This window comes from Lampetra planeri, chromosome 18, assembly GCF_965212315.1.
Source record: "Lampetra planeri chromosome 18, kcLamPlan1.2.h2, whole genome shotgun sequence".
Classification (NCBI taxonomy): domain Eukaryota; kingdom Metazoa; phylum Chordata; class Hyperoartia; order Petromyzontiformes; family Petromyzontidae; genus Lampetra; species Lampetra planeri.
Genome location: NC_136124.1, coordinates 3,205,695 through 3,450,033, shown reverse-complemented (window position 1 = coordinate 3,450,033; position 244,339 = coordinate 3,205,695). Strand labels below are relative to the sequence as shown.

Here is a 244,339-nt window from a genome sequence, read left to right as displayed (position 1 = left end):
GTAAAGTCACGTAGAAGGGAAATAATAAAATAATACAAATAAAACAATAAAATTATTCTCACGACGTTTCGGCCACAACGCAAGCAGCCGTCCTCAGGTGAAGACCGTGAGAATTATTTTAAAATGTTTTATTTTTATTATTTTATTATTTCCCTTCTACGTGACTTTACCGAAAGAACCAATGAGATGAATCCCTGCAGTCACGAAAGCTTTAAATCGAAATTTAACCTGCGATTAGATTGTGTTCAATATTGCTCACAGCGTGTTGCATTGATACGCTTCATAGATAAGCATTGTTGGTTTTAGCGAGCTAAGCAGGGCTGAGCGTGGCTAGCACTTGGAATGGGAGTGATACCTCGGAATACTATACTGTAGAAATTGTGTTGTAGACTTTGGCTCAGCCTTCATATTTACTGTATGTAGAACTTCTTTCGCACCGTACGTAACCAACCGTGCTAAACGGAGGTGGCTAGGAGATATTTTTTAATTTTACCAGTTAAGACCCATTGAGCCCTATAACTATTTTTCAGAAGCGACCTGGCAATCACAAATGATTGCTCAACAAAGTGACTTATCACGTGGAAATGTAGAGCAGTGGCCAACTCCTCTAAACGCGTGACGTTGATTCCAAATGTCGAGGGGAAAACCGGAGGACCCGGAGAAAAATCCACACTTGCACGGGGAGAGAGAGACCACGCAAACTCCAAACATACAGCAGCAGGCGCTAACAACCCGCCCACGCGGTCTATGCCGAGCTGTGAGTGTTCCCCTCGTATCCAGCGAGGTGTGGTTGTCTCCAGGTCCTTGAGATTGCTCGCACGTGGAGCCAGGCACTCATCATTAAAATAATTGGCCAAACATCCAAGTGTATGAGCAGCCTACTCAGAAATGAGTCTTGATACGCACTGAAGCTTTTCTAGGTCAATATCATGCAGCATCATGATCATCATCGGTCAATCCACTGCTGAGTGAATGATTCTGCGATACAATAATCCACATAGCACCTGCACGCGAGCTGATTTCATTGATCCATGTCCTCAGTGGACCACGGATTCCTTTCTTTGGCTGCCTCTCCCGTCAATACTCTCTCTTGACCCTCTGCCATCATCCCTTGGAGTGACCTGCTCCTACCTTTATCCATCCGTGTACGTTCAAATATCAATTCTGTAATTGACGAGAACGCCTGTCAGAACAAGAACAACGGCAACAGAAAACGGAGCAGGCCTAGAAAGCGACGTTTCAAACAACGCAACTGAAACCCCGTGCGACTGTTTTGTACCTGCGTTTGTTCTCTGATCCACGTGTTCCTCTTTCACTCCCGTTATTATCACCATTCGGCCCGTTCATATACTTACAAATGTATTCGCAACTGATCTAACATATATAAGATATCAACTGATAACGTGACCGTCCATCCGTCCGTCCCTCTCTCTATCTCCAGCCCGCAAAACTTTTTGTTCGAATATCCATCCTTATCATTGAACCTCTGCGATGAGCGAGTGGGTCAAAGGAGCCCCACGCACCACTCCATCTCGCTGAGCGGCGGGCACCTGTGCGGCTGCACGCGCGCCGCTGACGAACCCGGCGACGCACGTGGAATCGTAATGGGGCATTAATAAAAGCGGATTTTCGCCCCTCGTCGCACGCGGCATCTGGCGCTAACTACACAGAAGGCAGCGCTAATGAAACCACCTGCAGCGTCGGCTCGCTTCGTCGATCGGCGCGTTACGCACTGATACTTTGTGCAACGTGAACCACGAAGGATTAAAATTCGCACGTTCATCGGCTTCTAGGCTCCGTCAATCATACGTGTCCTGTGATTGAATGTGGGGGTTTTCCTCCTCATAGGGTGAATGTTCCACGGCGAAATCGTCTTCTGGAGTGTTGGCTACCTACGGTGCTAACGAAGTTCAACGCACAAGGCCAGAGGGCTTTGAGGGAGCCTCGGATGTTACTGCACACCCTCCAATATATTTCTAATGTTTGAATAAAGCCTATAGGTATATACAGTATTGGTACTCAAAGCAACCGCATCACTGTAGGCTACGAGCCGAAATTGAAATGGTTGGGTTCGCTTTCACTTTGGTTTTGCTTCCCAACCCGCACATCAGATTAAAACAAAACTAGAATAAAAATAGCCAAGGTGAATAACGATGGTGAAACAGTATAATAAAGGAAACTAACATCCTAAGGAGGGACCCCAACAACTAGTACAGCTTCTGAGTCCCATCAAACTGAATCCAGCCCAGCGCAGAGGCTGATCCGCCTGAAAGGTGCCTGACTAAAATCAATGTGTGTCATTATACAACCACGGATTTGCGGCCTTCACTCTGCATTTCGCGAAATGTTTAATGACATGAGATTTGTAAATCATTTCCCCATTTGCTTAAATAACTCCTGGAATAGACGCTATGTGTGTGTGCCACAGATTTTTGGAATCTTCAACCATTCTCTGTTCTTCAAGATGCAGCGCCATCGCTTTCACAACATTCAATCAGCTTATTGGGAAGAAACTAAGAGCGTCGTTAGGCATCAGTGTGGTGCCTTTATATAGCTCACTTTCTGCACGGCCAGTTAGTAGGCATGCCTTCCAGCTGCGCTTAGCAAATTATCCAGCAGCCCAGCCTTGACAACGAATTGGCCAATCATTCATTGCTGTTTTATATGCAGATCATTCTGTAATTAAGCTCTCAGCCTCTATCTCCATGTCTACTTCGTCTGCGATGTTCGCATGCCATCTGATCCCCGTGTTTGGTGACGCAGGTTGGTATGTGAGCCATGTGCAGGTGTCGATGCATTAATCGGCTGGGTTTCATTTTGACAGGAATCTACGCCATCGGCTGCTTCCGTGGTGCGTGACATTGCCCTCGAACAATCTTGGGTAATTAAACAGAGCCTCTACTATTAATAATCGCATCCACTTTTATTCCAGTTCTGCTATTGGTGTAACAGATTAACCCTCGATTAGAGCCAGCCTGCTGAAAACAATATAACACAGAACTACTGTATGAGTGCCTGTCCAGTGACATTGTCTATCCGTGCTACGAGAGGCGATGCACTTTATCACGCACCCTGCGAGGAAGATGTTCGACGTTCGTCACGTGCCGGTCAAATTGATTTTGCAGTTTTCCACGCTCCTTTGCACGCTTTTCAGCTCATCTCTATCTCTATATCTATCCCTAAATCAGCTCGAGTTTCCTGTAAAATTACGCGACTTCTGTGTGCCCCCCCCCCCCACTCTGAATCTCTCCCATCTCCTCGCCTCCGATAAAAAAACAGACTGCTCCGTGGAGCAGCGTCAACACTCTCATCTTTCCCGACGCTTTGGTCCCGTTTTTCTGTTCCTTTCCATCCGTTTCCTCTTATTTCCCATGCTTTTCTGTCTTTCTTTTTCTATTCCCATACATTATATCAGTGACTCATCTCCCTTTCCGTGGTATGCCACGGTTACTAAGTTGCTAGGATATAAAACAAATCATCCATCCGTATATGATGATGATGTTGTGGTGGCTGTGTCACACGCGTGCATAACTTATTTTTTTATCATGAAAACATCATGAATGAATCTCCCCCTTTTAAAAAAAAATTCTGCATCCCTTTAATAAAAAAATAGCCTGCGCTTGGATATACCACAACTGCATTGAGGGCCCAACGATAGACAAACACAAACGGTCAGGAGTGATTATAAGCAGTCGTAATTGGGCTCAGACAGCCAACTCACTTCGGTGTGAAATGGAAGAAAAAATATAGGCAATGGCAGTGGTGCACAACCACACGTAAAAAAACACGTTGCTCATTAACACTGCCATATGAAATAAAATAAAAACATTGGAGGCTAATGTTGCGTCATAGCGTACTGCCTACTGTTTTGTTTTCCGGTTACGTTGTCCAGCGCTCTGCTGTGTTTTCGGCTTGTACTATTGCCCCGTGTTGCTCCCCATAATGTCCGACATTCCGCTCCATGTGTCGGGATGCTTCTTCAGGGGACACGGAACTGAAGAAGCTTACAGCACGTAGAGCGTGAAACGTTGGGCATCATGCAGGTTAGGCGCTACCCAACAATGGGTCACATGTATGTGCTCTGAATCTTTGAAGAAACAATGCTTTGCAATGGTGTCTGGACAAACAAAAAATAAATAAAAGCCAGTGATAATCTTTTAACGCCCTTTTTTTATCCAAAGCAAATGTTATGCTCCTTACCATTTTCCATCTGTGCACGTCAATGGGATGAGCAATGATAAGTGTGTTGTCAGTGCGTCTGTCATGACTCATGACGCCGCGATTCGGCACGTTTCAAGTGAACATGCCATCTGCTGGACAAGTTGCAGAATCCTGTACTGGAGTTCAATGTGGGTCCCGGCAGAAGGTGCAACACACCTGGGACAGCGATTGGAGGAGACGGACCACAGTAAAATTATGAAATAAAGGGGTGGACCAGAGCAGACGGGAAGTGCTATTGCACAGTTGAACTTGATCACGAAAATTAACAAACAGATGTTGTTGACGATGGAAGTCTTCAATCGTGTGTATCACCTGCAATGACGTACGCAAAAAAGACACATGGGCATGATTTAGAGGGTGGTCCAGATGTGTTGTTGACCACTCAATTCATTGCCCCCTAATTGTTTTTCCTTTGCATATTCATTTCTGTTTTAAATAAACCCTACTAATTAAATGGGGGGTCACAAGACATCTGGACCGCCCTGCACAGTATGTGTAAACAAAGACATTGAACTACATTTTAAACGTATGCAAAACAACATGGATTAAGCGTGCTTGCAACGCAGGATCGTGAGAGATGGTAGCTGCTCGTGGAGGCCGTCATCCAACAGTGGATTTTCCAGTGCTAATGTTGATGATTTGGGCACAAGTGAAATGTTGGGGCATCCTAAACTCAAATCTCTAGTCCCTGCAATGGTCCATATTTCCACGCTGAACAATCCGTTTCATTTAAGTGCAAATAAAGCTCTTAACACATTGCACGCATCAGTTGTTCACAAGCAAACAGGAAAGTGAATAATGTAATTTGAGAAAATGAAATGTATATATCCATCATCAGCCAAAATCTATCCCCTGCTTGATGACGGCCTCCTTCCAAGTTGATATCATCCCTCTTGGTCTTGTCATGCAAATGATCCATCTCAAGTTCAAGTTCATTTATTAGGTATAGCCCTGTGAGCCATTCGGGTGCAACCGCAACAAACAAAAAACAAAAACATGAACAACAGCATCTTAAAGTGAATATGTGACTAAGTGCAAACAAAAAATCCAAGAAAAGACAGCAAAATATTGCAGAAAAAATCAACGTACACCAACGCTGTGTGCAAAAATCCCAATGGGATGCAAGTCAAACAACCAACAACAACCACAAGACAACTTAGATTAAGGCCATCAGTCTAACTCTGTACTACAACAAACAAACATGGCTAAACCAATACACTTTTCGAAATCACCAAAATAAAGCCATAAAAGCTTCCTGCACACGAGCTGACTCCCTCGGCTCCATCTCCCTGGTGAGAGTCATCTCTGGCGTGTCCACTCTTTTGGGTGCCACTCGAGGTTGAGACGCAACCATCGGTCGTTACCCCTTCTAGCGACGAGGCAGTCAATAGGATGTGTCTCGTTTTCACATGCTGTCTCATCCAACCGTTCCTCTTCTGGTCTCTTAGTACAACTCTAAGCATAAACCTCGTTGTGCACGCCTTTCAGCTTGATTTCCATGTATAAAATGTTCATATTTATATCCAGGTAAACCATCTGCATGGACGTTTCCCATTACTTACTGTAAGCACATATTCCTCGATTGTTAATATTGTATAAATGTCTGTTTAGTCACTTGTTCAACAGTAGGTTAAAACAAATATATTCTTAACACAGGGTGGTGCAGCACTGCTTCTGTTCATTCCAAGGAGCAGCAACGATTGTGTTCAGAAGGCCTCATCCAAAATGATTGTCATACCTATGCACCTCTTCTTCAGCTAATGTCCCCACTTATAAATCACCCGCATGGGTTCCGAAGTTCACATTTGTAATTCAATGCCATAATTGAACGGCTTCTTTAATTACCGTGTTATTATAGAGGGCACGAACATGATCTTTATAATAGGTTTATGATATTAATAGGCCTAATAAATAATGGGTTTCTGATTCAAAGGGTGACCTGGGTTAATTAAAAAAAGCAAAAAATCACTGAATGTCAAATAATGGTCAGTGACGCATTAAGTTTGAATATATAAATACAATACTTACCCGGGGCACTCTTGCAAAAAGAGATATTCTGTCTCCAGGGATACTTCCATGTAAAATATTGTGATCAATAAATAAATATTACACTTACGTAACATGTATCCACCCCTGTAGAGGAGATATCTGTGGGTTGGTGTCCTATTTTTTTTAAGTACAAAAATGTACTTTGTTCAAAGAAACTTTACAAATAATCGTCACCTCCATCCAATAAAAAAAACAAGTGTCAGTTTTCAATTAAGCATTCAATTCCTTGCACGTCATGGACTCGCGTTCCAGGCTCCATCGCTCCACGGCAATTGCATTGCGATTTGTGAAGGCAATATATTGCACAGACTTAAGGCTCCCAGATGATTTGAATGAGTCACAGGCGTCACAAAACACCGCAGCCTTTGGCGATCACTTGTGCATGCGTCATGATACCCAGTGCTGCATAGTTGGAAATTGTTATCCTACCGCAAAAGAAAATGCAGTAGAAAGAACTCTGTACCGGTTAGGTCACTTTTACTCGGATATGCAGCCCCCTTTGGAATATCCATTTCTAAATGAAGACCAGCCCCATACTTCACCACACTGGTCACCCCAGTTCCCACGTGTGCCGCAGGATAGATGTGAATGGACGGGGTTCGTTGATGCCGTCGGTAAAATCATCGTGTCGCACTGGGCGCGGCTTGCAAGGGGGTTTCCTACCTTCGGGAAACAAGATGAGCGAGGAGTTGGCCGCCATTTTTAAAGGGAGCTGTGCAATCTACCATGAAAAAAAAGTTGATTACAATCTTTAGCCGATTAATCAACTTATCGAACTAATTGTCCCAGCTCTGTTAAATACCATGCATCCACTATTCTACTCGATGCGCTGTGCACTGTGTAACAAGAATGATAAACAAAGCATTCAGCTTACTTGCACAATTTGTTTTTTGCTTTTCAATTAAAGTATTTGACTTTCTCGCATGTGGAAATGAACCTCCAATGTGAGCTTAACTACATTTTATGTATTTATTTGAAATGTATTCACAACGTTTTACAGCGTAGGTTTTCGCTGTTGTGCCACTACTTGCTCCCTTGTGGATGAACATTGATTGGATCACACCTCTTATTCAAGGCTGGAGGACATTTTTATACAGTCTGCAACTTCCTGATCATGCTGTTTCTAACTATCAGCGAAACGTCATACCCATTTAATTGTTGTGATATTACTCTCCAACAATCAGAATCAGAATATGTATTTAAACTGGAGGAATCCAATTAGCCATGAAGTTATTTTTTACAGATCTTCAGGGGATACACTGGCAGTGCTGCTGAAGCATTCATAAATTGGCACGTTTGTTCACGTAACAAACTTTATTTAATTGCCTTTGTAGGCTGGCTCCGATTTGCACGGTTGGCTAACGTACGAGGTGCGAAAGAGGCTCTACATACACGCGTGTCGGATGGGAGATGGTTTACGACATATACTTTATTTACGCGACCTGACCCAAAATATATATTATGAATCAGGGTGAACTTTATCCAGAAAATCTCTCGAAAGTCACGGGGGAGTACAACCAGAACACTCCACAGTGGCCCCCGTCTCATCTGCTGCACGACACCGCTCTGCCCCATGGTCCAGCAGCAGTTGCAGTGGCGAGATGTTGACTACCTCACCTGGTATACAGGAGCACTTGGGTTTGATCCAGACCCTGACGCCTGCTGAATATTTTGGGTTTGCGTGATTCTTTCTCTCTCCGGATTTTTCTCCGGGATCTCCGGTTTTTCCCTTCACGTTTAGAAACGTGCGTTTCAAGTATTTGGCTGATATAAAATGTCCTACCAGGTAGCGACCACTAAGCTATATAGTAAAATAAAAAGTCCACTCCAATTTAGTGCCTCCAGGTGCTGCCCCACATTATCCCACCTGCCATCCGACACGATGCGACCGTGCTATGTGAGATGTAAAAAAAAAGCACAAGCAACTCTGATCTCCAATCCACGAAGGACTTGAACAACGTCGGCCATTCTGGGAAACAACAGCCAAGTATCCATGCGGCTGGCACCGACCGATTATCCAGATGGACGGAGCCATGGGACACATGCGACATAAAGAACCGACACACCTTCATCACTGACCCAACAGCAGACGCCCCTTCGTTTTAACCTTCACTCGAAAGCAGCCGACGGCACACATCCAAATCGGCACAGGGGGACACGGGCGATGCGGCCACCTGCTTCACGAGCGGAAGATAACGGATGACCCCTAGCGTGAGTCCTAGACCGTAAAACGTACCGCACCAACCTGCCCACTAAAGGTCGGTTGAGGGAGGCACTCGATTTCTCCGCTGAGGATTTCAGGAAACCATTGAGTGGATAATCAAATGAGACTTTCACGTTGTAAGCTTTTTTCATCGTACGGAAGAAGTGGTGAAGCTCAATGTACAGCTCAGCCGTGCAATAGTTAAAACTCGGATTAATTATTTTTGGCTTAATTGATGACTCTTGTTTTAACATGGCGCTGCTTACAAGATGAATGGGGATTACACTGCCCATTATCAGCGAGATTAATCATCGCAGCTGCTCTCATTTGAGAAAAAGCGCATTTTCTTTCTATAACTATATTAACAAAAAGCCCATACCGCATTAAACACACGCAGGTATGCTATATGTCAGTTTTATAGTAGCCTGATGTTCTCTTAATTTGGTCATGGTATTTATAACGCACTCACATCCTCACCAATATGTACTCCAGTATAGTTATGCAGTTGAACTACACCGTGCATTTCTTTGCAACTGAATCATAATGATTGTCGTGTGTCTACTGCATTAATTGCAGCAAAGTGTCTCAAACTGCCTGCGGCTAATCACTGCACCACCACTCCGGTCCATATGGTCATATATAAACTTCAGTGATTTACGTGTTAAGTTGATTTTACAACTCAATCATCAGTAGCTTTGAGATGAAATTTCACTCACTTAAACCACGTGGTTCAAGCATTACAGTGTTTAAAAAAGCTCACGAATGTAAATCTAAGTGGACTGTGTAGCGTGTCGCGATCATGCGTTACGGCTCTATGATAATGACCTTTGAGGCTGTACGGTGTGGTGTAGTTCAGAATACGGTGGCGAGATGTTAACTACCTTGCCTGGTATGCAGGAAGTCGTGGGTTGGATCCTGACCACTGACGGCTGTATATTTTTTTAGATTGCATGTTCTCCCCGTGGTTGCGTGGATTATTCTCCGGGACTTCTGGTTTTACCCTCCACATTTATAAACACGCGGTTTTTAGAATATTTGGCTGCTAAAAACTTCCACATGATAAGCCACTTTTTGTTGGGTTATCATTCGTGGGCAGCTCGCTTCTGATAAAGAGCTTTCTAGTTCAGTGGACCTGACTTGGAACTGAATTCCTGCAAAAAACTCCTGCAAGTGGTGTTTCACGTCAGGCAGCGTGCCGAAAAACGCACGGTACAACCCGAAAACGCATCAGACAACCGTACATTTATACATGTTGGTATTTCACCAAATGTATAAATGTGTGAACCTTTTTCGTGGTGATTGAAACGAATTGTTTTTGTTGAATGGAATTATCCACGAAAGCTGTTGAATGAGTTGTGGAATTGTCTCAACACGTGAAATCATTTGACGTCATGTATAACCATATGGGGTGGAGAACGGTGGCACAGCAGTGGTTAGTACTAAACACCAAACATGACTGTCACACACATATTGGGCACGGATTTTGCTGGAATTTTACCAAACATGGTTAAAAATGTATTACATATCTGACAGATGGGGGAGGGGGGGGGCTGCCATACGCAATTCACATATCCCTCGGTTTTTTTTTTTGCATCGTCTCTGCACGCAAGCGAGCTGAGCCGTGAAGCCCCATGCGCCGCACTCGATGCCAGCACCGTTGGTGTGACCGAGCCGTCGTGGTTCTCACACAGCAAGCATCGCATGGCCCCACAGCCACGATGCGATGGACAGTCCGCAACGCGCTCACTTAACGGGCGTGTGTCCTGTGGGGAGATAACGCATCGGAGGGGTAAAGAATAATAGAGGAGAGGGAAATAGAGGAAGCCACGGGGTCGACAAAATGGTGACAACTCATGGATGCGAGAGAGAGACAGAAAGATAAAAATCACTCCCAACCGCTTTGGTGAAACGTCGCCTAAGTAATTACCGAGCTGTCGTGTTTCATAGTTACATTAACTGCTCACTCTGACTGTCACGCAGCGTTCGTCCAATTTTCGGTCACTGGCGTCTGTATAAATGTTTTTTTCCTTGTACATATATGTATATCTGGATGCCCTCTTGACTCGGGCTCGTGATTGCCAATGAAAGCTTTTAAATATGATTCCCAACTGTCACTCTCAATCAGTTGCAATTAGTATGAGTGCGAAACCATTTGAGCAGAACGTTGAGAGAGGAAAGGGGGGGATTATATTTTTTATACGGAGAAATTGGTTACAAATGAATTCAGTAAACGTGCAAACAAACTTTCAAAATGTCTAACGCCGTAAGTATGTACGTGACTTGACACTCAGAGCTGTTAAAAAAAAAAACTAGCAACCGTTTTCATGATGGACCACCGGTTACCCGGCAGTTGGGAGGGAGCAACCGATTGCAGTGGAATTGTTAGCAACCAATGTCCTCTGATTGGCACCCGTGAACAAGCAAATGTCGCGGTGCTCTCAGTGACGCTGTGACACATTTGCCCTCGTTCCTCAGTTTAAAAGGTTAAGGTGCAGCCCTGCAATTGCTCGCTTGCTCACAACCACTGTTGGCGAAAGGGCCTCAACGCTAAGTGGGAGCTCGAGCGGGTATTTGGTCTATTCTTCCACACTCACCAGACGTGTTAGGAGAGGCGGGCGTAGCCACACTTTATCCCACCACACGCGACCTGCCGTCTGTGGTGCGCCTATTGATGCTGATGGGGTGGACAGATGCGGGTGGGGGATTAATACATGTGCCCATCGCTTCATGTGGGAGGAAACTGGAGTACTCAGAGAAAAGCCACGCGTAGAAGGGGATGACACTCGACACTGCCTCACGCCTACGATGGCGAGATGTTAACTCCCTCGCCTGGTATGCAGGAGCTCGTGGCTTCGATTCCGACCCTGACGCCTGCTTGTATTTCGATTTAAAGCTTTTCATATGCAAATTATTTTGTCAAGGCGCTCTTCCTCCTCCCTCCCAGCTTAAATAGACGCTCCAAGCCTAGGACATGTCATTCAGACTCTGTCTTATCGACAGACATGTTCTTCACCTGAGGACGGCTGCTTGCGTTGTGGCCGAAACGTCGTGAGAATTGTTTTATTATATATTATTTGTATTATTTTATTACTTCCCTTCTACGTGACTTTACCGAAAGAACCAAGAAGATGAATGCCTGCTTGTATATTTGGAGTTTGCCTGGTCTCTCTCCCCGTGGTCGCGTGGATTTTTCTCCGGGTTCTCCGATTTTTCACTCCACATTTAGAAACACGCGGTTTTTTGAATATTTGGATGCTATACATTTCCACGTGATAAGCCACTTCGATGAGCTATCATTTGTGGCCAGGTCCGTTCTGGAAAACGCTATATATCTCAGTGGTCTATACCTGGTAAGATACAAACTAAAACTCCTGGAGAGTACTGGTGGTCACCCATCCAGGTACAATCCAGACTCAACACAGCTTGGTTTTTTTATTTTGGCAAGATTCAAAGTATAGATCGATAATTATTGGGGCATGAGAACAGTGCTCTTCTGAATATCATGATTTTTTTTTAAAATCTTAAATAAAGGCTTCATTTTGTTTTATTTCAAATTCTGACAAAAAAAGCATTCGTAACAACACATTGCAATGCATTTATGCAAAATCTTGTTTTAAAGTGACACTCATTATAAAGTTATGTTTAGTTACATTGACAATGAGCTGCAACAGATAATGGAGGGGGGATACTAGAGATCAACTTGCAAGGTCGCAAGCTCACCGGGTTGATTTGAAGTCAGAGAGACAAAGAGTCCGAGGGCATTTCATTAACAACGCAAGGTTGGCGGTTGATTTGGGGCCCCGCGACCGATCCCCGAGGTACCTCTGGATGAATGGGGGCGCATTTAGACGGAATGAATCGATGAAAACTGTAGCCCAGCTATGATTACAACGCAGTTCGCGAGCAACGCGCAGCTGGGCGGCAGTGGCATTCATATGCGGGACCGAGAGGAGTGGTGCACCAAAAATAAACGGCAATGGGTCTCACTAATCCCCCCCTCTGGTCCACAAAGTCAGGGCACAACTTACTCATCCACCCTCTACAGAGCGCAATGTTAATCTTTCTCATCCACGACTTTACTCATCCACCCTGCTACACAGTGATATTTTCATCAAACTGATATTTTAATTCTCAGAGATATAAATGAGCCAAATTAAGCTCAGAACTAACTGTAATTCGATGAAATATTATGTTATATTTGTATTATTTTATTATTTCCCTTCTACGTGACTTTACCGAAAGAACCAAGAAGATGAATCCCTGCAGTCACGAAAGCTTTAAATCGAAATGTAATTCGATGATTTTCTCTCTTAGCCATCGACAAGAACCTGAGCTCAGATTGCCGGATTTTTGTAGACTTAGTGCGCTAACCACAGTGCCACCACTCCGCCTGCCGTGACAAAGGCGTCACCAAATGCATTGACACTGTGGGGAGCAGCGGGTGGTGAAGGGTCAAGTCTCATTCCCAGCACTTACAAAAATCTGGAGCTTCCACTGTGATCTCGGCTTTTCCAGCCTCAAACTAAAAACATTCCACACAGCTTCCTGGGGTAACAGGTCTTGCGACTGCCCAGTATTCGCCGGAGTCACGGAAGCATCCCAACCCCCCACCCCTGTCCTCCTGTTGTGCTCTAATTACTTAATCACCTGCTTACGTCACCTGCAATTAGAACATCCGAGGTGGATCTCATCGACTGTCTGAATTTGAGCCACGTCACATCCCCTTGACTCTCTGTTCTCGCGAGTCTAAACGACAACAACTCCGATCATCATTGCGACCTCTGTACCGTAACGCAAACCGGTTTACCTTCCTATTCTTGGTTCTTTCGGTAAAGTCAAGTAGAAGGGAAATAATAATATTATATAAATATACAACAATACAAATTCTCACGACGTTTCGACTGCGACACAAGCAATCATCATCAGGTGTGAAATCCCCAGCAAGAAAATTAGAAAAAAGTGACTTTACCGAAATAACCAAGAATATGAATCCCTGCAGTCACGAAAGCTTTACATCAAAACGGTTTTACCTTCCGTTGTCAAATCAGAGAGAGATGTGCACCGGATTATTTTTGTCGTTGTTGTTGTTAAGACATTGACTAAGAAATTACCACCAGGTCTATCTAGGTTCATATTCTTAGGTTTTTTCGGTAAAGTCACGTAGGTAAAACATTAAAATTAATGAAAGTAAAATAAAACAAAACAAAAATAAAATTCACGACGTTTCGGAGGCAACACAAGTCTCCGTCATCAGGTGGGACCGTCACAGCCGAATTAGCTGCATCAAGTGAAGCAATGATTCAAGATGTAATCCCTTATAAGCAAGTTGAAGGGAGGTGGAGAGGGGGGGGGGTGGAGAGCTTATCAGGCTGTGGTAGCCAATGAATGGAAACGTATCGGGAGGGAGGAGGAGCGGTGATCAAAGACTGCACGTAGTGCTCAACACAATGAATGGAGACGTGTCGGGACGGAGGGCGAGCGGCGATCAAAGACTGCACGCAGTGCTCAACACAATGAATGGAGACGCGCCGGGACGGAGGGCGAGCGGTGATCAAAGACATCACGTAGTGCTCAACACAATGAATGGAAACGTGTCGGGACGGAGGGCGAGCGGTGATCAAAGAACAATGAAGAGATTACTGTTAAACACTGGGGATGTTAACACTCGGTGAAGTAAATTAAAATAGTGCCTGTCAGATAAGATGGTCCAAAAAGTGTAATTAAGTCTTTTTTGCGTGGTTAATAACATCTTTCCAGTGATTACTGAGTTTGTACCCATCATCACGGTTGAAATTATGTCTGTGTTTGTATATTTGTATGGCTTCGTGTACAAACCTTTGATGGTAGCCCGGAGGTTTGCAGAGAACCTTGGTCTCGGAAAAGACAATTTCATGAGAGCCCGCCGAGTTGTAGCAATGATCGGCAACGGCCGAAGAATCAGTTCTGCCGTGTTTCAGATCTGACTTGTGCTCGCGGACACGATCAGCAACATGACGTTTTGTTTCTCCAATGTAGCAATCACCACAAATGCAACTCAATTTGTAGACTCCAGGATACTGTAAGTCAGGAACGACATCCTTCACAGATGGAATCAGATCACGGATTTTATGCACTGTACTGAATCGGACTTGGATCTTATGTTTGTTTAGAATTTTGGAGATCTTTTTGGTCACGCCTGCTATGTATGGTAACGTGATAGTTTTGGTCGGAGTTTCATGTGGTTGTTTCTGTGTGGTGGGAGAGACAGCTTGGCGGATAGTACGGTCAGAGTATCCGTTCATCCTGAGGGCCCGATGTACATGTCTTAATTCATCAGTCAGGTGGTGTTGGTCAGAAATGCCATGGGCTCTGTGGTATAGCGTTTTGATGAGAGAATTCTTTTGAGATGGGTGGTGGTGGGAATCCGGTTTCAAGTAGGAATCTGTGTGGGTGGCTTTCCTGTAGACAGAATGTCCCAAGGGTCCGTCAAGCCTCCTCTTAAACAGAATATCCAAGAATGGTAGTTTACCGTCTTTCTCCACTTCCATGGTGAATCTGATAGATGGGTGTCTAGAATTGATGTGGTCCAAGAAGTGGTTCAATGCTGGGAGGCCATGTGGCCAGATGACGAAAGTGTCATCCACATATCTCTTCCACAGGGAAGGACGCAGGGTGGATGTCTGGATGGCGTCTGATTCAAACTTTTCCATGAACATGTTGGCTATAACTGGTGACAAGGGGGAGCCCATAGGGGTACCCTCATTCTGTTTGTAGAAGGTGCCATTCCAGGTAAAATAGGTGTTGGTGAGGCAATGCCTAACCAGCGCAGGTACATCAGAATTCAATCCATGTTGGACTAAGTCCTCAATTATTGTTAGGGTGTCCGGTACTGGGACTTTGGTAAACAAAGATACTACATCAAAGCTGACGAGGATGTCATCAGGAGATAGTACCATGTCCTTAACCATAGAGACTAATTGGGTTGAGTTGAGTACTGCCGAAGAGGTCTTGCCTGTGAAGGGGAGCAGAGTATCTGATAGAAAACGAGCTAGTTTGTACGTCGGAGAGTTTATCGTCGACACGATGGGTCGTAGCGGGGTGCCTTCTTTATGGATTTTGGGAAGACCATAGAGTCTGGGAGGTCTTGCCGCCGATGGTTTTAGAGAGGGACGTTAGCTTGGTTCGATTAGGGAAGTCGAACTCGTGATGATACTGTTGGTTTTTGTCGTTAGGCTTTTAGTGGGATCGTTTTTAATTTTGGAGTAACTCCCATCATTAAGCAGGTCCAGGATTTTGTTGTTGTATGAATCTTTATCCATGATGACCGTGGCATTGCCCTTGTCTGCCGAGAGGATGACTATATCATCTCTCTTTTTTAAATTCGCGAGTTCAGAGCGTTCGTTTTTGCTGATGTTACTAGTGGGTTTCTTAGCATTCTTAAGAATAGTAGCTATTTCAGCTCTTGCTACATCCGCATGGATGTGTCCTATGCCTCTGAGGGCTACATCAATCTGAGAAATCATATCCTCTACTGGTATATATTTAGGGGTGACGGCGAAATTTAGTCCTTTGGCCAGTACCGTTTTTAGATTGTCAGAAATTGGAATGTTACTCTGATTAATCACGGTCTTGTTAACATCCAGCTTTGCGATGTGTGGCTCTGGTTTCTTTTTAGATAGGAGGTTGAATTTAGAAATCAGGTTAGCTTTGCATTTGGCTGACATTGAGTCAGCAGAAGCAGAAGTCATGTTATCAACGTGGTTCCAATCAGAAGGTGACATTTTTTGTGTTAACATTAGATGTGTTTGTAAGAGAGTCTTGTCTAAATTATCGAGTTCAGATCGGAGTAACCTTATTCTCTCCGAGATTAGTGATAGGCTAGCTTTAAATAAGATCTGTTTGGAGTTCGGTGAGGACACAGCAGCGGATGTGAGTGTGAAAGCGATGGGTATTACCTTGTTATCGCGGCATCTCTTGAGGAAGGCCAGCGTCTCGAGAAGCTGTGACTTCTTGTCTCGTTGTCTGTTAAAAACTCTAACAGATAGGTGGAATTCCTCCCCGTAGAGGGCATTAATTCTAGATTTGAAGCTTTCGTGACTGCAATGATTCATATTCTTAGGTTTTTTCGGTAAAGTCACGTAGGTAAAACATTAAAATTAATGAAAGTAAAATAAAACAAAACAAAAATAAAATTCACGACGTTTCGGAGGCAACACAAGTCTCCGTCATCAGGTGGGACCGTCACAGCCGAATTAGCTGCATCAAGTGAAGCAATGATTCAAGATGTAATCCCTTATAAGCAAGTTGAAGGGAGGTGGAGAGGGGGGGTGGAGAGCTTATCAGGCTGTGGTAGCCAATGAATGGAAACGTATCGGGAGGGAGGAGGAGCGGTGATCAAAGACTGCACGTAGTGCTCAACACAATGAATGGAGACGTGTCGGGACGGAGGGCGAGCGGCGATCAAAGACTGCACGCAGTGCTCAACACAATGAATGGAGACGCGCCGGGACGGAGGGCGAGCGGTGATCAAAGACATCACGTAGTGCTCAACACAATGAATGGAAACGTGTCGGGACGGAGGGCGAGCGGTGATCAAAGAACAATGAAGAGATTACTGTTAAACACTGGGGATGTTAACACTCGGTGAAGTAAATTAAAATAGTGCCTGTCAGATAAGATGGTCCAAAAAGTGTAATTAAGTCTTTTTTGCGTGGTTAATAACATCTTTCCAGTGATTACTGAGTTTGTACCCATCATCACGGTTGAAATTATGTCTGTGTTTGTATATTTGTATGGCTTCGTGTACAAACCTTTGATGGTAGCCCGGAGGTTTGCAGAGAACCTTGGTCTCGGAAAAGACAATTTCATGAGAGCCCGCCGAGTTGTAGCAATGATCGGCAACGGCCGAAGAATCAGTTCTGCCGTGTTTCAGATCTGACTTGTGCTCGCGGACACGATCAGCAACATGACGTTTTGTTTCTCCAATGTAGCAATCACCACAAATGCAACTCAATTTGTAGACTCCAGGATACTGTAAGTCAGGAACGACATCCTTCACAGATGGAATCAGATCACGGATTTTATGCACTGTACTGAATCGGACTTGGATCTTATGTTTGTTTAGAATTTTGGAGATCTTTTTGGTCACGCCTGCTATGTATGGTAACGTGATAGTTTTGGTCGGAGTTTCATGTGGTTGTTTCTGTGTGGTGGGAGAGAGCTTGGCGGATAGTACGGTCAGAGTATCCGTTCATCCTGAGGGCCCGATGTACATGTCTTAATTCATCAGTCAGGTGGTGTTGGTCAGAAATGCCATGGGCTCTGTGGTATAGCGTTTTGATGAGAGAATTCTTTTGAGATGGGTGGTGGTGGGAATCCGGTTTCAAGTAGGAATCTGTGTGGGTGGCTTTCCTGTAGACAGAATGTCCCAAGGATCCGTCAAGCCTCCTCTTAAACAGAATATCCAAGAATGGTAGTTTACCGTCTTTCTCCACTTCCATGGTGAATCTGATAGATGGGTGTCTAGAATTGATGTGGTCCAAGAAGTGGTTCAATGCTGGGAGGCCATGTGGCCAGATGACGAAAGTGTCATCCACATATCTCTTCCACAGGGAAGGACGCAGGGTGGATGTCTGGATGGCGTCTGATTCAAACTTTTCCATGAACATGTTGGCTATAACTGGTGACAAGGGGGAGCCCATAGGGGTACCCTCATTCTGTTTGTAGAAGGTGCCATTCCAGGTAAAATAGGTGTTGGTGAGGCAATGCCTAACCAGCGCAGGTACATCAGAATTCAATCCATGTTGGACTAAGTCCTCAATTATTGTTAGGGTGTCCGGTACTGGGACTTTGGTAAACAAAGATACTACATCAAAGCTGACGAGGATGTCATCAGGAGATAGTACCATGTCCTTAACCATAGAGACTAATTGGGTTGAGTTGAGTAGGTTATTCTTTCGCACAAATAGTCCGTAAGATGTGCCTCAATTTACCACACTGAATACCAGATGTGGAATTTGTTCCAAAACCACGATGTTCATCGTACTTGGAATAACTCTGCATCTCATCTCACACGCGTGATATAGGACGATGGCCAAGAAGACGACAGCGATTATCGTTTGAATTTGGCCAGATACGACTCGATATGGATCGCTCCTTCACCCGGGAGAAGTTTGCGTGCGTGCAGGTGGAGGGAGGGAAGACAACACAGAGCATGTGACGCATGACTGGAAAGTAAAAACACTATAATCAAAGTGTCAAGTCGCTGTCTGGGGAAAGTGCACCGTCTGCCCTTGTGCGTCACATTCGCGAGATATTTAACGTGATGAAATCAAGGTTGCCGACTGGCAGCTTGCGACTCCTTGCGTGTGATGCGGAATACAAAATAATAATCATAATTCCAAGGATAATTGCTCTCAGATGATCAAGGGACAGGCTGGATCATCGTTGCGCTGCAGCTGAATTTGTTTGCTGTTTTATTTTGTGCATGTGTACATTTGTTTATTCATGAATGCATGTTGATCATCGTGACTTTGTGTTTCAGGATTTGTAACGATTCACGATTCAGGTGCGATTCAGCGAACAAAAAAAATTCAAGCAAATCATATTTTGTTTCTACATTGCGGCGATTGATACAGGCCCCGGGGAATTCCGAGGGTCACACGAACCAATTGCATGCGTGTGGCCCGTGCCCACTGTGCCACGATATTTCCTCACCACGACCATTATCAATCAATCAATTATAAAATATAAGTTTTGGTAGCACTCCAGCGTTGTTCCTCTCGTCAGCTGCGACACGACTCCCAGCACCGGCCACGTGCACACAACAAGGGTTTGGCCATGTTTGTTTGTTGTAGTACAGAGTTAGACTGATGGCCTTAATCCAAGTTGTCTTGTGGTTGTTGTTTGACTTGCATCCCACTGGGATATTTGCACAGGGTTGGTGTACGGTGATTTTTCTGCAATATTTTGCTGTCTTTTCTTGGATTTTCTGTTTGCACATAGTCACTTTAAGATGTTTTCTTGTTCATGTTTTTGTTTTTTGTTTGTTTCGGTTGCACCCGATTCAAGAGCCGAATGGCTCACAGGGCTATACCTAATAAATTAACTTTGAACTATGAAATTTCTGCCCGGGGGTGGAGTGGGCGTGGGGGGGTGACGAGGTTCCACAAACGGCGTCTGGTTTATTTGTACGCCTCCCAGCGCACTTGCCACATCGCCGTGGCGGTGTCACGAGTGATCCTCAAAACGCACCCCCTGACGCCTCTCTCACTTCAGGATCCCTCATCAAGTGACCACGTGGCTCTGGCAATCGAGCCGCGTGGCCGACCAGTGGCCATCCATTGAGTAGGTACCCAAAAATCTGTCAAGAGTTGACCCCTCCCCCCCTGCCTGTACGCACGTGGACTTTTACACCCCCCCAAACCTCAACTGCGTACGGACGCTTGACCCCCCCCCCTTCCCCGAAACCTATAGAACGGCCGATATTTAATCCACGCAGAAACGATCAAGGATTAATACACAGATAGTCCACCGCCGGACTATCTAACTCATTTGAAGGCCAATATAGACAAATTATTATGGAGGCTTCACCCCCCCCCCCCCCAACGTTTCCTATCGGTACGCACATTGTCAGTCGACCCCCCCATACGCAATACGTACACATTTGGGTTAACCCCCCCTCCATGCGTACGGACGAAATGGATGGCCCCCTAACGCGCGTTTGACGAAGGACCCCGCTCAAAGGAGCGTCCATCTCTGCTAAGCGAATCGTGACTCAGCAACATTCAGAAGGTTGAACGCCCACCAATTACGCCCTCTCGAACGCTGGAGTGCGGATACAAGCACCATTTATTCGTAACGTGACCACACTGGTTAGGCTTTGCGACATACACAGTAGAAAACAACAACAACAAAAACATAGATTCTTACACGTGCGATTATGTATCTATATTTTAATTGATTCATCGATTAAGTCATTCCACTGCGGTAATTTATCAGGTTTCCCCACGCTGAAGTGGCGGAACTTGATCCACGTCACTGGCCGGTCACATTTGAGAGCCGCTGTCAGTTAAAGGTTGTGGTTGATTTGTGAGACAATAGCCTTAGAATAGTCGGGCACCATTCATAGCCTCACACACGGGGATCTTTTGTGCACGTTCATATTTCTTTAAAGGAGGCATATGGGCCTTCCAAAAAAACAATGTACACTGTCATCCTTGACAGCAAGTCTTTTATATATATATAAAAAATCATCCCCTGTTATTTAAAGGAACAAAGAATCAGGAAAAAAAGTTTTGGAACAATTTGTTTTATCCGCTTGTACATTTCAAACTTGTATCTAACTCAAACCAAAAAACACATTTGAAGGGTTTTTTTCGCGACACGTTCTAACTATAGCGGTTAATCATCCTTTACTTTGCTGTGAAATCGAGTGTTACTTGGCTCGAGACAAAAGCAGCTCTCTCTCTCTCATTGCCATTCCTCTTTAACCGTTTCCCTAACGTCACTTTCGGCAACACGGTGACTCAACAGCTGCCACATTGTTGCAATATTTAATAACGCGCCCGGGAAAATTGCACTCCTGTGCGTTCGATTTTCGGAGATGTGGCTCTGAATGAGCAGACGTAATTTGTTAAAATGAAATAGGCTGAGTTCATCGCTACCGCAGCGTGATTTTTGCATTTATGATTTTACAATTCGATTTATTTCTCGATTCTAATTATGATAGAAAGAGCAATGAAATCCATTTCTGTACCAGAATCACAGCATATTTAACCATTTAATGAGTTCTCAATTCAGCCTAAAACTATAAAATATATGTCAGCACTTACCTTTTGAATGGTTACAAATATCTTGCTCGAGAGCTCACACCTCAGCAAAATAGGTAAACAAAAATATATTTAACATCTCTGAAGTTCTCAACGCTGCACTAGAAATCAATGTAATGCCACCGGTTTACGAAGGGTAAAATATCGGCGTGCAATGAATCAGTCAATTAAAAATATCTCTGTAAGAGAATCCCAAAATAGCTTAATTATATTCTATCAAAAAAATGGTTCTGAAATTTAAAGGAGCACGTTGATAAATGATATGAATTTAGATATATTATATTGTCATCTGAAAGTGATTTTCAAGTAGAAATTAAGATGTCATAAATGGTAGGTGGTCGCGTGACTCGAAGGTCATTGGCCAGAGTTAGAGTTACCAACTTTTCCACAAACCAAACCTACATACAGTATATTTCTCAAACCTTGTGGTATGCTGTAAATCAGTTAAGCTGGGGACACTGCGGAGGTGAGATGTTATTGACCTCTCCTGGTACGCATGAGGTCGTGGATTCGATCCCAACCCTGACAATGCTTTATATTGGGAGTTTGCGTGTTCACTCTCCACGTGGTCGCGTGGATTTTTCTCCAGGTCCTCTGGTTTTACCCTCCACATTTACAAACATGCGTTTAGATTACAGTATTTGGCTGCTACTATATATCCCCACGTATGATAATCCACTTTGTTGAGCTATCGTGTGTGGTCAGGTCACCCCTGAAAATTAGCTCATAGCTTAGTGGGCTTTATCTGGTTTTATAAGACAGTATATAGTTTAAACACAATAACGGTACCAGATCTCAATATGGATCAGTTCCTGCCACCTGAAAACAGAAGCAAATTCCCAGTGTCCGGTTTAAACCCGGACAGGTGGCAACCCTAGACAGAGCGGTGAGCTGCTAATGCTGAGATGGTCAGTTCAAATACAGGCAGCCACCCCATAGTTCAATGAGATCTTCAAGTGGGCTCGTTCCAGGACACCGATGATTACATCAAATTTAAATTTGACTTCGAACTCAATGTGGCCAAATTGCAGCTATGAGAATTCACACAGAATTTTACCATTATCGTAGAATTGTGGGTGGGTGTGTGGGAAAGAGTTTTTTTTAACCTTCAAAGATGGTGTCAAATTGCTCTGCAAGATTTCCGAATGGATTCTTCGTCTCGTGGCAATGACGACGGAAGTGCGATTGGTATACCATTGAACAAAAAGGTCGAAAAGAGTTTTGAGAATCAGATTTAAGTGTATAAGATAGTTAACTTTTTCTGCGTAACTCTTTGATATACTTTGTAGGTTGTAATGAGTTCGTGCACATCTTGCAATTTTTAAACATAGATCTTTATTTATTTCATAAGCCGCACTCGAGTCATATTTATTAATTTACACCTCTCACGGAGCGAACACCTCACCAAATGCGCCGCTTCAAATCTGACATTTGTGCTTTCTATAATTACGTTTTTGTACTTCTTCCCAATTTTATCCCAAGACTCCGTTTCGGTGTCATGCTACGACTTGAAGTAGCCGTTCAGCTCACGCGGACGAGCGCAACCCTCCACGTTTGTGAACGGCCCACGGACACGGACACCACTGAGCTACCTTTGACCTCCAGTCAATACATCAGGGGGGCTGCCCTTTCTTATTGTAATGTTCGACGTATGACAGTCAACCCAATATGTCAAATTCTTAGAGCTGAAAATTAACCAAAATTATGTGCAGCGCCTAATTCAGTGCGATGGGGGTTTTCCTGTGCAGTTATCGGTGACCCTGACCTCGCCACGCCGGTGAGCCCGGGGCTAACCACACAGATGGCTGCGATGCCAGTTCAACCCTCTGACCTCTCAGCCAGCCAGCCACCACATTTAAACCCGCAGAAATGGTCGCACAGACTATGTTGTTTGAAAAAGCACATTCTCCACCGAATCTAATTTATTGCTCTGTGTTGCACAATTAAGTCCATCACATCAGTGAAGCTGCCAGATTAAATTGCTGGATTTACAGAAAGCAGTTTGTGGCTACCAATACCCCCCCCCCCCACACACACACACTTATCTACGATTCTATGTATGTATGTATAACTTTTTTTGCACCGTATGTAGTCAACAGTGCTAAGCTATGGGTCTCTGCAAGTCTCTATAGGTGTATCTGTGGGTCTCTTATTGGTGTTTGGGTGTCTCTATGGATCTCTATGGGTATGGGTGTCTGTGGGTCTCTGTGTACATATGTATGTAAGATTGTTTAACTTATTTCGCACCATACAAAGCCAACCGAGCCAATCGGAGGTGCGTGGGAAGGACAACAAACTAAACACAAAATAAAACCAAAATCACGTCGTGATTTTTGTTTTATTTTATTTTATTTTTATTAATTTTGATGTTTTACCTACGTGACTTTACCGAAAAAACCTAAGAATATGATTCCTTGCAGTCACGAAAGCTTAAAATCTAGAATTAGTGCTAAAGTAACGGGCTCAGAAGGTACACGCAGCACCTAATATGTACTTCACAGCTGATATGAGCAGCGATGATTTTTTCCCCACTGAGATGCAAGTATTCGTTTGAAGGTGCATTTAAATTAAACTTTACGAAACATATTTGAAAGTCCGCTGTAAATTATAAGCCCTCACCAATGTAAATGTTACAGTCACAATGTGATTATTATTATTTTTACTCTAAAATAATGGCAAGTGTTTTCAATTTGATATGCAGCATGCTATTACCGCTTCAGTGCATAATATGCACCATTCTTCATGATACATGATTTTCTGATGTACTATGCATATATTCTGTGTGTGCGTATATATATATCATGTAGGTGTATATTCTGTAAGTTATGATACTGTGTATCACAAAGCCATACTATACCAGTATGAATAATGTCTGTTCGCAGCATATGAATACATTTAGTGCATGACAATAATTCAATTACAATAAAAGATAATTTGTGAGATGGGCCTTATTAATTTCAGAGACACGAGAGATGTATTTTTTTTACAATAGAAACATATTTCTCATCCATGAACAACATAAAAAAAAATATTCTGCATTTGAATTGCTCAATAGAACATTTCTCGAATATACCCTGAATTGTGTTATCCTTTGCTTGTACAGCACCACAGCGTGCAGCAGGGAGCTAAAGCATCATTTTTTAAGGAAAGATCCACACAAAAAACTAAAATAAGGTTGCCTTTATCCCTATCTCAACAAAAGAATAGCAATGTTTATGGCCTTGTATCGTGTCACTCTGATGTTGTTGCTTGAAGTCACAGCCGATCACACAGTGCCAGTTTAATTATTTAGCACAATTAAACACAGATGGAATGCTCTATATACGCCCCATTGATTCGGCACAAAGTAAGAAGGCAGGACCACTTATCTTTGTTCCAGCACTGATGGGAACCTAATGGCAGCACATGGCGCTCGCGATACGTTCAAGCATTATTCAACTCGTCACACGACGTGCGATGCACATAATGTTCAATACAAGGACGAAGATGTTTGTGTGTCTGTGGGGAGCGGTGGTGTAGTGGTTAGCGCGCTGTGCTATGAACCCGGCGACAGGAGTTCGATTCCCGCTCACGGCCAACACCAGTGATGATTATCTAAACCGATCCCGGGCCTTCCCTAGGTCGACTCAGCCTCAAATGAGTATCTGGTGTGGTGTGTAAACATTGCCACTAGAGAGACAAAGGCGGTCGGGCGTGGTGCTGGCCACCCACCCCCTCATGTACCGTTCTGGCCTTCATAGGTGCTCACTAACAGCACTTGCCCCTACAGTCTGTTAAGGCTACACGGGGGGATCTTTGATCTTTGACATATTTTGGAACAAAGCATCGCCATATTCGTCAATACCGCTGCCTTACACCAGAACATTATCTAATAATAAGATGATGTTTTGGGCAATGGACCTACTCCATCCCTGCTGCATATGACGGCGATCGCCTGTAGTGTTCGCGTAATTATATACGACCGTACATTGCAAAATGTCGTGACATTTCACAGGTCTTGGTCCCCTCCAAAAATGTGATTTTTTTTTTGCAAAACTATTAACAACTCAGTTCACAAAAAAAGAATGAGGAATTAAAAGTAAGTTTAGACATTTGGTGAAAACGGATATATTGTGTAGGGTGCAAGAATTCAGTCTGTTTTATTGAAAACTTTTTTTCTGATCAGAATGGGCGCTGACTCAACGCGATGGAACCTTACTTATGGCCCACAAAAAACTCCGTAAGCGCTCCGGCTGACAGAATGACTCACAGATGGACAAATGAAGCTCCTCATAAAATAAAATTTTCTGCTACAATCCGGTTGTTAATGAGATATGTGGTGATTTTTTTTCATTTGTTCTCCCACACAGCCGCCAACCCAGGCGCGTAAATATTAATTCGTTTGTTTGAAAGACTTGCGAATAAGTAACACGACATGCCATACTGAGCTCCATCTCACTCTGGTAGATCGGAGATGCTGCAAATTATAGAAAAACGTTCACACATTGATGTGTTGGGTTTCATTTTTTAACAAGGGACATCATAAATGAGTCGATATATAAAGTAAATTCATCCGTTTCCAGAATTTTGTGAACAACTGTGATGCATACTCCTATTTATTTTTTTATTTTAAATATTTCAACATCCTCCTAGCTGCTGCGCATGAGCTGATTTCGCGGCTCCATCTCCGTGGTGGGCGTCTTGTCATCCTCTCATCTTTAGTCTCGACCACCATCAATCACCACTAACAGCGGCGCGTCCTGCCCAAGCCCACTGTTCTTTAGTCAACATGATGCATCCAACTTTTATATCTTCTCCAATCAATGTGTTTCTCTTTTTCTTTACAATTCCAAGCATGATGATGATGATGATCATTTTGATGACCATGCTAATCTACTGGACATCTGTTAAAAAGAGCTTTATAGCTCATCGTATTCCTTCAGTATAAATAATTATTCTTATTCTGATGATTTCTCTACCACTCATGGTGTATAGTGTATAGTTTACCTTCAGCCCTTTGTATACAATGAATTCACTTTGTTGGATTTCAATTGTGGTTGTTCCTATTGAACGACCTTAGGAATATGGAAATTTCCAACACTGTTTTTGGGCAACAGGACATGAGCTTTCGATTTAAAGCTTTCGTGACTGCAGGGATTCATGTTCTTGGTTCTTTCGATAAAGTCACGTAGAAGGGAAGTAATAAAATAATAAAACTAAAACATAATAAAATAATTCTCACGACGTTTCGGCCACAACGCAAGCAGCCGTCCTCAGGTGACTTTACAGAAAGAACCAAGAAGAGGACATGAGCTCATATGCAAAGGAAATCAATTCACCTCCTTCTCTTAGTGGACTCACGAAACTGAGTCGAATATGTGTTATGGGATTACAGCAACATCTGAATGAAGATCCACCAAAGCCAAGTTGATGTGATATCTCAATGTCCCCTCTCGTCTTCTTTGTTCGCAATCTTCTCTCTCTGTCTCTCTCTTTCCTACCTTCTCCATGTGCCCATTCCCATTTTCGGTCCTTCTCCTTCCTTGCACCCCTCCACTGGAATCAACTTCCCTTCTACGTTAAGCAGCACTACCCATGGACTCAAGACTCTCCATAGACTCAACACTGCCCATAGACTAGCACAGCCCATAGACTCACACTGCTCATGGACTCAAGACTCTCCATAGGCTAACACTGCCCATAGACTCAAGACTCCATAGACTCACACTGTTCATAGACTCAACATTGTCCATAAACTCACACTGCCCATAGACTAACACTGCCCATAGACTCAGCACTGCCCGTAGACTCACACTGCCCATAGACTCACACTGCCCATAGACTAACACTGCCCATAGACTCAGCACTGCCCGTAGACTCAGCACTGCCCATAGACTCAGCACTACCCATAGACTCACACTGCCCATAGACTCAACACTGCCCATAGACTAACACTGCCCATAGACTCAGCACTGCCGTAGACTCAGCACTGCCCGTAGACTCAGCACTGCCCCTGTACATTAAGCAGTCCCCCTCCTTAACCTCCTTCCATTCCTCTCCTCAACCCTCACCTCTTTCCGTTGCAGATCCTCGTCCTCTTTCCTTCCCTCGCCCCTCCACTCCTCGTCCCTCCGCTACCATTTCGTGATCCATAAATATGCTCTATCGCTGTCACTCATTCCTCACTTCCTGTAGCACGTCCCTGTCAACAACATCATTCCATTTTGCCATCGTTTTGTAAGCTATGTTAAGCGCTTTGCGCGAAGGCGCTCGATAAGGACAAATTCGATTAGTAAACCCTGCTCAACAAGGTGGGCAGTGTGAGATGTTTGGAAGTAAACATCACCTTATCTTATGTAGAGATATATAGTGCCTTTGTCCAAGGCGCTTCACAATAATGATGACATTGTACATAAGATGTTAGTGGTTAAAATGAAGAGCGGGGTTATTCAAGTTACGAGGACAGGTGGAGAGGTTAAGGAGCGGTAGTGATAGAGGTTGGGGTAGTGATAGGGGGTGGGGTAGTGATGGGGGTTGGGGTAGTGATGGGGGTAGTGATAGGGGTTGGGGTAGTGATAGAGGTTGTGATAGGGGTTGGGGTAGTGATAGGCGGTGGGGTAGTCATAGGGGTTGGGGTTGTGATAGGGCATGGGGTAGTGATAGGGGTTGGGGTAGTGATAGTGGTTGGGGTAGTGACAGAGGTTGGGGTAGTGATAGGGGTTGGGGTAGTGATAGGTGTTGGGGTAGTGATAGGGGTTGGGGTAGTGATAGGGGTTGGGGTAGTGATAGGGGTTGTGATAGGGGATGGGGTAGTGATAGGGGTTGGGGTAGTGATAGTGGTTGGGGTAGGGAATGGGGTAGTGATAGGGGTAATGATAGGGGTTGGGGTAGTGATAGTGGTTGGGGTAGTGACAGAGGTTGGGGTAGTGATAGGGGTTGGGGTAGTGATAGGGGTTGGGGTAGTGATGGGGGTTGAGGTAGTGATGGGGGTAGTGATAGGGGTTGGGGTAGTGATAGAGGTTGTGATAGGGGTTGGGGTAGTGATAGGCGTTGGGGTAGTCATAGGGGTGGGGTTGTGATAGGGCATGGGGTAGTGATAGGGGTAGTGATAGGGGTTGGGGTAGTGATAGTGGTTGGGGTAGTGACAGAGGTTGGGGTAGTGATAGGGGTTGGGGTAGTGATAGGTGTTGGGGTAGTGATAGGGGTTGGGGTAGTGATAGGGGTTGGGGTAGTGATAGGGGTTGTGATAGGGGATGGGGTAGTGATAGGGGTTGGGGTAGTGATAGTAGTTGGGGTAGGGAATGGGGTAGTGATAGGGGTAATGATAGGGGTTGGGGTAGTGATAGTGGTTGGGGTAGTGACAGAGGTTGGGGTAGTGATAGGGGTTGGGGTAGTGATAGGTGTTGGGGTAGTGATAGGGGTTGGGGTAGTGATAGGGGTTGGGGTAGTGATAGGGGTTGTGATAGGGGATGGGGTAGTGATAGGGGTTGGGGTAGTGATAGTGGTTGGGGTAGGGAATGGGGTAGTGATAGGGGTAATGATAGGGGTTGGGGTAGTGATAGTGGTTGGGGTAGTGACAGAGGTTGGGGTAGTGATAGGGGTTGGGGTAGTGATAGGGGTTGGGGTAGTGATAGGGGTTGTGATAGGGGATGGGGTAGTGATAGTGGTTGGGGTAGGGAATGGGGTAGTGATAGGGGTTGTGATAGGGGTTGGGGTAGTGATAGGGGTTGGGGTAGTGATAGGGGTTATGATAGGATTGGGGTAGTGATAGTGGTTGGGGTAGTGATAGGAGTTGGGGGAGACCTGATCGTAGCTGGGGGCAGGGCCAGGGAGTAGCAGTCGGATGAGCAAGCGAGAATAGATGGGCTTTAATGGAGAAACGGAAGCAGGATAGTGAAGATGATTGTTGGACATGCCGTGGGAGTTTTTTAGGTGAAAGGGAGCAAGAAAAAATGACTGGAAACGCATCCCACAAGACCAACGTGTGACGACGGTTCTGTGCAAAAGGTGAGGAAGAGAATGGGGGGGGGGGTTCGACCTCATTTTACCCGAACTCAGACCTTTGGCGCATCAGCCCACTCATACAATTATCCCTATTCACCAGATGCTGAATTTATCCCGCATTCTAAACGATTATGGTTTTTTTCCCTTTCCCCTCTTCACCTGCCATGGCAACCTCACCTGATCTTCTCACGCAAAACGACGGAAGGGAGCTCTGTCCCTAGCAAGAATATAAAGCATCTCAATTCATCTTCTTGGTTCTTTCGGTAAAGTCACGTAGAAGGGAAATAATAAAATAATAAAAATAAAACAAAATAAAATCATTCTCACGACGTTTCGGCCACAACGCAAGCAGCCGTCCTCAGGTGAAGAACAGGTCTGTCGGAAAGACAGCGTCTATCACCTGATGACGGCTGCTTGCGTTGTGGCCGAAACGTCGTGAAAATTATTTTATTATGTTTTATTTTTATTATTTTATTATTTCCCTTCTATGTGACTTTACCGAAAGAACCAAGAAGATGAATCCCTGCAGTCACGAGAGCTTTAAATCGAAACATCTCAATTCAGTCGAACGTGCCCCATCACGGGCTCCAGCAGCGACCACTGCGAGGTCCGCGATGGGAGAAGCGAGAACGCAGAGTAATGCACGGCGGTCGATCGTGTGGTATTTTTAGATGAAGGGGGAATAAGGCACATACGTGTATGAAGGATGCGGTGCACTGTCGTGTTTGTGCGTGAAAGGGGTTTGAGCGGCCGTGTCAAGCAACTTGAGAAGCCACAGCAACCAGTCGAGATTTTTTTTAATCCCCCCGCCCCACTCATATTCTTGGTTCTTTCGGTAAAGTCACGTAGATTAAATAAAAATTTAAATGATAAATTGAAAATAATAAAAGCAAAAAACCAACGACGTTTCAATCGCAACACTTGCGGTCTTCATCAACAAAAGCGGTCTTTGTGAACACAAGCGGTCTTCATCTCTGCCTGATCGAAACGTCGTGGGTTTTTTTGTTTTTATTATTTTCAATTTATCATTTTTATTTTATTATTTTTTATTTTATTATTTTTTATTTTTATTTTCTATCTACGTGACTTTACCGAAAGAACCAAGAATATAGATTCCTGCAGTCACTAAAGTTTTAAGTCAAAATCTCCCCCCCCTCGCCAAATGTAAATGAACATTCCATTGCGTGGGCGGGGTGGGTGAGGGGGAATGTGCCACAATGAAAGTGGCACATTTGAATGTCATCACGGTGATGACCGTGACAGTCATCCGAGCTTGTTTTAAACCCACACAGCTTCTAAACACTAATTGCGGTGTCAAATTTTTGTCGTGACACTTTAATCATCATGGTTGATGGCAATGAAAGTGCCACTACAAGGATAATAACGCATTTATCAAGCTGCGTGGGTTTAAATCAAGTCAGACGCTTAAAAAACACAATACTGCCATGAGAGTTCAAACGAATATTCACAGCTGAACAACGTGTTATTTACCGATCAAGAACACTATCTCTGCATGGAACTCACTTCCTGTTGTTACCTTAGTTGAATTGATCTTGAAAAGAAAGTCCATTTTCCCCCCATGACTTCTGTATTTTATTATGAAGATCCACATTTCTATACTGGACTCCTTTAGAACTCGAGAGAATCTATGCCAACATCGGTTCTCCCGGCTCAACCTTCTAACCTTAACTCTCACATTAAAGTAATTTGCCGATCTCGGTCTTCTGTGCCTATGACCCTGTAAAGGAACCGTTCTTGTTTTTCCTAGACCTTTCTCCATATAGGTTGCCGCGGCTGTGATGCACAACCCTCCGATGCGATTTGGAGTTCAGTATCACGTCCGACGTTTCAGTTCTGTTCCTTAAGAATCTCCCAGCACGCGGAGCAAAACCTGCTGAATAACGTGCGGTGCAATTAAAAAAACACAAAGCGCAGAGCTGGCTAGACCACATCGACATTTGCACGTTTTAGGTATTTTTTGTTTGTTTGGCACAGATAAGACCCATTGGGTAATACATGCTCATTTTCGATGGAAGCGCTGGGAATCAGAATTGGTGAATCCTCAGTCTCTTCAGGGTCTAGTAGTGCTCGCTGGCTTGCATTCCCATGGCAATACACGCACTTACAATCTGGAGGGATGTCATGAAAAGAAGCCTGTTCTCTTACATCTGGGCAACTCCCTCCACGAGGGTGAGAAACCACGTGATAATAACCCTTCTCTTAACCCCTGTATATCTCTGTATGTCACGTTTGTTAATCAAAACCATTAATGCAATGATTTTACAATTAACTGCAACAAAATAATTGTGTTCACCCTTGCAAATCCAAACACAGGTATCCCTCGATGTACGAACGTCTGCTTTACGACATTTCACGTGAACGCAATTGAAAAATTCTGGACACTTTCGATGAACGAAATTGAATTTACACCTTAACTAAATTTCACGACGGCACGTGCCATGAGATCAAACCAAACGACCCTGGAGGCTGCGTCATCCATTCACGGGCAGGGTCACGGTATCCCCGCAGTGCAACAGTGACGCCTCCACTGTCACCTTTCCAGTCATTCAAAGATGCAAATCTTTTGGCGAGTTCCCTCAATAGGTGAATTATTTTTGTTTTAAATTCATTATTATTAATTGTCTTATTATGTATGTTCTTTATTACTCTTTTTGCAATGAGATTTTAGGTTAGGAGTAGAGTTTGAATGACACATGCCAATTTTTTGGTATTAAATCAATGGAAAAAGCCATTCCAATTGAATAAATGTCATTTGAACCTCATTTGCCTGTACAAAATATGATAATTGTTTTTTTTATCTGGCAACAAAACTGACACCTTTTTACGAGGAGTCATGTTTGCATTGACCACAATACCTGCAGTCGGAATGCAAACAAAAAGAGTTATGTTTTTTTGCATTCCGACTGCAGGTATTTTGGTCAATGCAAACATGACTCCTCGTAAAAAAAGGTGTCAGTTTTGTTGCCAGATAAAAGGGTAAAAAACCAATTATGAATAAATGTCGTTTTACGTGTGTTTTTTAAAGAACGCATCCCTTTCGTAAATTGAGGGATGCCTGAACTAGACTTGTCACTATAATCGCAATAACCATAGCTGACACATGCAATTATAAATCGCACTGAAATGTTAAGTAAATAGATGATCGGGGGTGAGGCAGTGGTTAGCTCGTTGCACTATGAGCCCCGCTGATCTGAGTTTGAATCCTGGCTATGGCAACCATCCGAGTGATGATCTCTGAACTGGTCCTGGACACCCACCCCTCCTCCCTGCACTGCCCCCCCCACCTACCATTTCAACAACGTGAGTGGTCCTGCGTGGTGAAGTATGGTCCAACAACCCACGTGACCAACACAGCATGGGAGGGTCTCTATTCAGCAGAGGACTGTTGCAGAGCCATAAATTATGTTTTGGTTATCTGACTAAAAAAGAGCATTTTAACGCCTTAAAATTCTAAAGTCAAGCGGTTATCCACACCGTGCTATTTACCCAGTGGACCTGAGTAAAATGTCCTGTGGTAGTTAACATCAGAGGGGAGTGATATCAAAACAAGGTCCTGCAACTAACTCCCTTCACCATTCTGAACTGGAGAGTGTGGTAAAGTATGATCAAATAACCAACCCATAGCGAACAATTTGTGGCGGTCTATATCCAACAGTGAATTAGAAAAATACTGTACTGTAAATTAGTGCAGCAGGTACATTTTGCAGGTATAAAAAGAGAAAAAAAAAACTAGCTGTGGTTTGCGTATGTATGTGTGTATGTTGAACTTATTTCGCACAGTACGTGACCAATCGCGCTAATCGGAAGTAAGAATGCGCTTCGAAAAACGAATCATGCTGACACTGCGTGAGACTATTCACCCAGAAGGATGAGCAGTGCCAAGACAGGTTTGAACTGGTTTGTGTAACCTACTTTATTTTATCCAATTTATGTTCCCAGAAAAGCCTCAGCTAAGTTGTCGAGCCCCCCTTTTTAGAAGGGCCCTGCTAGGAATGTTAAGTCAGTACCTTTGGAAATATTTGTGCGTGAGGAAAAAAAACCCCACATTTCTTAAACATTTCACAGAGGAAAAACACAAGTGCAAAATGTGAGCCCTTGTTTTTAGCCTTTCCTCACACCTAACATTGTCAAATGAAGTCCTGGGCATATGTTCCAGCGGAAACCAATGCTTTCAATCTTGTTTTAACGAAATAAATTGCAGTCATTCTCCAGGTGTGCCGTTGGAAATAAGGTATAATTTATCTTCAAATGTAGGCAGCGAGTTAAACCTAAAAGTTCAAGGCAATCGCTGTAGAAATTGTTTCAAGGACTTTCTGTGGCTCTAAACTTTGTTAAATTGCACTTTATTTTTAGATTAAATTGTAATTTGTTTTTTGGGAAAACGGCACATATTTACAAGTTGTTATTTTTGGAGAAAAATAAACATACAAAGAGACACACACGTTAAGGTTATTTAATAAGTTACAATGGACGTATGCAAGTATTATTCTTCCGCAAGCAAAATGTAATGGCACACAATTAAACACTCAACATCTACAGTGCACTACTCCGGTAATTATTCTGGAGAAAATACACCCCAATCCCTCTCTGTTAAATGTTGTCATTTAATGGCAAAAATGTTCATGGAATAAAAGATTCACTGGCTGGTCGTACACTCAGTCCGATGTAAAAGTAACATATCCAACACTGACCTGATTCCAACATACCAGGTGCTTGGTGGCTTAAGGTTTCTACATCATCAATACCACTGCACAGATACAGGCATCATTTGCCTGCCATCAGTGCAATGTGCTCAGGCACAGTGAGTCACGTAAAGGCTTAAAGAAGCCACTTGTCAAGGTCGTTTCCAGGCGAGCCTTGCCAACTGTGGCTCAAGATAATTGTATCTCAAACATCGCGATCTAAAGTATGCCATGTTCCAATCCGAATAACTCCATCATAAAATAAAAATGTAAACAGCACTGCGTGATTGCATCGTGCTTGCGTGGATCAACGTCAACTGTGTGTGTTTTTTTCCTTTAACTTGTGTTTCCATCAGCACAGAGGCGACAAGTCGGTGTCTTATTTGCTCGAAGAAACACGACAGGTCCATTACTGCATTACTTTATACAAGGCCACGCACAAAACAGAACAATGTTTTACACAGAGATGGAAGGGGCACGTGAGGAGTCTCAAGGAAAAGGTGCAGCCCTGCAATTTCCCGCTCACGTCACTGCTGGCCAAAGGGCCTCCGCTAGATGGAGTTCTAGAGAGCCACTCTGGAGGGTATTTGGCCTACTCTTTCCACACTTGCCAGTCATCTTGGGAGTGGTAGGGAATACCCATATTTAGCCGACCGACTGACCGTTGTGTTTCCACCCATGCTGCTGGCTGGATAGAGGTGAGGGCAATTTAAGAAACCTGCACCATTGTTTCAACTCTCTGCGCCAGGAGGGCCAATCGGCAACTTCTGGATTGCCAGTCCAATGCGCTAGCCATTCCAACACAGCAGCATCATAACGAGGATATGCTTTCAAATATATATGTGGAGTGTACTCACTAGATTTGAAGCTTTCGTGACTGCTGGGATGACTCTATGGTTCTTTGGGTAAAGTCACGTAGAAATAAATAAATTAAATAATAATAGAATACGACGTTTCGATTGCATCCCCCAGAGGGTTCCGTGCCTTGCCCACAGGTCCAACTTGTAGAACGGGCTGCTACCCCTAATTCAATCTCCCAGCGTCACGCGCTACAGTGACTCATTCAATGTCACTACACATGTGAAAAAATGCAAGTACTGAAGGTAAGTGGTATGTTTTAGCACAAAAAAAGAAAACCTATAAATTTCGATTTAAAGCTTTCGTGACTGCAGGGATTCATCTTATTGGTTCTTTCGCTAAAGTCACGTAGAATGGAAATAATAAAACAATAATACAATCTTATTATGTTTTATTTTTATTCTTTTATTATTTCCATTCTACGTGACTTTACCGAAAAAACCAAGAAGATGAAACCTATAAATTCATATATTTTCACGGAAATCATTTGATTGAGTAAAAACTTGAACTGGATTCAACCTCGCCAAATCTCATTGGCAAGGTGTGGACCAGTTAAACCAACGCTTCTGGACATCATTATAGAGGCAATGTTGATAAAAGCCATCCGCGAATATAGTCGACAAAAATTGAATTACTGAAAAGCATAGCAGATTATCTGGACATATATATGCTATGGCAGGGAGCAAAGGTCTAATGTGACAGCTGAGAAGGTGGAGCTGAAACAATGTCTCACCTGTGTCATCTAATTCTTATCCCATCAAGTATTGCCATTGGGTCTCTTCAACCCAAGCATCAGTATGACGAGTCTGCTAGCCTGGGGAAGCTTAAGACCTAGAACCCCTGGTCTCCTCAAAGTATTGTGTTCATAAGAATAATAAAATATATATTATCCCCTAAAGTTATCCCATCCCGATTGTGCTCTTGCCATTATGTCACGAGACACGGTACATATTTGGATCTCTCACAGAGCAGTGCAACCCTTCATGTTATAGAATAGCCCACGGAAAAAAATATATCGCAGAAAAAGCTTTGAGATCCCTTCAAGTGACCCATGTTCCACTTGGACCCATATTGTAAAGAATGGGTACTTGCCTGTAATAACAGACGTTTCACCACCATTGATTCAAGCAAGCCTGACTCTGCTGGTCCAGTTGCTTGTACTGAATTAATGCTGCTGACATTATGAACTCCCAGAAGGCCATCTGGCTGATGGGTTGTGTAAAAATACTTTATTTCTTTTTTTACGTGGAAAGACAGATATATATGAAAAATACATGACAGCTTATCTATTTCGTAATATTCCAGAGTCAGGGACAACACTTTCCTACCCGATCTGAGAGTAATTAATCACATGACAGTCAAACTGATACTTTAAATCCTCTGCGATGGGGGTTTATTGTGCAGTCAATTGGTACCTGAGCTAAAGTCATCAAGTACACCACACTTGAGGGCCTAGTTCAGCACAGGCCTGGATTCGAACCCAGGAAACTAAGTGGTGCAGCTCAACTGGCTGACCTCTAAGCCACCCAACAGCCTTAACTCCTTAAATACGAGTGGTTTAATTTACCGAGCCACCGTGCAGAGCTGCCGAGCCTGCCTTGGCGGCAACAAATAGGTGCAATTAAAGCCCTGCCAGCTATTTCCTGCCTTGACCCCCAGAGGAGAAATTCCGTAATGTGAATGCATTCTTGGGAAATTTGGTGGCTTTTAGAGAGATTGTGCATTATTTTTGTTGCGGTTGGCCACGGATAAAATCAACGACCTTGGATGTCGGATTGAGATGACTACCTGTGAGAATACCTTTTGCTGAGTTGTGTCGTGAAGATCCATCCTTCCAATGAATATTAAATCAAACCAAAGTGACCCTGCATCATAGTAGTAGTCGTGGCATACTGACATGTGCATCGGTAGGAGATGTGATTTGCACGGGTGCTTTTTTTAAAGAGAGTTTTTTTTTATTCCAGCTAAAAACGAAATTCCTGCCGGTAATATAGAACCAACATCTAGACCACTGGGTTTTACATTTATATTTTAGTTTGAATGCCATGGAATGCATTAACAATTGTTTTGGAAACTGAAATGATGAATAACAATTTGATATTCTCTTCCATGAAAATATATATTTTACTCATAAATGCGATCAAATAAATACGCAGCCATGTCTCCTTTATATTCTAGATTTGAAGCTTTCGTGACTGCAAGGATTCATATTCTTAGGTTTTTTCGGTAAAGTCACGTAGGTAAAACATCAAAATTAATAAAAAATAAAATAAAATAAAAATCACGACGTTTCGGAGGCAACATTAATTTAATGTAAAAAATAACGTTTTAAGTTGAGATAAGTGACACGTGATGGATTCCATCCAGTTATATTCAGGATGCTCCTGTGAAATCCAACGTGTGAAACAAAGCAAACATCAGCAATAACCGTGAAACAGAAACAATTCTGCCTTGGGATAAGGTAAGTTTTGATAACCACCCCAGAAATATTGATTTAAATAAGCGAAGCTATTTCTCATACTTAACAGAGCTGCTCTTTGGCACAACAGAAAAAAAAACACTTACATCGTTATTCATCGTTAAGCATCTTTGAGAACTCACGAGGCACAGATGGTCTGGATCATGACATCTAGGGTATAAACACTGAGAGAAACATTTTATGCAAGAATGGTAAAATTGGGGTGGAGTGATCGCACCGTGTTTAGCACACTGTGCTATGAACCCAGCAGTGTGTACGCATGTTGAACTTGTTCCGCACCATATGTAGCTAACCATGCTCATGATGTTACAACCGATGTTACAACTAACATCAGTGGTTCAACTAACATCAGTGTTTCAACTAACATCAGTGGCGAGTAATACTGGTAGGAACCACCTGGTTCCACCAGCCCACAGGGGATTATTGTGTCCGTCCGTCCGTTGTGAATCTAAAAATGGGAGGGATGGGGCTGGGTGGAGAGGGGAGGGTGGGGAGGGGCTGGGTGGGGAGGGGAGGGGAGGGTGGGGAGGGGCTGGGTGGGGAGGGAAGGGTGGGGAGGGGCTGGGTGTGGAGGGTGGGGCTGGGTGGGACTGGGTGGGGAGGGGCTGGTCATCCCGTGGTGCCCTTATAAAACTCAACGTTTAACTTACTCACGCCGGCTTGTGCCCACCCTCATAGTCGGGCATATTTGCGGAACCTGGCCATTGACCGAGCAACCCAACGTTCCTACCAGCTCCCTCCGCAGGAATGTGTTATCTAAACCGGTCCTTGGCGACCTTTCATTTAGAAACCTGCATTGACCGGCGTGGTGAAGTATGGTCAAACAACCCCAACGGCTGATCGGGTGTGGGGAGGCCTTCACCCAGAAAGTGGATTGACAAAAGGGGCCATAAAATTATAATGTACAAATTCATATTTTTTCATTATAAAATATTGCTCATACGACTCGACAATAAGTGTATGTGGTTATGCACAGCAATGAACAGAGGGTGCCATTTATATAACTTGGGTCCAATCAAAGTGATGAGTACAATGCATGTCGCACAATGCTCCTTTTTATGAAGCAAAGCTGCGCAGTGCTTTTTTTTATCCAGCACCCGACATCATGTCCGAGGTGGAAGGCCAAATTCGAATTTAAGTGGTGCATTGTTAGAGGGCTAATACTCGGAGACAAATCTCACAGTAGAGCTTCGAAAAGCACGATTCACACGAGCCTGGCTACACTCATAAGACTCTTCATTCCAAGGACACCATGGGTTAAGAGAGTGCCGAAGAGAGAGAAAGAAGGGACATAATGAAAACATGGTAACAACATAACAAGGGACTTTGTGTGTGTCTCCTGCCAGCTGCCTGGCACAGACTCTAGCCTCCTGGCTTCCACTTTGTTCTGTTGAACAAGAAGCCTTTTACAAGGAGTTTTTACAAAATACGAGCAGTGTTCATGGACTGCAGGCTTGCACGAACGCTGGTCTGCATTCCGTCCATTTAGTTATTTCCTTTAAATGATATGGTATAGGCATTTCAGACTACTTAAAAACATTCCCGCACAAAAATGTGTTTGTTTTTAAAGCGATTTTTACACGCGTGCGCATTCAAAATATCCACCCAGAATGATATGGTTTTAATTATCGTAATTTCCATGAGTTATTTAAGTACTAACATTCGGTCATGTTTCGTAAGTATTTCCTCTAGGAGTGCGTGGTAATGAAGTGTCAAATAAAATCACAATGCCTGGAATAATATTGGTCCCATGCTCATTTTCATTTTGTTCAGTAATTAACTAAATTAACTTGGCAAGCATGACTAAAGCGAGGGTTTGATATTAGGATCTGTAAAATTCACAGTGAAAGGAAAAAGGCCACAAATTATACTATAATTCATTTCAAGTTACATTTTTCTTGATTAATCCGAATAAAACCGGTGCATATTTTTCCATAAAAATGTTAATAAGAAAAACAAGTAACAATTAAAGTTGTAAAATAGTATACAAACTGTGTGGAACATGATGCTTATTCAGATACATCAACAATTCCACGTTTAAATTTGCAATCCCGCCAGGACTTAAAGCACATTACAAATAAGATGATGGTTTAAACAACAACCAAAAGCAACATTTTTTGTAATGGCAGTTGCTTGCTTGCTTTTGTTTGACAGTCCAAGAAATTACTGCGCACAACATCCATCTAAATCATACATTTCATAATAGTAGTAGTGGGTGTCGCTAACAATTTTTATTCTGCAGCATGACACACTCTCAGATGAGACGGGAATCTGGGCCACCCTTATTGAATCGATTGTGGGAGCAATCCCCTGCCCACACAACCACTGGCACCCCATCGGTAGCAATTTGATACATATTATAATATACTGCTCATCAGGTTCATCTAACAGTGACAAAATGCCAATATTTATTAATGCTTCAAACTGAATAACAACTGAATAACAAGCCCAAAACAGGATAGTGAAAAGAGAAAATATCACCGGTGCAAAGTGTGACTACCATTTGAGTGAAAGGTGTAATACCATTTTTAATCATCTACAGTCAACTCCCAATTATCTATGATGTTGGGGATAGGGGTGGAATCAGCTTAAATAAAAACACAGATATGTGAAACATGTCAAAATTAGGATATACAAATGATGTATATACCACTTACCTCTGGAGTTAGAGGTGAACTTGTAGCAGTGTTCAATCCCTACATGTAGAAGTCCTGTATGCGTGTGTGAGTTTTTGTTTAATGAGCAAAGGGGTGGATGTCATTTCCGTTAGCATCCATGAGCAAGTAGTGGACATTCCACATTCCCAAGATGAGTGCCAATCTGTTGATGTCATGTAAAACAGTAGTTTCATATAAGTCCCGCATCCATGAGCAAGTAGTGGACATTCCACATTCCCAAGATGAGTGCCAATCTGTTGGTGTCATGTAAAACAGTAGTTTCATATAAGTCCCGTTTAAATACAAATAAATGTCATAGGGAGAAATAATCAACATTTAAGATTAGAAAAAAACCTACGTTACATGTTTCTGGGAAAACTGCTTGTGTGCTACTGCGACGAGAAGATTCATTTTTCGATTTAAAGCTTTCGTGACTGCAGGGATTCATCTTCTTGGTTATTTCGGTAAAGTCACGTAGAAGGGGAAAAAAAAGTAAAACAATGAAATTCTCACGACGTTTCGATTGCAACACACCGGATGATGATTGCTTGTGTTGCAATCGAAACGTCGTGAGAATTTCATTTTTATTTTTTATATTTTATTATTTTCCTTCTACGTGACTTTACCGACAGAACCAAGAAAATATGATTAATCTTTCGACGTAGAAACACTCGATGAGGCTTGAAACAGACAATTTTGTGCAGAAGTGAACATGACTTCGTGAACTTTACTTGTTGATTCCTCCGCCCATGTTGAGGCCTCGACCCACGAGACTGACTATTTAGCCTCATCTCCAGGGTGGTGCAGATGTCTTGTGACCACAGTTTAATTCTCTAAAGCGTAATCTATATTTTTAAATGCAAGATTCATTGAATACAGAAATGTACATACAAAGAAAACAAATGTTCGGGGTCAATTCATTTGGGGGGTCACAAGACATCTGTATCACCCTTTAGACCAGTGGTTTTACAGGTAGGAACAACAGGTTCCACATTGCCCACCAGGGATTATTTGTCTGTCGTGCATCGGAATTCCGCCCACCCATGCACCTCCCCCCCGAACGCCGAGCAAAGCCGCGATTGGTTGAGGATGTCGGGGAGGGTGGGGGGAAGGTAAACACGCCCACTCATATAACTGCCCCCCCCCCCGAACGCCGCGCTGTCCAACCAAGTTCCTACCTGCCCACTCCGAAGGAACATGTTAACATTTAATACTGTAAGAAAATACATAGGGTTGATTAAACAAAGTAGTTGTACTTATGTGTCCGTGCTTAATTTGTGTTTCGATTTACCTTCTCAAAAAATATGTCCATGTCTCGCACCCCCAGGCGGTGCGTGCATCCCAGGTTAAGAAGAACCACTGATTTTGACTGTTACACCACCAGATTGCAGGATAAAACATGTCTCTCTCTTCCCTTGCACTGCTTGATATTTGAATTCCCTTCCAGTGTCTCTTCTCCCAAGCTCGTATAATCTTGCTGAAGAAATGTATTAACACTTATCTAATCCATTACAACTCTGCGTGTGCTGTTGGTGGCCACATATTTGTTTTGGAGGGCCTTTAGAGCTCGACTCAGCACATGTTACAAAAAATGCGCCAGAGTTCTTCTAAAATTGTACTCACTGGCGAGCTTAACAAGTCTGGAATTATTCCATTACTTCAATGCCACCAGTAAAATGAAAGCTGTGCACACAAGCCATACTGTCACATATTTTGTCCGTATAATATAGCTTCTACAGGGTGGTCCAGATGTCTACTGAGACCCAATTAATTGACCCCTACAGTTTTTTTTTCCTTTGCGTATTCACGTGTGTTGTACATAAATCTTACTTTAAAATATTAGTTTTTAGAGAATTGAACGGGAGCACTCATAATGCTGATACGCGGTGAGATGCGAGTAATTGTTGTGTAGTGTGTGCGCCAGGCAGGTGTCTGGTGCGGTTTTGCTTTGTTGCGCCCTTTTCTTTGAACGCATCTCACTGTATTAAGCGAGCGAAACCTGTCCTGATGTAAAACAATAATCTACATTTCCACCAGGGCTATGTCTAGATAATTAATTTTAAAGGAGAGCTCGACAGATCTGCTTTAAAATGAGAGTTATCCAGCTCGCCTGTCAGAATTTGTTAGGGATTGTGTAAAACATTCGTTTTTAGGGAACACCCTTTCCGGAAAAAATCCGCTCTTCACTCCATCAAAAACACGCGAGTTATGAGCCTATGACAAAATCACAGAGTGCCAGATCTCATCAGATCTTGGGAGCTAAGCAGTGCTTGGATGGGCGTCCCTCGTGCATAAACAGCTGTTGCAAGCTGCTGAGGAGCTTCCTTCTCAACAGGTGGCATTGCAGGAACATGAATTGTAGTACTGCGCTATGCCCCTATATCGATGTCCCTGACCTTCACCAATTCACACTGACCAATGTCTTGTCAAATACCCCCCACACATGTGTAGTGACTAACTCGGAGACAGTAAGACTTGGAGGCACTTATTTTATTGAACGAGCAACATCGGGATAATACACACCCTACGTGGGTACACACTATTACTGTTGCTAGCCGAAACACAACACCACGTGGGTACACACTATTACTGTTGCTAGCCGAAACACAACACCACGTGGGTACACACTATTACTGTTGCTAGCCTATACACACCCTACGTGGGTACACACTATTACTGTTGCTAGCCGAAACACAACACCACGTGGGTACACACTATTACTGTTGCTAGCCGAAACACAACACCACGTGGGTACACACTATTACTGTTGCTAGCCTATACACACCCTACGTGGGTACACACTATTACTGTTGCTAGCCTATACACACCCTACGTGGGTACACACTATTACTGTTGCTAGCCTATACACACCCTACGTGGGTACGCACTATTACTGTTGCTAGCCGAAACATAACACCACGTGGGTACACACTATTACTGTTGCTAGCCTATATACAACACTAACCATCTAACACTGACGGCGCTGAGCGGAGACAGCCAACAACCATCTAGCAGCGCAATATCGAGTGAAGACGGCAGCTACGATGGCGACGAGATGGTAACGACGACGATCTTGAGCAGCAGGATGGGGATCCCACTTCCAGTAACAGCCTCGAGGTCCCCCACAGGGGCCCCTCTTATACTCCCAGCGTGGCCTCGCTCCGCCCAGACCACGCCCCCTTCTGGAACCTACTAGCGGGTTCCCGAGGCTTCCCGATGGGCCCCCCTCTGTGACCTTTCCCCTTTAGATGCCCCCCTCTCGTGTCTGTCTTGGCCTGCTGACATGGGTACTGCCATATGCCGCAGTTACCCTTCTCCGCCAGCAGCCAGCGCTATGCCACTACACATGCGTGCATGAGGAAGCCCTCGTCGAACAGTGGATTGACAGAATGGGATGTAAATGTATGTTATGAAGATACATTTAACATAAAATAAACATAACTTTTCTTGTGATGTCAATGCCATTGGCGTGTTCATGTCCGTAAGTATAATTAATTTTGCCTGCTCATCTAAAATGTTTAAGAAATGTGATGTCACATGACTACTCGACATCTGGCAATTTCACGACTGTATACAAGTGATGAAAATTATTTCAACAAAAACCCCATCACTCGTGTTTAGGAAAGACATTGCATTGCTACATTTGGTTTAGAGCCCATGGTCATTCCACTGCTGGATGAAGGTGTTCCCCCATGCCAGCCAGAACACCTTTATGATCAGTTTATGATGTATGAAGACGTGCAATTTCCTGAAACATCACCTCTATTTCCTCGTGATATGTGTGCCTGTGCTGCATCTCAAAAATGTTCGGGAGGTAATGTGGTTTCAACAAAATGTAATTGGTATGTCTTTCATTCTGTTCCAAACGGGGTGTTCACACAGCACAGGAATACAACCATACCTCAAAACAAGACGGTGTGCAGCATACTGATAATTCATGTTTAGTGCATTTCACTATAAATAAGTAATCTGAACCATTTGCTGAAAATGCTTTGTAGTTTTAAACAAGTGAACACAAAGGGATGTGGATATATTTTCACGGCGTAGATTTTTTTTTATAGTAAATGTAATATGTGCGAGTTTAACTTTCAGTTTAAAGTTGTAGTGTTTTAGCACAGATGGAGTGCAGATGTGTCATGTCAAACAGAAGCAATGACTCAATCTCTTTTCTCTCGTCTGCATGCTTGTTAAATGCTCACAAATGCCACTCGGAGGCAATTTTGGTGTTAGTTATAATTAAAATGTGCTTATTTTTTTACTTGCAAGATAAAAAAATAGGAGCGGGGGGAAACCTACTTCAAGTAGGAAACTATGTGGTATATTTTTGAACCCTCTTTACTGATTGAAACAGCCTCGTATACTGACATGTAATAAATGACAGCTTCGAAAACCCACTGTTTGATCATACATCACCACGCTGGCCATTGCATGTTATTAATAAACACAAAGTATAACGCGTACATATTTTACACATCAGACGCATTGCTCGATCGAGCCAGAGCTGTCCCACCCATGTGTAGTTTGCATTTTGCACGTGCATTTGTCGTCCATAAGTGGACAAATCACTATTTAACAACACATTCCTGCGGAGGGAGCTGGTAGGAACGTTGGGTTGCTCGGTCAATGGCCAGTCAACGGCGGCGTGGTGTATTCCGCAAATATGGCCGACTGTGAGGGCGGGCACAAGCCGGCGTGAGTAGGTTAAACGTTGAGTTTTATATGGGCACCACGGGGTGACCAGCCCCTCTCCACCCAGCCCCACCCCTTCCAAACCCCACCCAGCCCCACCCTCCTCACCCAGCCCCTCCCCACCCAGCCCCACCCCTCCCATTATTGGATGCACGACGGACGGACACAATAATACCCTGTGGGCTGGTGGAACCAGGTGGTTCCTACCAGTAAAATTCAATTGATAACGATTTTAAAAATCCAAACGTCTAAAAACCACGAAAGAAAATACATGCTGTATTGCTTGAGAAAGTGTAGTGCACTCTAAAGACAAAGTGTGGTGAGATAACAGCAAGGCTGAAATAAGTTAAGAATTAGAAGTGACTTCTTGCATTTCTTATGATGACATAACAAACGAAATCTTTGTTACACCACCCTACAGATCCTGTCGTCTATATTATGGGCACATGAATGCAGATGTCACTTCACTATTGTGCATCTTTGCGAAATATTTATAATAAGAAATGAACACTTGCCCATACATAATGCAAGAGATTGGGCCATTACCCATGCAGGTCACTTTGCTCCGTTAACTTTAGCCATTAGAATTTAGTTGAACACTGCCTTTTCACCAGACCGAGGGAAAAGTAGCAGTGGCACTGAAGCCTGTAAAGCAACTTGCATAGCCCATTATGGAATATTGATGCGTATAAAGAAAATATATCCACAATTATTGTATCAATTGACTGGGGAATGTATTCGACATTATCTTAACACATGAAGGCGCTCTGCACAACGACAGTGGCAGAACTAATGGGTGTGCTCGACGCATTCTCTTAGAACAGCAATGTTTCCAAGGCTCAGCAACCCAAAATGTGGGGTGTTTTTACTAACGGCTGACAAATGTATGGCCCATCCGTCAAACGTAGCAACGTGTCGATATGGACGAAAAATGTCAACCAAAACATAACAGGAACCACAGTAGGTCAAGATGACATTGCCATTCTTGCTGTGTATCTTAAAATACCCTCAAGTGAGCAGTTTGAAATTTTTAATTTGGAGAGGACATGGCAACAGGGAAGTTTTTTTTCCTGCCTCTTTTAACTTCCTGTTGAATTATCCGTTTAAGTTGATTGAATTGGGTATAATTAAGTTTGATTACAGTTAAAAAGGTGTTTTGTAAGGTTGTGAAAAAGTAAAAATTGTCCTGCAAGAAAAATACACATCTCATTACCGGCTCTTGTGAATTCCAATGTTTTAAGAATTCAACCCGAGATGGAAGAAAATACCAATCCCGAAATTACCGTACTGACAAATACCATATTCTTACCATTTAAGTTACTTGAATAGGACTGTTTAGTGACACCTAGTGGTAATTTAACGTAAGTTTCCTGTGTATTCATAAGACTAGAGGTCTTAATTTTTTACCAATGTGCATTTAATTGTAATAAATCAAATGCTTAAACACCAGCCATTTTATCCTAATTTCCTTCCCAAACCACATTGGTAGCTAACATTAAAGGTTAAACTAGCCAGAGAAAATATTTTTTTTCAAGAATCCCTCATTAACCGTGTCTATGGGTGGCAACACGCTTGACTTGGAAAATAAAACGTCACATTTTGCTGGAGCCATTCTAACCCCGCACCCAGAAAAATTGGTTTGGCTTTTAGTTCATGCAAAGGAAATGTGGGGGCATTCCCAATTTATCATGAGCTTGTACGATCTTTGAACATTTTTCACAGCACCGAATTGGATTTCAAATTGTAATCCACAAATAACGTAGGAATATAAATCACGGCGTTTCGATCGCAACAAGCCATCGTCCTCAGGTGAAACATGCCTCTGTTACAAGGCATTATATAGAGGGAGAGGGGAGGCCGCAAAGGGGCGAGAGGGTGGGGATAAAATTCAGAGGGCTTGTGTGAAAGAGAAATGTGACAAGGAAGCTTAGATACACTTAAGAAAATTTAGAAATGTAATGCAACTCAAGTCGGCTAACTCAACAGTTAGCACTTTACCTGGTTGATCACGTCTATTATTTATTTTCCTATCTACGTGACTTTACCGAAAGAACCCGAGTATGAAATCCTGCAGTCACGAAAGCTTCTAATCAAGATAGCATCCACAAAGTTTGGTTCTTTCGCTCCATTACTTGTGCACCACTCACGTGACAGAACACATGAAAAGGAATGTAATTGACTTTATTAACATTTTGTAAATCAAAATTATAAAACTACAAGACTTAATAATTAACAGGACCAGAGAGGCAAGGTTAACTTTTTACAGTTGACGCATGCACTTTTATTCATAAATGAAAATATACACAAATAACATTGTGTTAATAAAAAATGCGACGGCAATAACTCAAGGAGTTATGTGCATGCGATGCACAAACGCATCCACTGACGTACATGTCAAATATCTACTGGCATATTCACAAAAGAAAATTATACCAAAACAAAAATCTGTACAAAATTCCAGGTTAATGTCGCCTTTAATGCAGCAAATAACAGCTCTTTGCAATGAACAATGTTAATATTTACCAATCAGTTTGTCTGGAGGGATATTTAAAAATGTCAATTCATATTTTTACTTTATAAATATGAAACTGGACCGAATACCAGGCCTATTTACTTCTAACGAAAACATTTTCAAATGGTTCATTGTTAAGGAGGCGCTGACATTTGCTGCATGTTTTGATATCAGGAAATTGTCTCGTGTGAATTGACTCCAACAACCTAAACATAGTGCTCAGAATACAGACCCCCGAAATGTACATAACCCACACACAAGCAACCCCTGCTCACAACCACACACTCAAAAACTATTCTCCACTACTAGCAGAGCGGGAACGCGACGGAACGGTCAAACTTTTCGGCTTATTATTAGCTTGGTCGGCGGCGGGGGGCGATCTGCTGCCACTCCCCCGCTTCGGCGGAGGGCTGCGAGAGCGCTTTGCCGGTTGGGGGCTCCGGGAACGCCGGGTTGGTGGGGAGCGACGGGATGGTCGGGGACTGCGGGAGCGCGAGGAGCTGCGGGAGCGCGACCGGGAGCGGCTATCAGACCGGGAAGATCTGCTCGAGCGGGAGCGGCTACGGGAGCTGCACAAGAATCGCACACAAATACACAAGGTGTCAGCCGACGATAACCAACCACAACTCCATGTTATAAATCTTACATTCGTCTGTGAACGGCAATGTTTTGATAAATGCAAGGTTCAATACGTACCTCTTGCGTTTGTTTTCTTCAACAAGCTTTATTTTTCTTCCATTAATCTCCTTTCCATTAAGCTTGTCAATAGCATTCTTCATGTCATTTCTTGTAGCAAATTCCACCACTCTGTAGAAAGACAAAAAATGAAATGTTAATATAACAAAAATTATTCATAATTTATCACCTTATCCCAAGACGTTATGGCAATTTTACTCGTATTTTTTTTCATCCATCTATGACCACTTACCCAACATTTTGATGAATCCTGTGAGCATCAGCAAAGGTGACCTCACCAGCCTGCCTCATGTAGTCCTTCAAATCCTGCAATGACACCACACAAGATGCTCAAATTCTCTGTATTCGACACTGGGCCAAAACATTTCCCATCAAAATCACATTTATCAAAGAGAAATGTGTTTCAGCATGTTAATGATTGCACAAAAATTTACATGAAAAATGCAATTGTTAGAATTGTATGAGAGCAAGAAGTTTAATAAAAAAAACATTATGTGGATGTCATACCCAGACAGGACCACAAAGAGGTTCCGGATGGCCAACGGACCACCACTAGCCTGACACGAGCACGTATGACACGAAGGACCCCTTTGACCGAAGACACGCACTTTCGCCCGCGGGAGAGGGACTCTGCTCCTCGGGGACGCCGCCTCGCCGGATGACGCGTTACTCTGCCCGTTACCGCCGGCCGGAATGCCAGCAAGGAGCCAGAAACCACCTCGAACCGCACGAGCAGACCCAGGCAAAGGCCCCTCTCGACTCCAGTAACGCTAGGCACGATCCTCTCCGCTGCTCGGGACGCCATCCGACTAGGAGCAATTTGTGGACCTCTGGAGACCCTGATCGGACCAACCCCGCGACAGCGACGTGGCCAAACCAACGACCCGCACGACCCTTGCCCGGTGGATCCGACACATTTTAGCGAAAAACCTGCAAATTAGCGCAGCCATGCAGAGCGAGGCTGCTAGGTAAAAGGGTTATAAAACATTGGTTACAATCACATGTCATCAATCAAAAATATAAAACTTTTCACATTTTACATTAAATGCACTTCACAAACACAGAATCAGTATTTCACAAATATTAATACAATTATTGTTTCTTCATCTTTAAAGCAATCATGTTTTAATTACAAAGTTCAGTTACATTTAGCAATATTTCTTAGTTTCAAACATTTATAAAATTCAAAGAATCGTTCGACAATTAGTTATACCTGCCAACTGACAGTAGAAGACAGGTTCTCGACAACCAGGCGATGATCGGTCCTGCTTGGAGGTCCATATCTGCCACCACTACTGTAAGAAAACCAGCACAATCAAAAAAATCAGAAACCTGAAACGTCACTATATCTTCTTGTTTAAAGATGTATAGATGGGTAAACTACGCAAACGAAACAAATAGGTGGAGGGACAACATTGTAAAACAAGGCTTAATACGTATACATAATGGTAATGTTTATATTTCTTAAAATTTCGAAAAGAGCAGGGTGGGAGTGATTTTGCGAATACGGCATTTGATAATAAAATGCCACATTACAGGTGCACCCAATTGAATCAGAGCATATTACCCACGATGACTTGGATAAAAATAAATTACACTTTAATATAGAACTTCTGTCACACCGTACGTCGCCAACCGTTCTAATCGGAGATGCGGGAGCGGGGACGACAGCAAAGTAAACACAAAACCACTTAAGAGGGAACAAATGATGGTCATTACCTGGCAGAGCTGGACGATGGTCCTCCTCCTCCACGAGGGCGGTAGGTGGGCGGAGGGCCCGAGGGCCGGCGCACGAACGTGTCCATGCGATCTCCGCGAGCCCGGGGAGCACGAGCGTGTTCCACTGTCATTCTACCAAACAAAAGCGAGTTAGGAAACAGCAAGCACATGAATGCTTTATCTTCACGAGTGTTTTATGAGCTGTATGGAAGCCTAACAAGTTAATGGTCAGGGCAAAACTTCTTTCCTTATTTGAATTTGGCCGACTCCCAAGTTGACCAATCAAGCAATACAAATGCCTCTGTCATTCATCAAAACCAAGAAAGCCCCCACTGAATCGGGGTCTATTGCTCCATGGAATAATACAAAATGCCAGTTATTGACATACAACAGCAACTTTCACTGTTGAGACACCATCACACGAGGTAACTTTATATGGTCCAATATCCATTTACAAGATAAGAGCAATAAACAAACCTTTCATTGTTTAGCTCCCTGCCATTCAGGTCACTGACTGCATCATCAGCATCTCTGCAATCATCAAATTCCTGTAAAAGACAAACATGCAGATTTTAGATGATTGATGTATGACATGCCGTATAATAAAAGAAGAATATTAAACAAAAGTTATTTTAAGCAACATTTTTTACTATATTTTAGCGATTGCAACGCTGTTAGAAAATGTACAAGCACAGCTCTGTTATTCCGCTGTTGGCCTCCACACAAAGTGCGGGCCACGGGGGTTATTAGACCATAACTTCACCGCGCCATTCTGTGCGGGTTGAAGACAGGGAGCATAGACACTGAGAACACAATGGACTTTGCTGCACTCTGTTGCCTGCAAGTTGATAAAATACCTGCTACAATTGTTCCACCCACAACGACTTCGTCAACTTACCACAAACCCAAACCCTGCTTTGATGTCAATGTCTCGGATCTTTCCGTAGCCCTTGAAAAACTTCTCCACATCCTTGGTCCTGACATGTGGCCCCAGGCGCGCAATGAAAACTCGACTGGATGAACTCATGTTTAACAGCTGGCACAAGACTAACCTATGAAAATCCTGGAAACAAAACAAACAAGGAGGTTAGAAAGCCATAAGGTTACAAGTAATACTCTTTGGTTCTTTCGGTAAAGTCACGTAAGTAGAAAAAATAAGTAATGCCAATGCAGCTTTCATCCCAACATACATTGGTTCATAAATTGTCAATATATTCCAAAGCGAGCATCTATTATCATAATTCCTTACAATGTGTTAATTTCTTAAGTCTGGAAAAAAGTTGTGCAAAGAACATTGCTTCATGTTTATTGACCGTTGGGATAATTACTACCCCGCTAACATGGGAGTCATTTTATTTGCTAACACCAGTTTATAGTATTATGGCCTACTGGCATGTGGAGTTGTTGCCCAAACGCATTTATCTAGGTTAAAATTTGTTGTAAATTCGATTAACATAACGGACACGAATGTAGAATCGTACGAAATGTTATACTGTTAAGGTCTCAAAAACCCGCAAATATTCTGCAGTGTTATACTGTATTCTTGACGTCATTTGCATTAATGTGGGTGTCACTGCCACAATTAAGTTATACAACTCAAGTGCAAAGGGGGGAACCGGACACTTTGCAAACAAATGGTTTGCGTTTCGTAAAATAAAGCAATCGATAAAAACTTTGCATTTAAATAATTTCCGTCCGTACAATGGCGATATGGTCGCGATGGCGCAATGATTGGTACGCTGCCCCATATGAACCCGGCCGCATGGACACTACTTTTCATATCCAGGGTGACGATGTCGGGTCAAACGACAACCCATGCCGACACGCCGTTAATAGACGTACGACTTATTTATGGCCCGAGCCACAGCTGGACATGGCTTGTTATTTTACAGTGCGGGAGGAAATCTTTACTTAAAAATGCAAGCAAATGTCGGCCATTACGAGCTGCCCAACTTCCATAAAGTGACATTACCTCGGCACAGCCAGAGGTGCGAGAGCGAGCCTCGTGATAATCCCCTCCATATATCAACTTACAACTCAGAACCTTTAAGAGCAAGTTTATTTACAACAATACCAACACCAACACGCACATGGGGCCCAATTCAATATCAACTGCGCCAGGAGGGCTTCACATGCACCCCTCACGCTTTACATTCCCTAGCTCGCACAGGCAAGCCGCGTGTTTAACGAGCAACGCCATTGGCTCCGCGTGCATCACGTGGGGGTACGGCGGGGCCAATGAGGAGCGGGGAAGAAGCGGCGGGCGCGCACATCCGCGCTACGGATTCTAACGCGTGCCTCCATCTTGCAACTCCGTCCATCTTGTTGTTGTGTGTGGGGAGGTTATGAAGCGTTAAAATGTCGAATTAAAGACTTTAAAAATGAAACGAGCACAAATGCACGGCAAAAGGTCAATTGCCAAATTTACTGCAAGGTCCCTAACCCAATAATTCGCGCGTAAAGCCGATCTGTCGATTCAATAAGTTGCGTTACACGTCGGTTCAACACGACGAGACTTTATTTTTACACTTGGGAAGATTAAACGGCAAAACGTATCTCGTACAGTATATTCGCGATTGCATTAAAGGGGGCTTAACAATAATAAAGGATGTTTTGACGAACTTTGCTTGAGCGACGTTACATTACTTTAAATATTTTTTTAAAACGAGAATAGGCACATGATCGGTGAAAGCATCGACTAAGCGTTTGGCATACTTGTAAACACACTGTACAAAGCCATGCCGTGACCAATGTCACCTCGGCTACACCTTCCGCTCATAGAAGCACCGTATCCGAACGGAAGGGGGGACCAAGACCTCGCTGGTGTACGACCGATAACCCTCCGCTCGTCACGTAAACGAATACAAGCAGCAAACCAAGGCGATGTGTGTGTGTGGGGGGGGGGGGCGAGCTCGTTACCTTACAGCCTCCGCTCCCCACGTTCGCTTTGTCTCCGCCAAATGAACCTACGCCGCGTCCGCCCGCGTGCTTTTAATATCCCAGTCCGCACAGGCGGGCAGATGCTCTCCTCGACGAGCGATTGGTTAGTTTCTATTCTCAACCCCCCCCACCCGGCCACACTCGCAGCCCACGTGGTCTTAATTGTCGCTCTCGACCAATCGCGCGCGCGCGATTAACAAGGAGGCGACATATGACGTCACGACAAATGTGCGTGCGTGACCAATCGCGCACGCGCGATTAACAAGGAGGCGAAATATGACGTCACGACGAATGTGCGTGCGTGACCAATCGCGCGCGCGCGATTAAAAAGGAAGCGAATTATGACGTCACGACGAATGTGCGTGCGTGACGCAATGTCGCCACTTCGTACGGACTGTGTAGATTGTTTACGCGAGTGACGTCATCCACAGTTATCAAGGTGCGTGACGTGTACGAATTGTGAGAAGAGGTTTTCATCCTTTTTAGGAGGCTCAAAAGAAAGCTGTCTCTGGTGTGGACCAAACAGTTTCAGAGACAATGCATATGTTATCAGAGTGTTGTTTTTTGTTTGCATTCTGACCACAAGTATTGTGGTTAATGCAGACATGATTCCTTGTAAAAAAGTTTCAGTTTGGTGTTTTAACATCTTAACACCTGTTTTGTTGCCAGAATAAACTCCTTAATTTAATTTTTTTTAAACAACGGTTTTATTAACAACTTCGTTTCACTCGCGGTCGAGAAGTACTTCAATCATGCGGCGCCTGCTCCCACATCAAGGCTTACTTGAATTAATTACTTTATAAATTAATTAATTCAATGTACAACTTTTGTTGGTGTGGAGTGAGGGTGTCCGTAACTCGTTCACACGGAGCAGGCGCGCCTGAGACACGTGGCGCCTGCTTCTTGGGCGAGGCGATTCCAGAGATTAGGGACTGCGGAGTTTTTTACCTACACAAATATATATATAAATAATAAGGCGTCTATACAAAATGTCGATTTTGATACAGGCATGCATTGTCACCGGATCTGAGTACGTGTGCAAAAATTTGAATTGATTCGACAACGGGAAGTGGACGAAATGTAGATTACAAGTTTTGACCACGACACGCGAGTCAAGTTAAGTAAAATCGTTGAAAAAAGAGGAAAAGCTATTCTCATATTTTGGTACTGGCAAAGGAGGTCCCATGATGTGATAAGAACTATCTAAATAATCGGAATATTTGAACTGGAGGAATCGGATGAGTTTGAAACTTTTTTTCACAGATCTCCAGTATGCAAAACTATTTTACTTTACCGGGTGAGGCCCACCGAGCTTTAAAGCTCTGTTTTTCAGAAGCGACACCCGGCCACAAATGATAGCCCATCGAAGTGCCTTATCACGTGGATATTTATAGCAGCAAAATACTTATGTGTAGTGACATAGCACAGACTGCTGTGCAACAGTTAGCGCACACGCCGGCGAGCATAAACACGGGTGTGCCGGCAGGGCTGAGGAACTGGGGCAAGGGTCACAAAAGACCTCATCGGGAAGCTTCTGGAACGCGCTAGTGAGTTCGAGAAGGGAGGTGCCAGCCGCGCTGAGTAGAATAAAAGCAGCGGAGAGCGAGAGCTCCAGGCTGCCGGTTCTGGGAGTGGACTCGTCTCGTCGCCGCTGTCGTCTTCGCCACCTTCGTCGCTGCCGCCTTCACTCGATAATTGTGCGGCCGGACAGTTGTTGGCTGTCTCGGTCGATGCCGTCGATGCAACGCGGTTCGGGTTGTGTCTGGGCTGGGTTGTACGGCAACGGGAGCGAGAAAGGAGGCGATCCTGTGTGTGAACGACCAAAGGGTGTTACAATAAAAGAAGGTGCATCCTGCAAGTACCACGTCTCCGACTTGTGCTACACTACAAATGCATAGCTGACAAACCGATAGGGTTTACCCCGTATTCTTGAACAGGGAAATTTAATTTTCAGGTCCATACGACATACAGCCGTTTCAAAACGGGCTTCACAATGTATTTGAGTTTCTCCCTTGTGATGGGACTTTGTAGGATGAACATTGAGATTTATAAGGGAAGGGGTGACCAATAAGGTCTGAATTGGTCTGTAAAAAGGTAGACACTGATACGGGGTTGACAGATATGGAAAGGCGAGAGGAGGTTTAAAACCCAAACGAGTTCACATTTTCGCAATTAACCTCTGATAAATTTGAAATCTTGTAATTGTAAACGCTCAAGAGTTGTTGGCACAAATTAGCGCTATGTAATTTCGATTTTCCAAATCTATTCGTGTGTCCTATTAAATAAACGCGAAGGGCCAATGTGTGGTGTCTCATGGTCGATGTGGTATCTCATTGTAAATGTTGTGGATTTACTCTCCAACATAACGGTGGGCTGAAGTAGTAACTAATTTGTGCGTTTTGTTTACGTGACAAACCTTACTAGCTGTGTCGGGTGGTGGAGGATTACGACACATTCACACTTCAGGGATCTACGTGTTAAACCCATGGTCATTGTTGCAGATATACGAGAAAGCTTGCCCAGAAGAGCGCCTCCGAATAAAGTGTTGCCGTTGCAAGAGTCCGCTTTGTGAAGGTGTCCAATCATCTCAAACATGCTTTGATTTATCCTGGAGAAATCCGATGAGCTATGAAGTTATTTCACAGATGTCCAGCAGGGCGGTTCAGAACGTCATAACGTATGCACCGTCGTTCAAACTGCACGTTTTCTCACAAGCATGTGTGGTTTAATGCAGACTTTGTTCCTTGTGATATGTATCTACGGTATTTGGTGTTTTAACATCGAAACACCTCCTGTATAATTGCCAGAAATGATAAATAAAGCCTAATTTTCATCCTTTTGATACCAGCAAAAAAAGGTCCCATAAAATATTCAGCGAGGGCTGTTTTCGCAGTGGAGCACGAAAACAACTGACAACAATGAACACTCAACACATTTGTCAATGTCACTGCCGTTTAGGGAAAAGCACTTTTCAGTAAGGAAGAGGGCGGTTGGGGTGGAGCAATTCCACTGGTTAGCACACAGGCTGTGACCCAACATACATTTCCTCCGTTTGATTTTGACTCATGCCTGCCCCCACCTCAATCAAAGATTCTGATTCAATCCACTCACAAACCCAGTCTACCAGTGTGGTGCAGTATGGTCAAACTCCCCCCCCCCCCCCCATGACTGACAGCATATTGGGGGGGCTCATCCAGTAGTGGATTAACAAAACTGAAAAGATTGTATTTACATTAAGGGAAATGCTGGGAGATTAAGGGAAAAAGTTAAAGCTGTGGAACAACACACAGTGCAAATGTGTGCCCTGTATTTTTGTGCCAGTATTTCTGTTCCACCGAAGATTCCCTCGTTTTCCACTTCTCAGTAACAATATCTCAGCTGGTCATCACCTCAGAAGGAATAAAAATAAACATGGTTGCATACATAATTCATAAAACGTATTGTACTTTCAAATGCACTACCAAAAATCCCCTATGATACCGGTGGTCAAAAGCAGTGTACTTCTAGGTACTTTTCAGAATACCACAACCTATGTGGAGCAATTACATACCTGGCCGCAGTTTGTCCGGAACAGACACGTAAAGACAGGATGGTCATGTTGTCTTGTGACCCCCAGTTCTACTGTTTATCAACATACTGTGAAATATGTTGGAGTTTGCCATTCTATTCCAAGCATACATAGGGCGATATACTACAAGAGGAATACTATATGTGGATGAGAGATGTCAGTTAAAAACATAATTGTGATTTTTAATTTTAGAACTTTCGTGACTGCAGGAATTATTATTTGGTTCTTTCGGTTAAGTCACGTCTAAAGATGAAATAATAATAATTCCTGCAGTCACGAAAGTTCTAAAATTAAGATTGAACCACTTCTACGGGGAAGTTTTAAGCTTATCTTTTTTCTCTCTCTGGCGACTTGTTTTCTCTGCCTGTGTCCTCTTTAGAATGTTCACACTCAAATTCTAACTTAGCAATCTTTGAAATACGTAATCAACCAGGCTATGCGTTAATTGTGTTGACCGACCCTCTGTGTTGTATTACATTACATTTCGATATTTTACTAGGTTATTTAATTTTAGTGTGTCTTTCTCCTGATTTTCAGGCTTGCTTGCCGTGTAATCGTTCTTGCAGCACCAATTGATATGCTAATTTTTTCTCTAACCCCCCTCCCTCTCTCTGCCTCCGCCCCCACCCCCTCTGTCTATTTAAGGCCACCCCACAGAGACGATCACCCCTCTCTGTTACCTGTGTTGCTCTCGCTATGTATCTTGGTAATATCTGTCTGCTAATATGTCTGTCTATAGTTTTCTGGTTAGATTTTATGTCGCTATTTCTTATACCTGATGATGATTGCTTGTGTTGCAATCGAAACGTCGTATTCTATTATTTAATTTAATTTATTATTTTATCTTTAGACGTGACTTAACCGAAATAACCAAATAATAATTGTGATTCTAGATTTGAACATAATTGTGACTTAGGGGCCGTCCATAAATGACGTCACGCACCTGGGGGGGGGGGGTCAGACATTTGTGACGATGTGTGACGAGCGGGGGGGGGGGGGGGAGAAACGTGACGTCACATCAAAATGCGCAACTTTAAATAAATACTAGCATAAGTACCCGGCGTTGCCCGGGTGAAAAATATATTTCTTAATAACCTTACATATATACACAGATGGGCTGCTACCCCTGCCCCCCCCCCCAGCCACGATCTCCTGGGCCGCTGTGCAGTAATATGTACGGCCTATAGTGTGGTGGGGTGTCGAGGCCTAGTACCGTGCAGAGCCTCCGGCCTCGCCTAAATTGCCCACCCGGCTGAGGCTGGGTACAGGGGCCGTTACCCCCCCCCCCGCGCTACAATACTACTGTCTAATCGCTATAATTGTATTATCTACCGACCCTATAATAGTAATTGCACACATTGTGGTGGGGGGGGGGGGGAGTGAAGAGGACGTGAAACTTTGATGAATTTACCTCAGAGTCGCGTGCTGGGTGTCGAGGCCTAGTACCGTGCAGAGCCTCCGGCCTCGCCTAGATTGCCCACCCGGCTGAGGCTGGGTACCGGGGCCGTTCCCCCCCCCTCCCCCCGCGCTACAATAATACTGTCTAATCGCTATAATTTTATTATCTACCGAGCCTATAATAGTAATTGCACATATTGTGGTGGGGGGGGGGGGGAGTGAAGAGGACGTGAAACTTTGATGAATTTACCTGAGAGTCGCGTGTTAATGCGTGCGCATATTTTTTACGGAAATTAAAAATGGCGTCCACCCCGCAGTGAATGCGTCGCTACCCGTTGCCAGGGGCAACCGCCGTGGAAAACCAAACGGACCAATCGTGTCTCGCAAATCCCTCACATTTCGTCCAATGAAACTGCGTATGGTCCGGCGATACACAGACAGACACACACACAGACACACACACAGACAGACAGACAGATTTGCGATTTTATATATATAGATAGACAATACGTTCTACTTAATTAAATAGACTTTTTAATAAATGTTTTCTCCGACAACATCAGAGTACAGCGCCACATTAAATACGCACTACAATGACAATAGTTTAAAGCGATTTGAAGCATGTTTTATTTGGAGGGGGGGGGGCAGAGCTTTGTGACGTCATATTTGAGGGGGGCTCTGACTTTTAGTGACGCCGTGTGACGAGGGGGGGGGGGGGCAAAAATCGTCCAAAATCGAGTATATTTTATTTTACCGGGTACGGCCCACTGAGCTATATAGCTCTTTTTCAGAAGCGACCTGGCCACTAATGATAACCCAACGAAGTGGGTTATCAACGAAGTGGGTTATCAAGTGACGACTGCTTGTGGGGTAGGCCGCCATCCAGCAGTGGACAGATCAAGGGCTGATGATTATCAAGCGTATCGGGAACAGTCACACAAATAGTGTACCGCTGTTTTCCAGATGTAATTAGTAAGTGACCACAGGCTTGTGAGTACAACAATAATAAAAAAACAGTATTGCAATTGGGGTAGACTGGTTGAGTAATATTCATGAACTGAACTTCCACATTGCATTGCACTTCTTCAACCTAAGCCATAATTCACGAACAGAAACTGAAGCAAAACATCATAATTCTAATAAATCGTGCGGAGATGCAAACGCATACTTTAAACGACATCGAAGACAACCAAAATATGTGTTTGGGTATTTTCCCAGCAGAAGACGGAAGGGCAAAATTATGATCCAGAACGTGTTGTTACTGACTCGTGTTGTTAATTTAAACATCAGTGCCTGTCTTACTACACACCAATTCAGACCTTAGTGGTCACCCCGTGCCCCTTATACATCTCAACGTTCTTCCTACAAAGTCCCATCACAAGAGAGAAACACAACAAATATACACAAAATTTAATTTTGCCTCGATTGAAACGGCTGTACGCCGTATGTACCTCAAAACTCAAATTCCCTGTACAAGAATACGGGGTAAACCCTATGGGTTTGACAGCTGTGCATTTATAAGTATTCGGCTGCTATACATATCCACGTGAAAAGCAACTTCGATGGGTTAATCATTTGTGGCCGGGTGTTGCTTCTGAAAAACAAGAGCTATAGATATTCTAGATTTGAAGCTTTCGTGACTGCAATGATTCATATTCTCAGGTTTTTTCGGTAAAGTCACGTAGTTAAAAACATTAAAACTAATGAAAGTAAAATAAAACAAAACAAAATAAAATTCACGACGTTTCGGAGGCAACACAAGTCTCCGTCATCAGGTGGGACCGTCACAGCCGAATTAGCTGCATCAAGTGAAGCACTTGTGTTGCCTCCGAAACGTCGTGAATTTTATTTTGTTTTGTTTTATTTTACTTTCATTAGTTTTAATGTTTTTAACTACGTGACTTTACCGAAAAAACCTGAGAATAGCTATAGATATTTCGATTTAAAGCTTTCGTGACTGCAGGGATTCATCTTCTTGGTTCTTTCGGTAAAGTCACGTAGAAGGGAAATAATAAAATAATAAAAATAAAGTATAATAAAATAACATTCTCACGACGTTTCGGCCACAACACAAGCAGCCGTCCTCAGGTGAAGAACAGGGCTGTCGGCAAGACAGCGTCCCAATAGGACCTGAGGACGGCTGCTTGTGTTGTGGCCGAAACGTCGTGAGAATTTTATTTTATTGTTTTATTTTTATTATTTTATAATTTGCCTTCTACGTGACTTTACCGAAAGAACCAAGAAGAGCTATAGATATTGTTTTTTTTTCGGTAAAGTCACGTAGGTAAAACAATTAATAAAAAAAATGAAAACAACTCTATTAAATCACGACGTTGTGATTATTAATCGTTTTACCTACGTGACTTTACCGAAAAAAACAAAGAGTATGAATCCTTGCAGTCACGAAAGCTTCTAATCTAGAATTAAGAGCTTTAAAGTCCGGTGGATCTTAAGTGGTCAAAAAAAATAGTTTAGTTGACTGGACATCTGTGAAAAAGAGCTTCATGGCTCATCGGATTCCTCCATGAATTGACGGCTATGTAACAAAAACATACCAACGCGTTTCTTCCTTGTTGCGTGTGCCACAGGAATTTCCAACTTGGTTTTATTGTTTGCTTCTGCGTAATCTCTTCTCTTCCTCCCCCCCACACCCATTGACACAATTCCTGTGCCTCGGACGGTGGCGGCCACCCCCTTTTCCCGTGGGCGGTGCGCGCTCGCCGACTCAGCTACTTAGGTCGTCGTAGTCGTCGACAACTTCCACATTCTACGGTGTTTAGTCATCAAGACGACGTTCTGCCGCTACTCGCCATTCCCGAGGAGTGTTTAATGAAAAAAAAAACACGGCTTAACCGTACAACTTCTTCGTAAAAAAGAAAATAAGGTGAGTTGAGTGGCTTTTTGAACCTTCCTACGGACGTTAAACCGGGCAGGGTGTGCGCGCTTGTTTGTATATGTATGAGTGTAGGGAAATGTCAGACAAGAAATGTCTGTGTGGCAGCGGCATGGATGGTGTTAAAGAAAGGCAAGAGAAGAACGTGTAACTGGTTGGTGGTGATGAAAGTTTCAGCTGCTTCAACAGCTGCCGTGCATTGTGGCGTTGTAACGCATGGGCTGCGTTATAAGGGCGAGAATGAATATCCGTCGTTGTGTAGTAGTGTCTGAACTTAGTGTTTTCATAATCATCATCATGATCATGATGATCATCATGATGATCATGATGATGATCATCATGATCATCATCATGATCAGTGAGTGGCTTTTGAACAATCCACTGCGTGGATGAAAGCTTCCACGAAGCCGTTTACCATCCCTCTTGGGACTGCGATGTAATTAATAATTCACCCAATCAGCAACAAATTGGTTGGTTGATGATTAGCAGAAAGGTCGGGGGTTTTACTGCGTTTACGAGCTAAGATGAGGAACAATTTGCATACTTACTCCACGGTATTGTGTTGGTAACAAGACCACACAACAATAATGCTCGCTGCATTTACACTCGTAAGCGCTAGAACAATGTGGACATCATGGGTTACTAGTGTACCAACTGATAAGGGCATAAATGACCGTAAATCATACTACAGTAGACGCACTGTGTATTAAAAAAAGCATTGGTAAATGCTGAACACATGCCTCGCATATTTGTCAAGGTTTTGTTTTAGACTGCTACAACCAAAACGACAGCTGTTAGCACTGCCCTCGTCTCTTTCGCTGTCTCTTAATGCAAAACAAACCCTTTTGCCGTGTGCGAATTCAGTGCTACACTTACATGCGGCACTGCATTGCAAAGACATTTAAAAAAAATCCTAACAACCACTTCCTCGTTTAGGGCATGGACTCCAGAGAAAGGTTGGGGTTTGTACAAGACTAACACACAAAAAACCATAACCCTGCTTCGTTACATTTATAGGCTCGAATTTGCGTTAACACCCCGCTATGGAGAAGGGCCATTGCCCCGAAACGTCGCCTTGTTTTACTCTGCAGGACCAGGGTGTTCTGGACGAGTGTGTGTCCAGTTCGATTGTTGTTGTTTGTTCATTAAGCGTGGCCAACTCAGCGGCATTGGGAATAGCCAAATAATGTTTTAAAGTTCCACGATTGGATTTGCTAAATGTGGCAGAGGGAAGGCGGTGGATGGAAGAAAAAAAACGAAGCCCCCGTGACACCCCGTGGGAGCAATCCCAGCATTGTTGATTTTTATTACACGATTTCTATTAACTCTGTTGTTGTTGTTGTATCCTCAAATCTTGTAACTCAATTTTAAACCACTTTCCAATGTGCAAACTTGGTATACTTATGTCATACTGATGACAAGATTATATTCTATCATAAAAAATATCAAAAACATATTTTAAAACATTATTTTACACGCTTTTGATAAACTCATTCTGTCGTCGTATCCTCAAATCATGTAACTCAATTTTAACCCACTTCCCAATGGCTTATCGACTGCAAACTTGGTAAACTTATGTCATACTGATGACAATACTATATTCTATCATTAAATATAAAAATACATACTTTTAAACATTATTTTTTAGATGTTATATTTCGCCTTGAGTCTTAATTGTCCACGGTCGCTTACGTTATGGAAAGCTTCAGGGCCACTTCCTGGAGTCGTGGAGTTTTGCCATTACTAGTAGGGTACATTTAATTAAAGCGTGTTTTTAAAAAAGTTTAAAAAAAATATTACTTATTTGGTCGTTCAATGGAGCCGATCACTAAGATGACTTTTCCTGCCAGTCCGTTGTTAAAAATGAACAAAAATATAACACGACAGTGCTGTGCTAATCCCCCCCCCCCCCCCAATTATTTTAATTGTTGTACAAACGTGGTGAATTTAAAGTCTCAACGTAACATTACAATGCAGCGCTGTACATTTCTCGACGGCAGCTACGGTTTATAAACACAACCTTTGTTTACTTAACAGGATTTTAAAGGAGTTTTACTCTCTTAATATTGCCTCTAACTTGAAACACAGGCCAGCACTAGAGTAATGTGTAGTTACAAACCCCTAGAGTGGACAGTATTATGATTCGTGGTGGCTTTAGCAGTCGTTCATTCAGCAGTGGATAGATCTTGGCTGATGATCACAACGCAGCACGATTTGTCACCACAATTTGCGCTTTAAAATACGGTACTGTCATCGTTTAACTTTTGACTTAAAACTTTCGTGACGGCAGGAATTCACATTCTTTGGTGTTTTCGGTAAAGTCACGTAGATAGAAAAATTATAATAAAATAAAGTGAATAAAAATAATAAAGATTTAATAATAAAAAAACAAAAAAACACTAATGTAGACTATAGCCTGGTTATTAAGCTGGGTGAGTGTACTGGCAGTCTATAATGTAGACTGTAGCAATGGTTATTAAACTGAGTGAGCGTACTGGCAGTCTATAATGTAGACTTATTATTGGTTCTTTCCGTAATAAAAAACAAAAACCACGACGTTTCGATCACAACACAATAAAGTTTAACATTGCAGTGAATGACAGCGCCTCTAGTGGCCGCAGGGGTCGCCACCGAAATATGCTACGAATCTAAAAAAAACATCGATTACTGTAAAATTGATGATGAATAATTATGAATGCAATGCTTAGACTCAACAGCAGCAGATGCATCGATGCATTGTTACGCCGCTATTTTTTTTCTCCCCTATTTTCGACGCTTAAAGCAAGTTTCACATCAAAGAGGTGTTATTAACATCTTGAAACACCGAATAGAAACCATTTGCAAGGAATCGTGTCTGCATTAACCACCTTCTTTTTTCATACTTTTGATACTGGCAAAAAGGTCCCATTTTTTTTAAGTTTAACATCGTTGCCCCCCACGTGGTTAATGAATGAAGTGGCTAGGAGTGGGGTGAGGGGGAAGGGAAAAAGGCTTTGGCAGGAAGCAGCTGAAACCCTTGCGGGGTGTTGGGAAAACTTGTGTCGAGGCAGCACTACAAGATCAGCAGGAAACATACAGTAACCAAACAGCCCCCTTTGTCTACACCAGAGCAGTGTCGACTACAAACACCTTTTTTTGTAGCTGCCTTGGTGTTAAAAGCTTAAGAAGAACTCAATTTTAAAAAGACACGCATCAAATCTATCATCAATACTACATTATGAGCATGCAGTGTACAGGGTAGTCCAGATGTCTTGTGACCTCCAATTAATTGACCCTGGACATTTGTTTTCTCACCCAATTGGCATCCATAAAAACAGAGAAAGTTTTAGATAATTAAATGGGGGTCACGAGACATCTGGACCACCCTGGTATTGTTGTTGACCTCTTGACCTCTTGTCAAATTGCCCATAATGCATCCAATATCGTAAAATCTCAAAAACTGAAGCAGCATTTGAGCTCGATAAGTTCTTATATGGGCCACCACCATACACAACGCGTGTTATAGGCTACTGTCAGAGGCTATGCTGTGGGCAGTGCATAAAATGACAATGTTTTATTGGACAGTGCTTCTATGCTTTTACATTTATGCTCCGGATCTCTATCAACTTGTGATGATCACAAGCAAGGTGAATGTGGAACCATCCTCTTGATGTAAAAACTATACTGTACGTGCACATTGTACATGCAAATTAAATTAATAAAATGTGAATGTAGTCCCGCATTGTGGAGGGGAAAGTTTCAATACTGGTAGGAACCTCCTGGTTACACCAGCCCACAGGGGATTATTGTGTCCGTCCGTCAGTCGTGCAGGGAGGGGCTGGGTGGGGAGGGGCTGGGTGGGGAGGGGCTGGGTGGGGAGGGTGGGGAGTGGCTGGGTGGGGAGGGTGGGGCTGGGTTGGGTGGGAGGGGTGGGAAGGGGCTGGTCACCCCGTGGTGCCCTTATAAAACTCAACGTTTAACCTACTCACGCCGGCTTGTGTCCGCCCTCACAGTCGGGCATATTTGCGGAATACACCACGCCGCCGTTGACCCTGGCCATTGACTGAGCAACCCAACGTCCCTACCAGCTCCCCCCGCAGGAATGTGTTAAGGCAGTGCAGTGTCCCATTGTTATTTGTGTGCTAATGTATCATGTGACTTTAGCACTCAGAGCAGCAACCAGCTTGTTCACATGTCTATTGGTCCGAGTCCACATATTTGGGGCTTGTGACCTATATAGCACCATCGCAGACAACTGCGTTCATTTCCAATGCCTGTAACAGTACTTGGTCATGTAAAGTGTGGACATTTGGATGGGTAGGGGTTCGATAACATTGCACCGAATGGAAATCAACTCAGACCATTATGGTGGGGAATATTTGTCCTCAGGTACAATAATAACTCCCCATCTGTCTTACTCGCTGTTTATCGTAAATGTGTTAAAATGACAGCCGCATGGGACCTCGGTTGGCGTTTTATCACCATCATTAGCCACGATCAATTCACTTTTAAAGGACTCCCCAAGCCTGTGCCATGTCTCACAACCACGTGAGTGGCTATTTCAGGACGTAAAATTAAACTGTTGGCAGAGTAGATGATATAGTAGTTTCATTTCCAGACATGAACGGAGATGATCAGTTAAATGGCATTATTGTTTACAAACTTGTTATGCGTTGTTGTGAACAACTATGGGTAGACCCCCGTTCTGTCTTCACATGCGAATAAAAACATGTTTTAGTCCATCAGCCTAATGGCTTTCCAGACCAATATTAATTCCAATGAGTTTATCAGCCAGTGGGAACAAACGTAAATTTTTGTGGTGGTACAACTACATCGTTTAGTCAAGTGTACTGGACCTAAAGTCTGCAATGGGAGGCAGTGAATTGGGGAAAGCTGAGAGGAAAGCAACACTGAGATTTTAATTTCAGCTGCACACACCCATCGGGCTTTGAAACTAAGTCAAAATGCATTGATGAATATCCGCGCTGTGCATTTCTTTGTTCCATTTATTCAGACCCTCTGAGCCACCATGGATGAGGATTCGTATAACATACAAGTAAAAGCCAACCAAATCACCGATGAGGTACGTCAGCATAGTGCATCAAAGTTCACAGTTTTACAGCCATGCGGGAAACTCTTGAGTGCTGGTTTTTACTCATTACAATGCAGTACAGTGAAACTTGTCTTTTCTGTGCCCCTGTTTAATATTACTATTATCTGAACTCCTGAAATGATCTGCAGAAAATCCTGTTATCCGCTCATAAAAAGTAACCGGAATTGTTCTTCATAAAATTCATAATAAAGGTTTTTGGGTTAGATCGCGTTATTTATAAATGTGTTGTCACTCTCCACCACCCGACACGGCCAATCGGCAAAAAAGCGTCACGTTGACAAAACACAATAGTTCACTACTTTAGCCCACCGGTGTGTTGAAGAGTGAATCCACAACATTGACAGTTTTGAGTACGACGTTTCGCTGGTAATTACATCCAGCATCATCGGGCAATTCGCCAGAATTGTTCTCTCAGAAATCCCAAATGTCTCTCATATTATTCGTGGCTTTCTGTGGATAAGAGGAGTGACTTGAAAGCGATGACGTGTATCCTATTATTCAGCAATAGCCACACAGATAACAGCAGTAATATATGTGGATAAACACAATTTTGAATCACCAATCGTGCTCCCCTTCACATTCATGGAGGAATTTGACTACAGTACTCTACTTTGGTTCCCAGGTAATGTCAATTTTAGTGACATTTGTTTTTGTCTATAGTTCGAAGTCATTGGGTCAGCAAATAGTGGGTTACGTGATTTTGGTCTTAAGTATATTCTGTAATATACTAAAGTACATTTTGTAAGAAAATAAATCGCCAAGATATTAGAAATGCAAAAAATCACAAGGGCCATAAAATGACAGTATTTAGCACAAAATAATCATGAGCTTTGTGGAGAATACATTGTTGGGGAATGCAGGGACACACAATTCAATGTTTTGTGATGTAAAATGATATCACGGTATGCATGTGTTCTCTATTAAGTGCTGGGTTAGGCCCAATATCTTCCATTGGCAACTAATGACTTTGCTGGGTGGTCTTGTCACTCGCATATCAGATACGACAATAAGCTTTAATAGATTTACATTATTTTAGTCTTGGCACCGGATGAGAATTTTTGCTCAATGCTGACCTACATAGTCTGGGAGCCAGAGTAGCTGATAGCTGACAACGATAAGTGATAGATAACATTTCCCTGGAGGTGCAACAAACGATATTTGCAGCAAATATATTTTTAGATGTGAATGTAATTCCATTGAACGCTGCCTCAACATCTAGCCACCCACATTTACTTGTCATTGTAAATGCAACGTAATCACCGCATTATCATAGAGGCAGTTTTCATTGCATCACTGATTTCTTTTGATAAAGTCCCTTCAGTGCCGCATTCATAATTCGTTTCCCACCCCAATTCTTTTTTTTTACATTAAATATGTTCTCTTGCAGTCATTGGAGGCTACTCGTCGGATGCGTAATATGGCGGTTGAGGTAAAAGGCATTTCATTAAAATGTTAAAAAACATTATTAATCATATTGGCATACATTGTGGTAACTAGATTACACTGACAATGTACATAGCCATTGAACGAACTGAGTTCTTGGCACTAAATGATGTATTATTTGTTTGTCGACTAGTTTTTTAGTTTCGTGACAAATATGAGGTGAACCATTTCAAGTGTATTCTAATTTAATGACGACATTTCACACCAAATAGTTTGTGCGATTGATTCCTGCGTTTTATGTTCAAACATACTTTAGTGTTGGAATATTCTCATCATTACATTACATTTAGCACTTGCATTAAAAACTTTAAATTGTTTGCCGTACTTTAGAGATAAAACTATATATAATAGCCATTCATCAGTGTTCAGCAAAGTCACGTGACTTTACCGAAAGAACCAAGAAGATGAATCCCTGCAGTCACGAAAGCTTTAAATCGAAATTCAGTGTTCAGTACTTGCGGCCCATGTAAATAGTAGACCAGTGACTTTTAATGCGCGATTAATTCATAAAAAAAAATACTCTTGACATGTCTCTGCTAAAGAATTACATTTTAGAAAAAGATTCAAGTTTAGTATGTGTGTTATTGATGCAAGTTCAAACACTGTAAATAATTACATGAGCTAAATTTAAACATGTGCTTCATTTGGCAGCATCTTTATTGTTATTGCATGTTGTAATCTTTAAATTAACTATTGAATGATAATTTATGTTCTTAAAAAACGTTGGTTAATCAATACAGGCAATTTATGCATCTAATTTTTAAGGTTACAATAAACTTTCTTTTTTTCAGACTCAAGAAACTGGGGCTAAAACACTTGTTATGCTGAATGAGCAAGGAGGTACTGTCTTTGAATAGTGCATAGGCACCATATTCAAGAAAGACCATCTGCTTAAAATCATGCCACGATTCCAAGCATGCAACATGCAAGGATTCCAAGCAGCAGCTATACCACATGCTTTTTTATACTGTGTGAATCAAGTTTAAACATGTGAAGTATTGGAAAATGACGGCAGGAAACTCCTTGACGGGAACACACTTCTTTTATTAAATCTTGACTTGTAACAATACAACGCGTGGCCTCTCTTCTTCACAATGCGCTTCTCTTGACTCTGGATTCTGTGCTGCCGGCTCTCTGTGCCTCGTGTAGACTCTGCGCCTCTGCTACACTCTCCACTCGCCTCGTGTAGACTCCGCGCCTCGGCTACACTCCTCTCTCGCCTCGTGTAGACTCTGCGCCTCTGCTACACTCTCCACTCGCCTCGTGTAGACTCTGCGCCTCTGCTACACTCTCCACTCGCCTCGTGTAGACTTTGCACCTCTCTCCCTGGCTACACCGTATGCATACTCGGCTCGTGTAGACCTTCCTCTCTCGCTGGCTACACCGTATGCATACTCGGCTCGTGCAGACCGTTCTCTCTCGCTGGCTACACACTATACATTACTCAGCTCGTGTAGACCGTTCTCTCTCGCTGGCTACACACTATACATTACTCAGCTCGTGTAGACCGTTCTCTCTCGCTGGCTACACACTTATACCTTACTCTCCTCTACTCTCCATTACTCTCCATTACTCTCCTCTCCGGGCTCTATCTCTGCACCTTCGTCTTCATTCTTAGATGGTTCCACTTCTGCCCCTGCTCCTCTGTGCATCACCTTATATACCCCTTCTTCCCGGGAGACGGAGCGGATGCGGACCTCAACGTCGGCACCGCTCCTCAGTTACCCAATCCCCACGCGCTATCCCTACGATCCGGTTCCGCTCAGCGCGTGTTTCCACTCCCCGACCAATCACACCGCGCTGCTACCCGATCACTCCCTTTGGGCGCGTCACCGGCACACAGCCAATCAGCAGCACTACCCCCACCCGCGCACTGACGCCTGCTCCTCCCCGTCAGCGCGCGTCACCACACACACACCCGTACATACGCGCTGGCACACGACATATACACCCAGCGCGTATCACCACTACATCACCCCCTCCCACATAGCTCGCAGCCGGCCCGGCTGCTAACAACAACCAACCGCGACGATAAAACGACAACCAACAAAAAAAAACCCCGTAACCCCCCGAGTGTGCCCCGTAACATAACACAACAACAACAACAACAAGAATAACTATGTACAGATTGACAATGAACCCGAAAAGTCAACAATAACACGAAACGAGCAAATTCGAAACGAACGCGCCCCACGTCCCTGCGACTACACGCAGTGACGAGGCGCTCCAACTGCCCCGACTCCTCACGAGGCAGGTCATGCAAAGTAGCACGACCTGGCGCGAGTCCGTCTGGCTGGTCCATCGTATGGGGCGGGACACTGACGACCGTCCGGCGGTTCCGGCTGCTCCAGACGGCGCGGAACGGGCCTGAAAGGGCCGGCCCCGCCGCGGAGATCCGGCCGCCGGTGATCGGCAGCTGTCGGTTCCGAGACACCTGGGAGCAGATCAGGCGAAAATACGTGTGGATCAGGCAGAGACATTTCCCCCTCTGGGTCGCCGGTCACGTCACACGCCCGGCCATCACGACACAAGGGGAGGCCATATGGAGGCGAGAACGGTTTCAGTCGGGAGGGGTGAACGTACCACCGGCGCTTTCCCCACTTTATCTGAACGCACTGGGGCCGTGCAACGCGCACGACCTCCACGGGTCCCCTCCACGGTCTCAACAATTTAGGCGACGTAGCCAAGGGTGCCTGAGGGCAATGCAGCCAGGCCCTGTCACCTGGTTTCCATTCGTGCATGGACACCTTCCGTGCCCGCAACCGTTCATTAGCAATTTGGCGAGCCCGCGAATTAAGCCGCGCGGCCTCCCTCGCCTCTGTCAGCTTGTGAATATTAAACTTAATATGTTCTGCCAAATTAGAATTAGTTCGTGGAGCGGACAGGCCAAGTTGCGTTTCTATTGGCGGGTCAGCTTCCCGACCGTACATCAAATAGAATGGGGAAAACCCCGTAGCTGCATGGGGGGCCATTCTATACGCGGCAAGGACTCCCGGGACCTGCAGGTCCCAATCTACATGTGCCTCGCACACCTGCTGGCACAGCATGGAAGTCAAGGTTTTGTGGAGTCTCTCCACCATCCCGTCAGTCTGCGGGTGGTACGGGGAGGTACGCACCTTCTTGGTACCCAACAGATCGCACACCTCTTGCAACAATTTACTCGAAAAATTTTTACCTTGGTCGGTCAGCAGGCGTTCGGGAGCCCCCTTGTCCAGGACATAGCCCTGGACGAAGGCATCCGTCACAGCCGCTGCCGACTGGTTAGCGAGAGGCCACGCCATAGGCCATCGGGTAAAGTATTCGACCCCCACTAACAAATATTTATTCCCCCTCGGCGTGACTGGGAAGGGCCCCAAAATATCGAGTGCAACGAGCTCGTTGGTACGCGAGACCTGAATAGATTGCAGCGGTGGATTAGCTGCCACGGCCGGTGGTTTACGCCTGGCGCACTCAACGCACCCCTTCAGAATATGCACCACATCACTTCCCATTCCCGGCCAGTAATAGTCACGCTGAAGCAGGGCAAGCGTTTTGTTAACTCCCAAGTGCAAGAGGCGTTCGTGTGCCGCCAAGACAACCCTCCCCCTCACAGCGGAAGGCACCACGAGTGCGTTCCGCCGGGACAAACTGTCCCATTTCAATAACACGCCCCGCTCAAGTACATAGGAGCCGGTACGCTCCTGGTCCCCCTCGGGACCCCCAACCTTGCGGCGCAATGCTAGCAGCGAGCTGTCCGCCATCTGGAGGCGGCCCCATTCGCTGAGCGACAGCGAGAGCAGCGAGTCCCGACCCTGAGAGGCAGTGGAATCATCCCCAATCGGTGCGCCCGCTGTCGCAGCCAGTGCCCCCATCTCCCCCGCAAGCGTCGGTTTACAGCGCGCCGATCCCGACAAACACGCGCATTCATCACAAGGCAACAACCGCGACAAGCAATCGGCATTCGTGTGTCGCAACCCCTTACGGTACGTAGTCGTAAACTGATAGTCCTGGAGGACTTCCAACCAACGCGACAACTGGCCCGAGGGCTGGGCGACCCTCAATGAATACTGTAGCGCCGCGTGGTCCGTTCGGACTGTAAAGTGACGACCATAAAGATATGGCCTAAACTGCTGCACAAAAAAAACAATGGCAAGCAGCTCGCGACGGGTGACACAGTAGCGCTGCTCCGCCGGAGACAACACCCTACTACCGTAGGCGACAACTCTTTCGACACCCCCAACGACTTGGGATAGCACCCCCCCAATGCCCGTGTTGCTAGCATCCGTGTCCAGCAAAAAGGGACTGGCTAAATCGGGATAACACAAGGGTGGGGCACCCACCAAGGCGTCCCGGAGGGAGCGAAACGCGGCCTCCTCCTCCGGTCCCCATTTGAACTTCACTCCCTTCGCCGTTAGAGCGTGCAAGGGTTTTGCAATAGTGGCGAAGTGCTCAACAAACCGCCGATAATAAGAAGCAAACCCGATGAAACTACGCACGTCGGAAACGGACGTAGGTGTCGGCCACGAACCGACACAATCCGTCTTCGCGGGATCGGTGGAGATCCCCGAAGAATCGACAATGTGACCCAAGTATCTAACGGACCTACGAAGGAGGTGACATTTGGCCGGTTTAAATTTCAACTTAGCCGATCGCATTCGCAAGAACACCCCTCTCAATCGCCGGAGGTGTTCCTCAAACGTTTTACTGAAAACAATGACATCGTCCATATAAATCAAGCATGTATCCCACTGCAAGCCCGACAAAACCAGCTCCATAAGTCGCTGAAACGTCGCTGGAGAGGAGTGAAGTCCCATGGGTAACCGGTTAAACTGGAACAGCCCCCCTGGAGTCCGAAATGCTGTCTTAGGTTTCGACTCTTCGTCGAGCGGCAACTGCCAAAACCCCGATAACAAATCAAGAGTCGAAAAATATCGCGCACCAGACAATGCATCGAGGGACTCATCCATCCTGGGGAGCGGATACGCGTCAGCCACAGAGATCTCATTCAGGCGACGGAAATCAACGCAGAATCGCAGGGACCCGTCCTGCTTCTTAACCAGCACAATAGGCGCTCCCCACGGGCTAGAGGAGGGCGAAATAATATCGGCTTCTAGCATATCGTTAACAGCCGACTGAACATGTTCCTTCTCCACGGGACTCAGTCGGAAGGGATTTAGCCTGACCGGCGCCGCATCGCCCGTTTCAATGTGATGGTGCAACAAATCCGTGCACCCAATGTCATACTTATGTTTACTGAATACATCAGAGAATTCAATGAGCAACTCGCGCAGCGCACCCAACTGCGCCGCCGACAAATCGTCCGAGGCGGCACATAACGAATGGACCCACTCAAGGTCTTCCCTTGGCTCAACGTTCCGCGCGGGGCTCGAGCCCACCTGCGCAACCAACCCATCATCCCCAGGGACCTGCGCCGCGTGAGCCAGCACGGTGCCCTGCGGAATGACAGCTGGTCGCGACCCCGCGTTCAAAACCATCACAAACGGATCCCTGTCAGCCCGCACCAAAGTGTGAGCCACCGATAAATCAAGACCCCCGACAGCCTTGTTAGAAGGACCCAAAAGCATACTCTGTCCCGAAGCCTCCCTCACCCATGGTTTCCGCAACCGGAGGGGAATCAACATCTGTGAACCCGGGGGCACTTGCACTGTCTGCGTCGCCACCGCTTGTATCGTAGCGCACGCCGTCCGAATGTCAGTAGGGCCCGTCAAAAATGAAATCCGGCGACCCGATGGCAGTTCAATGCATCGTTGATCGATAAGAATTTTAATGGGCATTTTAGCCAAAAAGTCAGTGCCCAAAAGACACGGAACTGCCAAAGAAGACGAAACGAAAACGGGTCCCGACAATTTGATATCTCCAATGCAAATGGACGCCCTAACCTGACCGATAATGCCCAACGATCCCCCATTAGCGGCGTAAAATGGCACATCCACTGGAAGCAGCGGACGACATTGGACCGGAAGAATATTATAAATGAGGTCCGATATAATAGTTGCCGATGCCCCCGTGTCCACTAACACCCTAATCTCAACCCCATCAATAGATCCCGTAACAACGGACGAACCCGCCGAAGCAGCCACAATTCTATGCCCCAATTCCGCCCATTCAATGTCTCCCTGGTCCCGGCCGAACCCCCCTCGCCGAACCGAATCCCCGAACCTTAACCGGCCCTCCTCCGCCGCAACGCGGCGTCCCATGTGTGCCGAATAAACAGGCCGAGCGTGTGAGGTGCCGCGACTTGCCGGGGATTGTAGAGATGACTTGGGCTCTCGGTCGTCGTCCAGCCGAGCTCCCATGGCGCGCTGCCGCGGAGCGCGGCACCCGGACGCCACGTGGCCCCGGAGGCCGCAGTTATAGCACGTGACGAGGGTCGGAGTAGATCTTGGTTGCTCCGACTTTCGGCCCGATCGCAGAGGCGACCGGGCCCCCGGCCTCCAGTCCCCTGGTCGTCCCGTGGCGAACGCCTCCTCTCGTGGGCTGACGACTTGGGGTTCGGCGACCACCAAACCCGGGGCTGCGACGACAGCAGCGTTGCAACCAACGCCTTGCTTCCGTTGTAGGGCCTCGTGCGCTTGAATACTCGTGGCGACTCTCAAAGAAGAAATATCAATCTCGTCAGCTGTGTTGATAGGGACCCCCAGGTCCTGCGCCAACTTGAGCAGCTGCTCCAAAACCATCGCGTCTTGGCCCTCCTCGTCCATCCGAGGGAACGCAGCATCAGCAAGAGCCAGCAACGCCGTGCGATAGGCCAGCGCGGTCTCCGTGGCCGCTTTCCGTCTTGCGTAGAACTGATGGCGGCACGTAGAGGGAGGCCCGTAGACCCTGGCCAACAACCCCAGCGCATCCTTCAGCGTGGAGCGGTCCGACTTCCGTGCAGCCCTGAAGGCCGCGAGCGCATCGTCGTCCAGCATGGCGGGCAATGCCCGCAGCGCCGTAGCATCGGACCACGCTGACATCTCTTGATGGGCCAAAAACCTTCGCTGAAATTGGCCCCAGTCTCCGCCTTCCGCCTTGAAGGCTGACAACGTGGGCAGGCGCTGCTGAAAAATGAAGTCATCCGCCTCGTGGTTCCTCTCCGCCTGTCCGTCGGTGTCTAAGATGGCGGCTCCAGCAGCAGACGTAAGATGGCGGACCCCCTCGCGCGCTGATGACGTCGATGCGCGCGCTTGGGAACCCACCACCACGTGGCGCTCGCCGTTCCCGCCAAAAGTAGGCCCAGGCGCAATGGCGGGAATCCCCCATTCGTTTTGGCGGGAATCTGCGGGGCGACCTTGTAAAATGTCCCCCACCGTCCCCGCTCCCCCCGACGAGCTGATCTCCGCCAAGATGGACGCGGCGGCGAGCAGCAGCTCCGCCAGTCGGGAGTGCGCCTCACGAAGCCCGGCGTCTGTCCCCGGTCGCTCGGCCGGCGCCGTCGACGGACCCTGCAGCGTGGGCAAGTCCTCTTCCTCACCCCCCGCCACCAGCGGCCCCGAGTCGTCCAGGTCTTCCTCGCGGTCAATCCCGTGGGTCCTACGGGTCTTCCTCGTCTCCATACTTGGAAGCCCGTTTCACTTCTGACGCCAGATGAAGTATTGGAAAATGACGGCAGGAAACTCCTTGACGGGAACACACTTCTTTTATTAAATCTTGACTTGTAACAATACAACGCGTGGCCTCTCTTCTTCACAATGCGCTTCTCTTGACTCTGGATTCTGTGCTGCCGGCTCTCTGTGCCTCGTGTAGACTCTGCGCCTCTGCTACACTCTCCACTCGCCTCGTGTAGACTTTGCACCTCTCTCCCTGGCTACACCGTATGCATACTCGGCTCGTGTAGACCTTCCTCTCTCGCTGGCTACACCGTATGCATACTCGGCTCGTGCAGACCGTTCTCTCTCGCTGGCTACACACTATACATTACTCAGCTCGTGTAGACCGTTCTCTCTCGCTGGCTACACACTATACATTACTCAGCTCGTGTAGACCGTTCTCTCTCGCTGGCTACACACTTATACCTTACTCTCCTCTACTCTCCATTACTCTCCATTACTCTCCTCTCCGGGCTCTATCTCTGCACCTTCGTCTTCATTCTTAGATGGTTCCACTTCTGCCCCTGCTCCTCTGTGCATCACCTTATATACCCCTTCTTCCCGGGAGACGGAGCGGATGCGGACCTCAACGTCGGCACCGCTCCTCAGTTACCCAATCCCCACGCGCTATCCCTACGATCCGGTTCCGCTCAGCGCGTGTTTCCACTCCCCGACCAATCACACCGCGCTGCTACCCGATCACTCCCTTTGGGCGCGTCACCGGCACACAGCCAATCAGCAGCACTACCCCCACCCGCGCACTGACGCCTGCTCCTCCCCGTCAGCGCGCGTCACCACACACACACCCGTACATACGCGCTGGCACACGACATATACACCCAGCGCGTATCACCACTACACATGTAACAACATCATAGTCCTCATCATACATGTTCTATAAACCAGCAGATAAAGGTCTTTCCATGCTGTCATCCTTCAGTTCCGTGATGCCAGAATCCATCTCACCCTCACACATGAGCAGATTTCATCTATTCATCTTCACGGAGGTCTTCCTCTCGGCTTCATTTTCTCTTTTGGCTACCATTCCATCACTATGCTCGTCCATTGGCCATCATCCTCTCTTGCAATGTGTCCCACCCATGCTCGCTATAAAGTAAATGTGTGATTGTTCACATGTGTGTTCTTCTTTCTGTCTCTCCATGCTTATTTGCATAAGTTTTAGCTTTTGCTCCACGTTCTTTTTCAGAGTCCATGTTCACAATCTGTATGTTATTGCAGATAATATTCCTAGGTTGAAAACTTTCTATTTAAGGCACAGTATTGTACAATGTATGCACATTCATGAACATGTTCACGGTCTCTATTCAATTGATTTAATATGGATATTTCAGACCAACTGGATAAAATTGAACAGGGCTTGGATCATATAAATGAAGACATGAAGGAGGCTGACAAACACATTAGACAGATGTCAAAATGCTGTGGACTGTGCATCTGCCCATGCAACAAGTGAGTGAGTTCTTCTTCAATGCCCATCTAACAACTGTTTTAAGCGTGATCGTTTAAAATCGGCATTGTTAGCCTTCAATATATTGCTGTAATTGCAAATGTTTAAGTTTACGCATTTCATTGTTTTCATGATGCATTTTCTTTAACCCACTAAAATGTTTACTGTTGCACACTAATTATGCAGATTCTCCTTTGTAGTCACTTCATGTTTTACTATTGTAAGCCATGCACTGCAGTTGTTAGGCCGTGCTTATGAGAAGCGAATAGACCTTACTTTGATGTGCGCAGGATGAAGAGCATAGACAACAAAGGTGCTTACAAGCCGGCGGTGTGGGGCTCCATAAGGAAGGAAAAGGTGGTCTCTGAGCAACCGGGCAAGGCAGGCCAACAAGGCCAGCCTCAAGCCAGTGGACCTTTCATCAAAAGGTGTGCAAATGTGATTGTATAACCGTTCATTCCTGCTCAAATGAGCATAAAGGGTGTGCTTCTCTCTTGTTAACAGCCCTCAGCCAATGGTGGAAATTCCACATTTCCTATGGTGGGAATGAGTATCCCTAGGGCAAACAGTTGACTTCCCCACAATGGTACTTATTTTTATAATTTACACCCCGTAGGTATGATGGGCTGATTATCCCCCCCCCAACCAAGATTTGAACTCACAACATTAAGATTGATAATTGTTTTTTTACCCTTATATCTGGCAACAAAACTGACACCTTTTTTACAAGGAGTCATGTTTGCATAGACCACAATACCTGCAGTCAAAATGCAAACAAAAAACACAACTCTGATAATGTGCACGGTCCTTGAAGTTGATTGGTCCACACCCGAGACGGCTTTCCTTAGAGTCTAGTCTTACATGGGTTGGACCAGATGACGCCAAAAGGCGCACAACTAAAAGACAATGCACCATCAGAGTATGAGAGCTTGGGGTAAGCATTTACACCAATTATCCAATTATCATATTTTTTACTGGCAAATGAGGTTCCAATGGTGTAAAAGCCTTAAGATTGCGAGCTGCTTGCTCTCCGGCTGAGCCACCTGGTCAGTTACTACTGAGATTGTGGGTGAACCAAGAATTGCTCAATTCAAAGCCAAGTCAACTCAGTGCTGTCAATTGAAAAATGTTAAAGCATTTTGACACGTCGTATTTCCACCACCATCCATGATGTTTGCCCATCGAAATAATATCCAGTAGAGTTGAGCCTGGATAGTGCTTGGATAGGTGACCATTATGCAAAATAATGTATTGTTGGCTGCTGCGAGGCTACATTGTCAACAGACGGTATTAAAGCAAAATCCAATGGACTGTTTAATGTTGGAACCTCTATGCTTTCCACCTTCACCAACTCGCACTAACCGGTATTGTCAACAACAGCCGACATTCGTCACTAAGTGGCGGCGACGTTACCATGGCGCTTGTGCCAGGCTATGTGTACTTGGTCAAATAACCCCCATGACAGACACGGCTTAAGTAAGCTTTCATCCAATAGTGGATTTACAGGGGCTGTACATGAGCATTCACCAACACATGGGTAGAACAGGCTTTGCGAGCCATGGATATCTATTGACCAAATCTACGTGACTTTTTATGTTCTGTATCCACAGTAAATTATATTCTGGACTTGACAACAGTGAGATGTGGGGAGGTTTAATGTGTGGCTTGTTTCAGAATTGAAACAGTGCCTATATTGGCCAACATTCAGTCACTTTAAATGGCAACAGACTTAAACAAAAATGCACATGCATAAAAAGTACTTGATAGTTATTCTGGGTTATACCAGATGTCCAACATTTTGTTCCACATACTGGGAGCCTCTTCAGCCAAAAATAGTGAAATTAAGTTATGTAAAATAAATTTACTGATGCTAGCAGTGTTTTCTTACAGGTGCTATTGCCTGACGGTTGTGTCACTGTGGCCCCGTCTCTCCTGCTTGCCTCCTACAGGGTTACCAATGATGACCGTGAGGATGAGATGGAGGAGAACCTGCAAGAAATCGGTGGTATTATAGGGAATCTCAAAGACATGGCTCTGAATATGGGCAACGAGCTAGACCAGCATAATACACAGCTTGAACGGCTGAATGAAAAGGTGAGGAGCAGCAGAACTTCAGAACACGTAACATCAGCACATGCCATTAATAATGGACGTTTGGCTGCGCAAACATAAATTATATATCTCAAGGATCTATCACATAGTCCAAAGGCATCAAAGTACAATTGACAATTATAGGAGCGAGAATGCTCCAGCGGGCCGCACACTGCACAATTAATCCGCTAACACAAGTTCGATTCTCCACCACGGCTAACATCTGTGGCTGGTGATATCTGAATCAGTTATTGGTGCACCCCTGAACCCCTGCCTTCAATTGATGAATCAATGTACTGTTTTGATACGAGCCTAGCATGTATCAATAGCATTTTCCATGAACATGATTTTATTTATTAATAGTGTTACAGTAAAGGTATAATGCTGTCGATTTGCCGACAATCGATTCTTATTCTCAGTACATGTATTCAATCATGTATATAAGAATGTTTTTGTATACCATGTATGCAACAGGTCACATGGCCCCATTACAGCTAAAGGCCCCAAAAAATGTAAAAAAAAATTTTATTGAGTCATGATCTCAATTTGGAAAATTTATTGAAGCGCAAAGGGTGTCAATTGATGCAGGCCTAGTGAAACGCTTGTGCTGGTCACATCAGAGTTCATAAGCTATTTGAAGCGATGATCATGGTTCGTACTTGGATTGGTGACGCCAGGTTTGGCCAGAAAATGGCAGTGCAAAGTATCAACTTGTATTGTCGATTTCTCTAGTTACTCCTGTTTGCTCCCACATGCAAAACACTAATTTGTGGTCTTAGTCAAACATCCAAATGCAGAGACTCGGTGAAACTTTCCCAGGTACATTATTGCCATTGATATTATTATTGGCATGTATGCCAGTTATTCTCTTTTATGACATGTTACAATATTAGATGCTGGATTGTGGTGATGGCATCTGCTGGGCCATGAAACAAACTATCCAAAACATATATGGATGGGTAGCACTGGTCCAAATTCATTATACAATCCTAAATACTGCTTGATGAACATGACAACTAATGATGGTTGAACTTTGACATTTCCTTACAGGCGGAGCTGAACACATCTCGAATTAATCAATCCAACCAGAACGCAACAAAGCTACTGAAGTAACATCCTTCGGGGAACAAGATATCACGACTAATGATAAATATTTGGAATTAGTAAGCCATTGCATGAACTCAATTCCACTTCAGCAACATTCTTTTATATTGTTACACAAGGAGCCATTTTTTTTACAAAACAATCAACGAAATTGAGTACATTATTTAAATGTTTTGAGCCATTTTTTCCTAGGCAAAATACACTTTAATGGTCAACGTGAAAACTATTTTATCAACTTTAAATCACTAATATGCTTATGTACAATTACCAATTAACATTTTCAAATGCTAAAATTATATTTTACACTTCTTTACAATAATCTTTTTAAGGTTCCGATTTAAATGTGAATACGTACTTGCTAACCACCTGAATATTAATGGTAAACATGTTCAAACCCCTGTTACTTAAAACTCTGCTTTATTAACATGTAAATTGTGTGTACATTATTTTAATAAAATGAATATTCTTACTGTTGAGTGGCAGTGTTTTAGTTAATAGTTGCACATGTGAAGGAAGTTTATGATCAGGTAGGATTTGATGTTCTTTTCACCTAATCTCAAGGCCCAGTATTGCAGACAAGGAGTCGGTTCTAGCCAAGCAACACAAAACTCATTCATTGCTATTCGTGTTTGACTCACACTTTCACCTATTGCCGGTACATTATTACTTGCAAACATGTAAAGTCTTTGTTTCCACTTTGTTTTTTTTATTCAGGTAAGTGCACACCTGGGTTTACATTTCTGTTGCAGCAGCAGCTGAGCAAACGGATTGTCTGTTGCAAACATTAACACCGTTTTAAACGCCATTGTTTTGGTGCAAGTCCTTTTCGGAAAGAAGCCTGGGGTGGTTACTGAGCAAGCCAACCGGGTTCTTTTGAAATACATCAACCATACAGTTGGTCAAGGCCTTTCAATTAACCAGTCATTACCTAGACCAGGTGTCGGCAACCTACGGCTCCGGAGCCGCATGCGGCTCTTTACGGGCTGCTTCTTGACGATATGTACGTATGTACAGTATGTACTCAGATGCATTGCGGCTCTTGAAATACTGAATTTTGTACCGAATTGGAAAGAAATGGCTCTTCTTGTTATTTTGGTTGCCGACCCCTGACCTAGACCATCTCAACCTGATGTACCACGATGTACAGGGTTGTCCAGATATCTCGTGATCTTCATTTGATTCTCTAAAACATAATATTTTTAGAAGTTTATTTAAAACAGAAATGAATATGCAAAGGGCAAAATGTTAGGGGTCAGTTGGGGGTCTTCAAGACACCTGAACCACCTTGTACAAGGATCCTCAGGTCCCAAAGTCGTCACCTCCAACCATACGCGACCATCGCATCAAAAGGGCTCTGTTCAAGTCTACTGTCTATATTCTATAACATTCACTCATTACAATCACTCACCCCGAGGCATATTTTCCTTAGGCAGTCTATTGAACGTCCTATTGTTTTTTTTCTTCCACTGAATGGAAAAGCCTCCACAGGCTAATAAGCTTGACTCACACGTTGTAAAATTTCACCTTGCCATTTGAAAGGGGTTTTATTTTCTCATATAGCGCTTGATGTGATCTTTGCATATGAGAACACCAATAAAGCCTCTCTGACAATGATTTGAAATAAATAAAGTGTTGTATTGGTCATTACCAAATATCTCAACGAATCGCAGTACTTATTCATCAGCTGCTGCTAGGTGTGTCCGAATTATATCAACCACTGGAATGCACTGTATTTCGACGAGGTGCAAATCACCCCGCATTCGAAGCTATTCAAGCACAACCCTGGGGATATCACACACCCAGCCAGCGAGATACTGCTGGAAAAGCATTTTATGATTACCTCTGACAAGAGTACATTCGTTTTTTCCGAGATCACTTCAAAGTCCAATTGTTGTAAAATGCATAACTAAATGTTGATACAGGCTAAGTCACAGGGGAGGTGGGGGAGGGAGCTATTTCCCCAACTTTTCAGATTCGGAGCAATCTGTATATTTTCTGCAGATGTCAAGTAGAGGGGTGTGCAATAGATATCAGATCCCCCCCCCTACCCTAAAAAAAAATTACTTTGGACAGGAAAGTAGAAGCTATTTTCTTCCAACTGTGCTATGGGTGTTTACGACAAGACATAGAATCCATTCTTAACTTGCATAGCAAATCCCCATCCCCTGTTCAAGAATAGCCAGTGGAAGGGAAACGTGCAGCACTCAATGTCCTTGCTTGCGCCACTCCTAATAGAAAGGCCTCCATTTGAGGGCGCTCAAGAGGGTGTTTGGCACATCCACACTGGCCATATATTTTATTTTGGAAAAGGTACCCGCATTATTGCCCCACCACACGCATATTTGTGGTCGACAAACTGGTGTATCCATTTATACTGCTGTGTGGGGACTGAGGTGGGGGCGGATTTAAGAAACTTGCCCGTGCGTTCAAATGCCACACTAGGAGATTGAATCGAACCAGCAACCTCTAAATCACAAGTCCATTGCATCACAACGGCATCCTCTGCAGAAGGAAATATCACGAAGTATTCTTCATCGACAGTTATATCTTAAACAAAACAAAGGGCAATACATCCATCCAACCTGGAAGAGATAATGTTTGTCACATGGCACCCAAACCAACCGTTAATACTGCTGTGGCATTTAGACCAAATAAGTGCAAAATAAAATGTTATAGGGTTTGTGGTTAGCAGATAGTGATGGCCATGCCTGCAACTTACTGTTGCCATATCATTTAGCCACCTCCACTTGCCAAATGCTGCCACACTTAATGCTGGTTGCAGGTTATAATGCAGGAATAGGACAGAATCCCGAATTTTAACTCTTGTTATGTTTAGAGAGTGGCAACCCAAGATGTTGGGAAAATAATTCCTGGGTTTAAAGTTCCAAACAACCGCTGACAGCCAACTTTCCCAATCGGTGCCAAGCATGGCTTATGCCACGATAATAATGTTGACTTACAAGGCCCAACATTTCCAAGAGGGCGACATGGGGTCTCTTCCACAAGGAAAATGCAGTTTTGCGTTGTTCAAGGAAAAGGCAATTGAATAAGATGTACTTGGTTCAAAAGTAATGTTCTAAAGATGTTCACAACACCTACCTTTCACATAAAGTGATTAATTATTAAATCTCATGTACATTTGCTTACGTCCAGAGTAGTATAGAGCATTCCCTCCATCTAAATCAGTTCTTTATTTTTATACAGAACATTTGTGATGATCTGTCATTTCTATAGAGGCTCACATATCTGACCTTTTCACATATCCACCTGTACCTCAGTTTCCAGCGAGTTGGATATGCCACGTTACACCATATTCATCTTTTTTTGTTTTATGCAATTGGGAACAACAGCCATATCAGACGCTAATGCAACGAATCGGCATAATCATTGGTTCACTGCAGCTCAAAGACTCACTCCGTCAAGGTGTGTGGTAAAGCTCGGAATTTGAAGGCCTGGAGACCAGAATCGATGTGTTCAAGGAGGTAGTTCCATATTCAGACAGCAGATGAAACGAAGCTTCTGTTCAAACATTACAATGCAGCGCAAATATTTGCTGACCAGGCATTGCGATGGCTAAATAGTCATTCCTTGGGCTGCCATTGCATTGTGAGCGTTAGGATTGACATGAATGGAAAATAGATGCATATGAAGTTGGTAAAAGAATATCTCCTCACAAAGTATGAGTCATTAATTTTGTTTCAATATTCCATTTTATATACAGTATTGTACAAGCCATATAAGCACAACACAAATGCATAAATAATTAAACATTCACAAAATATTTTATTAATTATTAAGAAACATTTACACTTCACTACCATGCACAACACCTACACATCAATGCAGTAAGAAATATATTCCAACAAGTACCATTTATATTGTTACTAGTTTCAAAAAGCTAATTTTGTCTGTCTAGAAACACTTTTTAGTAGTTATTGGGAAGCAAAGTTCAAATATGGCAATGCAAAGAGAAAACTAGAACCAGTCTTCAAACATGAATCATTTACAATAAGAGCAAATAATAAATAAAAATGTAAGTTTGGCCGATTTTATTTATATTGACAAAGAGCATACACTGTACCAAGTCTCCATATCCATCCTACTGGTGCAACTTTGCTTGCATGTGGATCAAGAAAAAGGGCCTTACATTATGAAGAAACACACATCCAACCACACAGTCATGTTCAAACACCACACTGGAATGTAATGATACTGGAGCATGGATTTAGATAAGCCTAAACAAGTAACGATTATGAGAAAAAGTGCGAACTAAAAAACAGGTTGTACAGCGATTGTAATTTTTAAACAATACAGTAAACGTGGTTTTTTGCATTAAACACTTCAATATGAAGCAGTTAAGTGCTTGGATGGCTTGTTTTAGCATTATAAATTTGGACACAGGTTAATTTTCTGTCGGTGGACAGCCACGTAACTTGAACCCTGACTCTCGGCCACCCGTACTTATCCAGTGGTTGAGACTCAAGCACTCTGAAAATTAAAAATTATTTTTGATTGCAGGATCTAAAAATAAGTCTTGAAAGCTCAGTATACTGCTCATAAAATTCAGGCTCACCAGTAGTGTGGTCTAAGGTGGCCCTTTTCCTGTGCAAAATTTTCAAAGCTCTTCTTTTAGAGAAGTAAATATTTCCTGGTGAAGAAAAGAGAACATGCTTCATGAATGCTTGGTAGTTGTGGTTACAACTTTTAATTTCAAGCAAAACCAATAAAACACTCGTGATTTAGTTTCAGCAAAAGTTCTAGAAAATTGTACACGCAATATAGTGTCTCGTAGAGGGATTTGTCACGAATATTCTTTAAAAATATATCAATGTAATCTCATGGATGAATAGCACTTACTTATGTTCAATAAACTAATTTAATTACCATAGAATCACAATAGATTTGGGTAACTGAGGCCAAGTGCCCTTTTAACAACAGGAAAACTATAACTGCATTTCACAACTCTCATCCCTCCAGTCCCAAAAATACATCTGTAAAACTTAAAAGGATAAGCATACTAAAAGAAGCTGTTGCCTATAAGATGGATGTGCATGGAAGAGTGTTGTCAGCAAAAACATGTACACTGAGAAAAGGAAGCATCAGACACATGGGATGTTTTGAATGGAAAATATCAGCTGGACATAAAATAATAAAAAACGTGCAAGAGTAGGTTCCGTGCGAAGAGTAGTTTAATTGGCTCAATTAAAAGTTGGTAAAAACTGAATTGGGAATTTTATAACAAAAGTTTTTTGTTAATTTTACCAGGTAAGGCCCCACTCAGCTATATAGCTATTTTTCAGAAGTGACCTGGACACAAATGATAGCTCAACAAAGTGGCTTATCATGTGGAAATTTCTAGCAGTACTCTAAACCCACGTTTCTAATTGTGGATGGAAAAACTAGAGGATCCGGAGAAAAATGCACACGTCCATGGGGAGAACATGCAAACTCCAAACATACAAGCATCAGGGTCGGGATCGAACCCACGGCCTCCTGTATACCAGGTTAGGTAGTTAACATCTCGCCACCGTGGAGTGAAGGCGTGCTAAAAGGAAGCTCTATAATAAAGGATTTTGGGGAAAAAAATTACAAGGTAGAAAAGGATACGCAGTATCAGAATCTATATCATGACATTAAGAGGGAAGTGAAAAACTGGATAAGATGGAGATAACTTGAGCTAACAAACTACCCTTTGGCAAATACCTCGAAGAAAATAAAATCACGCTTAGGAAAACATGCTTGCAGGAATTGCCATCTCAACCCATAATGAGTTGTGGAAGCATGAGCAGGGCTTGACTTGTACGAAATAAAACTCTAATTGCACTCTAAGTCTTTATAATACTACTAGCCGTAATGTTTTTATTGTGTGGTCAAATACAGTCATCATTTTCCAAAGTTGGTATAAAATGAATTAATATTTAGTGATGTATCCAAATATATATTTTTTATGCATTCTACTTTGTTAACAAGTGAGTAGTTTCAACTCCAGAACTTCAAGCAGGGACGTTGCAGTCACCAGGAGCAGTGAAGTGGACATAAATAAAAAAGTAATATTTAAAAAAACCTTCTTTAAAAACACGCTTTTATGAAATGTATTAGTAATGGAAGAACTCCACGACTCCAGGAAGTGGCCCCGAAGCTTGCCATAACGTAAGGGACCGGGCCAATTACAGCCAACGTCAGTTGACCGTGGACAATTAGACCCAAGCCGAAACATAGTATATAAAAAAAATGTTTAAAAATTATGATAGAATATAGTATTGTCATCAACATGACACAAGTATGCCATGCCAAGTTTGCAGTCGATACCACATTGGGAAGTGTGTTAAAATTGAGTATCAAGATTTGAGGATACAACAACGAAAACAACAACAGACAAGAGTGAGTTAAATGAAAGCATGTAAAAAACCTACAAATTTCAAATCAGCGAGCTCACCTTGGCTGCCTTGCCCGTGTCACCAGGTAAGGAAGCAAGTTTATCCACTTGTTCTGTCATCGTGTGGAGCCACTCTCGCAAGTGCAAGGCATTCCTGCATAGCAGACAAAATTAAAGTATTCGATTTTCGTAACAAAATTAAATTAAGAGCGACATATCTTAAAGGAAACATATATTGGTGGCATCCTAAAATAATTCTGAACGAGGCATCTATTTATGAAAGGTGTTCTTGAATTTGATCCTAAATGATCACTGCAGTTTAAGGATTCAGCATCTGCCACTGAGCAGATGCGTGTATGCATACTGAACTTTTCACACCATACGTAGCCAACTGTTCTAATCGGAGGTGCAATGCACACTATCTAATATGCATCTGCGAATGAAGGAGACCGGTAAGCTTAGCTCAAAATGTACAATGACGGTGTGGAGGGAAATCAGTTTCCGAACAGAGTTGAGTAGATTTATAAAAGCCTATTAGGGGACACAGATTATTTGGTCCATGCCCCCAAATGAATTTAACTGTTTGGTTTAAGCCTCATGGAATTAAGCCTATTAAAGCCACTTACACATTCCTGGTGCTATTTCTGCAGCCAGACTGTTAATTCAACAAAGGGCAACGGATGGGCTTACGTTTATCCAGCTCACATGTGCAGTAGTTCTACATGCCGTGCAATGCTGAAGCATTGTTTGTATACACACTATTTTATCAGCGGGTGACAGACCTGTAGTTTGTAGGAGTAAAACAATGACTGGCCATGTTTGTCCAGTGACAAAGGCATATTTCTAACAAAAATAATCCAACAGTTGGCAGTAAACATAGACATAACCATATTTAGTGGTAATCCTGAGTAAAGCAAACAGCGCATACATAACCATTGTCATACCTTTCATCAAAATACACTTGGTTGTCCCTCCCATTGGTATCTACAGACAGCACTGTCTTCCACTGCTTAAGGACAGCCTCGAGCCACTCCAGGGCAGTGAGGTTGTAGCTGGAAGGAGAGCAGTAGCAACACTCTGGGTGAAACGACAAGTATTGGCAGGTTCTATTGATCCTTGCAAGCAGAGGGCTAAGTCGGGAACTCATTTCAAGTGCAGCTGATGACAACTACCCCCCCTGACCTCGTGTTTAGGATCACTTAGGTGGTTTCATTACTTTGTAACAAAAAATCAGTTCTTGAAAAATGTGACAAAACATTGTTATATGCATCATTATAATAAATTTATTGTGTGCACCCTTACAATTTTACTGAGTATGTATGAATATAGGTTTACTCTCCAGTGATAATCACAATATTTTGTGAATTTGTACAACAATCATTGTCCGAAGCTATGAGAGGTTTTAATGATGTGCAATTTATGGAAACATTTCCTAAAATCAATGTTTTTCTGTCTTTAAACCGTGACACAATTGTAAACATGCATGATGAAGTAGCTTAAGGAATGGTGACACTTGAAAACTCTCAAAAAATATTTCAAGGTATGAAGCTCGAAGCTGACTGATTGGGCACGATCAGCGACTGGTAAAGGTGTGGTTTGTCAGGCTTTGAGTTATGACACTATATTGTGTTTTTGCCTATGACCTATCATCCGGAATGTGCCCAGTCTCGTAAGATCTGAATCTAAGCCTGAATAGCACATGTATGGGTGACCATCATGCACAAAACAGGTATTTTAAGCAGCCGGGGGCTATGTTGCCAGCAGAAGACAGTGAAACAAACTCAATAATTGTACTGTACAATGCCCCAAAGTCTATGCTTCCCAAGACCAGTGTGATGAGGTATGGTCAAACAACCCCAACGACTTGCACGGTGTGGGTAGTGGATTGACTAATCCAGCAGTGGATTAATGGGCTGTACAGGTACAAGCTCGGGTTACCAGTTTGAATCATAATGAAAAGAAGAAAGTAGATTATACGGAGCTTACTGTTCATATCTGCTGTTGAGCAGGGCGTCAATCAGTGGTAACAGCTCCACACAGGCTCCCAGCGGCTGTAGTTCTCTGTTCTCTTTCAGGCTAGCAGGGATACAAATGCACAGCACTGCACATTTAGAAGGCCCATCTACAGGGCTTTAATGCATTATTATTATAATCTCAATATGCATTCAACAACTCTCTGTTTAGGCTTATAAAAATGCACAATTCGGAGATGTTTGAAAAATAGCTTCCCGAAATATTTTCAACAAGTGCTTTAACAAAAATGACCAAGACTACTTGAGATATTTTTAGTATGGGAAAAATTGTAATAAAACAGTATAAACCAGTGTTATTCACTACGAAGTAGGGGTGGAACACTGCGATTAATAAAGATGAATTAGCTTAAGATTATACATCAAAGGACCTGTATAATAATAAACATTTATTTTATGAACAAAAATTGTATGTCATGGGTTCATGTCGCCCCTGCAGCAACTAGAGGTGGTAGCGGTCACTGTTGTATAATACAAATAATAAGATGCAATGAATTGTGACAACTCATCGAATCACTGCCAGAAATTGCTCCAAATCTACTGTAAAATATTTACATTGTATGTCCATATTATATGGAAATAAAGCATCGTCTTATCAAGCATTCACTCAGGTCAGTTTTAAGATGTTAATTATGGGATGTCATCACCTTTTCGTTATGATTCCGATGCAATTAGCAGCTACGCTCAAGTCACGTACCCTGCGGAGAAATCGAGGCATGTGTTAATAGCATTTGCAATGATGAATGCATACCTTTCAAAGAGCTTAGGATATTGTTTTTTTTAAAGTTCTGAATGCTGATATCCAGCTGATATACGTGCCCACCTAAAGAGATAAGAGACCAAGTCAGCAGGGTTGCGTTTCCAGAAGGTTAAAGCTGCATCTAGTTTGAGCTGGTAGTCAGATAGAACCTGCATCATGTCTTCATGTTCCTGAGTTATCTGGGAAACGAAAAATGATAACAAGTTTACGCTTTAAGGAAATAAACACCTTTTTGAGGTTCATTATAAAAATGCTCAATAAAAAATAAGACAAACATTTTACAAGACCAGTTTTATCGTGACAATTTATTTTCGTATACCAGCATTACATAGGGGCAGTTACCTAGTGTTTTATGTTGTGAAATTAATACAGTAAAAGCTTGGATTGCGAGTAACTTGGTCTGCGAGTGTTTTGCAAGATGAGCAAAATTTTTAAAATAAATATAAATTTAATAAACGAGCGAGGTCTTGCAATACGAGTAGTACGTATATGCTTTGTCTGCCAAGCGTCACGTGATCACAACTGATATACGAGTGCTTTGGATTACAAACACGTTTCCGGAAGGAATTATGCTCGCAATCCAAGGTTTTACTGTACAGGCAATCAAACATATTTCTTTAAAAAAATGTTTAGCATGTTGCAGAGGTGACAAACTAGGATTTGAAACACAACTTTATCACAATACATAGACATCACCGTAAACGTTTTTGAAACGAGGGTGACTTGATTTTAATTACCATGGCCTCGTTTTGAGCTGCGCACTCACCTCTTCAATGATATATTGCTCCAATGCTCTGCTTCTCTCAGCTGTCACATCCGACAGGCACGCTCTACCAATTACAGGCCACAAGTGCCCATCCGCGACGTTGTTAGCCAGCCCGTCATGGGGCGCAAACGTACGTCCTTCACCACTGCTGCCGCCACTGCTGGCCGACGCGTGGGAGATCTCGTTCTCTTTTTCAGCCATCGACCAGTCCGAGTCGAAATCAGTCTCCTGAACAGGTGAATTCTTCAGCTCTAACACGGGCTCCAGGCACGCTCCTTCAATGTGTTCTCTGTATGGACCGTGCTTCAATTTCACCACTGTGAGCAGGAAGAACAGGAGAAAAGAAAGTGCAATCTTTGCACATTCTAGGAAGGTATGCGGGATCCTTCAGATAATACAGCCCTATTTGTCCGATAACAATTGGTACTTGTTACTGCAAAAACTCCGGACTTGTTAACACTTGTGAATAACCTGTCGACAATTTTTCTGTAAAAGAGCTGTTACTTCGACATTACTTATCGCACCTCCGATTAGGAAGGTTGGCTACGTACGGTGCGAAATAAGTCAAACATACATACGTAACAGGTTAAGTTGCAGCCCTACAGTTTCTTGCTCAAACCACTACTAGCACAAAGGCCTCCATTCGTGGGACCTTAAGAGCCCATCTAGAGGAAATTTGTCCTACTCTTCCACACTTGTAAAAGGGGCGAGTATCTCGACTTTATCCCACCAAACGCGACCTGTCGACCAACTTTCGTGTACTCATTTATACTCATGGATGGACAAGGGCAGGGGATTTTAAAAACACTTTTGTAAATGCACGTGGTGGGTGATTGAACCGGCATCCTCTGTATGTGCGATTAATCCTCGCTTAACGCGTTTGCATACGAGTTTTTCTATAAAAGTTCTTCTATGAAGGAACACTTTTTGCATAACGTTGAACGCGTCCGTTCTAACATAGTTTCTGAGCAGTCAACTACTTTCCTAAGCTGCGCGCTATCTTACAGTACGCGGAACGATACAGTACTCGGCGTATCCTCATCTCAGTTTTTTTAATCCCACCAAGGGATGATTGCAGACTGATTTTATTGTGCAAATGTGATTCAGTCCAGAAATGTATCACTTAACGCACCACTTTTTAGGAATGCATCTACCGCATTCCTTTTTAAAACGATTTCAATCACTAGCATAATATATGAGGAGAGTTTTGCTCATAACATAGGCACCACTATAAAAAAGCACCAATATTCTTACCTCTATATGTTTTTCCCAATGTAGGTTGCACCAGAGAAGATGGTGAACCCTTGATTATATTCAAACCTTTGATTGTTTTACTGCAAAAAAACAAAACAGTACACATATGCTTTACAACAAATAGTTTACGACAAATGTAAAACTCAGAAAATCATGAAGGTAAAAATCTTTCTTACCGCTTTTTTTCCTTTAAGTTGAGTTTGTCTTCATATGGAGAATGAGAAATCTGCAGGCATAGAGAATTCAGGCATTATGTTTGTAATGTTTAAACGTTGTTGTAGAAATGTATATTTCAATTGTAATCAGATACCTTTGTTTTGGTAGAAAGGCTTGATGAATGTAAGATTCGTAAACGAGGCATGTTCATTTAAATTGGAAAGCAATAGACTTGGATTGTAAAACATGTGGCGACCACATATCATAAGAACAACATATTCCTTTACTTGAAAATGTCCATGAACTTTACAGTGTTTTGTCAATCCACTGCTGGATGATGGCCTCTCCACACCGTAAAGGTCATGGGGGTTATTTTCTCAAACTTCACGGTGCTGGTCCGTGTGGGTTGGTGTAGGCGATGGAGGAACAGAGTTGTGGGATCAAATAATTATGGTCATCTGCTGCCCACATCATTGCCCCGATGAATGCCTATATATGTAACATTAAGAGGTATTGCTTGCCTTCATAATCTTGTCATCCTTGGCAATAGTAAGACGGGGAAACTTGCATTTCTCTGTTTCTGAAATTGGCACAGATTTCAAGGTTTGTCTCGTCCTTCCTTTTCCACGCTTCGCTCCAGATGCCATCATCACACACCCCCTGCCGCCTGCGAGAGAACATCGATCCATCATCACATCCGATGCCGCTGCCATACACAGCAACTCTTTCTCCCGACCGCCTTGTCACAGCCTCAAGGGGTATTATTGGGGGCCTCTTGACAAACACACCTTACTGGACCTGCAACATTCAGGAGAGCGCAGAATGATACACCATGTGCAATCCCCTCGGCTCTATCTGTGGGTTCATGCAGGCTTATGATGTGCCACATGTACAGAGGGGCATTTACAGTAGGCTACTGTACATTACTTTACACATCACGCTCGTCTCACTTAGTGGCCCATTTGGCACAAAGTAAGCAGGGTTGGAGGGAGACTCCAGATACATTGTTTTGGGGTTATATTACATTTCCAATTAACCTGTTCCCAGAATATGTACAGTAATACCACACTGCATGGAAGAAATCGTGTTGCAAGTGCTGCATCATTGGGATCTGAAAGTCAATTCGCCAAATGGAAATGTTACACTTCGAATAAATGATTAGAAATGCGAAAGGAACGAAAAACAATCTAAAAAAACATTAATGTACAGCAATGTCTCGTTTAAAACTGAAAACCGTCGAATGAATGGAGCGAAATGCCCCACATGCCCCACGGCAGCACCGAATTTTAACAGGGACAATCCCTGTAAAATGTAAATTCTCGTGAATATGTTTGAACCGCCGAACAAAGCGAACGCACCGACACAACACATCTGCACAATGCTACACCAACACACCCAAGATGTACCAGAATTGCGCACATTACATGACAACACGCTGCATTCACACAAGCGATAAGAGATGCACGTTGTTACCAATCCTGTGCCAAGAAGGCATTAGCCACGAGGCATCCTCGTCTGACACAATTAGGACCACCGGTCAAGGTCGATCCATTTGCAGGGTACAACGCGTACTAGAGAAAAAGCCACATCCCCGGATAGCAGTCATTTAAAACCCCCATTTACAGACACGTATTGCAACAGAATCTTCAGGTTGTTCATAGTATTGTACATAATTGTACAACCGCGTGGCCGTATGCAACCAGTGTGGTTGAGGACATCTGCCCGTACGAACTGAGCTACACAAAGAGCGAGAGGAGAGAGAGAGGGCTTTAAATGACGGCAGCGGACAGAGGGGAGCAGGGATCACATGAGATTGCCGATTGCATAAAAAATATAACAACCGGTAAAAGATTGCAATTCTCACCGCACACGGAACGATGTCGGCCTCCACATTCATTTGTAGAATGTCATTAGGGTCAGCTTTGCAAAAAAATATAAGAAAAAAAGGTTTTTAATTCCGGCAAAAGTGAATGAAGACCGATCGCCACCACTGCCTTTGACAATGGAGGGGGCCCAGGACGGCCAGCTCCGCCCAGCCAGATCAAGCCACGCCCACCAACAACGAGCCCCGCCTCTCTATATGTAAGCCCCGCCCCTCTATGTGTAAGCCCCGACCCTCTATATGCAAGCCCCGCCCCACTATATGTAAGCCCCGCCCCTTTATTTGGTAAGCACCCGCCCCGCTATATGTAAGCCCCGCCCTTCATTTGGTGAGCCCCGCCCCTTTATGCGCATGCCAAGCCCACTCTCATTCGAGCTCCGCCCCTCTACGTGACGTCACCCCACTGGGCCTCGCTCCCGCCTCTTACCGCGCGGAAGCTCCACGCCCGTGCGAGTAGCCACGCCCACATCTGTGTAAGCCCCGCCCCCTCATCTACATAGCTCCGCCTCGAAGTCGAAAAGCTCCACAAATCCCTCTGAACGCGCACGAGTTGAGCGGTAGCCAATCAAAACGCTTAGAAAGTCGAAGCGGCTCGTATTTCTTTTTTATTATATATATTTTCATTATATTTTATTATATTGTATTTTTATTATTTTTTATTGTATTTATTTATTCTTATATTTTATTTTATTGTTTTATTATTTTATTATTTCCCTTCTACGTGACTTTACCGAAAGAACCAAGAAGATGACTCGTATTTCGTTGCGAGTTGCCAATTCAAAGGGATTTTTTTAAATATTTCACCGCTGAACGTGTAGGTTATGCAACCTTCCCATTGTGAAAATTAAATGTGTTGAGACATTTGACACAGGGGGTTGTTTTGAAGTAAACCTCTAGAAGATGTATAGCTAAATCGGATTCCTCCAGTCTAAATAAAGATTCTGATTCTTAATGTAATACTTTTCCAAGCTAATAGATTGGTCATTATTGTGCCTTGTTTTAAACCAAATTTGAAAACATGGAGTATTTACAAAAAGCATGCACGTTCTATTAAAAATAATTGAAAACGTTAACTTATATATCCGGAGGATAAAACCTCCAGATCTAGCAACACTGGGTGGATTGGAGAATGTAAAATACACGACCCACATCTGGGGATGACGTATCCCGCAAGGAGACCAATGAGAGAAGCTGTTACAAATACGTCATAGTGGTCAATATATGTCACGGCTCGCCTGATTGGTCAATGGTGACACAATGGTAATTCTATTGGTCATTTGATTATACAGCATTGTCTAAAAACCTAACAACTTTTATATTTTTTAATAAGCTAATTACAAACAAATGAATGGCAGAAATTCCACAGGCTGGAGCCACGAAACATTATTGACATTGTGTTAATTTTATTTAAAGCTTTTCTGCAATCGCTGTTAATTTTATTTAGGGGCCGTCCATGAATGACGTCACGCGATTTTGGATGATTTTTGACCCCCCCCCTTCGTCACACGGCGTCACAAAAAGTCAGACCCCCCCCCCCCTCAAATATGACGTCACAAACCTCTGCCCACCCCCCCCCCCAAATAAAATTAAAAATGCTTAAAATTGTTTTCAACTATTGTCATTGTAGTGCGTATTTAATGTGGCGCTGCACTCTGATGTAGGAGAAAACATTTATTAAAACGTCTATTTAATTGGGTAGAACGTGTTGTCTATATTTATTTAATGTTGCGCATTTTGATGTGACATTTCTCAACCCCACCCCCCATCGTCACAAATGCCTGACCCCCCCCCCCTAGGTGCGTGACGTCATTTATGGACGGCCCCTTAAAAACTTGCTCAGCACAAGCCGTGTGACGTCAGTCTGTGCAATGTGACGTCACATGCTAGGCCGGACGTCACAACTTTTTTTAATTCAGGAAATACGGATTCTCCTTGCATGTGACATAAACAAAAATAATCTATTAAAACCGAGACAACTGCCAATAACAATTTGATAAATGTTTACAATATTGGAATAATATAACATGAAGGTTTACGCTGCATTTGGTATTGAACATGACAATTCCAGACGTCAAGGGCCCAAATAAACCAAAAACAACAATGATAATTGCTTTTGTTGCCAGATAAAAAGGGTAAAAAAACAATTATCATATTTTGCTACTGGCAAAGGAGGTTCCAATGGTGCAAAAACAACATTATACACTTATGCGTAATATATGTAGTTTTTTGTTGTTGTTATAAAGTAGTGTTAATGATTGATCTGGTTTAGCTGTTTTGTGGCTTTTACGGCATCAATTTCCGCCGAGTTCAGAATTAGATTTTTACTGGAGGATGAGCGACACGGCTCCCTTTTATTAACACGTGTCCAGTATTCACAGATGTCCAGTTCTCTGGTTTAAAGCAACCTCCCGCCTACCCCCCAAACACTGTAACTGGTTCTAGATTTGAAGCTTTCGTGACTGCAAGGAATCATCTTAGGTTTTTTTCGGTAAAGTCACGTAGGTCAAAATTAATGAAAATAAAATAAAATAAAAAACAAAAATCACGACGTTTCGGAGGCAACACGAAACGTCGTGATTTTTGTTTTTTATTTTAAATCACGACGTTTCGGAGGCAACACGAAACGTCGTGATTTTTGTTTTTTATTTTATTTTATTTTCATTAATTTTGACCTACGTGACTTTACCGAAAAAACCTAAGAAGACTGTAACTGGTATTGGACCAAACTATTGTATCCCAACGCGAAAAAAACACCGTACCTGCAAATTACTCGGGGGGGGGGGGGGGGGGGTTAGCAATCATTGCCCCCCCCCCTAACCTGGTAGGACCCTTTTGGCAATAGATTATTGGAGGTTTTCTCTGGGTAAACAAGAGTAACATTAAATAAATAATTTGCTATTCATACAGGGTGGGTGAGAAATACCATTTTAAAGTAATGTATAATTTAACTTCAGGACATAAATGACTCTTGTATAAGATGGAAGAGTGGACAAATATCGAGCGAGCAGGGATCATTCATCAATGTCAACCCTGACGTTCCCACATCATCTAATTTCACGATTTGGAAGATGTCCCATCGCCAGCTAGAAGTACGGACTTAACGACGCCCGGTTACTTTTCGTGTTGGTATACTAAATAAACTGTCTACCAGACAAAACTCATTTCTTTAGAACTGCTTTTTGTGTTTAGCTTTTTGTGCCCACCCCCACACCGCTGCGCCTCCGATTAGTACGGTTGACTACGTAGTTAAACGTACAGAGTGGTTCAGATGTATTGTGACCCCAAATTAATGCCCTTAATGTTTTTGAAGAAAGTTTTATTTAAAACATAAATTAATATGCAAAGGGCAAAAAATGTTCGGTGGGGCATACATTTCGGGGTCACAATACATCTGGACCACCCTGTACATACATGGAAATGGTGGGTTTTTTAAAGGCATTTTTTAAGACTTCGATATTATAATATAATCAGCTAAAGTATTCTCCTGAAGCTGTAGTTTTGCATGATATAAAAAATATTCTAATTTTCTATGAAGCTGCTCTTTCGATGTTAAATATAAATGTGTCAGGTATTTATTGCCCACCCTGTGTATACAGCATTCATCCCAACAATTCACAAACAATCGAGGTTACAAGAAGCCACGCAACCTGGTAATCTAGTTAATCATGCTTCCTTTCCATGAGATTGTATCTTTAAAAAATAACTGCTATAGTGTAGATTATTAAACTTCCACGTATGGTATAGCAAGAGCATGAACGTGGGGAGGATAAGTGAATGAAGGGGTTTCAGCTGGGTGAGTAAACTATCCAGTTTGTGGGTCTTTTTTGTTTTAGCCCCAGGCAGGGCACAACATTTTTTCCACGATTTGCTAACTATCAATATTTAATATCCAGTCACCTGAAACATATTGTACAGTGCGGGTATTATGCTCCTCCCGCCACCCCCCATGAGTTCAGAAATATACAGGCGCAACTTTTGCCAAAGGTCACGATGGCGTGCTGCTTATCATGATGAGCCAAGAACCGGAAAGATGTATCTAAGCGCCAGAGTCTGATTGCACATTTTGTCATAAATCATTGCCCAGGCTTAAAATACACTACATGGTGGTATAGGTGTCTTATGACCCCTATTTAACTCTGTAAAACTTAATATTTTTTTTATGTAAGATTTTGTTAAAACAAAAATGAATACGCAAAGGAAAAAAACATGTTAGGGGTCAATTAATTGGGGATCACAATACATCTGGATCACCCTGTGATCAGGATGTATACAATGGGTGGATAGTTCAGATTTGAATCTTTCGTGACTGCAAGGATTCGTATTGCTGATGCAGTCTGATAACGGACGCTTGTGTTGCGCCCGAAACGTCGTGATTTAATTTAGTTCTTTTCATTTATTTTATTTTTTACCTACGTGACTTTACCGAAAAGACCAAAGAGTATGGATAGTTCAGGTTTAATTGTCTCCTAACTGACCCGATCACATCTACGTTTCAGCTGATCAACTATAGATTGACATTTCTTACGAATTGGGATACATTTTATATACAGTATAATAAGGTTGCAGTTAATTACGATGCCTATGGCCAAATACATAAATCGCTAAGCAACGTTGATCGTGGGTCATGCTTTTCTGGGCGACCACAATGGAAGGTTGTCACGATGCTGTGTGGCCACGCTATGTTGTGGGCAGCAGAGGGCAGTGCAAGTTTTTTTCTTTCAAGTTTCATTATATTAGGTATAGCCCTGTTAGCCATGCTTCAAGTTCAAGTTCATTTATTAGGTATAGCCCAGTGAGCCATGCGGCTCTTAAGTCGGGTGCAACCGCAACAAACAAAATATGAACACAGGACATCTTAAAGCGACGAAAAGTCCATTGCACACCCATGCTTCTATCTTTGTTAACCAGCCTGGTGAAGTATGATAAAATAAGGGGCCGTCCATAAATGACGTCACGCACCTAGGGGAGGGGGTCAGACATTTGTGACGATGTGTGACAAGGGGGGGGGGGGTGAGAAATGTGACGTCACATCAAAATGCGCAACTTTAAATAAATATAGACAACGCGTTCTACTTAATTAAATATACTTTTTAATGAATGTTTTCTCCTACAACATCAGAGTGCAGCGCAATATTAAATACGCACTACAATGACAATAGTTTAAAGCGATTTGAAGCATGTTTTTTTTTGTGGGGGGGGGGGCAGAACTTTGTGACGTCATATTTGAGGGTGGGTCTGACTTTTCGTGACGCCGTGTGATGAGGGGGGGGGTAAAAAATCGTCCAAAATCGCGTGACGTCATTTATGGACGGCCCCTAACCCCACCTATAAGAACTGGTATAAGTGTAGAGCACATATCCGGATGTGTCTTCCAGTTGTGTCGATCCAACAGGTATCTCCAAATATTCAGTGAACATTGTGCTCTGCATAAAAATATTTATCTTGAGTCCAACTTTGCAACATTTTTCATTAAGGGTTTTCAATCATATCCTGTAGTCAATTGTCATTTGTCGTTATCATAACTATGTCATCAATCACATCGGAAAATGTTATATTTCCACTGTGTGCAAAGTATGTTGTTACTGTCTTCACGCGATCTCAGGACAGTGTATTGTACTTTGGGAACGGTTTTTAAAATTTCTAAATACATTTTAGTAGGCCTGGGTTTATGAGAGGCTGGATGATTGCAATCTGTTTCCACCGTGGAAAATACAATGGATTCGAATGCTTTATGTCGGTAAACAGTCATACATGATCTACGCATTTAAATCATTTAGACTCAAAATTACAAGTCTTTTGCTCGAGTCAAGCCCGTTGAGCTAGCCAGCTATTTTTCATGGGTGACTTGGCCAGCAGCCATTGTAAATTTAATAGAACATTTTAAACTGTCCATCAGGATGTGACCCAATATTGATTGGTTCACATTTCGATCCACCCTCAATCAGTTTAACAAACTTATTACATTAATTTTATTTTGTTGCTGCAAAGGTCAGGTTGATCCAAATACAAACTGAATCAATAATTAACTCCGATTACAGTGTTTACGTTTAATGTATATTTAAACAGATACAATTAAGCTCTGTCCTATTGTTATCATCAGTCACTTTCGATCCACTACACTTCAGGATGAATGCCTCCTCATGTTGCAGTCCCTCGCGGCCTTGTGATGTCACAATTCATCTCCCTCCTGCAATAGGGGCACAGCCCTAACATGGCAAAGAAGTGTATTTTGTTTAACCGGGTGAGAACTCTAGAGACCAGGATAGTCTCATTTGTAAGAGTGACCTGGAACATTAGTCCGCCAGTCGAATTTGATGATGGAATGCCTCATCCCAATTGAGTAATTTACGGCTAATTTTCCCAATTTGAAGACTTGAGCTATCTGGACAGGGGTAACATAACACTAAACGCCGAGTGTAAGAAATTAAGAGCAGGATATTATTTCAGGCAAATGTTTGCTTCTACGTTAAACAAGTAAACAGGAAGTGGAGTAATTCTGTCTTTCTGTTTTGTTCCTTTACAAAAAAAGTTGTAACTGTGCTGCTGGCTCGGCTGAAACTCAATTTTAAGCACCTTGAAAGTTCTAGATTTGAAGCTTTCGTGACTGCAAGGATTCATATTCTTAGGTTTTTTCGGTAAAGTCACGTAGGTTAAACATTAAAATTAATGAAAGTAAAATAAATTAATGAAAGTAAAAAAAAAGTAAAATAAAATAATACTTTCATTAATTTTAATGTTTTACCTACGTGACTTTACCGAAAAAACCTAAGAATATGAAACACCTTGAAAGTTGCACTGCCACTAGAGAGCAGTATCACCCCATACAGAGGATGGATACATTCGACAAGAATTACATGCCGATTTGATCACGTGGGATTAAGCGTCAGAACTTAACGTTCAAATAACAACATACGGTAAAGCAACCCAAGTTTTTAATTGGTGAAAACGTCACTTTATTTTACTCTATTTCACCTACTTATTACGTCTCGTTTCTTGATTTTTTTTTTAAACTATTGCAGCTATTGCATCAATGCGGATTTTATACACTGGATTCGTTGATACAACATGCATAGCCCTTCTGCCAATCCACTGCTGGATTATGGGCCTCTCCCCGTGGTGTAGGCCGTGATGGTTATGTTACCATCCTTCACCACGCTGTTCAGCGTGGCTGGGCGAAGGCGGGGGTTTACGAGTCTTGGGGGCCCAAGAGCTACAGTTGAGTAGAACAATTAATTTAGTTGCACTGCCCTCTGGTGCCTGCAGCAGCCTACAGCAGCCTACAGCAATCTGGATGTTCATGGTGGCCGCTCATCCAAGCATTGTCCAGGCTCAAGCCTGCGTAGATTTTAGATGTATGACGAATTTCCATGCGTTCTGGGTCATTTGGCAAATTCATATATTTTCCAAATTCCTGGCATATCAGGTACCAACAACAATTGGGACTAACATTTAACACGGTGGATTTCACGAACGAAATTATGATGAGCAAACGTGCCAATGTATGACTGCTGACTGCTTTAATACACTCCGGAGTGCTAAAGCAATACCTAAGTGGCAGTCCACGTGACAATTTTACGTATTTGGCTGTGTCAGGTGGAGGATGGTGTACAACACACATTGGCATTTTACTTGCGCGATGTGACCCCAAAACTAAATTATGATTCATAACAGTCAGACTCGGTATTTGTATTTGTCAACAATCTAACAGTGGCCACTATATAACTTTGGCCTATTTTGGTTTATTGCTCAAAAGGGAAAACAACCAAGACAACCATTATACTGGTAGGAACCTCCTGGTTACACCAGCCCACAGGAGATTGTGTCCGTCGTGCAGGGAGGGGCATGTTGGGGAGGGCTGGGTGGGGAGGGGAGGGTGGGGAGGGGCTGGGTGGGGAGGGTGGAGCTGGGTGGGGAGGGTGGGGAGGGGCTGGGTGGGGAGGGGCTGGGTGGGGAGGGTGGGGCTGGGTGGGGAGTGGGAGGGGTGGGGCTGGGTGGGGAGTGGCTGGTCACCCCGTGGTGCCCTTATAAAACTCAACGTTTAACCTACTCACGCCGGCTTGTGCCCGCCCTCACAGTCGGGCATATTTGCGGAATACACGACGCCGCCGTTGACCCTGGCCATTGACCGATCAACCCAACGTTCCTACCAGGAATGTGTTTTGAACCCAGCGATATCCAAAGCAGATGCCTATGTTTTTCATGCCGTTGGACCTCTGAGACTGATATGGAGAACCGATTAACCTAGTCCTCATTTGATTTGTCTTTTCTGCAACAAAATAGCCTAAAGTTGGTTTTGTACAACGATTAGCGACCTGCAGTAGGATTTGCATCACACGCGACTGAAGGTCACTTACTCGATTCGTTAATAATGTGGATTCCATATTTTTAAAAGTGTTTACCACTTAAAATAATTCACAACTTTAGACTAACCATGTCCTATACGTGAAACCAATGAACCTCTCGGCCATCATTTCCGTGGGCCCATATTTGACAGCGTTGGCTTTCGAAATGGTTGGGTTATTATCACAGACAGGAAGGGCGGTGGCTCAGTGGTTTGCGGACTGTGTTATGAACCCAGCAACCTGAGTTTTCTAAACCACCGCCAGAGCCGGCCCAACCACTAAGCGACCCTTGCAATTGCAAAGGGCCCCGTGGCCAGCAGAGGGCCCCCTAGAGTAACTGCTAGCTAGTGGGTGAAAAAAATCATACATCAAAGGGGCCTCCAACCAAATTTTGCTTAGGGCCCCCAAAGGTCTAGGGCCGGTTCTGACCACCGCCATGGGCAACATCGGCGGTAAGTTATATCTGAACCGATCCTGAGCGCCCATTTCATGAACATGTTTACCACTTAATGATGAAGTTTCATCAAACAAAACCCCATGACCAACATGGCATGGGGAGGCCCTCATTCGGCAGCGGATTGGCAAAGGGCTGTGAATGATAACAGTATTGCATTATTTGTATCATAAGCATGGACACAACTATATACATGCCAAATTTCAGCTTTATGTCCTTTCAAGAACTTCCTTACACCTTACATCAGTCACGCCGCACTATAGTCGAATGTATTAAAGCCGAATTTTTTACTCAGGATATACGTTGGCGTGTATACAATACTGTGGGTAGTACATGCTATTAGGTTGGCATAGCATGTACTGTAGCACGGACAGCAAAACACCCTGCTGTATTTGTCTCCCTTCACACTGATGTGGGATTAGATCATCATTTAGGATTGAGCTCTCAATATAAACCTTTACAAGGGGTGGTAATGTTAATTATAATGAAACAACACGAGGTTGGTATGATTTTGACTTAAAACTTTCGTGACTGCAGGAATTCATATCCTTTGGTTATTTCGGTAAAGTCACGTAGATATAATAAAAAAAATAAAGTGAATAAAGATAAAAATGATAAAAATAAAATTAAAACAAAACACAAAAAAACCGCTAATGTAGACTGTAGCCTGGTTCTTAATCGGAGTGAGTGTGCTGGCAGTCTATAATGTAGACTGTAGCCTGGTTCTTAATCGGAGTGAGTGTACTGGCAGTCTATAATGTAGAATGTAGCCTGGTTCTTAATCGGAGTGAGTGTACTGGCAGTCTATAATGTAGACTGTAGCCCTGGTTCTTAATCGGAGTGAGTGTACAGGTAGTCTAGAATGTAGACTGTAGCCTGGTTCTTAACCTCGGTGAGTGTACTGGCAGTATATAATGTAGACTGTAGCCTGTGTTTTAAGCTTGGTGAGCGTATTGGCATTCTATAATGTAGACTGTAGCAATGGTTATTAAACTCAGTGAGCGTACTGGCAGTCTGTAATGTAGACTGTAGCCTGGTTATTTCAGTAATAAAAAATTAAATTAAATTAAATGAGATTAAAATGAGATTAACTATTTATTCGTATAGTTTTATGCAATCCATTTTACCAGGTATGAATCTACTGAGACAATTTGATTTATAATGAAGATATGGGAAGAATGTTTGTAATATTATGTATGTATGTTGAATTTCTTTCGCACCGTATGTAGCCAACCGCGCAAATCGGAGGTGCGGGGGTTGGTCAAGAGCAGTCTGCGTCAGAAAATATAGATTTCGTTTGATGCCAGGGACATTTAAAGAATGTGTTTATGTTTTTGTCTTTTCTTTAATTTAATTGTAGCATCAATGCCGTCTCATGAGATGACGATATCTTAGTTGAGAAAGGCTTACCCAACAGCCCCTTTACCCCATGTTAGAGAACAGCCCATGGAAGTAGATATGACAGAACTACTTCTGAAATCAAAGCGCCATCTCTACCCACACATTCTGCTGTCGAGATGTTGATCAATTATTTGATCTCTCAGAGTTGAAATGTTGTCAAATGAGTAAAAAAATACACATTTAAATGTATGGCTTTTGTGTGGTCATTCGTGGGTAGGCTAACACCATCATCTAATTATACCCGATCATTTGCTTTAATCACAAGTGGCTGAACATTGGATTCGAACCTGGGTTCTCAGTGAAGCTGGCTGACTGTTCTGATTATAAGTAACCAAGCAACCTCAAAAACACGTTTAAAAACGATCCGGATCATATCGGATTGAGTACATTTTAAATTGACCATTTCCAATGGTTATACGGGATAGCCTTGGCTAAAAATATTGGCCTACGCAAAAAACATAACCCAAGGTGACCGGGTGGCTCATAGGTCAGAATTCTGAGCTGCCCTCGTTGAGATCCTGTGTTTAAATGCGGGCAGCCGTCTGTGATTCAAATGGGTTATCCAGTCTAGTGAGTTGATGGTCTCAACTTGAACACCAATTATTGTACATAAAAAAAACCTCATCACATTCACTTGGGTTCGGCACTTGGCTAAATATCAGTTGTCAGATTTACAAAAATCGGTTTGTCACGTGGCGGACATTATTCTCAGTGCCAGAGGAAGTGTGAAAAAATTAACCCGTAAAAACTAAGTTTTTCACTATAAATTCTTTATATGCGTGGCGGCTAGAGTCCTCTCGTCCTCTGGCTTGAGATGGCTGCCACCTATGGGTCAGATGATTGCCTGCCACCATTAAGCAATTGGTAATTACATATAATTTTTTTTTCCTAAAAAGTGTACAAGTTTGTAAAAAAAAATTCACGAAAATACATTGTCATGCACAACGAGCCTATGTGCAAAATGTCAGCTCGATTGGATCACGGGAAGTGGGTTAAAAAACGACCAAAAGATTTGCACGGTCGTAAGCGCGCAAGCAAGCAAGTGAACTTAATATAAAGGATTTAAAAGACCACAGATCACTTGACAGGGATGTCAGCATTAGCTCTGGATTATCTTCTTCCGTGGGTCATATTATAATGTGACAGATCCAGAAGGATACATCTTGTCATGACACACACCGTGTGCACCATCAGGATAAAACATTTAGAATTGTTTTTAACGAACATAACCAATTCTCATCAGTTTTCTGCAAAAAAAGATGCAACTGGTAATTGATGTGATCCATGTCAAAGGCAACAGCATGAAGAGTACATCGTGGCTCTGACGCGCAAACTGATATAAACACTGAGTAAATAAACACAATAACGAAACGATTTTATTCGTATTACATTTGGCATGTTGGCATATTGCAACATTTTTGAGAAACGTGTTGGTGTCATTTCATATTCAGCCATGATCCCACCTCTTGAAAAACTGCATCCAATGCTCACTTGTTCCAAACATGTCAAAGTGTGCTCTTTTTAACATAACTTCTCTGCTTTTGGAGCAACTTCACGTCTGCAGGCCCATCTGCTAGCTATATATGCCGTGAAACCCCACAGCGCTTCTGTTACGTTGCCACTGTTTTTAGGTGAATGCAAACAAAGGACACTAATCGGCACTATTCATAGCTAAGTTAAAATTTAAGACATCACTGTGACTAACGTCATTCTTGCCGTCACACCGTGCCGTAAATATGACCCCAAGTGGCGTGGTGCTTCATTTTGTCATATTCTGCAACTGCTGCACAGTTCAAATGCGACATCAACGGGTTGGGTGCCTAACTCGATGATTTTTCAGTGACCTGCTCTCGGCCATCCGTCATGCATTACGTTTCTTCATTTTGACTTTTTTTTCTAAGATGAACTGCGAATGTGAAAACGATTTCCAACCATACAAGTCCTTGTATCGCCACAAATTAGAAGTGACGCGGAAGGCAAGAGACATGTTCTGGCATCAATCGGATTCTACGAATACGTAAATAAGGATATCATGCTCCTTCGAGACACCCATCATAGCAACTCGGACAATCACAATCCCAGACATTGTGTCCCGTATGCAGGATAGACGATACAACAGCTGAACACGCTGTTCTGCAGGTTAGTCCAACAGTACAGGGTGCTGCTGTTAAATTTCGATATAAAGCTTTCGTGACTGCAGGGATTCATCTTCTTGGTTCTTTCGGTAAAGTCACTTAGAAGGGAAATAATAAAATCATACAAATCAAACATAATAAAATACAATTCTCACGACGTCATTCAGACGCTGTCTTTCCGACAGCCCTGTTCTTCACATGAGGACGGCTGCTTGCGTTGTTGCCGAAACGTCGTGAGAATTGTATTTTGTTTTGTTTTATTTGTATTATTTTATTATTTCCCTTCTACGTGACTTTACCGAAAGAACCAAGAAGGTGCTGCTGTTATTGACGTGGCCAGAGGAATGCATTGAGGCTCAGCTGTCACATGCGGCTATTTTATGCAGTTTTCGTTTAGTCTTGGCTATAGTTTGCTCCACCCAAGTGATACTTTTATTGTCCCTGCGATGACTGGAAGGTACACTCCTTGGGTCCAACACACGTGTCGACCGATGACCCACCTTCTCGTCCGAATTTTGACACAAGATAGCTCCGTCGACAAACGTGTGGTGAATCACCGAGACAAACGCGCTGTGGCTGTTATGCCAAGCTTTCAATATGGCTCCTTTATATATAAAGAACTTTGTCTTATTAACCATCGTGCATGCTGTTAAATAATGTTTCATTTATTTTGGGTTTGCATTGTGAGCCGATTGTTCATCTTTTGAGGTTTTATTAATTGTATGCTGAAACTGCGCTCTATAGAGTGTAACACCTCTTCCAAGACATCAGGTCAGCATGGAAGAGGAGGCCAAAACACCCTGTCCAGAGAGGATCCCTAGAGCTCCCTTTAGCAGAAGCCCTTCTGCCAGCAGTGGTGCGAACAACTAATTGCAGGGCTGCACCTCTATCTCTACTGTGTAGCATTCTTTTAAAAATAAATGTTACGATATATATTTAAAAATGTAATTTGTTGCTGTGATATTGAGTAGTTCTACTTAAAATTGTAATGTTTGCTCTATATGTTTCCCAAGGTCCCTCTGGCCAAAAGCATCTCATTAGGAAGGAGTTCAATAATTATTATATTTTATAACGTCATATTTAAGGGCTCTTTTAAGTAAGCGAGCTTCCAGATTTGTTTTATTAACTAAAAAACGTGGTATTTTAACGAGAGAACAGAGCACAACAGAAGCGACATGAATGAATCATTCACGCGCGTCAAGTTAACACTGATTCTAGAGTTTGCGTTGATTTGACACCGATAATCCCGTTCAGCCACTTGCCTGGCTGTTTGACAAGGGACATCTGTGCTGCATAAGCAAGGCAACAACAAAAACACACAAAAACATACAAATATAGCAGAGAATGAGTACTATACAGGGTCTTGGAGGAATGTTGATCAACTAATGATATGAGCATTTGACGGTCATAAACGAAACACATGCGAATAATAAAATAGTTCAAATATAATGTGACAGCAAGAGGCACCAGCAAAAAAATTAGGTAGATGTGCAAGTAAGCTCTGTACAGGTGCAAGTATGCTGCTCTGGGTTTAGACCTCAAAGGGAAGTAAATGAGTGGAGTGAAGGGAGGGAACTGAGCTGTAGATGATGTACATGCATGTAGCATGCATGTAGCATGCACAGCCTTCCTGTTAATCCACTGCTGGATGAGGGCAGGGGGGGGTTAATTGAGTCACAAATCTCTACGCTAGTCGGTATGGATTGATGGAGAAAGGCACGGGAGATACATTAAACTACGTTTGCAAGAATGCTTTTAGATTGTTTATCTTGTAATGCGGTGACCCTTACAGACACTAGTGGCCACTACATTCACAACAAATGTAAAAAAACACACGCTTTTTTAAAGAAACATCGCGAAAATTCATGGAATCTCTTTCTTTCTCGACGTGTAATGCCCTCTCTCAAAGACATCGGTGATCATGGCATTACTTCCATTTAGCTCAGTCCACGGTGTCGGAATCTCCAAGGGGTGAATATTTACACCTTTAATTGTATGTCTAGGTGTTTGCACGTTCCTACATCGTTGCTGTAACTGCATGTACGTGACCAGTAGGTGGCGTGAAGTATTTTCCAGCTATATACAGACTCACAAGGACACGGGGGTTGACAGTGAGCTATAGATTGGGAAGTAACCCAGCGGTGAGAATAGTTTGTGGAATAAAATGTTCCGAGCACCAACATGTTAATTCATCAAGCCTGTGTGTGAGAGCATTTTTTCAGTGCTATTTTCTGCTCAGGAAACTCACCGCTTGGACGTATTCTAGCGGCAAAACACAGATGTATTATTCATTTAGGAAAGTATTTCAAGAAGAACGTACATCCATTTTTTTGGGGATCTGTCAATAGGTGGGAGGGGGCGATAAAGAGAAAGTGTGTGCATGGATATATGTGCCGCGTCATGGAGCTGCCTGTTTGGCACTCAAGTTCAGCGGAATCTGGAGACGAGAGATGACCCAGGTAGAGTTACCAGGCCCTCCGCTCTAGCACGTCTGCATCTGTGTTTATTTTTTTTAAATCTTGTGATGCAAGTTTCTTGCTAACGCCACTACTAGCGGAAGGGTCTCTTCTTCGAGGGAGTTTTAGAGGAGGGCCTTTTTGCTAAGATCAAGTGTAGTATCTGTTCTAGAAGAGGGTATTTGGCCTACTCCACACTTTACCCCACCACACGTGACCGACCTGCCGATCGACTTACTGCGATGTACCCATTTACACCGCTGTGTGGACAGAGGCGTGGATAAAAATGAACAAAAACTTTTCCTATTGTTTCAAATGCCACGCCGGGAGGTTGAACCGGCGAACCTCTGGATTGCAAGTACAATGTGGTAATTAGTTTTCTTGGGCAGCATCTGATGCGCATGATAGTCTGTTATTTTATTGAAAAACAAATCCACATCTTTATTATTCTGAAAAGCCTGCTGAAATACGAAACAAGCTTGGATTTATTAAGCATCTGCTACGTGTTGCTGTGGTAGAGTTGCTGTGGTGCAGTGGTTTACTGCACTGCGCTCTGAACCCGGTGATCGGAATTAGATTCTTGGCCATAGATCACATGAGTGGTGAGTGATATCTGAACCCGCCCTAGGCCACCCAGTGACCAACTTTGTCAAACAACCCCTAAGCTTGGCATGGCATGGGGAGGCCTTCTTACAGAAGTGGTGCGACATGAGATGTGCTGATGAGGCGAGCGTTGTTTTCAATTGCCCATCAGGGTTGACAAATCACTCCCCACACAATCACCCTCACAAAATGGAAGGCACTGTCATTGAAACAACCTGCCATTGGGCATAATTTCCTAGTCAAGTCTGCATCTCTTTCAATAAACCTAAATAAACACTGACGATGCAATGCGGGCACTTAACATGAAAAAAACAGCATGGAACGAGTTAACACTGTGTGCCTTGTGCACGGGATAGATGTGTTATTGCACAAGTGTGCAGACTTGCTAACAGAACTGTCGGAAAGTATGACATGTGACGCATGCCATCATGCTGGTCTTTGATTGGCCACCTTCCATACTCTTATGCGGTGGTCGGATTAGGTTTGATGGAGCCCGCATCTGCTATCGTTTGGGGGGCCTCATTTGTGTATGTGTATCTTTCCCTTGGCCATTTCACCATCACCACCCGTGCCCAATTCCAAACAAGCCATCGCTATTCCCCGTGATTATTTCAGATATGAAATAAAAGTTAAAATGAACACAGCTATTTAGATTATTTGAGCACACAACTGGGAGTAAAGCAACACACACACACACTGATGCCATGGCTTAAATCCATATTCGTTTCTGGGTTAGGCCACGCGGTACCTTTATGCCAAAAAATGTATACGGGCTGATTTATTGATGAAATTCTAACTAATACAGCTCCTCCTCACTGGTGGTTGGAGGCTTTCTATGACTAATTTTAACATAACGCAATGTTGTTTTGTTGTCGTTAAGTTCACTATGTCGGTGTTAAATCCAGTCATGCAAAGTCTTAAGTCACCGGCGAGGAGCTTTATAGGTCGGAGTGTCATCAATATATTGGAACATATAAATAACAATAACACATATCTTTGTAAACGTGACAATATTGTCGGGATGTGGAGGGTTAATGACAATAATTCTGGCATAAATCAACTATGTTGGCTAATCCGCTAACACATGTTTAACATTGCATTGGCTACGAACACCAACGTGTTAACTATGACCTTAATTACTAGTTGCCTATATGATTGATCCCAGTGCTACGGTATTGCGTTTTGACCATTATAAATCAATCAACATTTTTAGGGTGCCCTCCAAATCCGAGGCTCGCAAACTGTAGCCCCTCAAGCCCCGAAAGGCATTAATCTGGCCAGTGCCCTTCAGGGACGGCAAAAACAAGCTGACGTGATTGCTGGTGTAGAGGCAGGGTCTGCCGAAGGCATTAGCGCACTTTTATTAATAACCAGTGGACATCTTGCTGAGACAGCCCGCTCAATGTCTGGCTTCGGATTTTAACAACCTTGACTGACTGTGTCTTAATTGTTTGCCAATACTATTGCACAAAACAGATGTATCTCGGTTGACGAACGAATGCGATAGTTTTGCTCAGTCAACTTTACGCTTTTGATTTGGTAGGAATTCAATATGTATTATTTGACTAAATTACGTTCATTGTCAACACTTCACTTTCCATCATTCTGTGTACGTATGTGTATATTTATATGCACATCTTGCTGAGATATTTTAGATGTATATTTATATGTATAACTATACAATGTATCGGTCATATATATTAAACGAAGTATGTAACGATGTATTGATTAGCCGATTAACTTTGGGTCTTCAGCTCATGATACATACATTGAATCGCATGCATGAGATTACATTTTTTTATTCTTATACGTTGCGTCATGGGTTTACGTCACCCCTGCAGTCACTGGAGGTGCTACAGTCACAGTCAATTGTTTGGTGACACTGGCAGTGGTACTTGAGCACAAATATCAACAGCAACGAATAATATATATTCTTGGTTCTTTCAGTAAAGTCACGTAAATAAAAAAAAAATACAAAAAAAATTGAAAATAATAAAAGCAAAAAACCCACGACGTTTCGATCGCAACAGAATGGGTCTTCATCAGGCGGCGAGAAACAAAAAAACAACAAAAACTCAGCACATTTGTCAATGACACTATGACCTTAAGAAGAAAAAACATACGTAATAGATAACATTTCAGGCAATGTCCCTTCTTTATTTATGTATTTTTAACTGTATGTTGAACTTCTTTTGCACCGTACGTAGCCAACCCTGCGAATAGGAAGTGCAATGAAGAAGGGCCATATTTCTCAGAATGCTGCCCGTCACCTTTAAGGCAGTGCTATTGACGAATGTGTTACAACAATTTTTACATTCAGAGCAATGTTAAATTCGTGTATTCTTTAGTTGAATCATGAGCCTGGATCGTGGAAATTTGCTGAATCGCTAGGGAAAGGTATCAGTGAATTGTTCCACCGTCAATATATACAACGCAGTTCGTTTGCAAAGGAAAAGGAAAACAAACTGATTCGCTCCGCCAATTATCAGGGTTGGCTACGTACTGTGCGAAAGAAGTTCAATGTACACACACATTCATAAATACAAGAATTTTGAGTTGTTTGTTATAGAATTTGAGCAAACTCTTAATTCGCACCGCACACTAGGATGGGATATAAAGGGAAGCCCATCTGTGTTATTGCGGTGCATGTATGAAAACAGAGAAGCGTGATTTGATACCAGCAACATGCTGCATTGTGTAATTTCATCATGATGACAAATAATCCCGTTCTTTAGAGTTCCCATTAGCTTAGCATTGCGAGTGGTAAAAGACAAGCTTAGAACTCCTCGGCATGCACAGCTCAGTCCGCACATGTCGTTTCGCACCCTGGCTATCGCGATACACATCCGTCTTTCGGTGAATTTGATTCTGACCAGAGATGTCAGGGCATGATGACAGACTTGCATTGGGGAGTGTTTGAATACGAGACATTCCAGAGTACAGAGATCTATTCAATCTCGTGCACATGCTTGAGAAATCAGATTCCGTCATTGCTGTAATTATACTTTTTAAATGTTTTTTTTAATGTTTTTTAAGCCAACATGTGTAAAATGAAAACCAGAGTTGAGGTGGCCAGATGGTGCAGGGGTCAGAACACTGGGCTAAGTGCAGCTGAGATCTTGGATTCAAATCGAGGTAGCTACTAAACTGGAGTCTCAAGTGTAGCGAGTTGATGGACTCATCTTGATCACCAGTGGCTGCACGAAACCTTATCTCCGAGAATGAAGAAAACACACTATTTACTGCAACGCAACGAGTATTTCTCTGCGATAGTGCAGGTAAAGACAGGGCCACCCGAGCAGGAAACTTCTTGAAAGTAGTTCTGAGTTATCTGCTTCTGTGGACCGATCTTTAACACAAGGGGTGATGCATTGCTGATGTAAGAGCTCCGAATGGATACTTTGTCTCACGACATGAGCACAACTGGACAATATTTTTGAAGCGTTGAAAGGGTAAAGAAAACCAGAGCTGACGGATGCTAGCGCATCGGTCTTTGATATTGCATTAAGTATTGTCCTGTGGCAATTAATGTCATTCACGGACAAACAAAACATGCATTCACTAATATTCATGATGATAGAAAGTGAAATAAACGTTATGAATAAAACAAAGTTAAGAATAAAATTAGCTATGAATTAAATGAGGAGACAATGGCACTGATGATGGAAATTAGAATCAAGTTGCCAAAGAACAATAATGAGAATTAAACTTAAGACATGCATGATAATCTTGTTGCTACGTGAGTCATTTAGTAAAGTGGAGACTTGTATAAAACACTAAAAATGGTACATTGTCCAGGTCACATTGCTTTTGAGCGTTCTGAAAATCCACAAAAATTGCAAAGCGTAAACGTGTTCATTCCCACCCTGTGTATACACTTGTGTGTATACTCTCTGGTTCTTTCGGTAAAGTCACGTAGGTATAAAATAAAATAAATTAAATCACGACGTTTCGGCCGCAACGCAAGCGTCCGTCATCAGGTGGGACAACCACAGCAAGAAACAATTGCTGAAGTGGGCAAAAGGGCTGCTGCAATAAGATGCCACTTCAGCAGTTTTTTATTGCTGTGGTTGTCCCACCTGATGACGGACGCTTGTGTTGCGCCCGAAACGTCGTGAATTTAATTTATTTCATTTTATACCTACGTGACTTTACCGAAAGAACCAAAGATTTTGGATTTCTGCAGTCACGAAAGCTTCAAATCAATTCTTTTTACACCGAGGATTAAAGAAGCGTGGGGGAGCGGTGGCTCGGTCGTTAGCACACTGCGCTATGTGACCCCGCCACCTAAGTTCGATTCCTGGCCACGGTCAACGTGAACAAGCATAGAACGCGTTTTACTGCTATGGAATATAAAATAGAGCTGTAATCTCATAAACTCTTCTCACAATCCTGTACTCGGAGAATTAAAAGTAATGTGTTTATCTAATCCCTGCAGTCACGAAAACTTCAAATCTAGCAACTTGTGTGTATAATTGTTTAAGAAAAGTCTACGTGACCGTGTTTACCGGCGGAGTTCATCTTCGTGAGGCTCAACCCAGAAACTGCAATCTGGCGGGCCCCTTCCATAAAAGTCCAAGTGGTTTCACAGACCCCATGAAGCGAGGCCCTGCCAGGAGACACGGCGCTACTTGGAAGTCCGCTGGCTCGTGTATCCCTGGAGCAAATTAAATCTACACCAGCGCATGTCTGGTAAAATCCTAAAAAATGCTTCACTGATATTCTGAAAATTGTATTTCGGGTAAACATTAAGGATTGGAGGACTGATTTAGCAATCATATCTTAAATACCTCATTAACATTTGCGCGGTGTATTTGCAAAGGGTCGTCAATTGTTATTTTTTAAATGTGAAAACATTCGTAAGAATATATTTTAAATGTATGTTAAAAGCTGAAGTAAAACAGACGTGGATTTTTAAGAATGTTAACTGCCTAGCAGTTCAAACAAATGTTGCTCGGATCTGAATTGAGAGATTATTTTTTGATGCACGATTAACAGATAAAAAAAAATCTCCCTCAAAAATGTTCAGAAATATCTTTGAAGTTATTTTAGATTGGCTGATTAAGATGCTGTCTGTCCCCCAAATTATTACACATCTAACAAATCACTCATGATTTTCTCTATTGTACTTCCAATTTTACAGCAATACGTTTCTTTAAGAGCATACTTTTAAAATTTCCAGAAACAGATGAAAAGAATCTGTTGAGGGGCACATTGAGTTTTCAACACAATTAGGGGCCTTTCTTTTATTTTTACAGCTCTCGCTGCGTGTTTCACTTGGTGTTCGGTCCCAATACCTTAGTTTAATAGCCTTAATAAGAGAAACATCTGTAATTCATATCATGTACTACATGTTTTGGATGTCAGATTTATTTTTTATTTTTTTAAGCTACTCAGCACGTAAGGGCAATAAGGGAGCAAACAAACAAATCCTAGCGTCCTTTAACGTTCGTTTTTTTTGCCACGGCAGCAGTAATTTCTAAAGTGTCCATAAACAACGTAAAACCGCGGGTTTGGCTTCAGGGCTGGCTGTACAAAGCAGACTCTCATCGCTGACTAAAGGTTGTCGGTTCCATGCTGTACTATGGGGATTGGCCTTCAGTAAGCCACATGCCACAACTTAAGTACACAATCAAGGCTAATGCTCGCATGTTCCCAAGGGGCAGTTGTCTGGAATGGTAAGACTATGCCTACAAAGTTAGGGTGCAGTACCCTAAAGGGGCAGTTAAAAGGAAGGTTACTTTTTTCCCTTCCTGATGTAGGAATATAGACACCGGCTAAACCTGGAGATTAGTCAGAATGAAAACAAAAACAATGAGCGATGAGAATCTGCATCTGTTTGGGGGCATGTTATAATAATCTCCAGTCTCCTGGAATGCCATCCTTTGTACTCTGTGTGGTTTGATAATAAAATAGAGAGTAATTCTCTGGGTATTGATAAAAAAAAACGGGTGTCTGCAACTCTTCACTGATAAATTCTTTCCAAATGACCCACATATGCAAGATATTAAAAATACATTTAAAACAAATACATTGAGAGATTTTCCTTCTGCAGCGAGCTAATGTGAAAATACGAAGAAAGGATTATTTCTCTCTCATTTACCGCGACAAACCCCCACTGCGTTGTGGCAGGTTGTTATGAAAAAATACTCGCGTGGCTTTTTAAAAAATAACAGCGGTGCAATTATTGACACACACACACGTCGTAGTTTTCCTTGTAAGTGTTGCCAGTAGATCATGCAGCCCTGTCCGTGTTGTCGTTGGCTTTTCTAGGAATATTTTCTTCGCACGGGAAATCTCTGCTGCCATGCTGCCATGCTGCTGCTGATGCTCTCTCTCTATTTGACGTCTCGACAGGGTTCATCCGTGGACACAGCCGATGCTGCCAAACTCTTGACGGCGTTACTCCACGATGGCTCCTCCACCGTGGTCTCCTACTCGCATCGCCCCTCATTCAGACGCTGTCTTTCCGACAGACCTGTTCTTCACCTGAGGACGGCTGCTTGCGTTGTGGCCGAATAATTTTATGATGTTTTATTTTAATTATTTTATTATTTCCCTTCTACGTGACTTTACCGAACGAACCAAGAAGATGGTTATGCTTGTTTACCCAGGAGAACCTCACCGAACAGATGTAACAACACACAGAGAAGTGTATTGCATGTACATAAGCGCTCAGCCTTGGGCCAGACCACAAGCTCAATATAACTGAATTTGGTGGCCCTTAAGTCGTTCACACCGCTGGCTCTGAGGGCAGGCGACGCCACTGTAAGAGATGATGGACGACGGTCAAGAATGATAGAAGAGTGGCAGCTGAGAAATTCGACACTTCAGAGAGGATGTCCTCTGAGGAGATGAAGCAATTAAATAAAAATTCACGTGCAGGTGCTAGGTGGATTGTTGTATCACATAATTCGTAAGAGGTTTTATCTTGATTACATTTACTTATTTATGTATACAGGAATGCCACACTGAGTCGTAGGAGTCTTTTTCAGTAGGATCCTGCATTCAATTTTCTATTTTAAGATGTTTTGAGCCAATTAATGATGAGTGTTTATAAAAAAACGATTCGTATTTAATTTTATCAGGTAAGGCCCACTGAGCTATGTACCTCTTTCTCAGAAGTGACCTGGCCACAAATTCTAGCTCAACGAAGTGACTTATCATCATGCTGGAATTAATATCAGCCAAATACTCTGAACGCGTGACGTTGTTTCTAAATGTGGAGGCACAAACTGGAAGACGTGGAGAAAAATCCACGTGACCACGAGGAGAGAGACATGCAAACAGGCAAGGGAGTTAACATCTCGCCACCGCAAGATGTTTCTCCGGGCACTCCAGCTTCCTCCCACCTGTCTCAGTACAGAAAACAGATGGTGATAAGTCAATTTGCTGTACTGCCTTCTCCTGGCGAACCAGGGTATGGCACCTCGAAACATCTGTGCAATCCACTAATCCTCGCGTCCACAGTGCTGGATTACAGGCGTGCATAGCTACACTGATATGAGAGGTTACTTTTGTAGGCCTTCATCCAGCAGTGGATTGACCATGGCTGGCAATGATTATATTGAATAATCATAATTACGTAGAAAAACGCATGTATGACTTTCTCAATCCTCTGCTGGGTGAAGACCTCTTCACACCGCATTGATCATTGAGGTTGTGTTTGTCAAGTTGACCATACTTCATCACGCTGGTCAATACTGGGGGATCCAGGACTAGTTTATATATCACTATTCTTGGTTCTTTCGGTAAAGTCACGTAGAAGGGAAAAAAAAATCATTGTTTTATTTTTATTATTTTATTATTTCCCTTCTACGTGACTTTACCGAAAGAACCAAGAATATGAATCCCTGCAGTCACGAAAGCTTTAAATCGAAATTTATATATCACTGCTTACCATGGAGGGAATTTAACTGGGATGACCAGGATTCATAATCCAGTGGGTCAAACACTGCTCCATTGTTCAACTGTTCCTGCTTATTAACTACATTTTATATACCAGTTTAACATTTGATGATTATTTACATCATTTATGAATGCACATATAGCATATTCTCAACACAATTATCTAACTAATGCGTATACTTTATATGCCTTTCATTGTACTGTGTTGTTTTTTTGTAAAAAAAAATGCTACATCACTTATTTTACATAAATTGTGAGTCTACTTTGCGACAATTTAATTCGGAAATACGACGGAGTAAAATTGTTCATTTAAGCCACCAACGACAATGCTGAAATGTAATACTGTTAGCTGGTTTACTTTTGCACCAATTTACCATTGCACTTGAATGCATGAAAACACGAATCAAGATGCTGCATTACATATTTAAAATTCTGCTCTTATCTCTATGACACGTGCACATTTATCAGGCCAGAGGTGACTGGGGTCTTCTTATTGATTCCTACAAAGGGCCCCGACCCCCCCCCCCCGTCCCCCCCAACAGCCCCCAGAGACTACCTTCCTGATATCAGCCAACCTCGATCGGTCATTTGAAAACTGCCACTGGAATTTCTTTCCTTTTGACTAGGGACCCGTACAAAGAAGGGCCTCATTCATTGCCGAGAAAAATATTTATCTAAGAATTCCTGATGGCGAGTATAGGGGTAAAATTCCGCCCGGCCTCATGAATGATGCGATTCTGGTTTTGCGTTTCAGTGTTGACGTCTGTGACCACTTGGGCTGCCACCGAGACTGCTGCCCCGGCGCGACTCTGTGCGTCGCCCGGGCCAGCCAAGAGTGCCGAGGGAACGGAAAGGGGCATCTGCCAAGGCAGGTAGCAGTGGGCAACACATTTCCTCAAATATTTACAGAGCAGATTTCAGTTTTCCTGTTTGCTCGGTACTAGCGGGAGTTGTTTGTTCGAACATTCTTTTCCACGTTCGTCTTGCGGAAAACTCAGTCTCATTCCTTCCCTAATTCGCCAGAAGCCGTGGATATCTTGGGACAGATTGCTGAACTCTACCGTGCATTGCAGACTTCTAAGTGTGCGAGTGAAACCATTTCCGATGTTTTTCACCGCATGAAAAACAAAACTTTATACTCTGAAAATTCCTTTCTCTAAGTATATCATGCAATGCGTGGCTGGTGCGCTCATCAGTGGCGGGAGTGCTGGCTACAGTGATATGCCCATATAATTTTATTGGGTCAACAGTAGTGGGGGCCATCAATATCAGCGTGGCATTTCTCGACAAGTTAAAGACATCGTATTTTAGTGGGCTTGACCAGGACACGTCGCTAGAGGGGGTGATGGTCATTGGTCGAAAGTAACTAAGGAGTGGCAGCCAAAGGATGAAATAAACCCAAAGGTCATCCACCAAGGAGATGAAGCAAATATATCAGCTCCTGCGCATGAGCTAGACAGAATGTTGCATCCCCTCATTGTGAGGGATGGCGATGGTTTGCAGAGGTCTTCATTCACCAGCGTTGATATATGATGGCTGATGATGATAATAATGGTGATGATTATAATTACCGTATGAGAATGATGACACCTACAGTATAATATCCATTCGTGGAACATCGGGAAGGGCCATGGATTTCCAAAGGGACAATTGAAATGGAAATGACACGAGCGATTCACATTGCCACCGGTTGCCTTGTTAGCCTCAAATGGCCATGCACAGTGGCTCCAAATCTCAAATGCGCTCACATTCTTCCACGCGCAGGCTTTGTATCAACTCGGTTTGAAGAATGTATTAATTCACTGATTCATATCAAATCCCAAGCTCGTGATACACGCGTTGAATTGTAGATGTGAGAATCTGTGTGTTTAGATTCTTATTGGGGGTGGGGGTTGCAGCGATGAGGCCGGTTCACGTTCAGGTGTTCGATTCGATTCTTGCATCACAGAAATTGTGACAGATGGTGACGGCTTGGGGAGTCCATCATCGAGCAGTTGATTGAAAACGTGTGATGATGATGATGATGACAAGGTGTGTGTTATAATTCACCTCTATTACGGATCATTATTATGTCACCAGTTAATGTGATTTGGATCATATTTTCATCATTTATGGTGATGCCTTCATATCTCTAATCTAGTTTTTGGAAAACCTATTGCAATATCATTAACCTTTGGTGAGGACACACCACCCCGCTTGACTCGTTTTACAATATGTATTTGTTACTCTCTTAATGCAACCTCTGGTTAAATCATAACGTGGTATATTTTAGCCAGTCCAATGCCTGTTTATAGTCTGCAAAGGCTATATATAATGGCATTTGCTATTTATTTCTATTGACAAGAATCTGAGTGATCCTTAGAATAAATTAAAGTAAGCTGCTATACAATTATCTATCTGGCATTCACACATCTCCGATGGGCTTGGATGGCTACGTACCGTGCGAAAGAAGTTCAACTTGCATATGATTAATGTATAACATTATCAAACTTTTACTTGCTTTTCATTCTGATTTGCTGAGAAACCAATTCGATTGGCATCGTTGTCCATGTGACAACGTCGTTTGATCGGCTCTATCGGATGGTGGAGGGTTATCATAAAAAAATATTGCCATTATAGATACACGGTCTAACCCAAAATAGACTCATGAATCTTAACTATTTGGCACTTGAAAGACAATAACATCTGAACTGTGGGTAGGTGTGGCTGTGATGACACAGGTTGCAGCGACTGGAGAGATGAGAACACCAGCAATTGTACTCTACCACGGGCCGAATCATTACACTGGTCAACAAAAAAAAACATTTTTTCTGGCCTGGACTTTTGCAGCTGTTTTAGACTAATTTCAGGGTGCTGATTCCAAATCTGATCTCAGATTTGCTCTATCACATCTCATTTTTATGCTATCGGCATACCCCATTTTCATTGATTTTACCCGAAATTAACTCTGTCACTTATGATTGCAAGTTGTTGAGAGTCAGTGACTGCTTTAGTGTTAAAATATGGTGCTGTATTTTTAGGATAGTGTGTTTATAACATAATGTTATGTAGATATCCACATTTACTTAATATTTTTCTTGTGCAGTTTGTATTAAAATGCAATATTTGATATCTCAAAAAACCTGATGTGATAGACAAAAACGGATGCCAGATTTTGAATCAGCACCCCAAAATTACCTTAAAACCGTTGGAATACCTAATGCCAGAAAAAGTGTGTCGACCAGTGTTATTTATTGGTGGTATTTTGTCAGGGTGCAACAATGCCGTGCTCTCATTAGGAGTGTTCAGATGATGACAGCACGGAGGTCAAATTGCTCCTGGGGGTCAAGCGGGAAACTGGCGCCTAATCTGAAGAACATGCTCTCCCCGTGACATGATCCCTCGTGTCGGGCTGACGACAGTTTTAAATTGCAGCTGAAATGTGTTTTGTTTATGGGACGGGACGTGACAAAAAAAAGGAAATTAAACTAGCTCTATTGATTCCCAGTGAGGAGGCAGGATTTCTCAATGATACTTATAAAAAACAATTCTTTGGAAGTTATAGTATTTTGAGCGGTGACGGTAATATTCAAGAGTAAGGTGATACACGTCTGCTAATATGCAGTACGTTTATGAGTTATATAATGCGGGAATGCACACTGCTGGCATATGATATGCAACCATATTGTCAATAGTGGATGAGGATGTTCCAACGGAGTGTGGGTATTGCACATTATTTGACCATACTTGACAGTGCTGGTCATTAGTGTGAGTTGGTGAAAGCGCGTAAGCATGTGTGTGGAAGCATCGAAGCACAGAACAACAGTGGACTTCACTGCACTACCCTCTACTACCCAACACATTAGCCCCACATCCCTGTGACAGCCTGTTTGTACGTGGTGATGGTCGCCCATCCACACACTACGCAGGCTCAACCCCGCTTCGCTTCCGACAAAAGCGGCCACATTGCAGGTACAATTGGCCATGTGAAACACGCACACGACGTGAAAGCGCTGGTCACAACCGGCCACTTCGCTTGCCTGATTATGAATGACCAAGGCGAGAATCACATTCACGTATTTGTTTTTCATCGACGTGGAAGAATGTCCCCTATGGGACCTGATGCGATCCAAACCGTACGTGGAAAACACATTCTATTCCATTGTCGTCAGTGACACATATTGTTACTCTGGAAAATGGCATCATTTGCTTTGCACCGTAATTTGCCATGTGGTGCAACTTACGCAATGTCCATCGCGTCATTTTTTACATCTTGTTAGGTTTTTTTTTTAACTGTGCTACGACATGCGTTGCATAATTAGGCTTCGCTTTAGCACGGAAGAGATGTCACGGGCGCAAAGTATCGAAGAGCTCCAGGGGATCGAGAAAACCACGTACACCAGTCATGAAGTTTGCCCGGTGAATAAATACAAAACACCGACATTCCTCGGCACAATTTTAGTTAATTTGCAAAAAATATATGTTACCATGAGTTCTAAGCGGAAGATACGTATATTATGCTTTTTACTGTTGGGGTTTGTCAAACAACTAGGTTGTAACTTTTTTCCAAGACGTCTATCCAACGTGGAAGAGTAGGCCAACCTATCATCTAAAGGGGCTCTCTAGGGCTCCGTCAAGTGGAGGCCTATCTGCCAACGGTGGCTGGAGCACGTGGTGTAGGGCAGCACCCATTCACTTGTTTTACGTTGTTTTATTTATCTCTTAAATAAAATGCTCATTGTACAATTCCGAATGCCAGCATGGATCCATGACAATTGGCTCCTCGTTGCAAGGAAATCTGAGTAAGCGAGGACTCAGAAGCGTGATGTGGGAGTTGTGAGCGGGTGGGATATGGCTCGCGATTCCGGAAATAATTCAACATGCCGAAAATTGGACGAAGAAAGCTCTCCCACATTGGCGTTTCGTCCAATTCTACCCGGCAAGATACAGCTGCACGTCGATGTGTGGGAGCGTGGGATTGAGGGCTGCATTGGTAGGAGGCACGCATGAAAAGCTGCATAATTTAAATAACACTTTCTCGATGGTTGTGCACGTGCATACGCACACACCACAGGGACAAAAGTGCCGTTGACACGCACCTATTAAGGCCGTGCAGGCACTGCATGTAAGGCTCTTGGTGTGTCCAGAACGATGCCTGGCCACCTTTGTATCTCTACTGCCAATGTTTATACGCCATAATAGGTAACCATTTGGCTCTGAGTTGATTTATTGGAGGCGCAAGTTCAAGTAGCACTTGCCACTGATGATGTGCATGGCTGCGTGGCTGGGATTTGAAACCCATTACCGGGACTACAGCACAGCGTTCTAGCAACTTGCAGTCAGTTTATTCTCTTTCGCTTCTTCTCTCTTGGCCGTTGCTTATCATTTTTCTTACAATGTGCCTTGAGACTTTAGTTAAAGGCGCCTTACATAACCACAATGCCACATATATGTGTATGCATACACATGCACGCACACAAAGACAAACATCGTAGATGTATCATAGTCTGTTAGGCTGTTCGGGAATGTGCTGTCCCTGAGTGCCTATTGTGGCTGACTCGGCACACGTGGCGGTGTTGTGGCTATCTTCAGTGTTCATGATCGATCATGGTCGCACATGTACCCGGTAATCATTTGAGGCTGAAGGCCAAGGACCAGTGCAGACATCACGAACCTCTCATTTCAGTCATCGCAGGGAACTGAACTCAATTCGTCGGGCTAATAGCACCAGTAAGCCACTGCCTCCCCACACACTAACAACAGCACTCTGTGCAACAGTCTATATAGGCTACACGAGGAATATTTGTCCTTGACACACACATCAAAGAAAAAAATCCCCCGTATAGCCTTAATAAACTGTAGGGGCAAGTGCTGTTAGCGAGCACCTATGAAGGCCAGAACGGTACACGAGGGGGTGGGTGGCCAGCACCACGCCCTACCGCCTTTGTCTCCCCAGTGGCGATGTTTATACACTGCACCAGGTACTCATTTGAGGCTGAGTCGATCTAGGGGAGGCCTACGACTGGTTCAGATTATTGTCACTGGTGTTGGCCGTGAGCGGGAATCGAAACCGGGTCGCCGGGTTCATAGCGCAGCGCGATAACTACTACACCACCGCTCCCCACAAAGACACACGCATGCATACATGTACACACACACATGTGCTCCCTTGTGGTTATTTTGCAAGTATAATTATATTAATATAAGTTTGGCAGAATGTTGCAAGTCTCATGGCGATTTAGCTCGTTTTTTTTTACGTGTGAGAATGTCTGTTTTCGATTCGTCGTATTTCATGCTGTCAGCAAAGATGATGGCAGGGTGCAAGGGGTGCGTGGAGTCATACGCCAGCATCTCCCATCACCACGCTCTCTGGGAAGGGAAATGTGACTGGAACCATGCTGTGGTAGCTCTGTTAATGTTACATCTATCGGTCTTGACAGTACAAATTTCTTGACAGCTGTTTGGCACGGGTGAATATGTATATATATAGCATATATTATATAACAATGCAGCCAACTGTGTAACATTGGGGCTCGCTATGACCTAAATATTATAATTGACAGTCTTTTGTTAATCTATTGCTGGATGAAGTCATCCTCGTGCTGTGTTAGTCATATGGGTTAGTTGACAATACTCGATCAAGCTGGTTAGCAGAAGTTGGTGAAGGGGAACGAATCCAAGTTCAGTTCAGATATCATCAGCCACTGATGCTAGTCATGGCCGGGCATCACACTCAGGCCTCTGGGTTCATAGTGCCACGCACAAACACTGCACCAGACATTCCTCCTGTGACCTAATTCTCTCGGGAAAACCACCAGAGGCCGATATGGATCGCAATTTTATTCAGGAAGATTCCTAGATGGAAAAGTAAACTCGTGCTAACCTAGTTTTGAACAATGCCAATGTATTAATTCAGCTTGCAGCCAGCTGAACTTATCTTCAACACAAACAAGAACAAACTGATGTGTCCATGACTGCCAAAAATAACTTCGCCAAGTTTTTTTTTAGTTGACAAAAAGTTAATATTAATATTGATGACCACACACGTGCGGTATTGGCATAAAATGTAGTCCATCTAAAAAGTGAGACACTAAAACAACAGGGAGAAATTTCAGTAATTTTAGAAAACATTGTATTTCACCACCAATTTCAATAAACAGTTTTTAACAAAAACACTTTTTGTCATGATATGGAGCCATCGCTCTCACCTTAACCAATCAAGTCAGGGAGAGGTAAATACACGGAGTCATATTGTATACTTTTCTACTTCGATTCATAATTCTTTTTTTGGATCAAATCGCTGCTTAAGTAAAATGTGTGCCGTACAATCTCCTCCACCCAACACATCCAATTAATAAAGTTAAGTGAACAAACGTGGCCAAATTATTACTGCTTCAGCAGCGTTGGTGATCAATCCACCACATTTAACAATTGGGTACAACGTTTCACTGCTCGTTCCAGGGAATTTGGGCAACTGATTTTGCTAACTTCCTGATAATGCTGGAGGGTGGACAACACACATTTTACTTCTGCAACACAACCCAAAAATCAATGATGAAACGTAACATTGGTCTTTAAAGCCTACGTGCTAAACTTTTTTATTTTGTTATTTAAATTTCTCCACAATGACACCAATTATTATTTGTTATTTTGCTTTGGGAAGAGGATCATTAGATACCAGTGGGATATCTATAAATGGATCACCTTCATATGTACGTAAAAACATAGCGTTTGAAACTTCATTTGAAGCTTTCGTGACTGTACGAATTACTCTTTGGTTCTTTCGGTAAAGTCACGTATTTATTTTATTCTTTTCTTTCTACGTGACTTTACCGAAAGAACAAAGAGTACATAGCGTTTTGTTATATTTTTTGCGTGTGTGCCTATGCTTCCACTAGTGGGCTGCACTGCACTTTCTCAGATGAGATATTTTTGGATCAAGAAGGCAACAATTGATCACAGTGACGCTCCAAAGCCAGCATGTGACCCACCCGCCGCAGACAGCTCTATAAACCACGGGAGGGGGGGGGGTGTTCAGCTCCGAGCTGTTAATCATTCGATAAAAGCTCCAGAAGAGGTTGACATGAACAAAACTGAAGCCCACATCTGGAATGCAAAGGAAATCCGGAATGTGTAATGCCATATTTAAGCGATTACTATTATGGCTTAGGAAATCATAATCCCAAGGAAATTCAAATCCCCGAAACAATGCACATGGACACCGCACATACATTTAGAAGCTTTTTTTAAAACTCAGCCGTGATGAAAAACAGTGCTAATGTTGGCGTGACTTGAAACAAAACTTGTGCTATTTCCCAAGCCCAGTTCATTCCTTATGTTTCACATTTAAAAAGAGGTAAAACGAGTAAAGGTGCAGCCCTGCAATTGCTTGCTCACGCCACTGTTGACAGAAGGGCCTAATCTTCTTGGTTCTTTCGGTAAAGTCACGTAGAAGGGAAGTAATAAAATAATAAAAATAAAACATAATAAAACAATTCTCACGACGTTTCGGCCACAACGCAAGCAGCCGTCCTCAGGCGAAGAATGAGAACATTATCAAGCTAGGAGCTTATATAGGTGTAGCGAGGAGGAGCGCCTTAACAAAAGAGGCGCTCCTCCTCGCTACACCTATATAAGCTCCTAGCTTGATAATGTTCTCATTCTTCGCCTGAGGACGGCTGCTTGCGTTGTGGCCGAAACGTCGTGAGAATTGTTTTATTATGTTTTATTTTTATTATTTTATTACTTCCCTTCTACGTGACTTTACCGAAAGAACCAAGAAGATGAATCCCTGCAGTCACGAAAGCTTTAAATCGAGAAGGGCCTAACTCTACCACGCTGACCAGACAGACGTCTTGGAAGATGTTGAAGTGCCCAAAACTCGATCCCTCCACAAGCGACCTGCCAATCGCCTCGCTGTGGCGAATCCCGTTTAGATTGCCGGGTGGACAAGAAGCTAAACCCACTATGGAAGATCGAATCAAACGTTGGGATTGTAAGTCCATCATGCTAACCATTACACCACAGCGTGCTGTATCTAAACGTATGCCTACACATGTGTGAAGGGCACCCACATGCTTGCTAACGTCAACTGTTTTGACATATATATGCAGATATATATCAAAATTACTTTTCATCAATTGATGGAAAAATACACACATTGAATACTCGTGACATGTTTTATGTCCCTCGCAACTCTGGGCGCTCCTTGACATTTCACAGAAAATGTATATTTCGGAAGTGAGCGCGAGAATTCCACAAATGAGGTGATAACATCATGTATGTAACACTTACGCAATATTTTTCCAGGAGTAGAGCTGACTTAATGCTTGTTATTGCATGGGGCAATTCAGGGCACATCAATCATCTCCGGCAGGTTTTCAACTACCGTGCGAGTACATTAAACACGCATGTGCTCAAAAGCCCTGAAACTGATACGATATTTGTTTTATAACAAAAATTTTAGTTTGGACAAAGATATTAAAGATCACTTAATCATGTTCAATTTATTTATTTTTTACAACGTTTTTGAAGAAAGTACGCTTTAAAAGATGATTACTGACATAATTTTCTTGGTGTTTAGAATGTTAACACACACACACGCACACGTGAACCTGACTAAATAAATGTCGTGGCAGGTTGGTGTTTTCCCATCTTATGTTAAAGCTGAATTTCGACTGCCCTCGTACATTCTTAGAGCCCCTGTCAGACTCAGACCCAAGTAGTTCATCGCTGCTCCTTTTACGCAAGTTCAGGATACATTGCTGCTCGTTAACATCATGTCAAAGAGGACGAGGTGTAGCCCTGCAATTTGCTTGCTCATGCCACTGCTGGCAGAAGGGGCCCCCCGTTTAGTGGCAGCTCTTAAGAGGAGCCACCTGCAGAGGGTGTTTGGTCGATTCTTCTCAGCTGGCCAGACATCTTGGAAGAGGCAGACCGTACCGATCTGCTGATCGACGAACTGTGGTGTACTCATACCGTCGGGTGCGGAGATTTAAGAAACTTGCCCCATGACTTTAACTGCCATGCCAGGAGATAAACATCGAAGTGGCGATCTCTGGATTGCAAATCTCGGGTGCTAACCATTACACCGCGGTACCATCCCTGACATAAACACGAAACATTAGTCGTTGTTTTATCTCTACATTTGTTTTGGGCAACTTTTATTATTTTAATTGGCTACAGGAAAGTGTGTTAGGCAATCTTACTCGTAGTTTATGAAAATAAATGTTTAAAAAAACGTGTTATAAATGTGTTGTTCTATTGCCATTGGAATCAGTTCGAGCACCTTGACGAATTTCGTTTGTTGACACTATGCACTGTTGAAGATGTCATCCTTAGCCAAGACGAGCTCTACCAAACAGTTTTGCTTCCGCACTGAATGTCATGGGAATTCCGACGACACAAGTGGATGGACCCACATGCTTCGTGTCAAATCGCACTTGACAATGCAATGGAAAAATAACGACGCCTGCTGCCATGGCTGCAATGTTGGTGACCCTGGAGTGTTGAGAAAGTGTCTTCCGATTGGTGGGCCGATGTGTGGCGTTCGAACGTTCGTCAATTGCAGGACTGCCTCTGAGACGACCCTGGGCCAACCCCGCACTTAGCGATGTATTTACACGGGGAAAGCCGCCTGAAAGATGCTCGCGAGATCAGAGGAGCCATTGAACGGGAGTTGACATTTCAATGCCACGTTGAACCAATAGTTTGCACTCGCGGTAAAATGGATTTCACTTCGAGATCTCACCCACTCCCTGTTACTTGTGGCTGTTGTTGTTGTTTTGCATCCACAGTGTGACGAAGCTGTTTCGATTCTCGAGGGAGCCAAACAAATCCCACAACTTACACTTAAGCATTCAGATGCCGAGACGGAACGCGACGGAGCGGTGTTTTGCGTGAAGCGAGGGCAGCTCGTCGTAGAGGGAAGTCGATGAAAAGGTCGTCCAAACTAGAGCCACGCTTCTAAACACGCACGTGGCGTCTATACAGACACCCGTTATGCATACCAAAGTACCACTGATACAACAAATGTAATGCACAGCGCATTGTAAATCCACGGCTGTGTCAATGTGTGAACCCTCTCTCGCACCACATGCAGCCAAGCGTGCTGACTGGAGGCGCGAGTGAAGACCTCACCGCTCCTTTCAGTCGTGGTGGTTGTTGGACCGCACTTCGCCGCACTGGTCATTGTCGATTGATGATGGTGGTGCTCAGGACCGCTGCAGACACCATTCACCAGTGGCCATCAGCTGTGGCCGAGAATCAAGAAGTCTGCTGCCGCACTACCGCTCCACCCTGTACATGCATCCATGCAGCCAGCTACACGCGGTGGGCCTTCGCGATCAACATCGTCCATAATAGAGGGGGTTTTTGGGGGGTTAAATGGCGTAAGTATATAAATGTGTCGTTGAAACCCGCCACCACCCGACACAGCCAACTAGTGAGGGTTGTCACGTAAACAGAACGTGGCCAATTCGTCACTAGTACAGCACACCGGTGTGTTGGAGAGGCAAGTCACAACATTTCAAATCTGAGTACGACGTTTGGCCAGTAATTACAGCCCATGCACAAAATACATGCATTCGATATGAAAAAAATAACTTTGCAGCGATTACAAAGGCTATGTGTTTAAAGAGCTGGCCACAGAACTGTGGCTGTTAGAAATGATATCAGCTAAGGGGGTGGGGAGAGGGGGGGGTGAGCTTGCAGATACGTAGAATGTGTACCAAACATATGTTTGCATTGCAGTTCCTGTGACAAATCACATCAGCAGTGCATGCATGCCCATGCATGGGACCACACAGGGGTTTGGCGAGTGAAGCATCGGACAAGAGAATCGGACATTCTCACGGCTGACAGATGTGGGAGGTTGCATGCTCTGCCTGTAGCTCGGGCAACCGCTGTTTTCCATATTTTGACAAACGCTCAAGAACGCGATGCAAGCGCAAGCAAGCTTGCTACGCGGCGCAATATGCCGGTGCACGTGGTTTCAATTGAGCGGAGAGCCATTTGTTAAATTACGCGCATTAGGCATTAATAACTTAAGCTCGCTGAAATTCAAAGCCAACCAAAATTAATGGGTCATTTACTCGCACATAAGCCTAAATGGCATTAGAATCGCTCTTCCAATTACAAGCGGTGCCTTATATCACATACACAACGCCAAATAAAAGCGTGAGGCCATAAAGGTTCAAATTAGTGCAGCAGAAATTAATTATAGGTGAAAGACTAATGAAACATGCTCTTAAGTAAATACGAAGAAAGCTTTAATCTCACGAAAAACTCAAAGCAAAATAAACCATACAGGCGATATATTATAATATCGGTGAATTTTCCTATGTTTTTGCAACATTTATAAAAGTTCTGAAAGAGCAGCGCCATTTCAGCGGAATAATAGCCGCGCTGTTCCATGAGGACAAAAGTGCTGATCCCTCCAATACTTTTCCCTTCCTTCAAAAAAATACAAATAAAGACTTTTGCGTGTTAATCCCCACTTCATATTTGAGTTTTTGTGTTGTTGGTTTACAAGGTAAAATAAGGCTCTCGTTTTACATGCTACGAATTCTTCACATCTATCTTTGCATCCTTCATTCAAGTTTTGTTTCTTTAACCCTGTTATGGAAATAATTACAATGCTTGTATTTATAATTGTACTCTAATGATGGGGCGCTTTTTCCCAGGAAAAGCCTCACTGAGTTTCAAGACTTTCACGAGGGTGCTGCATTGACATCAGTTAGCCATTAATTCTAGATTTGAAGCTTTCGTGACTGCAAGGATTCATATTCTTAGGTTTTTTCGGTAAAGTCACGTAGGTAAAACATCCAAATTAATAAAAAATAAAATAAAGATCACGACGTTTCGGAGGCAACACAAGTCTCCGTCATCAGGTGGGACCGTCACAGCCAGATTAGCTGCATCAAGTGAGGCAATGATTCAAGATGTAATCCCTTATAAGCAAGTTGAGGGGGGAGGAGAGGGGGGGGGGCTCATCAGAATGTGGTAGCCAATGAATGGAACGTATCGGGAGGGAGGGGGGCGGGGCTCAAGGACGGCACGGAGTGCCACGTACAACGCATCGGGAGAGGGAGGGGGGTGGGGCCAAAAGGATGGGCGACGGCTTGGACGCGGTTGAGTGCAAGCGACTACTGCTGCACACGCCAACGCATTGGACAGAGAGGGGGGGAGGGGAGGCCTGATACACATGATAGAAAAGAACGAAAATGCCCATGTTTATACCAATGCTGGCTGAACAATGAAGAGAGTACTGTTAAACACTGGGGATGTTAACACTCGGTAAAGTAAAGTAAAATAGTGTCTGTCAGATAAGATGGTCCAAAAAAGTGTAATTAAGTCTTTTTTGCGTGGTTGATAACATCTTTCCAATGATTGCTAAGTTTGTACCCATCATCACGGTTGAAATTATGTCTGTGTTTGTATATTTGTATGGCTTCGTGTACAAACCTTTGATGGTAGCCAGTCTCCTGGCTAGTCTCCTGGCTACCATCAAAGGTTTGTACACGAAGCCATACAAATATACAAACACAGACATAATTTCAACCGTGATGATGGGTACAAACTTAGTAATCATTGGAAAGATGTTATCAACCACGCAAAAAAGACTTAATTACACTTTTTTGGACCATCTTATCTGACAGGCACTATTTTACTTTACTTTACCGAGTGTTAACATCCCCAGTGTTTAACAGTACTCTCTTCATTGTTCAGCCAGCATTGGTATAAACATGGGCATTTTCGTTCTTTTCTATCATGTGTATCAGGCCTCCCCTCCCCCCCCTCTCTGTCCAATGCGTTGGCGTGTGCAGCAGTAGTCGCTTGCGCTCAACCGCGTCCAAGCCGTCGCCCATCCTTTTGGCCCCGCCCCCCTCCCCCTCCCGATGCGTTGTACGTGGCACTCCGTGCCGTCCTTGAGCCCCGCCCCCCTCCCTCCCGATACGTTCCATTCATTGGCTACCACATTCTGATGAGCCCCCCCCCCCTCTCCTCCCCCCTCAACTTGCTTATAAGGGATTACATCTTGAATCATTGCCTCACTTGATGCAGCTAATCTGGCTGTGACGGTCCCACCTGATGACGGAGACTTGTGTTGCCTCCGAAACGTCGTGATCTTTATTTTATTTTTTATTAATTTTGATGTTTTACCTACGTGACTTTACCGAAAAAACCTAAGAATATGAATATTATTTAGTCAATTTCTTTATAGAGCATTTGGCTTCATGTATGTACGTTGAACTTATTTCGCACCGTATGTAGCCAACCGTGCTAATCAGAGATGCAGGTGAATCAAAGTACCCAGAGAACCCCCCCACCACCACGCATACAACTCAAAGCTTTCGCCCAGATAGATTCAAGAAACCTTCCAACTCCTGCGATTACAACGGCCTTCCCCCGCCCCCCCCCCAGTGTGTTCAAACAAAATCCAGGGCATGTATGGGAGCCTATAATTTACGTAGGTAGAAAAAATACTAGATCACGACGTTTTGATCGCAACACAAGCAACCGTCATCAGGTGTGAAACAAACACAGCAGTGCTCCTGTAGCTTGTGTTGCGATCGAAACGTCGTGATCTATTATTTTTTCTAACCACGTGGCTTTACCGAAAGAACCAAAGAGTATGGATTCCCGCAGTCACGAAAGCTACAAATCAAGATTGAACCTATAATTTATACAACGACAGGGAACAGCCCATCTCTTGTGGTAGAACAGTCATTGGCAGAAAACGTTTTCTACTGCACCTCAAGTTTATGCACTCACCTCCTAAAGACAATTACAGATGTTGGTGTGAATCTTGCAGAGGCAATGATTGCAATGCTCGCGAGGATTAAAACACACATTTCAGGTTGGAAAACTCGCACAGAATCTTGTAACAAATTGTATCCATAACACAGCATGCATAATCCATATTTTGAGCACCACATTTGAAAAAAAGGTTTCATACGGATCAGGCAATGACCCTCTATTGTATAAATAGGATGATACGCCATTTTTCAAGACTCCAGTTTTAAGATTTAGGTCATGGTTTCAACAGGAAAACAAGACCAAAAAAACCGTCCTTCACTGTATACAGTGCGTGAGCTCACTCATTGCATCTTTTCAAGTCTCGATTAAACGCAACGATATCTTGTTTTCATTGGACGCCTGTCATCCAAACACAGACGCTGACCACACACTCACATCAATACCCCCCCCTCTATTATGGATCAAGACCCAATTTGGTTTTTGCAACATGCATTTTCCATGGAGCTCTTCACAAAAGTCAATTCTTTCATTTCCGTCTTGGCAGCAGAGAGCTTAAATATGTGCAAAATGTGCAGAATATGGATCGCACTACGTGTGGATGTAGTTCTGAAGAATATATAACGGCTGACAAGGGACATACTAAGTGCTATGCCTCTAAATCCTCACACCAGCGTGCTTCTCAGAGCCAGTAATGGCTGGTACATTGCAATGGATAGACACGTCCGTTAAACTGCGTGTGTTGGCCTTTCATATTTGGCTGATCGTGGCCATGGTGTACAGCCAAACACTGCACTTTCATAAACAAATCCAACATTGTTGCTAACAGTTGGCAAGATTTATACACAGCCGGACATCTGCCATGGCACGTGTTACACATTGAATTCGTCAAGAGAGCCACTGCATCAGGCAAGAACGTCCGTTCTTTGAGGTGAACAATGATGTATAGCTCTCGGCAATCATGGTCTGGAGTTTAAATAACATTTTCTGAATCTAAGAACTGATTGAAGCGGAAAGCGTTTTGCACTGGTGCAGTGTATGACGTAGTTGAGTGGTGTAGCTATCGAGTGTGCAGGCGGTGCAACTGCACCGGTGCTCACAAAGCCGGAGGGAGTCACGGCACCAGGCTATGAAGAGGGAGGTAATCTGACAGGGCTCCACATTCCTTGCACCAGGGCCCATACCAACCACGTGAGTGACACCACCGCATCCCCTTTAGCACGGTGAGCTACGTACGGTGCGAAAGAAAATCAACATACATACGGTTTAACACGTAGGCTTTCGCGACCAATATCATCCATAATACAGTTTTATTAGGGTTAGATCGCGTAAATATATGAAAGTTTTGTTCAAGCCGCCACCACCCAACACAGCCGATTAGTAAAGTTTGTCATGTAAACAGAACATGCCAATTCGTTACTAGTACAGCACGCCGGTGTGTTGGAGAGCAAAGCCACAACATTTCAACATTTACAATCTGAGTACGAAAAAATCTCCTGTATTATGAATACGTACACTGATATAATTCATTATTTGTTATCTTATAGATTAGCATTCATCATAGCTTTCTCCAGACATTGATTTTGTATGTATTAATAAGAATTTAACAATTCAGACCCTATGTCAATCCACCACAGTGATGCAATGAAATGTCATGATTTGCCATGGCATGGGGGAGGCCTTCATCCAGCATTGGATTGACAAAGTGTTGTAGATTTATTTATTTCCGTGTCTCTTGTGTCCTAACAGATGTGCAAAACTCAAGGGACTATTTTGTTAGTGAGGGCCTGTGTACTTAATGTGATGTTTACTACATAGCATTAATCGTTGGCAATGTTATCTAAACATCGATATATAATGTACAATTGTTTACTCGATTTTAAGTAAACAGTTTTACATTCTGCTTGCTTTCTTTTTTTACAGCACCAGATTTTGTTTTTCACTTAAAACTCTAAGAATGAAACCAGAGCATCTGGAATATGGGCAGAACAAAAATCGAATCTATTCTAAGTCCTCAGAGGTAGTTTGGATCACCATGCAGTTTGCACTCAGGTGGGTTACTCTATTCAAGTTAACAAAAATACATGCGTCACGAAACAAATACCCCTTTTAGAAAAAGGTCTGTTTCCATTCTAACAGCTACAGCACATGCTTATCATCTGTTTTGTTCACCGACTGGAAACTTCTTCCTAAATTGTATGTTGTTGTTCAGGTACAAAGCCCTGTAATTACGGATGTTGTGATACTGGATGAATTGATCCATTCAGCTACGGCGTTGGTTTTCACAGCTGTGCTGCATATGTATCCAGATGCGTTCTCGGGTTGTGCCGTGCGTTGTTCAGAACGATGTCCGACGTTTTGCTCCAAGTGGTAGGAGCTTCTTACGAGCAGTTCCTGAAAGTAGAAGCTCGCAAGCACGCAGATCGATGTGCCGGACATCACGAGGAACAACGCGCAGTACAGCCCAACATTTCGCTCCCTTTTCTGAGAGCTTTCTGAACAGTTCCTGAAGACGCTCCCAGCATGTGGAGCGAAACGTCAGACGTCACGCCGAACAACACGCGGCATTACCCCAAAAAACCCCACATCTGAGAGCTCATCCATCCAGCCATCTCTTTCATGTGTCACGGGCACACGTGACCCAATCCGGCGCGGCGACCCAAGCAAGCTCAAGGTAATTCTAGATTTGAAGCTTTCGTGACTGCAAGGATTCATACTCTTAATTATTTCGGTAAAGTCACGTAGGTAAAAAATGAAATTAAAATTAATAAAAAATAAAATAAAAATCACAAATCATTCCTTATTCTTAGGTTTTTTCGGTAAAGGCACGTAGGTAAAACATTAAAATTAATAAAAGTAAAGTAAAAATCATTGCTTCTCATCGCCACTGATGCTGCTGCTTCTTTCACAGCGGCTCGGGCAAATCGCGCACCGTGCACACGCGCGCGCGCTCGTTCGCAACCGCGCGGCTTCTCATCATCACGGGGTGGGGTGCAGTGGCGAGAGGCGCACCACCGCCACCGCCGCCGCCGCGCTGGTAACAACGGTGGTTTAATTCCTGAGAACGAGGCTCAGCCATGAAACCCAACCCTTGGGGTTCTGCCGCTAAAGCGGAGACCTCAGCGCTCTCCCCAACTCTGCGTCCGATGGGAACCGCTTTCAGCCGGCGACGCGGTGGGCGGTAAGACAACACCGGTAAAGGCACTCGGCTAGGGATAGATGAGTGGCCGCGGCGAATTTCACGAATTCCCGTGGGTTCAGCACCCCCCTCCCCACTCCTCCTCCTCCGCTACGTCCCCCGTCCCCCCCACTCCTGGATGGTTTATTAGCGACGCTCTCTCCGCACACGATCGCCCGCAACAACCCTGTCAGTGCGGGGCGAGACAATGGCCTCTGTTGAGCGATCTCTCTCTCTCTCTGGTGGTGCTCGCTGCCAGGGGAGACATCGAGCGGGCGTATTGGTGGCCCCCTGTTCGCGCGGGGCGCCGATGGGAAGGTCACGACTGGTGCTGACCGATGTGGGTGGCCGTGGAAAGGTGGCAATGGGAGTTCTTGTTTACAGCAAGCAGGACCAACTTGGTCACTGAGCATGACCACTTGGTATTAAGTAACACGAGTACTTTCTCTCTCTCTCCCCCCCCAGCCCTGCCTGCCTGCCCACCACCCTAGTCTCATGCTACGTACAAAAAAAAGCTTGGAGGTTGTAAAGGAAAATGAAAAACTGCTGCAAGGTATGCAATATTTCAAACAAAATAGTTGATGTTTAATATGAATGCGGCTTCTCGCGTTGTGGCTTGTGAAAGTGTACACTCTCCTTCCCAACAAGTTAGAAAAATATTTGGAATTTGCCATGCACTCAGCGGATCGCGGGGAGAAAAAAACGAGAGCGAGCTCCAGTTTCTTTGTCTTGTTTGAACACCGGCACACTATTTTGCACCGCACGGACAAGCTTGCCTTGTTCCTTTCGAGCTGGTAACTGAAAGACTGCCATTAAATGTATTACGGATTCCCGTTGCAAATAACCAGAAAGGGATATTTTGCCTGGCATGGCTTCGCCCACCTGAACACTCTCCGTGCACGCCCACGGCAGCTGTGTTGTGCATGGCAATGCCGCACCGGCGTTGCAGTGTTGTGAATTCCCCAGAGCCACACACGCTGCCTCCTCGCACGCTACCCACCAAAGTTTGATTTCTAAGCCAGGTCACCCTAGGACAGGTTTGAAAAAAATATATGTAGCGGAACATGTGCTGCCCATTTAATTTACCGAGACGCAAATGACGCAAATGATAATTGAATAATTATATTGCAAACTTTGTATTTTTTTTTTATATCCTGAAGTTTGCATGCATTCCGATATGTTGGGGACCTAAAAACGTGTGTTGTGTTTGCATTCTTGTACAGAAATGTACATGCGTACAAATAACTTAACGCCATGAGCTCGTAGTTCTGCCAATAATGTTGCAGTGAACCAGCGATATGTTTATCCCCGTTCAAAACACACCCATTTATTTTTGCGTAACAGTGCTTTAAAAAACAAAAACAACTATATTATTTTCAATAAGCAAAACAAAACCATTACCATTTAGAGTCATATTGCACATAAGTGCCACAACTTGTATTCAGAATGATCATTAACTATAATAGTATAATTGTTATTCCTGATACATGTTTTTGCTTCTTAAAAGCCAAAAGGGCATCTTACATTCAGCCTGTGTTGAGCAGTGCTCATCTCTGCTTGCGGTCCGGGCCAGCCAATGATGAAAATTGCACATTCCTGAGTCGGGGATCAATCTCTCCACAGGAGCACCGCTATTGACTTCCCACAAAGTGCTGCTTGTCCCTGGCGGAATAATGGTCTACATGAAGCCCTGACTAGGATTTAAACCTACAACCTTCTTTACTGCCACCGTGCCACCCAGGTCAGATTCTTTCTTTATTCTTTCAATTTTTTTTTGTAATTCACCCCCCCTCCCCCCTTCCAACTTGTATCCCGATCGTACTATCGGTGTCACATCACGAGATTATAAAACCTTCCTGAGCCCTTGCAGAGCAGTACAAGCCTTCGTGTTGGTGAATGGCCCGCGGAAGTAGATATAACGGACCAACCTCTGAGTCACCTCGAGTCCACATTCACAGGAGCGGGCACCATTTCCCATTCACCCTGAATATGAGATACTTGAGGTTCGTTGCTTGACAGTCAGACTCGTATATTTACATTTTCAGAGCTGGAATTTATCCAAATAAAGTACAGAACCAAATTTGCGTGCATTCATTGGTAACTGGACAAATTATTTCAACGCGGTTATCTGCACATGGGATCCAGTGATTGATGGTTGCTTCTGCTGGTGTGGCAGCTAAATCTACAGCTGATCATTAAGAACGATAATTGTCAAGGCATCGACGCAGCAAATATTGGTTTTATTTTCAATTCAGTTGAATCAATGCGGCAAGTTTCTTATATCTCCCTGTCTCTGTCCACCCCAGCAACATGAATATGTATACCACAGGTAGGTCGGGTGTTGTGGGATAGTGTGGGTACCTCTACCTCTTCCGAGACATCTGGCCAGCTTGTAAGAGTAGACCACATATGGTCTAAAGGGGTTCTTTAGATATCCCTTACGATGGGAGTCTCTCGCACCAGCAATAGCGTGAGAAAGCAAATTTCAGGGCTGCACCTTTACCCGTAACTCTAAAACCACTCATGTGCGTTTGTCGCCAAAAGGAGCAGTAGCACCGTAAATTTAAGCAGCCACCCGTCTCCGAAAGGGTTTGACAGTAAGAAAAGCCAGCGCATAATCAAGTTGCTCCCAGTCTTACTGGAGGTTATTCTAACGGGTCGTTACTTTTCCAGCATATCTGGTTACTTCAAGGTAAAGGTTTAAAATGATCTCGCGTGCAATTAACGTTCCTAGCCACGGCCGTAAATCACAGGGGAACCGAATAAGGCCCCGTACTTGCACACTGCACACACTGTTTATTGTTTTGCAATGTTTCCCATCTCTCCGACTCAAATCTGAGTAGAGATCTGCGAGGTTTTTTTGGGGGGGCGAGGGGATATTTTGTTTTGTTTATATAGGGCTTTGCTTTTTTTATCATTCTCAGAAATTATAGTTGTGTGCCACTGGTCCAAGAAACGCGGTGAAACATTTGTGGAACTTGTGTTCCAAGTACCTGTAAATTATTGCACGTTTTAATAATGAAGTGAAAGTATTTTTTTGTCTTCTTCCACAATTATATCATGACTGCTGTTTGTCATGTCATGAGACAAATACAATCTATTCTAGAATAGACTGTTCGAGAACAGTCTGTGGAAGCAGATATCACAAAACTACTTCTGAGATCCCTTCAAGTGACCTCGAAATCGCACTCGGAGAAGAGCCGTCCCCACATTCAAGCCCTGCGACGGAGTACAATTATTTTGCATGACAGACACATCGACATGTTTAATTCGCAGAGATAGAGTTAAAACAAACATAAGAGCAATATAAAATTCAACACGATGTGTTTCCTTTTTTATTATTTAGTAACCGGGCTCAGATAAATTTCGATTTAAAGCTTTCGTGACTGCAGGGATTCATCTTCTTGGTTCTTTCGGTAAGTCACGTAAAATGGAAATAATAAAATAATACAAATAAAATATAATAAAATACAATTCTCACGACGTTTCGGCCACAACGCAAGCAGCCGTCCTCAGGTGAAGAACAGGTCTGTCGGAAAAACAGACAGACCTGTTCTTCACCTGAGGACGGCTCGGAAAGACAGACAGACCTGTTCTTCACCTGAGGACGGCTGCTTGCGTTGTGGCCGAAACGTCGTGAGAATTATTTATTATGTTTTATTTTTATTATTTTATTATTTCCCTTCTACGTGACTTTACCGAAAGAACCAAGAAGACGGGCTCAGATAGTTAACTCGCGACACTTGAGAACCAACTTTTATCACAGGCAGCTGCTCAGCTGTGGCAGTTCAGTCTTGTGACCTCGATGCGACCTCGTCACCTCTTAATTTAAATCGTTTTATTATTAATATGATGCACATATTTTGGTAGTGTACTTTTAATTTAAATATGACGGCGTGCCGCTGTGACTCTTCCCATCAAGTCAAGACCATAAAATAAAAGCAGTTTTTGGGCATAAAAAGTTGCGGTCACTATGAGGAATTGAGTATTTCCATTTGTACATGATATTTTGCGATTTAATGAAATACAAAACAAGGACATACATGGCTACCAAGGCATTCTGTTCGTTTGATTCATGATGTCGTTACCACATGAAGGAGCCTCCTTGTATTATTTCTGCAGCTGTGAGGAACCTCTCTATTTCTGAATTTTTTAAATACACGGACGGCAGATGTTAATTATGTTTGGTGCTGTCTGACCGGTCAGAAAGACACAGCTTAAAAAAAAAATGAGAAAAGAACCCGTACTTATGCAATGCAGGGTCCAAAGAACAAATTGTACCGTAGTGCATATATGTCGATATTTCCCTCCATACAAATGTCCCTAATGCCATTCGTTGCCCCAGCTCGGTGCAACACTTGTTCATTTTTGGGACATGAACGTTAGCTGTCACAATGGACACTTGAGTGTTCAGATTTGTAAATGGTACGTGCCAATGTAATCAAATATAAGCGAGAAAATATTAGTAACGAAAACGATCAACATTGCACGTGACAACTAAAGGCGCATGCAAGTGGCGCACATTACAAATGCTACAGATATTTGCGATGCAATTTGCATGAATGGAACGATCAGAAATTGAATGCAACTTTGATTACACTGGTCAACACACTTTTTCTGGAATAAGGTATTCCAACGAATTTAATGTAATTTTGGGGTGCTGATTCCAAATCTGGCATCAGGTTTTGTCTATCACATCATGTTTTTGAGATATCAAATATTGCATTTTCAATAAAAACTGCAGAAGAAAAATATTAAATAAATGTGGATATCTACATAAAATGATATTATAAACACACTATCCTAAAAATACAGCACCATATTTTAACACTAAAGCAGTCACTGACTCGCAACAACTTGCAATCATAAGTGACAGAGTTAATTTCGGGTAAAATCAATGAAAATGGGGTATGCCGATAGCATAAAAATGAGATGTGATAGAGCAAATCTGAGATCAGATTTGGAATCAGCACCCTGAAATTAGTCTAAAACAGCTGCAAAAGTCAAGGCCAGAATTCTTTTTGTTGACCAGTGTTATTTTCGTTACAATATTCAGACCCATTACACATTGAACATTAAAAACGTTTAAATGTGGTCAAGTCGTTGTTATAAGTTGTTATTGTTCGCCAAGGTTCGGTTTTGTTGACCAGATTATAGTGTAATAACCTCTTTAAAAGTAATATACATATATAGAGTCAACTATCAATTATCTGGGGTTGTTGTTGTTTCATGCGTTCACTCACCATCGATTTGATGGTACAACAAACAACAACATCTGGGGTATGGGACAGAGAGAGGGATGGCGAGATGAAAACCAACCACAGACAATGAAAAACATACACGTAAATTAGACAATTAAAATAACACATATTTAGTGTTTACCTACACAGAATGGGGATGAACACATAGAATGTGTCATCTGTTTTCATCAACCAACACGTCCCGTTTACACAGGACGTGTTGGTTGATTAATTTTTACTCCATTAGGTAGAAGGTAGCATGAGTAGGGCTAAAAACAAGGTCACACTGAGAAACAAAATGAGGAACACCTGAATTCGAGAACGTAGGCATGCATGTACATACGTATGTTGAACTTCTCTCACACTGTGCGTAGCCAACCGTGCTAATCGGAGGTGCGGTAAAATACTTTAAAAGTAAATGGGCTTGAGCAGGATGCGTCGCTGGAAGTTGTGATGGTTCGTGGTTGAGACCAGCCCGAGAGTGGCAGCTAAGGGATGGAACCCGCCCAAGAGGGCATTCGCTGCAGAGTTAAAGCAACAAAATCAGCTCGTGTGCAGGTGGATTGTTACATTGCAGGATGGTGAGAGATCTCGACGGAGTGAGGAGGCCTTCATCCAGCAGTGGATAGTTCAGTGCATATTATGACGATGAAGCTGACATATAAGATGAGCGTGTCAGTTAAAACGACTTATTCCAGCAGTTTCAAATCCCTGCGGCGAATATCATCAGCGGTGGTTTTGCATTTGCTCAATTCCACCGTTAATCCACCTGATCTCATTGCATTTCGGAAGTTTCGGATAGTCGGGCCTGGTTAGTACTTGGATGGGTGACCACCGGTGCTTGCCAGGTGTTGTAGGCGTCATGCTGCAAAGAGTTGTGAGGATCCAGGAGATGGCAGTCGAGTAATGGGTGCCGTCCACACATTATTGTCGCTCACACGATCGTCTGGTCTGTGGGTTGAATTTTTCTGCGTGGTGCTTTGAGTGTTATACCCTCGTATGCGTGGGATTTCTCCGGCTACTTTTGATTTCCACCTATTTAATGATGATGGTCAAACATCCCAATGTAGGACCTTTCTTAAATATTTATATAGGACACATTGATGCTCTTGTGGGTAAATAACAGGGATTATGATTATAATTATTATCAATATCCTCTAGAGGGGCTCTCTAAATCTCTCTCATAGGAGAGGCCCTTCAACCACCAGTGGTGTGAGCAAGCATTTGTAGGGCTGCACCTTTACCTGTCTTACTTTTTTATCATTACAATAATTATCGCATTTTACGATTGTGGACTCTGACTGCTGAGTGTATTGTACATGGTGGGTACTACATCAATCATCACGGCTACAAAGTAATCATACTCAGGCAGCCTTGAACCGTACTCTCTTCCACTGCCTGTGGTTTCAATTCCCGGAACACGTGGTCAGATATATTTTGCACCGAGAAACCGGTGAGTGCGGTGAGAATATTCATCCTCCTACCCTGCTCAGTGGGCTCAGACATTCCGAATATTTGCGAGCATTTTCAAATATTCCGGAGGTTTTATTATTCCTAAAAAAATATTTAATTTTTTATGATGAAACTACCAGAACATATTTATTCGAAGCGATGTGGTTTTTCTTTTTCCACAACCGGAGTGTTTTAAAATTAATCCGTAAAAATGTACGTCCACGTTGCGTGCGCGTAGGTGTGTTTTCGAGCTCGCATTAACGACAAAATATAACGTGCTTCAAGAATGACAATAATGAGCACGAGCACAGATTGTATTACGAAAAATTGAATTAAACAAACGCAGAAACACGTCAGCGTGACATTTCCTTCGGATTTTGTTCCTATTTTATATCGTTTTTGACAAATGCACCGTTTGTGTTTAAGCATTGAAGGGTTTGGGGCGACATTATTAATACTCACCTGCAAATAATGTAACTTAAGTGGATTTGGCGTACTTAGTTATATATTTATTTAGTTGCACGAAATTCAACGCAATGATTCCGCTGTTTGCTTAACCCACGGACCCGACCTGCTTCGAGCAAGCAATGTTGGATGCGATTTAAGAACATTCTCTTGCGAGTGACCTCGTTTGCCCTCGCTAGGTACAATAGTTATCCGCACCCCAGAAACACGTGTATAATGAAATGTAGAGGGTTTTAAAGATTGAATGCAATTAAAGTGGTAATCTTAAAAAAAGGAAGGGTACGTCTGGAATGGAATGCGTTCGATGCCTATCAGGATATTGCAACCTTACAGGTGAATATCTAAAGTACTTGCATTAAAATATGTACAACTTTTTTTTTATTGATTCTGATCTCTATAGCCTTTCAATGGACTTCTCCATCAGACAGGTGTTAAACAACAACAACGACGCCTGTTGCCTTAGCGAAAATAATAAAGCGTTCCACAATAAATGCAGTGCCTCACAAAAGGGCTCGTGTAATTTACCATGAAATAATGTGCTTGTCGGGCCACCGATACCATCTTAATAATAATAATGCATAATACAGAGAGAGAGAGAGCGAGCGAGCGAGCGAGCCCATAATACGGGCTGACAGGTGCGTGCGGTGTGTCATTACAGCTTGCGTGCCCGCCACTCCCCAAACGGGTCCCCCTCCCATTCCTGCGACGCTAATCTGCGGATTTCATCGGATAATTGATTTCATCAACTGTCAACCCTTCTTTATTAGCGGTCTTCGGAATTCCATCGCTCGGCCAAACATTCCACGCGGCATTCCTTAATTGCCCCCCCCCTCCTCTCTCTCTCTCCCACCCTGGTCGATGAGTTGTCTCACATTCACGAAGCTGTCAACCTTGGCGGGGCAAGGAATTCGACTTTAGGTTAACCGGGTGATCTTTTTTCGGGTGATTATTTTTTTTTTGACCCAAAGTATTGTGCCCTTATTTACATCCATTGTAAGTGGTGTGCTTTTGCCCAGCTTTAAATGAAGTTTCAAATTAAAGTTGTGACATTACCGTACGGCCCGTTTGGCCCGCGCTTATTAAAATGCCACGAGAAGCCTGATTGAGTTGTCCAAAGTTCTTGAGTCACCGTTTATAATAAGTAACTCTTACACATATAGATTCAATTATGCGCAGTTCAGCTGCAGATTCATTTCATAATTTCCCTCTGCACTCATTCCTTTCAGCTAATGCAGTGCATCTGTTAGTGTGGCTTCAGCATCGACGTGTGTAAGTGCATAGACAGAAAATTAATTAAAACTTTACAATCGCCCCTCCTCAATCCAAGTACAATGAATATACCGCTCTAGTAATGCAACAAATGGTTTATGTTACGTTCCTGTCTGACTACTGAGATAATTACATAAAGTAAAAAAAACATTTAAGTTATAACAAAATAAAGTACGTAAGGAATTGATGCAAAGATGTTGTTGTTGCAATACCCATTTTCGTAGCCTTTGGCTGCTTGTCTGTTTGATGATTTTTTAAATCGAGTATTTACGATAAATCGGGGGTAAAAATAAATGGAGAGCCTTACGAATAGACCTTCTGTGACATAGTTTCCCTGCTGAGAAAGCAATAAAAGCTGCTGTTTCCAATAACCGGAGGCTGGGAATCTCTTTGAAATGTAAACCTGCCCCTCTTTGAAAAGACCTGCAACAGAAAGTACCCGCAGCTACACGGTCAGGAACACCACGTGCCACCACCCGCGGTTTACAGGTTCCTCAATGCAAGTGGAGAAATAGGACCGGGAGACGATGGCTCTGCGTGGGCGGTGAAGAGAGAGAGAGGAATAGGCGAGAGAACAGAATAAAATGTAATGAGCAAAAAAAACAGGAGGAGTAGATGAGGTGAGAGAGGAAGGGCGATGGGTGAACGAGACTATACCGGGAAGTGCAGTAGGAGAAGCGAGTCGATTGTTATTCGCCGTCCGTTTCACGAAACGCAATTTCACCGATGCCATTTACCTCGTCCCGGGCCGCACTTTTTACCTGCGAGCCCTGGAACTTTTTATTTTTTAGAACGCACAGGAATCTATCCTTTAACCGTCGGATTAGGCGACAAGACGGGCACTGGTTGTTTTTCAAAGATCCAAATGTTGTCTTGCTGTACGCATGCGGCGTGAAGGCCGGTTTGCCTCGCTCCCCGTGTGGCGCCTCGTGTTGGCACGCACGCGATCGCTATTACGCGCAGCCGTGCAAATGCCACAACACGGCAAATAACGTGTCAGCCAAAACGACTCATTAGAGATATCTGACATTTCAGGCAGCTATGGCAATATCAATATCACATAACCCCACACCTGTGAGCGCGCGCACACACACACACACTCTGCCCTTTGTTCAACCCGCGGCGGTTGCGAGCAACATTAGGAGCGTACCACTTTTTGACAGGGGTGATGCGGCAACGTGAACTCGTCCCGGTGTTGTCTCAAGCGGGTCTGTTCCCTTGGACATCAATGCCCCCGACCCCAGCTCACCCATACCCCCGAGGCCGCCAAAGGAAAGTTGGACATTTTAAGATGGACTTAATCGGAGCTCAATTGCACGGGTTGCAGTGTGTCCGTCTTATCAGTGGCACGTGGGCACAACGTTTTTTTAAATTAACACTTTCATTGTTAACATAAAATACATTTACAATCGGGTGAGGTTTTGGGCGTTGGATTTTACTGCTCTGAAGAAGCTCAATTACCCAACACATCGGCGCCCGTACTTTCTGTTGCGAGGCGATGTTATGAATTAATGTGGTGATGTTTTTTTTACGTATTCACTCGTTAACTTTCTCTTGTCGGCTCATGATTATAACTCAGACATTTACCCAAACTGTCGAAAAAATGCCCCGGCACGCTTAGCTTCTTCTTGTCGTGTGGCTGATGAAGTGGATGCAGAGCCACAACTACCATTTCACATTCAGGTGGTTAAGTCCAGATAACCTCGTCAGGAGCTGCGGAGTGTATCGCTGTGATGTCTCCTTCGTATTTGTGGATCGGTCGTGAGCGGGAATCGAACTCGGGTCGCCAACTTCGCAGCGCAACAAAACAACGACACTGCCGCTCCCCGCTTACTCTGGTCACACGCACTCACCTACGGGATTATGAGAAGCACCCCCAACCTTTAACCTCAAAGTACGGGGAGAAAAAAGTTTGGTCTTATATTCCTGAGAAGACGATAACATGGATCGTGTGTGCTGCATCCTGACAAAGTTAACAGTGCCGCTGGGGGGGGGGGGTGTTTCTAAAGAATAGGACGTTATGATTAGTGAACGGTTAAATGAGCCATTACATCAACACACAATGGCACATTCTTGGAAAGAGTGCCCATCGGACATTAGCATGTATAACCGCATGTTACATGGCCTCAACATTTCCTTTTGTGAAAGACAATGTCGCGTTTGGCAGTGTGCCCGCCGCGTAGCGTCTGGCTGAAACCGAAGGGGATTTCGATGAAATCAACCTCGGTGGTGGGGGTCAGTAATGTCATTTGAGCCTAGCCGGGCTAGACTCTAAATCCGAGGGCAAACACTCTTTCAAAAAGGGCACTTGAAGAAGATTTCGGCACGCTACCGTTGAAATTGGAAGAATGTTTGGACTTTGCACGATAGGGGATTTGAATGTATGTTGGAACAAATTTAATTTGAAATATCGTTCCTTTTGATAATTGGTTCTTTACCCTTCTATCTGGCAACAAAACTGACACCTTTTTACAAGGAGTCATGTTTGCATAGACCGCAATACCTGCAGTCATAATACAAACAAAATAACATAACTCTGATAATGTGCACTGTCCTTAAAGTTGATTGATCCACACACTTTAAGGACAGTGCACATTATCAGAGTTATGTTCTTTTGTTTGTATTATGACTGCAGGTATTGCGGTCTATGCAAACATGACTCCTTGTAAAAAGGTGTCAGTTTTGTTGCCAGATAGAAGGGTAAAGAACCAATTATCATATTTTTACTGGCAAATGAGGTTCCCATCGTTCCTTTTGTTATGTAAATGAGTTTTGATTGACATTTGCGAGGATCACATCATCATTGGTTAGCGCACCACGTGATGAACTTGGGCGTCCTGAGTTGGATTCCTGGCCATGGCGAACGAACTATCATGGGCCCTTCATCAACCCCCACTTACTACCAGTATGGTGGAGTATAGTCAAACAAACAATCACCATGACTGACATGGCATGGAGAGAGCTTAATCAAGTATTGGCTTGACAAAGAGCAGAAGATTATGTTAAATGATTAATTATATCATACCCATAAAAATTGAGTAGTCTATCCAAAATGCATGAATTGCATAAAAAATGTATGCGTTCATTTTACACAGCTATAATTCACATACATAATTAAATATGATAAAGATCTGGAAGCAAAATGAAAATGCAGTCGAACCGTAAATTATAAATATATATAAATATTTCAGTGCCAAACTATGTAGAGCAGCATTTTCATTACGCTACCTCAACTGATGTTTGCCAATGCAGCCAAACAAATAAAATAACGAATTCCAGAGTTATATAATCACTGACATTTTGAACCGACTAAATCTCGCGAAGCATTTACATTAATTACATGTGTTGCTCAAAAGGGCAGGACACGGAGACATTTTTTTTATTATCATTGCATGTATGAGGTCAATGTGCAGACCTGGCATTTCTTGTTTTTACCATTACATGCAGAAGGGCCTCCAACAGAAGGAGCTTCTAAACATCTCATTTAGAGGGTATTTTGGCCTACTTCTTCACACTTGCCAGCCAACTTGGAAAGCTAAATAAAACAAATGTATATTTTACCAGGTAAAGCTCACTCAGCTATAGAGCTCGTTTTCAGAAGCAACATGGCCATCCCAAATGATAGCTCAACGATGTGGGTCATCACGTGGACATTTATAGCAGCCAAATGCTCTAAACGCGTGATGTTGATTCTAAATGTGGAGGGAAAAACCGGAGGGCTCGGAGAAAAATCCACACGACCACATGGAGAACATGCCAACTCCAAATATACAGCAGCAGGCGTCAGGGTTGGGATCGACCTCACGACCTCCTGTATACCAGGCGAGGTAGTTATATAGCGTCATTCCTGCGAATAGCATCCCATAAACCACCCAACCTGCTAATCCCATGCATACTGCTGGGTGGGCAGAGGTGGGCAGATTTGAGTAATTGGCACCGTTCTTTCCACTGCCGCGCCAGGAGATATTGAACCGAACCAGTGTCCAGTGTGCTGGCCATTACACGCCACCACGACGACAGCATCTTGAAAAAAACCATCACAATTAAGAAAGTGTTTATGTGTTAAAGTGTACTGGTATATCGCGAATGCTGACACTCAGCAAACAGTATGTGTAAGAGGAGGCGCTGCGGATATCATGCACTCCCATATACACTCACAACTTAATTTTCAAACAATTTAAATAATGCTGAATGAAACGTTTCAGCATATCTGATGAGGCTGCCACGTTCGTTACTCAAAACGCAACAATACCAGCGTGCCCGAATAAGCAAGTTTTCAATCAGTGCATATTTTACCGCTATGGCATGTACCAGAAACATGGACACTGGCGACGCAAATGGGAAACAAGCCGAGGTGTACGGAGATGCATGCTCGCAATTGCACTGGGGCACAGCAAGAGACTCGCACGGATCAGGGAACAAACACAAATCAGCGACATCATATTGACTGTTAATAAATAAGCGGGTGTGGGCAGGACACTTCACTTAGAAGGGACGGTGACCGATGGACTCTACAAATAGTAGACTAGCAGCCAGAGGAGAGGACGACCACTTGCAGAGGTTGCAGAGACGAAGCCATGAGATCAATCACGTGCGGAGGTCAAACGGAGAGAGGGAAAGGCATCGCGGCACGGGGAAGAATGGGGTCGCTATGTGGCGGACGTTCATCCATCAGTGGATAGCCCATGGCTCTTGATGATTAATATGGCGGTAGGCATGCAGCTGAGACGGCATAACTCGTGCCAGAATTAATCTCTCATCTCGCTCATAACAAACCTTGGAAACTCCTCAAGGCAGTCATTTTCGTTGCACATATTTTGTTCTACACTCCACAACATAATATTGAACAAAAAAGGATGCTCGGTTTCTGTAACGTCCTTAAATTCCATGTCCCACACTGTCTTGTTCACTCATTTAACTAACAGTTTATTTTCTTTAAAATGTCACTTTCACCACACACGAATTTGCTCATTTCACACACACACACATCTCACACCCTGATCATAACCCCGCTTCTTGCTGCGGCGCCACCCACGCAGTTTCTATTTTTTCTGAGTGTTTATTACCCCGTGTCTAGCCTCTGCTAATTTGTGTGTAATGTCAGTGAAATGTCACACCCTCTTTTCGCACTTTCCACGCGATGACTATCCGCCTAAGGGCTTCTCAGAGCACCTTTCAAACCCTCGCTTCTTTTCTTTAGTCGGAGGGACCTCATCCCCCTTCTAAGTTACACGCTACCATTGTGTCTCCAGTGATACTCCTCTTTTTGTAAGAGGCTATCTACACTAGGCAGGTCGTTGTGATCTTTGTTTACCACCAGGCGAGTGCCCATTGAGACCGAGAGTCTCTCTTTCAAGGGAGATCCCAGGGGTCACAACGAGAAATCCAGTACACGTGACAAATGGTAGAAATAGTAGCACACAGAGTCAACGCATTCACAGATACAGAACAAGTGAGGAAATCCATGCATACACGTATTATTTCTCTTTCCAACAATGGTTTGGGTCTCCAAGTTTTGGCCAACCACGTCGTCAATTTGGCTGGTTTTAAATAAGTGAAGTCCCTAATAGCAACGCAACTGTTTACTAATGCTCTGTTTACAATGGATTATCTTTTTCGAGAAATACTTGCATTTAAACATAAAACATACTTCACAATAATTGATTTCCTTGTAATACACAGCCATATTTACATAATACTTGATCACATATTCACACAACTTAAGCAAATAATAATAGTAATAACAGCTGTGGTATCTTTCGATTTAAAGCTTCTTTCGTGACTGCAGGGATTCATCTTCTTGGTTCTTTCGGTAAAGTCACGTAGAAGGGAAATAATAAAATAATAAAAATAAAACATAATAAAATACAATTCTCACAACGTTTCGGCCACAACGCAAGCAGGCGTCCTCAGGTGAAGAAAACAGAGTTGTCGGAAAGGACGCTGTATTTCCGACACCCTGTTCTTCATCTGAGGACGGCTGATTGCGTTGTGGCCGAAACGTCGTGAGAATTGTATTTTATTATATTATATTTTTATTCTTTTATTATTTCCTTTCTACGTGACTTTACCGAAAGAACCAAGAAGCTGTGGTATCGTTGTTATGTACATTTTCTAAAACACTCGTTTGTACGGCCAAACATGCACGATCGCCCACTTGCAGAGCGAGGACATGTTAAATATATCTGGTCAGTAGGGGGCAACCTGAAGTTGGGAATGATCTAAGACAATAGGCGAGGTAGCAAGGTGCGGGCACTTTAGGTCAAGGGTAAAAAGAAACGATAACACCAAAACATCCCCCCACGCAACGCGTCTCCTTAAACCTAAACCAAAAGTCCAGGGGACAGGGTCGCGGTGAGAGCTGTCGCGACTTTGTGAGCCTCTCCCAAACTTCAACAGTGTTTACATTGTGCTTGTACGGTAGCTAGAAATGACAGGGCGATCCATGTTATAGATACCCCACCGATTTATAATGACCTCTAATTTTCGTATGAATGTACCGTATGCTGCACTTCTTTCGCACCGTACGTAGCCAACCGTGCTACTCGGAGGTGCGGGGATGATTGTTGTGAATGTGATGGTTGGGCATCTTACAAAACTTCGTTCTGTCACACCACATTTCATTAAAAAGAGCTGCGTCGTCATGGGCCCGTTTGGCTGTCGAAACCAATGTTTTACCCAGCAGCATTTGGTTGAAGCAAGGACACTCTGGACCGTTACCCACAATGATCCACAACAACATGCAATGAGCATGCGTACATGTCTTTCGGAGGAGAGTGTGAACAGATTTAATAAGCGATATTGAGATTGGTGTGGAGACATGTAGAGGCTTTGAAAGGAAATGCGAACTCTATCATTTCTCCCTACTCTCTTTGTGGGGTCTCTATAGATGGTTCGCCCTGTATTGCTTGTTTCAACTTCATACGCCCTCGTGTTTGCCACAAATGTTGCGTTGTCGTCAGCTGTGCTATAGTAACCCAAACAAAGCGTATTTTGTTCGACGGTTAGCTCGATCAACAACCTATTGGTGGACTTTGCGCTGGGGCTAAACATTGACACGACTTATCACACCACTGGCGGTTTCCGCTATCTTGCATCGAGGCGGCCAAGTCGAGTGCCGTTGCCACGCAGCTCATTATATAATTTGCTCACTGTCAATTATACTAACAGTCACTCAGTTAGCCTGCCCGCTGGTGAGTGCCGCTGTGGATTCGATTCCGCTTTGGCAGGAGGAGGTGGTGGTGGTGGTGGGGGGGGGTGGCCGGGGACGCGGAGAGAGTGTGCGTGTGTGTGTGGTTGGTTGGCAGGTAGGAATCTCTCAGCAATAGTTCCACTGCGTGACACGATTTTATCGGACTCAGCCCGCTGACAAACAAGCTTGTGCCCTTGGCGCATGCTTCCGGCTGCAGTCCCAGAACCCTACGTGCAGTGGGCCAAGGGTTCCGTGTGGAGCAGGGCCCTGTTATCGCGTTCTCCCCTGACAGGTGGGGCTCACCGGCAGACACGCAGCCAAGCCCCGCAGTATGCAAAGGCTCTGCCGGTAGATATTTTGTCCTTATAAGGCCCGGTTTGAAATAGAGGCTCGGAAGAAAGCATATTTCATATTTCACTTCGGTTTTCATGAAAATGTATGTTTTGTTGATTATTCACGCTGGGAAAGGTGGGCAAAACAATTGCATTGACTGCTATTATTATTATTATGACTAATAGAATGGTTTGTTTTATACAAGCTAGCTTTTACCGAATCTCAAGACTCAGAGTGTCCTACTATACATAGGGATGTGGGCTTCGTGTGGGAGGGAGCCCGTGGTGTCCGGAGACGACCGGTGCAGCACAAGAGGGGACCCACGCCGTGCCGGCCTTCAAGGAGCAGTGGGCGATGGAGGAGGCCGTGTGCTCGGTGACAGATGACGGGGAGCTCTACATGCTGATATGAGCTACACGTCGGAGGCCGTCGGACTGCGAGAAGGGCTGCGTGCAGAACGAGAGAGAGCGAGAGAGTGACCGAGAGAGTGACCGAGAGAGTGACCGAGAGAGTGAGCGAGAGAGTGGGAGTGAGCGAGAGAGTGAGCGAGAGGTGGGGGTTTTTACATAAAGCTAAGTTTAAAAATGTTAAAAAAGAAAAATTTAAAAAATTACGAAATGATGAACGAAGCAAAGTGCCAAATACACCGAGCATCTTCTTGTTTCCACTGATCGTAAAAAAAAATGAAGAATAAAAAAAAGAGGGGATGACCGTCACAGCTCCCTCCACACGTGCGCATTCAATCCACTTTCTGTCCTGCTGTGACCGAGCCACCTGGCAGCCCTGGGGGGTGTTGGGAGGTTGTACGCGGATCACCAAGCCTTACAGAGTAAACCCGCTGACCCAATGCAACATGTGATGGTCACACCGTTGATTCATGCATATACACATCAAGGTGGATGGGCACACACACTGACACTTGCGTGTATACATCTCTGCTTAAATGCGATGCACATACAGGAGGAGACCCTAAGTGCCATTTATGCAGTTAGAGCTCCGTGTATTACGCTGGCATGAAATGGTTTTAGCTGGTTATTTTTTACTATCTATAATGTTTTTTTAGGAATGACTACACAGGGCATTTTTTTAATGATAATTCTATCTGCCTGGCAAAAACACAAGCGTTCTCACGGAACCAACGCTTGAAACGCAAATCGTAATTCGATCAAAGACAATGCAGTACCCAGCCCATTAATAACACCAATTGCGGTCAAAGGCAATGTTTAACTCCAGCCACAACAATGCAATTTACAAATAATTAATAACCACAACACTTGCTTACATAATTAACAGGCTTCTGCACAAATAAGGGGCCACTCCACCCCATGACTCTTCAGAGCACAAATATTTCTGGAGTTTTTTGTTGTTGTTGTTGCAGGGTTAGGATATCAAAGGGAGATTTTCTTCATTTACTAGCGCATTATAACATGTTTGTGGTTTCTCAATACTCGTTTCATGCAGCTTGTTTAGTTTGGATCTCTGGCTCATTGATGTCTGTGATGTCTAAACGCACGCGCGGAAGCACGCAATGCATATCTGGACACTTATGTAAGGCTACACATTCACTTGGGGCTTTTATTTTCAATCCATTGCTGAAATATGACCTCCCCACGCTGCGTGGGTCACAGGGATTGATGGACCATACTTCACCAAACTTCTCAGTGTAGGTTGTTGAAGGGGTGGGAGCATAGATGTGGAAGCATAGAAGGAGAGTACAACAAATTATTTTAGGCACTGCCCTCTGCTGCCCACACAGTAGCCACAAACCTTTAAAAAAAACCTGTCATTCATGGTGGTCATCCATCCAAGCACCATCCAGGGTCAACTCTGCGTTTTTACAGCAATCTGACAATATTGTCTTTAGTTGTCCAGAAAAGCCTCATTGAGCCTCAAGTTTATTTGCCCCGTATTGGGATGTTTGGCTGACTCCGTTTATGAGTGTGGCTTTTGTGGAGAAACTGAAGTACCCAGAAAAAATCCATCCACTCACAGCTCTGCATAAGATAGATCCATTCCATAGACATCAAATCGATGAATCGCGGAGGACTGAACTAATTTCTTGCAATTTCTTAGGTGATTTCAAAAGACTCTCTGTAGGATAGCACAGCCAAAATGTGTGTTCTAAAGACAGGAATGGTGTCAATAATTTTACTTCATAACAGGTGAGAGCCCAGAGAAAATGGCAATAGCCAAGAGGATTTAGGAAATTATACAAAGGTAAAAAAATATTTAGTAAAAGTGTCGTGTGGAAACAAATTAAGTACCGTATGCATGTTTCCACATGTTTATATATGCATACTTTTAATGTAATCATGACCAATTTTGACAATCCACTGGCGTATAAAAATGTACTTATCACTGATGCAGCCATAATGAGATATTGTACTCATTGCAAGGTTCATAGAGCAGTTTGCCAACAACTGCATCGCCAACTACCACACGAATGTATATACACACATACACACCATATACCGTATATAAACACCTCAAACGCACCTAATCTCAGTCAAAACGCAATGATTCATATTGGTGCATCGCCAGATTATGGAAGACGATGCCGGCTTGGGGCGGCCTTCATCCAGCAGTGGATTGACCATGGCTGACGATGCTCATCATCATCATCGTAGTAATGACTACGCAGAGCAACCTGGGTCAGCGCGAATGTATCAAACCGCGATGACACAATTTCGCGAACGCTTAAAGCATCGTCGCGAGAAGGGAGACGGGAGAGTGAAATTCAAAACCGAATGAAGCAGCTTGTAGCGGGGGGGGGGGCGAGCTATGGAGGCGGTGAGCGGTGGGAGCCGTCTGCGTGCGCCGGGGTGAAGGAGGATGGCGAGGAGGAGGGGGGAGCTTTCTCTGCGGAATGCGCCGGGAACTTCCAGCGTGGGCTGTACCACCCCCCGTAGACTAAACACAACAGCGCTCCACCCGCCCCTGTAAGCCTCCATTATCAAACGGCAGCATGAGCCCAGCTCCAACTGGCATTTTATTGGCAAACGAAAATTCCTCCGTTTTCAGGCGTCGGGTAGAGATTTATAGCGAGTGGTTGTTGGTGGTTGCGAGCATCAATTCTGCTGCTGTGCACAAGTTGGTGGGGGTGGTGGTGTGGTTGACCCCATGACCGGCTGACTTAGTTGATAACCGTTTGGATGTCAAAAGTAACTGACCCGGTTCGTATCTGAGGTTGTGTTCGACGTGCTTGAGCATGTGATCGAATTAACCGCAACGCAACTGATTCAGTCAGATGTCTGGGACACTAAGCAGGATTGAGCGTAGATAGTGCTTGCATGGGTGGCCACCTTGTGATAGTGGCAGGTGTTGTAGTAGTTGCGGGCAGTGCACCAATATCAATAGTTCTGTACGAGTACTTCACCTACTCACTCACTCGCACTGCCCGTGGTGGTGAAGTGTGGTTAAATAACCCTCGGCATGGGGAGGCCATCATCCGACAGTATATTGACAAAAGGGGCTCTACGTGCACTAGACCAGGAGTCGGCAACCAAAATAACAACAAGAGCCATTTTTTGGCGAATTCTATAGAAAAAAAAATCCCTCCCTATTTTAAAAGCTGCAATGCATATGAATACGAGATAGTGGTCCTGAATCAATAGCGTCACGAAGCAGTCCTTTATAGAGCCTCGGGGTCCTAGACAGTGACAAAGTGGCCGGTGGGTTGCCAGTGAAAATTGGACGGTTAAAAAATTGTGCCAGCAATCCCATGTTGTTGGTGGAATGCTGCACCTTTGATTTATAGTTTAAATTGTCTGGTTATTACGAATGCCTTTGTTGTTGTTGTTCAAGAAAAGTGGAAGATGAAAGGCCTCCGTAATACGGTTTGGCTGACGCCACCACGGGGGATAGCTAAGAATGTTTTCACTAAACTGAATTGACATGAAACTGCTACTTAGTATTTTATTGAGGATAAATAACTCTAATTTTATTTTATTGCTGTCTCACAACCATATATTTCAACTTATAAATACTTTGTGCTAATTCTTTTTTACATATCTACATTGTTACAAATTAGTGTTAGTACAAATTTTATGTCAATAAAAAAAGATTGGGTGCAATGTAAAATCATAAAAGTTTGGTTTAATTTACGAGACAAAATAACCCCAAGCTATGGGTGGGCGAAAATTATTCATGGAATTTTTAATGTAGTGTACCTTACTACACTGGTACAATGTGGTTAAGCGTGTGCATATTAACCGAATAGCAATTTCCAAGGCGTTGTTTGGTCTGGAAGTCTGTTGTGTAAAGAAATACCGACCAGCATCACTGGCACTCTGGCAAAGCTGGCAGATTCTTTTTCTGATAAGACGATTTTTTTTTGTAATCTGACATTGGCTGAGCCCACCAAACACAGCGTGGTATGACTTCCCACATGTGTGCCAACAAGAGAACTCTTGGGTCAAAGCACCGAGAAAGAGGATAACGATATAGATGTAGATTTCATGAGGAAGAGAGAGAGAGAGTCTGATTCACAGCATTGGACAAATCTCCTGAACCACTCCACCACCATTGCGAGGACCCTGACCACCACTGCCCCATCTTCAATGAAACTCTCATCACAAGTCACACGCAGGGCAGCCAGAAAAACCCCCCCTCCCACTCGCCCCAAAAAAAAAAAAAATCACAAATACAAAATCATTAGTGCCAACATTGTTATAGATCTGATCGTTTAAATGAAAGAAAAAAAACAAGTGTGTTTATACTATCTTCGTGTATTTTTTCAAACAAAAACCATGTAATCTTGGTTCTTTCGGTAAAGTCACGTAGAAGGGAAACAATAAAATAATATAAATATAAACAATAAAAATTCTCACGACGTTTCGAATGCAACACAAGCAATCATCATCAGGTGTGAAATTCACAGCAAGAAAAATTGAAAAATAAAAACCATGTATATAAAGGTGCAGCCCTGCAATTACTTGCTCGTGCCACAGCTGGCAGAAGGCTTTCGCAAGAAGGAGATTTAGCGAGCCCATCGAGAGTGAGGTTTGGCCGACTTTTGGAAGAGGTGGGAGTACCCACACTGCATCCCACCCCACGTGACATGTCCATTGACTAACTGTGGTGTACCCCTATATACGCACTGTTGGGTGGACAGAGGTGATGGTGGGGCAGGGTGGCGTCGGGGAGATCTAATTGAACCCGTGACCTCGAGATTGCAAGTCCAGTGTGCTGAACATTATATAACGGGAATCCTTCAAGAAATAGGGTGCAATGTTTAAACAACATGTTTGGTCAATCAATGAGGCAAAAACAAAGCCAATCGTGGGCCTACTTGAACGCGTTAGTTGCCATCGCATTTGCAGGGTCAGTTTTTGTTGAAAGAGATTTGTCCATACGATATTAAATTATGTAAATCATAGATCGGCCGCTCCCTCTCTCTTTCGTTGGTGCTTCTGTGGCTCTTGTTGAAAACAATGTCCCACGTGCAATGAAGGGCTCGCGTGATGCTGTGGCGCCACCAACAATGTGTCTTTAAATCAAAGCACGTGCCATTCGGATTATGGAACCACGTGGGGTTAAGTTGTTAAGGATATTATTTTTTACAACAGTTCTTCCTTTCCATAATATAATCTTTATTTGAAGCTTTCGTGACTGCAGGAATCCATACTCTTTGGTTCCATAATATAGTTTTTTTGTTAGATCGCGTAAATATAAATGTGTCGTTAAACTCGCTACCACCCGACGCAGCAAATTTGTATGGTTTGTCACATAAACACAATATGCCAAACAGTTCTTAGTTCAGCACACCGGTGTGTGGATAAACCAGTTCTCACATCAGTTCTTCTTTTACATATATATGCAATGGCAGTAGCGTGCTATTTGGCTGCCATAAAAGTGTGTTTTGCTCAGATTGTTGTGGAAAAGCTTTTATAGTGAATCACCGATCCACTGCACGGGAACCCTGTGTTGTTGTTTTTTCGTTGAAGTCATTAGCATGTGCATATTTTTAATCCATCGTTATTTTGTTTCCACTATTAAAGAGCGGTTTATTCAGAAAATTAATTATTTCCAGTTTTCTGGCCGAATTTGCGAAATATTTACTCGATGGTTCAAAAAGAGATAATGCCTATATTCTGAGTACGGGCGTTCGAGAGAAAAAAAGGCACGGATTCCTCCACGAATTGGAAAAGTGAATTCCCATATTACACACTCTTTACATTTAAGCACCCATTACTATAATTGTAGATAATGGTTCTCATCACTAAAACTCACCGCTTGGAGCTTTGTTTGCGCATGGAGATTTGTCCGAGCATCATCATCATCATCATCCGGCAGCGTTCCTTTCGGCAAAAGTGTGTGAGGGGGTTGTGTAGGGTGTTCGAATGATGTTTGCTATCACAACCCTTACCGCAAAGTCACGCCATTAGCATGTGGGCGCAGTTATACAACAAAATGAACGTAAGTGAATGTGGCTACTGCTTGGTGATGCCGGTTGTCTTTCCACAAACATTTCCCATCACCAAGGCAATATCGCGTCTGATCTGCAGATAGGTATCTTTTGATGGCCAAAGCAAATGATTCGGAGGAGATGTTTTGACATCCACTTCGCGAACGCGCGCGCATTGTGCGCGCGCGCGTTAGATCTTAACACGTGCGAACACTTTGTTTATAGTTTAAGCTTCTGGTTCGTACAGGGTTTTGTTTTTGCTTCTTCACGCACGATATTCCGATCTTATTATGCACAAACTATCATTATGTCAGACGGGGAGAGCAGTGCTGTACTTGTTTACCCGGGTTCAAGTTTAATTCCTGCCTGTCGCTCGCATCAGCGGCCAGTGATTGTGTGACCCAGTCCTGGCCATTCTCCCTCATCTCCACTTCAACAAGCAACACTGACCAACGTGGTGAAGTATGGTCAAAACACCCTCCTGACCAATACTGTTGTCGGGAGGCCTTCATCCAGCAGTATATTGAGAATGGACTGCGAATTTGTTTGTATTAATTCGCTACGACCGTACAATCAAATCAGTGTATTTCAACTTCACACGAGCTGTGTGCACATTTGCTTTATTGTATCTTTTGCGGGAATGTGCCGCACGGCTTTGATATTATTCCAGCACACAACTGGATCTGCGTCAACCGCAAACACGTGAAGCAGTAGCTAATCTCGTGGTGCATTGCAATGGCCAACCGCAGCCACAGCCGCAGCGAACCACACGGAGGGTCGCATTTTGTTGTGGGATGCCATCAACGAATCTATAGAGAGGGCATGATCGTGTCTCTGGGACCACTGGTTACCCATGGTGCATGCCCACTCTGAATTGAAACAAGACCAATGTCCTACTTTTGGCCAGTCTTTCAACCGATCTCTAGACTGACTGCTACTGAAACCGCATACTAGGTTCAAGCATACATAACCAAACCTCTGTTGTGTTTCTCCACATATAACTAACGATATGTTTTAGTCCATGATCGGACCATTGGCCTTTTAGGCCAGTGTCATCAAGCAGCATGTGTTCAAACAAGCCAAAGCTGCAGTCAGGGTGTGGTCTGAATGGATTTATACAACGCACGGATATATTTCTTCAGCCTGTAGTTAACTCCAGAATTCTCTCTCACATCTTCCCGTTTTTTGTTGCTTTCGTTCTCAGCCTTACAGACAGCCGTCAGAATTTAAAAAAGGGAGAAAAAAAACGAATGCGGCTTTGAAAGTGGCCGTGGGCTTTCAGCAAAAGCAGACGTTGTGCGCAGGGGGGAAGGGGGGGGCCTTCGTGCCTGAAGATAATTTATTTTTCACCAACGTCCGGTCAAATAAGCGGCAGGAGTGTGGAGATCACACAAGCAGGGCATTCGACTCTAAGTTCTCTTTTCAATCCAGTTGCACTGACTTTCGCCCGCATGCCTCAGTAAGAGCTTCCAGAAAACCTATTCTGGGAGGAATCTAACTGGTTCTGCACAGTATGGAATTAAATTAGTGTTGATCCTCACCTAACCCTATTGGCTACATTAGTTATGTAACATAAGTAAAGGATCTTAAAAAATGTTTAAAGCAACACTTTTCAAAGGAAATTCCAGGGATTTTTTTGTTCACCTTTAAATCAAATCTTGTTATAAAACGTGGCGCCACAATTTTAATATATATATTTTTTTACCACAAAAAAAACCTTATACGGTATACATGCGCGGACTTGTATAAATATGCACTTACATCAAAAACGTCCGCACGAATTCTTTGTTTTGTAAAATTCAATATTAAATTATGTACTTTTATGTTTCGGTCGTATATATGTTGAGGATAATTATTATAAAATGTTGTTTGCAAGCGCATTGCATATTTCAAAAATAGGTGTGCGCATTCAACACACATGAGAATTCCACCGCGACGTTTGTGCTATGCGCAGAATTTGGCAGCAGTCATCAGCACCTCCGCCAATGCAGAAAACACATTTATTTATTGTCTGCAAGCTTTATGCTGGAATACCACTGCCTGACATGTCTAAATTTAGATGGGAATTCGAGACTTAAAATAAATGGACGTTCCATGATTTTTTTTTCATGACGCAGAGCTCAACAAAAAAAGGCCCTCTTAGCAGTGGCTGCAATGTTCCCCAGGATGCTAACACCTCGAAATTAAACGTGCTCACAAGGGGATGTGTGCGTCACAAGCCAAATGATGGTTTCTTTGCAAAATAAACAACTCGTCAAAAGAGTTCCACTAGGCCCCCCCCAAAAAAAACGCGTCGAAAATAGTTTCCTACCTTGTACCCTGACTTCCTCATCCACATACTCTCACGTCACCCCATGTGCACATGGACCGTTGCTATCCCTAAGATGTTCTCTTGCGAAATGCAACTGGCCACTATTTATCCAAATTAGAACATCACCAGTTCACTGGAGGAGAGTCTTTGCCACTCAGGGACTCATGCGTCGTCACCGTGGGTACTCTGTGTGTGTGTCTATGATTATCTACGTGAGTCCATCATGAGAACATCACTGGTTCACTTGTGGCGGATGAAATGGGAGGGAGCCTCTTCCACCATCAGCAACTCGTTCACCGTCACGAGGCTGGATGAGCCCTTGCAGCCAGCTGAACATGTTCAGGCACAATGTGCTCGGGCTGGGGCAAACACATCCTGCGGCATCCAAGACAGCCACTGTGCACCTGACACGATGTGGACGAGGATGCTGCACAAAAGCTGGACGGTTGCTATTTCCATGCTTGAGACATGTGTGTGATAATCTTAGTTCTTTCGGTAAAGTCACGTAGGTAAAAAATGAAATTAAAATTAATAAAAAATAAAACAATAAAATCACGACGTTTCGGAGGCAATACAAGTCTCCGTCATTGTTTTATTTTTTATTAATTTTTATTTCATTTTTTACCTACGTGACTTTACCGAAAGAACTAAGAGTATGAATCCTTGCAGTCACGAAAGCTTTAAATCTAGAATTAATACATGTGTGTGAGTCTATGAGTCACTGTGTAAATCTATGGGTCGCTGTCTGACTCTTAAAGTTCACTGTTGTGAGTCTGGCGGGTCTCTATGCAAGTTTAAGGATCTCGGTGACGTGGAGGAGGATGCTGCACACCTGCTGGACAGCTGCTCTTTTTCCACGCTGGAAATTATGTAGGACTTAAGCTTTGCATGGCTTTATCCAATGCTGGATGAGATCTTCTCAAGCTGACCACTCATAGACCACTTGATGGTTCAAGACAATTTTATTGTATTTTAGTTTTAACGACGCTGTCTTGTTTGTCTGGCCTACATGTAATAATATAAATATAGTATTTCTCCATCCTATCCATGGCTATAGCAAATATAATGTGTGGTGTTGGACAAAGTTGGTGAAAAGTCTCGATGACCAGATCATGGAAGAACACCTCGGAGGAGAGGTTGAAAGAAGGAAGTGATATCCATTTGTGGTGGAATCCATCACATTCATCATGATGACCTCTTGACCCTCCTCCACACCCTCCCCATGCAAAACGTTTCTAAACAGAAACCAATAACCCTCCGAAGCTATACTGATTGTTTGTGCAATTTCCATTAGCACGCACCTACAAAGCCCCAAATGGTACACGAGGGTGTGTGGCCAGCAGACCTGGGATATTGCAATTGTTTCACAATGAATTGCAACCACAATGTGATTGTAATTTCAGATAACAATGCACACAGTTGGTAATTATATTGATCCCAGGTTTGGTGGTGAGACTCACACGTGGCTGCCATGGTTTTCCCAGTGACGATGTTTTCACACCACTCCAAGTAACAATTTTAAGGCCAAGTTTACCTAGGCAAAGCCCAGGACATGTCCACTTGTCAGTCACTGAGGTTACCAATCGTCAGAAATCGGACCAATATGAAATGGCTACTACTGTACTCTTTGGTTCGTTCGGTAAAGCCACGTAGGTAGAAATAAAATGAAATAAATCACGACGTTTCGAACGCAACACAAGCGCCCGTCTTCAGGGGAACATCGCGGCAGCTGCGATGTCTGCTGCGAGTAGACATCGTGCTGCAAATCAAGATTGGTTAGCTACTACTGTATTAACTATTTTTATTTTACCAGGTAAAGCCCACTGAGCTATAAAACTATCTTTCAGAAGCGAGCTGGCCACAAATTACAGCTTAACGAAGTGGCTTATCACGTGGATATTTATAGCTGCCAAATACTCTAAATGAATGTTATAAATGTGGAGGGAAAAACCAGAGGACCCGGACAAAAATCCACGCGTAGCACAGTGCACTAAACACTGCGCCACCACTCGCCAATGTAATATAAAACTTACTCTAGCACAATCACGTACACAAATTTTCTTGCTGGCTGAGATCAGAACAAAACATATATGTGCACGTCACACAACTGCGCTGTGACTTGCTGTACTTGCTATCTTGTTTTGGTTTAGCTTGCAATGTTTTGACTGCTTCACCTAATTCAATCTGCGGTGAGATTTAAATGTGAAGATAGTGATACGTGGCAATGCATAACGTGAATGTTTTCGTGGGTTCTTTACGTAATAAAATAGCACATTTATCATTTGCGATCGTACGCTTGGAATTTGCTGTGTCGAACAGTCAAGAGAACATATTAAAATGCTGTCACCGAAACAATAGGTCGTGGTAAAAGTCTGTCAATATTTGAGTGTTCATTTAAGAGCCTAACCTTTGACGGTGTATTTTGGAAAATTACACTCGTGTGTGTTTTCAGTCACATTGCAAGGGGCTTTAGGATGGATGCCACAGGTGTGAAAGAGATACCTTGCATACATTTTTGCCTAGGTTAGGCCATCTCACTCAATATATTCGGCTTAAAGAAAACATGCACAATCTACTTGAGGCGATACGTTTTCCAAGTATTTTTTTTACGTATATAGAATATATTTTCCATACACATTTTTTTGGTTACAATACATAATATTAATACAATGTGGAGTAGCCATTACATAGCCAGACAGCTTGAAACAAAAAAGGGAAATTAGAGTATATGTCTGTGGTGAATAATGACAGTGATTTTTATGACTTCGAATTTTCGTCATTTCTCTACACGTCCGGGAAGGTGTCCACCAAAGAGATGGAGCGATGAAATCAAATCACGTGATGCCGGGCGAATGGTGATTACATTTCACGATTGTGAGAGCTTGTGGCCACTCGAGAAGGCCTTCACCCCGCAGCGGATTGATCGTAGCTCACGATCATGATGATGATGTAGTTTCTCTATTTTGAGACGTAGCTTGGCTTTAGCATTACATATATATGTATCTCGGGACACGTTAAATAGTACTCATAAACATTGTCGAGTGAAAACTCAAGAAACCAGGATAAGTCGCATTCGCAAAAGTGATCTGGGTATACGGGCTCGCCTCACAAGAAATCACGCGTTATAAATCCGAGTCGGGCAAGTTTGTGCTCGTATCTACTGGATGCTTTGGTTATGAAGAAGATGGTTACTCGACACAAGTTCTGCCGCAAGCGTCAACCGTGTCCCATCGCCGACATCCGTTCGGTGCCGAGAGGCCGAGAGGCACCAATCCCTGGCACCAGGAGCCCGAGACTTTGGGCGCCCTGACAGCTCTGCTGTTGACAAAAACGAAGGACTCCCCCCGTAAACACCGCACTTCAAGGGCTCACTCCCGTGCAACCGCATATCCGCCCTGCGTGCGGGTGAATCAAGTTGATTGGCACTGGCAATGCCGCGCGTGGCATTAGGCAAGTGACGCTAAGCCGCAGGCGGTGATAACATAAAGGTCGATCCTTAAACAGCAAAGGAAACACACGAGTTCAAATCGGGTTAAATATTGAACATCTTAGTTTATTCTTCGCTTGTATTTATTTAAGAAGGGTTTTTTTTTCTTTTCCTGCCCCCCCCCCACCCCGGGTCACGTGAGTTGAAAGTTCATGGATGTGAAGGCGGCTTACGTGACAGCTCTGAAGTTGATGAGCAAAGAGTGAAGGTGCCGCCAATGCGGCGTCGGGTTTCACGGTTGTGATGCGTCGCTCTCTGATGGGTTTCTGGGTTGTGCCGCGTGCTCTTTAGACACAATGTCCGACGTTTCGCTCCAACCAAAAAACAACAGGATGTGGCCAGCCTTTGTTAGAGAGCTGTGCCAGCCAATCACAGGCACCCGCAGCAGCAGCAGCCAGCAATTGTAGATAATAAAGTGGGAAAAGCGGGGTGGCACAATTCAGCTCCTTGGAAAAGCTCCTGGCACGTGGAGCGAAACGTCAGATATTACGCAGTTCAACAATATGAAAGCAAATCGGAGATGATGTAAAAGTCTGAAGGTGCTCAATGCCTCTGGGTTTCCCGCAGGCTGGCTCAACAATCAGCCAAGTTGAGAGCTTGCACTGCCAACGGCCTTGCCCAAAGGACCTGCGACTTCTCCGACACACCAATGCCTTCTCTTCCGGCGCCCAAAATGGGCTCTATCTCTCGAGATGCGTCGCGTGTGTGCCAGGCATTGAAATGAGCTACACATTTCCACTGAACCTCCCATCGCGCCATGCCATCGTTCTCCTCGCCACTCCGCCAAAGAAGCCTACATCAGTTCATTCGTAATAATGAGTTAAATTATCAGCTTGCAACGCAAAGGGTGCGGAGCGGCGCAGACACTTGTCCCAGTTGAGTTTTACACGCTGTGACCTGTCAGCAGGCTTCCCGCTCAAGGGCTCGCGGGAAGTGTCGAATTGTGCCGGCGTTGAAAAGGAAACGTCTCAGAGAAGACGAGGAAGGGAACACCGCGCTCGGTTTTTTTTCTTGTCTTCTTTTTTTTGTTTCTTTCTCTGATGGACTCCCCCCGCACTCTTACTCCAACTCTCCCCTGCCCTCCCCTCTCTCTCTCTAGAAAATATTCCGGCCAGAACAGTAGTTGGAAGAATGTGGCCAGCATCCAAGCCTAACCTCCTGCTGGCATTTACACCGCGCAAAACACTCCGCACGTCTCAGCTTGAAACCACCTGCGACAAAGCGAGAGAAGCTGTACATTTCATTCCCTTGGCCTTTTAATAATCATTACTCCATAACTCTCGACCACATAAAAAAAACATGCAGGGGTGGCTCGCTTGAAGCCACATTTCTCACGCTGACATTTTGGTCATTCGCCACAAATGCGAAATACGGTGACTGGTGTTATACCGTAGACATTTGTTTTCGCAATACCTTTTTCAATATGAGAACATCCACAGAAGAACGCACGGGCAATGTCTTACCAAATAATCCAACAAAGCAGGGTGGCGTGGTGGCACAGTGGTCGGTGCATTGTAGGTTATGAACTCGGTGAGTTTGATTCCCAAGCGAGGCTATCATCAGTGGCGAATGACATCTGAAATGGTCACTGGCCTCGCTTTCACCAACTAGCGTTGGTCAGCGTAGCGACGTTTAGTCAAACAACCGCCGTGACCGACCCAGCCTTGCGGGGGACTTCATCCAACAGTGGACTGGCAAAGGGCTGCAAATTATAAACACTAAAATGAAATTGTCCAGGGAGCGTACACACACATGCACTCACTTTCATGTGCATTGTTTACATTCGGTTTATTTACAAGCATAATATTAACTTAGTCGTTAAAATAAACAAACGGCAGTACTGACTTTTCACATGAGTTGAATTATTTTTGGATGATGAATTCTACCATTTCAAATGCATTCGCATCAACCATTATTTGTCGTTCAGTGAAGCCATGCAGCTTGCCCATGTTACTGATGCTGTGAAAGGCCTAATTTATACCCTTTTCGCAAATGCACAGACGTGTCATTGGCACTGCATGCCGACCAATGTGGACTCATTTGTTGGGTGAGGTAGAGACTCGGTCTGGGCTTTGTAAGATGCCAGAGTGCTCTGGAGTCGGCCATCTGCCTTCGACATCGCATCCATGTCCTCGACTAGAGACAACTGTCGTCTTTTTGAAAATAATTTAGCGATCTTCTTGGTTCTTTCGGTAAAGTCACGCAGAATGGAAATAATAAAATAATAAAAAATAAAACATAATAAAATAATTCTCACGACGTTTTGGCCACAACGCAAGCAGCCGTTATTTTATGATGTTTCATTTTTTATTATTTTATTATTTCCATTCTACGTGACTTTACCGAAGGAACCAAGAAGATGAATCCCTGCAGTCACGAAAGCTTTAAATCGAAATTTAATTCAGCGATCATTTTATTTTTAGTAAAGTAATACCCTCGTTAACGTTGGGGGTACGTTCTTGAAAAATTACGACGCAAATCAAAGCGATGCACAGGCGGGTAGGTGGAGGCGAAGGCTACGAGGCGACAGATAGCGAGAAAGGACGGATGATGACGCTGTCAGCGACGTAAGTGTGGGTCGAGGCGACGCAAATCAAAGCGATGCATAGGCGGGTAGGTGGAGGCGAAGGCTACGAGGCGACAGATAGCGAGAAAGGACGGATGATGACGCTGTCAGCGACGTAAGTGTGGGTCGAGGCGACGCAAATCAAAGCGATGCACAGGCGGGTAGGTGGAGGCGAAGGCTACGAGGCGACAGATAGCGAGAAAGGACGGATGATGACGCTGTCAGCGACGTAAGTGTGGGTCGAGGCGACGCAAATCAATGACGACGTACGTGGTGAAACGACATAAAAGCACGGGGAAGACGTAAATCGGGGTTTTGCCGCCTTGATTTCTCTGGCGGTGCCACATGCAGCAGGACTTTGCTGCTGGACTGGATGTGCTGCCAGATGGAATTGAGGTGCAAACCCGTGAAGGGTGACGTGGGATTCAAATACAAGGAACCCACATTTTGATAAGGAGTGAGGAAAAATAAAACCAAAACATGTGTTGTGTTCGATCAGAGGAAAGCAGATGCCCCTCGTTGGGGGGGGGGGGGGGGACACGGTCTGATTTTAGATATGCCATCCGTTTTAGTTTATGACACGGGACACAGGTCGGACCGACCACGGAGACCCACGTGGGAGCAGCTGTGATGTATTTGCTCACGTATAATCGCGCGCTTCTTTGTCGACCAGCTCACAAAGGGCCCTCTCTTATTGAGGCTGACTGGGGAAACAATTTATACATTTGAAGAGGGTCTGAAAAGTGTTTTGTCAGCTGGGAGACTTGGGATATACAGATCGGTTTTCAGATACGTAAAAAGGATGGGAGATCTTTTTCCTTTTTGTCTTCTTTTTCCCTGGGAATGTGCAGGATTGCTCGTCTGTGGAAAAGCTCAACATTCCGTTGGATTTGCGCATTCGCTTATTAATAGAGCTTAAAACAAGACAGATGGAGAGGTTTCTCTGTTTAAAACGGTCGCTCTTAATTCGTCAACCAGCGTGCGTAGTATTGCCTTTCTTGGTCAAATTGGCTGAAACGTTGCTGTTTTACTACGAAATTCAAGCTATAGCGAAAGAAAACAAAACAAGGGCATTGATTAAGCATCGCTAGTTTTTTTTTTAATATATGACATTTTTTGCAACATTTTTCACAACAGCTGTACCAACACTATTTTTGCATACCGATTTCTAGCGAGGCTATTATTGCGCAGGCCAGGAATGGTAAAGGTTTCGGGGAAGTGGCTCAGTTCAACACCCAATGCTGGACCCGGCAATAATAAAATCACCACCTGTACACGACTAAAGTGTGGCACAAAAGAATGCTCCCCACAACGCGGCTCACGGCTATTTATTTTCTCATGCCGCCCGCTGACATTTTAATTAGCTCCTCATCGGCTTCTGTGTGGTAAGCGAGCCCCCCCCCCCTAAGTCTGAATGAGCAGGGCTACACCACGGCCAAGGGATACGGAGAAGTCTGTTTCAGTGGCTGTCGCTCAATCCCCCCCTCTCCTCCCCTTTCCCTCCCCTCGTATGTGGGTCACAGCCGTCACGCGCTCGCTCACCTTCAAAATACGTTCCCATTCGGTCGACCCGCGCGAAATAGGTTGATCTTGGAAATAAAGCGGCAAAGTCGTGCAGGCGCATCGCTACGACGTGCACGATTCCCTTTTTAAAATAAGCGCAGAGCAAAAAAAGACCGCGGTCTGGCTCGTCTCGTCCCATGTGCGTGAGATTTTTATTTGCGCCATTTCGCGCTGCCGCCCAACGCTGGCTACGAGAGTAAAACAAATTAGCACGAAATGTATTCACAAGATAAACAGCGCAAGGGCCCGCAAACTAAATGCATTATCGTTTAATCAGCTCAACAGTAAAGAAAGAAAAAAAAACCCGGACTTGTCTTGATATGAAAAGCCTTACTCATTAGCTCAAATGAACAGCTTTATCAAGGGGCACATTATAATGCGTGCGGGGAAATAATGAGCAGTCTGTTCCGACAAAGGCACGGTGACCTTGCAGAGAATTCCATCGCTACCTATCACCGCACAGGTCCTGGAAAGGACCCAGGGAAAGGTAACCTGGACTCCGTCATGCCTCCAGGCGGCTGACAAAACGCCTTTCCGAGAAAGAAGGCGGCGAGTGCCCGTGGGCATTCGTGGGCCACGGGGTGTGCAGTTGCAGCCGCTAAGAGGAGTCCACGCAAGGGTCAAGCCTCCTGTAGTCCTCGCCTTTCAGCGGCATTCATAAGCGAAGGCCGCATTCTTATGAAGGCAGCTATTCATGGCTTGGCAGCTTGCTTGCCGCCTCGGTGTGCTCAATAACAATTTTTAAAGGGCGCTGTTTTTGTCGAGGTTAATTTTATTGCGTGGCTTGGCAAGAGGTGCATTGTCTCAGGACGTCAAGAGGGGCCTTTTGTTTCCACACCAAAGCAAGCTGCTGGCCACCATTATAAAGGTGGTAATAAATGCTGTCAGAAAGCAAAAGAGTGGTAAAATATCAAGATAATAAGCAAATAAGCAGCGTGCACGGTGAACTTTGATTTATGGCGTTTCACACAGCCTATGTGTCGTTGATACAGATGATGCATCAACTAAGATACCTCGTGTAGTGTCAGGTGAAAGGTAAAGGTCCAGCCCTGCAATGTCTCGCTCACACCACTGCTGGTGGAAAGGGGCTCCACGAAAGGAAGCCCTGCAGAGCTCTTCGAGAGCAGGGCTCTTCACTCATTTTCAGAGGGCGCCACAGCGCCTGCAGAGGGGCGTTTTCACATGTTGTGTCATCTCAGGAGGCCGAACTAAATGCCACCAGTGTCACGCGGGCCTTGCAATGAAGAACACTGCTCCGGAGGGTCACTTGGCCTACTCCTTCATATTGGGGGGAAGACCGGAGAAGAGGCGGAAATGCCCACACTTAATCCCACTAGACGCGACCTGCCGATCGATCGTGGTTGCACCAACTTTAAGCTGCTGGGTAGACAGGTGGCTGGGAGGGGTGGCAAGTGTAATAAAGGTGCTCTGACAGTGACCTTTTGCATTATAAGTGCAGCGCACTATTACAACACAGCGGTACCCCTCTGTAATGTATACAAGGGAAAAACATCCTCCCCCCACCACCCCCTTCTTCTCTGCTTTGTGTTTATTTAACAATTGCTAATGGTTTTAATAAACTGATTGCACTGGTGAAAACCGCAGATGTTTTCCCAACGGGGAAATTCACAACGAGGATTACACAGAATGTACTCTGCTAGAGTGCTCCTATTAAATCAGCCACTGTCGCTTTTTTTACATTTTGGACCGCTTATACGCATGATAGCGATGCATGCAACGCTCGTAATGGCAGGTGCTGTAAAGTCAGAGCGGTGTGAATGAGTGGGAAACACGAGTCGAGCGATTTACTCTGATCGTGGTTTGATTGAACTGTTATTATTGAGCGTCGGCATTGAATTCAATAATTGATTTTTTTTTACATTGCAGTGAATGTAGTAAGCCTCCAGTGCCTGGAGAGATGAGGTGAACCCATTACATACAACATATACAAATAAATAAAAAACACAATTTATTATAATGCCATTTGTATGTATGTATCATGAGTTAAGAATCCATACTGTGATACCCATGCAATCATTGGACCCTCGTGAAGTAGTAACCTCCAAGAAAAAAAACACAATTTGGTATTGTTTTACCCCCCCCCCCCCAACGTATTCCATCACCAGCACGTCATGCATGAGACGAGGAATCTATTTGGAAATCTCAGAATATTGCACTCCACATGTCAGGGAACAGTCCACAAAACTGATTTATCCCATTGCTTCTGAAAAAAGACCTCCAGTGGCCATGTTGTACTTTACACTGCCGGGAGCTCACTTTCCTTCAAGCTCTGCTATGATATTTTTGTTTGACTGTCAAACCACTAGATATTTTTTTATACATTCTCATCGCTTGGCAAATCAAGTGAAACTAAATTTACGTACTGTAATCTGTTTTGGTGAAGGGATTGGTGATCGGGCTGAGATTGTGTGACTCGCCACACTGGAGAACCGGGTTTAATCACGGACGGAGGCCTGGTTTCATATCTAGGTTCTAAGCGGTGTCAGCTCAACTCTGTGACCTTTTAGCCACTCGGCCTTTTCTAACCTTCAAGGGAACTCTAAGCTGGTGAGCTGAGCCCACCTCTAAGCATATCCTTGTGGTGTCACTCAAGTCACGAAACATCGACTGCCCAAGCCATGTGTTAGTGTGCCACCAAAGATGACTTTAATTATCTCACGTAGAATAAATCAAGGATCTGTGTGTCTAAGACTGCCTACTTTCTAAACACTAAAACGGGACGTATCCTGTCCAGTTATACAACGCCTTTTTATTTTGTACGTAAACTAACAGCTTGATGAAAAATATTATAGGATGCAACTCGAACGCAATGCGTTATGTACCATGCATTTTCTCTGATAATGTAGCTATTTGTAATTGTTTACTTTTGCACCATGTTAATTTCGCCTATTTATAATCATACAACAGTGCAATACTTGGACATGTGGCTAGTTTATATTAACAGCTATTTGAAAGCTTTATTAACTATAAAAATTGGCTGAAAATGTTATGCCTTTTATTTGGTGTGGCGGAATTTTTGCTGCAGATGTTGCACAGATTTCCCCAGCCATAAAATGCCCCGTTCAAAAAGTGACAGAAAATCCCTGCAGAATTTCCGAAGACTTTGTATTTTATTTCCCCTCATGGAATTTAACCATCAAGGCACATGTTCGTGTCATAACCAATAGCTATTTGTGCTTAGCGCTGAAGGCTGCTGAGATGGTTCTTCACGCTGGTTCTACAAATCTCCATCTGGTGCACACTTCCAATATTTTGTTCACATTTTAAACTGTGTCTGTGTACGTGCACATGTACAGACGTTTTGTCAATCCACTGCTGGATGAGGGGCCTCCAGTTTGTTTTAAGCCCCACAGGGTAAAGTGCGACTTACTTCGATGAAGTCCATCTCTCTACCTTATTTCAGTCCGCTGTGAAAAGCAGCATTTACCCGGATCATCCAAAAGTATAATATCTTCATCCGATTTTATGTTTGTGTTTTAATCACATGAGAATCAGGAACACATCCCCAATGTCCAACTACCTACTACCCAACTAAACTAAAACGTAGTCTTAACATTGTAAGAGGCATCTAGTCATGTTCGATTGACAAAGAGGACTTTACACTGTCTGTACAATCTACCCATTCATGATAGCATTATCGTACAAACCGTTTTTTTTACCATTTAACGGTTTACAGGTGTCTCAGACAGGATGTGCTTATCTCCGAGTCAAACTTTTGCAGAGCCTAGATTTTAAACCTTTTTTAGCCCTGTATTGAGCGAAGTTAGCACCTTGTAATGGCTTTCCACGTTACAGCGCTATATACATTATCATTATTATTGAGGTCAGGAGAACGGAGATTGTTATCCTGGGATAGGAAGCACAAAGTGCTGTCATTGAAGTGAGTTTTGTCATCTATTTTAGTTGCATATATGTGTGCTTCACATTTTTTCTCAGATTTCTCTACCTCAGGAATTTCGGGCAGCTAAATTAATTTGATCGAAATTGTGAACGGACCCATGAATGCGTTGCCAAGTAGATTGTGCTCAAAATAACACATTTCCCACAATGCAATGTGCCCGCAATATTTTATACATTTACTCTGAATATAAATTAGTTTATTTGGTTATATTTTTTGACAATTAAAGAATGTGTCTGTTGCTCAATTATTCACATGCCAATAAAAACACGGGCATCAGAAACCACATTTTAAATCTAATTATCATCAGGCCACACAGTGTAAAGTACAGATCCACTTCTTATTATCCACTCTTTCTCTCTGATCTCTCTATATTTAAGCGCTATGAAGAAGGTCGAATGACCAAAATGTTGTCTTTCATATATAGTTATTATTTTAAGGCAGTGTTATCGACGAATGTGTTGAGTTTTTCGTCCTAACTTATGGTTGTCTGATGATGTGAAATACCACACCATTTCTGCAACACTTGGGCGTAGTGTGCTCGTCCAAGGGTGAACTTTACACCTGTAATCAGGATTAACCTTCAACCGGAAACTGGACATCCATATAAACAAGTTGTGTATATTAATGTTATTGCCCTGTAAACCAGTGGAAAGAAATAATAAACTAAACATTTTTAAAGAGTAAACAATTTAACAGAGGAGAGGTGGCACTGTAATTTGCCCACTGCATCATAAACCAAGCCACTGAAGTTCAGTTTCCGGCCACATATGATATGAGCGCTGCGGTGGTGAGATGTTAACTACCTTGCTTGGTATACAGCAGGTCGTGGGTTCGATCCCGAATCCCGATCCCGACCCTGACGCCTGTATATTTTGAGCTTGCATGCTTTCTTCGTGGTCAGGTGTTTTTTTTTATACAGATCCTCCAGTTTTCCCCTCTACATTTAGAATCAACGTGCGCTCGAGTATTTGGCCGCTATAAATTTTAATGCGATAAGCCACTTCGTTGGGCAATCACCTTTGGCCAGGTGACTTCTGAAAAAGAGCTATATATCTCAGTGGACCTTACCTGGTAAAATATTGATAGCAAAAAAACATTTACATTTACGAATTTGCAATGCAAATTTACTCAATTATCGATTGAGCTGGAAACTGTTCTAACTGCCAGGGTTTATTTGCCCCGTGTTTTGGAAGACAGTGAAATATTTTAGGTAAAGAATGCTGAACAAGTGCTGCAGGTTTTTGATTCCCTTAAGTACAATTACACAAATACAAATCCATAGTATATGAATAAAGATCATCATAAAAAGGGTGCAGTTTAACAGCGTGGCCTGTATGTTTGGAGTTCGCATGTCCTGCCTGTGGTCACTTGGATTTTTCTGCGGGTCCTCCAGTTTTTCCCTCCACATTTAGAATCAACGTGCGCACATGATAAGCCACTTTGTTGAGCTTTCATTTGTGGCTAAAAAATAGCTTAATAGCTCAATGGGCCTTACCTGGTATAATAAACTAAAATAAACTGTTTTAAATAGTATTTTCCTGGCACAATTTGCCACATATTGCGAGGTGTAAAACTGTGCACGTGTCTCGAGATATGTTGTGCAAAGCAAACACCGGCGCTGCGGATTTTTGTTTTCACTATACTTTGCTACGCTGGTCAGCGTGTGTCTGGTCAAGAGGTTGCAGTGGCCTGGGACCGGTTCAGTTATCATTTGTTTCAAGTATATTTTGTGTAACCAGGTGAGATGTCAAGAGGCCATGAGTGTCTCATTTGCAAGAGTGATCTGGGTCAAGAATCAGTTATCATTTGGGAATAGAGACATTCACCCAACATGTTTTACGTTTTTTTATTATTGTTATGCTTGTTTACCCAGGAAAACCACGAGTCTCATGACTTATTTATCAGGAGGGTCCTGTCGGGTTTACACAATTCGGCTAATGACTGGCATGTATCTTCCAACCGAGTAATTTGAGGGTAAAATTGGCAATTTGGACCATGATGCCAACACGCAATGGCCCTCTCTTGCGAATGACGTTGCACAATCTTTAACATCCACTATCAAGCAGAGGGAATGTATTTTTAGGTTAATCCCCATGGCAACCGCTGGATTGTAACCGTGAATCTCTGCAACAGAATGTGCTATCACGAGGCCACCGCTCTGCATTGGATTGATAAAGTACAATAAAAGTGCATTACTGTTACACTGTGGATGCTTCCATGGTGTAAATGTTAGGACATTGGACTTGCTATCCAGATGTTGCTCGTTTTTTTATGGAACGGTAAGTTTCTTAAATCTCCTCCCCTCTGTCCACCCAGCAGTATAAGCGGACACACCACAGTAATGGATCATGTGTGATAGAGTAAATAGCGGAACTCCCACCTCATCCAAGATATCTGGCCAACGTGGAAAAGTAGACCAATTACTCTGCAGAGGAGTTCTCTAAAGGGTTATCGAGAGCTGCTTCTCAATGAGGTCCTTCCACCAGCAGTGTAATAGGAAACTATACTCTTTGTTTTTTTTTCGGTAAAGTCACGTAGGTAAAAAATAAATAAAAAACAACTGAATTAATTCACGACATTAACTGTGTCTCAGACACACTTAAGCTGCTGTGCTGTCGCTACTTTGTCCCCACCTGAAGAAGGACGCTTGTGTTGCGCCCGAAACGTCGTGAATTAATTTAGTTGTATTTTCTTAAAATTTTTACCTACGTGACTTTACCGATAAAACCAAAGATTATGAATCATTGCAGTCACGAAAACTTCAAATCTAGAATTAATAGGAAACCACCGGGCTGCATCTTTGTATTTTATATTCAACTAGCGTCGGGTAAAACATTTAATCTGTGCTGAGAGACAGACACGACCGATCCCTGGCACTGTTGGCAGGAGGACTCGGGCCAGATATCTTGGTGGGCAAAGTAGTGGTTTTTGGGTGATAAAAAAATGTGAGTTATGCATTGGCCTTTTCCCATGAAATGCTGGCAAAGCTACAACCTCTCAGGTTATCTCGCCTCGCCCTGCGTGCGTCCATCTCGTTCAGCTCACGGCGGTTCTTCACATGCCAGGGCTTTGGCTACATGTCCAAAAAATAAATAATGATACAAGTAAATCGGGACGCTTGTCAGGACCGCATTGTAATTAACTCTGCGGTCTCAAACTACAAAATGTGAGCGGTGCACAGAGAGATTGAGAGAGAAAAGGTCTCTTGCAGCTTTCTCACTGACATTTTGTGCCATTACAGAAATTATTTTCCTAACATCTGGAGGACCACATGTCGAGGCGAAATAAGCTATTGGCTAGGAAGTCTGCGCTGCTGGAGATTGTAATTATACCGTGATGTTCATCGTGTTCTGTGTGCAAATCACACTGCCGAGCGTAACCAGACTTAGGTGTGCGAGGCACTCAGAGGAATGCATGAACGTGCACATATCACAATTTGCAAGCTTTGAAATGTTATACACAGCCACGTGTCCATCCACTGCTGGATGAGGGCCCTGCCCACACCACATCAAACGAGGGGGTTGTCAGAGAAAACAAAATTGCATTTCAGTCAGTGCTGGTTGGAGAAGGGGGAAGACGCCAGGCAGGGGCTTGGCCCTTCAGCGTGGCTGAATATCCCAACAAAAGACCCTCGTGAAAAGAAAAATAAACAGTCCTGAGACTCGGTGATGCTCTGGTGCATTAATAAATGCCATTATTGTTACAGTTTTAAGTATGGGGATTTTAATTTCCTTCAGAATAAATTTCGATTTAAAGTCTTCGTGACTGCAGGGATTCATCTTCTTGGTTCTTTCGGTAAAGTCACGTAGAAGGGAAATAATAAAATAATAATAATAAAATAACCAATAAAAATAAAACATAATATATTGTATTTTATTATGTTGTATTTTTATTATTTTATTATTTCCCTTCTACGTGACTTTACCGAAAGAACCAAGAAGATGATTCCTTCAGATTGTTTATTTCCAGCCCTTTGCCAATCTCCTGCATGCTGTAGGCCTCCCGATGCCGCTATACCAGTCAAGGGAGTTATTCGACCCATGCTTCACGCTGCTCACAGCGCATATTAGCAAAGGGATGTGATGTACCCATGACCGGTTCGGATATTTACCCAGCAGCGATGTCAGACACGGCTCGGAATCGAATTGAGGTAGTTCAATACGCAGTGCTCGAACCAATGCGCCACGCCACTTTACACTCGCAATGTGTTTTTAAAAAAACACATTTCTGTCAGTTCACATTTCAAGTGATGTCGTGATTATGGTATCGTGCGTTGTCTGCGCGCTAATTTTGTCGGATTCCTGCAGTGCCCCCCACTGCAACCGTGACCACAGCTCTGCCCCCCCCACCTTCACCATCAGACCCCCACCCCTGCCCCACTCCCTGTCCCCCAGAGAGCCTGACTCGCTCGAGTCGGGTCAAGACAAGCAACGGGCGCCTGCCAAATATTCATCGCTAGGCGTGGCGGTGGCTCGGAGTGTTTTTTTTTCTTTCTCTCTGCACCATCGTAGCATGGCAGCATGCACGTGAGTCACCCATCAACTCAGCCAAAGCTCGGGGGCTCCCCAAATGTGTCCTCCATTCGTACCCCTGGCTCACGATCAACCCCCTGGAATCTCGAATTGTCCACCCCGCCTCCACCCCCCCCCCCCACCCACGGTGAGTCAGACCATACCTGGGAACTTGATAGTGCTGCTGTGGGGGTGGGCGGAGAGAGGGGATGGGGGTTAGAATAGAGACAAAAAGATGGGTAGCTTTACTCGAAAAACATGCGTGCGACGACACTTAGCAACCTTTACCGAGATTTGCGCAAACTCCGAGTAATAAGCGAAGCCACGGTATCATCGAATTCGTGACGGGATTTCATGGTCGTGGAAGTCAATGTGCCCCGTCCTTCATAACTAAATCCCCCTGAATAGAGCACAATGGGATTGACGGAGGACACGGCGTGCAAGTGTGCCTGCCTGTGCGTGGTCGTACGCACCTGTAATCCTTTGCTTTAGTGATCGAGATTAATGGATTGTTCAGGCATAATCATGTGCGTGACACCCATCCACAGAGCTACTTGGTGGCTGTGCAAGGGAGCACAGCAAACAGGCGCATGTGGATCGTTACTGCTACCTGCTGAAATGTACGAATTTTATACGTACATTTGGATTTTTCCCATTTAACAAAGGCGGGAGATTAAAAGTGCGTACCACAGTTAGTCGATCGGCAGGTCACATACGGTGGGGTGAAGTGTTGCTACTCCCACCTCTTCCAAGCCATCTGACCAGCGTGGAAGAGTAGGCCTCTTACGCCATATACCCTTTCCCCCGCACCTCCGATTAGCACGGTCGGCAACGTACGGTGTGAAAGAAGTTCAACACGCATACATCGGCTCTCTCAGGCTCCTTTGAGTGGAGGCCCTTCCACCAGCGGCGGAGTGAACGAGAACATGCTGGGCTGCACCTTGACCACCGATATCTTTATACACAAAAGTAACTCAATAATTCTAGATTAGAAGTTTTCGTGACTGCAAGGATCCATACTCTTTGGTTCTTTCGGTAAAGTCACGTGACTTTACCGAAAGAACCAACGAGTATAGTAACTCAATAAGCAATAGACCAACCAGGACCTTTTAGGAAAAAGTTAAAATTCAGATACAGATATTCTCAGCAAATTAAAAGTTATCATGTATGTTGAACTTCTTTCGCACCGTACGTAGCCAAGCGTGCTAATTATCCCTAAGATGCAGCCCTGGGTCAAAAAAAGACCCTGCATGTTAATGTCTTTGGTATACATCTTACAGGCTCATGCAATAATGTATAGAGACACATTAACCATATTATCTATATATATGTAAAAGAATGGATCAATAAGGTAATATTTTGTGAGCAAACATACATTCTTGCTTTGTACCGGTCCTGCATACTCGACCACTGGAACACTGCAGATGATTTCATGGATGCATGCCAGGGTTAATATTACTCATTGTGCTGCCTTTTGCCAATAACTTGTCAAATGTAAGAGGAATCCGACAGTGCTACGGCATCCATTAGTTGAGCCCTCAATTTCTAGCCGTGTTTCAGAGCGGGCGATGTTTGCAGAGTAGGTTCTGCGGATTGTCATCTGGCTCAAGAAAGAAAAAAAAAGCTCCCATCGATTAAGGCGACGGCCTGATGCCACGAGGGGGTCGGAGCGCTGAGCCAGTGGCACTGAGGTTCAGATCGGGGTTTCAGCCGCCTGTGGCTCAACCGTTCCCCTCAAGTATAGCGAGCTGATGGGTTCAGCCCAGCCACCAAAGGTTGCAAAAATATACATATATACAAATTACATTCTATGTTCTTGTTCAATTCATTTGGCTTACAACAGCTCTCAGAACTATTATTTTTGGCTTTATTGGCACGTGACCAACACACTCCTTTGCAGGGCCTATAAAAAATAAACGTGCCGATCGTGTGTGACAAGAGGCCCGATGACGTGACTGCACAAGTAGTTCTGTGACGTATTTTGCCGCAGTTCCATGGCACGCTTTAGCTGTGCACGTGAGTGACGAGGAGTTTCAAGTGGCAATATATTGATCTCATGACGCTGATAGCACAACTGGAATCTAATTGATTTTCATTAAAAAAAAATTGATAAACTGGCGTTCACTTGTGCACCTTCCTGTCATCGAGACAGGAGGTATGTCCGCATGAGTCTGCATCAATACGGTGTATTTGTGGCAGGAAATGCCAGACAGGGATGAGTGCACGGAGAACAGGTTTGAGTACGCAGGAGTGGGACGAAAAACAATGGAAATCATCCAAATAGTGATGACACATTTCCAACAGACCTTGAAGAAATGCCGACCGCTAAACACATCGAGTAACCATGTGATTGAATTGGTGTTAATCATTGTCCACTCCTCTTTACTGAGACTTCAGTAGTGGGTGACGGGGGGGGGTCAGCTCCCTCTCCGCCCCCCCTGTTGATACAGTGTTGATACGGGGGGAGGGGGTGGGTTGGTGGGCAGATCGTCATCTCATCTACGAAATGGTCCAAACACATCGCCTTGGAAATGCATCGTTCGCAATGTACAGGACGGACGACTGTCCCATAAAGTTTTATTTAACGTCATTAACGTGATGGGAGCCTTGGCCAAGTTGTTTAATCTGTCATCGTCTTCAACAGCCAGTCTATAAAGCATGTGCACTTTAGGTTGTTGGCCTATTATTTGAGGTGCAATAGAAGGAACCTCCGATAACCACGGTTGGCTACGGTACGGTGCAAAATAAGTTCAACATACAATGAGAGGTTCTCGATTAACCAAAGTATAAGTCATGGACAAATGCCTTTCGAGAGGCAGACGTACTTTGTCTGTTAAAACATTTCTTTTTGCGGGATAACTCTTCACATTTTACAAACAGTGCCAATCTCCTCCAGCAATTATTCATCGCACACTTATTGTGACAGGACATTCATACAAATGCTCTATGACAGATCCCATCAATCGCTTTATTATTACCCAGCGGTGATGGTCTCAGCTTGATTGGCATGTGACGAACACACTCCATTGCAGGGCCTGTAATCCAGCACTGTGGAGGCGAGGGTAGGTGGATCGCACTCAAGTCGTGAGACTCCCTTCCCGCGGGGCTTCGAGGTGTCCATACCCAGGCGCGCACGGGATAAGGCCTGTCAGCAAGTGAACTAATCGCCTTCTACTTTCATCTGTACGGGGATAGAGTGTTGCCCCCTCGCACACGTGGGTTTTCTCTGGGTGCTCCAGTTTCCTCCCACTTGTATAAATACTCATTATTTGGCTGAAAATATATTTTAAAAAATGCAGGGCCCTCCTGAAGCAGTGTAGATTTCTTGGATGAAGAAGTAACTTAAATTAAGCGAGTAAATAATTACATTTATTAAATAGCATTTTACATCGATCAAGTTGATACATTCTAAAATAAAAATGAAAACTTACAGCCCTTAGTCATTCCATTGATGGATGAAGGTCTCCTCATGCGGTCATTCATGGGGGCGTATTTGACCACACTTTATCGTGCTGGTCGGTACGAGCTCATATAGGGGGAGAAAGCTGGGAGGCCACCCAGGATCAGTTTTAGGTATCACTCGGCACCCGTGTAAGCCGTGGGTGGGAATCAAACTTCGGATGCATAGCACGGTATACTACCCACTGCGACACCACTACTTCCAAGATGATCAATCGTAACTTGACAACTTGGGTCGGCGGAAATACCTCGCCTTGACCCCCCGTCGCCCCATGACGCCGAGCGTGATTCAGCCATTCGCCACGCTCACCGCTCTAGTTCCTGCCGGTTGGACAGCGCTTGCTCAACACGGGAAGCTCGCTTTGCCACGCCACGGCCACTACGAACCGTCAAGCAGAGCTGCCGGATAAGTGTGGGGACACTAAGGTCACGTTCCCAAGCGATGTCTCACTCTTGCAGCACGGCCGTGGCCGTTGGCCGTTGGGGTGCTTGGGACACGTGCACTTGTTTGGCCACGTGACTGTGGCCTGCGGTGGACTTGGAACTCGTGCGGCTGTGGCCACGCAGCGACTAATTGCCCGCTGTAGAGTTTGCTTGGCATGTGCCAGCGTTAGCATTTCCCATGGACCCTCCGTTAGGCACGTCGCAAAATAACGTTAGGCACGTCGCAAAATAACATCCTCTTAAGGATTTCCGAATCATAACAATTTAGAATAATGGCATTGTTTAAACGGCAATAATGTGTTTCCAACTATCGAGCTACTCGCTAGATTTTCATCGTAAAAAAAAAGTTTGCGTGCGACCACTTGCGAGTCTGTGAACTGAATTACGACGCTTTCCAATTACCGCCGAGCGTATTCTCAGAGATCAATTGCACGCCACGTGCCGGACCTGAATGATAAATACATACGCCGCCCTTCATCACCCTCGCTCTTCAGCATTTATTGAACAAAATGACACATTTAGTTTATTCTACTCTACAGTTCCTAAGGAAGCTCCCAGTATGGAGCGACATGTCGGGACATATTTCACGAAGGCACAGCAGGAGCAATTTATTTAGCCTCACTTAAAGCCGTCACGTGGCTTTCACGCTTGGATACAGATATTTAAGTTGTTTTGCACTTTGCCATATGCAAGAATAAGATTTATTTGAGGGCAGTGGAGTGGTTAGTAAAGTTATTAGCACTCTGTGATACGGACCCGACGGCCCAAATTGAATTGCTAGTCAGGGCCATCACCAGTGGCATGTGATGATGGCCCTTCCCCATGTCACCAACCTGCACTGACCAAAGCGGTGAAGTATGGTAAAGTAAACCTAATGACCAACTTGGTATGGTGGTGGGGGAGAGGGGGGGGTCTTCATCCATTGGTGGACTGAGAATAGCTGGAATTTTACTGGCTGGAACCTCCTGGTTACACCAGCCCACAGGGGATTATTGTGTCCGTCCGTCGTGCAGGGAGGGGCTGGGTGGGGAGGGAGGGGCTGGGTGGGGAGGGGCTGGGTGGGGAGGGTGGGGCTGGGTGGGGAGGGGAGGGTGGGGAGGGGCTGGGTGGGGAAGGTGGGGAGGGGCTGGGTGGGGGTGGGAGGGGTGGGGCTGGGTGGGGAGGGGAGGGGCTGGTCACCCCGTGGTGCCCTTATAAAACTCAACGTTTAACCTACTCACGCCGGCTTGTGCCCGCCCTCACAGTCGGGCATATTTGCGGAATACACCACGCCGCCGTTGACCCTGGCCATTGACCGAACAACCCAACGTTCCTACCAGCTCCCTCCGCAGGAATGTGTTTACGTTGCCAGGTCACATTTTGTAGCAGCTCATCCTGAGCTATAAATGCTGTGATAGTGCATTGTCTTTGTGCGTTTCGCCTTTTGGCATTCTCTGGTGTGACACTTTGAGACTAGGCTCTAAAGAAGGCTGTCCTCTGATGAAGGCCAATCAGTTTAAAAGACAATGCATATATTATCAAATAATGTTTGGCATCTTCATCAAGTACGTGTGGTTAATGCAGACACGATGCCTTCATAACAGGTTTATATTTGGTGTTTGAACATCTTAACATCTGTTTTATTTTTCGATTTAAAGATTTCGTGACTGCAGGGATTCATCTTCTTGGTTCTTTCGGTAAAGTCACGCAGAAGGAAAATAATAAAATAATACAAATTCAACATAATAAAATAATTCTCGTTTCGGCTGCTTGCGTTGTGGCCGAAACGTCGTGAGAATTATTTTATTATGCTTTATTTTTTATTATTTTATTATCTGTTTTATTACCAGAAAGGGTAAAACCTATTCTTAGTGTTATTTTATTTGAAGGTTTAAGCAAGAAGCCACCTCGGTTTTATCTCTGAAAAAGGAGGCGACCGTCCATGAATACGTGTCTTTGACGTGTGTGCCTTCATCTAGCTGAAGAATTCTAATCAAAACAACATTTCAGAGCTAAGTAAACGGGATGCAAGAGAAACAGCTGTAATCCTCCGCGTGCATCAATGCCGCATTGCGTGCGGTTGGAACATACTTGGTCGCTAATAGGAATGATAAACCACCCCCTCCCCGCCTCGCCCCACTCAGCCGCAAATGTGGTAGCTTTGAGACGAATCTTAGATAAATCTCCACTTTGCATCAAAGAACGACCTCAGCAGGACCTCTTTAAAATATTTGAATAAGTGTTCTTTAAAATCTCATATTAACTCCTCTCACATGACTCATTAGCCACGTGTTCATCTCGATGGCACGCAGGCAGATTTGTACGAATGCCAGGGTAAGTATGGTTGGTCATTCCTGCACACTCACAAAACTCCACCAGAGATGCATTGTTCTCTCATTAATCATTAAACGTTTCTGGGAAAACGGACAATACATTGCAGACACGGTTTGCAATGCGTGAGCATTGTTTAGCAGCTTGTTAATTATGCCAAATTGCAACTATTTACATATTCAAACAAACATTCATCTCCTATGCGTAATATATACACAGACACACGAGTCACAGAAACAAGCCTCGTCTGAACTTGGATGGGTGACGACATAAGAAGACTACCGGGTGTTGTAGATTCGGGCTGCCAGGTGACCTGAAAATGCCAGAACAGCACTTACTTATTGCATCTATCTTTACGGAATTTCCTCCACTTACTCTGGTTTCCTCCCATGTGCCAATATAGGGCCATTTTGAGTCTTAAGACTCGATTAGGTTTTCTTGGGCATATATGTAAAACATGGAAAAGAAAAACTATAGCCAGGTGGTAGTAGCACGTGCACGCACGTAATCCAACACTGCGAAGCATCATTATTGTTATTGAAGGCATTTTTAATCTGAGCGGAGTTGGTGGGTCGCACAGACTTTTCGAAACTCCTTCCCCCTTGTGGGCGCTAGGTGCCATACCCTGGCTAACTACGAGGTGGCGGTGCAGCGATTGTGAACCCCCAGCTGCTCCATCTGTACGGAATAGAGTGTTGCTCCCTTGCACGCGTGGGGTTTCTCCGGGGGCTCTGGTTTCCTCCCATTGGTAAACGCTTACTGATTGGCCAATAACATCTTTATATATATATACATGTAGGATCGCAGAGCTCTGGGGGGGGGGGGGATTTAGTGCCGGCTTGCCACCTCACTGACTTTTCCACGGTTTCTCTAAATCGTCCTCTGTGTTCAAAAGTGAGTAAATACTGTGCAGTGTGTTACAAGTTCACATTAATATTATTCATTAGTAATGCTATTCATGCAGTGATGCCTTTAATAACAATAATAATGCTTCACAGCATTTTTAATCTGAGCAGAGTTTTAGGCAGCACAGTACTAATTTATATAGCCCAGGTAGTTTATAATTATATATCATCATCAACCAGATCTAGCCACTGCTGGAGAAAAGCCTCCTCCAGTCATGATCATCCCTCACAATCTCATCATACAATGATCTAGCTTGCTCCTGCACATGAATTGACCGACTAATATGTGGGCATTATATTCTTGAGTTCGCTCCTTTGGCCGTTACCCCATCGTAGTGTTTACCATCGGCCATCACCTCTTCTGCTGATGTGTCCTGCCCAAGTTCCACGCACTTTTCTTAATTCTTGTGTTCGCCTTTTGGCAGTTCGGTGTAATCCCAGGCAGGCGGCTCTCTCCATTCTTGCACCTTTTCAGCTTTCGCTTAAATGTATTCGTCAATGTCTGCATCATAGGCAGGTACTCGGCACTGATTGAGTATGCTCCTCTCGAGGGCATAACGGTTTGTGTTTTATTGATAATATCACAAAAGCGTTTAACCCTGCTCTCGCTCATCCAGGTTTGTCTTCAATAATTGTCCCTGGGTAAGGATGCTCTGATGTATTTTCAAGTTCCGTAACTCTAAAAAGTATCTTTAATTGTTTAGAGAATTTGTTGTAGATTCGGAGAATTACTCGCTAACCCTTTGCAGTTTGAATAAATGGGACGTTTCTGGACCCGATGGGAAAATGTGTGATCACCGTCCAAAGACGCAGGACGAACTGTTCGAACAGAATTAGCGGACCTTATTTTCTGAACGTTCATGCAGACGTGAAACACCTCCATCATAGAATGATGTGTCGTCATTCTTCTATTCAGAAGGGAGACAAAACTGACTTGAAGAATTGCAGACCCATTAGCCTCCACGTCACACACACATATATATATTGTGTTGTTCATAAAGTACTTGAGAACAGCACAATGGATTATTTACAGGCCAAGTAACCACATTAGTAAACTAGGATTAGGAAAGGGTTTTCTCCCAACGACCACATAAAGACTAATAATTATACTCTGGAAAAGATGAATGGATACGAGATTAAGTTATGCTTAGTTTTTGTAAGCTGAAAAGTACTTGACTTTGCGGAAATTGATGTCTCGCAGACTCTCACAAAACAAAGCCTATAATGAAAAAAACATAATAAGAGGAATGGCTATGAGAAGGGGAGCCAGGCAAAGAAATGCACTCTTGCCAAAGTTAGTTCCAACGATATTAGAATAATTATTCTCGAAAATAGGATTAGAGAATAAGAGACGTAAATCTAAACCGGGGAAATTTTTGCACTTTCAGATTTGCTGATGAAATGAGTTACGATTACTACCAATGGATGTGATTGCAGGAAATACTTATTTGAGTAAAGAAGGCCGCCAAGTTGGGCTCAAGATAACTAAGTGCAAAACAAAAGTCGTGTAAATGTGTAATCGAAATATAAACTACTAAATTTGTATTATTTTGTTTTACCAGGTAAGGCCCACTGCACTATATAGCACTTTTTCAGAAGCGACCTGGCCACAAATGATACCTCATCGAAGTGGCTTGTCATGTGTACATTTATAGCAGGCCTTTACTCTAATCGCATGTTGATTCTATATAGCCCAGGGGAAAACCAGAGAACCCGCAGTACTTTTTGTTACGCACGTTACACACATATAGAGCCAGTAGACAAGAGACAAATAAGACAATAAATCATAATTTTAAGCAAATTTATGTTATTTTTCTACCTACGTGACTTTACCCAAAGAACCAAAGAGTATGAATTTCTGCAGTCACGAAAGCTTCAAATCAAGAAAAAAATTATCATTCTCGTAACACTACATCTGAAATAACCCGATTGAGAGCAGAAGCTAAAAGACGTTAAGTCCATGAAAAGTTTGTTTTGACGGTATTAATAATCCACACGGGGCTTCTCTGCGTGATGACTTTTATTTCTCTGACCAGCGTGATGCCTAATCCCGTTACGCCTCTTTATTTAGGAAGTGACCAGATTGGAAATTATTCACAGAGTATTGCCTCAAAGTGCTCTCCACTCGGGAAGGTTTTGCAAATGAATGCAGTCGTGTGGTTTTTGGAAACGACTTTGTCAGTACACTGTGTGCCCGCTTTTCTCAGGGCTTTGCTATTTATATAATTTTAGTATTCCATGCACTCATATGGTGATTTTTTTTTCAAGCAATGTGAGACACTCTGAATATCTGTCAGATTATGTCATCCTACTCTCATTAGGATTTTAATATGTTTATAAGTTTCAGTTCAAGGCAAGGCAGTCCTGCAGATGGAAAAAAACATATATATATACATTTTAAACAAATGAGTCACCCACAATAAAGTTCTTTTTTTTCCCAAGACAGATCATTCCTAATAGTAAAAGCGATACCCGCGTGACATGAACCAACATCTGTCACCGCAAAGTCACAAACCATACCCTTCAGGACCATCCCCACACACGCTGGAAACTACCAAAAATCTGTGGCAACTGCACCCCACTTTTGTTAATCTCAGTATTGTCGCGTCCTCGTTTGTTCCCGTTACCCTCGCTGGCTGCTTGTCAGCACTAAGCCACATTTCCATCATCTACCACTCTTTCTCAACCCACATCGAAGAACCAGGAATCCATCCACTTTGCAATAAAATGCCCCTGGTCATGCAGGCACACCGTGTGACTAAGAGGTCAGAGCGCTGAACTGGCACCGCTGAGATCCTGGGTGCAGTGAATAGATGCCATCAGACTGATCACCAATGACTGTACCGAGAGAAAAAAATCACTTGGAAGTTAGTACTGCACTTTATTTGGATAGATTCCAGCCCTGAAAATGAAATGTTGGTTTGTCATGCAATGAACTTTACTCTCAGTGGCAGAGCGGGTGACAGAGTGCTGCCCTCTAACGTGTTGACCAGAGTTCACTTGGAGACAGGGCTTGGGGGAAACGGAGGGCGAAGGGGCCAAAAGGGTGATTTGCCCTGGGCCTCACACACAGAAGAGGGACACACAATGGGCCTGAATGAATAACGGGGCCTCACGTGACATTCTGATCCAAGCCTCCAGGAAGGGATCTCATAGGTAGCTCTGTGACAATTACTTCAGTGGGCCATTCTCTACCATGAATGTTTGCATTGCTTTGCGAGAGTTACAAATGTATACTTCGGCTCATGGCGTGACACAGATAGGACAATTTGGGATACGATTTGGAGAAAACTCCTTCAACATTTGCTATAGAAGTGAAAATTAAGATACTTTTTCTTAAGATTGGATCAAAGCTTCCATTACCCGAGACGTCAGCATACCGAATGTAGTTTTCTGTTAGAGTTAAAGGTACAGCCTGCAATTGCTTGCTTACACCACTGCTGGTGAAAGGGCCTCCACTAAAACGAAAGTACGGAGAGCCCCTCTAGAGCACATTTGGTCGACTTTGCCACACAGACCAGGAGCCTTGTAGGCGGTGGGCGCACCAACACTTGGCCTCACCATACACAACCTGCAGGCCGATCAACCATAACAAAACAGTGCACCAATTTATACTGCTGGGTGGACAGAGAACGGGGGCGGGGATTTAAATAAACGTGGAACCATTGTTTGAACTGCCGTGAACGGAAGATCAACTTGACCTGGAAACTTGCATGCATGCATATTGAACTTCTTTCGCACCGTGCATGCGTAGTCAACTGTGCTAATCGGAGGTGCGAGGGAAGGACAACAAACTAAACACTAAAAGCAGTTCCAAAGAAATTCGTTTTCAATATAGAAAACTTCTAATAACTAACTCGTTAGTTATTATTTGTAAACACCGGGAGGTCTGCAACGCGTGACCACGGTCCTTGCTTGCTAAACCACAGCGGCCCACGAGTTACAATAAAAACGCATCCTGAGAATGATGTATTCTCCTATGATTACACGTGGAAGGCGCGTTTGTGGTTCGACAAACAAGAAATTACGACGCAAACGCTGCAACAACAAAAAATATAAACGCACCGAGTGTGTGTGCGTCATCGTGCAGGGCGTGCCACTCGGGAATTCGACGAGCGAGGCTCGTGAACTGATGCTGCGTATTTTGAAGGCGAGGGCTTCTGCGGAGAGATATATACGTTTGTATATATGTATGTTGAACTTCTTTCGCACCGTATGTAGCCAACCGTGCTTGTCATCCAGCAGCTGCCGGAGATTGGCCAAAACTAAAAAAAAATTGCATTCGTATAGCGTACACATATTTATATATATACAGATGTATAGTGTGTATTTAGCAGAGGTGTGGACTCGAGTCATGTGACTTGGACTCGAGTCAGACTCGAGTCATGAATTTGATGACTTGCGACTCGACTTGGACTTGCATAACAATGACTTTGTCCCACCTATGAGATGTGGACTCGAGTCATGTGACTTGGACTCGAGTCAGACTCGAGTCATGAATTTGATGACTTGCGACTCGACTTGGACTTGCATAACAATGACTTTGTCCCACCTCTGGTATTTAGTATATGTATAGTATAGAGTCTGAGGTGGTGGATTAGAAGAAAGATCTCGAGCGTGGAATTTAAAAGGGGCAGGAAGTTGGCAACGTGGACGGCTGAGGAGGAGGGAGATTCACACAATGGGAGCAGCAGAAGAGAAGGAGTGACCTCCCTTATTGAAAATGATAAATCGGGCCTTTGAAATGAGACCCTTGTCGCCGGAGCATCGAGGAGGGTGAGGGGAAGGTGGCTGAGAGGAGTAGAGTGGTAGCAGGGCTGAGTCAACGGATGATCTTGAAATCAGTGAGGGCAATATTGAAATTGATAGTGAATGGCTGATGATGCATGCTATTGGATGATGACAGATTAATTAAAAAAATATTTTATTTCATTGAATACTTTTGTTTTATTACAGTTGTTTTCATCAGATAAGTCTCAAGGCTCATTTTCAAGTGGTCAAGCTTTGAATGTGGATAATTGTTTATCATGAGTATTATTATTATTATTACGTGACTGAAGGATCAACTTTCATGAGACAAATAACCCTTCTCACACTCATGAGTGGAGAATATTGAAACTACTCGCAAGCATGCCAGAACAGTATTTACTGTACTGCCTCCGACAGTAAACGTTATTGCACTGCAGGTGGATGTCTCCCACTGGCACCATCTCTGCGTGATCCACCAACCCTCGAACCGATCACTTTCACATCCAATGGAGGGGTTAGCATTTGGCTTTTCTGTGCATCACTAAAAAAAAAATGGCTTGAACAGCCTTCAAGGTATTTGGATTTTTCTCCTCTTAAAATAAATGGAGCCGACCTGAAACCTGTCCCAGGCTGTCTTTCACGCCTTTGAAGTCTGGCATTCCAAATAAATCACCGAGGAGTCTCCCATTTCTCAATTTACCTTTGTTTCAGACTCGACAAATTGGCTGCGCTAAGGTGTCTCTCCGAGAGCAGATCGCACTGCGGGGAGCCCTTTCCTCGCGCCCAAGTTGATACATCAGCTGCGCAAATAGCACATCCTCCTGCTTTCGTTATGGCACACTTAGTATAAATAACATCGGTGGTTTTGAGCGATTTACGTCGAAAAAAACGTTTATGGAAAACGAGCCAGTTAGGCCCTGGCCAGCGAGAAGAGACGAGAATGCGCTCGTTTTCACTGCTGCTGAAATCCTAGCCGTGCGCCTCTCCCCCTCCCCTCCTCAGCAGCTCCACAGAACGCAGGAGGCCTCTCAAGAAGCTTAGGCATGGGGTTAGAAATGGACTGCGAAATAATCCCACAGACTCCAAGTGATTAAGAATGGCACTTTGAGCGGCTGATTAATGCGTGGCGGCCTCTCCACTGACGAGCGGGTTCTATGTGTGTTCCAGCTCCAGGGCGGTGATGTGCCTAGCCCCTTGGTAGGACGCTAAGCATCAATTATTTTGGGGGACCGCTCCTTTTGATTGATAAAATCCTAGTGACATGGCAGAAGAGATATAGTCAAGAGATGTAGGTGTAGGGAGATAAGAGAAAGGTGTGCATGAATAGAGGTACAGTACGATGATTAAATAAAAAAGAGACAAGATAGGGAGGAGATAGATGAATTGTCTGTACAATATAAATTAGCGTGTTATGTTTATTGGCATTTGAATGTCAATCGATATATTCGATGCACCCATGTGTTTTTTTTATTTCGTTCCCACCGTAAAAATGTGGAATTTCCACAGCTGGTCCAGGAATGTAAAGTGCAGACAAGCGCACCGCCTCAAAGTTAATTCTGAATAAAGTAATCACTTTTACTTTGCCCGTGTTTTTCATGAATTCAGATCACCTTCGGCTACTTGGGACTCCGAAAGCTTTTTGCTCAGTTCACTTATGCCTATAGCGCGGCCACTCCTCCGGGGCGCAAACAGCCCACGGGGGAGGTTCGTCCGGGCAGACGGGCGAGGCGGCTCACCCGAGCACATGTGGAATGGACCAGAGGGGACATTTGTGCACGTAGTGAATGCAACGGTTCATTAGCTGCCCCCATCGGGAAGCTTCTGGTCACACAATGGGACCGTTTACGTGCGGCCAAAAATGTTGATAAATTTGAGTTTCCTGTATAAATCAAAATCGGAATGCGTGTGTTTTAGTTGACTGCAAAGGGCTAGTGTTGTCTACAATGGCAATTTTGTGCATTCCACCTAGGCAATTTTGGCATTGCGTGAATTGCCCTGGAGTACTTTTTCCAATTTTTTTTTAAGTTTCGTTAGGGATTGGGTTTCGTTTCTTTGGATGGGCTGTGTTTGTTCTGTGTAATGTCTGCGCCTGCTCACTCAGTGTGCACCGTGGGGTGATTAGCGATAGAGATCCTGGCATGCAGGCATTGAATCTATTGATAAAGTGCTGCCATCCCTCAGCCATCTGCCAACACCATCCTCTAAAGCAGCCGGATTACAGGTGTACCCCACCGCCAACATCACCACCACCTGGCCAATGTCAGCAGAATTTGATCTGCGACTTGGTGAACAGTCTTGGCAACGGTCTTTGTTTGGCTCCATAGCAAAACGTCTTAATTTGCTTGTGCTCGGCCACTACTGCAACAGCTAGGACTCTAGAAGTGGGGCCAACATTTGCAATGGGTTAAGCCACCTAGCTCAGCCTCCACAGTTATGTGACATTAAGATATGTTCAGATAGGTGAGAACGTAATTCAATGAAAATTCATCGGTGGTGGTACAATTTCGCGTAAACAACACACAGTGCTGAGAGCAGGACTTGAAGCTAATGTACCAGGTTTCTAGGCATGTTTGTTTCTCCCCTAATAATTTATACCACTGGGTTAGCGTGAGGGTTAGGAGTGAGGGGATTAGGGTTAGATGCTACGTTGATTTGTGAGGACACAGTTAGGGCCAAATAGATTACATGAAAAAAAATGATACATGCTCAAATCAAACTGAGCAACCGGTTCACAAAAAAACATTTGATAAGTAGTTTTAAAACTTAGGTTTTAGTTTAAAATGCACGTGCTATAGACTTACAGGTGAAGAAAATGTGTACTTTCCAAAAAATAAGGGGTTACAAATATCTGTCATGAGGACTGATGTTCATGGCATAGGAGGATCAAATATTCATTCCTAGGTGAATACACATTTGGAAACAACGTACATAAATGTATTCCCTGAAGCCTAAAATACAAAAATAAAGCAAAAAGCACAACAAGTATTCCAGCATTCTTTGCATGTAAACATATGATGGATACTCTATATATTTTGAGCATTTTCTTTACCCACTGAGGTCTTTAGCTCTTTTTCAGAAGCGACCTGGCCACAAATGGTAGCTTAACGAAGTGGCTTATCAGGTGGAACTGTATAGCAGCCAAATACTCTAAACGCATGTTTCTAAATGTGGAGGGAAATACCGGAGGGCCCAGAGAAAAATCCACGCGACCACGGGGAGAGAGACACGCAAACTCCAAATATACAGCAGGCGTCAGGGTCGGGATGGAACCCACAACCTCCTAAAAATCAGGTGAGGTCGTTAAAATCTCACCACCATGACACCCCTTACTTTTCCACGGTGGCCAGAAGTCTTGGAAGAGGTGGGAGTAGAAACACTTTGCCCCACCACACTCATCCTGCTCCTCGAGAAGCTAATATGACCCACTCTTCCGTGCCGACAAGATATCTTGGAAGGCGTGGCAGTACACCACACTTTCATCCAATACACACGACCTGCCGACCAATTAACTTATCCATTTATACCGCTGGGTAGACAGAGGTGATAGACATTAGGAAACCAACATGTTGACCATTAACTTCATGGCAGCAACTCCGCAGTAATGCTTATTGTGCAAATCCAAGCCCACTTCATTAACCTGAAGATTCCGCGTCACTACAAGCCAGCAAACGTAATTGCTGTTTGGCATCGTCACACGGGTCTATTTGTCTGCTATTTTGTGGTGAAGGCTAATGTACCATGGCACTGGATACAAACTCGAGCACTTTTTCTGCCGCTGAAGAAGCAATTTAACAGCCCGAAAGAGGGTGCGCAGGCCAGTCAATAAATAATAACATGAACACAAAAATGTGTGTTCAACTGAAAAGCATAATTGTAGTCCCAGCATGTTTTGTATATCTATATAGCACTCATTCTTGAATATATTCTGCATCGGACCTTGCAATAGGCCATATTCACTGCCGTCTCATCGCCACTTGACAGCCCCATGCCTGCGGTGGCAAGATGTTAACTCCCTCGCCTGGTATACAGGCGATCGTTGGTTCGATCCCTACCCTGGCGCCTGTATATTTGAAGTTTGCGTGTCTCTCTCACCGTAGTCGTGTGGGTTTTTCTCCAAGTCCTCCGGTTTTGCCTTCGACGTTTAATAAAAAAAAATGTCTCGAATGCTCCATCTAATGGAGGCCATTTCACCAGCAGTGGCGTCATTGCAGGGCTGCTCCTTTGCCTTCGACAATATACAGGGTGGTCCAGATGGCTTGTGACACACATTGAATTTTCCAAAAACGTAAGGTGTATTTAAAACATACATTATTGTATCTATAGAATATGTTTGCCGGTATCCAAAATGATGAAAAATACGAATAGTTTTTACCTTTTCTGCCAATAAAACAGGTTTTAAGACCTTAAAACAGAATAGATATCTTTTGCAAGTCGTCAACACTGCATTAACCACACATACTTGAGGTAAAACATGCAATCAAACGCGCTCTGACAATGTATGCAGTATCTGCAACTGAAATGGCTATGTAAAGGAATAAAAAGATTCGAGCTGAATTAATTGGAGGTCTGGTCACGAGACATCTGGACCACCCTGTACAATCACTGTATTCGGGTATTCGGCTTTTCGTGTGAACACCGAAGCGCTCAATTTCTGTGCGAGCTCAACGTGTACCCACGCACGCACTCACGCGGGGCATGCCCCACTCGATTGAGAGCGCCGCTAAACTGCTGCCGCCGGTAAGTCGACCTTAACATGTCGGCGGTCGGCCTAATTGGTTCCTAGAGGGCACAAGTGGGTTGGACATCTGTGAGTGGAGCAGCAGGGCTTGGTGCCACGCGCACTTATTGGCAGCAGTCTTTAAAAGCAATTGCTTGTTTGCTGGCTCGTGTTGCCATTCTGAATAACGCCATTGAGCAATAACACCCAAGCCTCGATAGAGCAAGACACGTGTTTGTAAGCGAAAACCAAATTCCAGTCGCGTACGTAAACTAAGGTCTTGTTCTGGGCCCTTGCGAGTCACACGCTCCGCTCCCGGAGTTAATTCCCTTCACCTGTGCACACTTTTCCGCCGCTTACCGATGCCCCGCTCCATGTGCAGAAAATTAGCGACGGACAGAGTCCCGTTTCTCGTTGGGACATAAACCAGTGAATGTTGACATCTCACAAGGGGTAAGGTACTCGACATACAGACAGGTGGCTCTGTTCATTTTGATCCTACTGTAATTGGCAGACTTATACAGATGCAAGTTAATTACGCTGGGCCCTCTTGGAGTCTACAGGGCTGCCAAGAGAGAGGTGGGGGGGGACAAAAGCGACAATTTTTCTCTGGGCATCGCACGATGGCTTGTCCCACGATGTGTCTGTTTTTGTGTCACTCATGAATAAGGGGCCCGTCCTGGGCCTGCAGCCCAGGCCTCCTGGAGGCTCTCTCTGGGCAGCCGACGTCTCTTGGCAAAGCCCAAGTTTAACCTCCACATTTTAAAAATGTATTCCGTCTAACCAGGTGAGAACTCAAGAGTCGAGGATGAGTGTCATTTTGCAAGAGGGACACGGTTCGCCAAAATTCATTACAAAATAACAATAACACGAGTACAACAAGCAAATACAAATCAGAGAAGAAAAAAACAACCAAATAGAAATCATAGTAAACACAACCGCATTATCAAAGACATCGAAAGCAGTGCACACACATAAATACAAAAAATGGTACTGTAATGAACAAAAAACTTTGGGAGGTCACTCCTCCACTGTCATGAGTGCTTGAAATTTTCAATTTGTTAGCTGAATTCCTTAATTTTTTTAATTTTCAAACATCTTTGCAGTTCCACCTCCAATTCAATCATCAGAGATCCCATCATTTTCCACGGTTGCATTAACTTGAGCTGTCATTGTAGTGCAATTCATTATCTGCGTGGGGTTATACAGCATTCGAGACAGATTGTACACACAGTGTTATTGTACCACTGCTCAATCTGTCCTACTAGTTTGATTATTTTTCTAATCAACTATGTATTTGTATTTCTCCAGGCACGGCCCACTGAGATATAAAGCTCTTCTTCAGAAGCAACCTGGCCACAAATTATAGCTCAACGTAGTGGCTTACCATGTGGAAACGTTTCGCAGCCAAATACCCAAAATGCGTGATGTTGATTCCAAATGTGGAGGGAAACACCGGAGGACCCGAGAAAAAATCCACACGACCACGAGGAGGAAATGCACACTCCAAATAAACAGGCGTCAGGGTCGGGATTGAACTCACAGCCTCCTGTATACGATGCGAAGCAGATAACATCTCTACGGGGCGCCCCATGACGCTTGTTTATCTAGGAAAGTCTAATCGAGTCTCAACTCTTCTCCATGAGGGTCCTGCCAAGATTTCACAGGAGGGGGACGATGTTGCTCTGTGTAATTTGCAAAAAAGCAATCTGCAGGTAATCACTCAACATTGGGATGTTTGGCCATTGTGTGATTTCCTCAGCGAGTATTTTGTTTTAATATTCCTGTTGTCCATCAGTCTTTTTTGTTCATGTTTATAAATGTGTCCTGTCAAGACATTTGAGAGGCATTAAGTATTGAGTTGGTGTGTAACGATTTACCCACCACCAGAATCACCCTTCCCTGGTGATTCGATTATTGTCAAGCTTCAGAGGCCTGATCCGATTCACGAATCGATAATCTTTTGGTGTCATATGTACTGTTACATAATTATTATTTCCCGCCTCATTTCTACAGTATAGTTCACTCCATTATATATATACATGTTTTACATATGTATGTTATCTGCATAAATTAAACCAACATTAAGTCGATACTCGTATCCTGAACCTTAAGAATCACTAATTCTAAATTATCTTTTATTCTTGCGTATAGCAATAATTTAAGCAGCTAAATGCAAATGTCACGGTCTGCTAGCCACGAAAAGGCTTCAGGAGAGAGTTCGTGTAGTTTTGCTATTCCTCCGTTGAAGGAGCGCAGACGACACTGCTTTACTATATGGCCCACAGTCTGGGCTGCTTGGCAACACTTGCACTAGAGCGCGTCTTTAATTTTCCATTCATGAAGAAGATGTGCACAATAATCGATGCTTCTTTGCGTATTTTGGACGCTGCACAAAATTTCTGTTATCATTGCCAACTGCCCACAGATTGCAGCCAATCATAAGCTCGGTCAATACTCAACCACATGGCAACAGCTCACGATAAGTTCACGTTGCGACTGAGGACGCCAAAAAGAAATAATGGACTACACCATCCGACAATTCATGGGCAATACTGCAAACATCAACAACATCACCCATGCAGCCATACGAAAGAGGACGTTTGGGGCTCAATTTCATTTCTGAGCCCAACAAATTGTGCGTAAATTAATTTCTGGGGCAGGTATTTTCCACAGGCATGTATTTGTAAAGTCAATTGGGTGTTAGCCAGGTTGTGCTAATGAAACAAACAAAAAAAGGCCCAAAGATAATAAATTAAAAAAAAACCGCAGCGGGGAAGTGGCATGAAGGTCCTCGTGACCCAGAGAAAACAAAGCCACGCAGGCAGGGCTTTGCTCGAGGGCAATGCTCGTCGTGCATTTCGGAGTTACGATCCATCAACCCACGCATGACGCTCTAAGCTGGGCGAGAGTCTGCACAAGAGACCTTACATGTGCAGCGCAGCTCCACAAACACGCGACGTCCACGATCGACTCAAAGGCTCTCACCTCCACGCCATTCATTTCAGCATGCTCAATGGTTTTGTTCAAAATGCGTTCACTCTAAAGGAAGAGTTTTTTGTTTGTTTTATATATGAATTGTTTTTGTTATTCGGGTGGAGCAGGGTGAGTGCACTGTGCTATGCAGCTGGTGACCAGAGTTTGACGACTTTCTTTACTCAGCCACAGCTAATATTGTAACATTGGTGGTGTGTGATATCGTAACTGGTCCTGAGTCACTACTTCCCCACCACCCCATTATCAACCTGCAATGACCAGTGTGGAGAAGCATGGTAAAGTTACCACTTTAGACAGGGATTGGCAATGGGCCGTCTAAACGTTTTATTGTTGTCATTGCTAGGACGAGCATGAGGGTACAAAACATCGCTTTGGATTTATTTAATTTATAGCCAAAGTGCAATTAGAACGAACACAAACAATTTCGATTTAAAGCTTTCGTGACTGCAGGGATTCATCTTCTTGGTTCTTTCGGTAAAGTCACGTAGAAGGGAAGTAATAAAATAATAAAAATAAAACATAATATGTTTTATTTTTATTATTATTATAAAATAATAAAAATAAAACGTAATATGTTTTATTTTTATTATTGTATTACTTCTTATTATTATTATAAAATAATAAAAATAAAACATAATATGTTTTATTTTTATTATTTTATTACTTCCCTTCTACGTGACTTTACCGAAAGAACCAAGAAGATGAACACAAACAACTATTGCCGTAATTAAATGCCACAAATTGCCAAACATATAAACACGATCTGCTATTTCTAATCATAAACAAACGTTGTCACTGTTCACTACAATTATTTCCGTATCTTAGGATAACAAGATGCACTTTTAGTCCCCTGCATTTTAAAGAAAAAGTTTGGGGGGCATCTAACAACCTGTAAGGTGTGTGTGTGTATGTATGTGTGTCTGCGAGAAAATATGTGTGTAATGTTTTTGACGCTTGTAACAAGTCTGGGGCGAGTCTTACTTTGCAGAGCGTCTTATAATCCGAAAAATACGATTTTACTTAAGAACAGTTTTAGTCCTTAACAATGTACTTCTGGAAGAAGGTCTCTCCACGGCGTGTCAGTAATGGTATATTTGAATACCATACTTCACCATGTTCGTTAGTACGACATCAATATGATGCATTTGTCATTGGGCAGCATTGAAATACAACATATAAAGGTGCAGCCCTGCAATTGCTTGCTCACCCCACTGCTGGCAGTATGGATCTGCTCTAGAGAGCCCCTCCAGAGGATAATTTATCCTTTTTTTACACGATGACAAGACGTCTTGGAAGATGCGGGAGTAAGTCGCACTTTACAAAGACAAGAGCTATAACAATATAACGAGTCTGGCTTACCAACGTCATTTGTGCGATAACTGCTGCGCTGATTGCTTTGTCGACTGTGATTAAAGCTGTATGGTAAGCCTTTCATAAAAAAAGTATAACATTGCACGTTTGCATACAATGTGCAAATGCTGCACGGCTCTGCCATTCCTGATGGCCAGTCACGACAAGAGTCTGGGCAATCGTAGGCTTAGCCAAAAAGCATCATATCGAGTTTGCCTCAGTACAAAAGACATCTCAAAAATTTATTTATTTTCAAATGCACCTGTGGCACTCCTACCATCAGCTCAGGAGCCGAAGGAATGTCCCGCCAATACGTGACGCGATCCTGTTTAAATTCTTCCTGTCTATCACAAAGGATGAACGGGTGTGCTTTGCAAAATGGTAAGGATTGGGGGGGGGTGGAGGAGCAGATGGGCCAGCCCTGTTAAAAGTGCGTGTGACGGATGGCTCGCAACGGCCTGTGGACCGTCATTGTTATGAAGCAGAGTCCACTCTGTCATCTGCCTCTCAGACATCGCACACAACAGTTGATCTTGCGTACGCACAAACCTGGCCAGCGTTCCAATCATCTCGCCATCTGAAAAATGCACTTTGTCTCGAAAGATTTTCTAATTCAGCCGATACTTATTTCTGAACTCGCGCAGTAATTCTGCTCAATCATCGTGGAAGAATACTAGCTTTTATTTTTATTCCACAAAGGTAGAGCTTGTGTTTTAAACATTTCAGGAATGGCTGTTTAATGTGTCAGCGCTGAAAACTTTCCATCGGATATTCACCCGCGATGATCTGTCTCCGAAAGCAGTGAAGATCTCAGTTGTTTATGCATTACACATCACATTTTGGAGGTAAACCACATCTCAATAAATGCCACACATCGGATCACGTATTCACAACGACAACCCCTTACGTGTCTTTTTATTTCGTCGTTGTTGTAATTGGATGTCTCCATAATACGTAAAAACATGTACGCTTACAAAAACACAATTAAAAAACACCTGAGCATTCATTGACCTTCCTTATGATATAATACTTCATATTTCCTTCTAAACCTGCTTCACAGTGGCAACATTTCCTTATATATATAGACATGTTTTATGCTAAATTTCCAATTGATATTGTCTCTTTGAAACATGAGAATCGAGTGTAGCGGTTGAGTAATCTGTGGCTTGCCAGCTTGATGCAAGCCTGCCACTTAATTTAAGACGGCCCATGGCCACATGGGGCCTACCACTCGAAATGGCAGACAAACGACATTTATCAATCACTCGAAGCATCTCAGCTGCACTAATCGGGCACACCAGAGGGGAATATTTCTGACCCGACAAGACCGTGTTTTAGAATATTAGTGTGATCAGTCATTTCTGTCACTCGAAGGGCCTCTTGCAGTGACTGAGCTGTGTGTTAATGTGTCGCTAGCCAAAGGTAATTGAGATACCTATTTGGCTCTCAGTAAGTGCAAGTTTCCACACAACCATAATTGGCAGTACAGAACGTTTATAAGGCTGCTAAGATGCAGGACTTGAAATAACTGAATAAGCAGGTAGACGTATGCATTGTGGTACAGCATTGAAACATCATCACTGTCCTCATTACTTTATTTCTGACAAAGTGAGAGCCCGTTGAGAATAAAATTATTTTTCAAGGGAAACCCGAGTTTAAAATGAGAACAAAAGATAAATCTAACGATGTAGAAATTTCCATGTAAGAACAAAGTGGAGAAGCACGAAAGAAGATTAATAATACTGACTATAGTAAGACCTAAGACAAAATCCGTATTTAGTTATAATTTGAATGCTCCCCATAACACAGGCATTCAAAACACATGACAAAACAATTACAATTGCACTATCCAAGTAAGGAATCTAAAATATTATAAAACTGCAATTATAAATAGTAACATTACATTTCTAAAATAATAACGATGATGATGGTGATAATAATAATTATAGTTGCAATTATCACCATTCCTATCCTGGAATTGCAATTATCATTCTTAGAATTGAATGCGATTGCTTAGGAGGTTGAAGGATTGGCAGATTCGTGGAATCGTGTCGGAGTGATGCTTAGAAAAACTAAGCATCGCCGCAGCTTAGCTAAGCTAGTTTAACACGCAGGCTTTTGCGACGAATATTATCCATAATAAAGGTTTTTTGGCTCAGCTAGATATGCAATAGAATCGCAAAGGAATTCCATTCTCTGGAGCAATTCCATTAACAATGATTAGATATTCATGGTAATTGGATTCAGTTTATCCCAGATCGTATTACAAATAAAGTCACATCTTGAATTGTCATGTGTAATACATTTACAAATCTCCCATTAATGTATATTCTCAACTGTCTAGGTGGTTTAGCAGTAAAGTGAGTCTCTAACAATTGGAAGGTTGTATAGGTTCACATAAACGTAGGAAGTTGACCAAGTCCATCATCGCTTTGGGGTGGATAAATAGGTACCACTTTGTGGGAAAAGGCACTGGTGGTTGTTCTTTGATGAAACTCATCTCCCATCAGAGGAATGTGGAATGTCTACTGGTGGCTCACGGCTATAAACGGGAGAGGAGCATTTTTGTTCCTCGAGGTTTATTTTGGGCAGAAAATCGTTTAAAAAAATTTCAAGTGTAATTTCACATATTTCAGGCATTGCCCTTAAACAGATCTTTACGTGGTTACCAACAACAAGTTTGTCATAGTTCTAAAATGAAACATTTCCATGTAAACCTATGTAAATATTTGAAGGCAGTCTATAAGGCGACACAAAATGGTTTTACACGGATCCATTAATCAAATTAAACATTTTTTTGCCCATAAACAATGTTTCAAGTTACTCTGAGATGCTATTCGGCGTAGGTTGGGAACGCAAGGCCCACGCATCTGGTAATCAGAGGAGGAGAGACACTTTGTGTCCAATTATTTTAAGTGCCTGAGTGTGCACAGAGGCTGCAGTGAGTCAGACAGTCTGACCTCGTGTTACCATTATGACAGGACATCAGTTCAGGATAAACAAAAAGGTCCAAGTATCTAAAACCCATAACGGCACTCAACGTTACTAACTTTTCCAGACCTATATAATGTTACTACACATCTGAGAGCCTTGGCTCTTCAAACAAATTGAGAAGCCACCCATTTCCGTCTCTCACATACTTTTGCGTCTTTGTTATCTTAACTTGTCTGGCATTAGTGCTCCAATAGATTTCACAAAGACACGAGGTCTAGTAGATGCACGTAACATCGAACCAGGCGTTCATCTTATTCGTTCGTACAACGAGGACCTCACTGACCCCAAGGCAATGTCTTCAATGGCCATGACATCGTATTCCAGCTAATTAATTTTCTTTGTGTTTGAGGGGTACCGCAGATCTCCATCTGCTACGGAACCTGGCTGAGAGACGTCACTGCATAGTCCGTGTCAGGGTCGGCGAGCAGGACAATATTCTGCACCCGGCACACCACATCCAGTATCCTTATCCCTAAGTCTGTGTCTCGGAGCCATTTCGCCACCATCTACTCCAGACCTCCAGCGACTCGGAACATCCTGTATTTAGTAAGAAACTCAGCCTTGGTCAGTGCGTGTAAAGTGGCGTTTACAATGACTGATGTTAGCGGGGGAAATGTAGAAAAGGTTCAGCGTAAAATGTTCATGTGAATAATTCGCAGTATTGGTCATTTACACTTGATCTCGGAAGCCAAAGCTAAACAGGTTTGAGCCTCGAAGGTGATTGTGACAACAAATGTTGCTATAGGCAGCTGTGGAACGACATTGACGGGAGCGTAGGGGAGTGCAGCAAAATCCATTGTTGAACTGTACTTCTATGCTCCCATAGAAGTACACCAATTACCAGCATGGTGAGTACGGTCAAATAACCCCCATGATCCACACAGCAGTGGATTGATGAAATGGCTGTCTGTGCATGTGGGGAGCGGTAGTGAAGTCGTTAGCATGCCGCGCTACAAAGCCTGCGACCCGAGTTCGATTTGCTGCTCACGGCCACCACCAGTGACGATGATCTGAAACGGTCCTGGGCCTCCCCTAAGTCGACTCAGCTTCCAATGAGTACCCGGTGCGGTGCGTAAACATTTCCACTGGGGAGACGAAGGGCGTGGTGATGACCGCCCCACTCCCTCGTGTGCCGTGCCGGCTGCTTTCATTGTTGCTTGCTAACATAACAGCACTTGCCACCAAGAGTCTGTTAAAGTTCTAGGGGGAATTTTTGTCTTGGTGTATATAAGAATACAGTATAGTCATGGCTGGCTGCTACCTGACACTTTGATGTATGGACAATGATAATGATAGTACGGTGTTTAGTTCATTGTCCTTCCCTTGCACCTCTGATTAGCACGGTCTGATACGTACGGTGCGAAGGAAGTTCAACTTCCACACATACATACACGTGCTCATCTTTTCAAACACACCAATTCATTATTTGTATGTCTATGCCAGTGGCTGTTGTACATTTGTATATGACACTTTCAGCCTAATTCGTTAATTACATTTTCAAAGTATTCATTTATTTTGTACGGCCTTGTACGTATTTTGCTATACTATGCCAAGATGCTTTTTGCATTATTTGTTGCTGCAGTTATACGTTTTATACTCAAGTCTCCCATTTAAAAGAATATAATTTTGTTCTCACTGGACTCTAAACATGGCGATAATAAAAGGATATATAAACATGTAAAATTGTCGTTATTATATATTTTCTCCCATCAACCAAAGCCTTTGATTGCCCCTTTCAACGGTCATGCAAGCTCTATTTAATTCACGTTAAAATACCTCTGAAATATTTCACCAGAGGCAGCAGCAGTAGTTTGGCTAAAATTATCATTTTGTGAAGAGGAAAAAACATTCTTAGCAAAACACAAATATAAAATTATTTTAAATACCTTAAATTCCACATGCATTTCCAGTCGCTTGTACCCGTACATCCACATCCAAGAATTTGTCTTGATCACTTAAAAATGGGAGTGTTGCTGTTTGCATTTGGGTTCATTGAGTACTGGGGGCATTTTTGTAACTTTCCCTTTCCTCCCAAGGCTTGTACGTCCGTTCCAATTTTTTTTAAAGATTTGTGTTTCATGTCACCGGTCGGCGGCCTGCCTAGGCGACCTTAAAGCAGCCTCATAAATGGGGCCCGTGTTTACCTACGGGGTTTGCGTACGCACGGCCAGTCCACAACAACTACCAGTGGAAAACATTCCTTGCACTCTTAGTTACCGGTTACCACACTGAAGTCATGCACACCCTGGGAAGAGACAGATATTTTGTGAGATGGATTGTTCAGTAGGCGGACAAATACCAAAAAATAAAATGTCCACGCATTTTGCTGTGTAACAAAAGCTTGGTGTATGTTTGACCCTTTTAACCCAATGCACTCCCCAAGAATCAGAAGTTCGGTAATTTTGTTCATTGAAGTATCTTAGTGTCACTCCTTGGGGAGGAATTTAGGAACGTCCGATGCGTTCTAAGCAAAGAGAAGTGAAAATCTAAGACCCGAAACTGGCTTGACACTTTTCGATTTAAAGCTTTCGTGACTGCAGGGATTCATATTCTTGGTTCTTTCGATAAAGTCACGTAGAAGGGAAATAATAAAATATTACAAATATAACATAATAAAATTAAATTCTCACGACGTTTCGGCCACAACGCAAGCAGCTGAAACGTCGTGAGAATGTAATTTGATTATGTTTTATGTTTATTATTTTATTATTTCCATTCTACATGACTTTACCGAAAGCACCAAGAATATGTCTTGACACTCTCATACCAATTTGCTCTCTGATGAATTCACCCTCCAAAAACAACCGATTTTGCCAGATCCTTGAAAGCCAAGCAAAGTTCAGCCTGGTTAATATTTGGATGGCAGATTGCCCGGCAATACCGTATGTTGTAGATGCAAGGCTTGTGAGATGCCTCGGAGATGGCAATAGAGCAACGGATTCTTGATTCTGGCTGTGCGGAGCTTTGAATTGTTACCCCTGTGCATGTGTGGGTTTTTTTGAGGTACTCCAGTTTCCTCTCACATGCCTATTAACAATCTTGTTGGCCAAACATCCCACCGCAGTATCCTCCTGGAAAGTGGCCTTGTGACTCAGTGATGCTTTCGTGGGTATTATTATTTTCAATGTAAGCTGTGCATCGTTACTTTAGAACAAATGTTTACAATGCGATACGGTATTTAATTAAGATGTATAATCGTCAGCTTATCTGTGCCTACCCAAGCCGCTCCTCTGAGACTGAGGGTCAAGTTAATGGAGCGGCCAAGCTCATTAGTTGTATGATCACTGTCTATATTAATGGGATGCTGTCGTGGTGTAATGGTTCTGTCTCCCGGTGCGGCAGTCGAAACAAGGGTGCAAGCTCCCTCAATGTCCCACCACCACTGTCCCCCCAGCGGTATCAATGGACACACCGCAGTTAGTCGATCGGCACGTCACGTGCAGCGCAGTAAAGCGTGAGTGCTCCCCGATCTCTCCGAGACGTCTGTCCAGTGAGGAAGAGTAGGCCAAAAGAAATCCATGATGGGCGCACTTCGACCAACAGACCCTTCTGAAAGCAGTGGGCTTGAGCGATTAAATGCAGGGCTGCACCTTTGCCTTCACCTGCATCGACAAATATTAAACCGCAAATCGTGCACTCCATCTCCAGCGCAGCCATGAGCTCCTAACTCAACCGCGGGTCTCTGTGTGCGCGGAGTCGCCGTCAAAATTGCTTCATCACATTCAAGGACAAGCGAGGACAGCCGCTGTAAAACGACACTCGACATCACAAAGACCCGCGGCTATTAGGTCACCCCGTGACAATGTTCGATGTGGAGGGCAGCACTGGTTGCCGTTGGGTACGGAGTCACGGTGCCTTTCTCTCGTCAGTCTCGTGGCTGCGTTGCAAAGCTCGCCAAGTCAGATGTGTCGAGCTTGCCTTTAAAGACGGCCTTAGGAAAATGTCAACTAAAGTAAAGGTAAGCCCTCGGAGCACGGTTGATATGAAATCATCAGTTTTCACTTTATGGGTATTTTTCCTTTCATTGTCTGGCATGGAGGAGCACGTGGTATCTAAGCTGCATGTACATAAAAGAACAGGAGTGAGCAAAAGGTACACATAACATACAAAACGTGTGTACAGGCTCACATTAGCATATTTCCCAAAGTCATCCATATCATTGGTGCACATGTTAATGAGTGGTTATATTCATGACTATAGCATAAATAAGATTTTGTCAAAGCAATTCAGCCATCCAAATGGAAGTATTGACACCATCTCGATCACGATCATGTTATATCTGCGCACGCAAACACAAATAAACATACAATACAGCACCGACTGAATTAACTATGGACTGGTCACTGAGATAGGCGAAAAGAAGCAGAGGAAGAGAGGGGCAGGAACAACTGAAGAAAGGAATAAATTGACAGAAGCCTCTTCTTAGGTTTTTTCGGTAAAGTCACGTAGAAAGTAAAATAAAATAAAAACAAAAATCACGACGTTTCGGAGGCAACACAAGTCTCCGTCATCAGGTGGGACCGTCACAGTCACGTAGAAAGTAAAATAAAATAAAAACAAAAATCACGACGTTTCGGAGGCAACACAAGTCTCCGTCATCAGGTGGGACCGTCACAGCCAGATTAGCTGGCTGTGACGGTGTTGCCTCCGAAACGTCGTGATTTTTGTTTTTATTTTATTTTACTTTCTACGTGACTTTACCGAAAAAACCTAAGAAGATGATTCCTTGCAGTCACGAAAGCTTCAAATCTAGAATTGACAGAAGCCTTTGCCCAGTGGTGTAAAATTCCATACTGGCAACAGCAAGCGTTGATTCACTGCCCTGATACATTGTCTCCTATGGCCCTGAAACACCCCCTTCATCAGCGTAGAAGAGCCCTAACCCTAACCCTACTCTTCCGCGAGCAGAGTCTCACCGTGCGATGTTTCTACGACCACTGGCAAGCGAGCTCGGTGGTTCAGGAACATTCCTGGGCCGTTTAAGCAACAACAGCAAGAGTTTCGACGTGTCTCCGCACTCTGTGAGCCGTGCTGCTGCATTCGCTCTATCACCCACCGACCCACCCCCTCCCCTTCCTATCATGCGAGGTCAGAAGGTAAACATCTTACCACAAGGCTTGGATAAAGTTAGGCGATTTAAAAGTAAATATCGAATGCATGTCGAGGATGAAAGCGGGGGCACGGAGGCTTGCGGTGTCAACCCGGTGACCCAAGTTTGACTCCCACTCGTGGCTGACATTATTGGCGAGTGATATCTGAACTGGTCCCGGGCATCCCCCCCCCGCCACCCAGAGCTTCACCACCAGCGTGGTCAAACAACCCCCATGATCAACAAAAGTAGTGGGGAAGCATTCATCTAGCGGTGGATCGACAAAGGGGCTGTACATTTATTACCTTATGCGTTTGGAGCTTATCAAGCTGCATTTATTAAAACTAATCTGGCAACGAAGTTGAGTTAGATCAAGGTAAGCCAGGTGCCACTCACCCCATACCCACGTTGACTCAGTGACCGCAAGACTGTTTGCGGGGCGACCGACAACAACAACAAACAACAGCCGACATTCGCCGCTAAGTGACGGCGACGTCACCTGGGGGGGTGAGGTCCTGTGCCAGGCCAGGTGAACTTTGAGGCCACGTGGAGTGCAGAAGTCTCTCTGACAGGAGGTCACGGGACAGACCCAGCAGGTGCCATGTGTTGACTGACTGAGATGACTGGCAGACGCACCACCTGTACCCCGCCCCTCTACTGGGCGGGGGTGGCGGGGGCGACCCAGGTAGGTCAAGCATGCGGCTCACTCGTGAGACGGGATCTGCCGCTGCCTGGTCCACTGAGGATCTCGCTTAGTGCCAGGCTAGCCAGGAGAGGGCCTGCTCGTGGCAAACGTGGGCCCAGCCCAGTAATTCTAGATTTGAAGCTTTCGTGACTGCAAGGATTCATACTCTTAGTTCTTTCGGTAAAGTCACGTAGGTGACTAAAGTCACGTAGGTGACTTTACCGAATCTGCAGCAAATCAGGCTGTGACGGTCCCAACTGATGACGGAGACTTGTGTTGCCTCCGAAACGTCGTGATTTTATTATTTTTATTAACTTCATTTTTTACCTACGTGACTTTACCGAAAGAACTAAGAGTATATATACCAGCCCAGTAACTTGGTTCTGAGCCCACACGCTTTCAAGCGCCCATGAAAACCCGCTGCCACGGCAGTAGCCTCACGGATCCAACGTGCAGAGATGTCAGCGTCTCTGCCCAGGTGACGCACATTCCTGGCGCCGTGTTTTTACTCAAACGTCGGTGGCAGTGATTCGCAAGACCTGCCCTGACAAAACAGAAACGCGGACATCGAAACCCGCCACGTCTCAAATGTCAACGTAATAGGAAAGTAATTACATTAAATACATCTCGCAAGGCTACAAATTAACGTCAAGGCCGCTAAGATGTGTGCTGCGACATCACCGCGAAAAGGGTTCATCCCGTGTCTCTAAGTCGTGTGGGAGCAACGGGAGGGTCCCCCAACCGCCCGCCCGCCCATCCCCCCACACCCACGCAGACAGACGCAGATAGACACTTAGTCATTGACGCCGTCGAGACAGACAGACAGACACAACCACGCGTCACACACGCACACGCATTATCCCGTCTGCACGCGAGCCACGGGTGGCGCGGCTCCCTGCGAGCGAGAGAGAGACTCGGCCCGAGGCGAGGGCGGCGGCGTCCTTAAAGCGAATCCGCGTCACATACCACCCGGTCGATGGCTCTCCCCAAGTGGGGGGTGGGGGGGGGGATTTTACCTCTCCCATTATGAGCCACTCCGCTGGCGGATATCAAGTGGCGATCTCCATGACTCTCGGAGGTAAAATGGTAAGCGTTTGCCTCGGGGGGGGGGGGGGGGGGATAACCGGCTCTAGCCGTGACCAGGTTATCCTTTGAGCGGGCAGGTGTCGTCAGACGGGCGCAAGCGACGGGGTGCGTGACGAATGCGCCTGCGAGCGAGGGAGCTGATTAATCCAGGGGGTTGTCCTGGGGAGAAAAAAAACACAGTTGACAACCCACGCGCGCGTCCGTCCGTGCTGCGTGCGCGCGCACGTGTGTGGGGGGAGCGGTGGTGGAGCGGTTAGCGCACTGCGCTACGAACCCGGCGTCTCGAATTCGATTCAACGCTCACGGCCAACACCGGTGACGATTATCTCACCCGGTCCTCGGCCTACCCCAGGTCGACTCAGCCTCCAATGATTACCTGGTGCGGTGTGTAAAAAGCATCGCCACTGGGGAGACGAAGGCGGTCGGGCGTGGTTCTGGCCACCCACCCCCTCGTGTACCGTGGCGACCCTTCATAGGTGCTTGCTGACAGCACTTGCCCCAATAGTTATTTCGTGCACGTGTCTAAAACGTGAAAGGCGCATCACCGCTATTTCTTGCTCACGCCAATTCTGGGAGGAAGAGCCTCACCACTAAAGGGAGCTCTGGAGAGCCCCTCTCGAAGGCATTTGGCCTATTCTTCCATGCTGAACAGACGTCTTGGTAGAGGTGGAAGTACCCACACTTTAATCCCCAACACACACGGTCTGTTCGTCGACTGTGGTGCGTCCATTTATACTGCTGGGTAGAACAGAAGCCCGGGTAGATTCTGGTGGTGCAAGTAGTGGCTGCTAGCGGCTACTGGGGTCACGTTCACCCATTACATGCAACGTATATGAATTGAAATTATTGATGTTAACGCACGCGATTCAATGCACACATATCTCGTGAGCTTAAGAATCAATATTAATCAATGGATCGATGCATCGTTATACCCTTACTAATTATGTTTTCAGATGCTTACTTCCGTTAGTTGGAGCAGCGCGATTTCTACAAATTTAAATGTCTAAAGTAAGCCAGAGTAGGGAATGCACCATGCACTGTTTAAGGCTGTCCCCCCCCCCCCCCACAACTACAAAAACGTAGTGACCCACAAGCAACACAGCTTTTCGCATCCACAAGTGAGCAGACACGCGTATTGGATTTTAACCTAATTTAGCCATCAACTGCCACTCGCTTGTGAACTTTTTGCCTGTCATGGAATGTTGGGACCGCCGGTGGCATTTGAAGACCGGAGCTGGTCGACGGCGAAAGGGGAACTCAAGAAACGGGTCGCTCGAAATCGCTCCGTGAACTCCAAGCTTCTTACCCAGGCGACGGTAGCTGATGAACAGAGATGCATTATCACGGTCGTTAATCGACTCGTTGACAGACCAATACACCGCTGAAAGCTCAGCCTGTGGAGTGCTTCGTAATTAGACAAACCGTCTACTCACATTGCATTCCTTAGCTGCCAGAGCAACTTCTGCGGGCAACATAATAAGGCGTGCAATTAAGATTTAAGTACAAACAAGATAGTATCATTAACATGGGAGCATTGAGAACAACATTTTCCTCAACCTCGACTAATTTGTTTTCACGTCTCAAAATCTCCAGCACGAAATAAAATAAAAATCGACAAAATAAACGTTGGAACGATTTGGCGAGCTTTATCAGAAATGTGCTCGGCGTGCTCACGGTTGCATAATTGAACGCCGAGTAGCGGACGGTCGCATGCAAGGCACGCATTGAGGAAAACATTTGTGCTTTTCTCATTTCGCCACCCTCCCCCCTCCTCCTTCCCAGAGGCCACTGACTTTCACCCATCGTGTCGCGCCGCTCGGCTTTGACGTGCATTGGCCACTGTGGCCGAACGCAGTTTACCCTTGGCGGTTGGTTTGTTTTGGAAGGCTGCGTCACGAGCGGCGGCGTACGAGCATGTGCACTGGCACGACTGGGGTTTCCGTTTCACACAAGAGCTATTTATTCCAAACGGTAGCACACACGCGCACACACATGCGCGGGCGGGCGTACACGCACACACACTTTACTAGCTCGCAATGCTGCGGAAAATAAAAAAATAAACCCACTTGGCTGTGATGCCTGCAATTCTGCATTTCAAGGCAAATGTTAACACACTTAAATAAAACTTTTTTTTTAAAGGAAGACATTTTTTGGGCGAAAGAAGAAAAGCTCTAAAATTAAAAAACACATTTCGTACCAACGCTTGATTTGCCAGTGTTTTGACAAGTAAGTTAGGAGGTGGCCTGTCACCTGCATAGTTGACATTCTCGTAACAAAACATCACGTCAATCCAATAAGCCGTCGACTCTGTTATAAATGCTCCGTGTCTAGCGAATCAACACATTCCCAGTCAGACAGCTCAAACATTCTCCCACCTTGCATACGCTATTCTTCGTACAAGGTGAGTGTAGGTATTAAAAAGTAGTTCGTTATTTGAACAATTTCTCGACGTTCTTATTGCCTTCGTTGGAGTGCTTTCGAGAATGGCATCTGGCAACCCAGCATCAATTGTGTAACTAGCCTAACACTGCCGATGAGGTCCTGAAGCTTGAAAACCAGTCCAAAGTCTGCTTGCTGAACAAAAAAACATATGCTGATGGATAATATTAGCCTGGTAAACCAATATGTTGATGGTCTAAAATTATATTTTATTTTTAAGCGGAGAGAGCAGAAGTCTATATATATTTTGGTTTTTAATACATGCAGTTAGCAACATAACCTTCACACATATCACTTCGGATGGTTCGTGTGAGGTGAGTGACTTACCCATTTAATCTGAATTAGTGAGCAGCAAAAAATGATAAACGACCGGAAGGTCAACTTATACCGTGCACATTTTTTCCAGAATAATTTTACAACGGATCAGCCGTACAGGAGCTTAGATCAACATTCTGGCGGTGACATTTAACAGTGGTGGATGACACCGTAAAAAAAAAACGACAGGGACTTTAATCTCAAAGCTAGAGCGAGGAAGAGACGTGTAAATAGTTCTGATTTATTTGACCGGTTATGAGACAGAGTGTCTACAGCTTTTAATGTTCCTTTCACTAAATAAACCAGGTGTTAGTCATGCCCTGCATTGTTAGGCTGGCCTTGTCTCATATGTCACAACTGAACAAACTGAAGCAAAGCAATCTGTAACGGGGATTTACTGCAAAGTTTTCATAAATTTGCAAGCCATAGAAAGAGAGCATTTCCTGCATGTTGAACTTGATATTGATCGAGCGCCAGGTTAAACCTTTATCAGTCCAAATGGCGATTAGTAATCATCATCAGCCATGAGCAATCCACTGCTGGATGAAGGCCTTCCCCAAGCCACCAACACCTTTGCAAGTTATTTGATCTAAAACAAATCTGCCCAGCATCTGCACAGGAGACGATTTCATCGCTCCATCTCCTCGGTGGATGTCCTCTAAGACGCGTTTCATTCCTTGGCTGCCATGCACTTATTATTCTTAGCCATTGACAATCGTCCCCATTATAGCGACAAATTCTGCTCAAATCCACTCATTGGATTCTGGTCTCATGGTCCACCCGAAACTGCATCCATACAAACCTTGGCAGATGCAAATACCTGAAGCACAAATGTATAATTAAAAACTCTCCAGTGTGAGACTGTGGTCATCCAGAAGAGACCGTACAACATATAACGACGCAATGCCCGATCCACGAATACGAAGAAGACATCATTACAGCGACACACTTCGCTGCCCCTGGCGCAGTTGTCTGGCTTGACCACCCGATTGTGAAATTGTAGTTGTTGCTCTACATCCGCAGCCGTACGAAACAAGAAGAAGGAAAAGACTTCATTATTTGTTACAGCCAGGAAGCTGAAATACATGGATCCCGACTCGTACAAGAGCTGTTTGATGAATGTTTTGTTTTGGTATTTTCCGTAGAATATTTTTTCGTCCCACCGTTTGTTGCAAGAATTTCTCCATTGACCACTGCTTTGTGTGAGCTGCTGCTGTGACGCTGTTCATGTCGCAAGTGTTGTGATGCTGTTCATGTGGACATCACGCCCGACCGTCTTTGTCTCTCCAATGATGATGTTTGCACAACAGACACTCATTCAAAGCTGAGTCGGCCTCGGGAAGGCCCAGGGCCAGTTCATAAATTCACCACTTAGTTTGCCGAGAGATGGAATTCAACTTGAGTAGCCAGCAGATAGTAGCACAGTGTGCTAACCACAACACTACTGCTCCCCATTAACTCACAGCTACGAGCAACAATGTTAAACACAACATATGCAATCGTGTCATTGTGGAGAATATAAATAGCAAAATATATAAACCAAAAAATGTCACCTTTCTAAAAATGTCTCTCCACATGAAACATTATTTTACATTGCCCATTGTCCCCATAGCTTTCTGGGGGTGCATAATTTCAGCAGCATGTATTTGTTTATTCGTTTGTTTGTTTGTATTTGATGTGTTGTGAAAGATACACAGTACCTGTATTTGCGATGTGGAGAGACATATATAGGCGACATTGTCTACTTTTATATACTTTTAATACATATTTTAACATATAATCCTCGTGTGTACACTTTAATCATACAGTAGGAGCCTCAATATTTGGGATTTTTTTTAAAGCAGAAAGCCTGCATATGGTGCATACTTTTAACGTCCATTTAAATTGAGCCATCACTACGATGGCTGTGCACAGATAAGCTGCACATTTAGTTGTATAAAACATTAAAGCAAGGTGAAGCGAATTAAACAAAAACATTTTCAGCAATGCCCCCCATTGATGATGAGCGCGAGAAATCTATCCACATAAATAAAAAAAAAAACCTTTATCTGTAGGTCTAAAACACCTCTAGGGTACTTCCCGACAAGGTAGAAAGCTGAAATTTGGTACATAGGTAGCTTTTAGGACGCAAACAACAGGAAAAGAATCTGTAAATTCGAGATTTTTCATTTTAAAGCTCCCAAAACTGGATTTAAGTGCTCCATAAACACGTTTGTGGGTGTCATTCAGAAACGGTTCAAAATATAAGATTGAGTGTTTTTCTGTTTGATATAACGTCCAACAGCAAATAAAATTAAAGCGAGAACCATTGTTCTATCTTTTATTGTTTTCCAGATATTTCGGATTAGCGGTTTTGAACGAAACATCCGCATTTTAAGATGTTCAAATCTGAATAATTCGAAAAAGGTAGAAAATAGGAGTATTTAAATTGAGCGGATGTCGTCAACAATTTTTGTAATGTTTTTTTTCTGAAAAATACTCATTTTTGGAGTAGATGTTAGTGTCTGATGATAGATATAAATTGTAAAAAATTTGTATCAGGTTCATTATAAAATTTATTGAAAACTTTTGCCTGGCGAAGACCGGCTTCATGAACTAATCATAGAATGAATTCACTACGTCGCCCATTACGCGATTAGTAGGGATTTAGCGAGGAGTCAAAGCGGCCGTTTCTTTAACAGTCTCGAGCAGCGCAAGTCACGAAACGCGAGCGAAGGTTGTATTTGTCACCTGTGTTAAAGAAAAGGAGTGGTGGTGGTGGTGGGGGACCACACGACAACAGGAGATAAAACTGCCTCTCGCCCGCCTGCCAATATGACAGTGGACCGTACACATCCAAGAGTCTTCCAGACAACCCCACGGGGGCCAGCGATCGAGATAATTAATACAAGTGGCATGTTTTGAAGGCCTCCGTGACTCCAAACCGAGACGAGTCAAGAGAACTTGTGACCTGACAGCAGCCCCCCGCCCCCCCCCCCCAGAGGATATACAAAGGGCTTCCACGTGGTTTAAAAGTCAAGACCCCCCCCCCCCTATTACAGAAAGAATGCCTTCTGCACGTTTGGCAAGTGAGCACGGGCACTCGTTTACCCCGATACCCCCACCTTCGTGCTCGCAAAAACATTCGCGATCGCACCCGCCGGACTTACATACATTGAAATTGCATCACCTAAGAGTGCTCAGATGTCCAACTGGCTTTCGTGTGGCGCCGCGGAATAAGATTGTGTGTAATGAGTGTAAGAAAAAAATGGTGAAGACTCGGTATCGTTGAGTTTGTCCCGTGAAGATTTTTTGGCAAACGCCTTTAACTCGCAATACCTATTTTTTTTATCTTTTTCACTCAGCTGCACTTTATTTCCTTTGATAATTTTCGAAAACTGCTAATAGGGCGACATGTAACGACCATCTGACGTGTTTTCTGCTTATTCGGCCAGACGTTAAAGTCAACAAAAATGTATTAAAATGACCTTTGCTTCTGAGATGAACTCTGTACTATTTAGTCTGCTTGCGAGTCTCGAAAAAAATGTTAAAAATGTTCCGTGCAATATGTCAGTAAGCCACTAAAGTCATCTGAACTTTCTTGCCCGCCTTGTGGCATGACAAGGTATCTGAGCTTTGGAACAAACTGTGCAAATACCACCAATAACGTCAAGGCACAGAATCAACAAGTCAGCGCTCAGGACCCGACGTGCCTTAGGAAGTCGCGGGGTCTCCACAGTAGCAGTCTGAGAGGCACACGTGCATGCATTTATCCTTCACTTATTGCTCTTAAGAATAACAGGGGCGTACGCATGGGCGAGGGGAAGGTAGAGAAGGCAATATTATTCATCTCGATCGCAGTGCCAAAAAATATATAATCTTTGAGGACTCCTGCAAAAAAAAAAAATACATGTAGGGGCATCAATGGACTAACTTACCTGAAATGAACTGCGCAGATGTTGCTACCTGTGTGTGCCTAACCAACACGCAGCCCTAAAACATCCATCCATTCAGTTTTCCAGAAGTTAAACTAAGCTATGTTTTATTTTACCAGGTAAGGTCCACAGAGATACGTTGCTCTTTGTCAGAAACTACCTGGACACAAATGATAGCTCAACGAAGTAACTTATCACGTGGAAATTTATAACAGCCAGATACTCTGAGCGCATATTTCTACATGTGGAGGGATCAATCGGAGGAGTTACGAGAGAAAAAAATTAACCGACCCGGAGAAAAAGCCATGCGATCACGGGGAAAATTTGCAAACTCCAAATATACAGGCGTCAGGATCGACATCGAACCCCCGACCTCCTGTATGCCAGGCAAGAGAGTTAACATCTCGTCACCGAGATGCGAACAATTAAATGTTCATGAACCTGCATTGTCCACTCCGTGTTAAGGACTATAGATTGTTAGTTGTTGTCATTCACTATTAAAGATATGGAGCACATTTTAATATTTGCCATTACATGAATATTTCATTAAATTTTGAACTCACATTTCATGAGCATTTGAACAAATTAAACATTTGCTATTTAACTATTTCTTCACATAATAAAAATGGGAATCCAAGTAACGTGTGTTTTTATAAGCGAGAGAAAATGGAAATTGTTCAATAAGCTAGTAAATTCCTCCCCATCATGCGAACGGAGCTGAAATTCTATCCACGAGCGTTTTAAAAACTTCAAACGTGCAAGCAGCACGCTGCCACGTGAACAAAAAGTTTTCATTACTTTTGAATGAACAAATGATAAGTTTACAAATAAGTTGGCGGTACAAATTGGCAAAATCGTAAATGACACCGCGCCATGTGCATGCGTGTACTTGCAAGTTCACCGAAAACTTAAGCTGCCTTATCCAACCCCACGTCATCGTCTCCCTGGAGGACTGAAATTTGTACCCTCGTTTAATTAACCGAAATTGCCTTCAGTTGTAGCACACATCAGACTCGCGAGCGTGCACGCACGCACGCACGGACGTACATCGCAAAAGCACACGATGGGATCATCTCGGCGTAAGACTCAACAATTCGAGTGCGTTTCCTGCGCATGTTTGCTGAGATTGTGATGGATGATACATTCCATGGAGGACCTCAAATGGAACAGTAGCCATCTGATGGCACAGGCAACACCTGCGAGATCTGCGATACAGGGAATTCGCACCTGTCAAGATCTACACCACAACAGTAATCCCCCCACCACCACCACCACCCCTGCAGTATATCTGTACAAATCAGCGTTTCATCCCCATGTTTTGCTATGGTATGAGGGAGCTGTTTAGGAGCTCTGACAGCTGGACCGACAGGCACACACGGACAGCAAGAATTCGGCCCGTATGTACCTTTGTACCTGAACGCAACTGCACGCGGGGCCTGTTGTGGTTCGAGCACCGTGCGCATTCCTGGACACTGGCGAGGGCACGCGACCTCTCGCACGGGAGGCTGTAAATTGTGGCTTGGATACCACTTATCGTTGTAATGAATGCTCAACTTACACGGGCGAATTCGAGAGCACTGCTTGAACAGCGAAATGATACAAAAGTGAGAAAGGCAATCAATCTTGGCCGCTGCGAAAAGGAGAGTTCGATCAACCGACTCGTCAACCGCACGCCGCTTGCATGTACCGTCCACCTCAAAAGTGATTGCGCACGTTGGTAGAGGTTTGGAGGAGTTACGTATAACACGCCAGCTTTCGCGTCCAATATTATTCATGATACGGGTTTTCCTTGGGTTACGTCGCGTAAGTATAAATGTGTCGGTAACCCACCACCAGTCGACACAACCAATTAGCGATGTTTGTCGGGTAAAGAAAACGTGCCAATTAGTGACTACGTCAGCACACCGGTGTGTTGGAGAATAGTTAAATGCATTCGTTTGGATAACACAAAGGGTGTTTGAGAAAAAATCGCCCCTTATGCACATGTGCGGTTTCACACATTGAAGGGATAAAAGTGCTCGTAAAGGAGTTGAGACCACACGCCATCTGTGACACTTTTGCATAAACACCGCCAGGTCACAGAAGGAAAACCCATTAGGCCCAATGCCTCGGCAGCGTTCGCAGACCGCGGCTGGACGACTAAACTCAGCCTTGCATCAATACATGGGCAGCCTCGACCGAATATGTTGTTTTTGTGTTGTTACTTTACAGTTTAAATCTAAATGATACACGACCAAAGACATTGTTCCACTCACTTTTGGGGCATTGAAACGATATGAATAACAAAGTGTGGCATTTGTGCAATACTTGTTGGTGTATGCGAGTTATTATTCACTTTTTAAAAAATATCGCTTGTGCTTGTCTTGCTTTGTGTGTTGACTAATTTCTGGAATAACGTACGATTTAATACCAGCCTTTGAATTTAATTCATGAATACGGTCGCTCTGCACTTAGTTCAATTAATGGTTTCACCTCTGCCAGTTTCCTAATATTGTCACTAGCATTTTTCATCTATTTGAAAACATTCCATTCTTGAAAACAAATCTACTTCAAGGCCATTAAATAAATGAATTGCTTCGTAAAATTCTCTCCTGTTTGAATTTCACAATAGCATTTACAATAAACAAACATGAATTTTATGAAACTATCGAAAAGTTACACATACTTGCCCTATGACAGCCTTGTACCAAATAATACATTAATGAAAACAAATGCTCAATAAAATTAAATGCGCAATAATATATTTTCAAAGTGAATAACAATGACATATTGCATATAGCTCGTGTTTATAAATACATTTCCAATTGAAAACAACAACAAACAAAATATACAAATCAGAGAACATAGCCCAGACAAGGTAAACCGTGACACCGCACCTGGAGCCAGGCCTGGGGGTGGTGTTCACCGGCAAGCGCCTGGTGGCAGAGTGACCCACGTGACCCGGTCAGGCCTAGCCCGAAATGGCTACGTGGCGCTATCTTGTGGGCCCACCATCCGCAGGACGAAGAGTGAGTGGTGGGTGCGATGCCAGTATGGCAGGGAGAGGGATGGTCTCAGATGGAGTGGACCTTGGCGATGGACACTCGGTATTGGGATGTGGAATGTCACGTCACTGGGGGGCAAGGAGTCGGAGCCGGTGGAGGAGGTGGAATGGTATCGACTAGACAAAGTTGGCCTCACCTCCACACACAGCATTGGCACTAGAACCATACTTATCGGTCGTCTCCTATTCCAGACTAACCCCTGGTGAGAGGCCCCTGGGCAGGTGTGGGGATGCTCACAAGCCCCTGGGCTGGGAGCTGTTCAGTTGCAGATTGTCCCGATGGATGAGGGGGTCACCTCAATGAGACTTCAGGTCTCAGAAAGGAAAACTCTGACTGTTGTCTGTGCTTATGCACCAAATAGCAGTTCAGAGTTTTCGGCCTTATTGGAGACTTCTCCTGGAACTCTACTGGGCAAGTCTCACTGGACGAAGACCCCGGGGCCGGCCCAGGACACGTTGGCGAGACTATGTCGCTCGGCTGGCATGGGAACGCCTAGGAATTCCCCAGGAACAGCTAGATTCCGTTACCAGGCAAAGGGAGGTCTGGACCACCCTACTCAACATGCTGCCGCCACGACCCATACCAGGATAAGCAGAATGAGAAACGAATGAATGAACGAATATAATGTTGCTGGGGAGGTGTAATGTTAGCACACTTGACTTCCAATCCAAAGATTGTATCTCCCGACATGGCAGTTAAAACAATGGGCAAGTTTCTTATATCTCTCCCACCACTCCCACCTCTTCTAAGATGTCTAACCAGTTGAAAAGAGTAGGCCAAATAACATCAACTTCAGACAGAACCTTCCACCAGCATTGATGTGAGCATGAAATTGCAGGGCAGCGACTTTATCTTGACATTTTATACGGCCCCACAGTCGATGGTGAATGTTACACAATACCAATGAATGTCATTGTACCAAATAGTGCAGAACCAACTCCATATTATTAATCATCTTGGATAGCACACCCGCTCAGTAAACACATACATTGCCAGAGATAATAAGCCCAGACTATTAAAAATCACATTATTTTTGGATTCAAGAAAGTTACTTACTGAAGTATCAATGGTCAAGCAAAATTTTATTTTATATCTACCAACCAATACATATTCTGCATTAAATCTTATTAACACACATTCAAAAGAAATTATTTGTTAAGGTTTGATCGTACGTATTTCATACTTACTCCTTTATTTTTCATTTCCATTTCCTTTGTGAACAAACTGTCAGATGCATTCCCATCCGTCTTCTACATATAAGTTTCATTTTCTTGATTTTCCAGAATATACCGATCTCACCATATCTATGAAGCCAAGCAGGATTTAGTTTGAATAGCGGTTAAATGGCTGACTGCCATGCACAACAGGTTGTTATAGGCTGCAGGCTACCAGCGTGGCAAAGTGTGGTCAAATGACCCCTTTGAGCCGCACGGCATGGGAGGGTCCCCATCTGGTCGTGGTTTGACCCAAGGACTGTTCACGTACACGTGTACAATGAAAATATAGACCAAAACAGAAGGTTTGCTGGACATAGGCTGGCCTTATGCAGGGAGCTGATTCACTTTGGCAGCAACGGGCAGCGAATTGCTTTTTCGCTACACCATGGGTCGGCAAACCACACTAGCAAGAAGATCCCCATAGGTATAAAATAATATACCTACGTGACTTTACTGAAAAAACCAAAGAGTATGGATTCCTGCAGTCACGAAAGCTTCAAATCAAGAAGTTCCCCCTTTTTTTCCCGAATTAGATCCAAAAAATAACCTCAATATTTCACAGAGCCGCAATGTAATGTGAATACGAGACGGCGGTCCGTAATAAACGTCACGGAGCTCCGGAGCCGCAGGTTTGCTGACCCCCCTTGCGCAAGACTGAGCCAAAGCCACGTTCTGCTCAAACCGCACGGGAGGCACGGTGGAGTTGGCACGCAAGCCGAGCAATGCAGACAAAAGCGAATGAGTCAAACCCTGCGTGCAGGTCGCGCACCAGAAATGGCCTCTATTTCGCTAGAATCCGAGCACAGTTCTTGTACCTACACGGCAAAGCCTTTTGTCATCCGAAATTGTACCTTGCGTGCTGTTTAAACAGAGACAGAGGCTCTCAGAATCGCCTTCGCAGGTGCTCGTTCAGTGACGCATTTTGTTCTTGGCGTGAGGGTTTGTTAAATTATTTTAGGGATTATTCAAACCACGCGGTCGCGCCCCAAGCTCTTTGCCAAGACATAGATTTTTCAAGTCTTGACCCCACCCTTTGAAGGTGTTAAATTAGGAACAATGCACAGTTGTGTGGGTTTTACGCACAACATACTTAGAAGCGTTTTTTTTTTCAAACCATGCCGCGTTATTTTAGTAACGTAGACTTGTTGTCCTAAAAGGTTCAAATTAATGTGTTTCATTCCAAACACATCCAGTTTTGAAGGAACGTTCCAAATGCCTGAACAACATAAACAAATGTAGAAGGTGATTGCTCAAGTCTGAGTTGTTAAACACTGGTGAATCAATTCAATGTTTACTCAGCTCCAAAGACAAAGATACTCCCTATAGTCTTAAGGGACTGTTGGGGCAAGTGCTATTGGCCAGCACCTATGAAGGCTGGCATGGCACATGAGGGGGTGGGTGGCCAGCACCACGCCCGTCCGCCTTTGTCTCCCTAGCAGCTATGTTTATTACACACCGCACCAGGTACTCATTTGAGGCTGAATCGACCTAGGGGAGGCCCAGGACCAGCTCTTATAATCGTCACTGGTGTTGACCGTGAGCGGGAATCCAACTCGAGTCATTGGGTTCGAAGCGCAGCGTGCTAACCGCTGCACTACCGCTCCCCATCCTCGGCTTCACGAGTGTTATCACAAACGTATTTCGGAAAATCTCTGCGAGCATGTGTGATTGCGCATGGTTGGGACAAGGAGCTTTACAAAAAAAGGTGAGCTTGGAAAATTAGGAGACAGAATAAACACGGAAATGGGAAAGGATGATAAGAGGTGTTACTTTAAAAATAAACTTGACTCACTCTTAACCCGCGCACACTCGACCCAAAGCGTGCATTCACTATCTACCAGTTACAGGTTTTAAGCTGCGTAGTGACATTTTTAGAGAGTTAAATGGTCAACGATCCAATGAAAATATACAATTTGCACAGCACCAAATTGACTAAATGTAAAGCATGGCCGATTCATCATCAGCCATGGTCAATCTACTGCTGGATGAAGCTGTCACCATCTTTCATGTCGCTGCACTCATCACTGACGAACTTCAGTACACTCTAAGTTTACTATGATGAGAAAATTGCACCGAACTAAATTTCATTCACAAATTGCAAGGCCCATTCATCGATTATCCTTTCCTGAAACTTTAACGAGATAAGCTGCATAAAGTGGTTGTTTTGAGGTTATCACCGGGTTTTCCCTCCACATTTAGAAACATGCGTTTATAGTATTTGGGTGATATTAATTTCCACATGATGAGCCACTTTGTTGAGCTATAATTTGTGATAGCCAGGTCGCTTCTGAAAAATAGCTATATAGCTCAGTGGGCCTTACCTGGTTAAAAAAAAGTTGATAGTATATATACAATAAAAATGACAGCCTCCAATGCATGAAGGCTCCCCCTGCCATGCGAGTAATAGCGATGTATTGACCATATTTTATACTTCTGGTCAGTGGAGGTTGTTGAAGGAGAGGAGAAGGGCATGACCGGTTCTAAGATCACCCGCCCCTGTTGTTAGCCGTGGTCGGGAATCGAACTTGGGTCACCTGGTTCACAGCACAGCACACCAACCACGGTGGCGAGATGTTAATTACCTAGAAGAGCGGGCACACAGTGTACTGACAAAGTCATTTCCGAAAACCACGTGACTGCATTCATTTGCAAAACCTTCCCGAGTGAAGAGCACTTTGAGGCAATAATCTGTGAATAATTTACAATCTGGTCACTTCATAAATAAAGAGGCGTTAGAGGATTGGGCATCACGCTGGTCAGAGAAATAAAAGTCATCATGCAGAGAAGCCCCGTGTGGATTATTACCGCCAAAACAAACTTTTCATGGACTCGACGTCTTTCAGCTTCTGCTCTCAATGGGGTTATTTCAGGAGTAGTGTTTTGAGTATGATCATTTATTGTTGTATTAGTCTTATCTACTCGCTCTATATGTGTGTAACGTGCGTGACAAAAAGTACGGTGGCAAGATGTTAACAACCTCGCCTGGGATACAGGATGCCGTGGGTTCGGTCCCGACTCTGACGCCTGCTGTATATGTGGAGTTTACACGTCTTCCCTGTGGACGTGTGTATTTGTCTCCAGCTCCATCGGTTTTCCCCTCAACATTTAGAATCGACATTTGTTTTGAGTATTTGGATGCTATACATGTCCACGTGATAAGCCACTTCGTTGAGCTATCGTTTGTGGCCAGGTCATTCTGAAAAAGAGCTATGAAGCTCAGTGGGCTTTACTTGGTAAAATAAAAAAATAGTTATATAGTGAATTAGTAGCTAACTGCTCGAAACATTTACACTGCAACACATTTTATAATACACTCATTTATTTGTGCTAATATGAAGTAATGATCATCTGGGAGTCTATTTTATTACTTTTCAGGATCGTTAAGAGATGGTGGCAGCTTGGGAGGCCTTCATCCAGCAGTGGATTGCACATGGCTGATGATGATGATGATGATGGGAGTAAAGTAAGAACTCTGGAAGAAGTGATGGCTGGTGTACAAGAATAACTCCTGAGTGGCATTCATGAAGGTTATTTTCAGTTAAATCGTGTAAGTATTAATGTGTAGTTAACCCACCACCACCCGACATAACCAATTAGTAAGGTTTGTCACGTAAACAAACGTGCCACCAGTCTGTTGGAGAGTAAACTCATAGCATTTATAATTTTAGTACGACGTTTCACTCGTGATTGCAACCAGCTTTATCAGGCACATTTTGCCAGAATTGTGAGGAAGTCTTCCGGTTTAAAGTCCGAAATAAAGTAAGGTGATGTCATCACTATAAGCCTATCAGGTCCGAATAGTGGCAGCCAAAGGAGAGAATACACTGAAGATGAACCGCAGAAGTGAAGCGATGCATCGGGCCTTGTTGGCAGGTGCGGGAGGGATTGTTACATCGATGGAGCATCAGGGGATTGCAGAGACCATCATCCAGCAGTCAATGTAGCATGGCTGCTGATGATGATAATAATGATGATGTAGTAAGGAATATTTGTGACTTGAATGCAGATGAAGGTGATGGAGGAAAACTAATCAAGAAAACATATATATAAGGCAAAAGCATGAATTGCCAAGAACACATTTTAGCAAGAACAAAATGTTAAATAACTGGGTTTGAAGACTTTTGCCTGCCAGAAGCTAGAAAAAGCATTTCAGTAGATGATCTTTGCACAGCTGTTTTTAACGGTTTTAAATAAATATCAGAGAAAATGATTGAAGGGTTTTGTATGGCAAAAAAACTATTTCATGTCAAAATGAGCAATGGAATGAACCGTTAAAATAAGCGAGAAAAACAAAACCTCCATTCACACTTTTGTTTGCGATATCTTTTTATAATGTTTGTTTAGCTTCAGCTATTACCTTTGGCTGTAATTCTGTACAGAGTGCAGATCATTAATTCAAAACTAAAATGGCCTTCTGCTAAATTATCATAGTTGCTCAATAGTTATTGTTATAACGTGTATCATATTTTGCCTTTAAAAAACCCATTCTTAATTATGTTACTCATGAAAAGATGCTGCACTTATATACAGCGCATATAACAAGACAACGATTTAGCATTGAGTGCTGTTAGTGAGCACCTATGAAGGCCGGCACGGCACACATGGGATGGTTGGTCAGCACCATGCCCGGCCATCGATGTCTCCCTAGTGGCGATGTTTTACACCTTGCACCCGGTATTCAATTGAGGCTGATTCGACATAGAGGCACAGGACCGGTTCAGATAATTGTCACTGGTGTTGGCCGTGACCGAGAATCAAACTAAACACGCCGGCTTCGTAGCAGAGTGTGCTAACTGCTACACTACCGCACATGTGTAAGTATATATATATGCACCCATACATGTGCGTGTTTTCAGATAAATGCCCTCGATACAGCTCAATTGGTCGAGCAGCATTGCTTCCAATCTATACGGTCACAACATTTTGCATCCTGTTGTGTCTTGACCCTCCAGAGCAACCCCGGACTCACTCCTTAATCAGAGCAGAGGCAGAGAAGCTTCAAGATGAACGAGTGCTTTACTGGAAGACTCCAGGAAATGGACCCGAACCCCACGAACCCCTGTCCATTATAGCTCCTAGCGAAGCTTGACATAACGTTATGGACCGCGGACAATTACACCCAAACAACGAAACATAACACATCCTATGCCGGGTTATCCCAGTTCTCGACACCTATAGAGTTGAAAGCGGTCCGGGTATAATGTTCATCACACTGGACTCACAATTAAAGAAGTTGACCGTTCGATCTCCCAGCATGGCAGCTGATGCATTGGTGCAGGTGTATTCAATACCTCCGCTTTGGTCTATCCAGCAGTGTGGCTGGGTAACACGACAGTTAGTCGTTCTGCAGGTCACTCCCAAGATGTCTGTCCAGCATGGAAGAGTAGGCCAAAATTACCTCGAGGGCTTTTATAGAGCTCGCTCTCGTGGAGGCTCTCTTATACCAGCGGTGACATGAGGAAGAAATTGCAGCGCTGCACCTTCATGTTATGCATACAAGAGTACCAACTGTCGTGGCAAACAAATGTTGGGAATGTAACAGTGGCAGTTTCACAGGCAGGCTGTGTACCTTACCTCGGGATTGTGGTACTTCCACCATCACTCCAGGGAGCTCCTACAGAGATGCGCTTCACCCTACGCACATTTGAGCAGAAGAACATGTTGACAGGTTTTTTTTTTTAAGGGAAAAAAATCATGCTTGTATTCATTCCTCGGGTGCAAACACAATACGCAAAGGGAAACAACCAGTTGTTTGAATGTAAGAAAATGACAACATTTGCTACAGGGAGCAGATCTTTACGATACCTCGCTCAAGTGGAGAGAGAAGAGGCATGAAGACCTCAGGAGAGCTCTCTCAAGAGCATCGCTAAATGAGTTATCGGCCATCGTGTTTTCAAAACGCAACCAACCCATCGTCATCGAAAAACATCATTAGCCATGTTCAATTCACTGCTGGATGAAGGTCTCCCCAAGCAGGCACCGCCGCTCACAATCCTGCGATGGAACAATCCACGTGGCAACCACACACAACCACGACGGCAATTTGAATTCTTGTTCAGGCCACTCTAAACACGGAACAAACAAAAAAAAACCTCTGTTCAGCCATCTCCAGCAGAGATGGACCTCGGCAAACGGGATGCCACATTTTTAGACAAATGATCTAAAGATATGACGCACGTGCATCGAATAACATGCACAGGGCATGATGGGTTATCCAAGGACAATTCCACTGTTTAAGATACCGTACAAAACAGCAAGGACATTAAAGAAGTCTTCTGTTTGGTTGCTAGCGTGGATATTTAGAAATGCATTACTCATTACTCGCTGTCCGTGATCTTACGTGCCAAAACTGACGGTATGATTGAGACATATTTTCTTTGCATTGGGTTCATGCAGGTATTTTGTTGTCCCTGTAAAAGCATTAGTGGGTCCATGTGTGGCGCGTCCGTCAAGTACATGCGGGTAGCGGGTTGATAACAAGAACCCGCCGCCGTACGCTATGAACACAATGTCAGCGCGCTTCTCAACACCACGGCACGCTTCTGTACAACCCCTTGCTCATGCGGAGAGAACGTGGTTTAAAAATATACATGCGTTTGTGCATTATGTGTGCTATTTTCTTTCAAGGTGAGTCAATCGGCTGGTCTCGTGTGGTGGAGGAAAGTGATTCTCACTTCTTCCAAGACTTCTGGTTAGCGTAGAAGAAGAGTAAGCCAGAAAACTCACCCCAGGGTGGTTCTCTAAAGCTCCTTTCTAGACGAGACCCTTTCTCCACCAGTGAGGAGAGCGTGTTATTGTCATCAATCTAATTGAGCATATACGCAATATAATTCGCAGCTCTTTCTCGATCCACTGCTGGTTAAAGGCCCATGCCAGGGTTGTTTGACCACACTTCACCACGCTGGTCACTGTTCGTCGGTGAAGTGGTGTGCCCAAGACCGGTTCAGGTTTTTTTTACTCGCCGCTGATGTTAACGGTGGCGAGAAATCGAACTCAGGTCCCCGGGATTTGTAACGCAATATGGTAACCACTGCACCACCGTTGCACCCATGTCTATATGCAAAAAAATATATATATATATACCCACAGATACACTTCAATTACTGTGTGCAATGTAGATCAATACAATAGTATGCATTTAAACTCCTTGAAACTTTGTTCATCCAAAACTAGGTATGAAACCATTTTTTGTATAACCTCATATTTATATACTGCCAATATGATGTCTTTATCAGATATATAATGTTCAACAGTGTGTGTGTGCTTGACCGGTGGCCTGTTCTCTTGTTAAACAGATGTTCTCGATAATATTTGTGTGCTATATATATTTATTTGCTATACGCACGCTTCCCTCCTAGGTTCTATCTCCATAAATGGGCACGTTCCTACATGTGGACATATCAAAGGGTTACAATCTCAAAGTATTGCTCGAGGCTTCAATTAATTCAACAACCGACATGGGAGTGTTGTGTGCTTCCATTCCCATTCTCCAGATTAACCCATCATCCCCGGCCTCACCGTCCCAGCTTCACCACAAACTCTCCATGCGTAGCAATACCTACAACACGAAACTACGAAGCTACCGCCACATTCTCCAATCTGTCTGCCTGCCTGCATCACTGAGCCCCTAACAACAGTGGCAGTGATAGACAAGGAATACAAGCCAAAGCTTAGAGCTCCATACAGCTCAAGGCCCAGGATTTATATGTGAAAAAGATTAGGTGTATCAAATATCAGCTGAAATTTAAATCCTAATAAACATAACAAGCTAATTAACATACAAAAAATACAATTAATCTCTTACCTCTATCATGTCTGCATCTCTCTTCTTCTCTCATCTCACTACATTTCTATATTTGTCTACATTTCTCTCATCTCGCTACATCACTGTACCTCTTCTGTCATCTCACTAGGAACTCATAAATGTAAAGAGTTGTGGGTGCAAAAAGTATTTTTACATCTGGCCCCCAATTCCCAGTGGGCCAGCACCACCACCACCACCGCCTAACAACCTGAACTCCGCAAATGCACCCACACTGAGGATCACCCCATTTCACACAAACCCTGTTAACCCCGTACCATCCCACTTCTGCTTTCCCTGACCAAGCCGACCTGCCCTACCTTTTCCCAAAAAACCACTCCCCCTTCTTAGCCGTTTCATATTTTTTTTTAAAAGCGCAAACAGCTTTGACTTTCACGGGAAGGCAGAATATAATTAGCAGCAGGCACCGCCCATGACTGCACGCCACACGACCGAAGGTAAATGTCACGGTCTGCATTTTGTGGTCGATGCAGACAAAACACCAGGTGATAAGATATTTCCAGACAGCCTGTAGACTGCTAAGCATATTTTGACAGCAGTTCTGCATTCAGCGTAGCTCTCCAATGGAGTATATATCCATTCAAGTACTTGATTTAAGGGATGTGCTCGATCGATAGTGTTGTATTTATCGCCGGCAATATGTCGAGGGAGAAGGGACGGTGAACGATGGTCAAGGATAATAACGGAATGGCAGCCCAGGGACGGAAAGCGTCCGAGAGAGGACGCACACCGGGGGAGATGGAGGGATTAAATCAGTTTGTGTGCAGCTGCTTGGTGGATTATTACATGGGAAGGCCTTCCCCCAGCAATAAACTGAATATAGCTGATGATACCATGGTGATGATTATTATTATTATTTAGAGCCCTTTTAGAACAGGACATTGATACATATAAAATATGCCATACACATATAAAGCCAGGATACCAAATGCACGAAAACATATCGATACATAATGGTAATATCATAGAAAGCAAGACAAGTAGAAATAAAGTATTATATTGTAATTAACATTATAGAGGATATATGTCTGATAGGATATACACGTTAGAAAGTACATTTCATAACGTTTCTCGATTGAAAATTCATCTCTTCGATAGAAAACTCAATTATTAAGAACTCCTTTTTGTGTTTAGTTTGTTGTCCTTCCTCTGCACCTCCCATTAGCACGGTTGGTTACGTACGGTGCGAAATAAGTTCAACGTACATGTACATAACTTGATGTTTTTTCTCAAAATGCTCTGTGTACTTGGGTGTAAGTGAAAATCCTTGGATGTTATCGAGCCAACGACGTTGCAATGTCCACTGCGTATGTTTGCGTAGCAACTCTATCGAGTGCATTGTTCCCTATCAACGCTTTTTTTTTGTGTGGAAGCGTATGTTCTCAGATAAGCTAACCACCTCCCAGGATAACCTCTGCTGTTTTGGAAACAAACCCCAACTCACCACACTGCATTGGATGGCTCTGAAGCACAAGTATGTTGTCAGTTGCTGGCTTTTCTATTAACAATTTTTCCCCCCCCTGGCTTAATATTTTTACGGGGCTTAATCCCAAAACAAACATGGATCATTTTATTGGCTATGAAAACCCACGTTTTAAATTAACTATTTGCTTGGATAAGTGCCATTCATTGCAATGACATTTCTTTGGGAAATGGCTAGGCTGGATAAAATCGTGCACTTATCCTTCTAAAAAAGTCTAATCCTATGAGCACAAGGATGTATGCGTCCTTTTATGTTGTCTAATGAATACATTTAAGGCAGTGGCGACTGAGTTCCAAGTCTAAATAAGTGATATCTGAAGGGGTCATGGGCCACCCTTTACACCAAACCGCACTGACCCGCACAGTGAGGCACGTTCAGACCACTCTCTAAACTGACACGGCATGAGAGGGAGGGGGGGGCTTCAATTGCCAGTGAATTGACAAAGGGCTGTAAGCTATTCCTATAAAAGTAACATGTTATGGATTACATCTATTTACAGACAAGTATAATCAAGAAAACTCCGTAAAAACAATGCATACATCGCAGAACCTAACCCCAGTTATGACTGTTAAAATGAAATAAACTATTTTGAAACGGCCCTGAAAAAGGGCGACTGCCCAAAACAACGCCTATTTTTTTTTTCCTTTTAAGGCAGTGTTATTGTTTTGTGTATGCTTGTGCACTACTGCCAATACAGCGATCACCCGATTATTGGTATTATTCCGAATGGAAAATTTCTAAGTTGCTCAACTTGAAACGAATGCGTTTTTATTTCAACGAAAGGTTAAGGCAGAGCCCTGCAACTTCTTGTTCATGCGACCGCCGGCAGAACGGACTCCACTCGAGGGAGCGAGAACCCATCTGCGCAAGGTATTTGCGCCTAATCTTCCAGCCTGGTCAGACATCCTGGAAGAGGTGGAAATCCTCACACTTTCACCCCCCTCGTCACAAGCGACCTGCCGATTGACTCACTGAAGTGCACAAGCTTATGCCGTCGGGTGGACAGAGGTAAGGAGATTGAAACATATGCCCATATATTCAACTGCCGTGGATCGCAAGTTCAACGTGTTAACTACGGTAGAGGAGCTATTTCTACAACCTCTTCATGGAATCCCAGTGATCGAGAGGGGGGTGTACAATGTAAATTATTGTTTCCTACACAGAACAGTTTATTTTTTTATTTTAAAGGAATGTCAAGTATATACACAAATCATAACTTTTCTTCTACTCATGAACATCATCCTGCCTGTAACATGGTGTGTACACAAGCCATCGCTGGCCAATTGCAGCGTGACAGCCCCACATTCACTCTTCCACCACCACCACCACCGCAATTGCAGACTGAAAAGATTTTCCACCAGTATGTGGACCTTCATCATTCACACAAAAATGTACTCACTTCTTAAAACCAATAATTACAACACTGAAAATGATGGGTTCTGAGTGTATGTCGAGTTCCCCGTTTCACTTTTTTTGGTAAGCGCAATTGCAACGATGAACCCGGTGACCCGAGTTCAAATTCCCAGCCATGGTTGACATCAGTAGGGCGAGCGATATTTGTTCAACTTCCTTCACCAAAGCCACATTGACCAGCGAGAGTGGTGAAGTTATGATAAGGTGACCGTCGTGACCGAAATCCTCGGCGAGTCCTTTATTCCAGCAGTGAAATGATAGTACATTACGTGAAGACGGGACATAAATGCCAAAAAAAGGCTATTAAACATTTCCAAGTGTAATTCCCAAACAGCGCTGGCTCCACTTTGCCTTGGATTAACCCCCATTAACCAGTGGGGTTAAGTATGGTAAAACAACAAACTCAATGACCAACCAACGCGGCATGGCTTGGACTTCATCCAACAATATTAATACCGTGAATGAAAAAAAAACACTCACACATTTTATTTTAATTCCAGTTGTGTTTTTTTTCTTTTCCCCTAACACAACTTTTTACATCTCCATCAACCCCAGCGGACGGCTTCCTCTGCAAGGTTCCGACCTAGAGACCGGCGGCTATTTATTTGTGCACGCTGCCTCGCGCGCGCGCACGCGTCAAGGCGAGGCGGTCTTGCCACCGTGTGACCCCCTGGTCACGTCGGGGGAGGCTTACTAGCTGTCAGCAGGCTTTCGAGCCGTTCACGGGGGAACGCGACCGGCACTGACCCGGCAGAGGGGCCAGGGCTCACCGGGCGACGAGGGAGAAGATTGGCGCTTTGCAACTCTGACCAGACGACCAACCACCCCCCCCACCCCCCAAACTCCTCTCTGCTGGGAATCGAAGTATAAACAGCCGTCCATGAGCAGAATTGATTGGAAGGAAAACAAGTCTTCTCTAGAGAGTGTTAAACGGCCCTTGTAGTCGCTACACATTTGGCTACGGCAGTCACTTCATTGTAACGTAAATAGTGCTTCTGGTACTGGTTGGTGATGCCATTCTTTTAGATTCCCCCCCCCCTCATCATTCCGATAACGACTTGAGAACTTTTGACTTCTTTGTTTCTTTTGAAGCTTAAAATAACGCCGTTTTTTTTTCAATTGCCGTGCGTTCTAACTCTTCTCATCTTTGTAAGAGCAAACGTTTTTTAAAGAAGCAATAAAGTTGTTGCAATACAACAACATATTCTGCATTGCTTCCTAAAGACTGTTAAAAACTCTATCATTTTACACCTTGGGTCAATCGACTGCTGGGTGAAGGCCTCCGCACAATAATCTCGGTCAAGGTGGTTGTTTGACCATACTTCACCACACTTCTCAGCGTCGGTGATGGGCGGGATACACGGATGCAAATTCAATATCATTCGTCAATGATGAATTGTCAGCCGTGGTGGATAAAGGACGATAAAAATGTGACACTTTGAGCTCCAGAGAGATGCACGAGTTGACACGTAGGTTGTCGCGATCAATACCCACAACAAAGTTTCTGGGTTAGATCGCGTAAGTATAAATGTTGTATCGTAAGGTTTGTCACGTAAACAAAACGTGCCAATTGGTTACTAGTTCAGCCCACCGGTGTGTTGGAGAGTAGATCCCCAACATTTACCATTTGAGTACGGCGTTTCTGGTAATTACATCCAGCATCATAGGGCGATTGTGCCCGATCATGGTGGCGGGTTAACAACACATTTATACTTACGCGATCTAACCCAGAAACCTTTATTCTGAAAATGCAGGAGTTGCTTTCTCACATTTCTCCACGGATCACTGAGCTCAATATTGTTTTTGCCAGCGAAAGGGTTAAAAACCAGACAGGCCACATTAGTCTAATCTACGGTTGATCCTCTAATTCTTTTGACAAACATTTACCGACCCCACAGATCCCGCAAGCATTTAGGAGAATTAACCTTTTTGGACTGTGTCCAAGCAATTAAAAAGCACCAGATGCACACGTCTCGTTGGGCTGTCAAAACAGGAATGCGGTCCTGCATTGTCATCTCGAAGCCTGGCATTTTGCAATATTTCACCGACAAAGGAGAACGGAATACAATCCAGAAGCTCTCGGTTTTCAGACACGTCCGAGGATTTGGAAGAAAGAAAAAAAGAGAAAGCTGCAGCGAACATCGTAGGAGATAGCAGGTGCGGGACAACGTGACGAAAATTGCGAGTGGGCTCTGCGTTTAATTGCATGGCTGAGAGAAGCCCTGGTAACGATAGCACGTGAGGACTAATCCCTCAAAGTACCCAGGAAGTACAAATCAATCGGTCACAGTTGCTTTATCTTGGAAATGTACTCTCGAAATTTAAACTGAATGTTTTACTCAAACCCGCATGGTATGTAAGTTTGTAACATATATAATCACACTCTGAGGGCCACCTCCCATCGGTTAATGCTATAATGGTATATTTATCTGGCGTACACCAATGTTTTGCATCTATAATAATTGTAGTGGTTCAACGCGCGCATATTCGAGTAATGACCGTATAAAAAAAAACACACAAAATATATTTCATACAAACAATTCTTAAGAGAATACATACCTTTATTTTCCTGGTTCAAAGTCAAGAATGCAAGTGTAAGATGTAATTACTCGTGATTCCTTCCCTGTCTCCACACCCTGCAGAGGCACTTATCCAATATTGCATTATATTATTTATATATGTGGGGTTGTCCTGGCCGACATATTTGCCAGGGCAAGCCACCCCCGTGGGGGGAGATGCGAGAAAATCACCCAAACCAAAACCGTCATGAGGGTAGAGAAGAAGAGGAGGATAATAATGCTCAACTGAGATGGGTTAACGATACACGTGTCGAATTCACATAGATTGGGGAAGGGACAATGGCTGTGCATAGGCTGCCATGCTACGTTATTAACCTGAGTTTGATTCCAGGCCATGGCAAACATCAGTGTTGAGCAATATCTGCATCTGTGGATGGTGGGTATAGTCCAACAATCTCATGACCAACACAGTGTGGGGAGTTTTTCATCCAGCAGTGGATTAACAAAGGGCTGTGAAATGTTTTGCTGAACGTTTCATTGCAACTTGAACGCCTTTCAAAAACGTGATTTCTCTTCTCTCGTGATCGACACTGTGTCTGAAGGCCTTCCTCCAACAGTGGAATGACAAAGTGAAGTTAATATTCACTATTCTTTTTAATATTCGAAATCACCTAAAAGTGACATTAACATGAACATTCATCACATAAGAATGTCTATTTTCACAGTAATAAGCTCGACCGGCCTGTAAAAAAAAAATATTATTTGGAAAAAGCATTTATCATTCTATACGTACGCTACTTTTATTCTTGTTATAAAGTTTGACTTTTAAATTGTTAGATCGTACCTAATCTGTTCGGGAAGAACAGTGGTGTAGTGGGTAGAACACCGCTCTTTTGAACTCCAGTCAACCGACTTCAATTCCCAGCCACAGCTAATTAACGTCAGTGGTGATGAAATATGGTCAAACAACTCCCACGAGGAATGAGACGTGCAGGAGCCTCCATGCCGTAGTGGATTGACAAAAGGGGCTGTAATTTTTTTCCCACTCACTCTTACCTTTCAATCCACATACCAGACAACCACAATGCATGTTTTCCTGCTGAGCTACACAGCAGCGTCAAGTTCAGTAAACACCGTCTAAACAATGAAACCAATTAAGGTTTGAAACAGAATGCATGCACAGGTGCCAACAGGCAGTTGCTTTTAATAATGGAGATAACGGTAAGCTCAGAGGATATTGACTTCGCTTTCGAGATCTGACTAGACCAGGTACATTCCTGGTGATGTTGGTAATTTGGAGAATAGGTCCGCAAAGTTCGTGGATGGTTGACCACTAGTTATAGGCAAAAGTAAATCTCAAAAGACTGGTCGATAACATGGCCTTATAAGCAACACACAGGGCTATGTGGTGGGAAGTAGATAAAGGCAGTGCGCACCAACACATTGTTGTATTGTACTTATATGCTTCCTCAGCTATGCTCCCCTCTGTCACCAACCTGCACTGTTCAGTAGTACTGTCAAAGAACCGTACGACATTTACAGGCACGCAAACGCCCTCATACAGCAGTGGATTGTCCATGCAAACCAAGTCTAATACAGATTTCTTGGGCCACACTCTACACCCCATCCAAGACACTGCATGTTGTTCATATTAGTATAAAAATACAATGTGTTAAGACAACTGCGCTGAACTACATTCAGGAAGTCTGTTAATCATTCCACTCTTTCATCTCATCTGCCATATTATATTTCTTCACAAAATCTGATTTCCGACGCACACATTTCTTTTCGCTTTTAAGTTTTCAGTTGACTTTTTTTCTTTTTAAAGAAAGAAAAATTATATGTTCAACTTCCCATTTTTTTCTTACATGTCTCTTAGATGTCTTACTTTTTCGAACCGTATAATTTTCGTTCAATTTCACTTGGCTCTCATCTCTGCCTTTATTTCTTAGAATCACGACATGCCCGGAGCTTTAACAGAGCCAACAGTTATGGATAAATCCGAGCAGGAAAGTAACGATCAGTATATCTCATTCCACACCTCACATTGTGCTGCGTTTTTCTCAGGATCCTCCCAGTGGGTTTTACTAAAGCCAAAACAATACCAAGATACCTCACTGGGTCCAACCAAATAAATATATAAGCACAACCTCACCCTGTCTCTCCACATACAAATACCAATATATTTAAATTCATCAGCCTATTTGCCTTCCAGACCAATATTATCCAGGAGAATTCGTTTAAGCATAAACACTATTGACCGGTTTTAACCTTCTGGGTCTCATCAGCAGGTAATACTTGTTAAAACAAAAATGCTGTTGGGTTACCAGATGTTATTGGAAAGAGAACTCCATGTTAACGATCGGGCCCTATTCAAACCAAAAAGCTCATTTGTATAAGAACCCATTATTTTGTGTGGTGGAGGATTATGGGTAAAATCATACATGACCCAACAGCACAAACGATAACCTCGTTATTTCCAAGATAGAATAAGTTAGGATCATGAGCATGTTAACTCTTAAACATTACAAAAGATAAGATGCCTGGAAGGCACTCCTGAGATGATGACTTCTAATCTTGTTTTCAGCTGTTCACAAATATATTGGGTTCTCCAGAGTAGCGAGTTGATCATCTCAGCTTTGTAACCAATGACTGTTAAAAAAATGCATTTAAATATAGTTTCGTACTTCATTTGGCTCATATCAAAACTGAGAGTTAAAATGATAAGTTCGATTGACATATGATGAATGCTCTTTTGCAAGGCATTAATATGTGTGCCCATAGTTATGGATAAAGTTGTCCTATTGAACTGACTTCAGGAACAGTTTTTTTTTTACATCAACGCCTGGGGCCATTACCTGACACAGGGTGATGCACTACTAGCTGCAAAAAGGAAATGTATTCATCCCATGACAATGCCATGAATACAACTGGACTCATCGTCTCTCAATGAACCATAATGGTCGTGGGGTCACCAGTCATGCTTCGGCTGTCAATTTTTTCCACTTTTGGACAATTGTAATACAAGTGGGACAAACCAGAAAAACAGATTGTAGAAAATCTAGGTCAGCCCACACCGGGGTTAGAATAGGCCACTAGGCAGCCAGACGTGTGAAGCTGGTTCTGGAGCAGGGCCATCACACACTTGACCCAGCTTAAATCTCAACTTCAATAACGCAGTGAAAATGATTTAAGCAGGGCCCAGTGTATCGAGGCTTAAATCCAGGACAAGCTTAGCAGACAAATGCCTGGCTACCCAGTGCCCTAATCCACCAACCCTGAATACTCGATCGTGGACCAACTTTACTTTGCGGTCTGTGTTTGAGAACAGCTATATCAAATCGAACAAGATTGATCTCATAATGGGCCGGTCGTGAGAATGATGTATGCAAGGCCTTGAATAGAATCAGCGCGTGTGAACATGAAACATTACGAAAGTGTCTGTGCAAGTCTAGACTCAAGACCATCTCTCATTTCCCTTGCCTTTGACTGACTGTCCATGTCTACAGAATGAATATGACCTTTGTTTTTGTACAACATTTTGAAATGCAATCACATCAAACGCTATACGCATCAAAAATTGTATTGTGTTGTAAAAAAAACACGTAAATTCAAACAAACGAAACCTTCCAATTCCATACCTGTTTACCCGTAGTCTTGAACAGGGAAATTGAGTTGTCAGGTCCACACGGGCAACTTTTTTTGGGATATTTGTTTGTGTTTCTCCCTTGTGATGGGACTTTGTAGGATGAACGTTGAGATTTATAAGGGCACGGGGTGACCAATAAGGTCTGAATTGGTCTGTAATAAGGTAGGCACTGAAAAAGGTTTGACAGGTATGAAATTCTACGTGATATCACAACGTTCAGACACGAGTGTAAAAAAATAAGCCAATGTATCGAGTTGATGGTAACCAGGGGCATATCTTGCATGGTGGCAGAAGTGATTATAAGAATGCAGGGGGCAAAGATTGACAGCCATTAGCAGCCATTTAGCAGTAACAGCTGTCAAAGCTCCAGAGCCAACAGAAGCAAACGGAAATCTCTGCATTACATCAACGACCTGTTAAGACACGAGACTTGCAGCCTCGTATGTTAGGAAGCAGGAGCGACATTCCATTTATGCTTAATCACAACAGTTTGTTTAGATTTCTATTAGGCATGCAGGCCCACTTACAAATTCTTGCACGAAAAAAATATCATGGGAATTAAACGCTCATGCTTGGCTGTCTACTTCATCATTCCATACATGGGGAGGTTTAATTGCTGCCGTGCAGTATAATCTCAAAGGTATGCCGACTCTCTGTACCCTGGGAGGATAGAAAAGAAAAGTATTCAAGGCCATTTAACGAGGTACACAATCTAACTACGTTATTTCTAACGGTCCGCTTGTGTAATGGTCCCGAGATCCTGGACAAGAATTTGAAAATTACTTAATGCGGACGATGATTAAAAAAAGAAATCCCAAGTTAAAGGAAAAAATCACCTCGGTTCAAGCTAAGGTTGCCTTACCAGACTGAAAATTACCCAATTAGAATGAAACTGAAAGAAATATTTGATGCTGTGCTGGATGAATAATTTGCTCCGATTATGTCAACAGTTCACAGTTACAAATGGCCCTGAAGCCGACTGCCAGGATATTTAATAATGGCTTGTAATTCCACAGAAACCAAAACATACAGGATTGGGCTGATTTGTTCTAGGTCCGATGCTGCTGCTACTGCTGCACCAAATCTCAGCCAAGTGTCTCCTTGCTCTTGGGTTCATTCCAACGGGCGCTCGCTCAGCTGTTATCGAGAGCTAGCTGATGATCAGATTAATGCCACGCGTCTCGAGCAGATGACTCAACCACCTCGGCGTGAAATTAGAGTCGCTGCTGTACATCAACGTCAGCCGTATGAAGAACAATTAGTAGTAGTAGCGGTAGAATGTGTGCTTTAAAAAAGCGTCCCTATTCTGTTCTTGGTGGTGCTGTCACGATAAGAAACATCTATCCGGTATGAACTCACAACGCAGTGCAACCCTCAGTGTTAGAGAATCGCCATTACGATGCCCGGGTATTTTTTGTCTTCACTGTCGTTGAAATTGCCACTCAGCAAAGTGGATTCATTCCAGGCCGAGTCAACTGAGGAGGAATCCCACTCTGGGAATGGGGACTCAGCACTGGCGCGTGTGTGTGGCAAATTCGATGAATCCGTGTCACCGAACAGCTGGTCTGACTCTTGAGACAAGTGCTGTGAACGAGAAGCTATGAGGCCTAGCAGGGTGTTTTGGGAGGAGGAAAAGTAATTCTAGATTTGAAGCTTTCGTGACTGCAAGGATTCATACTCTAGGTTCTTTCGGTAAAGTGACGTAGGTAAAAAATGAAATTAAAATTAATAAAAATAAAATAATAAAATCACGACGTTTCGGAGGCAACACAAGTCTCCGTCATCAGGTGGGACCGTCACAGCCAGATTTGCTGCATCAAGTGAGGGAAAGGTCGTGCGACATGCCTAGCTTCAGGCCGCCTCTCTCTCCCTAACTTTGGAGAGGAACTCAGTAAGAATGAGTTTACCTAGTGGAAGCTCTGGAGAATGCTGATACCACTTTGTTTTACTGATGTTGTGCGTGTGCTGGGAATTGAACCACTGCACCATAACACCCCATTGACACACGAAAGAAAGATTCCCCTTCAAGACTTAGATTGTTGAGGCAAATCCTGATAGCAAGTGCCTATAAAGGCAAATGCGGTAATGCAGGAGGCTAGAATCAGAATAATAATATGTATTTATACTGGAGGAATCCGATGAGCTTTAAAAGCTGATTTTCACAGATGACGTGGCCAGCACTACGCCCTGCCACCTTTATCTGTACAATTTTGAAGTCAAACGCACACTGCATCCTGAACTCTATCAAGTCATCGTTGACCTAGGGGAGGTCCAGAACTGGTTCTGATATAACTCGTCATGGGTGTTTGCCGTGGCCGAAGATATAACCCAGGCCGCCGGGTTTGTTAGCAGCGTGCACAATCCACTGCGCGACCACTCCCCATATACGTACAGACAAAGATCCCCCATATAGCCTGAACAGACTGTAGGGGCAAGTGCTTTTAGCGAGCACCTATGAAGGCCGGAACGGTAGACGAGGTGGTGGGTGGCCAGCACCACGCCCGACCGCCTTTGTCGCCCTAGTGGCGATGTTTACACACCGCACCAGGTACTCATTTGAGGCTGAGTCGACCTAGGGGAAGCACGGGTCCGGTTCAGATAATCGTCACTGGTGTTGGCCGTGAGCGGGAATCGAACTCGTGTCGCCGGGTTCGTAGCGCAGCGCGCTAACCACTACACTATCGCTCCCCCCACAGACACTGCCACGCACACACACACACTCATTACCCACCACATCACCCGTGTCATCAGATATCTACAAGGAGAAACGAAAAAGAGAGGTGTGGGTCAGTAATAGAATCGCATTTGTTAGGGGTATTAATAGTGTAGGAATTACCAAGAATTCAGTAAGTGTGAATGTCTCTGCGTACCAGCTTTTGATACCAGAGCAATGCGTGAAACAAGAGTGTGGTGTCGGACATGATTTAAATGATTTTCATGCCAAGCTACCCAGCTTGTCACAGGGAACGCCATCAAACCACCAAAGCATATTTATATCTCCCATTATCTCACCGTGTGGCACCGTCAGTCATTTCAAACGGGTAGAGGGTTACCGCGTGATGCAATTAGTCAAACGCTGTGGCTGTTTGGGGCTAACGTGGTCCCCGAAAGAGGAGAGATGCTTTTCTGAAATCACAGTGGGAGACAAAGAGTAACGGGGGGGGGGTGGAGCGAAGAGGTCATCACACCGACTGCTGAGAAAGGGAAGTTGGATTTAGGCAGCAGGACACCTGACTGATAATACATTAATTTGAACGTGAACTGCAAAAACAATACATTTGAATATGTATGGCAACGGCTGTCGTATTTGCAGACTGTTAGCAGTGCAATGCGGCTACAAAGACACCATTTTAGAGCAATATCGGCGAGTTAAATTTCCCGTAACATTCCACTTTAAAGATTTTCTTTTTTCAAATGTGAAAATTAGTTCGAGATTGAGGGAGCTATAAACTTCACTTACGAGTGATTGAACACTGTTTGTGCAGTAAAATATGTATACAACCAACCAGCTCCGACTGGTACAGACATACTGCGTAGTGTAGTGCGCGCCAATGTTTAAAGAGGGTAAGGAAATATGACTTATTACGACGCTTTTTCTAATCAACAAACCAAGCCATTTTTAACATCTGTACAAATGCAACATTCTTAAGCTATATTTGGTTAGCTTTTATGGTACTCGGCAATGTAATTGCGAGCATCAGTCAACTTAAATGTGTACGCGTTTGTGTTAAATAAAATGGGTGAAGGAGAGCCATTATTTGTACTCTGAAAGGATGGAATTTTATTCGGTTATAGCAGTGGAAGAAGGGTGGAGTGGTGGCGCAGTGGTTAGCACACTCCACTATTCATCCGACAACCTGAGCTCGGATTACTGGCCACAAGTAACTCGTACGTATGATGAACTTCTTTCACACCGTACATAGCCAACCGTGCTAATCGGAGGTGCCAACGGATTTCAAGAGACTAGACCATATTACAAATGAATTGAGCTTATGCACACATGTTACATCAGAATAATAGTACTAAAGGATAAAACCCTTTTTTTTTATATTTAATGCATCCAAATAATGTTTTTTTTCAGCCACAAGTGATATCTAGCCGGTCCTGGGACATCTTTTCTCCAACGTACAACGACCAAGCAGCCTTCATTCAAAAGTGTATTGAAAAGGCATTATCAACTATTATTATAGCCATGCATGTTTCAACGAGTGCTAAACTCGAAACAAGTTTATTTGTCCCCAAGCAAAAGTAAGTCACGTTCTCTACTCATTGTTGAAATATGTCCATCAGTAGATGTACAATAATAAATATAACTTCACATTCATGTAATATTATACAGAATATATAAATATGCTTCTAAATATGCTTTCTGTCTACTTAATTTAATCCAGTTAATTTTCAATTTCCCAAAAAAATATTAAATATGCAGCACATGTGCATATTATATTTCCGTTTAGCTTAAAAAGTATATCTCAATATTTTCCTTTTGTCAATGTATAATTTTGAACGAAATATCGATGCCATTTTTCTAGCATCGCTGTTACAATTATATTTCTTTCAGAACAGGACAGTATGAGCATAGCACGTGAAAAATGTTAAACTTAAAAAAATGACAGTATTTTTTTAAGTGCTTAAAGAAAAGCACGTATCTGTTTGATGGATAAGCGTTGGCCATGAAAGTGGTGGATGGTGGCAACATGTGTGTAACGCTCCTGAACAGCTTATCCTTTCAGTGATGGGATTAACAGCTTAATTTCACCACTGAGGGATGACCCTTGCAAGCTGCCTGTATCCATCACCCATCGTCCAAGACGCACTCAGAGCCAGGACTGTGACTAAAGCCCAGAGTGTTTTGTATTGAGATAAATAAGTTACTGTGGTGCTTGTACATCTGCTAGACAATCTTCAGTCGTATCACCTGAGTTTAGTAGACCGTTGGGGAATTCAGTAGTTGGGAGAATGGCTAAACAGGCTATCACTAAATATTTATATTATTTGTAAAATTATTTTCATAAAAGATGGTAAGCATGCCACCTTTTTCCAAGAATATGAAAGAGCAGCAACCCCAAAGGATTGCCAAGGGATTTCAAGAAACTAGAATACATTACAAATGGATTAAGCTCATGCACATATGTTATATCTGAATAATTGTACCGAGAGATAAAAACCTGCGAAATATTCCAAAGAATTCGTTTTATTACTTACCATTAAATAACAAAATACAATTTAGAGAGGTCTGATAACCAGCATTTGCATTGCAGTTACAATAAAAACCCTGCGATTCAAATAAATAAAAAAAATTGGTTTGTGTCGTCAACTATTTTTTTTGGCTTTGTTGTCATCTAGGGTATTCCATTCAAGTGCAATGGGAAAAATATAAAAATAATTGTGTTTCTAGAAAACGGTAATCCTGTATTAGGATGCCGTGCAAAAAGAAAAGTCTCTTGCTGAATAGCTGAAGAGTCTCTCCCAGCAGCCACAGTTGATGGCACTCACCCAAGGCCCCCATAGCCGTTGTTCCTTCAGACCAACACGGCCCATTAAATGCATGTCAGGCCCGGGCCGAAGGGAAAAAAAATAAAAAAATAAAAAGCTCCACGTTCTTTTCTTTTCTTGGCAGAAAAGCGGCATTAATCAACATAGTTGACTGACAGGCAATGGGTCCCTTCTTTTCTCCCTTTCAGACCGGGCCCTGTAGAAGGAGAGAGAGAAGAAGAGTCAGGCCAATGCGCATTTCTCAGATCTTCAACACTCGAGTGCTCAGCAGAGCAACTCCGAGCGCATTGAGAGGCTGCAGCGAGAATGGGGGGGGGGGGACGCTGTTAACCTGGGTCAGTGGCTTTGTAAAGCCTCCGTCTGCAAACATATGCCGCAGGTCTCATGCCTCCAGCAGTGGCAAGTGCCCTCCACATTGGGCAAAGCATCCCCAATTCTTTTGCGAGACGGGACAACAACAGAAAAATAGCGCACTTGATGGCCGCTCTGGAATTTTAATACAGTACTAAGTACTATCCAGCCATTCAGACGACGCAATTAAGTATTCGTAAATTATGCTACGTTTGAAAGCGGAACAAAGCAATGCAAGAATTCCTGCGAGCTTGTAATTGGTACCTCAATTCGAACTATGCGGTCACAAAGGTGCCTATAGTATTTTTATGGTTAAGGAGGGTTTTTTTTAATGCAGTGAGCATACAGAAGTTGCAACAAAAAAATGCATAATTCAATCCTCGATTCAAGCTCGCCATTGGGCTTTCAGAGGAACAGACAAAACGTCTGTTTGCATTCAGAATGCTCGAAACAACATCAGTCAACGTGCGTTGATCATCACGCCGCTGTCGATGGCAACTGTTAACAGTCGGACCCAATTCGGCGCCGTCTCTCACGGTAATCCGACCGCGAGTTCTACGCGCTACACAACACTGCATCATTCACTTTGCATTTCTATAATGGGGACTGTCATCGCTATGGAAACATATGTGCTGTCGGCTAGAGTGCAGTTTACAGGGCCGACATCATCTATGACGTTCGGGCGAGAGATTCTCCCGAGCGTAATTTATTTTTGCATTGCAAGAAATACGAGTGCAATGTCACATTTGCTATCCAAAGCGAACCTCGTTGTCCCCGCAAATTCCGGTGGAGTTCGTGCTCGAAATACATTTTCTTCAAATGCAATTGAACTTCGATTCAAGGTTACAGTCGAGAGGTCATCGTGGCCCACGATGATAATCCCACCACTCCTCGCTCCCTTCCTTCTGCTAGATACTGTGGTTGTTGTAAAAGTTGAAAGCTGACCTCGAAGGTCTGCTCTTGCAGTGGATTTTGTTTAAAGATGTGGTAATATTGGTGTCCCTGGAGACTATAAAGCTGATATGCATAGTAGTCACTTATCCAAGCACTATCCTGGCTCAACGCTGCTAATTTCTTGAGAATTGCGTTTTGTGTTTCGTTTGTAGTCCTCGGATTCGCATGGTTGGCTACGTACGGTGCGAAAGAAGTTCGGTTTCCGAGATTCGAAGAGTTTGGGTGCATTCTGAGTGATTTGGTCAAAGGGACCAACATCGTGGGCAGGACAGGGATGTGTTGTGTAGTGCTGTCCTTCTATGCTACCACGTCTATCCTTCCTGCCTTCACCCAGCTGTGCTGACCGGCATAGCTAACAGCGGCATAAAATATGGTTCTATTAAACTCACAACGATCTGCACGGTTGTGGAGAGGCCCTCATCCAGCAGTGCATTGACAATGGTTCTTCGTGTACAATATTAGTACATTCGTTGACAATCCACTGATTTATTTACATGCAGTGTAATCGTGAGGTTGTAATTTTGCCTAAGCTGTGCAGCCTTCACTGTGTGTACCATCAATATTTGTGTAATTAATTTTCATAACTTTTACTCTCACCCTGATATAATGGTTTAAAAATATATATGATTGTTCACAACATCTCTCTGCCCACAGATCTAAGAATCATTGGATACACCGACTCAATGGATTTAGAAGACGACACGAGTGACCCCGCTTATGGGTACATCTCAGTAAAATATTCACGCTTTTATTTTTGTTGAAAGGAAAACGTGATCAGAACGTGTGGCCGCATCAGATATGTACAACGTTTTCTAAGTTAAACTGTAATATGGACTGCACATTAAATTCACCGATGCAGTATTATGTCATATATTCAACTCATTGAGGAGACTGCAGTATAGCGGCTAAGGTATAGCATATTGAGGCTTTTATTGAGAGAATATTTCCCACTTTTACACCACGTGAGAATTCTACTGCACGTATGCAGAACGTCTTTCGCACCGTACGTAGCCAGCCGTGCTAATGGGAGGTGCGAGGGAAGGACAACAAACTAAACACAAAAAGCAGTTCTAGAGAAATGAGTTTGCAATTTATGTTTAAAAGTGCATAGCTGCAGTGGCTTCCTAATACGAGAAGGAAGAGCGTTCCAGACCGCCACAGAAGCGCATCTGAAAGCGTACGATGCAGTGACCGTCTTTGTTTCATGGCCAAGCCAGCAAAATAAACCTTGATCGGCGGATCGCGTGCGATGAGGTGCAGTGTGGGGAATCCCATCCCCTCCAAGGCGCCTGTCCAACGTGGAAGAGTAGGCCAATTACCATCTAGATCGGCGCTCGAGAGCTCATCCAGTGAAGGACTTTCAGTTAGAAGTGGCGTGAGCAAGCAATTGCAGGGCTGCACCTTTATCATTTACATGTTTTATACTACCCGAGGCGCTGCTGACTGTAGCCTGGTTGTGTACACATACCGATTACTTTATTATGATTGCGAACTGTATTTTTACTCCCATTTTCGTATGTTAACTGTGCATTTAAGAGACCATGAGAAAAGATTAAGGTATGCGCTTATATGCAAGACAGCAAAGTGGTCATTGAGTTTACAACCGTGCGTTTAAAGTTAGAAGTTCATTAAATAGGTTTACAGTCTTAGCAAACAGTATGTATTTTAGATTTAAATACATTTGACTGTTTTAGGGTAAGAGTTTAATTTTATTCACGTACATATCTGCATATTATATTAATTTAGGGTGGTGAAAACCGATTCACCATCATCATTATGATTAAAACAGATCAGTGCACAGTATAAAACACATTTGTTGTGATACTGCATTGCTAAATGGTACATAAGCACAATTTACAAAAACTCCACAGATCGTCAATGACCCTCCTAACAAAGAAAAAAAAATATATATAATAAAGGTGACATTTCAGATGATGACGATGTGAGGAGATATTCACCCGGCAGTGGATAGAACATGGCTAATAATTAATTTGACCAAATCTACCCGAATGCGCTCAATCCCATCATATCTGAGAAGCTAAGCAGGCGTGAACCTGTATAGTGTCTGGAGTGATATTGTAGGCATGGGCGCTGTCAGGGTTTGCCAGGAGATGACATTGCTGAGTGTCACCTCAGGCCCCTCCGGTTTCCTCCTCCTCCACCTTATCTTATCTTCACGTGATTTATATAGCGCCTTGACCAAGAAGCCTAACAGACAAAGAAGAACGTTGCGCAGGAATGTAATTGTGGAGATGAGGTGATTCAAATAGATGAGAGGAAGTTACGGGCAAAGCTGTGATGCGTGAATGAAGTAACAAAAAATATGATGCGAGCAAATGATGATGAATGGATTGGATGGATGGATGGGGAATGATCGGTAGCCATGTAATGAGATTATGACGAGGGTGCAGGAGCGGTAGTGGTTATAAGGAGGAGATTAAGGGGTCGTTCGGGCGAGCTCTGGAAAAAAGAAGTGAATTTTGACGGAGGGAGTGGAAACTTGTGATCTACTCGTTGATGGCCCCAAGTGCAACCGGCCAACCCGCCCTGTCCCTCTCTGCCCCCGAATGTTAACGAGCAGACAAGGTCGGCTAAATAGACAACAATAACAATACTGCATTGAGCAGACGATGAGTAGATACTCTGTGTTCTGTGCTCCTGAGAGGTTCGGCGACTCCACTACAGATGAGCACGAGAGGTTTGTGAAACGTCAACAACAACGACGACGACGCTTTATTTCCGAGTTTTCACCCGAGGAGCAGCATTTGCGTGACTGCAATCGTGGCCAGACACCATCCCCTCCACCAACCTCCACGTCACACGACACCTCTCAGCTCAATGCCTCAGCACGGAGTCCACCACGACATCTAAATCGGGACAAGTTCAAGTTCATTTATTAGGTATATAGCCCTGTGAGCCATTTGGCTCTTGAATCGGGTGCAACCGCAACAAGCAAAAAACAAAAACATGAACAAGAAAACATCTCAAAGTGATGCCCTGCACTCGGAATAGTCTACACGCTGCCGGACGTGGCCTGCTGTGCACGCGAGGCTTGGGTCTCCATCTTTAATCATCATTGTCTTCACTTAGACTTAAATAAAAACGCACATTTCTGTACGTAGCAATGACAGCAGCCCGTAGCAGAGTGCACATTTATGCGTGCGATTCATCACAGGTAAGCTCACGCCGGCTACACAAGACAACATTCTGATGCAGCATCCACCTGGCGGAGGATGCTTAAGGCTAACTTGGACGCTTTCCTGGGCAAGCAATTGGCTTCATCATTATTTCCTATTTGTCTCAATAACAACGCCGATTTTTGTCTTTTTTTGGAATCTAACTTCCATTGCGCGATCCGCTCCCAAAAACGTGTACAAACGTGAACAAAAAAAAAAGTGGATTACAAGATTCCGGCAGCTGAACAAACGGGTTGTGAATAGCGCCTGGGTTATGCAAGCACACGGGGGTTGGGGTGGGGTAGGAGAGTCAGGATGATGAGGCGCACAGCTGCAACTTGGAGAGATGCGAGCCCGCTAGAGGAGTACCTTGATCTGCAAACACCATCCGCATGCGCGAGAGATGAGGTAGGGGCAACTGCGGTAATTGCTTCCAGGTGCTGGGCTTTTTTGTTGTTGTACCTGTTGACACTTTTTTTTGTTGCGTAGAATACAATGTGGCTTCAAACGAAACCAATGTCTTACCTCAGACTCTATTAAAAGCCGTGAGCCTAAGCCGATAGAATGTGTCTTGGAGCAACGATACGAAGCAGCTCTTGTATTGTATACCCAGGTAACCTGGAATTCCTCATCGCGCAGCAGATGAGGCTAGCTGGATGCTGACACCGATGGGTTATGATTGAGCCATCGCTCACAGTGTGACTGTCGCCCTTAAACTCAATCCACGGTTCACTTCACGCAGCATATCAGGTATTTACCAGGCTACGCAAGACGCATTTTACCGGCTCTCTCGCCAACATTTGAACGTTGATGGTAATAATAATCATAATCATCGGCTATGACATATCCACTGCTGGATAAACGACTCATCAAACTATGTCCACGGTCTTGTAATACAACACTCCATCTAGCTCCTGCACATGAGCTGATTTCATTGCTCTGTCTCCTTGGGGTGCATGCTGTTAGGTGCATCCCCTCCTGAGGCTGGCGCTCCATCCTTAGTCTCAACCACCGGCCATCATCCCTTTACCGACGTGTCTGGCCAAATACTATCTAAATGTTCTTGACTCATTTGTATCTGATTCTTGAATCGTGTGTATCTGATTCTTCCATCATGTGTATCTGACTCTTGAATCATGTGTATCTGATTCTTCCCTCATGTGTATCTGATTCTTGAATCATGTGTATCTGATTCTTGAATCATGTGCATTTGATTTCCGTATGGTCTCTGATCTAAGTGTCCACCGTCCTGCCTCTCGGTGTAATCCCAAGCGATCATCTCTCCATTATTCTTTGTACACTTCTCATTTCCCCCCAGAGAAGAATTACATATACCCCATTATCCAAACCCCAGCATGGATAAGTCACCTGTCACGGTATCTAAGAATTTGTGCAGATAAGAGGATTGAACTTGAAGTGGCACCACATGTGTCCTATTATCTGCATGTATCTTAACACTGGTAAT

At 43.6% G+C, this 244,339-nt stretch overlaps 3 protein-coding genes across 5 annotated transcripts; 1 reads left to right on the top strand and 2 right to left on the bottom strand.

Moving 5' to 3' along the window:
- Positions 1 to 46,815: 46,815 nt before the first annotated feature.
- Positions 46,816 to 52,644, bottom strand: SRSF5 (serine and arginine rich splicing factor 5). Its single transcript, XM_078602299.1, has 8 exons — positions 52,498 to 52,644; positions 50,477 to 50,641; positions 50,056 to 50,126; positions 49,579 to 49,710; positions 49,073 to 49,154; positions 48,092 to 48,165; positions 47,860 to 47,970; positions 46,816 to 47,732 (listed from the first exon to the last, which is right to left on the bottom strand). Exons 2-8 carry the CDS (start codon positions 50,603 to 50,605, stop codon positions 47,456 to 47,458), a joined length of 876 nt encoding a protein of 291 aa, XP_078458425.1. The 5' UTR covers positions 50,606 to 50,641; positions 52,498 to 52,644; the 3' UTR covers positions 46,816 to 47,455.
- A 7,489-nt stretch (positions 52,645 to 60,133) lies between these two features.
- Positions 60,134 to 79,612, top strand: LOC144723501 (synaptosomal-associated protein 23-like). Its single transcript, XM_078602298.1, has 8 exons — positions 60,134 to 60,368; positions 65,371 to 65,439; positions 66,857 to 66,898; positions 67,704 to 67,752; positions 75,833 to 75,950; positions 76,239 to 76,376; positions 77,898 to 78,042; positions 79,090 to 79,612. The coding sequence occupies exons 2-8, from the start codon at positions 65,386 to 65,388 to the stop codon at positions 79,150 to 79,152; spliced, it is 609 nt and encodes a 202-aa protein (XP_078458424.1). The 5' UTR covers positions 60,134 to 60,368; positions 65,371 to 65,385; the 3' UTR covers positions 79,153 to 79,612.
- Positions 79,613 to 82,834: 3,222 nt separating this feature from the next.
- On the bottom strand, positions 82,835 to 221,643 carry KATNBL1 (katanin regulatory subunit B1 like 1). Of its 3 annotated transcripts, none has more exons than XM_078602295.1 (11): positions 221,586 to 221,643; positions 91,007 to 91,152; positions 90,506 to 90,555; positions 90,330 to 90,409; positions 89,076 to 89,392; positions 88,373 to 88,488; positions 88,197 to 88,247; positions 87,506 to 87,595; positions 86,464 to 86,571; positions 85,580 to 85,673; positions 82,835 to 83,791 (listed from the first exon to the last, which is right to left on the bottom strand). In XM_078602295.1, the coding sequence occupies exons 1-11, from the start codon at positions 221,608 to 221,610 to the stop codon at positions 83,759 to 83,761; spliced, it is 1,110 nt and encodes a 369-aa protein (XP_078458421.1). In that variant the 5' UTR covers positions 221,611 to 221,643; the 3' UTR covers positions 82,835 to 83,758. The 3 variants fall into 3 exon arrangements, with proteins under 3 accessions (XP_078458421.1, XP_078458423.1, XP_078458422.1); XM_078602297.1 differs by lacking the exon at positions 221,586 to 221,643 and adding an exon at positions 92,350 to 92,548; XM_078602296.1 differs by lacking the exon at positions 221,586 to 221,643 and adding an exon at positions 91,959 to 91,995.
- Between the last annotated feature and the right edge of the window lie 22,696 nt (positions 221,644 to 244,339).

Excerpts from the sequence above, each read along its gene's own strand:
- KATNBL1 (XM_078602295.1), bottom strand. The coding sequence starts at position 221,610 with ATGGTGGAAGTACCACAATCCCGAG. Across the intron at positions 89,393-90,329 it reads ATTGGGAAAAACATATAGAG|TGGTGAAATTGAAGCACGGT; the intron begins GTAAGAATATTG and ends TCCTGCTCACAG. Across the intron at positions 88,489-89,075 it reads AGCAATATATCATTGAAGAG|ATAACTCAGGAACATGAAGA; the intron begins GTGAGTGCGCAG and ends TTCGTTTCCCAG.
- LOC144723501 (XM_078602298.1), top strand. The coding sequence starts at position 65,386 with ATGGATGAGGATTCGTATAACATACAAGTAAAAGCCAACCAAATCACC. Across the intron at positions 66,899-67,703 it reads TGCGTAATATGGCGGTTGAG|ACTCAAGAAACTGGGGCTAA; the intron begins GTAAAAGGCATT and ends TCTTTTTTTCAG. Across the intron at positions 75,951-76,238 it reads TGCATCTGCCCATGCAACAA|GATGAAGAGCATAGACAACA; the intron begins GTGAGTGAGTTC and ends TGATGTGCGCAG.
- SRSF5 (XM_078602299.1), bottom strand. The coding sequence starts at position 50,605 with ATGAGTTCATCCAGTCGAGTTTTCATTGCGCGCCTGGGGCCACATGTC. Across the intron at positions 49,711-50,055 it reads AGGGAGCTAAACAATGAAAG|AATGACAGTGGAACACGCTC; the intron begins GTTTGTTTATTG and ends TTTGTTTGGTAG. Across the intron at positions 47,971-48,091 it reads AGGATTCATCAAAATGTTGG|AGTGGTGGAATTTGCTACAA; the intron begins GTAAGTGGTCAT and ends GTCTTTCTACAG.